The sequence below is a fragment of the Diceros bicornis genome, chromosome 38, assembly GCF_020826845.1.
Source record: "Diceros bicornis minor isolate mBicDic1 chromosome 38, mDicBic1.mat.cur, whole genome shotgun sequence".
Lineage (NCBI taxonomy): Eukaryota > Metazoa > Chordata > Mammalia > Perissodactyla > Rhinocerotidae > Diceros > Diceros bicornis.
Genome location: NC_080777.1, coordinates 28,163,738 through 28,452,095, shown reverse-complemented (window position 1 = coordinate 28,452,095; position 288,358 = coordinate 28,163,738).

Here is a 288,358-nt window from a genome sequence, read left to right as displayed (position 1 = left end):
TGGGAGAGTCCAGCATTTACAAAGAAACTTGGTCACCATCTTCTGTGTCACGAGGTAATTGTGGGTAGTGCACAAGAGTTTAGTCTTACTTGAAAGCTGTAAATCTTATCTTAGTAAATAAAATAAAACTGGCTAATGATCACCGACCATATTTTCTTTTCTTCTAAGGGATGGGCTTGAAAAAGAAAAGCGGGGGCGGGGTGGTTCTTACGACAGCACTAAAGGAGCTTTTAAGCAGAAAATAGCCTTATGTCAACCAAGACAGGCTATCCTCATTACACAAACACACCTTTCTCAGTTCAGCCCTTTTATGTTATAATTGTTTTCACGTCTATAGAACTCTCTGAGAGATTATGCAGAAAATGTTTGTACAAATATATTTTAAAAGTACTTTATTTTCCAGAAGGACTAGGCATGCCAGGGCAGGTTGGTTTCAGAGGAAATATAACGTAGTGCTAATTTGTTCTATACAATTTCAATTATCTGTGGAGAAATATGGTGAACTGACTGGATGTGGAGTTTGGGGAAAGGCTGGCCTGGTTAGCTGTGGGCCATTTAATCATCTAGTGAGGGTAGAATCAGTGTGCTCGGTTCTCAATTGGGAAGCTTTGCTTGGAGATAAATCTGGATTAGCCACAGTGAATCAAACCGATCCAGGTGCATGGTGCCGTTCTAGTTCAATTGAGGCATAAGGAGATGGTCTTTATGGTCTTCTGACTATACCTACTTTTCTTATGGTGGACACACCATGGACTTGGGTTGATGCCATTTAGTCAAAAATGCAAAGAATTTAGTGAGCTGCAGCTCTATGCCTGAAACTATGCTTTCTTTTAAGGAGACAACAGAGCCCTTGTGTTTTAACTGTTTACAATTCACTTGGGGAGACAAGACCTACACATACGAGAATTTAACTAGCAGTAAAAACCCATATATAAATCGAAGCCAAATGACAGAACAGTGACTGAGTGAATTCAGAGGGGGGATATCAATGTTGGGTGGGGGATCAGTAGAAGCTCCCCAGGCGAAGTAGGACACACTGAGTCTTGAAGGACGGATGGGCAATGAGGTGAAGAATGGTGAGCGTTCAGGTGAGGAGAAGCCTAAAGAAGGATAAAGGGTCTTGAAGGAACGAAATGCTAGAGGAACAGTGGTTATACAAGACAGGCTGGTGTGGAGGAGGTTAGAGGGGGGAACTTTGAGTCTGATTATGCAGAGCTTCGAATGCCAGACTTGTTTCCCTAAATAATGAAAGGAAAACTAAGTTTATTCCCTTACTAATCTTATTTAACAGCTCTTTGAATTCAAATCCCAGATACCATTGTAGATACATTTGGAATTTTCCCTTATATTTTTCGCAAGTAGGATAGCAGGGAAGGGTTCACTTGGATTTTTAAGAACACAAGAGAGTTAAAAAAAAGAACACAAGAGAGGCAAAGCACAGAGGATTTTTAGGGCAGTGAAACTACTCTGTATAATACTATCATGGTGGATTCATGTAGATATATATTTGCCTAAACCCATAGAATGTATAACATCACAAGTGAACCCTAATGTAAACTATGGACTCTGGCTGATAATGATGTGTCAGTGTAATTTCATCAATTGTAACAAGTGTACCATCTGGTGGGGGATGTTGATAATGGGGGAGGCTGTGCATGTATGAAGGTAGAGGGTATATGGGAAATCTCTGTTCCTTCTGCTCAATTTTGCTGTGAACCTACAACTGCTCAAAAAAATGAAGTCTATTTAAAAAAAAAAAAGATAAAAAAAAGAACAGAAGTGAGTAGTAGACCTACATAGATTTCTTTCTTTTAAAAACTTAAATTGAGATAATCAAGGTAAAAATTTTAAAATGCATACTTCATAGGGAGAATGATTTGAAGTATTTGATTTTTCATCTGTGATTTAAACTCTCATCTCTGCTTCTTTAAAACCACACTCAGAAATAATTTGACTAGTCCAATCCTAAAAATTATATTTCTATTATTTGTCAACTGGGTTGTCCCCTTTCAAATATGCCTTAAAGTACATCACCTCAGTCATGATGGATCCCCGGTCACCAAGTCCTCTGTCAGCCAGTCAATGTTGGACTCTGCAAAGCAGGTTATGGCTTAGAGTCCCTGCCGTCCGGACAGTGACAGTGCTACCCTTGGCAGGATGATGCAGGAGTCGGTCTGTGGGTACCAACACCTGGATGTGCAGGCCAAAGGAGGGCAGCAGGTTCTCCATCATTCAGGACAAGCTTTTCCTTACTTTTTGTGTATGCTTTTGGTTCATCTCAACTCTCCCCCGACTGAGGAAAGTCAGACACCCAGTTCAGGGAGTTAAGGGATTTGTAATGAGACCTAAGAGGTGGCAAAGGACTAAATTCGTTTATTTTGTCTATCTGTTCTGTATCACAAAATTCTCTCATCTCGTATTTCTTATAAACATTCTGACATTCTGTTGAATTTTCTCAAATTTCTTCCATCTGGAAAAGCAGGGTATTTGTCAGACAACCACAGCCATCTTGTCTACCTTCAAATCCTGACCATTCAACTGCTGGCCATAGAAAAAAGGATAACATCTACTTGCTGAGTTGAGTCATGCACATTTTCCATTTTGAAAGAACGTTAAAAAAAAAAAAAAAAAAAGGAGTGGGAATTGATACTAATGAGATACCAGGAGGAATGATTATTTCTATCATCAGCTGTCAAAATTATTTTTGTTGTTTATAAAGTCTCCGTCCTCCAGAGAGCGTTCTGTAATCACGCGATGTGCTCAAGGGGAAAAGCCGGCAGGGCTCACACGCACGTGGGCCTCAGAGCTGGGAGGGCTGCTGAGGCTCGATTCCATCACCTGTGGCTCCCTCCACTCTCTGCTCCCGCCCGGGCTTCGCACGTTGTTTTCAGAGGGCAGCCCCCAGTCATTTGAACTTGGAGTCTGAAATGCTTTTTGTTTGTTCAGACGCCACTACTTCTAAAATTCTGGGTCTTGATAAAGAGAAGAGTCCTTTCAGGAGCTGTGGGCTATGAGTGGTGGACCTCATGGTGTTCTCAGTTCAGTGTATGCCTCTCTTGAGGATGATTTTAGGGAAACTCAACTCAATGGATTGAGATACGATTAGTAAATTTTTACGATTAGTTAATTTTGTGATTCTCTCTTTCTTGCTCTTTTTTTTCTGTCTTCAATGTTTAGATTACATTTTCCCCTCATTGTACCATTACTACGTGAACATTGTAGAGAAACGTAGAAAATATTTTTAAAAGTGTAAAAAAAATTATAATCTCACTATCAAAGAAAATCTCTGTATAGTTTGAGGATTTTTTTTCTTTCAGCCTTTTTGGGGACATAAATATATTTTTGAAAAACATAAAGTCTTGTAGCTTCCTTTGGTTTCTACTTGATGTCTTACCCGGAATATTTTCTTGTGTTATGGAACATTCTTTTTAAATACGTTTTTTTTTTGATGGTTGCTTAATATTCCATTGTATCAATCTGGCACTATTTTAAAAACAAATTTCTATTGTTAGAAATGTATTTTTGGTGATTTTTCTGGACTCTTACAAATAAGGCTAAGATGAATGGTCTTGTATATAAGTTTTTTGAGCTGTTGCATAAAAAGAATTGAATGTTTTTAAACTAAAAAAATTTTCTTGAAAATATTTTTAATATGAAAAAATTCAAACAAACACAAAAGTCTAATACAATGAACCCCTATACACCTGTCACCCAGTCTCAACAATTATCAAGATTTTCACAATTATCAGTATTTTCCCACATTTATGGATGATTACTTTTACTGTTCCAGGTATTCACTGAAAAAAAAATTCCAAGAAAGATTGTACCAGTTTATTATATTCCCATGAGCTGCTTTAGTAAAATGTTAGTGCCAAAAAACAAGTTTTTATAGGCAAAAAAATTTTGTTCTTTTGATTTACATTTATTTTACAGCCAAAAGTTTGAAGATACTTTCAAATTTTGTTGGCAATTTGTGTTTATTCTTTATTCATTGTACATTCTTATTCTTTGCCCACTTTTCTGGTGTTGATCTTTTCTTATTTAAAGATATCTATATAGAAAGGATATTAGCTTGTCTGTCATGAAAGTTGTAAGTATTTTCCCGATTTTATTTGCCTTTTAAATTATAAGTATGCTGTTTTCTGACAGAGCAGTTTTCATTTCTGAGTAGATGAATCCACACATCAAAACTTTCCTTTTTTTTTTTTGCTAAGGCTTACATCATTTTTCCTCATTCCAGGTTTGGGAAAATCCTGTACTCCCAGGCAATATAACATGGTGATTAGTCATGTGAGCTCTGGAGCCCTGTGCATAGTTCAAGTCTTGGCATTTACAAGCTGTGTGACTTGAAGCAAGATCATTAACCCCTGTGTGCCTCAGTTTCTTCACCTGTAAAACAGAAATGACTATGTTATTACCTACTCCACAGAGTTGATGTGGGGATTAAGCAACAGTATATGCAGGATACTTTAAAGCACATAGGAAGTGCTATGCAAATACGTATTAACTATTGTTATTGTCCATTGAACTCTTTAATCCAGTTGAAGCATTTTGGTGTGTAAATGATGATTATAATATCCTTTCAGAAAAGTCTTTGCTTACAAAAATCTTCAATATTTTGTGATGAACAAAATTCAACAGATGAGGAAACATATTTAAGAAATGGTTAAAAAAAAGAACTACGCTTTCTTCCCTAATGTTAAAATAAAAAGATAGACCCTTGCTCACAAGTCATCCTAGAATTACAGAAAAATGTGTAACTTTTAGAAGTGGAAGAAACTTTACCTATTATTAGCTAAATCTTGGCATTCAAAAAACTGAGGCAGAGAGTGGACAGGTTCCACAGCAGGGACCAGACTCAGGGCTGCTCATTCTCTCTCCAATTCTTTTTAAGTAAAGAATTAAAAAAACCCCAAAATGGTAAGCACACATATCCACACTCCATTAGAGCTTCACTAATTTGAAACTCCCCAGTTGTGGAGGGAGGAGAAAAAGCTATTGCTCACTTGCAGTGAAGAAGTTGCTTATGGCCAGATTTACACACACACAGTCAAGGCGAGAACTGAGGGAACTGGAAAGATTCACTTTCTCTTGAAATGGATATTTGAGGTCAAAGTGGGGTTTTTGCACCTGAATTCTCTGGATAATTGCCGCAAGCCTTGCTTTTGACTTGCTTATGAAGGATTTAACTCATTGAAATGGAGCAATTGAAAAAGCGATCTTGAGACCTCAGGCTCTGCAGACCACCACTCCGTGATTCAGGTCTAGCATTGGCCCACTGGATGCTAAATATCCAATAACGGCCCTGCTGTGGAGAACCAGAAAGACTAGGCACTTGTCCTCATCAGAAAGACTAGGCACTTGTCCTCATCGAGCCTATATTCAAGTGCCATAGAAAAAAATGCACAATCAAGATCATATCAGAGTGACAGTGCAGTTGCATCCGCAGGGCGGTTACATCGCTGTGGAGGGCGGGGAGGCTGGGGGCGGTGGATCCGCGTTACCAGGGTTGTCAGGGAAGGAAGGCCTTTTTGAGGCAAAGTCAGAGCTTCGGAAGCTTCGGTGAGAAGCAGCCAGCTAAGTAAATACCTGGGGGAATGGAGTTTCAGCTGAGGGAACACCAAGTGCCTAGGGCCTGAGATCCGGAAAAGTTGGCTGCGGAATCTACTGGGTTTCCTCTCATTACTCAATCTCCTGTTTGTTAATCGGCAGATATGATATGCAATTATCCGGGGAGGAGATTCTATAGACAATTTTAGCCACAGTCCTTGTAGATAAAAAAAGGCTTTGCCTTCTCTTCCATTACCTGCATGTGCGCCAATCGCATTGAGGAGCTGGTGGGAGGCGGAAAGCTTTTAAGAGGGCCTGGCAGCCTTACACAGCACATTTTGATTTTTCTAATGTTAGCACAAAGACTGGCTGTGCTGCCAGGATATTTCCACACATGTGGCCACAGGGATGATGGGAGCAGTCATTTATTGATTCGAGTAGTTGCAACATTTTTTCCTTTTAACTAGAAAAACTCACGTTCTGGCAATTTCTTCCAGGGAGCTCCCCGGAGAGGGAAGTTTTTTGAGAACCATGTTGCACCTTGATTTCTCATATGTTGATGTCTAGAAAGCAGTCAAATTGACTACCTGGTTCACATTCTCCATGGAATGATTTAAAAAAAGACCTAACAAACAAACACAAAACAAGAAAAGCTTTTTTAACAGCTCGCTTATTTTTAACTCAAGGACTAACCCTTGGGAATGCTCAGATTTTTAGCTCTGCCTTGGGAGGGGTCCTTCTGCAGAATCGTGGGCTTGGAGAATGTTAAACATGTCCCATGAGGGCAGAGGTTTGTTTTGTTTTGTTTTCTTGTCTGCATTTGTATCAGCACTTCCAATAATGCCTAACGCATAAAAGGCCCTCAATAAAATAAATATCGGCTGAATAAATTAAAAGTAGAAGAATCTAAAAGATGTGCTTTTTCCCAATTCCTCCATAGGATTTTCCCCTTCAGACAATCCTGAGTTCTGATGACTCACCTAGTGGAGGGCCCATATGGATCTGCTTCTACTTTTACTATACAAGGACAAATGAGTTGGATGGTAAAGAAGACACTTGTTCTTCATATTCAAACTATGGGTGAAAATTCAGCAGATCAGGAGCAGATAAAGTTTATTTCCCTCTTGTATATTAGATTTCATTAGAAATCTCAGTCTCTGGCTTTATTTTAATCTGTATGTGTCTTTATATTTAAAGCGGGTTTCTTGTAGACAACATACAGTTGGGTCATGTTTTTTGATCCACTCTGACAATCTCTGTCTTTTAATTGGTGCATGTAGACCACTGACATTCACGGTGGTTATGGATAGAGTTGGATATGATTATTTTCTTGAGAGCTTGATCCCTAGTCGGCTCTCAATAAATGGTGATTGAATGAATAACACTCTCTTGATCTGTGAACCACTGCTCTCAGAGGAAGTAACCCATTAAGTGGAGAACTATTTGAAGAGTGTTACTCTGGAGTGGGCGTTTAGGGATCTGAAAGAGGTGATATGACTTCTGAGGCTGTATGACTTCTAAAGGTGTGAACAACCAGGGGAATCGAGCATGATACTCATGGACTGAGAGTAACACAGTGATCATTTCTTGATGATGATGATAATAAGATCTATTTTTCAACCACACCTTCAAAAGGCAGCTGTTTTATATCCTTTGTGCTTTAAGGCCAGTACAACACAGTGCCTACAGATAACAACGCTGGATTGTACACTTAAAAACTTTTTAAGAGGGTAGATCTCATATTAAGTGTTCTTACCACACACACACAAAAGAGACCCATTTTGTTAAAAATCTCTTCTTCTTTCTGATAGGCTCCCGTTCACAGCATATTCATTCTTCACTGTGCTTCTTCATCAGCTGAGTGTCTTTTTCTTCTTCACCGAATTGCAGACACTAAAGATCAGATTCTGGTTTGTGTGTCTGGTATCCTAAACGCCTTGCACAGAGTTCTGTCCACAGTCTTTGTTCAGTCCATGCTGGTGAGATTGAATCAATTTTGCCCGTGCTCCCACCACTCATTTTTGTCCTCCAAGTATTATAGGAGAACCACAGGACCCTTTCCTTGTGAAGGAAGATGTGGACTCTATCCTTTTGGAAGCAAGGTTTGAGTATGTGTACAGGGTATAGACAACCCAAGAATTTAAAATTTCAAAAAATGACTGAACAAATTACAAAGATGATTTAGGAAGGGGAGCACAAAATGTTTAATGATTAGGAAAAAGGTTCTGTGAATGTTTGAACTATTTTGCTCCATATATTATTAAGTCTAGTGAAACTGTATATGTATGGTCACAGTGTTTCTGTACGAGATGTTTAAAATGGAATTTTCTTTGTGTTTTTTTTTTCTGTGAGGAAGATCAACCCTGAGCTAACATCTGCCAATCCTCCTCTTTTTGCTGAGGAAGACTGGCCCTGGGCTAACATCCCTGCCCATCTTCCTCTACTTTATGTGGGATGTCACCATAGCATGGCCTGACAAGTGGTGCGTCGGTGTGTGCCTGGGATCCGAACTGGTGAACCCCGGGCCACTGCAGCAGAGCGCGTGCACTTAACCACTACGTCACAGGGCTGGCCCCTAAAATGGAATTTTCTTTTTTTTTTTTAAATTTTATTTATTTTTTTCCCCCAAAGCCCCAGTAGATAGTTGTATGCCATAGCTGCACATCCTTCTAGTTGCTGTATGTGGGATGTGGCCTCAGCATGGCCAGAGAAGTGGTGTGTCAGTACGCACCTGGGATCCGAACCCAGGCTGCCAGCAGCAGAGCGCACGCACTTAACTGCTAAGCCATGGGGCCGGCCCTAAAATGGAATTTTCTAATCAAGTCCTCATGAAACAACTTGCCTCACACAGAATATTTTCCTGAAATATTTGTGTTTCTTTCTATTACTTATAGTTTCTGAAAATTAAGCAAAACTTGTTTTTAGATTCTGTTAAATCTCATTTTTAAATTTATAGTTAGCAAGCTGAATATACACATGAAAGCAAAAATTCAAGCATTTTCTTCTCATTATATTTAGTGGAATTTGTTCATTCTACTCACTTTATCAAACTACCATCAAATGATCAATATTTTGCAGAGTCTGGGGTGCATGAGTTCAAATTAGATTATATTAGCATATTATGACAATAATTTACCTTTTACTATTCCTGTACAAGTTGTTAAAAAACAAATATTGGGTCAAAAATGGCCCATTCAAGAAATTCTAACAATTTTATGTTAATCAAATGAGAAAAAAACATCAACATCCTTTACATGTGGGAGTAAGGATTCTAAAGTAAGATGACTATGTTTTTGAAAACCCAATATGCCAGAACTGATGTATTCAAATAATGAATACCCTTTCCTCAAAAATAGTTATGTTGGGAGAAATATACTTAATACAATGATGTTATTCATGCTCAAGCTATCTTTAGATCCCACCTTTCAATATTGTTTTCAAAGCCCAAGGCACAACCTTTTGGATACCTTCACTGGCGTTGGAGCCAGGGAGATGTGGTGCTCAGATCTTCTTCAAGAAAGGACTTGTTTGTTACTCAGCTGCCAGGGGTGCGGTTAGCTGACAGCTCCACTTCACTTGTTGGCTTGTTCAGAGTCAGCCTCAGCTTTGAGCTGAGGTCATACTCTTCTTGGAGTGGTCCCCATCAATGACTAAGCCAGGCATACAAAGTCCAGCCATTTTGCCCAACATCAGGTCCCTTAATGGGCACTCTTTGCTCCATAGGCCTTGCTGAGCTGGCAGAGACATTGTCAGGTGTGCATCTCTGCCTGACATCTCCCTCTGCCCATTTGGCTTTTTCCCCTTTTCTTCATAGGTGTTCCTCCCCAGTACATCTCTTGCACTCCAAACCTCTTACTATTTACCTTCTAGAGAAACCAACCTGTGACAATTGGTAACAAATTCATGCATTAACTTTAAAAAAAATGTAGTGCTTTGTATTTGCTAGTCACCTTCTAATTGCTTAAGATACATTAAAGGACTAGAAGACATGGTCCCTACCTTACAAAGCTTATGGTAGTTTGATGGGGGTACAAAGAGACACACCATGATGATGGAACATGGTGAGTAGTGTGGTGAGGTAAGTACAGCATCATGGGAGCACTGAAGGTTTGGGAAGTCAGAGAAGATTGCTTAAAGACGTGATTTCTAAGGTGATGTCTAAGAAAGCTGATGGGGAGGACAGAATATCCTAGGAAAATGAAACTGTGTGTCCAGAAGCTTCGTGGTGGGTGGGAGAGTGTGTGGCCTGTTGGATGAACAAAAGGTATTTCTGAAAGGCTGGAGCAAAAAGACAAGGAGAAAGTTTTTGGATAATTTAGAAGAAGCCCCGAGAGAGATTCTGGATTTTCTTCTACTCTGTGTTGAGGGTGGGGGAGGGGGAGGAGGAGCAAAAGATGAAATCAGAGAGATAAATAGGGCCTAGGCGAGGAATGCTATTTGTAAACTATGTTACGGAATTTGATCTTTATCCTGAGGACAACAGGGAATTAGGAAGGCAATTAAAAAAGAATCAGATCAGATCTATGATCTAGAAAGAACACTCTGGATGCAATGAGGAGAACGGATTGTGGGCAGGTGGGGAGGCAAGGAGGGGAGTTAAGAAGCTGTTGCAAAATACCAGGTGACAGATGATGGCAGCTTGGACTAGAATAGTGGCAGTTGGGATGAGCTAAGTGGATACGCTTGATACACATTGTGGAGACAGAAGTGAACAGACTTGGGCAGTGAGGGAGAGGGAGGAGTTAAGAAAGATGGCCACATTTTTGGCTTGGGCAACTGTGGCTGATTGCCGTCTACCAATCATAGGAACCCCAAGAAGGTTTGATTCTCTCTCGCTGGCTTGAAGACAGAGAGGGCCACATGGTAAGAACATGGGAAGCCTTTAGCTGCTGAGAGTGGCCCCTGGCTGATAGCTAACAAGGAAATGAGGTCCTCAGTCCCAAAACTGCCAGGCCCTGAATTCTGCCAACAAAAAGCGTGAGCCTAGAAGTGGGCGTGGCGTTGGAGGCGGTAAACTGACAACGACACAAGGCAATAAACAGGAAAGTGGAGCCACTTGAGAGCCATCTTAGTGCTATTGCCAAGGAAGCGAGAAGTACGTAGATTTGGTGATATAGAAATAAAGGAGACTTGTTAATGGGCCGGCCCCGTGGCTTAGCGGTTAAGTGCGCGCGCTCCGCTGCTGGCGGCCCGGGTTCGGATCCCGGGCACGCACCGACGCACTGCTTCTCCCGCCACGCTGAGGCCGCGTCCCACATACAGCAACTAGAAGGATGTGCAGCTATGACGTACAACTATCTACTGGGGCTTTGGAGGGAAAAAATAAATAAATAAAATCTTTAAAAAAGAAAAAAAGAGACTTGTTAAGTGAATGAGTGTGTGTTGGGGGGAGGGGGTTGGGGGAGGGGCAGAGGACGTGCGTAGCAGAATAGTAAGTGGTTTCTCTGATTTTCCAGGGCTGAGCTTCTCAGAAGTGATCACCCAGCATTGTTTCAGTCAAGGAAGGAGGGGAAACAAAATGCCTGTGTATCGGTAGTTGCAAAGATAGTTCTGACCTTTGGCAGGAAAAATAGGCCAGTGATTTGATCCAGGAAGGCTGGACTGTAGAACATATCTCACCACCGTGCTCTCGAGCTGGCTGGAGCTTCGCTTGGTGGGCTGAGTGTGAGACACAGGGAACAGAGGCCTGAGAGTGGACAGGTGGACAAGACATCAGGATAGCCCTTCCCACTCTGGGGTGGGCGTCTCCCTGACTGCCCACCCCCCTTCAGATTGCATAAGCTGCTGGAGTTTGGGAATAATTTAGGAGAAGCCCCAAGAGAGAGATGGTGATTTTCTTCTACTCTGGAATGTAAGTTAGAACCAAGTAGTATTTTATTGTGGAGCTATTCATTATACTTTGTGCTTAAAAAGCAAAAACTGTGGCTGCATTCAGACTGACGCTACTCCAGCAAAAAAGCGTTTAAGATACCTTTGCTTGCTCTGTGGGTCACCAAACCCAGACTGAAAACACTCCAGGATAGTGTGTTTATCTGATTCTCTTATCATCTTGAAGCTGTATCCCCTGACTTATGCCAGAGACTTCACACTGTGTCATAATTGCCCCCACATACATAATGCTCATTCATTCAGTTATTTTGGGAAGGGTCTAAGTATGCTTTCTCATAATCTGGAGTTGGAAAACACCCTGAAGGCAGAGGCTGCCTTTATTTTGGGTGTATGCCTAATATATGCTACTCTTTTAAAAATGGCAATTGTTATATCATAATAGTAAGTAATATCATTTATGCATTCCACAAATAAATGCTGAGTGCCTACTATGTGGTAGGTACTGTCCTAGATGCTGCGAATACAGCAGTGAGTAACACAGACAAAACTCTCTGCTTTCATAGAGAGGAGACAGAGAATAAGTTTAATAAATAAAATATATCATATGTTAGATGATGATAAGTGCTAAAGAGAAAAATAAAGCAAGGGTGAGGCTAGGACCTCTGGGGTGGGTGGGTGGGGGGGTAGATAGGGTGGCCACTTGGCAAAGAACGCTGAGAGTAAATAGGAAGGAGAGTCATAGGCGGTAGGCATCTTTATCTGGTACCTTATAAGCACATTTTACTCGGAAGTACTTAAATGATTTAATGATACAGTAACAGGGTTGGCCAAAAAGCTTTTAAATATAACTTTAAACATTTTTATGAGTTTGATTTGAGTTTATCGTGGAGGGAGTCACCTTGTCCCTTCAAATTGAGAGGTGATGCTTGCTTTATCTTGGCTGACGGAGAGAAACTCTGATCTTTAATAAGGGTTTTGACCTGAAATCTGACTTCTGCCACCTGTAAGAATTCCTCCCTCTGTTTGTAGGGAAACCAACCTGATGGGCACTGTAACAGAATGGGCATTTCTAGGATGCAAAGTAATCTACTCGGCAGATGTTAAAACTATGGAGAATGTCAGAGATTATTTAGTTCACTCACTCCCTACTTTTTTACAGCAGAAGAAACCAAAGGATTGACTGCGGTGAGGACTGACGATAATTTAATGGCAGACTAGATCTCAGATCTTCCTGCTCTGAGTTCAGCAGTCTCTCCATTAGATCCCACGGTCTCCCTACGTCGTGATGAGGAAAGAGCCATTTCATTACAGACCCACAGTGCCCACCACGAAGGATGACCCGTGGTTTTATTTCCCTGGGAGTGGATCATGCCCCAAGGAGGAGGAGTTGTAACCAGAGTTGGAAGGAATTAGTCACATAGCTTGTTGAGTCCTGCCCCATCCCCTGAACTTTCTTGCCTGAGGTAGGCTTCTTCAAACAAGCCAAGGAGTAGCAAAGTCCATTCCAATTAGCTCTCTGTGCTTGATATTTTCTGGGTTATCTCGCTGGTAGCTTCTGATGGCCACAAAAAGAAAAAAACACAGTGATTGATGAAGAAAAGGAATTCTGTTATTCAGATTTTGAATGTGCACAGAGTGGTTTGGATGAGACATTGGAAAATTCTGCTGATTCCTGTGGAAGTATTTATTTTTTGATGGCATGTTATTACAGATCATCTACAAAATGTAAATTGAAAAAATACGAGTGGGTTGGAGTCCGGGGTGTCATTATGTGCCCAAGCTGCTTCCCCCAGATGCCTTGTGTGTTCATAACTACTGCCACATACAATCCAATATTTTTTGCTATCTATACTTTTTACTGCTTAGTTCCGGTGATATAATGATATACCTTTAAATCCCCACCTACTTCCTTATATAGGATGATGCTTTGAAGAGCTCCAAGACTGATATGGACACGATCTGTTGGGTCCTCACAGATCTTTCCAGGGGTTGTGGGACAGGCCAAGGTCAGACTGGGCCGTGACCAGCAACCAATTCATGAGCAGGTGACACCAACACCAAGCAGAATTGAAACACAAAATCAGAATCAAAAACTGCATATGGGTGGGCGATGGAGACTAGAAATCCTGTGCCAGGAGTCCGGATGGAGTTGTGTGGGCAGCGATCCGCTGCAGTGGTGACTCTGCTGAAGGGCCACGGCAGAGCCCTGCAGTTTGTGTGGGGAGGGAAGGAAGGGGAGGGGCTTCCTTGGTTTTAAAGCCATAATGTGCTGACATCTCTTCAATGAACACTTTCCGGATTCCTTTAGAGATATGGTCACTCCTGTCTTTGAGCTACCAAAGCAATTGTGTTTCTCCTATGATACTCCATAGCTCTATACTATCTTATAATATCATCACTTGTGTTGCAATCTTATAGCTCCAAAATGCCTAGGACAGTGCTTTGCACATAACAGGTGCGCCAGAAATGTTTATTGACTTGAATAATAAGTCCTAATTCAGATAGACTCTGAAAAATGGGACCACTAATAATACCTACTGTTAAGATAAAATAAAATAATCGACATGAAATGCTTTGCCCAGCGCCTGGCACATAGATACTCATTTAATATTAGCTATTATTATTATTCATACAAACAGTTATTGAATTGAAACAATAAATAAGAATTTAAGTACTTATTCTACCAACTGGTTTTTTGGCTTCTAACTATTATAAGAGCTCTGGAATAAGTTTGTATTATTAAAATATATTATATTTTTAACATCCAGAGAAAACTGTATTTTTAAATATTTCTTGTTCTCTAACTGATATTGAACTAAGGACCAAAGGTGGATTGATTTGAAACAAACACCTTAGACTTTAAATATTTAGAGTCCACAGAGGACGTATTTGGATCACAAAATGATTGAGTAAAAATAATTTTTAAAACCAACTTGCATTTATCACTCAATATCTATATAGAAAGATCTTTGAAAAACTCAAGTAACTCTCATGAAGAAACCGTACTTTTCACAGAAATGAGTAAACGAGATTTTTTAAAGGCTAGAAGTTGCCCAATATACCTGATGTGTTTGAAACCATAACATAAATGGCATATAGGAAAGAAGAGAGAAGAGCAGGGAATTAGCTGCAACCTGACCATCCTCTTGGACACTGAACCCATGACAACTTTCTCATCCATGAACTACTAATTCCAACAACAAAAATCTTTTCTTTTGTGGTTTGGACACTGTTTATAAACTGTGACTTTTCAAGGATCCCCATCAACAGGGCAGGAAGTGAGTTGTCACCATTTTGCTCTTTGTTGGTGTAGCTTCTGAAATGAGCTTCCTGAATATAGGAATGATTTATGATGATATTTGCAGTGGTGTGTCCCACCTGGAAATGATATTACTTTGTAATTTTAAGTATCTTTTAACGTGTCTACTCTTTCATCATAGCTAGATGTGAAGCCTGATGAAGGCAGGAATTGTGCTTTGTTTTTCAGTGTATCCCTGAGTAGGGTATTATCGATGATTATTAATTCTAAATTTACTTTGATTTCAGAATTTGATGTGACATTTAGGCCAGTTTGATTTAGTAAAGGACGAAGGGAAGGATTTGGCAATTGTCTTATGAAGGCTGGCAGTCAGTCTGTTTAGAATAATTCACTCCAATTAGTAGAGCATTGAGTTTCAAGTATTTGGGGGATATTTTTGAAAATTCGTACTTTCCTGGGATTAAAATCTGTACTGTATATATCATAAAGAGAGTGAACAAGCTGGGAAAAGATATTTGCAACACATATAAATGACAAATGATTAGTCCAGTGTATATAGAGAATGTCAATGCATCAATACAAAAATGGCAAAAGATGCGAGTCATCATTTTGGGAAATGCAGATGAAGACCACAAGAAGATACTGCTTCACTCCCACCAGACTAAATGTATAACAGTTATCTAATACTTGTATAGGTAGGCAGTAGCTTATTTAATTCTCTTAACAATCCTATGAGGTATGTTCTATAATTATTTCCATTTAACAGATGAAGAAACTGAGGCAAAGAGTGGTTAAATAACTTTTGCAAGGTCAGGCGGCAGAGAAGTGACAGAGCCAGGAGCCTCTGCTCTACCCAACCCCCCCTACAGTGTGGAGGCTGGGGAAGTGCATCATGCCTACCTGGGTTTGGACGCGGTTTGGTATGACCTAGCGAAATGAAGATGTGTGTACCACATGACCTGGTGATTCCCTATGGGCTTCATCCTAGAGTAACTAATCCTCCACATGTGGACTAAGATTCAAAGTAGCAATGGCCATAAAAGAGGAAAAAAGCCTGGAAATAAGCCAAATGTCCAGTAACAGTAGAAAGGGTGTATAAGTCATAGTATATTCACACTATGGAATACTATACAGCATTTACAAAATGGACTCAGTTACAGCTACCATCTCTCATCGTCGCTTATGAGAAGTGGTATAAGTCCATCATGTTGTGACTCAGCCTTCAGTCTTACTGCTTCCCATGCCCAACACCCACCCCCTGACCGCTGCGCACAAGGGTCTCATGTAGTACCGGTATAGGCTGTAAAACCTACACCTTCAGACTCCTTCTTACAACCACTATGTTGTTCTTCATTGTTGCGAAGGTAGGCAAACTTTTTCTGTAAAGGCTAGATGATAAACATTCGAGGCTTTGTGGACATAGGATCTCGGTTGTAACTACTCAGTTCTGCCATTGTGGTGCAAAAGCAGCCGTAGACAATACCTAAGCAAATGGGCAAGGCTGGGTTCCAATAAAGCTTTATTTATAAAGAGCCTGTAGTTAGCTGACCTGTGGTCTGCAATGTAAAAAGTCATGTCATATAAAACCCTCATCTTCTGATCTCATTCTCCCATATTTTCCTTTCCCAAATGCCCTGTGCTGGTTTTCCTTTCATACTTCTGCACAAGCTCTTCTTCTTCCTAGAAAGTACCCCTTCACTTTTTCCTACAGATGAACTCCTTGTGTCTGCCAAAAAACTAGAAAGAAACCCCAAACAACAAAACAAAACAAATCCTCACCTGTGAAGCCTTCCCAGATCTGCTTCCAGGAAGAACGAGGTGTTGTTTCTTCTTTCCCCTTGGAAACCTTAGACACTCCGATTATAGCACTTTCTACCTGGTCTTGTAATTCTAATATTTGTTGCCCCTTCCTCACCACCCCCGGGAGGCAGTAAATCCCCTGAGAACTGCACATTTTTCTCAGTAGTATTTGTATTATCCGAGCTAGCACCATGCCTGACACACAGTTGGAGTTTAACAAATGCTTAGTAAAATGATGCAGAAAACATGTTTTAGAATAAGGTTGGGAGTGCAAATCATTTGGATTATGTCTATCCATATCATATCATTTCATTTCAAACATAAAGTAATAATTTAAATTTTTGTTGGAGATGTTTCTGGTTTTTATGGGATCAGCATAGATTTTCAGTTCTGCTCATTGAAATTTCCTACTTGTGTAGGTATTGGTGTCAATCATCTAGGTATGTTGTCTTCTTAAGAATCCAGTAATAATGGAGGGAAGAAAAGATATGGATAATGGCCATCTATATTTGGCTTTGTCACACAACCTTCTATAAACACTATTCATGGTAGAGTGAAATATTGATTCAGCTTGCCTGTTTCCACACGATACATAAACAGAATCCTACAATATATATTTATTTGTAACTTTTCCCTTTCAATATTATGTTTTTTTTTGGTGAGGAAGATTAGCCCTGAGCTAACATCCATGCTAATCCTCCTCTTTTTGCTCAGGAAGACCGGCTCTGAGCTAACATCTATTGCCAATCCTCCTCCTTTGTTTTTTTCCCTGGAGCCCCAGTAGATAGTTGTATGTCATAGTTGCACATCCTTCTAGTTGCTGTATGTGGGGTGCAGCCTCAGCATGGTGGGAGAAGCGGTGCATGGGTGCGCGCCCAGGATCCGAACCCGGGCCGCCAGTAGCGGAGCGCGTGCACTTAACTGCTAAGCCACGGGGCCGGCCCTCAATACTATGTTTTTGAAGTTCATGCACAATGAAACATACAGCTATTTTTCACTCATTTATTATTATTAATATGTATATATATTTACCATTGTATAGTTTTCCATTGTACAAAGACATGATACACTTAGGGATCTGAGGCATATACAGGAAATTTGATAACTTTTCAGATGGATGAGTGAAGGAAGAAAGAAGGATCTAGCGGATTTTGCTGGTTGGTTGTGACGCCATTGGCTGAGATCAGGACAGTAGGATAAGGATTAGTTGTCTAGAGGAACAGGACGACCTTCGGTTAGTGAATGGAGCGGTCAGCTGACTAGGGACAGATCAGAGGATGCTGGACTATGTTAAAGATCAGCTGAGGTTAGAGACCCGAGTGTGCGGAGAGCTGAGACTTTCTGCGGAAGAGCGGCATTTAGAAGAGTTCCGTGCGGCAGCTGGGCTGGATGCAGGGCTGGAGACGGCAGCATAGCCCGCTGGCAGGCTGGGGAAGGAAGCGCGGACGCCCGAGTGCCGATTCTTTGTGAACAGGCCTGGAAGTGCTGTTCATCACTTTTGTCCACATTCCACTGTGAGAGCCCTGTGACATGACCTTACCTAACCGTGGAAACGTCGCAGCTTCATGCTCAGGTCTTAGGGACATTTGACGGGGGACTTGGGCTTTTCTGAGGGCTGAGGAAAATGTGCCGCCAGTGGAGGCTTGTTTGGGGTCAGCAGTAGCTCTCTGCTCTGCTTTTTGATCTTCCTCAGAAGGAGAAAAGATCCCCTCACACTGTGCCGACAAGTACTTGCTTACCAGCTGCTTGAGCGGGCAGCTTGGCTTCCACTTGGTTGCCATCCTCCCAGCTCAGATCCAGAGAAATGTGGTGACGCTCTCTCCCTCTCCCAGACTCAAACAGGAGCACAAATGCTGGGTCTCATTCCCATTGCGAAATGTCCAAAGTTGTTCTGACAGGATTGTATTTTGAGTGATGTTGGCTATTTGTTTTTTGGAGCACAAAGCAGGCAATAAATCTGTCACCCTTAAAAGTCAGGTGGTGACCTAGAGGAAGGAGCAAATTGTGACTTTAGGTAAAAAAGAGTGACCTACCAGGGAGGATAATTTATCATGATACAAAATCGCCGGTGCTCTCCTGACCGACCGGGAAGAAGGGCTGCGGTAAGCACATTCAGGAGATGCCAGCATCCCAATATTTTTAACTCATCAATATTTCCAGAGTTCACAAGCAGCCAAAAAACTGTCATCATTCAGAGTAAGTATCTTGCTCACCTGATTTGTAAAAGGAAAAACCGAGAGCTTTAATTATTCTCTTTAAAAAAAGTCACCACTCAACAACAGGCATTCTTTGTAGGATGAAAATAAATATTCTCCTGGGGATATAAACGAGAACTCTTGATTTTTGTGGGAAGCAGGAGATAATGTTACCCGGGAATGCCTAAGGAAACTGACTATTGGGGATTAATGTCCTTCACCCACTCTTAGGTTCCAGCTGGAGAGGAAACCAAGCCAATAATATCATCCAGGGAATTACTGATAAAATAAAGAATTAGGCAAAACTAGAGGTTATTTACAACAATAATCCTGTCTTTCCACTCATGTTGGGTATCTTCCATTTGCCCCTTCAGGCCCACTCTACCTGCGCCTCCGCCCTGCTCCAGGCCCCCCGAGACAGCTGCAGAGGACGCCCGTGCCCCCGGCTGTTGGTTGGGTTCAGTCAATGGGCGGCACCTGCTGGAGAGTAGAGGGAAGAGAGGTTGGGGTATTATTCCTCCATCCCCTCCTTGCAGGGTGGCTTCAGGTGGGCTGTGTCCCTCTTTTGAAGGTCACAGCTGCTGTAGGGTGACCTTTTCTATCTCTAAATTCCAGTAACCCCTCCCTTCCCCTGACACCTCAGTCCCAGGGGTGATAAACGCACACACTACTACCCCAGGGTACTGCACTGTCCTCTGGTTTCCCCCCACACTGCCCACACCTTTGTAAATTAAGCTCTCTTCCACTGGAGAGTGCTGTTTCCTGCTTGGTCCTTGACTGGTGCACCACTCGAGTAGTGCCTTCCCTAGACTGTAACATCGCCACGGCTTGTCAGGGGCTCTGGATAACTAAGGCACTTCCACAGGCCTTCAACAGGGATGGCGAATGATACCAGTCATTGGATGAAGAATGTGAAGTTGACATTATGTGGCTCAATATTGGTAGCACATGATACACCCAAGCTTTTGATATTATAAAACTATGATTTTATCTCTAGATTTTGCTGACAAGTACAAATGTGATACATCCAGCTTGATGAAGTCATCATCACTTCTCAAGTAAGTTGAAGGCTAGATAAAGCGTTCGGTTTCTGAGTGTTAACACCCATTATCTCTCAGCCACCAATGCCACGTGGCACTGCTTATTTTCACGTCACCAGCTTACAAATTCAGCTGTCCTCCCAACAAACTTGGCAGGCTCATCCCATTTCTCAGAAGAGATTTAATAGCACTGAGTTCAGGTTCTACAAAGACTTCATTACTTTTATAAGCTCTCTGTGCTCCCTGCTCACTGTTGCACTGAGAGGTATTGCTGAATAAACTATAGTTGTTGGAAATATAAACGTGCCCTAGTGTAGTCCTGCTTTAATGCTACTTAGTTTCTTATTTAGGACATTTTGGAAGCGATTAGACAGATTTCCTTCTGTAGAGGAACCTGCTGCAGAGTGGTGTTGATTTATGTCCAATAGATGAGTAAAGCAGGAATATCTAATTTTCATGAGCCTACGGCACCTGATGACACACATTCATAATGCCAAGGGCTGATTCCTGCGGCTTTCCAGGCTAAGGCAAATTTTCAGTAAGAAAAGAACTTATTTGCTACTTCTTTTTAGTACCATTTTTTTCTTTTTTGCTGAGGAAGATTCGCTCTGAGCTAACATCCGTGCCAAGTCTCCTCTATTGTTTTGTATGTGGGACACCTCCAAACATGGCTGGTGAGTGGAGTATGTCTGTGCCCTGGATCCGAAACCATGTCTCTGGGCTGCTGAAGCACAGGATGCAGAACTACTCTGCCCTGGGGCTGGGCCCTGCTACTTCTTTTTATTATATTCTTGACCTTAAACAAGTTAAATATGTTTGTGCATAATAAGTATTAGTTAAATATTTCTAATATTTAATAAATATCAGAAATAATATTTAATAATAAATAGTAATAAAAGTTAAAAATTTCCCCACTTATAATATCTCCATATGCATACGTTGTGCCGGGAATGTCTTTTTTAAAAAACACCACGACCAAAACTATTGAACAGTATTCTGTAAAATATTTGGTTGCTTATTCAATCTCTATTAATTTAATTATAATAAATTATAGTAGAAGTGTATAAGTACTAGAGGAATATGAAAGAGGTGAATGAGTATAAGTAGAATCTATCCAGTGAAGATTAATATTGATAAAGCAGAACGCCCAACATCAATTGCACAAAATCTTTCGTTGTCTTAGACTTTAGTATCATCCATATAAAAGGGAAAAGAAAAGAAAATTGAGGGGCCGGCCCCGTGGCTTAGCAGTTAAGTGCTCGCGCTCCGCTACTGGCGGCTCGGTTTCGGAACCCCGGGCGCGCATGGATGCACCCCTTCTCCAGCCATGCTGAGGCCACGTCCCACATACAGCAACTAGAAGGGTGTGCAACTATGACATACGACTATCTGCTGGGGCTTTGGGGAAAAAAAGGAGGAGGACTGGCAAATGATGTTAGCTCAGAGCTGGTCTTCCTCAGCAAAAAGAGGAGGATTGGCATGGATGTTAGCTCAGGGCTGATCTTGCTCACAAAAAAAAAAAAAAAAAAGAAAATGGACATTTTGTCAGACACTGAAGAACTTTATGTACATTAACTCATGTTGATATTTAAATTACACTTACTTTTTATTTTTATTTCTTACAAACTCTAATGTTGAGAACATTACACAAATCTCCCATGTATTTTACATGGGAGTTACACAAATCTCCCATGTATTTTAAAATAATATGTGTTATAGTTATTGACAAAAATTTTGGAGTACTGAATTTGCCAGTATTAATAACCCTTAACTTTTTGTTAATAACAATAAAACATACAGCAAACTCAACAAGGAAGAAAAGTGATGGCAGGCTGGTAGGGAAAGTCATTCACATCTCTTGATAATGTCTCTCCTCTTCACGGCTAAGTTTCTTACAAGAATTGTCTACACCTGCTGTCTTCATTTCCTCCCTCTCAACTCCTTTAGAAGTTCCCGCTCAGAATCCCACCTCGTCAGTAACTCAAGGTCCTCATTTTACTCAACCTCTCCCCAGAACTGGACGCTGTTAACCACTGCTTCCTGAAACTCTCTCCTCTGTTGGCTTCGGCGACTTTCTCCTCCCCTGACCTTTCTGCTTTCACCCCAGCCGCATTCTTTCTCAAACCTTTAGTCTCCTCTCACTGGCCGTCAAATCCTTGGAGTTCCCAAAGGCTCCATCTCAGGGACTTATCTCACTTCTCTGTTCAGAGGGCCCTTCCCACAGCTTCAAGTCCCCGTGTCCATAGCTTCGGCTGTCTGTCGTATGCTGGTGAGACCCAAGTTTATTTCCCAGCTCATATCTCTACTCCATATTGAACTGCTTACTTCACTTCTGCACAGGAATGTTGCAAAGACAATTCAGCCTTTGTGTGTTTAAGCTGAAGCTCATACTCCCTCTCTCCCCGACCTGTTTCTCTCTGCTTTTCCTGTCCCGGTGAATGCCACCACCACGCTCCGGTACCACTGGCGATCATCTTTCCTACACTCCCTTAACTCCACCGATTATCAAGCTCCAGGGTTCTTTGTTTTGTTTTGTTTTTTTAACATTAAAGTATCTTTGAATCCATTCACTTGTCAATATCTTCTTTACCACCATCTAGACCAAATTCCTAGTGCTTCTTTCCTGCGTTAATGTAATAACTCACTAACTTCAAATGCTTGAATCAGTTATCTCGTCTACAGTCAGAAAGTTTTTTTTTGTCCATATTAAGTTTTATTAATCATAGCTTCACCATTTTTTTTTAATTTCTTGTTTATTGCAGTAACATTGGTTTATAACATTGTAAAAATTTCAGGTGTACAGTCAGAAAGTTTTTACGAAACACAAATCTGATCATGTCACCTACCTAATTAAAACTCTTCAAGTGACTGTCTTTATTCTTAGGATAAAGATGAAAGATCTTTCTTGTGGCTTAGAAGGTCTTACAACGTTGGCCCCTGGTTTCCCTTCTGTTCATTTTGAACCAGCCTCTCACTTGTTTTCTCTGCTCTTGCCACTTTGGCCTTATTCCAGGCTCTCAAATATACCAGACTCCCTCCCACCACAGGACCTTTGCATATGTGGTTTCCTCTTACTGGAATGCTCTCCTGTGCTTATTTACCTGCTTACATTCTGGCTCCTTCACTAGACATTATGTACCGTGAGAACAAGCTGTGCCTGTTTCTGCTTTCCATTTTTCTCTTCAGATACACAGTTCTGGCATACAGAAACAGCTCAAAAAATATTTGCTATGAAAACATAGATATAGGTAATACCCATTATCAAATTCCGTTTTTTGTTTGCCTTTTAACTGTGTATCAAAATATAAAAATTTGGTGCCAAAGTTAATATTTTTGCCTTTTGAGCATGTACTGATGTTTAAAAATTTTACATAGGTAGATCTATCAATCATTCTGTTATGGCTTCTTTTATTGTCAATCATGCTTAAAAAGGCCTCTCTCATGAGAAGATGATATAAATTATTATCTATTTTTTATAATATAGCTCTTTCTTTAAAAATATTAAAATTTTAACCATATGGCATGTATTTGAGGGCTCGATGTCAGGTAGTGAAGTTTTTATCCTCCACACAGTAGTCATTTGTCCCCATAGGCTTTATTGAAGGCTGCATCTCTTTCCAAAAGACTTAAAATGCCACTTTTATTTTATACTTATGTATATTTCAGAGTTTTTGGAGATTTAATTTTGGTCCATTAATCTGTCATTTTGGTGACACATTATTTTAATAATGGTGGCTACATAAAGCATTGTAATATGTGATTGCCTCAGCTGTCTATTGCTACAGAGATGCTGTGTAACAATCACTGGAAATGCAATGGCTTGAACCACCCCTTCTGAAGAGGGTTCCAGGAGATGGTTAAGCCTTAATGCCCCAAGGCAGTCATTATATGTAATGAATTAACTATGCACCATTTAGGAGAATTGAGAAAATAGTCACTCAAATATTCTTTCTATAGGGCTTAATTTTCTCATGGAAATCCCATTGAGAAAATAGGGCTTAAAACAACAAACATTTATTTAGCTCCTTGAATCTGCAATCTGTGATTTAAACTGGGCTAAGCTGGGCAGTCTTTCTGGTTTGAGCTGGGCTCGTTCTTAAGTTCGGTGATCTGCTGGCTTGGCTAGGGAGTTGCATGCAGCTGGGCCACACATCTGTTATCCTCCAGCAGGCCAGCCCGGACATGCTCACATGGTGAGGTGCAGAGAGCAGGACAGGAAACAAACACAAAAGCCCTTTTTCAAACCTCTTCCTGTAGCAAGTTCGCTAACATCTCATTGGCTGAAACAAGTCACGTGACTGAACTCAGAACTGAGGTGCAGGGACATATGCTCCACCTTTCTTAGAAGCACTGCCGAGTCACATTGCAAAAAAGGTGGATGCAGGAAGGGATAGAGAAATCATGAGACCGTGAATGTAATTCATGTACCGCCATGATAGGCTTCCATTATGACTCTTCCTTAAAACTTTTTTCTGGCTCTCTCTGCAAACTCGTTATATTTTAGAATCATTTTGTCAAGATAAAAAACACCCATTGGGATTTGCATGGAGAGGAAGGGTAAGTTGGATGCTGAGCTAGATATTTTTCTGTATTCATTTCATTTAATCTTTTCAGCAGATGAAAGTAGCTATCATCACCCACATTGGGCGGGTAATGACACTGAGGTTCAGATAGATTGGATAACTGTTTATCAGACAGCTAGTCATGAGACCCTGGACTCACATTCAAGTTTCCTGCTCGGAGCACCCTCCTCCCGGTGCTCCACGGCTGCTTCCTTTGGTGATTGCTATGAGGATCGAGCATGATAATGTCCACGAACAGGCCTGGAAAACTGTGAGATGAGCCAAAACCCAGTGATTTGAAGTCCCCTAAATATCCCTGTTTCTGTAAATAGAACTCATGATGTTTTTAATTTGTAGAAGAATCTCTTACATGGCCTTCCTGTTTCATCCATTTGTTTCATTCGGTAACATCATTTACATGAGTGACTGAAGGAGATTAAATAATCACAAGAGAAGTAGAGTTGACATTTATTATGGAAGCACTCGCTTTTATAGCTCTATTGTGTTATAATCCATTCAATTTTCTGGCAATTTAGAAGAACAACTATTTATAAGGGGATTAGCTATGTCTTCAGGCTACCAAAACTTTCCCTTGGGAGGCTTTGATTGGGGTTCAGAAATGATGTAAAGGAGCTGAGGCCCAGTGGTATGAATTGGTGACAGTGTTGCCAGGGATATTGTCGGATGCTGTCTTATTTCACTTTTTATCCTTCTGGCAAACTATGCTCTAACAGGTAAATTTTCTGTAGGATGCCAAACAATCATTTGAAAAGTGAAACATTTATGTGTATTTTGATTAAAGTCAAAGTGTTTGTTCCTAGAAATTCTAGAAGAAAGCAGTGGTAAAAATATCAGCAACAAAATTGCCTGAAGTTAAACCTGTTTTGTTGTGGATATTCTTCATAAGAGCCAAACTGTTTCGTGTATGAAAACCTAGTCAGATAGCCAGGTGTCTTAATGCTTTGGGCAGGCCCATCAATCTAACTCATAAGTTGGCTCAACACGGAAATGGTTGGAGGTGGGAAGGGGAGGTTGAAATCCAGGAGCACTGGCCCTGGAACAGCCTGGTGATCAAGCACCATGGGTTTGCATTGGGTAATTTATACCCACTTATGAATCATGGACATATTAATTTCCCAAGAGTTCATTAATCTCCCTGATCATTGTGGGATTTGTCATGCCACGACCCTACAACAGTATAGTGTGTACCTTAAAGGTCCTAGAAAACATCCCTGAGAACATGCTGTTTATGAAAAATACGACTCAATCACTTATCTTCTTTGCTTAGATGGCAAGACTCTCCAAAGCAACACTTGGAAACTTCATAATGTCCATCAAGAGCATATGAAAGGCTAAACTGCATGAGGATAGCGCTGAGCTCCTAGAGAGAGGAGACTGTAAGAAGTTGTCTCCTCATAGCAGGAACTTCAGAATAGTTGTAAGGATTAGAGAGAGTGTCTGTGAAAGTGATCCACAGTAGGCACGTTACACATACTAGCTCTGATTGTGACAACTGAGAAGTCGTCTGCACTTGCATTATTTGAATGAAGGAGGGGGATGGACTTGATCAGTGGTGTCCAAAGCTGCCTGGTCATCAGAATTCCAGGAGGCGCTGCCTAAGATCCTAGATTTTCAGGTTCCAGCCACTGGAAATTCTTATTTAATAGATCTTTTTAATAAAACTCTGTGGCTGATTCTGTTGGCCAGCTAAGCTTAGAAACCAACATATTAGGAGATTTCTAAATTCCTTCCCAGCCGCGCCATCCAGAGTTCAACTGCTCTCTCACAGCCCCTCCAGTGCTTCAGGGAATCCAAGACCCGGGATGCCTGCGGGTGCGCCTCAGTCCTCAGCCCCTTGTCCGGATTCTCATGTCTTCCTTCCCAAGTTTATCCTGTGGTATGAACAGGAATAAGGGAGTGTCAAAATATCTGCTGTCACATACAACAATTTATAGCCACATGTGGGACACATTCCCAAATGTGTACCCCATGCATTTTACTCCTCGACAAGAAAGCCTATCAGAATGCGAGTGACTGAGAATAATCCATTAATGCATACATACATACAATCACTATGTGCATGAATGTGTATGTGTGGGTATCGATATAGCCACTTGAAAAATATTAAACAATTATTTGTAAGTGATTACTTGACACATGTCTCCTAACAAAAGAGAGATGCTTTTTTATCTAGACACCATGGTTGAGAGTTACCAATGTAGAGATTTCTGATGCCCAGGAAAGGTACACATTTTAGTTCAGTTTTCATCCTCTGTTGAAAGCAGAACTATTGGGTCCGCTTTGCTCTCAGACTAGGTATTACCTGCCTTCTGCTTTCCTTTGGGTTGGTATATTGGGCAGCCTCTTGCTAGGACACTTCTCTGTTATCCTACTAGAGTTAGAGAGGTTTGTGGAAGACTTGTGGTTTTTGAGGAAGCTGGGATGGTTAGCACATGGTAATTTAGGACTCTTACATTTTTCTAAGTATACATTTGCCAGGAACTTGAACTGAATTGAACCAGGAACCCAAACCTGGGGCCGGCTAACCGGCTTCAGTTTCTGAAACAATAAATAAATAGATTAACCACAAACCAGTGGAGAAATGTTTCAGTTTTAACCTACTCAACCTATTCAAACCAGACCAGTCGTGAGTATTTTTTCTAAAACCACAGAACCAAAATAGCAAAATGTTTCCAAATCAAACCTAAATTAAATTTGGTTTGAGCTCCTGCCTTCAACTTTTATAGTTGAAATGCTTTTTGTAACACTTTACATGCTTAGTAGTGGTGATAATTTGATATATGCTAGAATCTTGTGTTTGAAGATCATGGAAATGTTGCCAAAGTTTAGCAATATCATTTCAAATATATTATCTTTATAGCATAAATTGGAAAATCCTGCCATAGACTAGGTTCACTGAGGGTTCACTGAAGGTGAAATGATGAGTCAGAGGAAGAGGTGGATAGAGTCTGGGCAACCTCTTTAGATGTATGTTGCATTGGTCATTGAGCCAAGTTGCCAACATTTATATAAAGTTTGTTTCTGTAGTATTCATTAAAGAAGGAAATAATAGATCCATCCTCTCGTTCATATACTACTTGCTACTTTTTACTACTGAGGAGTGAGTGCTAAAATAATTTGTTTATTGAAGACTACGAATCTTTGGAGCTTAGTTAAAAGCGCCATTCTTTTCTTATAGGCAGAGACCTAAGGCTCTGAGAGTGTAAGATCATACAGCTATACACGGAAGAGCTAAGTTTTAAACCAGCTCTGTTTTGATTCATAGTCCAAAGTATTAACTACGACGCTATGTGCCTTCTGTCTGGAGACGTTGTTCTGGTGTTGCCTGTGTATGCCCAGAGTTTCTTCTATTTTGATGACATTAGCTTAAGATCAAGCTGATTCCTTTTATGCTTTGGCAAGACCATACTGAGTTGGGCTTTTTTATTCCATTTTCTCTTCAGAGAGCAAGTGCCATGAGTTTATAACTGAGCGGGAGCGACCAGGCAGTGGCCTGGTCCAGCCCTTCCTTCCAAAGGGATGCTGCAGGCGAAGGGAGCTCGAGCATCACCAGGCTCAGCACAGCTTGCTGCTCTGAGTTCTGTCTCAGGCTGCCTTTCCAAACTGAAGGAAAACTGAGGCAGCTGAAAGCCGACTGGTGAACGGAACCTACAAAACTAACCCAGCTCCGGCTTGACGTCTGCTCTGAAATGAACCTCTTAAATGCCTTCTTCCCATTAGTGAATTGTTTTAAAACATATTCCCAAGGAGGTGAATTTGAGTCTTTATTTCTCCAGGTTTCTTTGGCCTTCTGTTACTTTAACAACAGGCTTCCATTTTCTGAAGTGTGCCTGCGGTGAAGCCAGGCAGAGCGCATTAACAGACCTAGCATGCCACGGCTAAGTAAGCCAGTAAAAGTATTCTTGTTGTGAGCGCACGCATTCGTAGGACCATTTTAGTTATTGCTGTAATTAGTTCTGATTCAAGTGTTCCACAGAGAATGAGGTTTCTAGATGGAAAGTGGTCAGATGCAGGTGAGCAGTGGGGATGTAGGATGCAGATGGCAGACAGAGCCTGAAGGAGAGATGAGAAATGTTTCTATATGCCTCAATGTGTAGCATTTCTGATTTTTATATGGACATTAAACTTGGTCAAGCTGAAGTGCCATTTGCTCTAAGAGAGGATAATGTACACTTATCTCTATGAAGTCTAAAACATAGACTGCAGCTGGAAGTGGCAGCCTATGGGGCAGCTTATAGTGACGTCTACATTACAGAATGCCCATAATATAGGGCTTACAAATAGGAAAGGAATAAGCATATTTTGCCTGGATAGTTCTAGGCAAAATTATTTTGACCCTTTACTGATGTTCAATAAGACTAGAGCTCGTGAGGGAACTAAAGGAGTTGAGACTGAAACAATGAGAAGCAGCTGGGTCATAAAGTCATGTGACACTAAATTAGGGAGTGTGGACCTCCTCATATATGCAGTGGGGGAATTCTGTTGGATTTCAAAGAGAAGAGTGACATCAGGTTTGTCATTTTCTGGTAAAAGTGAGAAAAGTGGATTGTTAATTGCTGAGAATAACATTGGGGAGACTGTGAAGGGAGGTGCAAATTAAGGCAGTGGGAACGGGGAGGAGGGGACTTATTTGGGGGACATTAGTGAATAGAATTGTAGTATTGACAGGGGATAAGGGAGTGGAAAGGTAAAGGAGAGCTGCCAGATGTATGGCGTGGGAGCCTGCTGGGATCTGTGTGCTGTAGGGTGTGGTACGGTCACGAGAGCCCTCCCTTCATGGCGTCCCGACTCCATTTTGATTTAGGTTTCCTGTGTTCGTTTTCACAGCATTAAGGAACTGCTTGAGACGTCATGTGACAGTTATTTTAGTGCCTACCTGTATGCTAGTGACTTTTAAAATCTTACATTTATTGAGATTACTGTTTCAGGAACTGTGCTTGGGGCTAGGCATACAGAAAGGTCTAGAGGCAGAGAGAGGTATACAACTAGATAATGGCATGTGAGGACGAGGGGGGATTAACTTACTAATTGGAGTTAGGGAAGGCTTCCCTGAGGAAGTGCCATTTTAACCCAGGTTCTGACAGGTGATGAAGAGATGTCATCCACAGGAAAAGATACCATGAATGAGAAGATAAAGAATCTATATAAGAGAGAAGAATAAAAGTCAGAACATTTAAAAATAGCAGAAAATTATTGACAGATTTTTGAAAAATAGTGATAAAATGATTGATTTGGTGAAAAATTGATATGCAGCAAGATAAATATGAGGTTGGAACTCTCAATAGATTCCTTTTTTGTCCTTCACTGACTGTCAATTGAACACAGCTGCCTTTAAAAAAGGTACCAGGAACTTCCTTCTCAAGAATCACGCAGACGTCTTGCTCATCTCCCATGTTACTTTGGCTACGATGACACTACTACCAAACAAATACTTTCATTCTGGATCGTGAATATGTTTAAGATGAGTAATTAAAAATTCTAAACCACTAATGCGTTGGCTTTAAAAATTTTTTCCCCTATTTTTAGAACCAAGCCTGCTTTCAGTGTACAGTCTGGATTGGCACTCAGATGAGTGTGGGTAAGCAGACAATCAATCACAGCCAGATAATAGACATCAGTGATATTGCTTTGCAAGGTAGATGCTCTGATTTATGTTAGTGGATTGTTGTTTATGATGCCTTTAAAATATTCGTGATGGAGTAAGGCTTCTATAACCAAACACCAAAGACAAAGCCATTTTATTTATTTATTTATTTATTTAAACAATCCATTTATCCCTATACTGATTAAATTTGAATGTTTGGTGTGGTTGTCAGTATCTGCAGTTTATATAATTTATAAAAATGAATGCTTCTCATGCAATGAGTACATTAACCAGTTGGCAATACAGAATTTAGTTGTTGGTTTCAAAACTCATTTTCAGTTTTGTCATTTAAAACTTGAGCTTACCCAGACCTCTGAACATCTAAAGCTGGAGGGTTAAGAGTTTTATTTTACTTGCAATTTACTTAGCCTATTTTCAAGAGTGAGAGAAACATTTTGAAGTATCTCCAATATGTTTCTTCCATTTAGCTGCTTTGATGGGTATGCCGTGTCAACGTGCAAATAAATACTTATATTTTAAATATAACTTATGGAGGTCCTTGTAGCAGCTTATTCCTCTCCTCCAACTTTATTTCCCCCTTTTACCTCTGGTCCATCTTGGTCCCTGATCCCACATCACTCTTGCATCTCCTACTGTAGAGAACAAATAGAAGCCATTGTCTGAGGATGCCTTCTTCTTCTTGACACCAAACATACTACTCTGTCTTCATCTGCGCTTGTTCATTGTCCCCCTGCTGTTGAAGGACTTGCCAACCTGTCCTCTGGATCATGTCACCTCCCACCTTCCAGGAACCACACAGTGTAGATTATTTCTATTTTCTCAAGCATCTTTACCTTTTCTCTCAATTAGATTCTTCCCATCAATTTTGTGTGTGTGTGTGTATGTGTGTGTGTGTGAGGAAGATTAGCCCTGAGCCAACGTCTGTTGCCAATCCTCCTCTTTTTGCTGAGGAAGATTGGCCCTGGGCTAACATCCGTGCCCATCTTCCTCTACTTTGTATGTGGGACACCTGCCACAGCATGGCTTGATTAGTGGTGCTTAGGTCCAGGCCTGGGATCCTAACCCTCAAAGCCCAGGCTGCCAAAGTGGAGTGTGAGAACTTAACCACTACGCCTCCAAGCCGGCCCCTTTCCCATCAATTTTTAATCATGCTTAAGTACATCCAATTGAAAACAAACAAACCCTCACTTGATCCCTCATATCCCTCTGAGTCCCTGCCATACCAGTCATCTTTCCTTCACAGCTAAGTTACCTCAAAAGGTCAGAAAAAATTGTCTATCCTGGCAGTCTCCATTTCCTCACCTTCTACTTGCCAACCCACTTCAGTCCTGCTCCCAGCCTCAGTGCTTGGTAGAAACACCTCTTTCTCTCTTACATTGTCAAAGACCTTCCTGTCACTAAATCCAGTGACTATTTTTCAGTCACCGTTGCTCTCAGTCTCTCAGCAGCTGTGACACAGTTGACCATGCACTCCTTCTGGAAACATTTCCTAGCTTTGGCCTCCGTGCTACAAACCCTCCTGATCTTGCTCCCACTTCTTTTGCCATCTCTTCTCTGTCTCCTTTGTGGGTTGCCTTCTTCCATGCAGTTACTAAGTGCTGGAGTATTTTGAGGCCCTCTCCTAGGCCTCTCTTCTTCCTCCTGTATGCTCTCTTTAGCCCTACCGTGACTGATTGTTGGGGAGGAGAGGTTTCCTAAAGGAAAAATCAGATGCTGTTGCCAGAATAAAGAAAATGGATCCGGGAAACAGACACTGAGTAAGCAAAAAATAAACAACAAAACAAATCAAAAAGCAAACTAAAATTCCATCATGATGGGCAATCTGTCTATTATTTACAGTCTACCCTCAAACTTATCCTTCCTGTTCTTTCTCAGCCATCCTGCATCCAACTGTTTTGTGACCTCACTCTGCCATTCATTACCTTTATGCTTTTGAACAAACGCACATTTGGCATTTTTGGTTTTCTCTCAAACCTGCCAAATGAAATCCTACCCACTTCCTAAGACTCTGAAGCTATCTCTCTGGAAAATCTAAATTAAACTTCTCCTTCTGTATATTCTCATAACACCTAACTTGTCTCCTCGGGCACTTAACACATTCTAACCTATAGCATAGTTATTTCTCTTCTGTAGTCTATCTCTCTACTAGATGGTAGGCTTAAGCTCACAAGGACAACGACGATACCTGGTTTATCTCTTTATCCCTCATAGGATCTAACAGGTGGCCATGTTCATGGTAAGCGCTGAGTACTTTTTTGTTGGTTTGATATCATTATCTATTCCTAGTGAGTCACAAACAGGCATATTGGAACTTCAAAGAATTAAAAAAAGAGAGACAATTAAAGAAGGAAAAATGAAGTTTTATTTTTCACACTCAGTTATTTAAATAATTAAGTCAATCAGAAGTAGCCGCAGCCTTTAGCTTCCCGAGAGCTCCCGTGGCCCAACAAGAGCCCCTTATGTTTCATATTGTTACATAGAGAAGATAGGCGAATCCTAAATATTGTGAGTTTTTGCCTAGTCTGGTCTTATCCGTAATAAGTGACCTGCCCTTCGGTTGTTTGTGTTGGTCAGACGTGAGCCTCACGTCCTAAACAGATGCAAACAATTATGGAATAACCTCTCTAAACAATCAAGTTCTAGGGAAGTGAAATCGCCACTGTGATAGTTTAAAAAGAGTACTGATGACCTTCAGCTTCCCAACAATACAGTTACAGCCTCTTGCGTGTATTATTTATGAGCACACTCACTCTGTAAGTCACAGGGGGAGGGAATGGCCCATGTTGATACACGAGAGGCAGTTGCAGTTTCCCAAGGATGGGTTGGGAGAACATCATTGCTCATATCTTTTTCTAAACACTGTGCAGGTCTGAGGTGAATGTGACCTCAGTTTTCCCCTCTCCAAGTCACTTCTGCTTATAGGATTCTAGAATAATAATTTCAGCAAAAGTAACTTTTAATCTGAATATAAGACCCTGACGAACACTGGTGTTTTGAATGGGGCTTACTCAGCATTACGTCACACAGAAGGCTGTTTTTCTGACAATAACAATGGGGAGGAATTGGTGGAGACAGATGTCAGGGATACTTGGAAGGGTGGGTAAAATGGCCTCTGTTAGTGGTCCCTCAACTCTTTTGTGTTGAGTATTTCAACCTCCGTGCAGCTCTGGATTTCTTCTTAAGATCTATGCTGTCTAGGTCCTCTGCCCTGAAATACAGCGTTGCAATTTCTGAATCACCGAGCTTCTACGATCTTTAAGCTTATCTCATATAAATATTATACCTTCTGCCAAGAACAGAGTAAGACCTTAATATATCATATTTAAAGAACAGAATACCGTGGAGTCAATCATATTCTGGTTGATTAAAATGATGTCTGGGAAAGGCAGTTTTTCTTCCTCATTTGTTTTAATGTCTTTGTCTTTATGGTGCTGAAGTTCATCACTTGCCTCGCTAAATCTTTTTATGAATGTTTTTGTGTTGTTTGAGTCTGCGATAGACTTAAACAAGAATGATTCTTTCTTCCTATTTTAAAATTATGCTTTTAAATGTGCAGAATACTTTGAGAAATTTATTGCACAAAAATAAAAATGTGCAAAAATGACGCTTTTTTAGGGCACGATTGTTTTACACAGGGAATCTCTGCTGTACTAAATTACTTACCCAGATTTTCTTTAAAAGGAGAGGCCTCCTGGTGTTCTCTACTCAAAAAATTACTTGCTAGAAAGCCTGAGAAGAAGAGAATTTTTAGGTTATACTTTTTACCAATAGGGTTACCAGGTAAAATACAGAATACTTAGTTAAATTTAAATTTCAGATAAACAACAAATAATTTTTTTTAATTTTATTTATTTTCTTCATTCTTTTCCCCCAAAGCCCCAGTAGATAGTTGTATGTCATAGATGCACATCCCTCTAGCCGCTGTACGTGGGACGTGGCCTCAGTATGGCCGGAGAAGCGTTGCGTCTGTGTGCGCCTGGGATCCGAACTCGGGCCGCCAGCATTGGAGCGCGCGCACTTAACCGCTAAGATATGGGGCTGGCCCAACAAATAATTTTTTAGTATAATGTATCTCCAAAATTGCGTGGACATATTTATACTAAACAAAGTATTGATTATTTGTCTGAAATTCACATTTAAGTGGTTGTCTTGTATTTTTATTTGCTAAATCTGGCAACCTTGCCAGGGTGGAAGAAAATCTTGAAGTATTTACTAAACATTTTATTAAAAAATTTCAATTTGTAAACAACTGTTCTTTGAGTAACATTTCTCTTTTTTGCATCAAAGGTGATCTGTGTTAGTTGATATATGAGAAAGTTCTTTGGGAACTGAAAATATGATACAAAAGTTTTGTTTATCCACATTCGGAACCCAGCGTGATTTAAGCATATAACACTCAAGAGTCTAAGAGGGCCTGATGACAAAGGCCGGTGTGGAGGAAGGTGAGTTATTTTTTTCTCTTTTCTTCAGCATTGTTTCGAGTTTCCCAACCTCCAATGACTCTTACGCAAACTCTTTTAGAGGAACATATACATGAAGCGAGTTGTAGTGGATCTGAGCTGAGAGCAATAAAAAGAAGAAGAGGAGAAGCAGAGAGAGAGGGCCCAGGCACTGCAATAAAAGTGACCTGCCTTCAAATCCTACATGTACAGCTTGGAAGCTAGTGGCACTGCTCATGTTACTTCTAGTTGTCATCATTTATGTTAACACTTGAGATAAATGGCTTTCCTGTGTAAAGTGACTGTATCGTAGCAGGCATTCGATCTATGAAAGCTATTATAATTATTAGTAAAGATACAAGAGAGCAGCAAAGATGGGAAAACAAGGAAGGTGAAGGAAAGGAAGCAGAAAAGAGAGAAGAGGATAAAATTTAGGAGTCTTTTGAAAAACCTCTTAAAGATTAAAATGAAAAGCAAACAACCAACCCCACCTCCCAATAAAACAAAAATCCCAGTGGGTTGTTTCACCTTCAAACTCTTCTCCCTAAATTCTGCTGTGACTAATGCAACAAAGTTAGAACTGTTTAGACAGTGATCCCAATTTGCCTAATGAAAGGAAAGAGTCAAGACCACTAAGAGAAGGCTTTCCGACTCCCGCATTTCCAGGTGATAAGTGAACATTAATATTTTGAAAGCTCTAGATGAGTAACATTGCTTTGGCCAATTTTCTAAATGATTGATGGACTTTCTTTCATTTTTTAATTTTGCAGCACAGAGGCAGTCTACTATCTTTCAGACCACTTTGTACAACATACAATTGATATTGAAGATAGCATCAGTACAAAGCAAGCACCATTCCTACAAAATGATTAATAAACACGCAACTTGAGAGCCCAAGATTTGAGAAAATTATAAAAATCCTGCTTAAAGAATATTAAGAATATTGTTGTCTTTGTATAGAGAGCAGAGATGCTTTTGTTCTCACAATAGGAAAAAATAGACTTAAATCAAGGTCCCATAGATGTATATATTATAAATGAGTTGAGATCTTATAAATTCGTTGAGATCCAATCATGATTAAACAGTGTTTCACCCAAATAAATGCTGTGAGTGTTTGGCAACATGTAGATTAACAAACTCTGGCATATCAAAGTTTCTGAGAGTTATGAATATAAGATCCAGCATAGCTTGTCTACGGTTAGGAATTTGCCGTAAATTATGAACAATTCCCCATCTTTTCTAACACACTTTCGGACTTGTGAAATCCCTGTACACAGGTGGAGAGCCTCCTCCCTCAGCCCCTCAGGTCATCAGCTTATAGCCTGAGGCAGAGGTTTCATTACAGCATATTATTATCATAGCTTGCATAGCTATAGATGCAAATGACAGTAATTAATCCGTTCGTATTTTCAAAGAAATGGTTTAGGAAGAGGCTTGAGCCTTTCACTATGGCTCAGGACGGAGTGAAATCATTGCTATTGATTATGACCTCTGACAGACTTGCAACATCCTAGCCCTTGTTCAGATGCATGCTTGGAACAGAGAGATAGATGCAGCACACAGCTAATGAATTTAACAGCCTCATTAGGTAACTCTGCCTACCCTTAACAGCTCACAGAAATGCTCTCGGCATTTTCAAACAGGCATTAATGGAGAGAGCTTGGGGATTTCAGGCGACGGCTGCCACGCATTTTTCTCTCTTTCCCAAATGCCTACCAACAGCCTGCTCCCAGCGCCGTCTCGGAACTGCGCCTTGTCAGGTCCTGTCTGCGTTTTGGGCGTTCCACACGACCGCTGAAGGAGGCACGCATTTTAAATGGCTCCAAACAAAGTCAATTACTGCCTATTCTTTATTTACTTGATCTTGGAGTCACAAAAAATTATATGGGCCAAGATGTGAGGCTTCTCCGTTGCCTCTGGCCTGGGCTCTCGTCCTGTGAGTTCCGTTGGAGATGCTTTGTCGGCCGTGAGCCGCATTTTAGTTGCTCTCCTGCAGCGGGTCGCAGTTTATTTGGGCTTGCACTGCCCTCACCCTCTGTGTAAAGCTGCTTGCAACATGGTCAAACCTCTTTCTGTGGCTCCGTGTCCATTTTGGACCATTTTGAACCCCCTCTGAGACGTCTTAACGCTTGCGCGTGGTTCAATGTGTAAGTGTCTATAGCGTAGTTTCTTCCTCATTATTCCCAGGATACATACTCCAGTACTGGATAAGCAGGTAACACATTAATTTAGTCTGCTGGAAGTACCTAAAAGGCCAAACAGAATTAGATGAGAATGCATTATTTAGGAATTAGGAGGAGGAAGAATTTCAGGATTAGGTAACTCTGAATTCCCAAATCGCTTCCAGAGAAGGATGTGTCTTTCCCTGGAATGCTCTGATGAAGACATCCGTATCCTATCAAATGGTTCTCATTTGTGTATTTTCTGCAAATCATATGTTCAGTTTGTGTCAGTGTGAATCAGTTCCTCCCATTGTCATGGCACACGCAGAAAAATGGTATTTGTATGGCACACGAGAGTGAACTGAAGGGGATTTGAGGGTGTTTATACGAAAGGAGGAAATTCATTATTTTTTGTATTAAGTGATTATGAGAAGGAAAAATGTCACAAAGTATTAGGAAAGATATTAAATATAAAACCAACAAATAAAATGTTTTCAAAATTTTTAATGAGAACCTTAAACTTGACCTTCATGACTGTAAATTTTTATCAGGTGTTATAGTTGAAAAGGCTATGTGTAATTTCTGATTAGATTTTTTAATAATAGTCTCTTCAATATATTTGTGGTCAACTTTGGCAATAGACTCTCTTTCCTCAAATATACGATAAAAACTTTGAACTACTCTTTATAATTATTTTTTTTTAAAGATTTTATTTATTTATTCCCCCCCCTCAAGGCCCCAGTAGATAGTTGTATGTCATAGTTGCACATCCTTCTAGTTGCTGTATGTGGGACACGGCCTCAGCATGGCCGGACAAGCGGTGCGTCGGTGCGCGCCTGGGATCCAAACCCGGGCCGCCAGAAGCGGAGCGCGTGCACTTAACCGCTAAGCCACGGGGCCGGCCCTACTCTTTCTAATTATTAAAAATATTTATAATATTTGAATTATATTGGAAATAATTTTTCCTTATCTTCCACTTATAAATGTAATGTTGAGATTTCTGTAAAACTTTTTCCTATCAGATATTTCAATATAATAATAAAGCTACATTTTGCAGGATGCACACGCATGGGCAGAGCAGTCAGTGCCCAATCGGTAGCAAATGGGCAGATGCATCTGACACATGTGATGACAAAGATTTAAACGGGCGAGCCTAGCGCCTGCCAAGAGTCCCTGTCCAAGCTCCTGAAACAAGGGGCTCGTGTTGCTGCTGGAGGTGTCCTAAGGCGCGCTCCAGCCAGCGGCGTTAGGGAGGAGGATGGCGGGGAGGCAGGTGGGGCTTCCGGCAGGCGCTGGGCAGGCAGCAGCTTGAATTGTCGTCATGTGCATTGGACACATCTGTCCGTTGATATTGATGTGTTCTAAGCGACTGCTCAAAGAAGGCAAGCACATTCTGCAAAGTAGTCTTAGTATTATCTTGAAATAATATAGAGAGCTGGCTCCTAAAGTCAATACCCAGGCAGTGGAACACTTTTTTGGCCATGCTTAGTGAGTGGTGGCACAGCAAGTGCCAAATAGCTGTCATTTTGCTTGTCTCCTGCAGGCACATCTAAGATGTGTCAGATTCTGCTCAGGCTCCTTCAACCCTCTGAGGATCCTCAGAGGAGGCTGCTTGTGGATGGAGGTGACTGGCTTGGGGACCAGCCAGTCTAGCTGCCCTGAGTGCTGAGGAGATCAGTATTGCTCAGCACATCTATCATCCATTTGCTGTACATGAGTATGCTCTGGCACTTTGCTTAGCAAGCTCTAGTGTGAACAATGTTTTAAAAGGAGGTTTCTGTACCCCTTTCCCTATGCCACGTAGATGCCTGACTGGGATGCTCTAAACACTGGTTAAGCCTAACTGTGATCAGGAAAACCTGAAATTCTGTACTACAGGAAAGTTCTGCAAAAGAGATCTTCCCCAGCTACCCTACACAAAGCCATGGGTGGCTGAGGAATGTCCAATATGGCGCCCAACCATGAGCAACTGAGCTGTGGAAGGCTGTAGTTCTCCAGGGTGGAACCCAGGCAAACTTCTTCAGGTGGTATCAGCCAATAGATGCTGCTCCTGCAGGTGGAAGGAGAAGGGAGAGAGTAAAGAATCTGCTCTGAGGACATAGGTCTACACTTCCTGACTCTTGATGCACAAAATCACCTGTAGTAATATTGATCCTCTTTCCTTTCCTCACTCAGTAGTTGAAAGATTTCTTCTCTCACTCAGGGATAAATTTTCCATCCATGCTTTTCATCCTTTTCCTTTTTACTTCTTATAGGACCTCATTTATCTCTTCTCCATCCTGTGTTTTCAGTTGATCCTTCCCTTGTCTATCAGTGTTTCATTTTTCCTTCCTAAAACAATTCTCTCTTCTTCTGGCATCTCCCTCTAGCTGCAGTTCAGTGTTTCCTTTCCCTTCTATTCACATCTCTGAAGAATGATAAACTTCAGTTCACTTCTCAGACACTTGAGTTTGCCTTGTGCCTTAACTGCTGCCCTGAACTGATCTCATCATGGTTTGTGTTGACCTTGATATTGTCAAATCCAACGTCCTTTTCCGAGCTCTTATCTTAGTGATCACTGTGCTACATGTGCCACTGTGAATCATGCCTTCTTTGGGAGATTGAAGAGGCTCAAGAATTCTTTGACACTTCTCCCAGCAAGAGATCAGAGTCTCTCTGGCCCCTCCCTGTGAATCTGGGTGGGCTCTGTGACTGCTTTGACAAACAGAATATGATGGAAGTGATGCTGTGCTAGCCTGTCACTTGGAACACTTAGTCTTGGAGCCTTGAGCCACCACGTGAGAAATGTGTAAAAGCCATATGGAGAAGCCCTGAGAATACATGGAGATGGAGAGGGGCTTAGCTGAGCCCGATCTTCCAGCTGGCCCCACCAGGGCATCAGACACGTGAGTGAAGCTGTCTTGGTCTGTCCAGACCAGTCCAACCACCAGCAGAATGCCATTGAGTGCTTTCGATCAATACTACGTGGGAGAGAAGAATTGCCCAACCAGAACCTGCCTTAGTTCCCACTCCACAAAATCAAGACATGTAATAAAATAGCTATTGTTTTAAGCTACTAAGTGTGTTACATAGCAATAGATAACCAGAAAACCACCTTCCTACTGGAAACTCTCTAATTCATTGACTCCTGCTGTACTCCTGCCTCCTCTCGTATGCTCTGACCACCCCTTCTCCCTCTCCTTTGTGGGCTCTCTCTTCCTAGACTCTCCCCTGAGATGTTGGTGTTCCTTGGTGCTCTGTTCCACCCAAATGTTCTTATTATCCATTTATACATGCCCATTTATGATGCTGTTTTGTTTTAAATTAATAAACTTTATTCTTTAGAGCAGTTTTAGGTTCACAGCAAAATTGAGCGGAAAGTATGGAGAGTTCCCATTGCTATGTTTTCAAGGTCCAGCTCACATACCATTATCTCTGTGATTTCTCCCAGATGAAAAGAAAAGTTTTCTCTTCCAAAATTCCATAGTCTCTTTTCTTTAAATTTTCAACAAGATTTTCATTTTCTCTTCTGTTCTATTTTTCCTGTACGTATCTTCTCTTCTTTGAAAGACTGTAAATTCCTTAAGGGCGGGGGTCCAAATCTGTTCCCCAACTCCCTGCCGTGGCTCACTCATTGTTTTGGCAGATATCGGGTTATGCATGTGTCACATTGTACTGCTTATATGTTTATGGGTCTGCCTTTCTTATTAGACTGAGAGCTCTGAGATTATATATTTTTTGTTTTTGTGTCTCCTAGTGCTTTGCACAAAGTCATATATATAGCAGGTGGTTGATAAATGCCTACTTTTTCAATATGAAAGGAAGATGATTCTTGCATGGTAAAATTTCAATTAAAACACAAATTCTTATTAAGTAGTAATCATAAGCAATTGAAGATCAGGGAAAAGTGTAGAAACATTTGTTTTCAATTGAATATATTTATTGTGTTCTCAAAAGCATATGTTTACATCTTCTGGTGTTTCCTAAAGCTTGGTGACCTCTGTGTAGAGTTAGACACCTCTCATGGATTAAAATAGATTTCTAACTCTCTGGAATTGTAACTTCTTATGACAGTAGAAATATATGAAGGAAAGAAGAGTTTGAGTCAAAATACATCTTTAAAGTTCTCTTTTTCTCAGAATATTTGACATTTAAAACTCATTACCTCTTGCCTCTTCAAGCTTAGTGTTGACCTCAAGGATTTTCCAGACGATACAGGATTTAGAGGGCAAAAAGGAGCACAGGAAGGCGAGGTGATTGAAAAGTAAGAGTGGAGAGGTATGACCTGGACTGATGTTAATTTCAGACGAGGAGCACGAGATGGAGCAAAAGGAAAGGGATGAGCAAGGACGAGAACAGCAATGCAAAGGCAGCAGAGACGACAACGACGGAAGAGGCCAAAGGGCAGGACCCACAGAGGGTGAGAAGGGAAACTTCTAAAATAACAACTGTGATCTTTTAATCACACAAATAACTTCAAAATATCATTAATGAAAAATAAAAAAGTTCCCCTCCAACATCATCTTCCCAGCGTATCAGATTTTTTTTTGCCTTTGTTATCTTTTTCAGGAGAATGGGAAACGTTTAGAGAGACACAAACCCATCAAGCTTCTCTCTAAATAACTATGAAGTTTCTACTCACTCTCATGTATAATTCCTGAAGCACAACCACAAATCCTCTTCCTCTTGGGAGAGAAAGGGAACGTTTTAGAGTTCTTATCTTCACCTTAACAGAGTTTAGCCTCCCTCCCTCAAGATGATTCTCCTTCCAATCCTAAAACATTAGAAACCTGGACTCAGGTGAAAACCACTGGCCAAAGGAGGTGTAGACTTTAGTTCTTCATGCCATTATTTTCATTAATTTGGTAGGCTTTCTAGAACTGAGAAGTACTTGTTTTTTTCCATCTTAACACATGTTAATTAGCATTCTTAGATGTACCATACTCTCATGAGCATACTTACATCTTGAAAAATCTCCTCCTTACCCCCAATTTGTGGAGAAATGAAGCCTTGAAGTAATTCATAATTCCCAGTAAAGCCAGTGGTACTTATTCACTATGGACCACAATACAGACAAGGCAGACGGCAGTTTACAGTTATTTCCTGCAGAATTATCTGTACCTATGACGTTTCATCTCTAACTCAGAAAAAAACAACAGATGCCAGGAAATAGTAATGATGTACTGATAGGGAATATCTTGAATCTACAGTGATTTTATAAATAAACTATCATTCACAAATGTTCATACTCTATTATTTGCAATAAGTTATTTGCATCCACCTGTCGATTGTTTCCAGTGCAGTCCATCACGACACCGTGGTTGAGAATAGCTGCTCTGACATAACACTGTAATGAGCTATAACCTGTAGAGGCGCTGTAAAGACGTTTTAGCCCTCTGACAGTGAAGTCAATGATTATGGACCTTGAAACAGTTCTTGAATGTCCAATACATTTTCCTACCTAGTTTTCAATATAAACCACTTTTATTTCTCTTGGGAATCCTCTGGCTGAAATTCAAGGCCTTTTTCCAATGCCAAAATCTAAAATCTCCATTTCATCAGCTTTGAGTACATTAAAAAAATGTCAGAATGCATTATGACAACTTTACTATCAGATAAGTCCAGAAACATCCTTCTATTGTCTTCAAATACTCAGACGATTTAACATGTGAAAGAATATCAGAGATGCTTCTCTGGAAACTTAGGGTCGAGCTTGGACCTGCCAAATATTTGCATTGCAGTCTTTATAGCATAGTATCTAATATTTTCTCCTGTTAAAAGGGGAGGTTCCAGCCAGTGAGTTGTATAGCTCATGCCTAGGTTCGTTCTTTCTTTCTCGTGTGAGTTTATTCCCAAGCATCAGACTACAGCCCAGGTGCAAAGGATCAGAGGTGTAAATAAAACTATTGAGTGTCTTCTGTGAACAATGTGTATTCATTTTTTATACTCGGGTTCTGGCTTTAAAAAAATGAATGACATGGTCCCAGCCTTGAAGTGTTCAAAGTCCAGATGGGGGAAAATATGAATAGGTGATAATGTAATGTAAGAAATCCTAGAATTGAAGCACTGTGTCACAGACCCCCAACTCTGCCTGAGGAAGCCTTCCCAGAAGGGAGGAACTTTGAGCTGGGCCTTGAAGAATGAATTGGAGTTTGCCAGAGCAAGAAGAAACCTGAGGGTCTATTTTTTTGTGTGTGTTTGAGGAAGATTAGCCCTGAGGTAACATCCATGCCCATCTTCCTCTACTTTATATGGGATGCTGCCACAGCCTGGCTTGACAAGCGGTGCGTTGGTGCACGCCTGGGATCTGAACCTGCGAATCCCGGGCTGCCCAAGCAGAGTGCACGCACTTAGCCACTACGCCACTGGGCCGGCCCCCTGAAGGTCTTTTAGCCAGAGGGAACAGCATGTGCAAAGGCTTTTGGGAGTAAGAGGTTTGGGAGAAATGCAAATTGTTCTGTATAACATAATTAAAAGGAGTGTAGGACTGTTTTGGCTTGAGTCCCATTTATGTTTTATTTCTGAAGATACACTGTGGTATCTCCTTGCTTCTAACGCTTTCTGAAGAGTTAAACAAACAGTGATCCAAGACAGACTCTGCACCTACTAGCCTTCCCTACTATCATGGAGTGGGTTAAGATGAATCTCTAGGATATTTACAGATGATACCTTTAAAGCATTCGCAGCATATTGACTAAGACAAACCAGAAGCATTCTGCTTCTCTTTATGTGTAGTGGGAGTGGGGAGGGAACTGAAACATAACTGAATGCTATGTTTGACTGAATGACTCATTCAGGAGGGGGTTAGAATATAACTCAGGACCCCTGACTTTTGGGGAAGACCTCGGTTCACGCCTGCATACCACCTGAGATCTCCAGATGTGGTTTTCCACGGTAGCCAGGTTCCTGCCCCTCATAAGGGAAGGCACATAAAGAGCAACTGTCTCTGTCAAACTGAGATCCTCTTTACTCTGAAAAGAGTGACCACTTGTACTCATTGTTTATCACCCACCAAGAAAGGAAGTACTTAATAGTTCTGTCTTGGGTATCCACTAAGCTTTATCCGGTAGTCAGCAAAGTCTAAGGGGAATTAGAGATTAAGGGTTGTGCACTCAATTCCAATGTGTGGGTTTTTTCCCTCCACCATGCAATTCTCTGATACCAGCTGGGTGTCCTACAATTCAACTCAATTCTGACACTATCTACCTGGAGGTAGCGTCAGATTCTGCAGGTTAAGACTTGAGTCCTATAAGACTGTCCCCCACCACTTCAGATGCCAAATGTTAAGTCCAGATTGTCAACTGGGCTTCTGACTGACCAGCTCTAGATCAGAGGTTCCAACGACCCCCTCCTTGGGTTTCATTAATTTATTAGAACAGCTCATAGAACTCAGAGAAACATTTTACATACTAGATTACTGGTTTATTATAAAGGGCTGTAACTCAGGGACATTCAGACGGAAGAGATGCACAGGACAAGGTATGGGGAAAGGGTGCAGAGCTTCAGTGGCCTCTCCCAGCCCCTCCACATGTTCACCAACCCGGAAGCTCTCTGAACCCAGACTTTTCTGGTTTTTATGGAGGCTTCATTAGGTAGACATGATTGATTAAATCATTGGCCACTGGTGATGGAACTCAATCTTCAGCTCCTCTCCCCTCCCTGGAGGTTGGGGGGTGGGACTGAATTCCAACCCTCTCATCACAAGGATAGCTCCACTGGTGACCAGCCCCCATCCTTAGGCTACCTAGGGGCTTTCCAAAAGTCACCTCATTAACGTAACAAAAGACACCTTTGCTGCTTTCATCACTTAGGAAATTCCAAGGGTTTTAGAAGCTCTGTGCCAGAAACCAGGACGCAGACCAAATATATATTTCTTACTATATATATAAATAATCACAATATCACAGAGATCTTTAAGACAAGTTCTTTACCCTCTTGGAGCTCACGATCAAGGTGAAGATATAGCCCAATTGGAGCTTCATTACGTAGAGTTGGCTGTACGAGCACCGGAATTCTACCTTGTTTTCCTGAATGATCTCATCCAGTCTCCTTAACATCAAATTTGCTGTCCACCTTGAAGACTTCCAAAGCATTTTTCTGAATCAGAATTTCCAACTGCCTCCTGGGCATCTTTTCTAGGATGTCCTAGAGGCCCTTCAGATTCAACAGATTCAAAATCAGATTCATTCTTTTTTCCTATAAGTCCATCCCAGGCGTTCTCCCCCTTGCATTTAGATCTTAGCTAATGGTATTACCTCCCAGCCAGCAAGCAAGGGAGGTGTCTGGGGGTCGTATTTGACTCTCCCTTTTCCTCACATCTTAATATCCAGCCTGTCGTTAAGTCATGCTCATTTAATCTTCAAAATAGTTTTCAAATTTCTTTTGTAGTATGGTGAAAATGTAGCATTCTACAATTCACACTGTGCTAAAAATGTATAGCTTCTATACTTGGGTAACAATTGGTGGTGGCGTTGGATCATCTATTTGACAATACACTTTGGCTCGGTTTCTTCCAGTTAAGCCTGTTTCAGGTTAACTCAGGCTTTCAAGATATCTCCTCTCCTGACTTCCCCTCAATACGGCATCGGGGTGGAGGAAAGCGACTCATCTCACGCAATGGGAGAAGTGTGTGTGTGTCAGGGTGGTGTAGGGGCCAGGATGGGGAGTAAGGGAGGCGAGATCCACATGCTATCATCTCATTTCTTGCTGGTCTCCAGCCGAGAGGTCCTTCTGCTTCTCCCTGGGCATTAGCCTCTGTCTTCACTAAGCTGTCAGTGACGGAACCAGTCTCCCCTGGTCTTTGGTAGTGCCAGCCTCCACCATTACTGCCCTTGGACCCCACTATGACCCCTGGCCCTGAGGTACCTGCTCTTTGCGGCTTCTGCATTCTGAACCCAGGTCCCTGCCATTTCACAGGTCTTCTTGGCATGCCCTTGCCTCCCTGGCAGGCTGGAACTTCTGGATCTTCTGCACACTATGCCAAGTGTTGACTAAGTCTGTCTTTCTGAACACCTCTCCCTGCCAATGTCATTTCTAAATCTACCATTAGCCCTAGTGTTCTCAGAGCCAGTCATATTTATCCGGATTTTCTATGCATCCCTTTGAGTTCTGACCTCTTTGCTCCACCTCTGGAAGTTGAAGAGCTTTCTCTTTTTTCCTCTTTCTGTATGACCAGGTTATATCTTCCTCCATATAGAGGGAGAATTTGACCTCCTCCCCAGGGACCATAGGATGATAGGACTATAAGGGAATATGACTTATAGAGGAAATAAAGACCTATATTTACTATTTGCAAAATAGTATTCTTATTACACATAACTCATTCATACATGCATACCTCCATACATTTTTATTAAAACAAAATTGTACTATACGTATTTTTCTGAAACTTTTTTAACCTAATAATATATTTTGCAGCATTTTCCATATTAGGGTATTCAGATATACCTCATTCTTTTTAACGGATGCGTAGTATTCCATTCTATGGCTATCATAATTTGTTTATTGATGGACAGTTTGTATCCTACTTTTCTACTATTATGAATGTTTCTGCAATAGATATCCTTATACATTGTGCAACAAAAATTTTACAGTTTCTATATTTTCTTCATAAGTTTGGTGTTTTCTGCCCTGCTTAAAACAATATTTTCTACTCCAAGACTAAAAATGTATTCTTTCTCTATTTTCTTTTATACCTTTAAATGTTTAATTCATTTGGATTTTATTTTTTACATATTCCGTGATATAGGTAGCATTGCTATTTTCTGTATATCTTAGAATTGTGTATTTTTAACAGTAACAATTTTTTTTTCACAAAAAAATTTTTTGGTTGGAATTGGTTACATGGGAAAAATTTAGGTTGAGGGATGTTCTAATTGACCTCAATTTCACACTCAGCATTTCAGTTTTGATTCTTTTGTCTCAGGCTATAATTGCCAAATGTCCTAAGACTATTTTTGGAATAAGATATAAATTTCCAGCTCCCCTGTTTATGGTTGTTAGATTGTTAATTATCCGAATACTTGATCTCAGCTCACAGATCCCCACTGCAAACATAGTGATGTACAAGCCAAGTTAGGCCTATTTAAAATCCTTATAGAATGCCAAAGTGAACTCCGAGTTAGAATTTCTGCAGCTCTATCATAATGTCAGAAATATTTCAACCAATACTTTTGTAATAAAATGTAAAAGCAGAACTGTCAAAGTCTGCATTTTAGTGATATTTGTGCATTCAGGCAAAATTTGTCCTTAAATCTTGGATCTAGAAATGTGGCAGTGGAGCCACGTAATTGGCTTTCAGTTTGGCCGAATCTTCTTTGAATTTCCACCTGAGTCTCAGCTTTCACTGCGTCCTTGGTGGAGCAGCTGGTATCATCCTCTCGTGGCAGGCTCCGGCGTACTCACCACTTTCTCTGCAAGGAGCCACTGGTTGTTAGTGAATTCTGTGCTGTACATATTCATCTCCACAAAGTACAATGTTAAGACTTTCTTTTGGAAAGCAGTTTAAAATTTTGTTTTTGAAGACTTTCAGCAGCTACTGTTCCTTTTTGTCTGACCATCTTATATGAGTACATGATCAGGCAGTTCCAAAGTCTCTTACACACGATGTTGTTGTCTATGGCTGCAGAAGAATTATGAATGTGGCCACAATCTGGCTGCCCACACCTGGAGTTTCTGTTACTTTACACTCTGCTGTAATTACTTCCTGAGCACACACAACTGAAGGATGTGAACAGAACATATGGCTGTGGTGCCCAAACCATTCAGAGCCTTGTTTGTTCCATTGTCAATGACAACATCGTGATTTCCCATCCTATAAAGATCCTTTTAATTACGTTGATGTGTAAGATTGGTGTTCAAGATAGAGAAATTTCTTGACATGAAAGTAAAATCAAACACAGTTGAATTTATCATTAATACATGGTGCAGACAGGTAGACAAAAGACTTCTGGCTGTTTCTAAAAGTTCATATGTCTAATATATAAAATATTGAATATATTTAATAATATTATTAACCATTTTGTACAAAGTAGAATAAAATTCAGGAGAATATTTTTCAGTAACATGAGTTTTAGAATTCATACCCTGGGCAAATCTCAAAAATATTTGGCAAACATTTCAACAAGCTTTTTGTTTAAAACTGTAGCTTCCATAGATTCTAAACTATAAGGAGTTATTTGTCAAGTCTGTTGTATAAAAATTTACTCATAAAATATGTTTGGGATCCTCACTTTTTTTCTCTAGCTCTTCTTCTCTTTCTTATTTTTTTCACACTAATCATCTAGCATGCTTAAGCACTTAAAAATAAATATTCTGATATTAACCCATAGCTCTGCTGGCTGGCTTCACTTTAAATTGGCAACTAGGAACAGTGAATTGGACCTTGATGGTACCTGGAAGTCAGACTCCACTTTCCTGCTCTATTTAATCTCTTGGTTTCTTATAAGACTCTTTACACCTTCAGCATTCTTCCCACATTTCCAATATCTTCTCACCTTCACTCTTTGCTGATGCTTCTCCTGTTTCACTGAAAAAACTCAGTCAGAAGTAAACTTCCAGGGGCCAGCCTGGTGGCGTAGCTGTTAAGTTGCGTGTTTGGCTTTGGCAGCCCAGGGTTTGCCGGTCAGATCCTGGGGGCGGACATACTCACCACCCGCCGAACCATGCTGTGGCGGCGTCCCACATAGAAGAGCTACGACACTACAACTATGGTATGCAACTATGTACAGGGGCTTTGGGGAGAAAAACAAAACAGAAAGAGAGGAAGATAGGCAACAGATATTAGCACAGGGCCAATCTTCCTCACAAAAAAAAAAAAAGAGAGAAGAAGAAAACTTCCCTAGACAGCCATGCTTACAGCTACCTACCCACTAGCATCTGCTCCACTTACTCCACCTCCCTGCTGCCCCGCAGTGGGTGAACTCTCCATGTGTAGCTAAGCCTGTCTGTCTATATGGTCCTAGAAGCTTGTCCCTCTTGTGTATGAAGGAAACTGCCTTTCAGCAATTCTTCCATATTTTATAGAATCGTTTTCCCACTCTCTTCTGGATCATTTCATCAGCAGACGAACACTCTGTTCCTATCCCATCTTAAAAAAGTGCTTCCCAACACTGCTTTGTCACACCCCCATACCTTTGGTCTCCTTTGCAGTAAAATTTCTTAAAAAGAGTTCTCTATATTCACTGTTTCCAATTCTTTTACTCTTAAAATATCTGTAACTTTTGTTTAAAAATTAATATACTCATGAGAGCTAAAACAATACAGAAAGTGAAAATCCATATCTATTCTTTTACTTTCCAATTCTTTGGTTGATAATTAATTGCTTTTGGTACACTTGTTGGTGGCACTGCACACTTCTGGTGTGTCGTGTTGGATTCTCTTGGCTTCACCTGTCTTTGGGGCCCTTGGCCACCTACAGCAGACTCAGCGTGGGCTGCGTGCTCTGGTTCTGCAGCCTGAGGATCTCCGGGATGTCTGCTTCCTCCCAGCTGAAGCACAGCAGAGCTTGAGATGGGGCTCACTCGGAGGCTGCTGGAAGGGTGAAGTGAATGAACCCAGGTGGAGCAATTAAATTCACTCTCTCTTCCTGTCCCACCCCCTGGGCCAATCTAACGCTCTGCGCTCTGTGTAATCTGACCCATTGGCCCTGCACTGGGCTGCCATTTTTTCCCCCCAATTATGTTATTAAGGTCATAGTTGTTTATAACATCGTATAACTTCAGATGTACATTATTATTTATCAGTTTCTGTATAGATTGCTTTGTGCTCACCACTAGTAGTCTAATTTTTATCCGTCACCATACATATATGTGTCCCTTTACCCCTTTCACCCACCCCTCCACCTTCTTCCCCTCTGGTACCCACTAATCTGTTCTTTTTATCCATGTGTTTGTTTATCTTCCACATATGAGTGAAATCATGTGTTATTTGTCTTTCTCTCTCTGGTTTATTCTGCTTAATATCATACCCTCAAGGTCCATCCATGTTGCAAATGGGGCAATTTTGTCTTTTTTATGGATGAGTAGTATTCCATTGTATACATATACCACATCTTTTTATCCATTCATCTGTTCATGGGTACTTGGGTTGCTTCCATGTCTTGGCTATTGTGAATAATGCTGCAATGAACATAGGGGTGCCTAAATCTCTTTGAATTGCTGATTTCAAGTTCTTTGGATAAATACCCAGTAGTGGAATAGCTGGATCATATGGTATTACTATTTTTAATTTTTTGAGGAATCTCCATGCTGTTTTCTATAGTGGGTGCACCAGTTTGCATTCCCACCTGCTATAATTAACAAGAGAAAAAATAGCAAATGTTGGCGGGGATGTGGAGAAATGGGCTGCCATTTTTAGTGAATCAGGGCCAGCTGGATATACTTCTGATCCTTCACTCCTCCCTTTCCTTTTCCCTCACTTTCCCTGCCCTGGGATTGTATCTCCCCATAAAGCCTTCATGCCTAAGTCTTGCTTCAAGCTCTGTTTTCTCGAGAACATTGGTTAAGACATTGGCTGTTTACTTTTTTCCCCTCTATTTTGAGACTTGCCTGCGCATAGCCTTTGTCCCTTTTCCTTTGGGATATTTATATTTTGTTTAATGATTTGTGAAAGCTCTTTGTTGGGTGGAGAGCTAATATTTTTTTGTCACTTATTTTAAATTTTGTTTTATTATATTTTAAAATTAGAAAGTACTTGTAATTTTTATTTTTCTGCATTTTGGGATACTTTTTTGTTTTTATTATTTATTTATGTTTTAATTGTGAACTCTATCACATATGTAGAAGAGTATCTAAAACATGTATCTTTTAGATAATATAATAAATAATATAATAATAATAATATAATAAAATGGACAACTGTACAGTTATTTCTGTTCAGAAATAGACCATTGCCAGTACCATAGAAGCCTCACTGTGACCCTCTCTGATCGCATACTTTCTCTTCTCCATTCTGTAACCATTCCTGTGATTCCTGTTTTTTGTACTGTGTGTGTGTGCATGTGTGTGTATGTGTGTATATATGCATATGTGTATGTGTATATATGTGCATGTGCACGTGTATATATGTAAATATGTATATGTGTGTATGTATAGTGTGTATGTATATGTGTATTTATGTATATGTGTGTATGTGTATATATGTATAGTCTGTATTTGTAAACATGTATATGTGCGTATATATGTATATGTGTGTATATGTACAGTACGTATGTGTATGTGTAAATATGTATATGTGTGTGTATATATGTATGTGTGTGTGTATATATCACTATTTTCAACTGCTTACCCTCCATCTTTTCAGTTGTTGCTCCCACTCCTTTCTCATCCACAAGAGAACGCCATCCAATGTAAAATGTGGAAACATAAGGCAAATACATGGAGGCTAGATGATAGATGATTAGTCAGTTAACCCAGAATTTGAGCCAAAAGGTACAAGGAGCAAGACTCTGACCGAAGTCATAGGGTTTAAGGCAACAACCATTGGTACTCCTAGAGTCCTATAAGATCACTTGTAGCCATGGATACTGATTTAAGTAGGAAAAGAAAAATTGATTACATCTTCTAAGTACAACATAGTATTTATGGACTGAGAAATACAAAGGTAAAATAATGAAAAAGATGATCCAAAGACATCCAAATATACATCATAAATTTATATAATATCTGTAGATGTATAATCCTCTGTTGCATACCATCTTTTAGTAGGGTCTAACCCCTTCCCCAGGAGAGCTGAACACAGATGTGTAAGAACAGAAGTTAAACATGGGGTCATAAAACCAGTCTTACAAGTTTGGAAGTGACTTTATCCCACTCACACCTTAAAAAGTTTGGGGCAAGATCATTTCTATTGTCAAGGGCCATCATTAACCTTGAACTTCAGGGTATCTTTTTCGGTCTCTTCAACATCCTTATAAGTGATTTTATTGTCACTTAGAATATAAAACTCTCAGAGACAGAGTGTATGTCTGTTTTACACAGTTATATACCAGTGGAGGAATTTTTTTTTTTTTTTAATAATTTTATTTATTTATTTATTTATTTTTCTGAGGAAGACTGGCCCTCAGCTAACATCTGTGCCCATCTTCCTCTACTTTATATGGGACACATAGCATGGCTCGACACATGCCACAGCATGGCTCGACAAGCAGTGTGTCAGTGCACACCTGGGATCCCAACCAGCGAACCCTGGGCCGCCGCAGTAGAACACGTGCACTTAACTGCTTGCGCCACCGGGCCGGCCCGCAGTGGAGGAACTTAAGTGAGTTTTGGTTAGTCTAGCTGATGGTTTGTCAATTTTATTGATCAAAGAATCAAGTTTTGTTTTCTTTGACTTTTCTCTATTGTTTTTCTGTTTTCTATTTCATTCACTTCTATTCTAATCTCTGTTATTTCCTTCCTTCTACTTGCTTTGAGTTTAGTTTGCTCTTCTGTTTCTAGTTTCTTAAGGTGCAAGCTTAGATTATTGAGATATTTCTATTCTAATTTAGGTTTTGCAGCTAAAAATTTCCCTCTAAGCACTGCTTTACCTCCATCCAATAAATTTTGATGTGTTTAAAATGGCACTTGATTGAACATCTGTGTATGAAGGCCATTGCCATCTAGCTTCTAGTAGTGTTGAGAAGTTCAAAATCCGTCATGTGGATCTCCCTTCTCCCCTCTTTCTCTTGTAGATCTTTTAATTGTCCCCAGTGTTTTGAAGTTGCCCCATTGTGTGCCATAACACAGTCTATTTTCATCCATTGTCCTGGGTAGTTGATGGCTCCTTTCAATCTAGGTACCCAAATCCTTCAATTCTGAAGAATTTTCTTGTACGTTATCCATGATGAATTCTTTATTCCATTTTCTTTTTCTCCATTTCTACGACTTCCATTATTCATATGGCTAATATTTTGGATCTCAGCTCTTCTTTATGTTTTCCACTTTTTTCCCTCCTCTACCTACAGGAATATTTCTTTTTTTTTTTGTGAGGAAGATCAACCTTGAGCTAACATCCATGCCAATCCTCTTCTTTTTGCTGAGGAAGACCAGCCCTGAGCTAATATCTATTGCCAATCCCCCTCCTTTTTTTCCCTTTTTCTCCCCAAAGCCCCAGTAGATAGTTGTATGTCATAGTTGCACATCCTTCTAGTTGCTGTATGTGAGACGCCCCCTCAGCATGGCCGGACAAACGGTGCGTCAGTGAGTGCCCGGGATCCGAAACTGGGCTGCCAGTAGCGGAGCTTGCGCACTTAACCGCTAAGCCATGGTGCCGGCCCCAGGAATATTTCTTTAATTATCTTTCCAACTCTTCTATTGAGTTGTTTATTTTTGTCCTTTTTAAAATTATTAGGATATCTTTTTCTCTGACCATTGCCTTTTGATAGCATCCTTTCTTATTTCTCGTAGCAGTATACTCTCTCATGTCTCTGAGGAAATTAATGATAGTTTCTTTGACATTTTTATCTTGGCATGATCTGTTCTCTTCAAGTTGCTTTTATTTTTTTCTTTTCCATTTATTTATTCTGCTCTCTCTTCTCATGTTGGACATTTTTTGTCCAGTGATTTTTGGCTACTGTTCACGTTAAGAATGGGGCACAACAACACTGATTGGAAGCTCTGTGTCCACTGGTGGCTCTTGCTGCCTGTGCACTTTCTTCTAGGCTGGGCTGTTTAATTGGTTCCTTGGTTGCCATTGTTTTGGAAGCCAAGTGGAAAGTGGTGGTTGCAATCTTCATTTTATAGTATTTTACTTGTATTTCTTGTCAGTGAGCAATCATTCCTCAACTGTGCTGGGTGTCACCAGCTCAGAGACCAGAGTAAACCTGCACCTTCTGCTTGAGTAAGTGGTGGCGATCACCTGACTGTGCCAAGTGGGGAAGGGGGCATGGGGTCTAATTGCTTCTAAAACAAACTTTCAAGACATTCTTCTGTTTTTGCTTCATTTTCACCCCCATTTACTGAGGTAACAGTTGCTACCAAATCCTGGCACTTTTGGTTCACATTGGGCTGCTTTTTAGGTTTTCCTACTGCCAGTGTGGGGGTTCTGCTGCCAATTGTCACTCAACCTCCTGATTTTTAGGTTCCAATATTGTAGAGCTATTCTTTCCTGTCCTATCTGTTTGCTAATGTGGGCTATGACTTTTATAAAAGTTGTGCCTTTTGAAACTATAGTTTTAGTATGAAATGAATAAATCCATCATCTGCTTCTGGAAGTCCTCCACTTGCCTACTGATGCCTAAAATTCCTTTAAAGTGCCTGGAGGGCTTAAAAAGTACATACCACATTGGTGTCTTGAGATGATGTCACATCCTTTTGAGAGCAGGAGTTGACAGGAAGAGGGTGCATTGCGGAAAGAGGAACCACACAAAGCAGAAGACCCAAGTTTCCCAGGAACCGTTTCTAGTTTGAGGGAAAATGTCAATCAGCTCAGTTCACTGTGAGCTTCTGAACCAGACACTCTCGGGAAAGTGTATTTAGGACTCCTTTTGCTCACTTCACTTTGGGTAAGTTTGTGCTCACTTCCTGCCTTTCCTAACTCTCATGGCAGTAATAATAGTAATAATAACACCATCCTCCATGTTTGTAACTTCTAATAAATGTCAAGCACTGCACATGTTTGATCTCCAGCCCTCTCACAATGCAAGGTAAGTGTAATTACCTTCCCCGTTTTCCTGATGAGAATACTGAGTCTTAGTGGGACTAAGTAGCTGTCCAAAGCCACGTAGGAAATAAGGACTGGATCTGGAGACTGGGCCCAGGATGTTCTGGCTCCAATACCGCATGCTTTTTCATCACACCACGCTGCCCCTGCCCTATGTGTTAGGAACAATGCTTCCTCAGGTCGAGAGTGCTGACAATCATTACATTAAATGTGCCATTTAGCTTGGCTCTGATGTCCTAATTTTAATGCTCATGGCTCTCAGAGTGTAGTTGAGGGGCACAAATAAATCCTCCTTGTCATGAAAGAGCTATCTTTAATCAGTTAATGAAATAGAAAGCAAACTGCATCCAAGGGAGGCTTAGAAATATATTGTGCAGATCAAATAAGGTATTATCAGTGTAAATAGAATACACTGATATTCCACAGGAAGTGGGCTCTATTTGCACTGCAGAAATTTCATCCTTCTGACTAAAGCTTCAACATGTTACCGTGCTGGGTGTGTTGCTATATATTTGACATCAGAACAAGGATTTACCCTCATACAACAGAGAAATTCTAAGAGGCCCATAACTCATATAACACTACTTTTGGGGTAAAGAGTATTGAGTGTATCTTTAGGAAATCAAGTTCTACCAGTGCTCAGTGGGGAGAGCCCGCAGCAGGAAAGAAAGAGAGGACCAATGGTTGAGGAGTTGGGCATCACCTTAGAAGTCTCTAACTCTGATGTCTCAGGAAAAAGGAAAGAATAATTTGGAAAAGTCCTTGAGAAATCAAGTAATTCATGCTCTGGACATTTGAAAGAATTAGTTCTATGTTCGTATTTTTGGAGACTTCCATACCAAATGGTTCTATAACTTTTCTCAGAAGCACACTGTTGGGTAAGGGAGGTCTTCTTATACTTCCTTATATTTCACTTCAGTCTCTCTCCTTTTCTTCTGTCCTTGGTTGAGTAAGAATTACAAGAATTTTGTGGCAGACAGTTATTGTTCCCCAGCTTTCCTTTTCTTCTTCTATCTACATTCTGACAACAAATCTGAGTTGGGTTAATTAACCCATTGCCTAGCACATTTTAATGTTATTAAAAATGTATAACTGTGGCTAAATACTATTTCAGGCTGGATTTTTTTTTTAGAACTTTTCCATTAGTGAGGTATGCTAATAGCATATCAAAAAATACACTTATGTCTACTGTAAAATTAATTATAAGTTAGTGTATACACTGAACTGCTATGTTTATTTGTGACATTTTACTTTCTGATATGCATTTTATCTTTTCAATGAGCACTAATCCCTATGTTTCCAATTCCTGTAACTTCCAAACAACATTAGCTGAGTTAATAGTCATGTACGGATGTCCTAGTACTCATTCATTTGATCATTTGTTAAGCACTTTCTTTGGAAAAGGCATAGGTAGAGGGTATAAAGAAATGTTAAGATTAAGATCCTTGGTTCGTGGAGTTCACAGCTAAGGTTTAGACACTGGTAAATTAAATAGCAATATAACGCAGCCTGTAATTATGTTTCAGGTTAATGGTACAGATAGTAAGGTCTGAGATTTCAGAGAAGAGGGCCATGAGGGTGGGCTTCTGCTGGTTGAGAGAGTTTTTGGGGAGGAAGTGTGACTTACACTGGGTCTTGAGGCACAGGTAAGACTTGAATCGTTGGAGAGGAGGAGGCCATGTTGGGTTTGGGGCAGGGAATGGATTAAAATGAGCTGGTGTGTGTGGGAGTGATGTGGAGTTCATCCTGCAGAGAAGGGAGTTTGCCTTGGGGAATAGTAAAGAGAGTCAAGAAGATTGTGGTTAAACTGAGAGGGCCTTGAAGATTCCTAAGAATCTGATCCTGTGGGAAATGGGTTTTGGAAAAGAGACAGGCAGAGCATTTTAAGAAAATGAATCTGGTGACAATGTACAGTGTAGCACAGTGGTAAAGAGCATGAGTACAGAATCAGAACCACAGCCCTAGCTATTCATTTGCTGTGTAAACTTTGGCAAGTAGTTTATCCATTCTGGACCTTAGTTCCCTCATTAAAATTTTTTAAATTTTATTTGCAGTAAAAAACACTGTACCCTGGGGCCAGCCCTGTGTTGTAGTGGTTAGCCCAGTGCATTTCACTTTGACAGCCCGGGTTCGCAGGTTAAGACCCTGGATGCAGATCTACACCACTCATCCACAGCCATGATGTGGCAGCGACCCACATACAAAATAGAGGAGGATTGGCACAGATGTTAGCTCAGGGCCAATCTTCCTCACCAAAACAAAACAAAACAAAACAAAACAAAACACACTGTATCCTCATTTTTAAAATGGAAGTATTAAATAATAGCACCACCTACCTGTAGGGTTATGTGAAGAGTAAAAGAGGAAATATGTAAAACACTTGGTACTCCCATAAACGCCTGGTGTATGATAATCCTTCAGGAGAGGTTAGCTAAAAATATTATCTAAAAGTGAAGAGGCTAGAGAATGAGGCAGAGGGGACTGTTAGAATAATCCAGTTGTGAGTCAGTCAGGCAATTTTCTTTGTAAATAGCTCATGGTTATTTTTGTCACATTGTATTATTTGTTTACGTGTCTGATTTGAGTGCACGTAAAGCAAGAACCGTCTTCAGTTACAAGCCTGGATTAGATATGTATCTACTAGCCTGGTGTAGGTTCTGTCCTGTGTATGCACTAACTACCTGTTGAACCCGTAATTGAGATATAGATGAGATGATCAGAGTGTACAGAAAAGGATGGATATGAGATACCTGATGAGGAAAGAATGAATTATACTTGAATGGCTGAAGCTGCCATGGGAGAGGCAAAGTGAATAGTCAAGATTAGGGTTTTGAGCCTGGGCAACTGAGAAAACAATTATGTTATTAACAGAAGAAAGGTAGTCAGCAAAGAATGAGTTTTGGAGAGAAAATGGCAAGTTTGGTCTTATTTCAGTTACTTCAAAGTTAGTCTCTTATTTATTTGTTCAACAAATACTATTGAGTTTTTACCATGTGAAATCAGGTACTAGGCTCGAATTTTCTTTATAATGTAAAATATTATATGTCTTTCTTGTTATGCACTTTTCAGTTTCTGCCCCCATTTTTCTTTCTTTTAGCTACCTTTTGTTTTGCTTGACTTTTGGAGGAACAGGATTTTCTTAAGATTTTTTTCTTGGGTTCCTTCTCTCTTTTTGGTTTTAACCTGCTCTCTATTAGTCCAAGAGTTCACTGCTCTCTCTTTCCTTCCCTGGTTTCTCTGTCTTGTCTTCAGGGCTCTTTTCTCCCTCTCTCTCTCTCCTTCTTCCCAGGTAACCCCCGAAACCTAGTTTCTCTAGCCTGAGGTGCATCCCTTCTGAAGGGCTGAGTCTTAAGCAGTAAATGTGAAGGGAGTTGCTGCAATTTAGCAGGGCTGCGAGTATGGGGTGGTTGTACTCAGATTCTCTTGGATCTTGAAACAAAGAATGATTTTTCTGGGACGTGGTGATGGTTGGCACATTTGCTTCTGGTTACCTACGATGTTTTGGTTATGGCCAGATGAGAGAGTTACAGATCAGACCAGTTTTAGAGAAAGCCAAGAGGATTTGATGAGTTGTACATCACGGAGGAATTTCTGTGTAGGAGGGCCTTGGTTTTCAGGTGTGCATTAACCTGGGTCAGCTTAAGTTGGTGCATAGAGAAGAGCACCAGCCAGACAGACAGAATCAGAATGTTCAGGCACCCTAATTCTGAGACCTGAATTTAGAATCCCTTTTTCCTCCCATTCACTGCTGTACCATCACCTCGTCTGACAGAAACCAAATGGAGTTGGAACTTGAGTGATTTCCAACTGGTGATGGTAGAGTCAGGAGCAGAACTGAGGTTTATTTTGCTCAGCGCACGCTTAATTTATGGAGAACACACATTAAGTACGTAAACAAGACCTGAGGGTGGGAGGAGATTTTTAAGTTATTCAATAGAATAAATGTTTGAGGCACTTAAAAAACTCCACTTAGCATGTCAGAAACACAGTTCATATGTGGATAATTGATGTGCTAATTACAACTTGAAATCTTCTCACTAAACTGATTTTCTAAAGATCTCTACCAGCTGATTTTTTCTCTGGTTTAGTTTATGTTGTGTGTACTTGAAAGGAATGAAACTCTATTTCAAGAAGGTTTATAATCCAGGTACTTCACCAAGTCCAATTGTTCCTCATCCCTAATTACTGATGTTTTATGGTTCGTTTGCACCTTGTTTCCAGAAGCTCCTAAAAGAAGGATTTCTACAGGAGGCATATATATATACAATTTGTTTTCAGGTGTGAAAAAAATATACATATACATATATATAATATGTGTGTGTGTGTGTGTGTGTGTGTATTTAATTAAGTTTGAGCATTTCGAAGTTTCTCTCTGCTAAGAATCCTTCTCTGCTTCTTTTTTTTTTTTGTGAGGGAGATCAGCCCTGAGCTAACATCCATGCTAATCCTCCTCTTTTTGCTGAGGAAGACCGGCTCTGAGCTAACATCTATTGCCAATCCTCCTCCTTCCCCCCCCCCCCAAAGCCCCAGTAGATAGTTGTATGTCATAGTTGCACATCCTTCTAGTTGCTGTATGTGGGACGCGGCCTCAGCATGGCCGGACAAGCGGTGCATCAGTGCGCGCCCGGGATCCGAACCCGGGCCGCCAGTAGCGGAGCGCATGCACTTAACAGCTAAGCTACTGGCCCGGCCCCTCCCTCCCTGCTTTTTAAGCTTTGAAAACATGTTTAGAATGTACAAAAATTATTTTTAGTAGGGTGGATTATTTTTTCCACTTCTTTACTCCCTCCAGTTATGGATTATACCTCCAAGCCTTTGCTGTGTGCCTTTGCAGGCCCTCCTTCTAGAATAGGCAGAACACACATATTTTCTTATTTCATTGATGTACTTTGGCAAATGGAATCTTATTTTTATTGAGACATAATTCACACGCCATAAATTTCGCCATTTGAGAGTGTATAGTCCAGTGGGTTTTAGCATATTCACAAAGTTGTGCAACCATTACCATTATCTAATTCCAGAACATTTTCATCACCCCAAAAAGGAACCACATACCCATTAGCAGTCACTCCCTATCCACCCTCCCTGTACTCCAAGCAACCACTAATCTACTTTCTGTGTTTATGGATTTGCTTATTCTGGACATGTCCTATAAATGGAATCATACATTATGTAGTCTTTTGTGTCTGGCTTCTTTCACTCAGTACAATGTGTTCAAGGCTTGTCTAGGTTGTAGCACATACCAGTATTTTATTTCTTTTTATGGACAAATAATATTCCATTATATAGATATACCACATTTTGTTTATCCATTTATTAGTTAATGAACACTTGGGTTGTTTCCACTATCTGGTTATTGTAAATAATGCTGTTGGGAACGTTCATGTACAAGTTTTTATATGAACATATGTTTTCAATTCTCTTGAGTATATACGTAGGAATAGAATTGAGTCGTAAGGCACCTCTGTGTTTGACATTTTGAAGAACTGCCAACCTGTTTTCCACAGTAGATGCGCCATTTTACGTTCCCATCGGCGATGTAGGAGGCTCCAATTCCTCCACCTCCTCGCCAACATTGTTATTGTCTGTCATTTTGATCATAGCCGTCCTCGTGGGTGTGAATTGTATCTTACTGCGGTTTTGATTTTTGTTTCCTTAATGGCTAATGGTGTTGAACATCTTCTCGTGTGCTGGTCAGTGGGATCTTAATGGCTGTAATGTGAGCAGAAGTTTTAAATCTTCCTGTGTGATTTGACTCGGCTTCTTGTGCTTCTGCCAACTACCACAAGAGCACGCCCCAGAGAGCTGCTGATCCGGAGAGAACGGAGAGACACGTGAAGCAGACCTGAACCCAGTCCTCAATCTGCAGCCAGGAGCAGCTAACCCCTACACCCTCAAGTGAGAAAAACAAATGTTTGTTCTTATATGCCCCTGAGATTTGGGAGTTGTAACAGAGCATTAGAGCAGCGATAGCTGATGAAAACGTGTGTAAAACATATGCACAGTTAAAAAAATTAAGGAACACCTCTGTAATCTCTACCCAGAAGAAGAGAAAGCACAATGGCAATATCTTAGAAGTTTCCTGCATGACCCTCTCCCGTCACATCCTCGTTTAGTGACCCCTAAACAATCACTAAATATCCCTAAAGAGTATCTAGTAGTTTCATTTTGTCTTTATGTAAGGTGAATCTTACTGTACGTATTCTTTCTAGCTTATACCTTTAACACGTTTCTGAGATTGGTCTGTACTGATGTGTGCAGCTGTAGTTAATTTATTTTTATTGTATTGCACTGTATAAAGAAACTACATTTATTTAGTCTATAGTTTATGAACATTTGGATTTTTCACTTTTGGGCTGTTACTGACAATGCTCCTATGAACATTCTTGCACATACGGTATGGATCATAGTGTAAGAGTTTCTCTAGGGTATATACCTACTACTGAAACTGCAACGTCAAGGGGCACGCACATTTTCAACTTGGCCAGGCAATGCCAAATGTTTTCCAAAGTGGTTACACTAAATTGCACTTCCACCAGCTGCGTATGGGAGTTCCTATTGCCTCCCATGCTGGCCGACACTTGATATTGTTAGGAATTTAGGTGTATGCCACTCTGGTGGGTGCGTTATGGAATCTCATTGTGGTTTATTTTGCATTTCTCTTACTACTAATGAGTGTAGCACGTAATGAAATGAATATGTTTGCATTGTCTCTTTTGTCGAGTGTCCATTCAAGCATTTTTGATCCATTTTCTATTGTCTTTGTCTCATTAATTTGCAGGAATTTTTCGTGTCTTGTCTGCTAATCCTTTACTATATGTGTTACAAATATATTTTCTCATTTGTGGCTTTTGTTTTTAACTTTCTTCAAGGCATCTTATTGATGAACAGAACTTTTTTTTATTTCAATAAATATTAATGAGCACTTAATATGGAATATGAACTCTTCTGGCACCAGGGATAAATTAGTGAAGGGAACAGACCCGTTCCTGCCCTCAGGGAGTCTATATTCTAGTAGTGTAAGACAGGTAATAAAAAACTTGATAAGTAAATGATGCAGCATGTCAGCAACTTGTTATATGTTGAATCTATTGTAAAAAGGAAACATCCTGAACTTGGGCGAAATGTTGATATTCCCCTCTCCTCAGGTTGGGTGAATTTCAGGCTCGCCACGTGCAGTGCGAAGGGGGGTTTTCTCAGCTTCTTCTCTCTTCCCATCAGTCCCTCACCCCCCAACTTGCTTGGCCGCCTGTGTCTCCACTAGAGTCGGACAGAACAAAAGAGAGGTGAGGGGCAGAGCAGAGACTCCTGGACTGTCGTGGGCTGATACAGATAAGTCTGACAAGAGTTGGGGGATGATTCTTCCCTCATGGTGGTGACTTCCCGATGTTTTCAAAGACCCTCAGTGCAGATCCATCCATCTGTCCACTCGTCCATCCATCCATCCGTCAATGCCTTCAATAACTGCATATTGCATAGGAATATGTGCTGCTTGCCATTTTTCTCCATAGCACTTATCCGAAGTTATTTATTTGTTTACTATATTTTAAGCTTATGATCTACATCCCTCACTAGAATGTAAGCTTTTTGATGGCAAGAAATTTATGTTTATTTACCACTGTGTCCACAGTGTCTGATGCATAACAAATGCTCTGTAATTATCTAATGAATGAATAGAATTGAGATTTTAAATCTAGGGAGTTGGAACAACGGTGGTAACTTGAAACACAGCCTTGAAGATTATTAATAAAATAGAGTTTGTCTTCATCTTTTCTTAGTGTAAATAATTTCCAGGTTTCTAATCTATCTTTATGGACTGTTTTGTATAATTTAGCTAAATTGCTTCGGTTCCTCTTGTTTAAACCCTTTAACAATTTTTTTTTCTAAATTATATATGAAAAGTTGTATATTCATTCATTCACTTAACAGGTATTTATTGAGTACCTTCTTTGTGCCAGATACTGTTCTGGGTGCTGTGGATACAGAGATGAACATATACCCTCATATTAAAGAAGCTACACTGGGATTTGAGAGATGGATAATTGGAAAAAGCTAAAAATAAATAAATACTATAATTTCAGATAAGTGTTAGGAAGAAAAATCAGGGAAAGGGTATAGAGAGGACAGGGCATAGGCAGGCACAATTGAATAGAGGCAACGTTTGAATGGAGACCTGAATGATGTGAAGGAGTGAGCCATGCCAAGCATTGGGGAAAAGGAAGAGCCTGTGCAAATGCCCTGGGGTGGGAGCAAGCTTGGTGTCTCTGAGGAATAACAGAAGGTCAGTGTGTCTAGAATAGAGTGTGTGAGGGAACTGGGTAGGAGATCAGGCTAGACAAGTAGGAGAGCTGAACTGTAGGAGTTTGGTAGACCATATTAAGGAGCTTTGATTGTATGATAGGCGGTCCTGACCTGATTTAAAATCTGCAATCAAAACCAAGTAATGTTAATTCTTATCTTTGATGTCTGTTTTCCCTTTGCCTGGATTCCTTGCATCTTTACTTGGATTAGGTGTATCAGGCCAGTTTCTCGTTTTAGAAGAGTTAGAATGCATAAATATTTGATAGCAGCTAGAAAGAATAGGTGTTTTCAGCTTTGCTTATATGTATCAAGATGCTCAACATTAAAAAAACCTTCATTGAAGGTTTTCTGAACTGAATATAACACTGGCAGTGTAGTTTATAATAGTCACCCTTATTTATGCACTATAATGAAAAATCAGGAGATTTTGGTCTGTCTTCATAGAGCCAGAAGGATATTTTGAGACTGTTTAATCCAACTTTTATCCTTTGGCAGATGAGGGAATTGGGACACCCAGGGCTCACGTTACCTGCTCAGGTAACTTAGTTGACTACTGGCTGAGCCGGGTGATGGATCCAGTTGTCTGACTCCCAGGACATCATGCACGAGTTTCAATTGAACCCACTTCCTTCTCTTTGTTCTCCTTGTGCAATTACTTGTCATTCTCAGTCCTAATGTTTTTCATGATGATATTTAATAAGCAGGTGATCGAGATGAGTAAGCTAATTTATAAATTAGCTGGAAAGCATGAGAAGGGGAATAGACCATGCCTTCATTTATTTAACACCTATTTATTGAGTGTCCACCATGTTGCCACGTATTGTGCTAGACACTGAGACACGGCAGAGGATGACACAGACATGAGTCTTGCCAGTGACTGTGGGGACTTCAAGTAATTGAATCGGGGGGGTACTTGGAAGGTAATTTCTGTTCCATAAAGAAAACATAGATTATTGGATTCTGAACACATGTTTTACCCATAAGATTTCATGTATTACAGATGGTTAGCCATTTGATATGGGATTTCCTGTGCAGCACAGTTTTGTCTCATTTCATCACCTAGAATATAATTTTGTCAACTAAAATTATAGGAAGGTGTTTGTCCACTAGTCCCTAAGATCTAGAGACAGAGCATACTTCAGGTCTCTTGTCAAGGTGCAGGCAGTTGTCTCAGCTGACTGTAAGCTCAGGAGGATCACACTCAGGGCGCAGGCAGAAGCCCGAGCGGGCTGGGAGCAGTGGCCAGTGTCGGCAGGTGGAAGGCATACCAGGTGATGCAACACTCATCCCACAGATTTCATGGCAGGCAGGAGGCAAGGGTCCTGCAGCAAGGGTGAGTGAGACAAAAGTTTGGCAGCCAGGTGTGGAATTGTAGACCCTGGGCCCGGTTTTCAGGGCCAGGAGACCAGTCACATAGAGTATTTAGAAAATGAAGATGGTAAGGTATTGAGGTGGGGCCGATGGCAGAGGCTCCACAAAAGGTAACATGGCAGGGTTAGGAAACTGAGGAACAGGGCAGGGCTTGGTCACAAGAACACAAAAAGAAGCAGGTTGCTCAAAGCAAAAATCAAAGCTGAGAGGACAATCCCGGTAAAGCTCGTTTTATGCTGAGCTATCATACTTTTGTCCCCATATTTTTCTTGTCTAAGGATGGTGGTGAAATCGGCCTATAAATGATGTTTAAGTGGCTCCCGGTGTGGGGAATAGGGAATAGGGACTCTGTTGAGGCAGAGAGCCTTGACATGGGGGTGGCTTTGATTGACATTATTTTATAGGGGTGGCGTTCACACTTTAGTATGCATCAGAATCACCCCGAAGGATTATTAAAACAGATTTCTGGGCTTCTGCTTCTGCTATGGTAGGTCTAGGCTGGGGCCGAATAGCACGCCCCAACGAGTACCCAAGTCATGCCGATGGTGCAGGTCTGGGGACCACACTTTGAATACCCCTGTCTTGTCGGACCAAAGGTGCTCAAGGTAAGATAATGGAGGTTGTCAGGGCCTTATAATGATACCTTATAATGGTGGTGGATTTCTTCCAGGAGGAAGCAGGAACCTCAGGGAACCTGATTCCTTGAGTACATAGTAGAAATGTACACTCTTTTGTCAATAACTTTCAAACACTACATTTTTCCTGCTAGTATATGTAAGATATGTATCAATTTGCTTTAAGAAAAGGATATTCCTTAAAAATCAAAAGAAGGTGGCATGGTGGTTAAGTTCAGCACGCTCTGCTTTGGTGGCCTGGGTTCACCATTTTGGATTCCAGGTGTGGACCTACACCACTCATCAAGCCATGCTGTGGCAGTGACCCACATACGAAAAAAAAAAAATAGAGGAATGGGCATAGATGTTAGCTCAGGGCCAATCTTCCTCACCAAAAAAGAAAAAAAAAAGAAAAAAAAATTAAAGCAAGGTGAAGTATTTGCAGCCTATTACCTTCCTAGCACAAACATCGCTCCTCCATGAAAGCAGGACGGCCTTTGCTCTCTCGTTGCTGTACCGTGGCACACATTGCTGGTATGTAAGAAGGGCTCAGGGAGTATTTCTTAAGTGAGCAAATAAATGAATTTAATTTGCAAATAATTTCAATTTATACTTTATTAACTTTTCTTCTACAGCAGCATTAAAAATGAGTGCAAAATAATTGACATGAAAGGAAAAAGATGGAGAACAACAGGAAGGTATCATGAGGGAGTGGACGCATCAGGAGGTGGATGCAGAGATGGGTGTCTGGATGGGTAGGAATCAGCTGTCCCTTCACTCTGCTCTCCATCTCATTAGGAGAAGGCACACAGTGAGTGGTGGGTCTGTTTATCCAGCTTCCTACTGCACTCACTTGTCAAACCTCTGTCTAGGACTCCATCCCGAATGAGTCATGGGAGCTCACCTCCTGCCTGCTCCAGGCCACCCTGGCACTCACTAGCCGTCTCTGGGCTTTTCCTCTCTGCTTCCTTAGAGCACTCACCTGTGGGGCCGGAATCAGGCACCTGCTCCATAACACTCCTGCAGCTTGATTGCACTTCACTGGCCTCAGTTTCTACAGCTCCAATATAGGAATAAAACTTCTGTGCTATCTAAAAGAAGCTTAAGAACCAAACTAATATCTGCAAGGTTTAATGAGCTACTCTAGAAAGTAAATAACTTAGATACGCAAAATTTTATTCTTGGTGTTAGCCAGTGGTCTTTTCTCTTCCCCCTCCTTCAAGTTTCTCTTTTAGTCAAACTTCTAATCATCTAGAACAATAGTTTTCACTCCTAGGGCCGGCCCCGTGGCTTAGCAGTTAAGTGCGTGCGCTCCGCTACTGGCGGCCCGGGTTCGGATCCTGGGCGCCCACCGACGCACCGCTTCTCCGGCCATGTTGAGGCCGCGTCCCACATACAGCCACTAGAAGGATGTGCAACTACGGCATACAACTACCTACTGGGGCTTTGGGGGAAAAAAAAAGGAGGAGGAGTGGCAATAGATGTTAGCTCAGAGCGGGTCTTCCTCAGCAAAAAGAGGAGGATTAGCATGGATGTTAGCTCAGGGCTGATCTTCCTCAAAAAAAAAAAATAGTTTTCCCTCCTTCCATCTTTTTTAAAACTACAAAATCTTTGATTCAAACAAACCTCCTGTAGCAACTCAGTCTATGTATGCCAGAAGTAGGGGTGCCCTGTGCTCTCCACGGACCCAGCAATGTCACTATTTGTAGCCATTCTGCCCAGCACAGTACACAACAATAAATTAGCTAAGACAGACTCAATACAGTTATTTCCTCAACAATTACATACTGGGGGCCTCAGAAAATGACTGCTTAGCTGTATACTCATTTCAGACAGTATTAGGGAAAGAAAATAAAATGGAATCAAATGTGGAGAACGAGGGAAGCTATTTGTGCTTCATCTTCCGAAATACTCTATTTTTTCCTGGGGATTTTAATCTGACCACAGGCAGAAAGGTGCTCGTTAGAGGAAGATGCTATCTTCTTTTTTAAATGCTCCATTACACTGTACATGGTAATAATTGGTACTCGCATGCTCACTATCCACGGAAATAAAGGAGATTGAATTGGGTCCCAGGCAGCATCTGCCTCTGTAGAACTCAGCCTCCAAGATGAGCCCAGGCTGAGCCAGGAGGAGCAAGAACTCAAGGGCAGAAGGCCAGACAACTTGCTGGCTGCACCAGCTAAGGCGAATCTCGGGCCTTTGGGGCCCTCAGTTTTCTAGCCATAAAACGCGGATAGTGATCCTTGTTCTACTGCCTTCACAGGTGGGGTCGGGCCTCAGTGCCTAGGGTAGGGGCTCACATCACATAGCATACAGGAAAGTGTTTTATAAAGTTCAAAACAAACATGAGCTTTTATTATGTAAGATTTGAAAAATATTTGTGAGTGAGGCACAAAATCATACTGTGAAGGTGCACTGTGCCTAGAAGACTATCTTGGGCTTTTTGGGGAAGAAGAATGGGACCAGTGGATCGTGCAAGAAGATGTAAATGATCAAATGAGCGTGTGAATATAGAAGGACGTTGGCAGCTGTCAGCTGTTTGTTAAGCATCTTCTCTGAGCCAGGCACTCAGACGAGGGATCCCCACGACAGCCCTACTGAGTAGAAACAACTGTTCTCATGACAAAGGGGGAATTTCAGATGGAGTTTACAGTAACTCGCACCAGGTCATGCAGCTTGTCAAGGTCAGAGCCAGGATTCAAACCCATGACCGTCTGGCTGGCTCTTGAAGCCAAAGCTCTGAGCTACGCCCATGGTATCCATTCCCTCTGTCTCCTTTTTCTCTCCACCCTCTTCTCTGCAGCTTCCCTTCCCTTCTCCATCCCCTTCCATTCCTCCTTCCTCTATGTGTGTGCGCAGACGTGCACAGACACACAGATGTGCCTATCCCATGTTTAAAATGAAGCATGGAGTTTATCATTATTAGCCAGGCGGGATTAACATTCCTGTTTATTTATAGGAATCAAATTTTACTGCTTTCATGTTTTAATTTTAACGTTTTCATGTTTTCAATTTTCATGTTTTAGTATTTTAAAACAGATAGGGTGCTATAGATGATCAACTTTTCAAATAAAATCTCTTAGAGCACAGGTTGTTGGATCTGACATCAAATCTACACTTTAAAAAGATGACTGGCCGAGCAGATTAAGCCTATTTCTTTCAATGCTATATTAAATCTCTGAAATATTGGGTTATTCATGCAGTCAAAGTCCTGTCATAGAAAAAAACCGTTCAGTTGTAACTAAAACGTCTTCTTGGACACAAGTTACGTTTGATACTCTTCTTACTGAGAGTGTTACTAAGAGCAGTAGGGTATAGCTCTCTTTTGACCAGCATGATGACTGTGTTTTAACACAGATATTCTCTGTTAGCTGGTAAATTCAATCGCAGCTTTATACTTATCCAATATGGTGTAACAGCTTCAGCTTTCCTAGATTATTTTATAACTTGGCGTGGGGAATAAGGCACATGGTAAAGGTGAGAATTTTTAGCAAATGCCAAATATGAATCTTCTAGATTTCCCTATGAGGAACTCGTTTATGTTGACATAAATTGGGCTGCAAATTATGTACCTAGAACTATCACATATGTAGTGGACAGCTTGTCATGAACAAGTTTCAAATACGCATAAAAAAGAAATCTTTTCAAATCATTCTTTGGACTTTCTCATGAATAAAAATATATATGGCCGCGATTTGCTGAGTGACTGGGATACGTTCTGAGAAATGCATCGTTAGGAGATTTTGTCCTTGTGTGAACATTGTAGAGTGTACTTACACAAACCTAGATGGTATAACCTAGGCTCTATGGTACCAATTTTATGGGACTGCCATCTGCGGTCCATCACTGACTGAAACATCATTATGTGGGGCATGACTGTAGTTTGAAATCAAGAGGTGGGGCCGGCCTCGTGGCTTAGCGGTTAAGCGCGCACCCTCCGCAGCCAGCGACCCGGGTTCGGATCCCGGGCACACACCGACACACTGCTTCTCCGGCCATGCTGAGGCCACGTCCCACATACAGCAACTAGAAGTATGTGCAACTATGACATACAACTATCTACTGGGGCTTTGGGGGAAAAAAGGAGGAGGATTGGCAATAGATGTTAGCTCAGAGCCAGTCTTCCTCAGAGAAAAAAAAAAAAGAAATCAAGGGGTGTGGTGCTTCCTCTTTCTCAAGATTGTTTTGGCTATTTGGGGTCTTTTGTGGTTCCATCCAAATTTTAGGATTGTTTGTTCTATTTCTGTGAAAAATACCATTGGAATTTTGGCAAGGATTGCATTGAATCTGTAGATTGCTTTGGGTAGTATAGCTATTTTAACAATATTAATTCTTCCAACATCAAATATAAATCCAACATAAAATATCTTTACATTTATTTGTGTCTTTTTCAATTTCTGTCATCAATGTCTTATAGTTTTCAGTGTACAGGTCTTTCACTTCCTTGGTTAAATTTGTTTCTAGGTATTTTATTCTTCTTGATGCACTTGTAAATGGGATTGTTTTCTTCATTTTTCTTTCTAAAAATTCATTATTAGTATATAGAAATGCAACAGATTTTTGTATATTGATTTTTGTATCCTGCAACTTTACTGAATTTGTTTACTAGTTCTAACAGCTTTTTGGTGAAATCTTTAAGAAGAGTTTTCTATGTATAATATCATATCATCTCCAAGTAGAGACAGTTTTACATCTTCCTTTCTGATTTGGATGCCTTTTATTTCTTTTTCCTGCCTAATTGCTCTGGCTAGGACTTTTAGTACTACTTGGAATAAAACTGGCAAGAGTGAGCATTCTTGTCTTGTTCCTGATCTTAGAGGAATAGCTTTCAGCTTTTCACTGTTGAGCATGATGTTAGCTGTGGCCTTGTCATATGTGGCTTTTATTATATTGAGGTACAGTCCCTCGACATCCAGTTTGTTGAGAGTTTTTATCATGTAACGATGTTGAATTTTATCAAATGCTTTTCTGCATTTATTGAGATGGTCATGTGATTTTTTCCTTCATTTTGTTAATGTGATGTATCACATTGGTTGATTTGTGGATGTTTTACCATCCTTAAATCTCTGGAATAAATCCCACTTGATCATGGTGTATGATCATTTTAATGTAATGTTGAATTTGGTTTGCTAATATTTTGTTGAGGATTTTTGCATCTATGTTCATCAGGGATATTGGCCTGTAATTTTCTTCTCTTGTAATGTACTTGTCTGGTTTTGGTATCAGGGTAATGCAGGCCTTGTAAAATGAGTTTGGAAATGTTACCTTCTCTTCTATTTTTTGGATGAGTTTGGGAAGGACAGGTATTAATTCTTCCTTAAATGTTTGGCAGAGTTCACCAGTGAAACCTTCTGATCCTGGACTTTTCTTTGTTGGGAGGTTTTAGATTACTGACTCAATCTCCTAATAGTGATTGGTCTGTTCAGATTTTCTCTTTCTCATGATTGAGTCTTGGTAGGTTGTATGTTTGTAGGAATTTATTCATGTCTTCTAGGTTGTCCAATTTATTGGCATCCAATTGTTCATATTAGTCTCTTATGATAATTTGTATTTGTATGGTATCAGTTGTAATGTCTCCTCTTTTCATTTATAATTTTATTTCTTTGAGTGATTTTTTTTTTTCTGGATTTCTCTAGCTAAAGACTTGTGTATTTTTTTAATCTATTCAAAAAACCAGCTCTTAATTTTATTGATTTTTTTCTATTGTCTTTTTAATCTCTATTTCATTTATTTTCATTCTTATCTTTATTATTTCCTTCCTTCTACAAACTTTGGGCTTAGTTTGTTCTTCTTTTACTAGTTTCTTGAGATGTAAAGTTAGGATGTTTATTTGAGATCTTTCTTTTTTTCTTAATGTAGGCATTTATTGTTGTAAACTTCCCTCTTAGAACTGCTTTTGCTATATCCCATAAGTTTTGGTATGTTGTGCTTCTATTTTCATTTAAAGATAATTTTTTATTTCTCTTTTGATTTCTCTTTTGATCTATTGGTTGTTCAGGAGTCTGTTCTTTAATCTTTACATATTTGTAAACTTTCCAGTTTTAAAAAAAATTAATTTCTAGTTTCATACTATTGTGATTGGAAAAGATGCTTGATATGATCAAAAATGATATTCCATGCAAATGGAAACTAAAAGAAAGCAGGAATAGCTATACTTATATCAGACAAAATAGACTTTAAGCCAAAGATTGTAACAAGAGACAAAAAAGGTCATTATATAATGATACGAAAGGAGGTTTAACATTTGTAAATATTTATGCACCCAACATAGAAGTACCTAAATAAATAAAGCAAATATTAACAGATATGAAGGGAGAAATAGACAACAATACAATAATACTAGGGGACTTCAATACCCTACTTTCAACAATGGATAGATCACCCAGACAGAAAATCAGTAAGAAAACATTGGACTTAATAGACTTTTACAGAACATTCCATCCAATAGTAGCAGAATACATTCTTTTCAAGCACACATGGAATGTTCTCCAGGATAGATCATATGTTAGGACACAAAACAAGTCTTAATAAGTTTATGAACTTGTATTCTTTTTTTTTAATTGCGATAACATTGGTTTATAGCGTTATATAAATTTCAGGTGTACATCATTATATTTCAATTTCTGTGTAGATTACATCATGTTCACCACCCAAAGACTAATTACAATCCATCACCACACACATGCCTAATCATCCCTTTCACACTCCCTCCTCCCCGTCTGGTAACCACCAATCCAATCTCTGTCTCTATGTGATTGTTTGTTGTTTTTATCTTCTACTTATGAGGGAGATCATACAGTATTTGACTTTCTCCCTCTGACTTATTTTGCTTAGCATAATACCCTCAAGGTCCATCCATGTTGTCAGTAATGGCTGGATTTCATTGTTTTTTATGGCTGAGTAGTATTTCATTGTATATATACAACACATTGAAGTTGTATTCTTACACCATTTTAAAAATTGGGAAACAGGGCTTTGAGAGGTTGAGCAGAGGGTGCAGTGTTTCTCAGCCACAGTTGGTCAAGCTGGTATTCAAACTTGATCTTTGCACCTCCAGTACCAGGCTCTTTATAGCATCACTTTTGGAGGAGACAGAAGTGCTTGTGCTGATGAACCACACCATGGCCTGTTTCACAGCAAGTCTAGGTGCTGGGGCCTGGACACACTTTCGTGATTACCCCTGAAGTAATTGTATCTCGGTTGCCTTTCCTGTTTCATGAGAGTTTTATAATATATAAATGTGAATAATATAGGGCAAAAATAAGAGGCTATACACAGGAGTTTAAGAAATTGATGATATACTTAAATTAGGAAATATATGACTAAAACTTTAAAATTATTCCATTGCTTAAAAATTTAATACAATATAAGAAATCTTGATCCAAGTTCTTCTGGGTAAGCATCCACATCAAGAGAAATGCTTGCATTATAATAAATCAACTTTTGATTAAGAATAAATATTGCAAAAATTGATGCTCAGTTTTCAAGATGTATACCCAGTTACTAATCAATATAAATATATATACACTTAAAAAAATTCACAAGTCATGTAGTCTTGATTTCCTGATATTTCAATTAGGAAAATTATTTTCCACTTTTTTTTTCCCCCAGAGGTCTACATATATTATGCACTACCTTAGATTCAGTTATATGGACTAAAATTTTTTTTTTTTTTTGGAGAGGAAGATTGGCCCTGAGCTAACATCTGTTGCCAATCCTGCTCCTTTTTTGCTTGAGGAAGAGTGGCCCTGAGCTAACATTTGTGCCAACCTTCCTCTACTTTATACACAGGATGCCACCACAGCATGGCTTGATGAGTGGTGTGCAGGTCCACGTCTGGGATTTGAACCCACGAACCCTGGGGACTGAAGCAGAGCAGCGAACTTAACCACTACCCCACTGGGTCAGCCCCTCATCTTTTAAGGTTCTTAACTTTATCTGCCAATATTGGTTTGCCAAAATGCTCATCGCTAATATTTAATGAGTGCTTACTATGTATGTATATGATTACCATGTGCATGTTTCATGTGAATTGTCTTTCTGAATCCTCACCACCCCATGAGGTACTTGGTGTAATTACTCCCATTTTACAGATAAGAAAACCAGAGGCCATCAGCCTGGTAGAGAGGGGATCTGGAATTGAACCCAGAATTCTCACTCCAGGGACCATGCTCTTAACCACACTGTTTATCTATAATGTCATTGAGAAAAAAGTTAGTACTCAAAAAATATTACACAACAAAAACATTACCCAAGTAAAGATAAAAATGGGAAACAGACGAACATTTACTCCTGCTTCTCATCCTTGTTTAGGTCAGTGCTGGCTTGGCTCTTCCTCTTTTTAATTCTTTGGTATTTTCCCTGAGGTTTTCTTCCCCACTGGATATCACAGAAAAACCTCCTCCAAAGTAGAATATTGCTGGAGATGAGGTTCTGCTTTGGGTACCACCAAAGTCAAGTTTCCTATGAAGTAGCTACTCTCTTTTTTGGAAGGGATCATGATTTCTCCTTAAATAATGCCTGTGGCGCTGCTGGCAGGCGAACATGGATCTTTTGTTCCTTCAGCTGTGCCCCTCTGCGGGAGAGCAGCAAGGAGGAGGCTGCCAACCAGTGTAAGAGGGGGGCAACAGAGGCCCAGTCTCTGGACAAGTGGTGTGCGAGTTCTGTGGGATGGAGAAAGGGATGAGTTTGGGGCAGATCAGGGGTAGAGGGAAGGAAGCAGGCTATTATATTTCTATAGAAGCAGAATCAGCCGAGGGCTGATAGTCTTTGGCAGCAGGAAATTGGACATTATTTCTGGACAGCACTTCCTCTCCCAAAAGGAAGAACTTGTCCACTTTGCACATTTCCCTACTTGCACTAGGGGCTTCCTAAGAAAGATATACTGGCGCGTGTGGCTCCACATCTCTCTGCTCAGCCAGGGGTCTGCGATGATAGAGGCTACTGCCCAGGAAGTTCTCTGGGGGAGCTCACAGGACAGGAGAGAGGGGTTTACCTTCGATGGTACTGAACATACTCACTCCCCTCCTCATTTCTCACCCCCACCCCACTGATTTGTCTAATTGACCACTAATTTTTTTGTTTTTAAACTGTGATTTACTGAAATTCCCTAAGTTTTAGCCACATGGAATTCAGAAGGTCCCTATGTGGCCTGGGGTGCTATAACAGAAAGCTCTGGCCAGTCCTAGCCAGTCCACTCAGCCTCAGCTTATCCCTCCTGGCCGAGGGACCCTTGAGGGACATTGTAAAGGGATTACCAGTGACTGGGACCCCAGCATGGTTAAGGCTGGGTGAACTCGCAGGCAGATACTACGAGTGCCTGTTCCTCAGGAACCAGATCTTACATTTTCTGCCTCCTTGACTCTGTGCTCTGGTCCCTTCTGCTCAGACCCCCTTTCCCCATCTGAAATGCAGCAAAGCCCCCGTCTTAAGTATGGTCTTGCTCCATTAGGGTATAACTCACTGGGAGATTCCACTGACCACTAATATTTATTGGACACTGACTTTTAGGGCTGAATTGCTCTCCCAAAGTTCATAAACCCTACCCACTGCACCAACCCAACCCCCTCCAAGCCCTTCTGGAAAGTTTTGAAGCAAGTGCTTGATCCAAAATAAAGAGTGTAGCACAAAGTCGGGGAGTAGTTCAAGGCATCACATTTCATGTATTGAAATCAACTCTTCTAAATAACATTCAAATAATCATAGAAATATTTTTATATTAACACAAGATATGCTTTTCCAAAGAAAGGTGGAACCTCATATATTCTTTGTTAACTTATTTTTTCACCTTGTTCTTTTACTTTGTTTTCAACTACGGTTTCTCCTCTGTCTTTCATACAGACAGATGGTCTCCGTTGTGTACAGTGGCTTCTACCCTCTGTGTTGCTATGCAACAGAATGCATCCTATCTGCCTTCTCTCTCTGTTGTATCCCGTTTCCGATCAACAACTCAAAATAACTAGCCGAGTGCTTCAACATGCTACTTCCTCCTTTCGACAGAGTTGAATATCTATCAAGTATCTTCCTGGGCTTCCTATCTCTTCCTGTTACAGCCTTGAAAAAATGTGTTTGCCCCAAATTGATTTTCCTCATCACTTCCTATTTACATCAGCCCATTCAGTGCGAAGGCAGGCAAAACATACAGCAGTGAGTCATGCAGCTGTTGGCCCCTGGGGGAAAAAATGGGTCAGCCAATTGTGTGATGTTGGAAACCAAGATTTTTGTATTGTGGGCAGGTGTGGGGTTCCTGTTTGTCCTTTTTATCATGGTGCTGTTTCCCAACAGACACTAGAATGTAAAAAAATAAAAATTAAAACCAACCAACCAAAAAACCTCAAAGCAACTCTTTTCTCATTTCTGGGCTTAAGAAAGAGGATAATAAATTTGACATTCTTACAAAATAAGAGGCAAGCAGAGGACATGAAAATTGCATTTGGAAAAGAGGAAGTTCAGAATTTAAAGAGAAAAAACTCTCAAAAAACAGAAACAAAAGAACATCTTTTTAAAGACCGTGCGTCATGTTCGGGTTCTCTCTCTTTTGTTTAAGCACTAGGAAATTAGACTCACTTATGGATTCTTTCAAAACTCATTTCATGCCTCCTTAATTTATGCCATTTTTCTTATTCCTAGCAGTCGCGAATCTCAAATAATTAGACTAAAGTTGACACAACTAAGAAAGCAGTGGAAGTGGAATGAGGGAGGTGGTAACATCGAGCTTGGAAGGGTTGGGAAAACATATTCATCACTCCTTGCTCTTTACTGATTTCAAATTCCAATTTCTAAAGGAAAATCTGATGTCAAGTGGAAAAGCATGCATGTATTTGAAAATTCAGGGAACACATGTGATTCACATTAGTGTTATTTTTCTTAATTTAAAAAATGAAAGTGCTGCAGCATTGCACGATTTGAAACAAAATCTAAAATACACAGAATTATGATGCTCTACGGTTACAGTAAATTCAACAAAAAGTTTCAGATACCTTAAATTTTTTTGAAATTCTGCGAAATGTTCTCTTTAAAGGTGGGTAGGTTGGTCTTATTTTCTGGGACACTGGTTTCTCAGTCAAATATTCTCTGTGGAGCCGTTGTAAGTTTCCCTCTGCACTGGCTGGGGGGATGCACTTTACTCCCATTGTCATTGTTTCCCATGCCTGACTTTGCTGCATTTGTGTTGGCCTCTTGCCTGAGGGAGGTCCTAACAGCATACCCTGATGGTTATCAGGACAGATGATAATTGTGGCCAGGTCCCCTACCACACTCTCTATCTAGATACTCAGAACACTGGGAATTATCATTTGGATCTTGACCACAAGGGAAGCTAAGTAATCCCGTGGATGGACTGGAGGTTCATCGCACTACTCATTTGAGGTTACTGTGGTCTCTTGTTACTCGCAGAACCCTGTTGGTATTGCTACAACACCATACATCCCCGTTGAATGCTCTGGCTGTGTTATATGTGTGAGCCAGAACCAAGTGAATCACCTACTTAGGCAGCGGTGATGTCAGGTTGAGCCAGTGGAGAGCAATGAGACAAGGCCGTGTTTGTGACTTCAGTGTGGATTGTTCGTGACTATCTGTGTTCCTAGGAGGATTCTGAAATTATTTGCTAGACAAGTGCTGATGTTCTTTGGTCATATAGAAAAGAAGAGTATATGAAAGGTTGGTAATGTGGATATGTTAAGTTCATATATACGCATATATGCATATATGTGTATATGCGTGTGTATATATATGTGTGTGCATATATGCATATATGTATGTGTATATGTGTATGTATATACACATGCATATATGTATGTGTATATGTGTATGTATATACACATGCATATATGTATGTGTATATGTGTATGTATATACACATGCATATATGTGGGAGGAAGTAGATATTAAAGGTTATAAAACCACTTAAAACAATTTTAGCTCACTCCTTCAACATGTGCATCAAATACTACCTTACAGTTCATCTTTATTCTACCTGTGGTTTTAAAAAAAAACTAGATAAAACAACTCTTTTCAACTAGATATTGAAAATATTTAAAAATGTGTTTAAAGAGTTATAATACTATAAATTTCATCAGCTCCCCAGATCTTCTTTTTCAATCTTGTGCTTGAAAGAGTCTTTGTCCTCTGAGTCATATCATACTCAGGAAAAATAAGTAATAGTTTCAAGTAAAAAGGAACTTATTTTTTGAACTACATTTTGTTTTGAGGGATCAGGAACATTCAGTTCATCTTTCCTCATTCCTCTTAGAATATTTCATCACATCATTTTAAACCACGAGTCTTAAAAGTCCCTTTCCGTCTTGACCATGGTGCGCATTCCAGGCAAGATAGTGAGGCCGCAGAGCGCAAGCCCCCATTTCCCGCGGCCAGAGTGGCACCAGCACGTGAGGGGAGCAGCCAGGAGCAGTAACTCATTGACTTGGGTAAACCAGCCTAAACCACGCTGGCCGTTCAGCACAGCAGTGGTCACTGGGGGTGATGTCTTATCTCTAAAATCCATGGGAGCTGGCACAAGAATTAATATTAGAGAGAATCTTTGTTCCCCATTTAAACAATAAATTTTGTTATTTCTCTTAATACTGAAGCATGATCATTGTAGAAATTTTTAAAAAGCAAGAGGGGAGAAACACACCCTGTAGATCACCAGCAGTAATGTTGTGGGGTATTTCCTTTTCCCTCTCGTTTTCCTTCCTTTAGATTATGATTGTTCTGTACATGGTTTTCTAGCTGTTTTTTCCCTACTTATGAATGGTTTTCCATGTTATTAAATATTTTAAATTCTGATTGATAATAGCTGCATATATATTCCATGTACAAATAACTTTGGTTATTTGTGCAAAGGGTAAATTCATTCTACTTTTAAAAACAGCTACAAACTTTATTATGGAATAATGCAAAATTGTGAGAAGGGCACACTTTGTGTCTGGTATTTACACCCCCCCTTCATTCTGATGCCTCATCTTGTCCTGGCATACAGCACATCCATTACCCTCCTGGTGGTGGTCTGTTCAGACTCACCTGTAACAGAACAATCTGACACTTGAAAATCAAGCCTTTCTCTTGAACTCACTGAGGCTTTTATTTTACGGCTATCCTCAGAAACTCAACTCTTTCCTAGACATTTGCATTTCAAAGAGGATACTGAAAATTTAGAGAAGCAGATTTCTCACAGATTTTTATTTAGTGCATCCTCAGCATGTGTGGCATCCTCTGCAGTAGATTCACTACTCTGTCAACATACACAACTCTGTGGCCAGTTCTGCTGAGGATTGTAATTGCTTCCCAATTATTTCATAATTTTGGTACGTGTCTCCCCAGTGATCTTGTCAGTACCTTTCATCGAGTTTCAGGGAGGAAAACTTCGCTTGTTCCTGCTCAAAGCTTAGTGCAATTCTTGGCATGTTGCAAGCAAATAATAATAATAGTAATAATTTAAAAAGCAGTTTACTTAATTGAAGTGATCAGATAGGACACTAAACATGAGATCATGGAATGGCGTCAGTCTCAGCAATGAAGAGATGTTTCTCATACTACTACTCGCAGCGTAGAAGTCACACAGAGGGTTGGCTAGAGGAGAAACATCAAGCAAATTTGCCTGATGAAAGAGAGTTTGGGTGATGTGCAGCAAAGAGTTAGGCTTATGTCTGGCGTTAGAACATTTTGAGTACATTTAGTAAATTTTGAGATAATGTACCTCAGAGTCATAATGTTGTCAGTATTTTTAATTAGCATGGAATTCTTTTCTCTTGAACCATATCCAGCCAAACAGATAATCCTGGTCATCAGAGGCACTTCCATGAGTGGAAGATGAATAATACTCTTTTTTAAGTGGTGGAGGCAGGAACAAGCCCTGAGATCACATGCTTTTGCCATTACTGTTCCTCTCTCTAAAGCATTCTTTGTCTCCTTCTCCTAACAAACTCTTACTCATCCTTCAAGATTCAATTCAAATATTCTTTAAAACACTTACTGACCCTCCTAGCCTAACTCTGCACACCCTAAGATTTTCTCTTCAGTGCTTTCACAGCGTGCTTATTTTATGTTCACAAATGTTTAATTATTGCGTACAGGCTTTATATTGTCATTGAATGTCCCCCACCCCCACTATCCCGGGAACTCCTCAAGTATAGGGACCATATTCCATTTTGCTTTGCATTCCAGGGACTTATCACAATCCATTGCTCATAATAGATACACAACAAATTTTATCAAGTGAATGAATGATGTTCCAAAATTATGTTGCAAGTCATTGACAAAGCCAATAAAACCAATTACAATGATGAGTTTTATTATGCTGTCTTTCTTTGGCTATCTTGATCAAAATGCACAAACAAAATGAAATTTACAAGGCCCTGTTTTTCTTGTTGTCCATTTTTGCGTTAGTTCACCCCCCTCAAACCATAAGGGCCAGTATCCTATTCCTATCAATGTCAATATCCTGGTTGGATATTGTACTAGAGTTGTGCAAGGTGCTGTAATTTATGGAAACTGAGTAAAGGGTACATGGGCTCTATCTGTATTATCTTTTACAATCGCATGTGAATCTCCAATTATCTCAAAATAGAAATAAAAAGTTTAATTAAAAAAAAATCCATATTAGATACATATGAAAAGTCCATGCCTGGATCATACTAATTGCACTGTAGTTTTTAAACAGAACTGGACAATAATTCGATATGAAACAGTATTTTATTTGTAGAATGTTACCAAATTTCTAGAACGTTAACCTATTGGAGCACATTCCTATCACAAGAGCCCTTTTCTCTTTGTTTTCCTCTGTCTGGAATAATTTTCCTCTAGCTATTTGCGTAGCTCAATCCAACACTTCGTTATGTCTTACATCCTCAAAGACCACCCTATTTAAAACAGCAAACTTTTCAACTCCATCACTCTATCCTGATTTATATTTGTTCAGAACACGTAACACTATTTGACATCATAATACGAGTTTCTTTACTTATGTATTTCTTGTTGGTATCCTCTCCCAGACTATCAACTCCTCAAGGACATGGACTTTGTTTTATTCATTGCCCTATCACCAGCACCCAGCACGTGTGTGGTTTAGGGTAGCTTGTAAATAAATATTTGTTGAATGTTTGGTGAACTTGTTTGCACTATCGAGGTCTGAGAAGTGGGAGGATAGCTTAGATGTGCTGAGAGTTTACATTGGTGTACAAAAGAAACAATTTTCTTTTAGAAGAAAAATGAAGATTATGGGATAACAATTGCAGCCTGATTTGATATATGTGAACCCACCAACATACTAAGCTGCCTGATGTTAACAATTTGCTTTGTAGCTGAGTCATCTATTTTTGGCTTAACTTTCTTTTTGTAGCTGTAACTATTATTCTGAACTTATGAATGTATTATAGGATCTGATAGCACTCTCAAGGATGGAAAAGCTCTAGGTCACTAGAATTAAAGTGAAGGAATTTTTTATTGTAGAATAAAAATCATAGAAATAGAAACTTCAGTATTTCTCATTAAAAATCCCATTAAAGAACTCTTATCCCACAAATATATCCAATGATTTTTGATAGAAGTGTAAAAACAATTCAGTGGAAGAAGACTAGAGTTTTCAACAAATGGCGTTGGAGTAAATGAACATCCGTAGGCAAAGAAAGGAACCTCAAACTAAGGCCCCAAATTAACTCAAAATGTATCAAGCAAAATAGAAAATGCAAATCTATTAAACTTTCAGAAAAAACATAGGAGAAAATCTTTGGAATCCAAGGCTAGGCAAAGAGTTTATAGACTTGACACGAAAAGAATGATCAATAAAAGGAAAAATGGAGAAATTGGACATCATCAAAATGAAAAACTTTTGCTCTGTAAAAGACCTCATAAAGAGGATGAAAAGATAAGCTACAGGTTGGGAGAAAATATTTGCAAATCACATATCTGACAAGGTCTTTTATCTAGATATGTAAAGAACTCTCAAAACTCAACAGTAAAAAACTCAAACAATCCAATTAGAAAATTGACAAAAGATGAGAACAGACACTTCACTGATGAATATGTACAGATGGCATATAAGCACATAAAAAGGTGTTTAACATCATTAGTCATTAGGGAAATACAAATTAAAATCACAATGAAACACCATTACCTAACTATCAAAATAGCTAAAATAAAATATAATGACTACACCAAATGCTGACGAGGATGAGGAGCAGCTGGATCACTCATCCATTGCTGGTTGGAATGTCAAATGGTACTTCCACTCTGGAAAATAGCTTGGCAGTTTTTAAAAAAACTAAATGTGCACCTATCATACAACCCAACGATTTCACTCTTGGGCTTTATCCCAGAAAAAATTATGTTTAAGCAAAATCTGCATGTGTATATTCATAGCAGCCTTTACTTATAATAGCCCCAAACTGAAACTAACCAAAATGTCCTTTAATGGATGAGTGGTTAAACCAACTATGGTACATCCATACCATGGAATACTACTCAGTGATGAAAAGGAATAAACTGCTGATCCATGCAATAACTTGAAGGATCTCAAGGGAATTTTCCTGAATAAAAACAGATTACATACTGTATGATTCTGTTTTATTCAACAGTATCGAAACAACAAAATCGTAGAGATGGAGAACAGATTAGTGGTTGCCAGCAGTTAGGGATGGGGAGGGAGGTGAGGGATTGCTGCGGTTATAAAGAGGTAGGATCAGGAAACTTGTGCTGGTGGAAGTTCTGCATCTTGATTCTGGTAGTGATTACATGAGTTTATACATGTCATAAAATTGCATGTAACTACACACACATGTACACACCTAAATGAGTGCATATAAAACTGGTGAAATCAGAATAAACTGGTGCAATCAGAGGAACATGAGAATGTCAAAGAGCATTGTTTCTAATTTAGAGATGATGGACTGAAGACAGAGGAATGAGCTTATTAATTAGCTTAGGAAGGCATTATGGAGACCCAGAAGGATATGCACATCTTGCAAAATGGCACCTGTCTATTTACAAAAATTTCCTAATAGCTTGTATTCGTTTCCTAGGACTGCTGCAACAAGAGACCACAAACTGGTGGCTTAAAACAACAAAAATTTATTCTCTCACAGTTCTCAAGGCTAGAAGTTTAAATTCAACGTGATGGCAGGGCCGTGCTCCCTCTGAAGGCTCTGCGGGAGAAACTGTCCCATGTGTCTATTCTAGCTTCTGGCTTCTTGCTGGCAATCTTCGGCATCCCTCTCTCTGTGTCTTTTCTCTTATAAAGACACCAGTCATTGGATTAGGGCCCATCCTAATCTAATATGACCTCTTCTTGACTCAATTACGTCTGCAAAGACCCCGTTTCTAAGTAAGGTCACATTCAGAGGTACTGGGGTTTAGGACTTGAATATATCTTTTTGAGGGACACAATTCAACTCACAGTGGCTGTCACTGTTTTCTTTAGGAAAATAGTAAAAAAAAAAACTCTTGTGCCAACCTTGAGGCAATAAGGATCTATTGGCTGTGGCCTTATCTTAGAAAATATGTCTGTCTGTCTGTCCACATGGAAAGTATTGGTGGCCACTTGCTGGTTTGGGGGAGTAGTAAGAGAAACAATAGTCAACATCCCATCTCTGGAAAGGAAGGAAACCATCTATATTGTTAGGATTCTCCCCAGTTATCTCCCCTACAATACCTTTGACCCACTTCACACAGCCTGTGAAAAACAACGTCAAAAGACACAGCATTTCTGTGATTCAAATTCAGCAACTTGGTTTGCACCACAGGAGAATTTCTTTCTGTGTGGACATGTGTATGGACGTGACAATAGCTGATATCTGGCTAATACCACTGGTTATTTTGCTTTTGAGCCAATACAGGCATTTATTTTAGGTAAACATCATTTATAAGGAGAAAAATGGGGATACGACCTGTCTTGCATCACTGTGCTTTTAACTGGGGCAGGAAATCAAATCAAGAGCCCGCAGCACATTCCTTCTGGAAAATCTGTTAAAGGAAGGAAATTCCCTGAGGGATTTTTAATCGTCCTGCACAGAACTTTGATTTTTTGAGGGTCATTAAAAAAAAATCTGTACAAAATGCCCTATAGGGCACTCATGACACACTTGGGGAAAATTTATAATGCTGCAACATTTTGATGCAAAATGCCTTGTCAGGCTGAAAGATATAGGATCCACAGTCCCAGCTGAGGAAGAAGAGTCGCATTAAGAAATAGCAGGTGTGCTGTTTCCAGCTTCTTAGAAAGAGTTCGCAGTGGCAGGGAACAACTTAATTCAAAAGTTCTGCAAACAGGAACAACCCATATAAAACAAATTGGGTTGGAGCAAGGCAATAGGATTTTTCTTTCTGTAAGGAAATTTTCTTTCTTGTTATATTTCAGGAACCTAGGAACCCAAGAGGTTGGGTCTCTGATGGCTTCCCTATTGATACTTAGTGGCCTGTGCAGTGAATGCATCACTCATGTCAAAGGAGAGAAAATGGAGCTGCAATGGAAACATCAGTAGAACTAACAGTTTTGTGAGGTTATGAGAGAGGAAAATTTGAGATGCCACTAATGCTGACATTCTTAACCCAAAGAAATAGGTTCTAGTAGTTGGCTCAGGTGGTTAATACATGGTGCTAATGAGGTGAAAGCCTTGGGTTTATTCCCACCAAGGGTTTCCCCCTCCCTCTGGGGCTTGGCCATTGGCTTCTCTCCACATTCTGTCCAATGAATCTGCAAAAGTTTTCAAATGCTCACAGGAAGTTCCTTTCAGAGCATAGCTAGATGGTGCAGCTGCATGACGGAACTGGAGAGGAGTCTGTTTGTTCTACATACTAATCGGCTGTGTGCATAACTGCTAAAGGAAACACAAATAGTGCCTAACAATTTCCAATATTAAAAGTCTGTCCAAGAAGTATGGAGTATTTTCTGTATGGGATCTGTTTATAACTAACAAAAGCTTTCTGCTATTTCTTCTTGGCTAAAGATTTAAGCATCTCATTTTTTAAAATCATCATTCAGTGAGTGCCAGGAATAGGTCTATTGTTCTGTAAGTAGGAAAATGAAAAAATATGAATAAATACACTTGCTCTTGCCTATAAGAAGTGCTTCTCTCTTAGGCTGGAGAGAGGAGAAGAAGGTGGAGAAGGGGAGTCCTTATAAAGAGCGTAGCAGGCCGGGGATGCCCTGCTCACCAAGGAGATTCATGCCTAGCTCCTCCTCCTCCTAGGTGGTTACCCTGAGAATCATATGTTGTCATATGGAGCCACCATTAGTCACAGAAATCTGATAAACCCTTTTACTGTGTTGGGAAGGAAAAAAGGTTGAGGTCATATAGCCATTTTAACCCACAATCCTTCTAAGACAACAGAATCTTGACATTTTCCCCACCTGGAATTGGCTTCACATCCTAATAGGGCAAACCATTCCATAACTTAATAAGAATATATTTTCATTACAATTACATAACAACAATACTAATTAATTAACATGAACAAAACACTTTCTCAAACCAAGGTTATTCTAAACAGAGTCTCCTTTCTGTGTAGTGAACATTCGTTTCCCCAATGATTGGTCAAAGTTGTCTTTAGGCAGAATTGCAGATGGAGGAGCCATAGACTCCTGCCTGCTCCCTCTCCTTCCGGTTGTACTCTGGAAAGTGGTTCTTTTTTCGATCTCCTCTCTGCCAAGGATTTATGATAGCTTATTTACAGCTTAAAGTCAACAGTTCAATCTGTGACCTCTTTCATTCTATCTTTTCTTTTATTCAAGTTGTAAAATGCACATACATAAATGAAATTGTTGCGTAGAGGTTTTTTTTAAGGCAGAGTGCCTTCTTGAGTCAATATCCTCCCTGACAGCAGCAGCATCTGACTCTTCCTAGGTCTCCCAGGCCCCAGTACAATACCCTCAAGTAATTGGCATTCATGGGCTTGTGTTGAATGAACCTGAGAGGCTGATAGACTGGAAGATGAGGGCTCCCCAAACTTATGAGGAATTTCAAATGAATGAACTCTAATGTTAGTTATTTGCATTCATTTCTTCTTCCATTCACTCAAAATTATTTATAGAGCATGTGCCAGGCATTTTGCTGGGAAACCACGGTCACATATTCATATATGCCACCTAAGTTGCTAGGGACCCCATAACACTCCTAAGGCAAGGGGAAAGAGAAGGGCAGGGCAAAGAAAGCCCCAAAGAAAGCTTCAACATGGAAAGTGATGGAGATAATGATACTTGGATTTGACTGAAAAGTCACTTCATCATTCTTAATGTCAGGGGGAGATGCAGCAAGTTGTCTGCTCTATAGGCAGATTGGGGCTTGAGAGCTGAGCTGAGTTCAGTTATTGAAGATGAAGAAAGTTCCCCTTCCTCACACCTAAGTTATAGTGAGCATACACTGGCCCCTTCACTATAGACATAATACTTTCAAAAGTTAACTTGACTGCTTAGATAGAGTTGGGCAGCAGGAGGGAAAACAGGAAGACAATTAGGAGGATCCACGATGGCGGTTTGAACCAAAAAGAGTGATAGTACAGAGAGAGGAGAGTGAATGGATTCAGGATCTATTTTGGAGCTGGAGCTGGCAGGATTCACTGTTGGGTTGAGTGGATGTAGGGAGCAAGAGAAGGAGTAGACTTAAAGAGGCCTCCTGGGTCTTTGGCTTGACAACTAGGAGGTGATATTGCCCTTTATGGAGAATAGAAGACTGGGGCAGGGTCAAGTCATGATGAGAAGGGGCATAGCATCTTTGAGGAAGTACTGGAAGAAGTATGAGTGGAGGATGGAAATGAGGGGGAGAGGTGGTTCAAAAGGGTGGGGTTACGGTTGGACCACCAGGGCCTGTCTTTACTCCCATGGGAAATAAAATCTCTCTCCCTCTCTCTTTGTCTCCTCCTCTCTCTCTCTCCCTCTCTTTCCCATTCTCCCTCTCTCTCTCCTCTGATGATTAGGTGTAGTTAAGGTCTTGCTTCTGTGGGGTTTCTCCTGAAGGTAAATGGGGAAGGGCAGTCAGAAATGAAAAGAGGCACAGAGAGAGGAAACATTGCAGAGGCGGAGTTTAGAGGGCTTTGTATGTGTGTGACTGTGAGGTGGGGACAATGTGAGTTTCTAGCTTGGTTCACTGGATAAAGGTTGATGGCATTCATCAATGTAAGACGTGTACCAAATATACGCTCATCTCACCCCAATTGTATAAATGAGTATATGGTTCCACAATAGCCATTTTCTCTGGATTTGTATACTTAAAAATCTCATTCTCATTAAATTTACTTATTTTTAAAGACAAGATTCAGAAATGATGATGTGTCTCATGGAAACAAAGATTTTTTTTTATCCCCTGAGATACTAGGGTGATAGCAAACATATTTTTTTAAATTCTCTTTCCCTTGACCATCCAACCTAGCTCTCTACCCCTTTTGAGTGATAGCTTTCTTAATTCATTACCAGGATTGTTATGATGATAGTTCACATTTAATTTTTTATAGCACATGGCACTTTGAACAGGTACAGATTAGTACTGATGTTATGTGCTGTATGAATGGAAAGTTCTCTTCATTTGACTGCAAATCTACATACCACTAAGATCAATCACTAATTACAGTAGTTGGCTGTCTCCATTACAATGTCAATAACAAAGTTAGTGCCCCTTATGGAACACTTCAACATAATTGACATCTGTTTTAAAATCTGGTAGAATAAACTTCCCTTACTTTCTCATTTATGTTTGTGTTGAAAACAATCAGGGAGATACTGAAAACAAGCCATATGTTCAGTGACAATAAATGCTTCCAATAGTCTCTTTGGACACACACTTCATTTGGAGTAGAACAAATGATTAATGCAGATTATTTTACAATTTCCGTGTGGATAAAAGGATTTGAGACGCACTGTCTCCACACCTCAAGTGCGTTGTTGACTGACGTGCACTTCTGGTGTTTATTACTACATAAAATAGAAGAGCAGAACATATGTTGCTGAGATAGCATTCACGAAGGGGCAAGGCAGCGGGTCAAGAGCTGATTCAGATTTATTTCCTCTGTACACTTGCTGCGCGATTATTCTTGTACTTATTTGGCTGTTTAGAAGGAAGAGAACAGAAGACTTTTCCTGGAATGTCCTCTTTGCCCCAAATATTCAGAGTTCAAGAAAATATGAAGTCACAAATGTCTGAGATAGGAAGAATGTTTAAAAACAAAAGTTGTCCTCAGTAAATGCTTGCTACTAGTAATGATGCTACTAATGCCAAGAATTTTAAGACAGAAGATTGACAGAGCCAGTTACATATGCCATGTCCGCTTCTTTGGTCATTCACTCCCTGTTTACATGGAAAGATCTCAAGTAATAACATATTTTCTGACATCTTTTCATGTCTTTTGGGTTTGTTAAAATAGTTGCCTTTTAATATTTAATTTAAAAATGTTTTTTTATAATATTCTGAAATACCAATACAGTGGAATTTTTCTGCACCTTATTTTTATTTCATATTTGCTATCTTGAATTTCTTCTTGGAGGGAGTTGACTCATTCTCTGTGGGCATCAGTTTGCTCATCTGTATGACAGATAGCCCAGTATCTCCCTCCAGGGACATTGTGAGCACAGAATGAGATAACTTGTGGCACTGCTCGGAATAGAGCAGTTTCCAAGTCAAAGTTTTTTCCTCCTTCCTTCCTCTCTTGTTTCTTTGCTTATTTTTTTTATTTCCTTTTTTCATTCTTCCCTACTTCTAAGTCTTAAATCCATTATTCTTGAATGATATTCTTTTTCTCAATTTAAATTTGTGACCATGGGTTTGTCTTGGTCAAAATGAAGAGTAGTGACTCGTTTTGTGGAATGATTGGTGGAAGGGAGGCACAGAGGGAGGAAAAGAGAGAGAGAAGAAGAATTAAAAGGGGAAAGCTTTTCATTATTAACACGCTTGGTATTTCAATCTTTGTTTTGTTTCATGTTTTTGTATTAGTAATAAAAATTAGGCTTGGTAATATATGGTTAACATTCTAGAAATTTGGTAACATTCTACAAATAAAATACTGTTTCATATCGAATTATTGTCCAGTTCTGTTTAAAAACTACGCAATTAGTATGACCCAGGCATGGACTTATACGATGTATCTAAAATGGATTTTTTAAAAATAAAACTTTTTATTTCTATTTTGAGATAATTGGAGATTCACATGGGATTGTAAGAGATAATACAGATAGAGCCCATGTACCCTTTACTCAGTTTCCATAAATTACAGCATCTTGCACAACTCTAGTACAATATCCAACCAGGATATTGACATTGATAGAGTCAAGATGTACAACATTTTCATCACCACAAGAGTCTCTCATGTTGTCCTTTTATAGCCACTCATTTCCCTTCCATTCCCACTCCTGCTTAACCCCTGGCAACCACTGATCTCTTTTCCATTTCTACAATTTTGTAATTCCAAGAATATTATATAAATGGAATCATACAGTATGTAACCTTTTGGGATTAGCTTTTTTCACCCACCATAATTCTCTGCAGATTCATCCAGGTTATTGAGTGTGTCAACAGTTCATTCCCTTTGATTGCTAAGTAGTGTTCTGATGACTGTACCACAGTTGTTAAACCATTCATCCGTTGTAGGACATCTGGATTTTTTTCCCCTACTTTTTTGGTATCATGCATAAAATTGCTATAAACGGTAGTGTTTTTGTGTGAACATAAATTTTCATTTCTATGTGATAAATGACCAAGAGTGTAATTCCTAGGTCATATTGTAGTTTCATGTTTAGTTTTTTTTTTGAGGAGATCAGCCCTGTGCTAACATCCATCAATCCTCCTCTCTTTTTGCTGAGGAAGACTGGCCCTGGGCTAACATCTGTGCCCATCTTCCTCCACTTTATATGGGACGCTGCCACAGCACGGCTTGACAAGCAGTGCGTCGGTGCGCACCCGGGATCCGAACCAGCGAACCCCAGGCCACCACAGTGGAGCACGTGCACTTAACCACTTGCGCCACCGGGCCGGCTCACTCATGTTTAGTTTTTTAAGAAACTGCCAAACTGTTTTCTAGAGTGGCTACATCTAGCATTTGGTGATGTCACTATTTTTTTCTTTTAGCCATTCTGGTAGAAGTGTAGTGATATCTCCTGTGGCTTTAATTTGCATTTCCCCTAAGCACGTGATGTAGCTATATTATCACTGTAGCTATACAATAAGTCTTGAAATCAGGTAGACTGATTCTTCCCACTTTATTCTTCTTTTTCAAAATTGCTTTGGCTATTCTAGTTCCTTTGCTTTTCCATATAAATTTTAGAATAAATTATCTATATCAATAAAATTTTTCAAGGATTTTGATGGAGATTGCATTAAACCTGTAAATCAATTTTGAGAGAATTGACATCTTTACTACATTTAGTCTTCCAATCAGTTAACACGGTGTGTCTCTCCATTTATTTAGGTCTTTTTAAATTTCTTTCATTAGTGTTTTGTAGTTTTCAAAATACATCATTCAGAATGATCTTGGTAATCATTCTACAATATATATGTAAGTCAAATCATTACACTGTATACTTAAATATATATGATTATATTTGTCAATTATTCTTCAATAAAGTTAAAAAAAAGAATATAAGTCCTGTATGTATTTTGTCAGGTTTACATACAAGTATTTTTTTTTTTGAGTGATGGAAATGGTATTGAATTTTTAATGTTGATGCCCATGTGTTCATTGCCAGTATACAGAAACACCTTTGATTTTGTATGTTTATCTTGTATTCTGAAACTTTGTCAAACTCACTGATTAGTTCTAGGAGTTTTATTGTAGAATCCTTGAGATTTTCTACATAAACAATCATTTTCTTCCAATACAGATGGTTCCATTTCTTCCTTTCTGATCTGTTTGCCTTTTATTTCCCTTTCTTGTCATATTGCAGTGGCCAGAACTCCCAGCGCTATGTTGAATAAGAGTAGTGAGGGTGTACATTCTTGTCTGGTTCCCAATCTTAGGGGGAAAGCATTTAATCTTTACCATTAAGTATAACACTGACTGTAGGTTTTTTTTTGTTTACAGATATTCTTTATTAAGTTGAGTAAGTTTCACTGTCTTGTTTTTCTGAGAATTTTTATCATGAGTAAATATGGAATTGTGTCAGATGCTTTTTCATCATCAATTGATATGACCATGTGATTTTTCTTATTTAGCCAGTTAATATGGTGGATCATATTAATTGATTTTTGGATATCGAACCAGCCCTGCATCCCTGGGATAAATCCCACTTGGTCATAATATGTAATTCTTTTTGTATATTGCTGAATTCTGTTTGTTAATATTTTCTTAAGGAATTTTACATCTATATTGTACTCTCTTTGTCTAGTTTCAGTATCAGGGTAATACCAGCTTTATAAAATGATTTGAGACATGTTCTCTCCTCTTCTATTTTCTGAAAAGATTGTGTAAGATTGGTGTTAATCCTTCTTTAAATGTTTGGTAGAATTCTCCAGTGAAACCCTCTGGGCCTACAGATTTCTTTTTGGGGAGTTTTTAAGTTACAAATTCAATTTCCCTAATAGTTGTAGAACTATTCAAATGATTTACTTCATATTGGATGAGTTGTCATAGTTTGTGTTTTTTGAAGAATAAGTCTATTTCATCTGAGTTGTTAAATTAATGTGTGTAACATTGCTCATAGTATTCACTTATTGTTTGGATGTCTACAGGGTCTACAGTGATATCCCCTCTCCTGTTTCATTCCTAGTATCGTTGTCTCTTTTGTTTTTCCAGTTTTGCTAGAGGTTTGTCAATTTTATTGATCTTTTCAAAGAACCAGCTCTTTGTTCCATTGATTTTCTCCATTGCTTTTCTGTTTTCCATTTCATTGATTTCTGCTCTTACCTTTATTATTTTCTTCCATCTGTTTGCTTTGGGCTTATTTTGCTCTTCTTTTTCTAGGTTCTTGAGATGGAAGCTTAGAGGATTGATTTGAGACTTTTTCTCTTTTCTAATGTATGTTTGTCCTTTGTTTCATTCAGTTTTAGGCTTCTTCATTCTTGGTTCTTTTTTATTAACACCTAGACATTTTGGATTTTAAGTCCTGGGATTCTGGATCTTATTTAAACTTTCTCTTTTGATTGGCTTTCTCTGATAACACTCAGGCCTGGGAAAGGGGGCACTGCCTCATTGCTGCTAGGATAAAGTGGAAGTCCAGCTTCCCCACTTGGCCTCATTATTGCTGATTGGGGTGGAAATTCTGGCTCCCCACTAGACCTTCACTGATACATCCCTGGCTGAGAGGAGTAGGAGGCCTCATTACTGCTCCATTCCACACTCTGCCTCCATTGACAGCATGGGAGAGAGTTGACCTCCTTACCTCTGGGTGATGATAGAAGTTCTGACTCTCACTAGATCTCCTCTAGCACCACCCCAGTGGAAAGGAGGAGGATGCTTCATTACGGCCAGGTAGGGTGGAAGTCTAGGCTCCTATGTTGTCTCCACTGATGCAGTGGGAGGGGGCTCTTTTTTGACAGGTGAGGCTGAATGTCTCAGCTCCCTACTTGGTCTTCTCTGATACCATTCTTGAGGGCATGTTGAGGCACCACAGTACAGTCTTGTGAGGGTGGGCTCTGGGCTCCTTACTTGGCCTTTGCTGGTGTGGCTAGGGTCAGGACCACAGTTTTTTTGGTGGTTGACCGGAGTAGAGTGGTTATTGTCTAAAAATTTTTCGTCTTGCTAGACTGACCCTCTCTTGGTCCTTTGGCTAGAGGGAGCAGGATTGTCTTTCTTTTAGGGGATGAGGAGGTCTGCATTGGCATTTCCTGGTTGCTGGCCTCTTCGGCAAGTCTGGGATATTTGAGGCAAAAAGACAATCCAGGAAACTCACCACCGTGTTGTTCCCTGGGTCCTAAGACCCCTCGCTGGTTTGCCTGACTCTGCTCTCCATTTTTCAGTCTTATGTTTGTTTTGTATATAATGTCCAGGACTTGTAGTTGAATTGAGGAGGAGGAATAGGGAAAAATAGGTCTAGTCTATCTTCCTAGAAGTGGAAGTCTCCTGAAATAGAAATTTTAGTACAAATATTCACTTAACTTTGTTTAGAGCTTCCTCTAGATGTCTAGGCAATAGTTTCAAAAACTGCAACTCATCTTTTGACACCCCACCTTTTTTTAAGAAGAAGTACATCTGAGGTTAACTAAAGGCAAAGGTTGCAGTGCAGCTTATGGTATTTTTATTGTAGTATTTTAGATTGGTTCTGAATTCTTCAATATAATACTTATTAATTATTAGTTAATTCTGTCAAGGAGGATGGCATTATAAGTAACAACATGGATTTTTGCCTGCTAGGTAATGTTTAAGACTATTTTGCATCTAAACATTATTGAAGTTGCTCACAAGGGACAGATAACTTAATATTGACACAACCTTAAATAAATTGAAAAGGCATAAATTGGAGTAATGAGATTCATAAAGCTGTTAATATTAATGAGGAAACCTTTGGGGAAGTATGGTATAAAATCAAAGGAACTAGGAATCCTAGATGTAAATGATGAAACTACTTAATGATTAAAAAATTGGTTATTTTTGTTTCAATCTCTTTTCAAGTGAGACTATTCTGTGTCCTTAGAAAAAGCGCAAGTCTTTACAACTGTAACCAGAAAATGGAATGTAGAATTCTCAGAAATAAAAGAAGAGCTGAAATCTGTAGAGAACATGAGTATACTTCTCTTGGTTTTGCATATAAAGAATCAAGACGGCACTAAAGTTTATTTCTGAAATAAATGTGGAGCTCTTCCCCAAATAACAAGGTCATGAATATTTATTAATAAGAAATGTATCTATGTTACACACACACACATATGTATATGTGTAGATGTGTATGGAAACACACACATATGCACATATATACTGCTATAATTAAATATTTTTAGCAATTTATTTATTAACCCCCAATTTTAAGTACAGATTGAAAGGGCACAAGTTGAATATGTTAGGTTTTGGGTCTTGAATGTTCCAAGAAGTAAATATGAAAGCTGGAAAAACATAAACTAGGCCAAGGAAAAAATGATTTAACAATAAGCATGGACAAAATGAACTGAGGCCGTTTGTAGAGTATCTTTCCTCGGAGACCTGAAGCTACATTGGGATGAATTGGATGTAGAACTGGGCTGTGTGAGAATGGAATGGAAACCCAGTCATCATTTTTATTAAGTTCTTATTCTCTAGGATGTTTGTGAAAAGATATTTAATTCAGTAAAACCATTGGCTATTTTGAAAAGTAACTGTTTCCAAGAAAAGAGTTAAATTTAGGCCAGGCAAATTATATATATATAATACAGCCTGTGGACTATTCATCTAAATCTAATTTTCTACATTGCTTTTAGAGATTTTTCTTACTCTATATGTACAAACAGAAACAAAAACAAAAACCGATGAATGAAGCTGAATGGTTCTAGTTAATTTTTGTCCACATGATCTTCTGTAGGCCCGGCCATGTTGAGGTTGCCTACTTTGGAAAAGTTCTGTGGAATGAGAGAGGCCAAGCAAGCAGAAATCTGGGGTCTTGTCTCCAGTACCGAATTGGGGAATGATGTGTACAAATTGCTCAATTGATCAGCTTCCTTTCCCTCATAGAACATGGAGGGGTGGATAGATTCTCTTAATAGCTTTTAGCTTAGGTTTTGTTTTGTCTTGTTTTGGTGGAAGAACTGGTCTTCTGTGATAGCTTTCTTCTAAATGCCATTGCTTATGACATATTCAAATCTGATTCAAGCATTGATTCCGGAATACGTTAGATTTTGTATGTGTTGCATTGGTCAGCTCTGATGGAGGTTTTAGGCATGATGTGGGAAAAGTGGGCCTCAATCAGTTCATGAAAACTAAAGGACACAGGCTATCTAAAACAAATGTAAACTTCCTAAGTCTCCTGAAAACTTTTGCATCTATTATTTTTAGCTGTTGAAGACCAAATATTGACTGTAGACATTTGGGCTTCACTTGAGGGAAATATTGCTCTCTCTCTTTTTCTTGTGTATTTGTGTGAGATGTGGTTATGTAGGCATTCTAACAAGAAGACTGGGAACACGAGAAGTGGGTCAGACTCGAGTAATTTAAGCAATATTTAACTCTCAAACCCATTATTTTAATATCATATCTGAGTTCTGTCTACTCACCTCCCTGTCTTCTATCAAGAACGTGTCTTCCACCAGTCAGCAAAACTCATAGTCAGATTGGGGGGAATCAGTGTAGGTGAACCAAGGACACACATTCCTGATTTAGTGGAGAGAAAAGGTTAAGTATAGGTGAACCAAGGACACATATTCCTGATTTAGTGGGGAGAAAAGGTTAAGACTCTTCTCATCAGCAAAGAAACCAAGGTAAGTCTACTATGGTATTGCTAAACAGCTAGAAAAATATCTCTGCAGTAGTGGCAGAGGATCAAGAACCGAGGACTCAGTTTCAGAATGTACCTTTGGAATCAGACAACACATCTATATCTTCGTTTCCATTATTCATTTCTCCTGGCACCCCTTTTGCTACTTAACCCGCCCTGCATTCAGTCAACGGCACTCGGGACCTCAGTGGAGAGAGGCTCCGGTAGAACACAAGAGTCTAGTTCTTCACATTTGAGATTCCAAATCTAAAGTATATCAGGAAAAAGAAAATTTGGAAGGATAAGATAATTCAGAGCCAATTTTTCTCCTCCCTCAATACCAGATAAAGTTTCCCTGGATTTTAGGAGAAGGATAGCCATAGAGGAAATCGACACCAGAATGAAGCTCTAAGAAAAGCCCTTACTCCCTGTCTTCACCTGAAACGGAACTAGGCATGAAAGGGTGATGTGCAAGACAGGTTTGGGATTCAAAAGGAGAAGGATCACATTTACTTGGATTAGAAGCAAAAATCTAAGCTATACAGGAAGTGAAGTAGATATTATTATTATCATCTCCATTTTACAGATGAGGAAGCAGGCTCAAAGAGTTAAGCTGCTTGCCTAAGGTAACCAAAGTTTTGTGTCAGACCTGCAACTGTTCTCAGCCTTCCATTTCAAAATTAAAGATTATGTCAGAGAAGTGCTGTGGAATTTGATAAAGAGAGGATTAAAAAGAAAAATTTCTATTGAAGTTCTATCACTATTAAGGTGATATTTTATAGCCATTGGATTGGACAAGTGCAAACCAAGAGAGCGCAAGTAGATGCAAAGAGAAGAGGACCAGTTAACAACAAGGCTGTCGTTTGCTAGATGTAGAGAATGTTGATGCCTCAACAGAGAAAGAGAACCCAGGAAGGAGGGTGGTGAGTTTGGTTTGGGATGTTTATAAGTTGGACTTATAGTTGGAGACATCTATACACAACAGTGAGCATATAGGCCCGGAACTGGAGAGAGAAGGAAGATGAGAGGTGAGGTGAAGGCATGCCAGTGATAAACTTATCAAGGGAAGGAACAGAGGAGGGGGCCAAGGGTGCGAGTGAAGGTCCCATTGAACTAGCTGAATGCGTCCAGGCTGGATTGGCCATCAAACCAAGGAAAAGAGAGGCCATCAAGGAGCTGATGTAGTATGTAAATAGTTAGGAAGCTGGAAACATTTTACGGATGAGGAGCATAAGTCCCATCAGCAGGTAAATTGCTCAAGGTTTCACCGTAGGTAATGGTGTCAGAATTCAAACCCAGTTTTATTTGCTTCAAAATCTGTTCTCTTTCCACTACAGCATGAAGCTTTTACTACTCCATTCCCCTTATTTTATAGAGGGGTTAACTAACCAGGACATATGGCTAGTTAGCACTTGGGCAGTTCTAGAACCAGGTTATCTGATTCTCTTTTGTTCTCTTCACCATAACAGAATTTTAATCAAATCTCAGCTGAAGTATGATCAAATCATACGAGTACTTCCATAGTCCCTCAAATATCAGTTTTATAATACAAAGTAAGCAAGATTTTTCAAATTTTACTAAATTCAGCTTTAGCTCTTGGAATTCTAGATTAAGGCCAAATATTCTGCAGCTGCTTAGAATTCCCTAAGAAGACAGTCCACTTGGAACTGGACATGTCAGTAAATTTATGAAAATTACCGAGTCATTTTTCTGGTCTAAGAATGTTGGCAAATTTATTTATGATTGAATTATTAGTGGCCATGAGTGTGTTGAACACTGAAGGTAGACTTTCGCAGTACCACTATTTTCAGCAATGAAGTTGGTGTTGTTGTTGAGGTATAGGTTCATCTATCCTGGCTTTACAAGGTATATCCTCGAAAGCCACGTGCATCAACTTTACCACTGGCTGTGCTAACACCAGAGGAACAGAAATCTGTTGCTTCTCTATACACCCACAAAAAAGCTGCTGTCACAGATTCGCAATGGATCACTTAGGTCTCCAGCCAGTGAATTAGGAAGTGGGACGCTTATTGTTAACAATCTCACAGAGCACTCAAAAGCCAGCAAGGAGGGTTGAAATAACATCTATATAATTCAGGAGAAACATACTTTGTCCTGAAATACTCAGTTGGGAGTTTTCCTTTAAAACTCGCTAAAGGGGCAGGCCCCATGGCTTAGCAGTTAAGTGCGCGTGCTTCGCTGCTGGCGGCCTGGGTTTGGATCCCGGGCGCGCACCGACGCACCGCTTCTCCGGCCATGCTGAGGCCACGTCCCACATACACCAACTAGAAGGATGTGCAACTATGACATACAACTGTCTACTGGGGCTTTAGGGAGAAAAAAGGAGGAGGATTGGCAATAGATGTTAGCTCAGAGCCGGTCTTCCCCAGCAAAAAGAGGAGGATTAGCATGGATGTTAGCTCAGGGCTGATCTCCCTCACATACACAAAAAAAGATGGTCTCGCTAAAGGTGGTCTCAATTTTGCTTGACTAACATAATCAATTCTATGACAATATATTTACATATCTTTTTTTTCAGGAGCTTAAAATACATCCCACATTCTATTTTTCTAATCTCCACTACATCGTTTGGAGCCCAGGGGTCATGCAGTGTTACCTGGTGCATGGATTTCTTCATGAGAAGAACTCGGAGGAGTCCTACCTCAACTCGGACGGAAACCATGTCCTTTGCTGCTTGCTTTTTGGTTATATAAACATATTTGCTACCTGGCTTTGTGGAGTTAGCCATATCCTAGAAAATACTTGGTTTTCTAGATGTCTTCATATCTGTAAACAATAGGCGTGTGGAGGTATAACATATATTTAATTACTCTGAACCTCTATAACTTATGCACAAATCCCCCCACTGCCACCCTTCCGTGGTTACTATATTGACAATTGTATGCCTCTCGACACACTTTCCCCGCCTCCACACACACTTAAAGCGCCTCAGCGAAGAGGGGCATCGAATACTCGGTAGAGAAAAATCAACACTTGCTTGAGTCTGAGCATCAAAGTCACGAGAGTTTCTCCCTCTTGGTTTTCATTCACAGATCTTACAGGAAGGGAGAGCCTAAAGTGATGAAAACGGTGATTTTCCTTAGATAGTATGTTTCACTTCCAAAAATTAGGACAACAGGGAACTGTTTTTGGTGATGAGAAGGAAGAAAGAACATTATTTCTATCTTATTTTATAATGATCAGTTTTAAAATTTGAACCATAACTGAATCTACTTTATTTTGCAAAATTTATTTTTCAATTTTAAAAAATAAACCAGAATAGCCAGTTATAAATTTATCACATGCAATACAATTTACTTGAAAAACCATGTTACAAAGAAAACACACTTTTTTTTTTTGCTAAAGTATACTTCATTGATGAGTCCACTGTTGTCTCACATCAGGCATTAAACTAATAAGGTTACTTCTTTCTCACCAGCAAATATCTCACTAATAGCAAGAGTAACAATTACTAAGTGCTACTTGGTATAAACAGGAACTTACCTACGCAATAATTGAGCTAAACAAAATTATTCTTGTGGATTGATTGGTTTGGAGTTAAACATTGCTACTTATTTATTTATTTATTTTTTTGGGCGAGGAAGATTGGCCCTGAACTAACATCTGTGCCCATCTTCCTCTATTTTGTACGTGGGATACTGCCACAGCATGGTTTGATGAGCAGTGTGTAGGTCCGTGTCTGGGATCTGAACCCATGAACTCTGGGCTGCTGAAGTGGAGGGTGAAAGTTTAACCACTACACCACTGGGCCAGCCCCTGAATGTTGCTACTTTTAAGACAGGGTAACTCATGTATAAACATGTTAACTCAAAGAAATCGTTTCTAATAACAGCCAATTATATCAGTCAAACTCTTTACGTAGGGATGAGGGATACAGTGTTGTGGTCTTCAGCGGCAGCCAACAGACCTGCTTCATTCTATTTTCTGCTGTTCTTGTACATATAAGACAATATGTATTGTCTTATTCTGCTCACCTTCTCCCGAAATGCCACTGTTATAGTCCTATCCCATCCATCATTCAAATCTCCTTCATGAGGTTTTCTTGGACCTCTCAACTGGTGGCAATGTGTACTATGTCTCTTTTCAGTCCTTAAAATATTTCTCTTACAATCCCGAATAGAAGAAGATAGGGAAAAAATTAGAAACTATTGTCACATTTCAGCAAAAAAGACGGTGGTTTGGATTAGGGAGTTGGTAGAGGAGGTAGAAAGAACGGATAGATTTGCAATGCGTTTTTGAGATAGAATTTACATGGTTTGCTGATAGATTGCATGTGAAGAACGAAGAAAAAGAAGGAATCAAGAATAACTCCCAGATTTCTGATCTTCGAGACAGAACGGAAGGCAGTTTCATTTTCTAAATTAAGGAAAGTTCAGGAGGACAGGTTTGGATGGAAATCATGTTAAGCTTGAGATGCCTCTGAGAAAACTATGCTAGTTTGGAAGGATAACTGCCTTTCTAACTAGCAAATAGATCAAAAAATGTATGTTAGCTTAAAGACTAATTTTTTACTTCTGTAACATAAAGGTAACTAGATTAGCAAGGCAACTCTGTTCTATGCAGTTGTTCAGAGACGCGGCTAACAGAAACTCTGCCACTTTCTACATGTGGCTTTAACTGTCACCTTGGGATCCTCTCCATTCCACCAGGAGGGAGAGAAAATAAAGCATGAAGCAGTGGGCACGGGAGGTTTTTATGGGCCAGGACTAGAAATTATACCCACATCGCTTCTGCCTGCATTCCATTCAATACAACACAGCCGTATGGCCACACCTTCCCAGGAAATGTGGTCTAGTTTTATGCCCACATACGAAAAGGCCAATATAGATTTGACGAGCACTAAAAGTCATCACATCCAATTGGAGACTTGAAGTAGGCAGTTGGAGTATGAGTCTAGAGCTTGGGGAGGTCTGCACTGGAGATCTAAATTTTAGAAACATAGCATAGATAATATTTAAAAGTATTAGACAGGGCGAAACTCTTAGATAGACAACGTCTAGGATCAAGTGATGACCGACATTTATGGCCAAGTGCTGTAAAAGAGTAAATCCATAAGAGACAGAAGTAGGATTGGATGTGGACTAACACCCACCATCATGTCAGGGAGAATATTAGCTGCCTCCACTGAACCCTGACAACCCTCCGGGGCAGTCAGTACCTTCAGGAGGAAGAATGAAGGCTGAGAATTTGGAGGAACTTAGGATGTGGGTTTAGCTCTGGGGACCAGAGAGAGTGGTTTGGGGTTGTGGAAGCAAAAAGGAAATGGGCTGAAGTGTTGAATGGGTATCTCTACTTTTTAGGATCTAGAAGGAGAGGGAAAGGGGATGGGTAGGCCTATTTCTAAGTCTTCCATTTTAGCTGTGGGTTCTTGGGCAAGTTACTTAAATTCCCTAGTTGCTTTTTTGTAAAATGGAGATAATTATAATAACTTTGACCTAGGATTGTGGGAATTAAATGAGATAAGGCAGTAAAACATAAGCGCTGTGACGGTCACATGGGCAGGGCTCATCTGTTCTTAGTTCTTTTCATTTCCACATCTTTGACAAGCATCTATGTACTTGCAAATGGCCTTGTGCATCATTGGTAGTTAGTAAATGTTTGTCAAATGAGTAAGTATATACGTAGTAAAGGCAGAGCAAATCTCAATGCCATTAGGAGATTATAATGATAAGCCTTCTCATAAACAAATGTTATGGGAAGAATATTGTAGTCTCAGGGACAAATAGAAAAGATTTCAGGATAACAAGACACTCAAGTTACATTTTAAGGCATTTGGCAAAATTATTATGTGATTTCTTTGACTTAGGAAGCCAGATTTTGTAAGAGGATTTACAACAAATAATTTTTTTAAATTGAAATATTAGAGCAGTAAAAATTGTGGACATTTCATATCTTTTTTAGTTTAAAAAATTCTGTAGTTAATTCTTACTCAAGTCTAACAAGAATAATATTTTCATTTCTCAAATCAATAGCCTGGATGCTTTTGGGAAAAAATTCTAATGAGCCTCACTGAGGAGTCACCTTGCAGCACAGGGGAAAAGCCCCACTGCTCCTGAGGTATTGACTGGGATGGAGCCCTTTCTAACGGCCCCCATGAGGTCAGTTCGAGTGCTCTGGGCAATACAGGGGACCTGAAGTGGCTATAAGGACAACCAGCACAGTTAGTACCATGTTGTTTAATTTTGGTAAACTCTGCGTTTCACTTTGGGTGCTGGTTTTCCATAAGTGGGATGTTGTTGCCCAAAAAGACGGGAATCATCAATGAGCAAAACAAACAATGTCTCAACGTAGATCCTGGGCCATTATGAGTGCTTTGGAGACTATGTCAACATCCTCCTGAATGGAACAGGGAAGCGATGTCAATTTTCAAGTGTTGTAAATGGAGCTGTGTTGTAGCTCTTGTTTTTTTCTCCTAAACCTGCTATTCTCTTTGCATCTATTCCTCTTAGGATGCCTTCCCCCTCATTTTCCCTTACTGACTTCATCCTTATCTTTCAAGATCCAGCTCAAACGTCACTTTCTCTGTGGCTCTTGTCTCTCCTCTCAGAATAGCTTTCTCATTTTCCTACCAGAGGATTTTGTGCTTGCTAAGACTGTGGCACTTTGCACAATACATTGCAACTCGTTCTCTCTGGGTCTCCATCCCTCACTGGATTATGAACTCCTTGAGGAGTGCAAATCATGTTTACCTTTGTATCTCCAGAACTTAGCACAGTACCTGGCACATATTTATGCAATAAAAACCTTTGTCTGAAGACATCTTTATCTGAATTTGTAGATTTCTGTTGAGTGACATCAGGTCTCATTGCTATACTGCCCTAGAACGATGTGGTTCTCAACTGGAAAGGATTTTGTCCCCCAGGGGATATTTGGCTATGGCTACAGACATTTTCAGTGGTCACGACACGGGGGAGAGGTGGTGCTGTTGGCTTCTAGTGAGTGGAGGCCAGGGATGTTGCTAAACATCCTACAATGTACAGGACAGCTCCCCACAACAAAGAAATATCCTGCCCAAAATATCAATAGTGCCAAGATTGAAAAAACCCTGTTCTAGAAGAAAAGAAGCCTATACAATCATACTTTCCACTGAGACCACATCAATCTCAGAGTGTCAATGACTGTTTACATACTGCTACTGCCAAACCATATCTCCAGCCTAAATCTACGTCCCAAACTCCTGACCTATACCATCTTTCCACTCCCTCTCTCTCTTCCTTCCTCCCTCCCTTCCTTTTTTGTTTCTTTCTCTCTCTTTCCAATCATGTTTACTCAGCATCTCTACCTGCATGACTCAAGACACCTCAAACACATATCGAAAATAAAATTTATCACTTTCCTAGGACATTTCTTCTCAACTACATGTATCTTCTTTTAAAATGCTCTTGCCATCTACCCAGCTGCCCAAGCCAGAAGACTTAAATCCACTTTCTACATGAAATAAGCCCTTTTAGTAACTCCTAAATCCTTCTATTCTGTCTAGGCCCTTATCACACTTGTCTTGACAGCTGCAAGGTCTCCTAATTGGTCTCCTTGACACTCCGAATTCCCCTCTGCATTACTACAAGAACCATTTTTTTAAAGGTGTTACTTTTTCACGATTATCAGATTAATGTGCAATCATTTTAACAATTTGGAAATACCAAAAACAATAAAGAGGAAAATATAATTCATTTGTTATCTTGCTACAACCTAGTACATTTCTTTTCGTTCCTTTTTCTATGCAAATATTCCATATTCTTACACTAAATTGGAAATATGTATGTAATATTATATATAATCTATATTATATATAATATATATAATTCCTTTTTCACTTTTGTCAAAAATTCTCAAAGCATAGATATTACTGAATACATTCAGAGACATCTATGTATTGGAATCTTGTTCTAACTGTGCAGGAAAACACTTGGGTCAGACTCTTCTGGCTGAGAAGGACTGAATGTGATGAATGAGGTTTGTGTCCGTGCCTAGCAGTATTGTAGTATATGTAACACACTAGTGATGGCGTGCATTGAATGACACTGATCAGAGGGCCCTCTGACTCAGGTGTGTGGTCTCTAGCATTCATCCAGATTTGCCCACACGCTGATCTGCTCTTGCCTGATACATTGTTTCATGACAGCGCTAGTAAAACATGGTCAGATGTCAGCAACTCCATACACTGTAACCTCATATGGAAGGCTGAGCTCAGAGGAGGGACAGCCAAGCTTCCAGAATGTCTGATGGGATCCTTTAGATTTATTTGTATCTGTGGTCTTCTGATAAGGTCTCTTTGGAGGACTTAGAAACTTACGCCTCTGTCTAAAATGTTGAGTTCCCACTGCAGCGACTTCCTTCTAAATCTTCCTGATTAGAAAACCTTCTTTAATTTGCCCAAATGGTGTCTGCATCTGGTTTTTCAGTCTGAGATGACTATTGGCATTTGTGATCCTTCATACTTTCCCTCTTTTTGCTCACCTCCATCTGGCAAGGGACGCTGCAGCTGCCTCCACCCACCCCTGCAGGACCAGTGCAAAACCACGTTTTGTTCTGGTAATCGGGAGTCCTGCCCCTGGGAGATCCGGGGCCGATCTGGGTCTACGCACTAAGCCGATTCCTGGTACAAGGCTGCTGTGAGGAGCTCCACCGCAGTCCAGGCTACAAGCACTGGACTTGACTCAGGTCCCCACCTGGCATGGATCCTTTTTGTTCCTTATTTTTTATTAAGCCAAATACAGTTAAGTTTTGTTTTGTTTTTTAACCAGAATCTGAGAATTATACTTTTTTAATGAGAGAATTGTACTTTTGGGGATTACTAATATGTTTAGTCTTTTATCATTTTTTATTATGTGTTTTTAATGGTTTTCCTGTCTTTTACTGGTGGATTTTGTTTTGTTTGTTTGGTTCTCTCACATTCTGAATCTCTTGAGTGTAAGAAACCTTCCAGTCCACCTCAAGCGTTGCTCACCAGAGCTCTTCTCTTCGCCTTCCTGGTGGCATTTATGTTTATGGTCAGTTCACCCCCAAGATCTGACATTGCCACCCCCTCCACCTTGCTCCATGCCCTGTGGTTTTCTAGGAGTTAGAGTTCTAAACAGATATAAAAAGAAAGGTGATAAGGGATGATGCCAGTTTTGGGGTTGGTTCACACTCTGGGTATTTGAGAGGGGGAACAGCACTCAGGAGGGGGATTAAACTCCTCTTTACAACATTTCAAGAGGGTGGGTTTGATTTTACCTTGAAAACCAATGGAACTCTCAGGGGCTTCTGAGCAGAGGGGTGACTTGTCCAAATTGGCACATTAGCTGGGTTCCCTTCCACTCAGATCAGAGCTGGTTGTCTCCACTGTCTGCCTAAGTCACAGACATTCATCATTCTTCTCCAATAGAGAGAACCTCAATAATTGTAAGGATATTTGTGCTTTCAAGACTTGCTCAAGAGCCAGCCCTGATAGCCTAGTGGTTAAAGATTGGCACGTTCACTGCTTCGGCAGCCTGGATTTGGGTCCTGGTCATGGAACCTCACCACCCATCTGTCAGTTGCCATGCTGTGGCGGCAGCTCACATAGAAGCACTAGCAGGACCTACAACTAGGATATACAACAATGCACTGGGGCGTTGGGGAGGGGAAAAAAAAGAAGAAGATTGGCAACAGATGTTAGCTCATGGTGAATCTTTTCCTGCAAAAAAAAAAAAGACTTGATCAATATAGATATCTAATGACAATTGTCTATTTCTCTGAGCTCCCCAAACTTTAAACAATCCTCACTATTTGTATATTTTCCATCTGTTCCAAAGTCAACAATTTCTGAATTTCATGTCAAGTTCCATTCTGTGTATCTGAAGAAGTCATTAAACATATAAAATAATGAGAAAAAGTCAGTTTCCTGCATCCTACAGCTTGGATATGTGTCTCAGAAATAATGGATGAAATGGATAGAAATTTATGAACTAGAATAATCTATTAAACAATACATCTTACATCTATAGTTCAGTGACATTTGATGATTATAAGAAGGGTCCCGCATCTCTATAAAACTCTTAAGTTATTTCTAAATCATCAGAGAAAAAGTGTTATCATTTTCAATTTACATTAGTGTATATTTTATTGTGGTTTAACTTTTTAAATATTTTTGATCTTTGCCTGTACACATAATTCTACATTTAGAAGATTTTTTGATGAATTAGAACATCTCCCATGGGAATTAGTCTCCCTTCCCAAATTGTGTAGTTTTACCCTCATTACAATGCTCTCCACACTTAGCTTTGGATCAGAGCTATCTTAAACATGTGCCTTTTTAACTCGCTAAATAGTTTTTTACTTTATTTACTATTTTCTACTTTATTTATTATTTATTTTACTTTATTAACTATGTCAAGGAAGCTAATCACCCGGTCTAGTATGGAATTCAAAGTCCTCCCTGCCCCACCCCCTCCATCCCCTGTGGTCCTGGTTCTAAGTGTCTGCCTGCATGGAATACTTTCAGAAAAACCGTGGAAAAGTTCTGAAGTTCCATTCACATATTTTCACAACTGCTTGGCTGATTTCTGAAATTCTAACCAGCAGAACTTCATTGCTTTTGCATAGATTCAAGTGCAAATGTATTTGAGAAGGGCTATGCTTTAAGGTACTTTGGGGTCTTTTGCACTCCAGTGTGAATGAAGTATCTAAGCACATATTTTACAACATGGAGGCAAAGGAGCCCAGTTATGGGGCAGTGTATAGGGCAGAGACTTGGAGGCCAGGGGAACCCAGGAAAAGCTGCCCCACCATCGCATTATAGCCCAAGCCTGGGCGTGCTCTGTGGTAGTGAAACATCCCCAGGGAATGAAGAGCCTAGGCAAAGACTCACTGATTCTGCAGTTCGTCTTCCCTCTGGCTGAAATCACGCTAGTTTATAACTTAAATCCATTGTTCTTGTTGGTGGAAGCAGAGGGCAGCTGTATCAGTGTTCAGCGATGTCATGGTTTCACCCTCAACGTCTCTCCTTTAGGGGAATTTAACATCAATTCCTTTAGCCTTTCATTCGCCATCCAGACTTTTGATTATCGCTCTGTTCTCCCCAGGCTCCTGTTGAAGATGTCCACACCGTCCAGGACTCAGAATAGTACGATGCTCTAGTGAATGAGCATCAGGTAAACTCTGCTTTCAGCCGGACGTGATGTCACAATCTTTCTTGGACTCTTGTTTATATAGTTCATATTTTAAGCCTTGTAATCCCTTACGTAATACTATCTTTGTGACTGTACTTTCTCCTAATTTCTTGCCCCAGATACAGAACTGAACCTTGTCCCTTGGCATTTTATACAGCAAACTTCACAGGCCGTCTTTTTGGGGGCCTGCAATGAGAACATTAAGGCCCCCACAGAGGCAGAGGAAGAAAGATAACTATGATTTTCTCTGAGATTCATCAAGGGTCCAGTGCCTGCTGGGTAGTGATGATGAGCCTAGAGCAGCGGAGACTTGCAGTACATTCATACCCTCATATTCATTGTGATCTGGGAAACCATCCGTTTGTAGGTCAACACCCTCCTCTATAAAATTCGGTTCAGACATTTGACTTCACATGGCCTCACATTGGGATTTATGAAAAATAAGGAAAAAGCAAGGAAATATTTTGAGCTGAAAAATACCATCAGTGGTTGTTAATTTATCTAAAGTTAATGTTGGTGTCACTAAACCAAAGTCAAAATAAATTCCGTCGCTAAGATGTATCTGTCTGTTTCCTTTCTTCATCCATGTATTCATTCCTTGTCCCATAAATATGCAGTGAGTACAGCATGTGCCAGGTAACGTTCTCAGTGTTACACTGATCGATATGACAGATGCGATCTCTGCCCTCGTGGAGTTTACATTCTAGTGTGTATGAGGGCATGTATTTGTTGTAGGAGAGACAAAAATTGATAAATAAGTGAAAATACACGCGGGTTACACATTGTGAACGTGACTGAGAAGGAAAGAGAGTGATGTAATAGAGAATAGTCAGGTGTGCTGAGAAGAGGCTAGTGTGGCTGAGGAGTCGTGGGTGAGGTGGTGTGTGGAAGAAGAGGGAGAGGCTGTGTCCTATAGAGGAGGGAGTTTGGTTTCATTTTAAGAGCAAGGGGAAGCCACTCAAGGGTGAATAGCACCATGAGCTGATTTAAATTTTAAAAAATCACTATAGTTGTTCTTTGGAGAATCCACATGGGGAGGTGGAAGTGGAGGCAGGGAGACCTAGAAGCCTAGAAGGCTATTGTGAGTGTTCAGATGAGAGACAATGATGGTGTGAACTGGGGTGATGGCCACTGGTCTAGAGAGGAGTAGACAGATTCCAGATACATAGTGAAAGCAGACTCAACAGATCTTAGGATCAGGCTTGGGGGATGAGGCAAAAGGAGAAATCAGGGATCAAGTCCTATATTTTTGGCTTGAGGATGATGATGTCTCTTATTGAGCTGGGAACATGTTTGAAGTGGAGATCAGCAGTCCTCTTCCAGGTTTTTTATGTTTGAGATGCCCAATAGGTATCCAAGGGGAGAGGGGCAGTAGGCAGTTGTGCTTTTAGGTCTGTTTCACAAGGGAAAGGTCAGCTTTGAGGAGACATCACAAAGGAGGAGACACTGAGGAGACATCCATATACAGGTGTGTTGAAACCATGGGATTAGATAAGATTCTCGAGAGAGAGCACGCAGCACAAATATGGGAGAGGTGAAGGCTGAGCTGGAAAAGGGGCCACTTCTACACTGTCAGTCTGCAAACCACAGCCCGTGGACTAAATCTAGCTGGGGTCTGTTCCTGTATGGCTACCAGCTAAGAAAGGTTTTTACATTTTTAAAGGCTTGTGAGGAAAACAAAGAAGAATATGCAAGATTGCATGTAGCCCGCAAAGTCTAAAATATTTATGACCTAGCCTTTTAAAGAAAGTTTGTAGTAGAGGATATGAAGGCAGCAAAGGAAACTGAGAAGGAATGTGCAGAAATGTAGGGGGAAATCATAGGAGCGTGTTGTCACTGCAGCTGCAAGAAGAAAGTGTTTGAAAACATTCTCCGAGAGGCCACTGAATATCAGAAGTGATCTTATTAGTTAAGGTAAGCAACATCAGCATCTGTAACAAACAACCCCAACATCTCAATGGCTTAACATGAGTTTATTTCTCATTCGTGAAATTTCCAATTGGCCAGAGGTGCAAGGGTGGTGTGTTCTGCTCTGTACATTCATATAGGGACATGAGTCCTTTTATCTTGTGGCTCTGTAATACTTTTGGGCTTTGAAATATGCAGCTAGATTGTCAGCATCAGGTCTGCAGATGAGGGAACAGAGAAAGGATCATGTGTGAGAGCTTTATACTGGACCACATCACTTTCACTGACATCCAATTAGTTAGAGCTTAGTCACATGGTGGTACCCAACAGCAAGGGAGGCTGGGAATTGTAGTCTGAACATGTTCCTAGAAGATAAAGTAGATGGGTTTCGGTGAACACACTGTAGTCTCTGCCACAGAGATCTCTACAGGAACAGTTTCTGCAGTGAGGGATGGAGGAAGCCATAGCTGAGTGGCTGTGGATGTGAGGTGAGGAAATGGAGACAGTGAACATAGACATCTCTTTCAATAAGTGTAACTGTGAAGGGGAACATGAAGTGGGATGGTAGATGGAGAGGAATGTAGGGTCAAGAGAAGTTTCCCAACGAGGAAGCATTATGTGGTAGTAATATTGATAATATGATGATGATAATTGATAATTATCATCATTTGATAGTGATTATCATCAATTGACAATTGAGCAATTGATGATCAATTGATATAATTATCATCAATTGATAATATGATCATAATGATAATGATGATGATGATACTAACAGCCATCAAATTTTTGAGCATTTGTTATGCAGCAGACATGTTTCCAAACCCTTTTCCTGTGTTAACACATTTAATCTCTACAATACTCTTAGTTGGTGGGCGTTCTTGTTATTTCTATTTTAACAGATGATGAAAACTGAAGAACAGAGAGGTTAAGTAGCCAGCCCAATATCACACAGTGTTGGCAGAGCTAGGATTAAAATCCAGCTGAATACGGTTCCTGAGTTCATTCTAGCTTTCATGCTTGGTGGGAAGAGCACAGTTTTGTTTTAGAATCAAACAGACTTGGATTTGAATGCTTGACCTGTTTCTTAATACCTATATGACATTGGGGAAGTTGTAGAACTTCTCAGTTTTCTCCCCTATAGAAAGAAGATAATGCCTAGTATAGAATTATTGTGAGTGTTAAATAATGTAATATACGTGAAGCACTCAGTATCCTGCCCAATACTTAATAGACACATAATAAGTGTGTCTTATACATTTTTCTAATTAAGAAAGTCTAATAGTAAGGTATAAGTCTGAATAGTTTTTTTCATTTTACGTATTTCTTTTTTACTTTTTTTTAACTTGGTAACAGATTTACAAAACTTGCTCCTGCTATATAGTCCAATAGATATGAGTGAAAATATCATTGTGTGAGAGTATTTTAAGAGGTTCAGGCATTGAACATCAAGTTGTGTACGATTTTAGATGTGTATATGATTTTATGGTCTCGTGACCTCATAGGGGAAACTTTCACAAAGCAACCTGCTGTCTGATGGCCAATTGACGCTCTTTGTCTTTACTGTCATTTATCCCCTTATCTTATCCCCTTATCAATGTGCCTTTGTTTAAAAAACCCTAGATGTGGAGGGATAATCTATTAAAAGACTTTACCACCTTTCACATTCAAAAGGTCACTTGCATTTTATAAATACAAGTGAAGGGATATATCATCCAGTCAGGGAGATATTTCACCTGGCACCTCTTTCCGCGGAAACGTGACAATACCTAAATCCTCTGGGCTCTTTATGGCAAGAGAAAGAAAGCAAGAAATGCCCCAACTGGTTGTGAGTACAGTCAGTTATACATGCCAGAGAGCAAACATATCTTCCCCACTTGAAAATTTCTGAAAAAATGTCTATGACATAGAAATTGCTTTAGGTAGTTTTTCATAGGTGGGGTTTGTGTGAAGAGTCTGTCTTAAATCCAAGATAGTTTCATTTCTGGAAGTGAAAGACCTGATTATAAGGCAACTGTAATATATGGACCCCACGGAGAGAGCTCTAGAGAGGGTCCCGGGTACTATAGAAGTTTCCATCAGAGAGTTGAGGCCATTAATGATGTTCATCTGGACAAAGCTGTGTCTTTTGGGTTCTAGCCCCTTTACGAATCAATAAGCCTCAAGAAGGGATACATGGAGACATTCACCAGGCTACGTTCCCCTGCTCCTTCTGGGAATTCCAGACCAACTCCAACTCTTCACAGCTGGACCAGTGGGCTCTCAGGCTGGTGAAGCCTGATGAGAATCCTCAGGGGTACCCAGAGCACATGGCCCCAGAGCACAGGCTTTGCAGCATAGCTTATTGCTAAAGAGCTGTGGATTCAAATCACTTTCTCGTGATCTTGTCTCTTATCAGAGGCAAATTTATTTAATCTCTCTAAGCCTTAAGGTGTCTCCTTTGTAAAATGTGGCTAATGATGCCTCTGACATAGAGTTGCTGTGAGGAGAGAAGAGACAATCAATGTAAAGTGCTTTCCATCATTCCCTGCAACAAAGTCCACCAAAGATGGGAACCATCATTAGTACCCAGGCATTATCAAGCAACTTACCCTAATGGACCTGAGGCTTAGCAAAGCTGAGATGGTTCTCAATCTTAGAGACCAAATGAAAGAAAAGAATAAGACAAAAACTGGCTCCTTCGTGCTCCTGGATCCTTTAGTTGAAGTACAGCCTTGTAGGGGCTTGGGTCTGGGAGGGAAGTCAAGACAGGGAAGCCAGCCTAGGAGATGGAACATGCTCATGGGTAGAAAAAAATGCTCAAAGGTAAAAACTCAGTTCAGACAGATGTGGAGCTGGAGAGAATGAAAGGCCATATCGGGACGCTGGGCTGGGACCGGTGGATAATTTCGGCCTGTGGCCATTTGGGTGGAGACTTTCTCCTTAGGCACATGGAGTGGGGCAGCAATGACAGGTGGGAGGCAGAGTCAGGGAGGCAGGAGTTATGAGCTCAGACCAGCAGAAAAGGTCTGAAAGGGAGGGAGACTTGGGACCTGGGGAGAATCAGACCAAGCGGATCCTGGATTGACACTCTTAAGTTATAGAGATGGGGAACTGTGGGCAACGTCTTGTCCACAGATCTGAGAGGTAGGGTCGCAAAAGCCAAACTTAAGCTAAAGAGGCCAAGCCTTGAAGGCAGAAACGCTGTGGGCTTGGGACCAGGACGGTGTCCCCAGCTAGTGGAGAGGAGGGATTGCGAAGGCAGAAGGGCTGATTACGGAGAATGGAAGCTTGCAAGCGAGAGCAGGCCCAGTAGTGAGCTGGGCTGCATGCTGTTTCCGGGAGGGTGACCTTATGATTGCTCTCGCTCATGGTTAAGATGTGTCCTAGAGAAAGGAGCTGGACTGAGCCAGTGCGTGGGGTGGGAATCAGGTTCATGAGTGGATGTGCACTGATTAGGGCAAGCCCGTCACAACCACTGGGTGTTCTTTCTAAAAATGCAAATCTGATTCTTCCTCTCCCCCACATAAAGCCGTTCAGTGGCTCCCATTGTTTGTGGAATGGAGTCCAAAGTGGTTAGATTGGCATTCAAGGCCTGCCGTGACTTGGCTCCAACCTCCTTCCCAGGTTTGATCTTGCTTTTTCCCTCAGGGACACCCTGCACTCCAGCCACGCAAAGCTACTCGTCCTTTCCCAAAGGGCTCTCCCAGACTCCCCTGCCGTAGGACCTTTTGTTTTCTATCATCCTACTTTTTACTTTACATCCTACTTTATTCCTACAAAGAAGACAAATTATAAGAAAATTAAAGCAGTGGAAATTCAACTAGTGTTTTAAGTGTGTTCCCTTAATATTAAATCTGTAAACGCAAGTACTGAAAATGCATTTGAGTGTCTTGGTAAGGTCTTAATGTATCTCTCCCTGCTTGAGCCAGATACTCTTCTCCGTGTTGCTGCGGCATCTCCTGCACATCTCTGCGATAGCAACGGTCACGTGGTGGTACACTTTGGTTTTCTTCTTCTTCATCTTTGTAATCCTGGTACTAAGCAGAGCATCTGACACCTAGGTACTCATTACACAGATACTGAGTAACGACTGTTAGAGCAGCTGTGGACATCCCTTCCTGCACCCTTCTATTGCACATCGAACGTGCCCACATGATGACCCCTATTTGATAGGCACAGATCATTGGTTTCCGTGTCTGTGGTATCTCTTAACTATAAGCTCAGCGAGGCCGGGGGCTGTAATTTTTCCTTCTGTATATCCTGCAACTGGTACATAGTAGGTGCTAAAAAGTATTTGCTGATCCAACGAATGAATGAGTGATTATGATTGGATCCTATGAATAAAAACTCAAACTTTCAAAAGATAAATGACCTCTGTACAGAACCTGTAAAGATTATGTTTTAAAAACTGTTGCTGTCCATTTAAAGCAAGTAGTCCTAGAAGAGTTTTAGCCGCATGAAAGTTTTCCCATTATTCTTTAATCAGTGTCCAGTAGCTAAAACTCCTGTTGTTTTGTCTGTTTCCCTGTACAATAGATAGGGCTTCTCCTCTGGGTCTCCCTGAAGTGAATAGCAGTGTGTAAGCATCCTACAGCTTCAATATATTGATTGAAAAACTGGGTACTTCATATAACTTTTATCTTTTTACTACTCATATTATCTTAAAGGTTATATTTATAGCCAGGACATATTTGTAAATGTTTTGAATAGTACTGTTCTTGGGTGGGGATGGGAGAGAAATTTCTAAACCCTCCAGGAATTAATTCAAAAGAAACTGCATTCTAGTGCTATAGATAATTGAATAATGATATTTTTGGTCAATATTTTGACTCTGGGAAAAAATCTTTACATTGCAAGTTGAAAATATTCTAAACATGAAAATATTGAGAAAAAAATCTCAAAGGTTCACATTCAGAAAATCTACGTAGAAGATTTTAGTGGCACTTTCTTTTTTCACTAATATATCTAATTTTATAATGAATAAAATCTAGACAATTATTAAACATCCATAGGGAGATTATTTCTCTTAAACTCAAGCAAAACAATCCAGTTTTGAGTTAAAAAGTGTATCTTTATGTTGAAATACTTTTAGTCATTTTTAAAAATGAAATTCCTTGAAATATATTTAAAAGTACATTTTTGCGGAGATAAAACAGTGGAAATTCAATGACAGTTTTAAGTTTGTTCCCCTAATATTAAATCTGAAAATACAAGTATTTTAAACACATTTGAATTTTTATCAGGTTTACCGTAAAACAGAGTGGTTGCCTTCAAGACATTGAAAAAAATTAAAAGATAAACAAATGAAAGTAAATAACTGTTACATCTTGTCTAAAACAAAAAACCTCTCTCTACGGCAGTGTCAAGGTTTTATTAGTATATATTTTTAAAATGTGGATCAAAGGCAGTGAGGTTGTGGAATAGCTCATATGTTTTACGCTCTTCCCGATTTGGCATATCCAGAAGTGTAAGCAAGCCTACGAGAGCGCGGGCGCTGACCGGGGAAGGGTGACTACAGCAGGGTGGAGAACAGATGCAGATGGGGATCAGTGATAGATGAGTCTCACACCACTGCTCCAGAGCCCGGAAACTTCAGGGCGGCCTCTTTGATGGAATCCAAGGGCGGAGGGGGGAGGGTGGGTCCCTCACTCATCCTAGGTGGTGTTGATTGGCCAATAAGGAAACCATGTAATCCAATACATCTTTAAGAAAACCTCCGAGTAACTGGATGTGAATAAAAGAGCGATCTTCATACTAAGGGAGACAAATCGGGGAGAACCCTGTTTACTTGGACAATCACTTTTTATTGCACTTCTATTCAGCTCCTCCACACTTCGCTTTCCAACATCCTTCAACCTTATCCTGGGTGCCTACAGGGAAAAGAGGAGGAGAAATTAAAATGCTTGCTTTGTGCCTAGAAAATGCCAAACAGTTGGTTCAAAAGTGACAAAATCAGCTACTCAACTGATTGTTTTGTCTGTGTCCAAGGACCTCAAAGTGCTGTCTGCCCACAGGTGGTCCACAGGCTGGCGAAGCCCAAGGGAAGAAGTTAGCCTGAAGAATGATGGGGCATCCTAGGGGTTGCAAAGTCCAGGAATGGCTCGTCCAGGAATGGTTCTCGTATCCAGAGTGAATTTCCTGGCAGAGAGGAGAGAATGACAAGTTGTCCATTGTGCACTTACTAGGGTGGGTCTGTGTCTCTTGACTCCTCATTCCCTTCCTTTGTCCCTTTGAAATCCCTCCCACTGACATGTCAAGGTGAAGGGGGAGATTGTAAGAAATTAAGAAGATATCATTTATAGGCTATTTTATTTCGTATTCATAATTTGTAGGCTCAAAAGAGAAATAGAGAAAGGAGAAGGAAAATCATTGGTTTATGTGACTCCAGAAAAGTTATCTAACCGACATTGCCACCATTGTGTCGATTGATAAATTCAGAGTCACATAGAAAAATGGAATCTTCAATCTTCATTTCGGATTTCCGTTATTTTAAAAAATCTTCAACAGTAATTGAAGAGTAACTGAAGTAAGAAGAGCTTCTAATAAGTAACATTTTATGTCTAGAAGAAAACGTACTGTTTGTGGAGGCTGGTATCCAGCATTCTTAATCTGTTTTTATCACTAATGAGATATGTGTTTTTGGAAAGTCTCTTTACTCTGATATTTACTTCCTTCATTTTCAAAACTGGGGGGTGGACTAAATAATTTCTAAGGTCTCTTCAGCCTCTTGAGAGTCTATGGATGTAATAACTTTTGACTAAATTAAATTTTCTTCCTTTTCCCTGTTGATCCCATCCATGTGCAAAGAAATGGATTTTAGTGTCTAGCAGACAGTGAAACAAGACGTTTGAAGACAAAACAACTCTCAGAACTGGAAACTCCTGAATAGCCGAGACTGTGTACACACAAGTGCTTCAATTGTTTTGAAGAACTTGATCTGTCAATGAGTGAGCAGCTTTCCAAGCCATTAGAGAGGAGGAGGTTGGGAAGCCGCTGATAGTGAACTAAGTTGATCAGTTGAGAGGCCCTGTGGAACATGACTTCAATTAATGCCACTTTCTGTTTTTATGTATAAATCTCTGTCTGGAACTGGCTCTCCAGACTGGAAGCTATCAAACACATTCTCTGTTGGGAGCAAGGAGGAGTCCCTGCATCTTCCCTCTTGACGGCACCTCTCTATGGCTTAACCTCAGCCAGTCAGAATACCGATCGATGCCGCCGTGACACATCTTTTTCCTACCGTTATAGCATCTGTAAATCAACCAGCGTCAGGGTATAACAGAAGACCTCAGGACACTACATCATCCTTTGCAATTCCACCAGTGTCAAGGAACAATAAGCATTACTGTAAAGGAAAATATTTTTTGAAAGTAAATTGAGGCAGTATTTCAAAAAGTCGAATTTTGTAGTGCAAAATCTGGTTGGAAATATAGTTCCTGGTTCGTAGCTGGAATGCATGTCCTTTTCTTTTTTTTGGTTGTTTTTGAGCGTGGGAAAGAAGGGATGGTACCTAAGTAACGAAATGAGGGTGCTGTGGGAAAGACGAAGAAGAAAAAGAAGATGTTTCTTCCTTGAGTTACCAACTAGCAGGGGAAGTGAGCTGTGAACCTAAATAATTGTAATACGGGGCAAAAAGTGACGTGATAGGAGCCTCACAAAGCTGGCTGTGCTGGCCTGGAGAAGAGAGAAACGGTGGAAACTGAGACTGGCAGAGAGGAGGAAGCACTGCTTGCCAGGGATGAAGAGGGCACTGCGTGGTCATTGCTGCTTGGAAACAGAGTTTTCCTTTTTTTGTGTGTGAGGAAGAGCAGCCCTGAGCTAACATCTGATGCCAAGCCTCCTCTTTTTTTTTTTTTTTTTTTTTGCTGAGGAAGACTGGCCCTGGGCTAACATCCATGCACATCTATCTCTACTTTATATGGGACGCCGCCACAGCATGGCTTGACAGGCGATGTGCCCGTACCGGCCCAGGATCCCAACCAGCGAACCCAGGGCGCCCCAGCAGAGCGCATGCACTTAACCGCCTGCGCCACCGGCTGGCCCCTGGAAACAGAGTGTTAATATAAAAATAGACTCTTGAAATGAGTGTGAATGACCAGGAAGGTCTGAAGAGGGAAAGAAGAGCGAAATAGAGTCCATCCTTCTGCCCTGCATGGGAACGTGAGCTGAGCTGCGGAGAGTCCACTCCCGGCACGTGTCTGTAGGGCGGAAAGGGCTCTGCGGGCGAGAGGCACAGTCCAGCGGCCAGCGGTGCGCTGTGCTGCTGTTCCAGCTGAAGAGAGGTAAAGGGTTGCCGTAATTTAGGAGGCAGTGGGTTATCCTGAGGTGCTAGGGAGAGGGAGGGCTTCCCTTTTTTCTTGGCTTTTACCTCAGGGCCAGCATGACAGAGCATAGGGCTTGCGAGCTCTGCTTCTGAAGCCTGACTGCCTGGTTTCCAGTCCCAGCTCTGCCCTTTACTAGTGATGTGACCTTTGAGCAAGTTGCTTAATGACTCTGTGCCTCAGTTTCACCATCTCTAAAATGGGCGTAATGATTTGTACCTGCCTCATAAAGTTGTTGTGAGGACTAAGCAAGTTAATGATGGCAAAGCCAGGCATTCAGACGGTGCTCTGCGCAAGGTGAGGTCCTGTCGTGCAGCCTACATTCAGGGGAATTTTGGGTGCCACTCCCCGCCCCCACCTCACTTCAGTTCCCAGCAGCTGAGGAGACGTGCGGATAACAAAACTTGAACTTCACATTCATAAAGTATCTGGATCACTGCTCACAGTACTGTTTACAGAAAAACATTTTGCCTGGAGTCATTACGAACGTTGGGACAATGAAATCTCTAGGGCACAGGCAGGAAAACCCCTTTGGTGGACTACAGAAGGATCTAGGATCATTTAAATATCCCCGATTGTGAAGAAGCACAGAGCCTTATACTAAAGAAGAAGAAGAATCTATTAGAATTTGAGAGAAAGCTGATTACAGATGAATGCAGAGCAGGGAACGGTCAGGAGATGAAGGATGCCCTACCCAAGCTCCCTTTTCCACAGGGATAATTTAATACCAACACCATCCCAATCAGTGGTACCCAAAGGAGATCCTGGCCTTTCTGAGTCTCTCCTGCTAAAGACTGAACTCTGGCTTTGGCCAAAGGTAACAATAAATATTAAAACCTTTATTATCAATGTTTGATAGCAGCATGAAACATTTATATTTATATACTATTTCATTTGCTGGAAAGACGCAGGTGGTTTTAAAGATGCTATTGCTAGGTCGTTTTTAAAAAGAGGATCTAATTATCTTCCTACCAATTTCCTTTTGTTACAGCTGAGCAGGATGCACTAAACAAAGAAAAACCGGGCTGGAAGTAGGGCTGGGAGAATGCTTGCTTACAGCTAAATAATTTGTTCTGAATCAAGGTCGGTGGTATAGAGACTGTTGTGTTTTGCCTCTTTCTTAATTTTCTATTTAACTTTCTTCACAATTTTTCTGTGATTTAGAAACAAATGCATACAGACATTTTGGCAATTACAAAAGCCATTCTCAAATGATAGAAAGCGTTAACACGAGCTAAGACATTAAGATTCCTTGGGCGCGGATGTGGTGAGACCTTGTTCCCTGCGTCGATGTCTTTGTGTAATATAAAAGGGAGAGAAACTGGAGCCACGCTCAACGTTGTCTACGTCGACGCAATTATGACAGTCATTTAACATGTTTTGTTACAATAAATCGTGGATATCCATGAATATTTTTAAAATGTGTACCGCAAGGGGATTAGAAAAAAAAATCCCCATTACGATTTCTAATCCTAAATCCCCAACTGGCCTGGAGAAGCGGTCAGACTTTAGAAAGAATGCTGCTTTGGGAGGCTAGCACACCAGAATTTGAATTCCCACTCTCCCCTCACTACCTGGGTGATCCTAGGCACGGGACTTTCTTTAATTCCCCTGTTCAAAGAGGAGAGATAATGACACTGCCTTCCTTGGCATCTGTGAAGATGACCTGGGGTTACATTTACAGAGGTTCTCAGCAGGATGTTTGGCATAGAACAATCTGCTTGTTAAATGGTAGATGTTTTTCCACTCCCGACAATACTACTTTTGCTTCCTGGTTTTAGAGGTGAAAATAATTAATCACATTCTTTCTGTATATGTAGTTATTCTATCAGTCATTTAAAAGTTGCATTTTGGGGTATATAAAGGTGTCTAACTTCTTGAAAGTGTTCAATTATTTCCAAAAAATGAAGAATTTACTCTAAAATTCCACTCCTCTTGAAGACACAGCCTTGCAAGCTACAAGATCCACTTTCAGAATATACTGTGAATGTGTGTGTGACTTCTAACCAACTCTTCTGTAGATGATTTAGTATTTTTGTTCTTACCTGGCTGTGCTTTAGTTAAAGTGACCATGGAAAAATTTTAGATATTGGTTCTAATCTGCTTAATAATCTCTCTCACTGGGTGTCTGGAGGTCTGACACAATGTAAGCTATACACTTAATAAATACTTAAGTACACGTCTTTAAAGGAGACAAAAATAACACCCCAGATATGACTTCTCAAAGTACAAAGGACCATTCAGCCATCCAGTTGACACACATGTTAATTACAAGATTGAAAGTCATAAGTAATTGAATACTGATTTATAGTTTCTGCCCTGAAGGGCAAGTTGAGGACTCTGGCAAATTCGTATAGGAAGAAACCTTCTGTAGGCATCCAAGGGTAGGAACATGTTTCTAGAAAGCCCTTGTTAAGTTGAGCCCTTGTTGGTTGGTGGTCTATAAGGCTCCAAGGGCTTATCCTGACCAAGGACATTTCTCAGACTTTCCCTCCCCACACAGCCTTGGTCTTGCCATTATACAGAGTGCTCGGTGAGATGGATCCAGTGGTCATCCAAGGATCCCAGATGGTGAGGATGGGATGTTAGCAGAATGAGATGGTGAAAAGCTAGGCTAGCAGTATTTCTATTGCATGGGAAAGTTTCTTATTGTGCTCACTGAGGCAGAAAGAATATAATTTAAACAACTTCTTTTGATTATAAAAGTAAGATGGATTCTAGGTCAAAATGACTCCTTAGGGTATCAATAAGCCCTGCCCCAAGTAGAATTCTGAAGAATTGTCCATAAGTTATCATACATAAAAACTGACAGTTGACAATATAGATTTTATTTTATTTTATTTTTGTAAGGAAGATCAGCCCTGAGCTAACATCCATGCCAATCCTCCTCTTTTTTTGCTGAGGAAGACTGGCCCTGGGCTAACATCCATGCCCATCTTCCTCTACTTTATATGGGATGCTGCCGCAGCATGGCCTGACAAGCGGTGCGTCAGTGCGGGCCCGGAATCTGAACTGGCGAACCCGGGCCACTGCAGCCGAGCGTGCGCACTTAACCGCTTGCGCCACCAGGCCGCCCCAACGATATAGATTTTAGAAGAAAGGAAACAGAGAGGAATTCACAATGTTAGTAGGCATAGGTCATTTAGTGTAAGAGCTAGAACCATGACAGCATTGTATTACAAGAATACGATAATTAAATCTTGACTAAATATGAGGGTAAAAAAAAAAATAAGATGGATTCATTGTATCAAATTTGGAAAAATCAAGAAATGCATAAAAGAAAATTACTCATAACCTTATTATCCGGTAGCAGTGTCTGTTAATGTCTTGGTGAACTTCCTTCTAGTCTTTTTTTTTTCCTTTGCTAATCATTATTTTACATAATTTTTAGAGAATAGAATATGAAAAAGAGAAATGAGAAGAAAATTAATTAATAGAGCCAAATATTGAGTGATTCTTATAGTCAATGAAACAATCCTAAAGATATGGAAATTAGTACACTATTCTCTATTTGTATAATACCTTTTATCTCAAACCAAAAATATATCCGTGAGTTGTTTGTTTGTTTTTTCACAAGTGTGAGCTGAGAGTATGTAAAATTATCTGGTTTTTTTTGCAACCAGTGTTTCAGGAATAGAAACGTCATCCCGTGATTCACACCTCAGAATTCTGTTTTGCTTTCTAAATCTTCTTTTTTTGGAGTGCAGAGAGAGAAATAATACCAGAAAAAGAGTAATTCCAACTTTGAAACAGCTGAACATTAAGGATGAAATATAGAACAAGTGTTATATAGCGTCATGAAAGTTCAACTGCCCTGGATTGGGAAATTGTTTGTCAATAGAATTGTGCATAGTTTAATACTTAGGGAATCTCACATGAATACGATTATTAATCACATACTTGCTTATGAAGCCAGCTCTACAGAAGTGGAAGGGTATAGTGAGATAGTATCATTTTATCTTTTATTTGTTCTGCTAGATTTTGAATTCTGTGATAAAAAAAGGAAAAAAGAAAACGTTTATGCTGATAGATCACATTGCTGAGCCACTGGAGAAAAATCATCTCTTTGAAATAAAACTGTTGTAGATAAAAATTAAAAGTCAGTAAAAGATGGGAAATTGTCTTCTGAGTCTTGAGTGAATTTCTTATTTGTTTCAGCCTAGTGGGGATTTTCTAGTTGCTCATAACCTTACCTATTCAGTTTTTTAACACCCCACGTCAATATATTTTACAGGCTTATGTAGAATTTAGGGCATATGCTCCTGTATCCTCTTTTGAAGGAGATATGCTTTCTCAGCTTAGCGAAACCATGCCTACACTTCTGGTTAAATGAATCTTCAGAACTCATCAGTTTAATCTGAACCACAAAGGAGAGCTCGTCTCAGAACCGGAATTTTTTCCAAACCCTTGACATACTAGGAGCCACATGTGCTGTGATTTTCCCGTAAACAAAATTTCTCACAAATTGAACAAGTTAAATTGTGGAATTCCTAAATGTCCTATAATAAAAACATATAAAAAATGCAAGGGAAAAAGAAAATCCCCTGGGCCCATATTACTTTGATTCTCAACCACTTCAGTGCTACAAGATCATAATGAAATAATTGTTTCTGATTGAACATTTTGATGTGCTGTACTATAAACCATTTGCTGTTTTATAATAAAAATAAAATTCAAAGTGATAAATGGTTTTACTTATAGGATTGTTTAGGCTCTTGTCTAGGTGTGCCTTAAAAAAACAAAATTTCTGAAATTACTTAATTTTTAGGTAACGCAAATAGTTATTTCTGTAGAAGAGTTTTCCTTAATCATGTCTATTTTATTTTAAATTAACAACTAAATAACAAATATTTGTTAAATACTTGCTATGTGCAAGGCCTTGGGGTAAGTTCTACAGAGAGTACAAAATAGATAAAAGTTATCTGTTTGAGGAGCTTAAAGATTTGCCTAGGGGCACGAGACATTTGAGAGGAAACTATAAGAGACAAAGCAGTTTATGGTAAAGATTTATCAAATAAATTTTTGATAAGAACAATAACTGGAAATAGTTAATAAAATATGGAAATTATTCATCTCACTAATAAAGTTTTATTATTTATTAAAAAATAAATAATTAAAACTGGCATAGTTTATACCTGTAGGTAGCAAAAACTCTATATACAGTCATGTATTGCTTAATGATGGGGCTACATTCCAACAAGTGCATCGTTAGGTGATTTTGTTGTTGTGTGAACATCGTAGAGTGTACTTACACAAACCGAGATGGAATAGCCTACTGCACACCTAGGCTATATGGTACTAATCTCATGGGACCACCGTCGTATATGTGGTCCGTCATTGACCTAAACGTCATTTTGTGATGCATGACTGTATATATGTGTGTGTTTTCATATATATTTACCTAGTATTGGGATATGTAAATATATACATAGGTATGTGAGTATCTATATCTATAGCTAAAATATCATAACTAAAAGGAAGAGTGAATCAGAAGAAAAAATTTTTATATACTTTGACATCTTCACTAAAATTCAGTTAGATGTGGACTCTGTGAAACTATAGCAGAAAGCTTAAGGAAAGAAGCTGAAATGAAAGACCAGTTGCATAAAGTGTAAAGAAGCTAGGTAAGAAAAACAAGGTTTGCATGAATCTAAAATCTCAATAGCAAGACTAATATTCAATATTAATATTAATATCTTAATCTGTTTGGGCTGCTGTAAGAGAACACTATAGATTGGGTGGCTTATAAACAACAGAAGTTTATTTCTCACAGTTCTGGATCCTGGGAAGTTCAAGATCAAGTCACCAACAGATTTGGTGTCTGGTGAGGGCCACTTCCTGGTTCACAGATAGCACCTTCTCGCAGTGTCCTTACACGGTGGACTGGGGAGGGAGCTTCCTCAGGCCTCTTTTATAAGGACAGCGATGTCATGCATGAGCGCTCCATCCTCAAGACCTAATCACTTCTCAAACACCCTACCTCAAACCATCACATGGGTTATGTTTCAGTCTGTGACTTTGAGGGAGACACACACATTCAGACCACAGCAGTGCATGCGATAGAAATGAAAAGTGTGTTCTTGAAAACTGCATCGCCAGTATGGAGAACAAGAGCCCACAATACAGAGGGAGGGGCAAAGAGTCGAAAGTGATGAGAGAGAAAGCAAATGTGAAGGACAAAGTCTAGAGATTAATGTCAAGAAGCATTTCTCAAGAAAATAGTGGAAAATGACTAAATATATCTGACACTCACTAAGAAAGACCTGTATGTGAACATATTTTGGCAAATAACTTATTCTTTAATTAAAAAGTTAAATAAAAAAGTACCTTATATGCATGCAAAGAGAAAAAGAGGCAAGCTGTAAAAAAATCAAGTGCTCTCAGTTTTATCATCTATAATGTCAAAGATCAGAAGACAATGTAATAGCATCCACAGTTTTCAGAGAAAAAGACTTTGACTCCCAAATTTTATGCCTAGACACATAATTCATGTTCAAGTGCTCCAAATTATACAACTCTTTTTCCTATCTTGAAAAAAAATTGCTTACATCCGTCACCAGGTAGATGAAGTGAAATTGAGTTGGAGACTTTGTGCTATAAAAGAAATGACAGTGAATATTAAAAACATTGAGATAAAGAATTTAGGATAAATACTTTTAAAGTTTTGGGGAAAAGTTCCATGCCAGTACAAATACAACTTTAAAAAGAAAAGATACAAAATCTAACAATTATTTTACGGCAATCATCCGGCACCTGGAGGAGGTGGGGTGAGTGGGAGGAAATGAGTCTGGCGGTGAGAAGAGAGCACATCAAAGCCTTGTGCGAGGGATTCGCAGCAGATAGGAGCCCACAAAGCACAACTCGTGGAGCAGAAGGTGGGAGCAGAGTTGGGGGGAGAAATACAGAAGCCAAAGCTAACGTTTAGTAATCAAAAATAGATGAGTAAAATTTCATGTTAGAAGACAAAATTTCACAGAGAAATTTAAATAACAAAATCCAAGAATATATTATTTATAATCCCTTTAAAATGTTTCAATTAAATGATAAAAAAAGTATTACAAAAAGGAAGAGATGGCAACGATAACTTTGGGTTATTAAAATACTAGACAGATAGAATGGAATGGGACAAAAAATTAGCATTTGTTGGTAAAATATAAAAATCACAAGCATGATAAATTTTTAGGTTGAAAATATAAGAAAAATTACATACAAAAAACAAATTATTGTTGGAGATGTGACTTTTCTTAGCTGTGGATAAGTCAAGTAGACAAAACATAAATTGGAATAAAGAAAATTTGAAAAATATAATCACTACAATTGAATATCCCATGGGATATTTTACATATGTTTTCCTAAATGCTTATTTAACAAAAGAAGAAGTCAAAACCTCGATGACCATCTAGAAAAGATAAAACATAGGAACACTTGTCATCACTGATGGGTTTTGGCTGCAAAGTGGTACTCAGAGGAAAATTGACAGATTAAATGATTTAAAAATAAAAGTAAAGAATGAAGATACATAGACTACATATTCTACACAATATATTAGAACACGAAAAACAAAGCAAACCTTAGGAAAATAGCAGAAAGCCATAACGGAAGCAAAGGTGGAATAATGAATCAGAAACAGAAAAGAACAGGCTTGATAAATTAGTCTAAAAATTGGTTCTTTGCAAATATTGAGAAAATCCTGACTTCTGCTTAACAAAAAGGGAATACAATATTAAATGAAAGTATAAATGAGAGAAAGTATTTATTCAATACTTATCTCCCTTATTCAGAGAGATAAAGGTAAAAGAATATTTATAATTGCATACTCTAGAGAACTTTATAGCAATCTATTTGAAAAAAATTCTCATGTTATGAAAATGTAATCAAGAAGTAAAAGGCTCAAATAGACTAATAACATGGGATAAAATTAAAATAGCAATATTTTGAATAAAAAATGCAGGGCTGTTGTTTTTTCTAGTGACTTGTTCATTTTTTCAAATAACTCTGCATAAAAAAATTATGGAAAGCTTACATTTTAAAATATAACCCTGTTATAAAACTTTTCAGGGGACACAAAAAAAGAATATGGCAACTTATTTTGGGAATTTTATTTTATTTATTTATTTTTTTTTGAGGAAGATTGACCCTGAACTAACATCTGTTGCCAATCTTCCTCTTTTTCTTTTTTCTCCCCAAAGCCCCAGTACATAGTTGCATATCCTAGTTGTAGGTCCTTTTCGTTCTTCTATGTGAGACGCTGCCTCAGCTTGGCTTGATGAGTGCTGAGTAGGTCCACGCCCAGGATCTGAACCAGAGAACCATCGGTCGCTGAAGTGAAACTCAAAAGCTTAACCGCTATGCCACCGGGACAGCCCTGAGAATTTTATTTTTCAATATAGATAAGAGCAAAACTCCAAAGTCACCCTAGCAAACAACAACTGATCTACACAAGTCAAGGAGAATTTATTTTATTTTATTTATTTTTAAAAAATTTTTTGTTTATTGCAGTAACATTGTATAAATTTGAGGTGTACATCATTATACTTCTATTTCTGCATGGATTATATCGTGTTCTCATGTTCACCACCCAAATACTAATTACAATCCATCACCACACACATGTGCCTAATTATCCCGTTCGCCCTCCTCCCTCCCCCCTTCCCCTCTGGTAACCACCAATCCAATCTCTGTCTCTAGGTGTTTGTTTGTTGTTGTTATTATCTACTACTTAATGAGTGAGATCATATGATATTTGACCTTCTCCCTCTGACTTATTTCACTTTGCATAATACCCTCAGTATCCATCCATGTTGTTGCAAATGGCTGGATTTCATTGTTTCTTATGGCTGAGTGGTATTCTATCGTGTATATATACCACATCTTCTTTATCCATTCGTCCCTTGATGGGCACTTAGGTTGCTTCCAAGTCTTGGCTATTGTGAATAACGCTGCAATGAACACAGGGGTGCGTGTATCTTTACGCCTTGGTGTTTTGAAGTTCTTTGGATAGATACCCAGCAGTGGAATAGCTGGATCATATGGTAGTTCTATCCTTGATTTTTTGAGGAATGTCCATACTGTTTTCCACAGTGGCTGCACCAGTTTGCACTCCCATCAGCAGTGTGTGAGAGTTCCCTTTTCTCCACATCCTCTCCAACACTTGTTGTTTCCCGTCTTGTTAATTATAGCCATTCTGATGGGCGTGAGGTGATATCTCATTGTAGTTTTGATTTACATTTCCCTGATAGTTAATGATGTTTAACATCTTTTCATGTGTCTGTTGGCCATCTGTATATCTTCTTTGGAGAAATGTCAGTTCATGTTTTTTGCCCATTTTTTAATTGGGTTGTTAGGTTTTTTGGTTGAAATGCATGAGTTCTTTATATATTTTGGAAATTAAGCCCTTATCAGATGTATGGCTTGCAAATATCTTCTTCCAATTGTTAGGTTGTCTTTTCGTTTTGTTGATGGTTTCCTTTGCTGTGCAGAAGCTTTTTAGTTTGATGTAGTCCCATTTGTTTATTTTTTCTATTGTTTCTCTTGCCTGGTCAGACATGGTCCTTGAAAATATGTTGCTAAGACCGATGCCGAAGAGCGTACTGCCTATGTTTTCTTCTAGAAGTTTCATAGATTCAGGTCTTACATTCAAGTCTTTAATTCATTTTGAGTGAATTTTTGTGTATGGTGTTAGGTAATAGTCTACTTTCATTTTTTTGCATGCGGCTGTCCAGTTTTCCCAACATCATTTGTTGAAGAGACTTTCCTTTCTCCATTGTATGTTCTTGGCTCCTTTGTCGAAGATTGGCTGTCATAGATGTGTGGGTTTATTTCTGGGCTTTTGATTCCATTCCATTGATCTGTGTGTCTGTTTTAGTGCCAGTACCATGCTGTTTTGGTTACTATAGCTTTGTAGTATATTTTGAAATCAGGGAGTCTAATACCTCCAGCTTTGTTGTTTTTTCTCAGGGTTCCTTTAGCTATTTGGGGTCTTTTGTTGTTCCATATAAATTTTAGGATTCTCTGTTCTATTTCTATGAAAAATGTTATTGGAACTTTGATAGGGATTGCATTGAATCTATAGATTGCTTTAGGAAGTATGGACATCTTAACTATGTTAATTCTTCCAATCCAAGAGCATGGAATATCTTTTCATTTCTTTGTGTCTTCTTCAACTTCTTTCAGCAACGTTTTATAGTTTTTGGTGTACAGATATTTCACCTCTTTGGTTAAGTTTATTCCTAGATATTTTATTCTTTTTGTTGCAATTGTAAATGGGATTGTATTCTTAATTTCTCTCTCTGCTACTTCATTCTTAGTGTATAGAAATGCCACTGATTTTTGTATGTTGATTTTGTATCCTGCGACTTTACCATATTCGTTTATTACTTTTAAAAGTTTTCTGGTGGATTCTTTAGGGTTTTCTATATATAAAATCATGTCACCTGCAAATAGTGACAGCTTCACTTCTTCCTTTCCAATTTGGATCCCTTTTATTTCTTTTTCTTGCCTGATTGCTCTGGCTAGGACTTCCAGTACTATGTTAAATAGGAGTGGTGAGAGTGGGCATCCTTGTCTGGTTCCTGTTCTTAAAGGGATAGCTTTCAGTTTTTCACCATTGAGGATGATGTTAGCTGTGGGTTTCTCATATATGGCCTTTATTATGTTGAGGTACTCTCCTTCTATACCCATTTTTTTCAGAGTTTTTATCATAAATGGATGCTGTATCTTGTCAAATGATTTCTCTGCATCTATTGAGATGATCATGTGATTTTTATTCTTCATTTTATTAATGTGGTGTATCACGTTGATTGATTTGCGAATGTTGAACCATCCCTGCATCCCTGGAATAATCCCACCTGATCATGGAGTATAATCTTTTTAATGTATTGTTGTATGCGATTTGCTAGTATTTTGTTGAGGATTTTTGCATCGATGTTCATCAGTGATATTGGCCTGTAATTTTCTTTTTTTGTGTTGTCCTTGTCTGGTTTTGGTATCAGGGTAATGTCATCTTTGTAGAATGAGTTAGGGAGCTTCCCCCTCCTCAATTTTTTGGAAGAGTTTGAGAAGGATAGGTATTAAGTCTTCTTTGAATGTTTGGTAGAACTCACCAGGATAGCCGTTTGGTCCTGGACTTTTATTTTTGGGAACGTTTTTGATGACTGTTTCAATCTCCTTACTGGTGATTGGTCTATTCAAATTCTCTATTTCTACTTGATCCAGTTTTGGAAGGTTGTATGATTTGAAGAATTTATCCATTTCTTCCAGATTGTCCAGTTTGTTAGCATATAGCTTTTCATAGTATTCTCTTATAATCGTTTGTATTTCTGAGGTGTCCATTGTAATTTCTCCTCTTTCATTTCTGATTTTACTTATTCAAGCCTTCTCTCTTTTTTTTTCTTGGTGAGTCTAGCTAAAGGTTTGTCAATTTTGTTTATCTTTTCAAAGAACCAAATCTTGGTTTTATTAATTTTTTCTATTGTTTTTTTAGTCTCTATTTCATTTATTTCTGCTCTGATTTTTATTATTTCCCTCCTTCTACTGATTTGGGACTTTGTTTGTTCTTCTTTTTCCAGTTCCTTTAGGTGCACTGTTAGATTGTCTGAGATTTTTCTTGTTTGCTGAGGTAGGCCTGTATTGCTATAAACTTCCCTCTTAGAACCACTTTTGCTATATCCCATAAATTCTGGCATGTCATATTTTCATTTTCATTTGTCTCCAGGTGTTTTTTGATTTCTCTTTTGATTTCCTTATTGACCCAATAATGTGCAGTAGCATTTTGTTTAATCTCCATATATTTCTGGCTTTTCTGATTTTCTTCCTATAGTTGATTTCTAGTTTCATACCATTGTGGTCAGAAAAGAGGCTTGGTATTATTTCAATCTTCTTAAATTTATGTAGACTTGTTTTGTGGCCTAATACGTGATCAATCCTGGAGAATGTTCCATGTGCATTTGAAAAGAATGTGTATTCTTTGGTTTTTGGATGGAATGTTCTGTATATATCTACTAGGTCCATCTGTTCTAGTGTTTCATTTAAGGCCAATGCTTCCTTATTGATCTTCTGTTTGGATGATCTATCTGTTAGTGTAAGTGGAGTGTTCAAGTCCCCTACTATTATTGTATTACTGTCTATTTCTCTTTTTGTGTCTGTTAATAATTGCTTTATATATTTAGGTGCTGCTACATTGGGTGCATAGATATTTACAAGTGTTATAACCTCTTCTTGGATTGTTTCCTTGATCATTATGTAATGTCCTTCTTTGTCTCTTTTTACAGTTTTTGCTTTAAAGTCTATTTTGTCTGATATGTGTATTGCTACCCCACCTTTCTTTTCATTTCCATTTGTGTGGAGTATCTTTTAAGGAGAATTTATATTTATTTCTAGTCTACAACATGTGTCACCAATATGTGAAAAAAATCATCACAGAACATGCCACAAACAGTATCAATGACATTCTGTATTGATTCTTTATAACAATTGATGATAAACTATTACCAGAAGTATTCTTCCTTGGCCTGCTCAAAATAAAATATGTGGAACCAACTGTCAATATAGTACCTAACAGAAATATTAGAACTATTTCTACTAAAATTAGAACAAAGATGATGGCTATTACTACTGTTATTTAACAGTATCCTAAAAATTTTAGCAATTTCAATAAGCATGAAGCAAGAAAGTGTGATAAGCTATTAAATAAGAAGAAAAAATATACTTAATTTCACATTATTTTTATGATCCCTCTACAAATATCTAAGAAAAGCAGCTGAAAAAGCCATTAGGAAAAACCATTGAGTAATTTGGCTAATTCATTAATATTATAAAAATCAATAACTTTCCTAGAAACTTGTATAACCAGCTAGAAATATGATGAATAAAATATCTTCCCTACAGACACAGCAATTAAAATACCTAAGAATAATTTTAACAGGAAATGTTGAATGTATGTGAAGGATACAACTTTCCAGAGGAATATAAAGGAAAACAAACAAATGGGAATACGATCATTTTGTTGCATAGGAAGACAATATTACAAAGATGTCTATTTTTAAATTAATTTTAGATTTCCTTCAACGACAATTCAAATTCCAATTTTTCTAATTTAGCTAAATGAGTCCAGATTTCAACCGAAAAATAAACAAGTGAGGAGATTCATGGAAATTTGAAAAAGAAGATTATGAGGAAGAACATTTCCTCTCAGAGAACCAAAATAATATGGTTCTAGTACAAGAATCAGTAGACTGATCAATAGGTCCAAATAGCTCAGAAGCAGATTCGAGTAGCACAAGAATTTTGCATTTAACGCAAGAGGCATTACAAGTTGGTGGAGAAAGGCAAAATTCATAAACCATGCTGAGAGAATTGGTTAAATGTTTGGCATACATAAAGTTACACACCACTTCTTACCTGTCTCCAAAATAAGTCCCCTGTATTCTACAGATTCCTAATTTTTTATTTATCTTTTAAATTTATGTTTCCAAGCATGTGCTTTTATTTTTAAATAAGATATAGCCATTTTTACTCAGTATTTATACTTATGTTTTAATTTTTTAAACTATCTCCCCATTCTAAGAATCTGTAGAGGTCAATGCTATTTTCATAATGAGAATAAGTAGTTGTTTGCCCTTTTCAATGGGTTGACGTTTACACTGAGGATGCAAAAGCAATGGTGGACAAAACTGCTGTCCCTTTCGCATGAATCCAGACGGTGGTCCTCAACCGTACTAGTTATTAGCCTGTGTATACTTCCCTGCCACACAGTTGTGGTAAGAAAGAAAAAAAATGCCAATTGCACTTAAGAATGTCCTTTATTTTATTAAATCTTGACACTTGAGTATACATATTTTTGATATTCTGTGTGACAACATGGGACTACAGACAGTTATTTCAAGGAAAAGCATTTTGTGCAAGTGTTTCAGTTGATGGCTGAACTAGCTACTTTTTTCCATGAAACCCCATTTTTACCTGAAAGAACTATGGACAGACAAACTATGGTTTTTCAGATTTGGATGTTTGTTAAATATTTTTTCAAAAATGAACGAAGTGAATCTTTCATGTCAGGAAAAACAACTGACAATATTTATTGTCAGCAATACAATTCAGGCTTTCAAGCAAAACTAAATTTTGGAAAATTTTTATTTGCCACTGGGAACATGGCAGCTTCCCAACACTTCAAGACTTTTCTGATGCGATTAATGATGATAACTAATGTGAATTTTTGATATTACATAATGAAATGTGTCAACACTTGGAAGATCTGCTTACTCAGTGAATGCTTATTTCCTGGGTGACTAATGCATAATGTTACAAAATCATGCGTAGGCAAAACATCCATTCAAAGCGCAAGGTAGATCAATGGATTTTAATGTAACAAAGTATGAGAACTTCATTGATAAGCTTTCATATTCCACACTGCAACTAACCTTTAAGAAACTACCACTTGTTGAGTTTGGGTGTCGCGTCAAAGAATATTTACAATGATATGAAAGGTTATTAAAATACTCCTCTCTTTTCCAGCTACATATCTTCGAGACACTGGATTTTCTTCATGTGTATCAATCTAGTGGATTATCATAACAGGCTAAATGGTGAAACAGATATGAGAATACAGGTGTTTTCTAAGCCAGATGTTAAAGATATCTGCAAAAATGTAAAATAGTGTCACACTTCTTACTAACTTGTTTTAGTTTTGGAAAATGTAGTTATTTTCATAAGTTATGAAATTTATGTTAACATGAATGGGTTTATTATTATTTTTAAATGAATTAATAATTATTTAAAAACTTATTTTGCTTGAATTTTGAAAACGGTAGGGATTTTAAAAGGCTGGTGTTAAAAACATTTTTTGGATTGAATCATTACATCGTTATTAGTGCATAATTGATCAAAACAGTAACATAAATACATCTCACATTTTGATAAATACTAAACATCAAAAGTAAAATGTTATTGAAATTGTATCTCTTCAGATGATGGATGTGGCTGTTTTTCTCCTTCAATTAGTTCATGTATCTATGGATAAATATCACATTTGCCAGTTGAGACAAGATTCAAGAAAAATAAACATCAAAGGAAGAGAAGTTATTGGGCTTCTAGTAAGTGCAGTGCTTACAAGAGTTGCGTTAATGATTATTTTTTAAGAGCAATTTAACATTTGGATCCACAACATCTTCCTGTTGAGTTAATTTAAATTAATTAAGTATGTTGGAAGAATAAATATATGATCAGAGAAATGGTTGAGGGCAAGCTGGGGACATGACCAAGGGGAAAAAATGCGTATAGCTCAATGCTACCCAATGTTCTTTTGGAAAAGTGATGAAAATGTTTCTTTTATGAGTCTGAACATAAGGCCAAGGAAATAAACCACCAGCTACCTTGTAACTATGTTTCTTCTACCCAAGATGTAACGCTGAGCTGTCGAGATCAACATGAAACTTTTTACCACCTTGAAAACATGCAAAATATGCAACTGAGAAGCAGACCCGTGTCTTAATGAACAGAGAATTAGTAGACATACGTATTTCCTGTTGTCCTTTTGCCACTTCAAAGAATTCATATCTTGGAGACCACGCACCATAATAAGATTCGGAAAGAGCAAGAAGTATGCCTTTCCTTTGTAAAGAGGGCAGAGGGCAGTTGTGCAAGGAAGGTGGGAAAGGAGAGTAGGTATGATGCCCTGACCATGACTTGCTCTTAAACAGATCAGTTTAGGAGAGTATATATGGAATATGTGGGTCTGGAGATTGATTACCTTAAAACTAAAATAAATTGCTGCATCATTCTTTTAAATGTGTCCTATGGAATCTAAATATCTGAGCAATTTGTTACTCATTGTCATGCATTTAAAGAAACAGATGGAAAAGCTCTTCTTTTACAGTTGAAATTTATCATTTCTTGTCCCACTTAAATTCATATTTTATCCTTCACGCTTGAAAGCTTTTTACTAATCACTCTGGAATGAGAGTGCCTTCCACGAGGAGTACGTGGACTCCCATTTGAAGATCTCTGAGAAGTTCACTGTAGGATGTGAGCTACACCTAGTGAGACAGCTGGGTCTCTTGATGCCTTCCTTAAGGCTGCCAAACACTGCAGAGGGATTCGTTAATTTTGCTTTTAGTTTTGGTGGGTTTCTTACCTTAGAATGTAGGCTGACTAAGAACTTCTTATACTTTCTGCAAATTCCCTTGACTTTGATTTCTGTTTGAAATACTGAAGGCAAAGCTTTTTCCTCTTCCACAACTTTAAGGGAGGGAGGTAGATACTAAATGAAGTTACTTATCAGTAGACTGATCCCAGCAGGAATAATATAAGAGGTTTGCAGAGAGCATTTTGATCTGAGACTCTCTTAATCCCAAATGACTCCCTATTCAGAGCCTTAATGCCTAAAATTCTCCCCAAAAGGATGCATTGCCTTAGACTGGTAGTTCTGTTTTTTCCTCCACCAATAAAGTGATAGGTGTAAAAGAAGCCTGGACAGATGGTTGTGAAAGAAGGGCTGAAGGAAGACAGAAATTAGAGAAGAGGTAGCTACAGTTCTGAAGAGGGGAGGGGAAGCTCTTTTCCTGTTCTGATGCCAATTCCAACGTGTATGTAGGCGGGAGGCTTCCCACACAACACCAAGCAATTCTCGGACACCAGCAAGATGTCTGAGAAATTCAACTCAATTCTGACATTATCTACTTGGAGATAGCATCAGATTCCACAGGTTAAAGTTCAGTCCTACAAGACTGCCCCCCACCCCTCAGTTGCCAGTTGCAAGCCCAGGTGGTTACCTGTACTGTACTTCTGACCTATAAATCAGAGGTTCCCATGACCCCCTCCTTAGGTTCAATTAATTTGCCAGAGCAGCTCACAGAACTCAGAGAAACATGTTAATTACTAGATTACTAGTTTATTGTAAAGAGATATAATTGAGGAACAGCCAGTTGGAAGAGATGCATAGGGCAAGGTATGGGGAAAGGGCGTGCCACTCTGTCCATATCTCCACGTGTTCACCAACCCAGAAGCTCTGCAAACCCCAGCCCTGGATTTTTATGGAGGCTTCATTACATAGGTATGATTGATTAAATCATTGGCCATTGGTGATGGATTCAACCGCCAGCCCCCCATGCCTCCCTGGAGGTGGAGAGGTGGGACTGAAATTTCCAATCCTCTAATCACATGGTTGGTTCCCCTGGCAACCAGCCCCCATCCCTAGGTGGGGTCCAAAAGTACATCATTAACATAAAAAAAGACACTTTTATGGTTTTCCTCACTTAGGAAATTCCAAAGGTTTTAGGAGCTGTGAGCCAGGAACCGTGGGCGAAGACAAAATATATACGAAAAATATATTTTGGTCATTTGAATGACAAAATATATATTTCTTATAAATCACAGTATCACAGAGGCCAAACAAAAAGCAATCTGACTTCATGATTTTGCCTCAGACTAACTGTGAAACTATTTATTATAAATTAGAAAGCCTAGTATTAGAGTCAAATTTCCATCAGGGAGGGTAACGCAGACAGGGAATTTGGGAAGTCACTCCAAATATCTGAAAACTGCTTTCAGTTAAGCTCTTATGTCAACACGTTTGAACAGTTTTATATTTTTATATATTAAGGAAGTCTTATAATGACACGTTTGAAAGGGGACTGTGTAGATTGTGTTTGAGACAAACCCAATTTGACCATTTTAACTTAATTGAAGAGTTTCCCATCTCAATTGAGTTGCCACCTGTTAAAAGGTAGAAATGTCAATGCAGGATGACAATGTTTAATAATGATTTTCCTCTGAGGGGCACATCTTCGTGTGTCCCAATCATTCTTATTGCTCATATGAAAAAGCTGCGCCACATAGCATATGCCTACACAGGTGCTGCTTTGAAGGCAAGCACAGGGCCTCAACTGCTCAGCCCCTGTTGGCATTTATCTTAATTCATCGTACAGTCAGCGGTGACTAGAAAAGACTACCAGATGCACACATCTATAGAGATTCTTTTAACTGGGTCATACATAAATGAATTTTTAGCTAGCATATTAAACTCATAGGATATTAGAGCTGTAAGGAAATTTAGATACCTTTTAGTATTATCAATATTTCATTATATAAAATAGAAATGAATATGCAGTTGTAAAATTACATCCTATATTAGCCAAACTAAAAATTGAATATATTATAATTAATGTAATTGAATATATATATATAATTGAATATGTGCATAATTAAAAAATAGTCAAGCACATAGTGGGTTCTGGAGTCCTCGGCTTGAATCCTGATGATGCTTCTTGCTTTGGACTTTGGACAAGTTACATAACTTCCTTATGACTCGGTTTCCTTATCTGCAGAGTGGGGATGCTAGAAATACCTTGTAGAGATGCTGTAAAGGTTAAATGACAATGCAAATGAAACACTTCGCACAGTGGCTGACATACTAAGTGGTTCAACACATCAGCTATTTTTATTTATATAATAAGAATTTGAAAGAAACTGCTTATTTTTTGCAGTAATGAGGCCTGTATACTCAAGTAATGTGGAGATAGATATACTCAAACATCTTATCTTTTCAGTTGATGCCAAGGGTAAAGAAATACATATATATTGTGTCTAAATAAATGGGTCAGCATAAACTCGAGGCCTGGTTAAGCTCAATGGACTGATATGCAGTAACCTGATTATGATGATGACGATGCAGTTGCTGTGCGGGGTCAAGGCCAGGACTCACTTGAGACAAAATGAAGTTTTAAGGTACCAGACTTTCAACTCATCTTATATACAGTGATAAAACCTCCCTGTTACATTAATGCTTAAATTTTTTTTAATTTAATACAAATCTGTCTCCTTCTTTCATTTTTTTTATATGAGCAGGGGAGAATATTATAATCGTTCTTCACAGAACGCTACATTGTAAAGACTCTTTGTAGATGTCCACAGGCGTCCTTAGATGAGAATGAGTCTATTTGAATAAAACCAGCAATCTGAAGGTAATTAAAGTAGTTTTGTAAGGTGCAATAAACATCCATTGTTGGGTCTACAGAGCGTTAGTTTATGCTATTGTGAAAAAGATGTCTTTTCAGGCCCTGAGCTGTTTTGAAAAATTTCAGAGGCCACAAGACTGAAAACAACAAGGACGAGATAATGACTGGAGACACAATTAATCCTGGTGCCTCGGCATAGTACAGACTGTTACGACAAGCGGAGGAGAAGCTGTGCAGGGGTTGCAGAGGGAGAGGTCAATGCACAGTCTGTAAAAAAATAAAAAGCTTAAATGTAGGGCACTAACTGGGTGGAATGAACAATGGCTGAGAAGTTGAAATAGAATAAGACAAGACAGTGTATTATAAAGAGAGGGAAAATGAATTTAATATGTTTGTAGAAAACGTGAAATAAAATTTGTGCCGATGTGTATGTGAAGACAAGATTGCATTTTAGGTAAACGCTTTTGTTTCTTTAGGTGTGACCTCAGTTGGTGTGTAGGGGAGATTTCAAAAGCCCCGTGCAATACATCACACATTCCTGACTCCAAATTCTCGCCCACCGTGTTAAAGGGGGCCTGGCATTACAAGTAGCCTGGAAGGAACCGCTGGTGTGTGTGCTGAAGGTTAGCTTGTATCCGGCAGCAACTTCTTATTACTTTCAACTCTTTTCAAACTGCCTTCGCAGTGATCTATGTTTATGAAGATAAACAAGAATAAACAAGACACTTCTGCGTCTGATTCCCACCCTAGAGGCCTCTAAATTCGGTACCTGATTTTGGAAATGGAATCTCAGCTTCTAAATATGAAATAGTTAATGTCCCTGCTCTGCAGCTGAACGCTCAAGCAGAGAGATTTCAGCTGTCTCTGCTCCCCACCCCATTCCCCACAAAACAGCTTCAGTCAGCGCTTTAGGAAAACTTCATTCATTTTTTATCTGTGACCATTTCACATAGAATTTTAAAATAAAACAAGGGAGTATTCAGTTATCTCCAGTGACCTCTTCCAGATTCCAGGGTAAGTATTAATGTCTGTCGTTTGAACTCCCTGTAACTTCAGGCAAGTAAGACCCGTCTGCTTGCTCCTGCGTTAAGTTGCGGCGGAGGCACTAGGTTGGAGCCGGGCGTGGTTAATCCTTCCCCAAGTTGTATGACGTAGATGTACTGATCCAAGTCAAGGATTTCCCCCGAATCCTCACCAATCATGTGCCAAGTTTTACACATGGAGACAATGGCACTGATTCCTGTATCTCGGGCACATCTGTATAGAGATGGTAGAAGCAGCCGCCACTGGCCCACAGTACCGCCTCTGAGAATCAAGCACGGGTCTTCAGGAAGGCCAGGATGCCTCATCTGAACGACCTGTGGCTTCAAAATTCCATTGGTATCTTACACTGAAATACTTTGCACACATAACAGTTACACTTTTCAATAGTTACACTTTCCTCTGGTTTCTCGGTCATAAGGCATTTTTCATCAAAATACCAATGAATTTGGGCTAAAGCGCTTTTGCATATGCCTTTAGTGGGGTTGCCACATTTAGCAGAAGACAGACAAACAGCAAACAAAACAGGATGCCCAGTTAAATTTGAATGTCAGGTAAATCCTGATTTCTTTTTTCTTTTTAGTGTAAGTATGCACCATTCAATAACAGGGGCATACTTATACTAAAAAATATTCACTGTTGATCTGAAATTTAAATTTAACCAAGAATCCTGTATTTTATCTGGCAAGCTTATCTTGGAACCATGATGGATCACAGTTAGGAAAGACTGTCTCTGTCACAGCTGAAGTAATTGAGGCCCAGAGGGGTAAAATAGCTTTTCCTCAAGATCCCAGTGAGTTGCTGTGTTTGGTTATTTTGCTGTATGGCACCTTTCAGGCACAGCTGAGAGGAGGCAAGATTGTCATGGACATTTTCATATGCTCCTATTCTCTTTGATTTTCTGTTTTTGGTCTTCCATACCTGCCACGAAAATACGTGTTCAGATAACTGCCAGTTGAAGAGGCTCTATTATATTATTTTGCCGTTGTGGGTAAATTACTGATTTACTGGCTTATTCACCTTTCCCTCACAGAGTGAATCTATACTGCTGGAATTTCTGGCATCAATTTACGATAGATGGAAGAAAAAAATTTGAAGTTAAGGTGTGGGTTCTCAAAATATTATTAGATCAGGCCAAATTTCAGTAGATCCTAAATATTAATCCTGTAAGCCTGTAGCTGATGGCTGTATAAACAAACACTTGGCAAGCTTAACAAAATGTAGATAAATGGCAGGTTTGCACCTGAGTCCCCTACCTCTGCTCTGGTAACTCTGGGATGGGGCACCCAGAATGTATACTTTACCCCCAATGCTATGTTATACAAATTTTTGAATACAGCAAAGTTGAAAGCATTATACAATGAATACGCATATACTCTATCACCTAGAATCTACAATGAACATTTTGCTCTATCTACTTTATCACATATCTATCCATCTTTCCATCCCTTTATCCATCCTTTGGCCCATGTTATCTTTGATGCATTTCAAAGTAAGTTAACATTAGTACATTCACTCCTAAACATTTCAGCAGGTATATCATGAACTAGAACTCACTTATCAATGATTTTTAAGGTAAAAATTACATAAAATGAAACACATGAATCTTAAGTGTACCATTTGGTACATATTGACAAATACATACATCTGTTTAACCTACAAGTATAGATATAGATGTAGAATGCTATCACTACTCTAGAAAGTCTCCTCGTGACCCAGTCCAGAATAGACAACTACTGTTCTGATTTTCTTTTGCACCATAGATCAGTTTTGCCTGTTCTAGAACTTCATAGAAACAGAAGCACACAGAAAGTACTCTTTTGTGTCAGGCTTCTTTCACTCAGCACATTTTTGAGATTTATCTATGTTATTGGGTGTATCTGTAGTTTGTTCCTTTTTATTGCTAAGTAGTATTCCATTCTATGAATATACCACAGAATGTTTAGCCTTTCTCCTGTTGAAGAACACATGGGATGTTTCCAATTCCTGGCTATTATAAACAAAGCTCCTATAAATATTCTAGTATACATCTTATTGTGGACATGTTTCCTTCCCCTCCCAAGCCCCTCCTCCCATCCCCCAACTCTGGAATAAACACTCAGGAGTGGAATCAACCTGGTTACGGAAGCATTTTACTAGCTTACATTATTTTGGAAAATATTGGTTACCATATTGACCCCCTACCAGCTTTGTTCTAGGGTGCAAATCTAGACTGGTTTTAATTTTCTCTTGGCTCCTTCTCACTTTCCTCTTAGAGCTCACAGGATCTAGATCCTCTCTAAAGGGTTATGACCAGTCTAAGACACTCTGGATCCCTGAAACTTGCTTAGAATAAGTCCTCATTCTCTTCTGGATGTGGGACACCTCTGGTAGGGTCTCGCTTAGAGTTAAATTATATCATGAGGATGAATGTATCATTGACTTATTTCCCCATTCACTGCACATGTACTGAGTAGATGCTGTATGCTGTGCCCTGGGAGTAGAAAGAGGAATAAAGCTTGGCCCCTGCTTCAAAGAGCTCACAGACTTGTGGAGAGAGAGACAAGACAAATGGCCATTTCAATACAATGTGGTAAATATTTTGACAGAGATAAGTACAAAGTGCTGTGGAATACCTTGAAAATGCACTTGATCCGGAGTGGGGGACATCAGAAAAGAGTTTCTAGGGGATATGAAGACTAAGTGATGTTATGACGGACCCAGGAGCAGTTAGCTAGCAGGCGGAGGGAACTGTGTTGCAGGCAGAGGGGCTAATACGAAGTGTTGGGGGCAGGAGAGAGGAGCCTTGAGGAAGCTCAGTGGTGACAGGTGGGGCTAAAGAGGGAGGAGGGAGACCGTAATGGGCTTTTAGATTAAGTTAAGGGTTCCTTTGTGTTCTGTAAAGTTTCTGTGCACCTATATGTGTTCGTGTGATGAGTAGGTCATAGACCACCAGTTATTTCTGTACCCATTTTGATAAACTGGAAACAGCCCAGTTCAGTGCCTCCAGCATGCGCTCACCCTTCACAACAGGGCTCACAAAGAGTGTAAGATGTATAATTGGTGAGGCTGCATCAGATTTTCTTTAAAAAAAAATGACTCAATATCAGGCTGTACTTGAAGGGAAATTTCAGAATCTGCACTAGAACTGGATAACTGCTGACCCCAGCATCCTTAAATTAACCTCTCAGGAAATGCAAGATTTATAAGTTGTGGGCTTTTTTTTTTCTTTTGAAAAAAGGTCTTAATAATTCAAAGAACTTTTTAATGATTTTAAAAGTGCATGTTAAGTACTTGATGGATTGGATCAATTCAGTCTTTGTAGTGCTTCGTGTTGACATCCTCCTCTCTACATATGGAAATTCAGCAGATGTACAGAAATGCTACATGGGACGGGATGTTTCTTTATGACATTTCCTTGTGCATTTCGTTGGAGAAAAGAAATGTGTATATGCTCTTTATAGTTAGTCATTAACCATAAAAACAAGCTTATTCACAAACCTGCTTTGATCTGAATTTCCTGTGATTTATCTTTGGTGTCTTAGCATGCACTGAATTCCTGATTGTTATTAACTCCCCAAATATTTACATCACTCTAGATAATCAATGCTTATCACAGTCAATACAGATGTTACAAGATCCTAGCAGAAGGATGGTGTCAGCATAATAACGTTTTAATTATTATACCATGCGTTTTCAACAGTATATTTTCTTTACTGCATCGGCTAACACAGCTACTGCATATGTCTAATTCGTAGAAAGTATTAAAATGATGGAACATGTGAATTATAGCTTTTCCCAGCAAAGACTTGAAGCAATAGTGTGCAACTGCTTAAGGTAGTAATGCTTGTTTAATTAGTTTCAATCATGCTGCTAACACTGTATCTTCACGTTCTGTTCCCCTGAGCTTTTCCTCTCTGCAGGGTTACTAAACTCTTATGGAAAACAGATTTGTTTGTGGATGTTTTAATGATACAAAATATCTGAGTTGAACTAGTATATCACTTCTGTTAATGAAACCACAAGATGGACTATTGTGAGGAAAAAATAATTCAACTCCATCCGGCCAAATTCTGTTTGATTTGTAAATTTCATTTTTAAGCATCATACTTCGCTTTTGACTGTGCTGGGGTAAATACTTTTGACTTGGGATATATACTTTTCTGACTCCCCCTATGTATTTCACAGCCCTTACTCCCGCAGAGTTGAGAACTGTATTTTGGGGAATTAATGAGCAGAATCAGGTTGCTGGTGCAACATTGTCAAGCTTTTCCACAGTAATACCTCACCACCTCCCTTGTGAGTAGTGCAGTTCTGCCGAGATATGGCCACATTCACTCTTGTTGGAAGAGCTATGGTTTTACGTCAAGGTATTGTGCCCAAGGCAACAGCACGAAGGTTGTGCTGTGTGGAGGGTGCAGTAGAGGGATCAGCCTCGTCCACCTGCATCAGAGCATCTTCACCTGAAAGCCAGCTGCAGCTGGAGAGTGAGGACTTGCTGGTGGTTGCAAGTTGCAGGGCTGGCTTCTTTCACTTGCTTTTCTCCTCTGATATAATAAAATACCCTTGCCCTTTCCCAGCTGTGAGGGTGGGCAAGCTGCAAATTATACCTTCTACAAATGAGAGCTATCAGAGGGCCTCAGTATTTTTTATGAAACACCAGAGGAAATATCTGGTGACATCAAAGCTCTAGATTTAATAGGAGGCCTGTAATGATAGCTAAGAATCTTCTTTTTTTTTTTTTGCATCCACTGAAATAAGTGCTTATGGAAAGAGGTCATGGCTGAGTTGGTAAACCTGGGTTTTGTGCCCAGTACTGCTTCTGCTGAGGCTTCAGGAAAGGGACCATCTCTAGAAAGGAAGGACCTCTGTCTCAGAGAAAGACTCGGAGGCGTTTCTTCTTTCTAGGCCTCCACCCTTCTCAAGGGCCTAACTTGACTATGCTCTCCCAACCAAACAAGTTCATGGATAATTTTCTTTTTTCAGTTCAAGTTACTGAACATGCTGGATCTCCTCACAAGGAGACAAAGAGTGACACTGGGAGTCCTGGGGCTAGTGCAAGAAGACCTGGAGTCAGTACAGATCACCACCTTGGGCCCCAATTCCAAAGACCATGCAGAGAACGTTAATCAGCAGTAGCTTCCTCCTCATGAAAAAGTCACATTGCGGTAGGAAAGGCTGCGAGACTCGGGGAGGCCATGAAGGCAGGCGGCAGCATCTTATACTCTTAAAGGAAGCTTGAGAATTTTATCAAACTCATGTCTTTGACTTAAAGCACAACTAAATAGAAACTATTCTGGAAAAAAATAGATATAGCATTTACTTAATTTAAAATAAAAACAAACAAAGCAAAAACTGTCAGAGAAACAATAACGTTTTCCACAGCCTCTCCATAAAACATTGTCATCACCAGCTTCCTTTGATTATTTCACCAAACCTAGACTATTGCATGTTAACTTCATTTCCAAGAGTTTTGCTATCTGCTCAATCATTCATTAGTCACCATTTTTTGAGCTGTCACAGATGAACAAATGAAGAGATAATTATGACGAAGTGTGGGAGATAAAATAAAAGAGGTATGCACGAGATATTACTGACAATTAGAGACTGGGCTCAGAATCCAGCTGGGAGCAGGAATTGGTCAAAAAGACTTCCTGGAGTTGATTTTGCTGAAGGATAAAGATTAAGGAGGGGCGAGAGATAAGGCTACCTTTGTGGGCAGGGCATCTACAGTGTATGGGCTTTTCCGATGACACCCATTTATGGTAATTTTTCTAGATATAAAACTAAAATGTAAATACATTTTAAACATTATATACATATTAGAATGAAAGGAGAAAGTTACAATTACCTGACAGGATTGAATTTCTAATATGTCAGGTAACTGAAAGATTTCTTTTTTGAAGCAATCTTCATTTTGTAGAACTATATTACTGTATACCATTTAAAGTCTCATTCATTGCCTCTGTTTATATCAGAAATTGGATTTTATGGCATGTGAATTATATCTCAATAAAAATGTTTAAAAACATTAAATAAATAAATAAATAAATAAAGATGTACACTTGAAATGGAAGAATTTTATGGCATGTGAATTATATCTCAATAAAAATGTTTAAAAACATAAAAAAAAATATATCAGAAATTGGTCATTTATTCATCAATGACCAAAGGAATCTACAATGTGTGAATCAATTTTTTAAAAGTGAATCAAGAGCCAGTCCTAATGACCTAGTGGTTAAAGTTTGGCCTTCACCACTTTGGTGGCCCGGGATTCGCCTTCTGGTCACTGAACCACATCCACCCATCTGCCAGTTGCCATGCTGTGGTGGTGGCTCACTTAAAAGAACTAGAACAACTTACAACTAGGATATACAACTATGTACTGGGGCTTTGGGGAGGAAAAAAACAAAGAGAGGAATATTGGCAATAGATGTTAGCGCAGGGCAAATCTTCCCCTGCCAAAAAAAAAAAAAAATGGTGAATCAAGTCATTTACAAACGCTCTGTTTTTTTTTAATATATATTTTGGCCCAAGTTATCAGGATTTACTAAATTTTTATTATATTGGACTATGATAAGTTGGAATTAATACTACATTAGGACTTGGAGTAATTTTTTAAGTGAATAATAGAGTTAATAATAAATTAATTGAAAATAGTTTATGTACTGATTAAAAAAAATTACTATTCCATTTATTAAAGTTAGATTTTCCAGCGCATGGATCCCAAAGATACAAATTGTATTCTTCCAGATAATAAATTTGCATTTCTTTGAAATAATTCATAACAAAATTTTCTGCAAGTCAAATTTACCTTTTAATTTATTAATACTTTTCTCTAGTGAAATATGTAAACTAATTTATTTCTGTATCACATATAGAACAGATATTGTCTATATGCTACACCCCTCAGATTTAGAACAATCGACTGTGGGGTTGGGGCACACAGCCCCTCAGGCCCCATGTGGTGCAACTCCAGGGGGTGCTTTTCCCATAAATGCAATCTGAAAGGTGATCAATCCTTGGGGTTGTGCAAAGTGGCTGCCCTGGGGGGCTGGGATGTGGGGCACGGGGAAAGATGTTTTCTAAAATATAAACACCCTCACTGAATCAATAGGCTGTTTAATTTAATAGTGTAGCTTTCCCAAATTTTTTTTGAAACCCTGGTTCGAAGGGATGTTCAAAGGTGTTTTTGGACCCAAAGTTTCTATAGTCTAATAAGTTTGAGAAGCTCTGGGATAAACAAGTTTTTTCTCCGTAGGATCTCTCATGGTTTTTAAAATGCTGATGTGCACTGTGAATCTGTGAGTAAGGACCATCAGAGGCATTACTTTCTAAGCTTACTCTACCATGGAGATGTTTTTAGACTGACTTCGTTGTACTAACGCTCCAAAGTCTCACTGGTCTAGTTGTTTTGTCATCATGGATGATCAGAATGACAGTCCATTTTCATAGATCTGAAAGAATAGGCAAGGAATATAGAATGGGAGACAATTCTGAGTAAAAAACAAGGGAAAAGTTTTCAAGTTCTCTGAACTATAAATATGAAAATGAGCATTTGACTGTTTTGTTCTGAAATCTTTTAAATCCTACTTTTCTGGGGCTGGCCCGATGGCATGGCAGTTAAGTTTTCACCTTCTGCTTCGGCGGCCGGGGGTTTGCTGGTTTGGATCCTGGGTGTGGACCTACTCATCACTCATCAAGCCATGCAGTGTCCCACATAGAAGACCTAGAAGGACCTACAACTAGGATATACAACTATGTACTGGGGCTTTGGGGAGAAAAAAGAAAAAAAGAGGAAGATTGGCAACAGATGTTAGCTCAGGGACAACCTTCCTCAAAAAAAAAAAAAAAAAAAGAAAGGAGAATAAAAAAAAAATCCTACTTTCCTTAATGATTCTATATGTGCTATAATGATGTACTCACTTATACCTATTTAAAGGATAACAATAAATCTTAATAAATGATAAATCTAGTGTGCTGTTATCCAAAATAGAAGTTTCACATTAAGATATATGTACTTGTATGTACATACAGTGAACTATAAATAATATGGATTGATATAACACTTCTGTTTGTAGTCATCAGATCAAAGACCCTTTTTTTCCCCTCTTCCCCTGCCTGGTGACAGTAGGCATCCTCAGTTGTTTAGAATAGTAAAGGTCTGGAAAATGATTTAGAAAACGTGGGATTTCAGTTCTCAAGGTGAAATGGCAAGCGAGGTCCAAGCCGCCAGTCGTCTTCGTCATGTGCACAAGCCTGAAGCAGAAGGTCGTGGTCACACCTGTTGAGAACAGCCCCAGGCTGCTTGGTTCACCACAGCAGCTTTGACTTAGGACTTTCCGTTTCACCTCAGATCATAACCTCTTTTCCCAGTGGCTTAGACCGAAGCTTTGTTTTGAACAATCAATAGATACTTCAGTTCCCGAACTCCACAATTTGCTTACAAGTGAAAACAAATAATTATTTTATGATTGCATATTTTCATGATTTTTGTTTTCTCCATCTTTATAGTTAATTAAGGATAAAGCCATTTCTTATCACTTAAAATGCCCCACATATTTAACAATTTTCTGAGTTGTTTTCCTTTGACATTGTGAAATGAAACCTACATTTTTTGGAATTACGCACCAAACTATTATAAAAAGGAAGTGTTAGAAATCAATTCAAATGTTAAATACAAAGGACATCCTTGGCTCATTAAGTAAAAATATCTCATTTAATGAGCAGGAACGCACTGGAGCACACTGAACCCTGACACAAAGCAAATTATTTAAGTGATAAATTATATTTTATGGGGAGTGTAAAAGTTAATAATACTCAGGGGCACAGTAATAAATGCAGAGGTGTAACTAACTTCACTGACTGCTTTACTTACAAACATGCCATATGTACATAGTTACTTGAGATGATCATAAAAAGACAGAATAGAACCCCACAAAGATTCATAAAGCAACCTTAGTCTGATTATTTTCAGTGCATCCTTTATATCATATTATTTTAAGAGATTCTCCCCCCCTTTTTTTTTGTCGTTTGCAACATTCTGCTTCATTTTTGTTTTCACTTTTGGTCAAGTATTTGACCTTGTAGCAGTTAAAGCCACAGCCTGCTCCTTATCTCTTGGCAGGCCTCGTAAAATCAGCCATGCATTCATCCTCTCTGGTGGCCCACAAATGACCTCAGACTGCGCTTCAAGAGGACCAACATGTCGCATGAAGAAATGAGTGGGTTGTGTTTTGGGTTGGCACTACCCTGGCTCTTTCCTAAGCAAACATTTCTCAGCAGCGTTGAATAGCTCCCTAAACAAACGTGGTCGATAGCCTCCATCCACGCTTTCCTGAGAATCACAGAGATCTGTTTGCCAAAGCTGTCTTCACCCAACAGGAGAGCAGGGCAGAGCTGCAGCAATTGTCTGGAGAATTAAGGGTACAGATTGAGAGTGAAGTGGAAGGAAAGGAGAGCTGCCTTTTTTTAAAATTTTAAATTTGATACATATGTTTTTTTCTGCTTTGAAATGAAATTTGTTCCTCTTTTTTTCTTGACCCCTGCCTGGTATTGGATTATGAGCAAATTCTAATGCTATGTAATTTTGCTTCTGTAGAGGTAGATTCTAGATGAAAATATAGCTTATTGACGTTACAGGGACGATTTTTGTTTCTTCCTGGAGTTGGAAAATCATATAGTTTTAGAGTCTTTATTCAAAGCTCCCTTTGGTCTGTGGGACCACTTCAAGGCCAGTTGCAGAATGAGAAGTAGAGAATCCGCTTCAGGCCAGAGCAGATGTGACTTAATGATGGTGTTCCCACCTCTGAGCCTTTGCATATTCTAGCTCCTCTGCATGGTTACCTTTCCTTCCTGTCCATTCAGCAAACTCCAATTGACGTTTCAAACCCAGCTCAGACATGGATTTCTCTGGCCACTCTCCTCTCTCTCTTCAGGTTGAGTTAATTATTTTTTCTATGGTACTTCTTCTACGTATTTACATTACTGCATTTTCCCCCTTGTTTTATACTTTATCTGTTCATATTTCCCACCATGTTGTAAGACTCACGGCTACAGAAACCCCGCCTTGGTCACCACTGCATATCTAACACCCAGACAGATAGTGGCCAGTAACGATGGAAGCAAGGATGGAGGAAGGAGGGAAGGAAGGAAGGAAAACCTTTCTTATTCCATACAGCATCCTTATGCAAAGCTATTCCCTTAGAAAAAGACACCCTCCCTCTGGACTGATGGAGCCTTGGGACAGGGTGCAAGCCTGGGCTGGTGGAGAACTGGTTGCATTTCCTCTTGCTCTTTTCCTCTTAAGATTAAGGAAGAAAAGAATAAAGAGGAAGCAAGGGAGAGACAGAGGGGAGAATGAGCGAGGGAGAGATGTCTCTCTTCCCTCTTGAACTATGGACTGCCTAAGGGCAAAGACTGTGCCTCCTCAGGTACCTTGTCTGTGTCTTTCTCTAGAGCCTTGCACATGGTAGCACTGTATACATATTTATTGGATTGAATGGAATTATTGATGTTTGAGATCGTGTCAAGTTGCTTTATATGTAGAAGGGAATGGCAAGGGGAGGGATCACAAAGAAGGAGGATAGTTGAAAAATGGAGAGAGATTAGCATCACAAGCGGAGGAGAGTTTGGGCAGCTTTGATTAGCTGTTGGCCAAGACTGGAAGGCTGACTGAGTGGCCAAACAGCACAGAAACAGATGCCAAGAGTGGGTGCTGCTTTATAGAACAGCACCATTAATTTCTTCAGGTGGCTTTCTAGAGGTAGAAATTATTATTTATATATTTTTTTAATTCAAAGAAGACCATCTATAAACAAGTTAGAGAACGAATTTCTAAAAACACAACTGCATGTGATGAAACATATGTAAGATGTGAACTGGGTATCCTAAGATGATGGCACTCATTGATGACTGGGTTCACCCACAGGTAGTTACTAACTGGAACTGGATTTATTACTTAAACATTTTAAAAGTGTCTTTCTTCAAACGAAGCCAGAATCAAGATGAACAGACAACCAACCAGCTGGGAGAGAATATTTGCAAAACATACATCTGACAAGGGGTTGATCTCCATAATATATAAAGAACTCACACAACTGAACAACAAAAAAACAAACAACCTGATCAAAAAATGGGCAGAGGAAATGAACAGACACTTCTCCAAGGAAGATATACAGATGGCCAATAGGCACATGAAAAGATGTTCAACATCACTAATCATCAGGGAAATGCAAATCAAAACAACACTAAGATACCACCTCACACCCGTTAGAATGGCTATAATCACCAAGACAAAAAACAACAAATGTTGGAGGAGATGTGGAGAAACAGGAACCCTCATACACAGCTGGTGGGAATGCAAACTGGTGCAGCCTCTATGGAAAACGGTATGGAGATTCCTCAAAGAATTAAAAATAGAGATGCCCTATGATCCAGCCATCCCACTACTGGGAATCTATCCAACGAACCTGAAATCAACAATCCAAAGAGGCTTATGCACCCCTATGTTCACTTCAGCATTATTCACTATAGCCAAGAAGTGGAAGCAACCTAAGTGTCCCTCGACTGATGATTGGATCAAGAAAATTTGGTATATATATACAATGGAATACTACTCAGCCATAAAAAAAGACAAAATCATTCCATTTGCAACAACATGGAAGGGCCTGGAGGGTATTATGTTAAGTGAAGTAAGCCAGAAAGAGAAAGACAAACACTGTATAATCTCACTCATATGTGGAATATAAACCAACACATGGACAGAGAAAACTGTATTGTGGTTACCAGGGACAATGCGGGTGGGGGGTGGGCACAAGGGGTGAGGGGAGACATATATGTGGTGATGGACAAACAAAAATGTACAACCCCCAATTTCACAATGTTAAAAAGTATTAAAACATCAATAAAAAAAAGTGTCTTTCTTGGTCTGGATTACAATCATGTTTAAAAGCAAATATACACAGAATTCATTTTAAATAATCTGATCCTTCGAAAGTAATGATTAATCTACCACCTGGGTGCCAATCCCATTTCTACTACTTAATAGGGGTGATTTTGGGCAATTTAACTCCCTCAAGATTTGATTTACTCAGCTCTAAAATGGGTATGAGTATCTACCTCCGAGGCTGTTATGCCGTGTAGTTGAGATGTTTGTCGTACGCTGAGCACAGAGCTTGATAACAGTTAGTATTATTATTAGCACTGCTTAATGACAAAATATTGTGTAAAAAATTTATATATATATGAGAAAAAAATATATATATACTTCTGTTTTTGCCTACATCATTTATTTTCCTTTGGAGAACGACCTCTCTTCCGCTCTCAGTTCGTGGGGTTTCCGTGGAGCAGGTCATTTCCCTTGGCTACCGTGGTGGACGCTTCACAGAGCCGGTCCATTTGGAGCTCACCGCTTTCAGTCTGGGCCTCCCGGATGCACTGTTCTCTTTAGCTGGGTTGCTGCCTGGAGCTGCTGGTGACTGGTCTTTCCCTTCACGTGGGGAACCTGCCTGAGAGATTCGACATTGCAAAGATGGCAGAGCCGAGGGTTTGCAGAGAGAGATTCTAGGGGGTATTGTTGGAGCATCTTGATGCAGTCCTGACTGTAGCCAGAAGCTAGAACTAGCTCTAGACTTTTCAATATGTGAACTTTGATTAAGCCAGTTTAAGTTTTTTTGATTTGTAAATGAAAGAGTCTCGACTAATTGTAATTTGATTATGGTAATTCATAATAGAGTATTAGCCCATCTTTAGCAGGTATCCTCCTTCTAGTTAAGTTAGTGTTAGATTCCTTAATGAAAATGAAATTTAGCTATTATCAGTGATGATTTATCTAGACTAAGGCATTAGCAATTAGAGGTTTGTTTGTTTGTTTTTTTAACTTTTAAAAACATACTCATATGCTTACCAGACTTCTCCAGGGAAGCTTCTCCAGGAAAAGGACTGTGTCTCACTCTTTTTGGTACACCCAGCCCTGGACACAGTGCCTGCCACATTATAGGTGGTTACTGAACATTTGTGGATTTTAGTTCACTCACCTACCATATAGGTGGAAGATGGGCTTCAATCCCCCCCATCTTCCCTCCCTCCCTCCCTTCTCTCCTTCCTACCTTCCCTTTTATGAAAAATTTTAAAGCTACTAAAAAGTACAAAGAATTATATAAGAAGCACCCATGTTTCCACCTCACATGAAAAACAATTAAAATTCTGCCATTTTCTTGGGTCTTTAATCTTCCGCCTTTGACCTCCTCTATCTTCTCCCATCTCCTCTCTGGGCAACCACTATCGTCACTTTCGTGTGTATCTTTGTGTTTATTTTCTATAACTTTACGCACCCGTGTGCCTCCCTTAATGACATGTATCATTGTTTCATGTGTGTTTAATAACTTACATTAATGGCACATTGCTGTACGTATTTTCCAGCATGTCTTTTTCAATTAACATTATGCTTTTGTGATAAGTCCATTTTGATTCTTTTTAACTGCAGTATGCTATTTCATTAAATAAATTTGCTACATTTCACTTATCTTTTGATGGATGCTCAACTCCTTTTTCAGTAAGAGTGTTTTTTTTATTTTATTGAGGTCATATTGGCTTTTCAGCTATACATTGTTACATTTCAGTTTCTGAGCAGATTGCATTGTGTTCACCACCAATAGTCTATTTTTTATCCGTCACCATACACATGTGCCCCTTTACCCCTTTTGCCTTCCCCCCAACCGCCTTTTCCTCTGGTTACCACTAATCTGTTCTGTTTATCTATGTGTTTGTTTGTTTCTCTTCCACATATGAGTGAAATCATACTATATTTGTCTTTCTCTGTCTGACTTATTTTGCTTAGCATAATACCCTCAAGGTCCATCCCTGTTCTTGCCAACGGTATGATTTTGTCTTTTTTTATGGCTGAGTAGTGTTCCCTTGTGTATATATACCACATCTTCTTTATCCATTCATCCTTTGATGGGCACTTGGGTTGCTTTCACATTTTGGCTATTGTGAATAATGCTGCAATGAACATAGGGGTGCATAAATCTTTTTGAATTGTTGATTTCAAAGAGAGTTTTATAAGATTTGCTTTTACAAGAATAGTCTTGTGTTTGAAATTCACAATAATTGCAATTTAAATTTTCAAATTGAGTCACTGGGAAACAACTAGAAAAATTAAAATAAACAGAACTTCTATATGATCGGTTTCACCAGATGCAGATTTTCTTATTCTGCTTCTCATATATTAACTGTCTGTCTGAACTAACACAGATATATCTCTACATTTCCTCCCTTTACAGTGTTTGTCTCTGACCCATTATAAAAGAACCACCTGACCGTTTGTTCTAACCTTGCTGACCCCTTTGTTCTTTGAACACTTGGGCATACTCCCACCCCAGAACCTTGGCACCTGTGGTTCCCTCTGCTGCCAGCACTTCTCCAGGCCTCCACAGGGCTTTGCCCTCATCTCCTTAAGGTCTCTGCTCACACGTCACCACCTCAGTGAGGCCTTCCCTGACTGTCTTATTTAAAATCACACTCCTCGTCCTCTCCTTGGCACCCCCAACCCCTCTTTTTTGCTGACTTTTTTTCTATAATGTTTAATCACTTTCTCCCATACTATACATTCTAATTTTTTATTTTTTTATTGTTTATCTTCTCAAAGAGGCAGAGACTCCATGAAATGAGGGATTTTGTCTGTTTTATTTTTCCCATTGCTGTATCCCCAATGTCTAGAACAATAGATGGTATACAATAATGCTCAATAGTGTGTTGAATGAATAAATGAAAGGTAGAAAGTGTGAAAAATATGGAAAGTGTGGTGTAGAAGAAAGAAAATCACTCAGAAGCCTACCTCTTAGAAGTAACATTTTGTTATATTGACTTTTAGTGTGTTTAGATGTGTATTTTTTACTTAGTTGAGATCTTGTAGCGCATAGGACTTTTGAAAAAACTGTAATGCTATCTTTTTAGCTGAGTATTATAATATAAGGAATTCCCAAGTTATTGAACTTAACCATCATATTCCCTCATAGGGATATACCATATACCACGCTACCAATCCCCTGTTGGTTGGGATTTAGGTCACTTTTAATTTTGTATTTTATAAATGATACTGTGATGAGTATTATTGTGCATAAAGCTTCATCTGTGTTGTGTGGTTTTAAAAATAATATATTCACGGAAGTAGAATTACTGCATTTGAGTGAATGATGCATATTGCCAGGTATTTCCTCCAAAGAGATTGTATCAAATTACCCTTCTATCCATGCTATGTGAAAATGTCCATTTAATCTCATTCTCATCATCACTGAGTATTTTCAAATAAGACTAATTTGCTATTTTGGTAGAGAAAAAAGTAGTTATCTTGTTTTAATTTACATTTCTTTGGCATACAAGAAGAAGAAGGGAGAAACCTATCTGTCCTTGTCCTTTCAAATTATGGGGGGAAGAATGACGATGGAGATCGGAGAGTCTGGGGTTGAGACACGCTGTCGCAGTGTTCCCTCACTTTAAGTCAGGAAAAAGGAGATAGCTTGATAGGGCTAGAGGAACTCTGAGGGAATATTTGCTGAGTGTCAAATCTGGGACTTGAAGAAGATGCTGCTCTGTAGAATGCCTTAGCACCTCCTGGAGGTGACCATCTCAGAGGAAAAGTGGAGACAAAGCAGAGCAAAAGCTGATTGGAATGTAGCCAGATATAATGGCTCTGTAGTTAAGGGATGTGTGGTTGGGACTGAATTAGCGTCATAGTCAGACTTCAGGGCCACTCAGGACCAGCAAGAGTGGAGGTGAGGCCAGCTTGGCAGGGAGAGCAGCCTGTCTTGAGTAGGAGAGTGCAATTTGGGTGTAGAAGTAGATGAATATGAGGAATGCCTAGGGTATAGAAAGAGCAGGATTTGCTGGTGGGGGACTGAGACAGGGAGAAGGGTGGGAAGAGGTCAGTTTCCAGATTGAGTTAGTTAGTTTCCAGAAGATAGTTTCCGGGTTTCTGGCACAAGTAGCTGGGTGAATGGTGATGCCATTTGCTAAAATATAGAATATTAGAAGAAGAAACAAAAACTTTTGGAGGATTGAAATCAGAAATTGACTTGTGAGCATCTCGAGTATGAAGTGCCTATGAACTATCCAAGCAGAGTTGTTGAATAGATGATAGGATACATGAGTCTGGGCCTCAGAAGATAAATCTGGGTTGGAAACATACGTTTAGAAGCTATTGACACATCTGTAGTAAATGAAGGAATGGGGGTAGCTAAGAGGCCTATGAAGATAATGTGGAATGAGAAGAAAAGAGGCCTTGGAACTGAATCAGGAGGAACTCCAACAGTTAGTGGAGGAGGAGAAGACAAAGGAGTGTGGAGAAAATAGGCCAAAGGGTCAGGGGGAAAGCTATGAGGATGTGATGTCAAGAATCCAAAAGAAGTCTGTTCAAAGAAGGGAACAGTCAACTGTCAGCTGCTGCCGAGAAGATGCAGCTTCCTCCATTTGATGGAAAGTGGTTGAAAATCATGACTCCATTGGGTTTAACAACACAGAGGCCAGTAGTCATCTAGAGGATGCTGTCGCGTCCTGCCCAGATGCCTTTTACCAGGTTGTTGCATCTTTGCTCCTGATACTCTGAGTGTTGTTTGCTGAGGGCTCACAATGGTCCCCTTTTCTGAAGAATTGCTCTCATCCAAATGGAGGAAGGACCATTCCCACCCCTACCTCCAGAATGTGCTGGTAAATGTTTAACAACCAGCTTTCTAGAAAAGAAATTTATGCATCTATCTATCTATCTATCTATCTATCTATCTATCTATCTATCTATCTATCTATGTATCTATCTATCTATCTCTCTATCTATCTATCATCTATCTACCTAACACCTATCTACTTTTATTATAAATTTTACTGATACGAAGGCTGTGTAGTATACAATAATAATAAAATATCCAATACTCTTTGTTCTAAATTCTACATAGCCAATTGATTCTCACAGAATAGTTTTCTCTTTTGACCAAACTCTTTGTTTTCATAGCCAACCTATGTATTCAATTGATGAACAAATGTAGTTATGTAAATGCTGTTTGATCTTTCTGTTATGTTAATGAGCAGTATGGAAATGAAACAAGAAGGATTATGTCAGAATTTTACTTATTTGTCAATGGCAAGAGTGACTTCTATGCTGAATCAAATAATAGTTTTCAAATACTGCAAGAGTATTTCCTTAATTTTTTGGTGCTATTCACAATGTAATGACTACTTTATTAACATTTTGTCTGTCACCTTTTTAAGACTACTTGATCAACCAACAATAAATAGCCCCAATTTGTAGTGTTTGTCACTTTCTATGTAAATATTCCCATCATACCTGATTTCAAGCTACCAACGTGATGTCATGAATCCAGCGTTGGAAAGAGATGCTCATTAATACTCCATTATATAGTTTTTCCACCTACAGAATACAATAAATGTAATTAACCTCAAATCATGGGTAAAATATAGCAAAATAATTAGGAAGTGATGCATTTTGAGTATTTGTTACCTTTGTTTTTAATATACTTTAATTGTAAATTTATATAATTTAATTTTTGATAATGGCTCTGTTTAACAACCAGCTTGCAAAGTTTTGAGAAATTTAAAAGTTGTCTCCTGTGAGCACACAAGCCAGCTGCAGGACACCACTCCCCCATTCCACCCTTTTTTAGTCTACAGCCAATGACCCACTGACATGGAGGTAGAGAAGCCATCTGTTTTGCCTCTGTGGGGCAGTTCATAGAACTCCCTGTGGATTTGGCTAAAGCTAGTCTCCAGTTGAGATGGCATTAAGCTTTTCTCACTCCGTTTTCCCGAGAACACCCCATGAACAAGTCATCTGAACAAGAATACCCCTCTTAGGTCTGCTCCTGGGGAATCCACCCCAAGACATCATCTTACTCAGAATGCTTTTGGTAGGACTAAGGCCTAACGGAGAGGGGTAAGGAGTGACTTGTAAAGTGTGGAGATGGAGACAGATGGTGTACACAAATTATTTGAGAAGAGCAATGATGAGTGAGTGAGAAACTGAGCAGGACGTGAGTGAACTATGGAACTGGTTGCTGTCTCTGGCCCATGACGTGAAAACCAGAGGGGCAGGCGATGAGGCATTGCCATCAGTGCTCACACCTTCTTCTTCAGACTTCTTACTCTTTCTCAGCTTCACAACACTTATCTCATTTTTGAATTATATTTTTCGCTTGTGTGTTTGTTAATAATAACTGGCTCTTCCCCAATCGATGGAAAGTTCTGGGGGTATAGGGACCTTGTCTGTTTTATTCTCCACTGAAGAGTCAGTGCCTAATGTAGTGGGTCTCCCAGAACAGTGTTTATTGAATGAATTAATAAATGAATGAAAAGCACATAGATGGGCAGATGGGGTAACACAAGTTTACATATTTTTGGTTTAACATATTCAAAGTGAATTCTTCAATTTAAAGGAAATTAACAATGAGAGGAAAAGTTTCCTATTTCCCCACATATTTACCTTTTCTGGCATTCTTCATTCCTTTGAGTAGATCCGAGTTTCCATCATATGTTGTTTCCTTCTACCTGAAGAGCTTCCTTTAACACTTCTTACAGTGCAGGTGTGCTGATATCAGATTCTCTCAGCTTTTGCTTATCTGAAGACGTCTTTTTTTTAATGGCATGGAAATATTTGTTTATTGTTTAATAAAAAATTCACATGTAGTGTATGTTTCCATTTTTGTTATTAAACATATAAGTGGGCAGAAAAAAGTAAAGATTTTATATCGAAATGTAACTGTAGTTATCTTCAGATGAGTTCAGATAGTCCCCACTATCTAAACTCCAGCCATTGTCATCATCCTCAACGAACACTCTGTACACGTTAAACAATAACTCCCCCTCTCTTCTTCCCCCAGTCCCCAGTAACTTTGATTCGACTTTCTCTCTCCGTGAATTTGCCTATTCTAGTACTTCATAGAAGTGGAATCACACAGTATTTGTCCTGTGTCTGGCTTATTTCACTAAGCATAATGTTCTCAAGGTCCATTCGTGTTATAGCATATATCAAAATTTCATTCCTTTTTATGGCTGAGTAATATTCCATTGTATGTGTATATCACATTTTCTTTCTCCATGTATCTATTGATGGACATTTGGGTTGTTTCTTTTGCCTTTTGTGAATAATGTTGCTATGAACATTGGTGTACCAATATCTGTGTCTCTGCTTTCAATTCTTTTGGATATATACCTAGGAGTGGAAATGCTGGGTCATATGTAATTCCATGTTAGCCCTTTGAGAAATTGCCAAACTGTTGTCCATAGCAGCTGTACCATTTTGTATTCCCACCAGCATGCACAGGATTCCAATTTCCCCACATCCTTGCCTACACTTGTTATTTTCTAATTAAAAAAAATTATAGCCATCCTAGTAGGTGTGAAGTGGTATCTCATTGTGGTTTTGATTTGCATTCTCCTAATGATTAATGATGTTGAGTATCTTTTAATGTACTTATTGGCCATTTGTATATATTCTTTGAGAAGTTTTTATTCAAGTCCTTTGCCTATTTTTGAGTTGGGTTGTTTGTATTTCATTGTTGTGTTTTAGGATTTCTTCATATATTAATATTAGTCTTTTATCAGATATATGATTTGCAAGTATTTTCTCCCATTCAGTAGGTTATTTTTCACTTTCATAATGCTTTTAATTTTAATGAGGTCCAATTTATCTGTTTTGTCTTTTGTTGCCTGTGCTTTTGGTGTCATATTCATGAAAACATTGCCAAATCCAATGCTATGAAAATTTTCTCATACTCTTCATTTTTGAAGGGTATTTTTTCCTGGATATAGAATAGGTTGACTTTTTTTGTAAATTCAGTACTTTAAATATATTCTCTCATTGTCCTCTGGCTTGCATTATTTCTGGTGAGAAATGTGAGATTATCATTACCTCTGTTCTCCTGTATGTAATATGTCATTTTTTTTTCTGTCTTGGTTTTTAAGATATTTTCTTATCATTGTTTTTCAGCAATTTGATTATGGCGTGCCTTGGTGTATTTTTCTTTTTGTTTATCCTGCTTGGGTTTCATTGAGATTATTGGATCTGTGGATTTATAGTGTTCATCAAATTTGGAAAAAATTCTGCCACTATTTCATTGAATATTTTTTCTGTACCACCTCCTTTCTCTGGAATCCCAATTATATATTTGTTAGATCACTTAATATTATTCCACAGGTTATTAAGTCTTTGTTAAGTTTTTTTTTCTTTCTATGCCCCAGTTTGGATAGAATTTACTGCTATGTCTTCAAATTCTCTACTCTTTTCTTCTACAATGTCTAATTTTCTGTGTAGTTTATCTAATGAATCTTTCAATTCAGATATTGTAGTTTTCAGCCCTTTAAGGTCCATTTGGTTCTCTCTTATACCTTACATTTCTCTCCTAACTGTGTTCATGTTTTCTTTTAATTCCTTGAGCATATTTATAATAGTTCTTTTAATGTCCTTATCTGCTGACTCCATCATCTCTGTCATTTGTAGATCTGTTTTAATTGATTGACTTTTCTCCTGGTTGTGGATTCCATTTTCCTGCATCGTCTGTATAATAATTTTTCATATGGTGCAGGGTATTGTAAATGTTAGCTTATTGAGTACTTAATTTTGTGTCTTCCTTTAAAAAAAAGTTGAATTTTGTTCTGGTAGATTGTTGCAGTTTAGTTTGATCCTTTTGCTCTCTGGTTCTGTGCCCCTCAAACTCCAGCCACCTCACCCTCCCTGAACTCCTTTTCCTATCTCTTCAATTCAGCAACCACTATGATCTGCCTGGGTTCCCCCTCTTTGTACTACAATCTAAAAAGAACCTCTAGCTAGAAAGCTGGGACAATTATAGTGCTTACCTTGTCTGTTTCCCCTTTCTCAGGGACACAGTCCTGTGCTTTCCGTTGTCCAGTGCCTGAAAGCAGTTGTTGCATTTATTTTGTCCAGTTTTATAGTTGTTTACAGAGGGAGGGCGAGCCTTGTTCCAATTACTCCATCATGACTTGAAGCAGAGATGAGATATTCAATTTACAAAATATCAATTCCTTGAGAAGATCCTCAAACTGCTGTAGTTAATCTGCTTATTTAAGAGACATTTTAGGTTTATAAATTATTGTTTCCATCTTATCAATTTCTATCTCCACTTACTAGAGACTACATTGTCTTTCTATAGACATCTGGAATCAGGTGCTTATTCCAGATCCTTATCTTCTACCTTTCTTCCTTATTAGATTTTCTTGAGCTCTGTGTTGATCTTCATTTTTAGCTTCAATAAATGATCCCTTCTGCATTTGATCAGTGTCTGAGTATTATTCTATAAACCTCGCAACCTTTATTATGAAAACGTCTTTGTTACTGAAGTACCCTGCTATTTAGTACTCTGCATGTTCGTAAACTGTTTCTGCATACTGGGTTTAATTCTCCTTAAATTTTTGCCTTGTGCTATATTTGGTTCTTGGCCAATTGTCCTCTGAGGAAAGTCCTAAGTCTTGCTTCTCTCTATGATTAGAAGGCAGGAGTCTCAGACTTTACTAACAATATTATTCTCTTTGAAGGTCTTTGAAATATTATGGAAGAAAGTAAGATTTCTGAAACGGGATATATGTAGATTTAAATGATATATACATCACTTAATAGCTGTGTGACTTGGGGAAAATTATACTCTAAACATCAGTTTTCTATTCTGTTAAATGGGACTTATTCTAGCTACTTCATAGGGTTACTGTGAATACATACCCCGTGTTTAGTAACTGCTAGTTCTCTTCTGCTCCTCCCAAATTGTTTACTCTGGTTATGCCAACAGCCATGCTTTCACTGGTTTTAGGGACTAATAGGTACTTTAACGAGCCTGTCCTCTCAGCTACTTTGATAATATACTGACTTATCTTTCTGCAAGTTTTACACTTTCTCTCTAATTCCACTGAGTCTGTTAGAAAAGTAGACACGACGATTTACTCACTAAGTGAAGTTTATTTAGTTTCCAAAAAAGGAGAAATCACCTAAGTTTTAGGATCCCATTTAGAAGGTGAACCCAAGAAAACCTAGGAAGACCCTTTATTTACTCAATTTTCCTCTTTTTATTTCTGAATTTTTCTCATTGCATAAACACTATTATCCTAATAACGGTGGTTCTCCCACCAGGTGCTGAGGTTGGTGGCAAAAACAAAACAAACCAAAGCAATTGAATGATTTCATGCCCTGTGGAAAACTCGGGCTGTGAGGAATTGGAAGAGCAGGGCCTCGCAGTGTTTCTCAGCCGAGAGAGAGGACTGCTCACTGCCGTGGACGTGGACGAGGCTGAAGACCCGGAGAAGCTGCGCTGGGGCCGTGCCCCAAGACCCTCTATAACGGCGCTGTCCGCTACAACTTTCTGTGAGGGTGGCCATGTTCTATATCTGCACTGTTCAATACAGCGGCCACCAGCCAGCCATATGTGGCCATTGAATACTTGAAATATGGCCAGGGAGACTGAGGAAATGAATTTTAATTTTATAATTTTAATTAATTTAAATTTACGTATCCACATGTGGTTAGTAGCTGCCATGTTGGACAGTGCAATTCTGTAGCAATCCTATTTTTATTCTAGGAAGGACTTGTAAGGAATCAAATAATGACTTACTGATGGTCCTATCGACTTTCTATTGTAGATTTGAAAATGCTACATGTGGAGAAGGTATTTGGGTAGGCAATGTATAAAACAAGAAAAAACACGTTGGACAGTGTATGAGATGGAGCCCTTAAACACCCATGGAGGCCCTTGAATTAGGGAAAGGACTCGGTCATGTTGATTTGACCCATGGAGTAATGGGCATCCTCATTTTTAAGCAGTATGTTTTAGAATTTTATTTTTTACTCTGCCACTGATATGAGCAACACCATCCTGTCCTACTTTTTTATACCTAAAATAAGTCTTTTCAGGCTAAATTAAGGTATTGTAAACCACTTAGGAAAAATGGAGAGAACTTGTGATATATTAGAAAGCCATGTTTAGAATGTATCACCTTTAAAAAAGTCCTTGTCATTGCATTCTTTTTAAGAATAAATTATCAAGTAAAATAATTTCAATAACATTTAAATAGGATTGAATAATATTTTCAACCACATTCACATGTGTTATCTCATTTATTCCTGTCGTTAGCCCTATGAGTCAAGTAGAGTGGACATTATTATTTCTGCTTTATAGATGCGACTATTGTGGCTTCAGAGAAGTTCAGCAACTTGCTCTTGGTCACTGAGGAGTTGAACCCAAACAATTTTACTCATTGTCTATTCTTTTTCCCAATATGCTAGCTACACTAGTTAACAAAGTCACTTGATTTTTAAAATTGATAACTGGCTCTTTCACTAATTTCAAAATATCATGACTTTGAGCTTATGGGCCTCACCTTTATAATTTCTACGCTTCAAAAGGATGAAAGCTTCGATTCATGTCAGTTGTTTAAAATTAATGGTATACTCATATTTTATTTAATAAATATTAATGGTTGGATTTGGCAGAGGGCGGGGGCTATTTTAGACCTTTACTGTAAAGAGGATCATTATCACATCCCCAAATTTGATTTCTAGAGTGCTTATTTATCAATATTTATTAGACACTTGAGTTGGTTCTAATTATGCTTCCTAATTCACCCTGCAGAACACCTTCCAGGCAGTGACGCTTCAGCTAAGTGTATCCCAGAGTGCATTCATTTAGCAGTGTTGTCCTTCAGCAAATGTGGGTTCCATGGTGAGATATAACTCGGTTGTTGTTGGTGTTTCTGTCAGCACGTGACACAATAGAAATCCTAAATCAATAACACTTTTTATTCCTACACGATTGATGCATAACAGCCTTCTTTACATCGAGGTTTAATGTGTCGTAAATTAATTATCTGGAATGAACACAGGGTCAATGGACCTTGGTATGACCAGGATGTAATGTTAGAGTGTTCCATTTCCTTCTCTGCTTCTCAGCATTCTTCCTCTGTCTTCTGTGCATGTCAGTTACGCCATCTTCTGCAATAAGCTCCCTTAAGAGTAGTTAATGCCCCTCCAGGGATTGATCAATGGAAAAAAATTTGCTTTACCATAAATTTGCTAAACTATTTTCTGCCTTCCAGGTCAAAAAAAAAAGGTATTTTTATTTGTAATACATAGAGTGGCAATTTTTTAAAAAGAAGATTTAATTGGAATTTGAAATTGCCAAAGTGAATGTAACATATTTTCTCTTAATTCAGACTGCTATCTAAAAGATTTGTGCCAATATATGTGGGTTTTATTATATATCACTCCTCATTGAAAATGAGGATAATTGTTTATTTTCCAGAATACAGTTCAAGAAAAGATAACTTTATCTGTCCCATAATCTAAATGTGAATATGATGACAACCCTGTTTCAAATGATATAAAATCAGGTACGGCAAAGTAGATTTTCCATCAGAAGCAGAGCGATTAAAAAGCAGGAATTCACTAAGTTTTAAAGTACTCAATTTTCTCTTTTCTTTAAAATAAGAATGAGAGAGGCAAACTCCATTATAGTTTTGAGGGTAGCTCTGCTATTAGTAGCTATAGAAACAAGGTAACCAGGTAGTGAACGAGAGAGAGAGAGGCAGAGAGAAACTGAATATGAACAGGGGAAGAGAGCCACAAACCTCACTGTAACACTTACATACTAATATTGTGATTTAGGAACTGGTGATTGGGAAGTCGGTTGGCCAACATCTTTGCTAGTTTGTCAGTATGAACACTTCATCATTAATGCCTGGTTTCTCTGGGACTCAGGCATGTAACACAACACCCAAACAAAATGAGTACTGCCATCTTCAAAAAAGAGGTCGTGAAGAATGGAGATATAAATACACAGCCCCAGATTGCAGGAAGCAGATTGGGGTCAGCTTCAGGATTCTTTGCAGAAACCCTTTCCCTTCTGTCAGGTTAAGGGATGGCGAGTGGTACCAAATCTACTTTACTTCCCTTGAGAACAAGGTCAACACCGCTTGTAAATCTGACCTCCTGCCATTGCAACTGTAAGTGTCAAAGTGGGGAGCTCAGAGGGACACTCAAATCATACAAGACAGAGCACATTCTCCCAAAGCCAACTTGCCACGTGCCTGGTGGAAATGCCTCTGATCTTAATATAAGTTCCCCAGGAATAGTTTCAGCTTCGACTTTATCCCCACATCTGTCCTGGATCATCAGACTGTATTACATTGTTGCTTGATCTTTAGAAACAAACACCCTAACAACCAGGCTGGGTGCTCTACGTGCGGCAGCCTTTCCAGTCAAGAGTGCGTTTTCAGGCAAATCAAGAATCTTGGAGCACTGCACAGGTATAAAAGACAGCCTCTGTGCTTCTATTTCATGGAGATAAATGAGAGGATGTCCCCACAGACACTTCAAATGGCAGTACTGCTAAAACCTACACTTCTATAAAAGGGAGCCGCGCATTTGCAGTGTATCATCATCTTGGGCTATTTAACAGAATAACAAGGAGGTCATTGTGGGCCAAATAGCAACCAAGCTACAGAAGCAACCAAAGAATTTCAGTTTTCCAGAATGAAATTATATATTGTAAGAGGCAATATCATATAATGATGGTTTAGAGCAAGAGTTGGCACACTAGAACCACAGGCCAAATCTAGACATCTGCCTACATTACCTGCCTACATTAAGACTCTCTTTGGCATAGAACTAGGTATACATTTCTTGGGCAATAAGGTGCTACACATTTGATTTCTTAAACTGGAATAAAAAGTCAGTTTCTTTGAAGATGGAACCAATGCCTGGGAAGCAGCCACAGCAGGAATGGTGGGAAGATGACATTCTGAGATGGCGGGGCTCGTCTCTGCCCGCTACCTACAACATTTGCAAAGAACTTTCCTTTCAAAGGGATTTGTTTTACCTCTGGATGAAGATCATAGTCCCTTTAACACATGCTCTAGATCTTATACCCCACTGGGCACCATCTTGAAGTGATGCTGGGAAAAAAGGTCATTTCTTGAGTCTGGTCTCAGTGTAGTTGCTTGTGGCCTTGTGTGGATCTGGCTTCTCCACCTGGAGTGAGAGCAGAGCTTAGCAGCTTCAAGGATATTCTCCAGTTCTGACCAGTGGAGACCAGAGCTCCTCTTGGGTGCAGTGGGTGTAAGTTGTTAACCATGTAATACAAAGTGAAAATAAAAATACGTTCAAGTGGCCCAGAGAGAAAAGAAGAGCTTTTATGGATGGCTCCAAATCAGTTCTTCCCGAATTTTTACTTTTTCATTATGTGTTAATGTCATTCTTACATTTGAGATGCTTCCTTGGTGATGAAATTTTTATTATAACATATTTCATCACAAACAATATGTTTCAAATAAACAAGAGATATAATAAAAGAGGAATTCACTTTGAGACAGGAGCCAATGGGTAGACTTTTGTACAGCGTGGTTATCAGGGGTGATATAAGAGAAGATGGGTTCTGAGATGAGCTTAAGGAAGAAGAAGAATGGTGAAGTTTCGTGAAGAATAGCAATGGGTGCTAGGGAGGATGTGTCTGTGAAACACAGGGCATTTTGGCTCCTGTGCCCATGATCTCCCTACCTTGAATGGACTTGGTTAATTTTCCTCACTTTGACTCTGCACACAACAGCGACTCAGGCCATTAGGTCAGCAGCAAGCAAAGCGGGTGGAAGAGGGTACAAATCTAAAACAATCCGTGAATGGGATGGTCAATGTCCGAATAATTGAAAGATGATGTATTGGACAAAACCCTTGGTGGCTTTGGAAAGGTGCATTTAAAGTAAAATTTTTAAAGGAGAGAAAGAGAAGGACTCTATAACTTTTGAGAAATGTTTTATTATTCCTATTTTGCAGATAAGGAAACTGAAATTTTGAGGGGCAAAGCAGCTTAACTCAAGTCACAGAGCTACCGAGTGGTGGAGCTGGGATTCAGGAAGGAATCTGCTTGGCTCCTAAACATCTCGGTTTTTCTATGGCACCTTCAGGAAGGGTGGGGGACAGAGGGGCACCTAACACAGAACGGGATACATGATGGGGTGAGATGGAGGGGAATTAGCCCATTCAAGAGACCATGGGGAGATGGGCTCCCCGAGGGTGGAGGATTGAAGCCTCTTGGAACTTTTGCAACTCTCCCCTCCATCCTCCCCCACAAATAAAATTGCCAGTTTTTTACAAATGCAGTAGAAATATCTGCTATTTAAGGAGAAAACTAATTTTAAGAATGTCTATTACAGTAACAAAATTAATAGCACTTATTTTTCTCTTTTGCATGATTACTCAAATGGAACTAAGACATTATGTGGATATTTCCCACCCCCTTTCTCTCTCTCTTCCCTCCTCTAACTACTTAGTGTCCCAAGATGCAGTATTAAATACATCAGTGTACTTCCTTTAGGCACTTCACATAATTAATTTACATCATAGAAAATATGTATAGTGTAGTATACACACCTTTTCAAATAACTGGTCTATATTTTATGTTATGTGGAGAGAAAAAAATCAATAACTTCCTTTGTTTATCTATGCCTTCCCAGATGAAGGCAGGCTAGTAAAAATACACATGTGAACAGGTAAATTCGTTAATGTTGTCACAAGTCTGCATTAAATGACACATGTAACTACAAACTGTTCTCTAAAAAAGAATTTGCTTTTCTAAATTCGAATCCAATACTAACAGCAAATGATATAATCTCTGTAGCTGAGTCTATGTATCTTCCATTTCATGAAATGCCTCAATGAGTTGGTTTAATTGTTAATAAATCTAAATCTAAACTATCTTATCAGAATACTTACTAATCCTTACTAATTGAGACAGAAAGTCCACGTTACAATATTTCTTACACTGTGTCTGATGAACCAGTCAACATCTGGATTGCATTAGAAGGGAGCCATAAACAAAATAGTCAGTGACCAGGGTTTATATCTGCTTGTATCTCAGGATGACTGAAAAACTTGTGACATGTGCAGGTGATGGGGGCTGTTTGCATATATTGTGGTCAGTACGAAAGAGACCACCTGCCCGTGCTGGATCTGGAGGGGAAGTTTTTACAGGAGTAAAGTTCTAGGGAAGAATCGAGGTCTATGTATTATAACTCAAAGGAGGGAAAATAGAAAATAGTCAAAATGGTAAATTCACCTACATCTAGCTATTAAATTATTTTTTTATTTAATTAAATTAATTAATTTTTTTCTTTTCTTTACTTTTCTTTGGCTTACAGAATAATCCAGAAGAAGGAAAAAAAATCATCTGCAGTGGATTTACAGGAAGGTCTGAGAGATGCCACAGGCCCGCCCATAGCCCAGCCCTGGGGCTGCTCGGGAACACTGACGGGGTGTGTTGTGAGCTAAATTGTGTCCCCCCAAATTCATATGTTGAAGTCCTAACCCCCAGTGTTTCAGAATATGACTATAATTGATGGTAGGGCATTAAAGACGTGATTAAGGAGAAATGAGGTCCAATTTCTTACATGAATTTTTGGTACAGATGATCAAATATAATCATCAGAATATAGATTTTAGGAATAATACAAAAACAGTCTAATATAAAATTGATTAAAATGTACAGAAGCCTGCAGATATAGTCCTATTGCTGACTGTTGATTAGTTTCAAGTGAGTCAATAAGAATACTTCATTCTTTTCCATTCATTTAACAAGCATTTTTTTGTGTGTATGTGTGAGGAAGATCAGCCCTGAGCTAACATCCATGCTAATCCTCCTCTTTTTGCTGAAGAAGACGGGCTCTGAGCTAACATCTATTGCCAATCCTCCTCCTTTTTCTCCCCAAAGCCCCAGCAGATAGTTGTATGTCATAGTTGCACATCCTTGTAGTTGCTGTATGTGGGACTCAGCCTCAGCATGGCCGGAGAAGCGGTGCGTCGGTGCGCGCCCAGGATCCGAACCCGGGCCGCCAGCAGCAGAGCGCGTGCACTTAACTGCTCAGCCACGGGGCCAGCCCCTAACAAGCGTTTATTGAGTGCCCACTGTGAACAGGCAGTGTTTTGGATACCGCTGACACGGCAGTGAACAAGATGGCCAAGGACTCAGTTTTCACTGAGCTTCCATCTCCAGGGTGTGTGGTGAGGAGAAGGTTGTCAAGAGCTGGGAAGGGTCTGCGATGTTACCCCGCTTGCGAGCGAACAGGTTAGCCTGCCGCAATTTCGTGACTCCTGGGTTGGGGGCAAAGGTCCGTGCACTATTCACAGCAATAGCGGTAGACAAATAGCCGTGTTTTCCTCGTGCTGCTTCCCTGAGCCCCAGTTCCCACAGGGTGACGTGAGGAGGGCCAGAAACACCTGCACACGCAGTGAGTGTGTTACAGGAGAGGGACCGAAGCTTGGGGAAGCCAAACCTTTTCTCGTAGGCAGGAAGCAGGCCTGTCCTTGTCTGTTAAGGAGACACTGATTGTCTCTTCCTGCCCGTAAGCAAGCCTGCCCTTTGCCTGGAAGGGAGGTATCATCTCTAATTTCAAAAACTGTTTGCCATGCAAGTGTTCTTGAGGAGATCATGCAGAACAAAGGCAGTAATGCTTCTATTTGCGAGATGTGCAGAACCGTAAGAGAACTAAGAATTGTCTCCAACAGTGGGGAGGAGGAGATATTTCTATTTACACTGAAATATTTATGTGAATGTGAGGGCTCAGCTCAGGCGAATCGCAGTTCTGACTGTGATTTTCATCAGCAGTGGTGTTCTCAGCATTGGTGTCAGCAGTCTAGTGAAAGAGCATGGACTTCATAGTACCCGGTGGGCTGATCGGTGCCATGTAATCACTGTGGGGCAGGATTCCCATTTCCACTGCCCCTCACTGCTGTGTCGCTTGGGCTGATTGCATAAACGAACTTCCAATAAAATAGAAATAATAAAACCTACCTGATGGAGTTATTGAAAGATTAAATGACTAATGTTTGTAAAGTACTTAGCATAAAGTGTGGATACAACATGGATTCAATAAATGGTAGATATTTTTATTTACTGAGTGCATCCTCCGTGTCATAGACTTAACTTACACGATTTAATTTAACCCTCATAACAACACTGAGATGTAGGTATTACTATCTCCATTTTATAGATTAGGTAGTGGAGACTCAGAGATTTATTTGAGGTTACCAGCTAACAAGTGGTAGAGCCAAATTCCAACCCAGGTCAACCAGTGTCAACGCCCACACCACCTACTAACCAATAGAGGTTAGTGCTTAAGTGTTTGACTCCCCAGGCACATTTACAAGTACAAAACCCACCTGTGCCATTTATTATCTGTGATTTTGAACAAAATCCTTCACCTGAGAAATGGGAATCATAATAGTACCTGCCAGGTAAGGCGGTTATGAGGATTAAATGAAATAATACCTGCACAATGCTTGGCAGATAGTAATAAAGACACACATTTGTTGATGTTATTAATATTAGTTTTTATTGCTATTACGTGACAACATGGAGGCAACATTACTTATTCCAGATGACGATTCACCCTTATGAAACCTGGACCTCAATGTTCAACGTCTGTGCTATAAATTTCTTGTATGATGTACATTAGAATGGTTTTGAGGAACAATAAATATACTGACCATAAAGTGTGGTGAATGCTGGATACATAATCTCAGATTTAAAGAGGAAAACATAATGTTTTATCAGTATAAAGGTGAATTTGCTTTTCTATTCTATTTTCCATTTCTCCTATAATTTATCAAAATTGTACAGAAGAGTATATTGATCCAAACAAATGGATAAAATGTCACTTAATTTACTTTAGCTCATTTATACACATTTGCTGTATGGATAACTCATCTTATATACATTTCATTTGGTATTTAACATTTATTTTAGAGAAAAAATGTTAGTAATATGACTTCTCATTAATGCGTACTAGTGAATGTTTGTTAATGAAGTAAACCATTTAATTATTAATTTCAATAAAAAATAGCATTGGGGACAAATCAACAGGACTAAGAAAAATTATCTTTGTTATTCTTTAGCTTCCAGAAATACATTGCTGCATAGAAAAGTTGTGACAAATTGCAAAAGCAACATAGTCTAGAGGGAAAGACCACAGACTCTGGAGACAGCATGCCTGGGTTGGAATCCCAGCTCTGGTACTTACTGGTTGTATGAATATGGGCAAGCCACCTAAGCTATTGGAGGTTCTCTCCTTATCAGGAAACTGAGGATGATAAAGAGCCGTACCTCGTGGAGTTGTTGGGAGGGTGGAATGAGCTAATATATATGAAATGCTTTAAAAAGCTCCTGGTACACAGTGGCACTATGCAAGAGTGAGTTCTTGTTATTACTGTCCTCTTAGCCACGCTGGCATGTCATTCGTCTTCTACACCATGGTCCTCAACCCCTCACGTGTACGGGAGTTGGGGCTAGTGCTTCTAAGGCATGGCTGCAGGAGACCCTAGAACATTGTCTTCAGTAGCATGACTCAAAAGAAATCATTACTCAGACTGAATCGTTCTGATGGGGTGTGTGAGAGATCTGGTATTGCTGAATGCTTTGTGCAAATATGCTAAAGAAATATCTTCTAATTATATTTTCCTTTCCAAATATTCCTTGTCAATATACGTGAGTATTTCTGGCTTTTGCAGCATTTATCAATTTACCCATTAAACTGTTCATGTTTACCAGCTAGACTTACTATTTCAGCTGAAATAAGAATTCATTTTTAAAACAATTTGCAGTATTGTACCCAATAATAAAAGGTCGTTTGCCTTTTTTTTTTTTAGCTTTTTGAGTCTTAAAGCATATATATTAAATTCCAGCACCACAGAAATTTGAGGCTGAATGCTCTTTATCCGCTATTCTGTTTTGTCAGTCTTGCATATTTATTTAATAAAAATGCTGGCCTCCTGATTCTAGAACCTGTCCCTGTCTCTCTAACACGCGGCCCCCTCAGCCCATCCCTGGTGGCCCTGCTCTTGGTACCTTCCTCCTCCCACACTGTTTTCCATTCTTTAAATCTTTTCTTAAGACTCCCTTAAATTGGGCTAGATTTACTCTCAATGCCCCTCACCTATTTCTGATTTTCTGTGTAGAGTGCCTGGGAAATTTCTCACTATCTTTTTCTCTAAGTTAACAAGGGGAAAACATAACCCCATTAATTTTTTTTAAAAAGTCATTTTTCTTAGAAGGGAAATACATGACTGCACGTCAATAACAATAAAAGGACTTTGTAAGGGAAAAGAATGGAAAAGGCTGAAAACGTTGAAAACCACATTCTTCAAGAAATAGTGGTAATAGTGGAACATTATGAGAACACAGATGAAGAAAAAAATTAAGGCAAAAGGATACTTTCTCCTTTTTTCAACCATTTTAATGATGAACCTTTAAGATAAGCTAATGCATCCCTAAGCACTCACTCCCTCCCCAAAAGACATTGATCCAGCCTCCAGGGCACGTACGCTAAATGGAAATGGCGTGGATGTTCTCTTTACTGTCACCCTCCTGGGAAAGGCTGGTGGTAACACATGAAGAAAGACGACTTGACCATTTATAGAAAGCCCAGAAATGAAACGGAGTTTAACATTGTATTCATAAAACAGAGAACGAATTCTCCCAGTTCTTCCCCCCCAGACAGTGACAGTTATTTAAATAATAATTTACATATTTCCTAGAATTCCCATAGAGATGCACAGGCTGTTTTGATGCTTTCTTTTTAATTTTTTTTTTTTTTGTGAGGAAGATCAGCCCTGAGCTAACATCCGTGCTAATCCTCCTCTTTTTCTGAGGGAGACCGGCTCTGAGCTAACATCTATTGCCAATCCTCCTCCTTTTATCCCCCAAAGCCCCAGTAGATAGTTGTATGTCATAGTTGCACGATGCTTTCTTTTTAATAGCAATAAACTTGTGATGGATTGAAGTCCTTTGCAGAGTTTCAGGCTGTGCCAAAAATCGTAATCATGCATTGGCCGACCAGATACATTTGTAGAACTTGTGGTCCAAATTAGCATGAAATAGTACACAAAGGCCGTGTCATTATGCTGAGTCTCACCTGGATCCACCAGTTCCTTGGGACAGTTAGAACAATCATTAAAACATCCAACGGTCAGACAAATAACTTTCTACTAGCAGTTGTTTTAAAAGAAGGTTGGAGAATCAGTTTGGAAGACCTTCAGCAGCTGGCCCCCAGATGATAGATAACACAGGACAGAGGGAAGGAACAGCATTGCTTTCAGCTGCTTTTAGCCACAGCCACGAGAAAGGTTAGTTGTGTTAGCAACCAAAGAGAGATGCTGGAAGCCTCAGGAATATGATGGAAAAAGGCCTGAGAAAGCCTGTGTCCTGGAGGCCAGAGGGAGCACTGAGCGTCTGCACGCAGGGGCCAGTCTCCTGGCCAGCCTTCCAGGGGCTCAGTGCAGGGCGGAAATGTGATATCTTAACAAGCCCAACACTACAAACGCAGCGCATTTTAAAGCCAGGCTCATGGGAAGGAAACACGTCAGAGCAGAGTGCTGTTATTTTTAATGGAACATGTGCTTGTCTTGTAAGTGTGTCAGAGGAGGCGAGCAGGTGTCCGGTTCCCGGCTGCCGCTTCTGATGCGCGACGGGAGGTGGCCACGGGATCTCCCACGGCCACGTGTGATCTTTGGTATTGTAAACGAAATAATGAAATTATAACCCTCTAAATTATGTGTACAATGCCCCACTTCTCAATATTTGTGTACAGTTCTTTTCAAAGTAAACTGCTGTAGGGTGCGGATTTTGTGAGCAATCTTCGAGATTGAGCCAGGTCCAGTTAGGCAAAGATTAACAGCCCCATAAATAGAACTTGTACACCATCATAAGGTTAGCACAAGGAAACGGCAAAGTTGATCCAAGGTCTGCTCTAAAGGAGAAAATATGCCGTCCCTTTTCTGCAGAGTAAGAACATGGATTTGTCAATAATAAATTAATAACCCTCATGTTAGAGAGTTGTCAATATGAGATACTCTGTTTCTCATGTTCAGTAATAAAGCTACCTATTATTTTGGTAAGAAATACCGAAATTGAAATTCCGAAGGGCATTATGAACTTGAATTAAAAAGGTAATGGATTTTTTAATAAGTTCTGGGTCAAGATGTATTATCAAACTATTTTCCATAGGGCATAGAATATACCATCTATCCTTTTAATAATACCAGATCTAGTCTTACTTCCAGCAGCCAGCTGAGGCTGCTTGTCTATTATAGTCTCTCCCACCATCCCTGACAATGAGCAAATAACTCGACGGCCTAGGAAGCATTTTAAATAGAACCGTCTCCTAGAGAAACTGTTACCGGCAGAGACAGGTTCAATCCAGACCTGGATACCCTGCTTGTGGAAAGAGCCGATCAACATTGTTTGGGAGTAAGTAGTGGAGGGAAATATTAGGATAAATCAAGTAAATCATAAAACGAATGATCTATGCACTGACATGCAGTCTTAGTCTACCTGCTTGCTCTGATTCAGGACTATGCAAAGGATAATTCCACATGCATTGAAATTCAAAGGGCTTTCAAAAAAAACAATTTTAATTATACAAACTATTTATTAGTAATGGAAGTACTATGCCTGCAAATTCTTAAAGGTTGCAAAGAACTTAACGAAGTATTTGAAGAGTGGTCTGCATATTCTAAGCTGTAGATGAGTTTTCTTCTTTTCCAGTTTCTGGTTTGGGTCCAAAGCCGAAGTTGTGTCTTCAAGCCATTCTTTCTGTCACTCCTGTCTGCCTCTGTAAACCTGCCTCTTCTCTGCGTGCTCTGTTACAGAGCTGCCTTGTACACACCCCGGATCCTTTCTTACACCAGGGACAAGGACACTTCTACAAGTAGCAATGGAGAAAAAGAAGTGCGGTAAACCTGTTGATTACGTGGTAGCTAAACTTGTCAGAATTAAATGTTCTTATACTCTCAGTGAAAAAGTATATTATTAGGAGCTAATAAATGGACAGAAAAAACTGCTTCCTTACATTTTAGATACCCTGTGGTCAGGGATGAATTAGTATACGACAATGTCCTAGCTATCTTCACGGCTGCATTCATTTTAGATGGTTTCAGATTAGTGCAGGAATTTACTCTATAATGTAATTTAATATTGAGAGCATTCAATTAATTGTTACAAATCGTCTTCTGTTTTCTATATCTTCTATAAAACAAAGCTCTCGGTAAGATAAAAGAACGCCTGCCCCTTTCATCTTGGACACATGTCGAGAGAGAGTGGATCTGGAAAACAAATTTATACTTTTTCTGGAAATGAGAACCACTCATAAAACACTTAATGAGTTCAAGGTCCCTTGCTGTCATTCTGCCTCCTATTCGTATGGACTGTTGGCAACCCAGAGGTAGTTGGGATAGGGGCATCTTATTGGATGAATCTGCTTCAAATTTGAAGAATTTATGAAAACTCTAAATGACAGACAAAAATATACATTTTGTTTTTAAAAAAGAGCAGGATTAATATTCAGCAGTCACAATACAGAATGAAAGACAAAAATGAAATGAACTGTTTATGCAGGCACAGAGAGTTGGTTTAATATCACAACAGACCTGAAAGTCTTTGGCAAAGTTTTAAAATCTTGCTCGGGAGTGTAAAGCCCCTCAGAGGTGCTCTCACATGTATAACCTCGTTGCCATTTTTATGCGTGTTGTGAACTTGTTTACCAGCTGCATTTATGTATGATGTTCACACGTCTCCTGGTGCTGCTCGTCCCCCTCTGTGCATCTTTATGTACTATATGCCCTCATTAATTTCAGAAAGAATGTTAAAGAGTGCTCAAATAACACTTCCAATTAGTAACCAATATTTTTTTTTTTAGGTGTTGGAGTGCAAAGCTCATTGAAACAACCCCCAGATGGTTGGATTTTATTCTAAAAACAGTCCCAGAGAAGAAGACGACTAACTGATGCCTAGAGGTCTCAGTGAACTTTCCAACTCAGTTAAAATTCTGTTCTTGCTGCCTTCCCCTTGGCTCCAGGTCCCAGTTTCTAAGTTCTGTTCTTCATCTTCAAACCTTAGACCTTGGGCAAACCCACTGGCTTCACTTTCTCTAAGAGATCAGCAGTTTGTTTTATTGTCATAGTAGTAGCCTGGCTAAATTTGTATCAACATTTTTCCCCCCAAATGAAGTCCATGGCAATTTTGCAGGGTGGGGGTGGTGGGCTCTGCGTAGGACGCTGCTGAGAAAGGAGGATGAAAGAGCATATATATAACAAAGGAGCAGTTTAGATACCAATCATTTTTATATTTCTGGAAGGCTTCCTGGAATCTAGTAGGGAAGTGTAAGAACTGGGGTCTCCTGGTCCACGTAGGCAGTGAAGGCTGGCAGACAGGGAGTTATTTAGTCTAGGGGGTGCAAAGATGACTGAGTGTTAAGAGCTGAATAGTTGAGAGTAGAGAGTGAAACAGAAGCTATCATCATGCTGCGTTTCTTCCCTCTCCACCATGAAGATGGGCATCTTTTTATTTTCAAGGGCACACTGACCTCTAGGTGTCAACCTTGGGGTCTATTCTTAATAGCTCACCGTCCCTCCAGTCCTAGGTGGCTCAGCACCAGATCCTACAGAGCAAGAGGCAAGATTCTTCTTCCCCTCTGGGCCCTTCCATAGCCACAGCTTCCTAGAACAGTGGCTACCCACTGTCTGCCTCCTCATCAACCACAACCAAGCATCTTTCCTTCCGTAGCTATGTGGGCAACATGCTTGCCTTCAAAAAAGACCAGTCATCAAAGTGAAAATGTAATCCAAGTTATCAGGAAAATTTGGGGAGCCATTCCAGGTAAAGAATATTTTAATGAAGACTTCTGTAAAATGATGTCATTTAATCATCCTTCTGTTTCCTAAATTTAGTCATTCCCCTGCAATCTTCAGGATTTTTGCCATGTCTATTTATCACCTATTTCTTATTTAATACTATTTTAAATTAACTTTTTAAGTTTGCTTCGTTTTTTTTTTTTAATTTTATTTATTTATTTTTTCCCCCAAAGCCTCAGTAGATAGTTGTATGTCATAGCTGCACATCCTTCTAGTTGCTGTATGTGGGACGTGGCCTCAGCATGGCTGGAGAGGCAGTGTGTTGGTGCACGCCCAGGATGCGAACCCGGGTTGCCAGCAGCGGAGCTCGTGCACTTAACCGCTAAGCCACGGGGCCGGCCCTTGCACAGGTTTTAATTAAAAGGAAACTTTGAATCACTCCCGTAAATTGGAAACCAATATTGTTTTCCTTCAATAGAAGATATTACCAGTTGATAGAGTGACCCATGTCATTGAATTCTAACTAGTTACCTGTGATGTGCTGAGGGCTTTGAGCCTGAGGTTTACTCTTTTTATGACAAAGGGGGATTAGTAAGAGTTAGAGAGGACTTCAAGTCGTATTAGCACCAAACTGAGAATTTCTCCTTGATTTACCCATCAGGAGTAGAAAAGACTTAAAAGGGGAATACCCCTCTTAGTACGATTTCTATGTTGTTTAACGTTGTGTCCATATATAGTTCGTGGCACCTGCCCTGCACTGATCCAGCCCCCAAACAAGACTCTAAATGATCTGAATTTCAAGTTAGAAATGAAAGGAGAAAAAAACCTACAGCATCCTGGCCAGGAAGGACCTCACCCCCTTCACATTAGTGCCAGTCCCAGCTGGAGAGAAGATTCAGAGAGAGGTGACTCTCATTGTTTTGTGGCTATTATTTCAGCTGTTCCTGAGCAAATTGGAGGCTCCGTGGAGAAGAACTGGCAAGAAAATAGGGAACATAGTGAATGCAGCATCCTACTTAACACAAGGAAATGTATTATTCACATGTTAAACATGAGTTCTTCCAAAGGAAAGTAGGATGTTAGTTCTATGTAAAGTTCTTTGTGTTGATTTGTAAGTTGTTAAGGTAAAATCGTTTTTCTCTCCTGAAATCCCACAAAAATCGGTTGGTTAAAATACAGATCATGTTCTAGAAGGAAGTTTATAGGGATGTAAAATGCTGGGACAACCAGAAATCTCACATTTTAGGTGTCAGGGCATTTGATCCATTCCTGTTAAGCCTGTGGCATCAATAAATAAAATCCTGGCTGATTGAATGTGTAACCTTGTAAATGTAAGTGCCCTTTACCCTGAAGATCTGCAGTTCTTTTTAAAAATCTTTTTAAGAGATTAAGAATTCCCTGAGTTTCTTGACCCTAGATGAAGTCCATGAGGCAATCCAGGTTCTAGCCTTCACTCTATAAATGTTAAATTTATACCAACTTTATGTCATTAGTGAGTCTATGAATAATATAATTTGGGGATTCAGAATTTATGAATGGACAGGTAGCTTTGAACTCCTTATGGGAACAGGCACCATATGCCATTCAAAGGTAATTTCCCTTAGATTTACATTTCATTTATTCATCTTGTGCCTCTAATGCCAAATGCTGTGTCAGGCCTTGAAAGGAAAGATAACAGTTCAGAGCAAGAATGATAAGGCTGACAGACGGTAGTCTCCTCAGTAAATCAGAGTCCACGGAGAGAAGGTGACTGCCAAGCCTACACATTAGAAAAAGAAATGTAAGAGGAGAAAAAGAAAACAGTAGTAAGAAACTTGCCGTGACTCAACAAAAGAGAAAAACGAATCCCAAGGAAGCCTGAAATAGAATAAAAATTATTTACTTATGTGAAGCAAAATATTGAAGAAATAAGTTTGCTAAACAGTTTTGAAAAAAACTGAGAATGAAAATTGTGTATAATGATAAGAAAAGAGACAGAACCAGCCTAGGTTTAAAAAAAAGTCAAGCCAGCCCTAGTGGCTTAGTGGTTCAAGTTTGGTGCGCTCCCCTTTGGTGGCCTGGGTTTGGTTCCCGGGCATGGAACCACACCACTCGTTTGTCAGTAGCCATGCTGTGGTGGCGGCTCACACAGAAGAACCAGAAGGACTTACAACTAGAATATACAACTATGTACTGGGGCTTTGGGGAGTTAAAAAAAAAAAGAGGAAGATCGGCAACAGATGTTAACTCAGGGTGAATCTTTCCCAGCAAAAAACAAAACAACAAAACTAAAAATCTTAAAAAAATATATAAAAAATAAAAAGAAAGTCAAAGTCAGGCATTTTCAAACATGGTGGAATTGAAGTGGAAAGATGAATACATGCGTGGCTGAAGAGGTGAGAGGCAAGGTGACAGGTGTGTGCACATTCAAAGCATGATGGGCACATTTTCTTCTTTCCTTTTGCCTACCTCATCCAGGTTTTGTGGGATTTGAAGTTTAAAAGGTTTAGTACAGCTTTCTTTAAGAGAAAAAATACCAAATTATGAATAGACAATTAGGCATGGGGCCTTAGATGGTGTCTGTGAAATTGAGGAGCCCTGTCATGTCAGCTTCATTAGCCTCACAGTAAATCCACCTCTGGTCCTCTCTGGGGACTCGTACCCCACGTGATTGGGAGATGGGTGGGCTTTGGGCTGCTGCATGGAGCAGGTGGCATATGATTCACCTCCTTGCATGGAGTGACTTGGGTGGGTCTATCCCATCATCAGAATAGTAGGCTAGAGAGAGAGTTGTGGTTGTGGACTGGGCTTAGGAGATGAAGGAGTCATTTCCGGCTGAAATCATGATTATTGTATTATCATTGCATTTCAGAAGTGTGACGGGACCAGTGAAACCACTCCTTTCTCTCCTTTTGAGTGCCCACCCAGATATCCCAGAGACTGTGCCGGGCACTTGGGGTACAAGGATGGAGAATGAATGCTGACAGACTTGGTCACTGCTCTCAGAAAGTTCATGACTTGGGGACCAGAGGGGCAGGAGGTTGGGAGGAGAGAGGAAGAAAGAACCTAGAGTATCTTACCAGGGATATTGCCTTTGGGATGGAGCCTTAAATTCATTCATTTAACAAAAATTCATTGAGCATTACATTGTTATAGGAGTTGGGATTCAACAACAAACAAACCAGCTCCAAATCCCGGTTCACATGGGCTTTTATTCTAGTGGAGAGAAACGGACAGTGGACAAGGGGACCATAGATCTAGATCTAGAGCTATACACACACGGACAAATGATGGTAACTTCTATGGAGTAAAATAACATAGGTTACGAGAGAATAGTCAGTTCTCTCTCTCTCCCTGTGTGTGTGTGTGTGTGTGTGTGTGTGTGTGTGTCTGTGTAGGGAGCTGTTGCTACTTTATGTTGAGCGTTCAAGAAAGACCTCCATGATAAGATGACATTTCAAAAGAAGCCTGAAAGAAGCAAGGAAGAGACACTTTGGGAGGAGCATTCCAGGTAGAGAGAGCAGCAAGTGTGCATGTCCTGAGGCAGGAGTGTGCTTAGTGTGTCTGAGGAACAACAACGAGGCCACTGGGGCTGGAGTGGAGCGAGCAGTGGGGAGACGGGGGAGATAAGGCCAGAGAGGCAGCAGGAGTCAACCCAAGAACACCTGTGGGTCCTGGTAACTTATTCTAAGTGAGTCAGGGTCTTACAGCAAGGTCATAAGTGAGGTGAGGAGCCATTGGAAGGAGCCATGTGATCTGACTTCTGTTTTTTGTTTTTGCATGAGGAAGACTGGCCCTGAGCTAACATCTGTGCCAATCTTCCTCTATTTTGTATGTGGGACGCCGCCACAGCATGGCTTAACAAACAGTGTGTAGGTCTGCGCCTGGGATCTGAACCCACACACCTTGGGCCCCCAAAACAGAGTGTGTGAACTTAACCACTGGGCCATGGGGCTGGTGCCTGACTTCTGTTTTTAAAACCTCACTCTGCTGTGTGGAGAATCGACTTTAGAAGGGCAAGCGTGGAATCAAGGAGCTCGGTTGGGAGACAACTGCAATAATCTGGGTGAGAGATGACAGTTGCTTAGACGAGGTAGGTAGCAGTGGAGGTGGGAAGCAGTTGGTTTCTGGTTATACATTCAAGAAGGAGCCAGCAGGATGTCCTTGCAGATCAGATAAAGCGATGAGAGGCAAATGTTTCATCTGGAGCAACTAGAAGATCGAGTTTTCCTTTAATGAGATAAGGAGAACTGTGGGGGGAGCAGCTTGGGAGGGGCAGTGGGATTCTGCATTGAGCTCTAGCAGGAGGTCTCCATTAGACATCCGATTGGGAGTGTCAAGTAGGCTAGGGGATGTGAGTTTGGAGTTTAGGGGAGAGGTTAAGGCTGGAGATAAATATTTGGGAGTGAAGAGCATGCAGATGGTATTTATAGCCATGAGATTAGATGAGATTGCTTAGGGAATAAATACAACTGGAGACAAAATAAGTATGGTTGGTTTCTTTTTCTGAACTTTGGGTATAATTGTCATTGAACCAGTAGAGGTAGAGTTGGGCATTTATGAGCCTAGATTCCTGCTATTTTTCTCTCTCGGTATATAACTATCCCTAACTTATAACTTATACACCTCAACATTTCCTACAAGGCTTTCCAGAATCTGGCTTGTAGCCACTCACTTCGCCAGTTTCAGTTACACCAAGCAGCAAAAGCACCACGCTGTTTCATGCCATTGTGTGTGTTCTTGCTCATGCATTTCTTTGTGGAATGTCCACTCTGCTCCCAATCCCAGCTCCACACACACATGCACACACACACACACACACACTCTCTCTCACACACACTTCTGGGTAATCACACACACTCTCTCTCACACACACTTCTGGGTAATTACTACTCATTTGTAAGACTCTAAGTATCATGTCCTCCAAAAAGTTTTCCCCTCAGCCTGTCCGCAGGTGGATTCAGCCTATCTTCCTCACCCCATCATTCTGTGCTTGAGAATAATTCCCTTATGCCATTGCATTAAAACTATTGTTTCTTACTATTTGCCCAATTTTTCTACAGAGAATACTCAAAGTATTTGTGAAAGTGAACCAAAATACTAACAGAAAAGGTAAGGGAAAAGTGTCGAGTGAGGTTAAGTCCCTCGATCCCACTGCAGCAGAACAAAAGCAACGCAAACCCCAGTTCAACCAGAAACTCCTCAGCTGAGCCCTTCAACGTCCTCCACACCCAGCCTGGTCTTAATGAATGTGAAAGAACAGGCCCTAAATGATCAATCATGGGAAAAGAGGAAACCGATTAGAAAATAAATCTTGGCAGGAAGGAGGAGGAAAAGTGAAAAAAGGGAGAGAGAGTTCCATTTGAGGACAAACTAGAATGTTCTTAACTGCAATCTATCTCTCATTTGACTAATGAGAGTGAGTCTGACTAATGAGAGGGACAGTCTGAACCGGGGGCTGAAAAAGAACTTACAAATATTCAACTCCTTGAGTCAAAGAGATAATTAATTGTTTTTAAACAAATATGGGGAGTTCTTTGAAATTCACTATTTAATCCAATCAAATAATTAATTTCATAATTTTGAAATCATTTAAAAGAGTTGCTCTTTAAAAAGAAATTTAAAAAAATGTAGATTCTGTTAATATTTTCCCTATGTTACAAAAGCCATCATCTGTAAACTGCTGCTAGACCAGATTTCGGGTTGGACAATATCGTGTACACTAGGTGCGTTCCTAGTGCAAATAGGCTCTGACATCTTTTATTTATGGCATCACTCAATTGTAAGTTCCTTAAGAGCAGAGACTACAGGATGTAGGTCCTCATCTCATGCATGTTACATTTAACTTTGAGGATCTAATTGCGTGATTTCTGCACCTTCTTGGCTTGTCGTGTGGAACATATACACCATTCCATAATAATATGCTCCAATAATAGTGCACTCATGATTTGTTCGCATATTCATGCTGCCCGTGCTTTATCTCATTTTATCCTCCCTACATCCTATTTCTTCAGTTGAGAAGAAGAAGGCATTATGGAACTTGAAGCAATTTGTCCAGGCATACGAACCAATTTTGTCTAATAAAAAAGCCTACGCTTTTTTTTTAAACTATGCCTTGACACATGTAAGAAAACCTTACAAATTTGTGTATCTGTCCTACGTATATGCAAGAACTTCATTAATTAGGAAACCCTAAGTATACACGTAGATTTAAAAATCTTTATTAGAATATCCTTCAACGTTTTTCGTTATCGAATGGAAGTGACACGCTGGAGCTATTACCTCAAATATGGATAAATTTACAAGGATCACAAAGAAGCAGTTAAGTAAAGAGAAATATTTACTTCAGAGAGTTTATGAGCAATAGGATTTCAGACCTATTTAAGTTAACAACTAGGAAGGCTAAAATACGTAAATAGATGATATAAATATGGGAATATGTAGATTTGGTGACAAATTTCATCTCTGAGAAATACAAATGAATGAAGAATAAAATCCTAATTTAATGTTTTCTTTAAGCCAATCAGGTTTCTAACGTTTTGCCATTTGCCTCTCACAACCCAGGAAATACACCTAAGGCTTCCATTGGGATGAACTATAAAATAAGTCCAGAAGGATGTTCTTTTGCTCAAGTGAATGTCTTTTCCTGGGATGTCTCTCCAGCCTGGTCCACCTAGAAAACATTTCCACATCTTTCCAGAATCAGCTGGTGACTCATGAATCTATAGCTCAGGTTCAGACCTCTGTCCTCAGCTCCTTTTATAGGTATTACATTGCTCATGGCATCTCTACTTGAATTCTTCTGGGGCACCTCAACTCACCATGAGATGCTTTTTCTACGACCCTATAAGGAGAGTGGATTATTCTCTTTTTGGTACCTCCACTGCATTTAGTACAAGCTTCTGGAATACTGTCTGTAATACTTTATTCAAGGTCTGCAAACACTTGGCACACAGTTCACCACACCCTTCTTCATTTATGGGATCTTATTATTCTAATAATAATAGCTATTGTTATTATTAATATTTGCTGATCTCGTATGAGTATGGCAGGCAGCTAATGCCAATAGAGTGGAAATGATTGGCCAGATAAAAACTATTCTCCATTCCTGTGAATAGGAATGTTTATATCCGTTTTATATACATGTTAATTTCTGATGGCACTTTTAGATAAATTAATGAATCAATGAGTGAATGCATTTATGAATGTTATATGCATCAATAAACAAGTCACACCATTTTCTTAGATAGGGTTTTTGGTGGCAAAACAGAGTCACTTTAGGGAACTCAAAATCTGTCTCTTCAGCTTCTACGTGGACAAGTTCATGTTTGATGACACCCAGTCTAACCATCCAGCCTGTTTCTTAAGCAGTGAATCAAATTAACCCACCAAAGATTGATGCCAAAAAGTTTCTCTCCAGTGAGTCAAGAGAAAAGATACACAATAACTACCTATGACAAGTATGCAATGTTAATTGTGTAGCTAATTAATTTTTAATATCATGCCTGTTCAATGAGTAACCACAGAGTGGAGGCCGCCACATGCACCTACAGCTTGTACGTTACGTAGGTGTGAAAGCTCAGACTGCAGGAGGGGCTATACCTTCACATACAGTTCAAGATTTATGAACCCTCCATGCTACTTAAAAAGTCCTCTCAAGCCAAATTATAATTAATAAGTAGTTAGAATTTTAATTACATGATATATTTCCTCTTTATAAAGCGAGATGTTATCTAAGAGAATTTTGACTGCTGGAGGCTAACAGGATCAGGGCCTTTATGGAATTTTGTTTTTCCATGAACTACAACATATAAAAAAATGATGTCTCTAAAAGAGAAAAAATAATTAATCACTCATCAGTGAATGGCTTTGGTCTCCATATCCAGAGAACAATCTCGCTTCTGTCCTGGAAAGTCCTGAGTTCATTTTATTTATTTGTCTCAATGTTTTGAGATGATAGAGTTGGTAACTGCTCTGTCTCTATTATTTCCTGTTTCCTATGTTCTGGAGCCTCTATATCATTCTGTAGAGTCAGGTGGAAGGGAAAAAGGAAGCATTGTTAAACTGATTTTTAAAAAGCAGGAGAAAAATAACTCTTCCACTTTACAGGTTTGAAAAAGAAATCGCTGATAGACTTCAAACTGATAACTTTTTTGCAGCATCTTTGTAATTATGCTCTTAGAATATATGATGTGTTTTTATTTTCATAATTAACAGGAAATACATGTTATACATTAAATGTGACACAAGAGAGATGAATTATGCAGTCGACTCGGTATGTGCTGAGGAGCACAAAGCCCAAGGCACGTTCAGCCGGTTTTCTATGAAGATCTATAATGAGTTTCAAGTACATCATTTCCTGATGGAGGATAAGAAAACATCCATCAATGCAAATTTTTGCACATTTTTTCAGCTTTTATGAATACTTTACAACTTCCAAAAAGAACGAATTTCCAAAGTGCAACTTGAGCAAAGTCTATTAGTAATTCTATATGAGATGGTTTAGGCTCACTGGAATCCTCAAAGATATGTCCATATTTACACACACGTATATTTAAATTTATTATAGAATGCTATAAATGAAGGCGCCTAGTGCTGCATAGTTTGATGCCGTACAATTTAATATCTAGTTAATATCTAAACCTATGATGTTAGTTTATGTGGGAAAATAAACAGATTGTACCATGGTACATGAAGCAAACACTTTATCTGCAAATGAAATAGACTTTTAAAATCAAGACTAAGACTTTGGGGGCCCGCCCCACGGCGTAGCGGTTAAGTGCGCGGTCTGCTGCTGGCGGCCTGGGTTTGGATCCCGGGCGCGCACCGACGCACCCCTTGTCAGGCCATGCTGTGGCAGCGTCCCATATAAAGTGGAGGAAGATGGGCACAGATGTTAGCCCAGGGCCAGTCTTCCTCAGCAAAAGGAGGAGGATTGGCATGGATGTTAGCTCAGGGCTGATCTTCCTCACCAAAAAGAAAATAAACAAAAACACTAAGACTTTCGTATACATATGCAGAGTGAACATGCATAGTCTATTCATTTAATTCTTTTGAAAAAGTTGAGATTACCATGAATGTCTTAAAGTTTACGTTGGATTGAATTTTTGTTTTCTATTAGGATAGTTTTGAAATGTATACTAATGAGGATTGAAGGAAAATGCTTAGGGAGTAAAACTATGTTGGATATTACATAAACATTAAAAATCACAGCACTTTGAGGTCCTAAAATACACTGAGGAATAACATACAGTTATTGTATAGGAAAGTCCAGTGAGGCAACAGCCTCCTAACTGGTTCCCTTAGCACGTCTCTCCCCCACAGTCCATTTTCCACAGTGAGAGCTGTCATCCTGAAAAGCTAATCTGATCACATGGCTTCACTGTATAAAGACCTCTGTTGGCTCCCTGGTGCCTAGAGGATGAAGGCTAATCTCCCCAGCCTGGCCCCAGCCTGCTCATCCAGCCTCATTTCCTGACACACTCCCCCACACACTTTAACCTCTGGTCCCTGAACTGCAGAAGCAGGGCACGGGGGGTCTGGGCAGGGGCAGGGAAGAAGCTTCCTTGAGGTGACTTGCCACCTCTTTTATACCCAAGATGATAGGCAGTTTTATTTCCACTGTTTTTACATTTACTTTTTCAGTTTGCTCAGTCTCTGTTCTCTAACAGAGATGTTACAAAGCCACCAGCAGTCGAAATTTCTCGTAACGTAGTGTAAAATGTAAAGAGAAAATATACTTTCGCTCCCTTACCTTGCTACAAATTATCTCATGGATGTGGAAAGTGACAGTTACCAATTCCATATGCTCACAGAGAGAGGACACATTGCCACAAGGAACATGGCTAGCAAGCCCCCTTGATCTGCTGAGTCAGGATTGTCCAAGGGTCCCCAAGACACAATCCTAGCTCCTCACACTGAGCTGGGCATGTGAGTGCTCAATTGATGTTTGTTAACAACATGAATTTAATTAACTGATACATTACAATCATTAGTAGATTGAAAGAAGTGGAATCATTTTAATGACACTATATATAAATTTATTTTGAATACTGTACAATGTTTCTTTTTCTACCAATATGTCAATACCTTCCATGATAAGGAATTTTTTTCCTGGTTTAAGTGAAAAAAGAATGCAGATTGAGTGTGTGTTATTAGTAAGAGTTATAAATTATTGAAGGCCCAAGTGTATGAGCTGGTTTGTTGACATTTTCTTCTTCATACCTCCACACAACTCTAAAAGTTGGTATTCTGCCCTATATTTGTACACACTGAAGGATGAAGTGACACCCCTCAAAGCTCTCAGAAATAAGTGGTGGGGTGGGGAGTGAGCCCAGCTTTATCTGATCCAAAGGAAATGATCTTCCCATTATGCCACACAGACTATTTACATAGACCAGAGGTTTCAACAAAATTCCTCTCAAGCTCAGGAAGTCATTGATCTGAGACCCTTTACCAAGAGTGCATTTTCCCCAATTCCCTGAAGTTTAACATTAAGGACCAGTATCTCAGTTGTGAAGTAGGCAAGGGGGAAATCAATGATCTGTGTAATCTGAGCCTGTCCCTTTTAGATCTTTATGGATTCGGTTGCAGATTCGAAAATAAAAATAACATTCTTAATATCTTAACGTATTTTATAATTCTTGTAGTAAGAAGAATTATTACAAAAATTCATTCCATGTTAAATGATATATGGAGAAGAACTAGCACAAATCAAATTCCCGTTTAACTTTCACTGTTTATGTAAGGAATATCACTTCAAAAACTATTAAACCCAAACTATGGCAGAGCATAAAAGAGCTTATACATCAAGCACTTAGTCGAAAGTTATATTATGCTAACAAGCCTAAGAGCTTGTCAACATCTCCTGGGTTAAGTATGCCTCCTCTTTGATCATCCAAAAAGGTTTCCAACACTGTAGGTGGTCCTAATTAACAGGCAACTGTGACCTTTTACTACTAGATTTCACAAGTCAGGCAATAGACCACATCTACTAATGCTTACTAATATCGTCCTAGTCAAATTCCAATATGTCCCCAGATACACAACTGATTATGAATGTATGTCCTGTTTTAATAGTGTCTTTCAAGAGAAAGTTTGCTTCTTGTCTAAATGTCCTCAGGGTTCTTGTAGTCAATTATGTTTTCTCATCGTGGACTAGGAATGCCCCCCTCTCGGAATAAGCTCCATATCTGGAATAATCCACATCTGAATTCTACCCTGGATTGAATTTACATGATCTTCCTGGGGAGGGAGGAAGGGGAGGTGAGGATGTGTGTGTGTGTGGATGGTGTGGTTTCACCTGCATTTAAGTCCTGCTATTTTAATAGCCACAAGGAAAGATGCTGTTTGCTTTAAAAATGTAAATTTCCTTTAATAGTCAAGCCAACCCCATGAGATAGTTATTTGGATGTTTGCCTTAGAGATTAAAAGGCCAAAACTCCTTCTGTGGAAAGTTGGCAGATTGAATATAGTCTGCATCTAATTTTACATCTTTTGAAACCTCTGTGAAAATACAGAAAAGATTTTTTAAAAATATAACCACCAGGGCGGAGAAAATGGGAGAAGATAGAACATGTGAATGTTGGACAGCAGATGGGAGAGGGACAACTGACTTGACAGACCCAAGAATGCCAAAACATGGAAAGCCCAATGCCAGTGACATGTAGACTCCTCGGAAGGCTCAGAGCTGTCCAGTACCAGGTGTGTCCGGAAGCGGGAGGAAAAGGGCGTACAGAGCTCAAGCGAGAAAAGTTTATCGAAATCTGTTTAAGAAGCAGTGAGATCCTCAGATACCTTTTTCCACTCTTTGCTGCTGGGTGACCATCCATTTTCAACGCCCACAGTGCTTTGAGAGGAGGAAACCTCTGGAGAGGAGGAAACCAAGCCATGCACTGGGGGACCCCGGGAGCAGCTGAGGGAGCAGACACTCCACCATCCCAGGGGATCCAGGAAACGTGTGGTCTGAATGCTGACCCCCTTCAGCCCTCCCTAGCTCGCTTTGGATTCCAGAACTGGGGCAGCCCAGATGTTCCCCTCCAGGTAGGAGATTGGAGGGGCCTTCTCTGGGGAACCAGAGCAGCCCAAGAGGGGAGGAAAGACCTAAAGAGCCACATCAGAGGTGCCCCCTGACTGGGCCAGGCAATCACCCTAGAGTGACGCTTGGAGATGATGTGTGGCACCCACTGTACAGGCTTTGCTAGTCCTCCACCCTTTTTTAAACCTTATTTTACTGAGAAAATTAACACATAAACAGTAGAGTACATAAGACATACAGACAGCTGAAATAACTGCTATAAAACAAACATCCCCCAAAACATTGCCAGCACCCTGAACTCCCTGCTCGTTCCCCCTGAAGCGCAATCCATCCTCTCCTCTAGAGATAACCACTCCTCTGCCTTTTATGGTAATTGCTTATTTGATTTTTTTCTTTTACCAACTTAATGTGGGTCTTTAAACCCTATAATTTTGTGTTACCTGTTTTTGAGCTTCATATAATGGGAATTATAGAGTATACATCACTTTGTGTTTGGCTTTAGTTGTGAGATTCATTCAGGTTTTGGTAATAACCAAGGTTTGTTCATTATTACTGCTGTATAGTATTCCAGTGTATATCATCTACTATAATTTATTTATTCATTATACTGTTGACGGTACTAGGGTGGTTTCTAGTTTGGGACTATTATGAATAATGTTGCTAGGACATCCCTAACCACTCTTCTGCTGCATATGCATGTGCATTTCTTTGGGGCAGGGATTGGCAAGCTTTTTCTGTAAAGGGCCAGATAGTAAATATTTTAGGTTTCTCAGGTCATGTTACAACTACTCAAATCAATGAGAAAGCACCCATGGATGTAATACGTAATACATAAGTGAATGGGGATGGCAGTGTTCCAATAAAACCTTATTTTTATGGAGCCTTAGTTTGCTGATCCTTATTTTAGGGTATTTACTAGGAATAGAATTGCTGGTTATGAGGCAAGCATATCTTTAACTTAAATAACATCAAACTGGTTTTCAAAGTAGTTGCATCAATTTATACTCCCACCAGCAAAGTATGAAAGTAATCATTGCTCAACATCCTCTATGTCAACTCTTGGTTTTGTCAGACTGGCAGACTTGTAGTGGTATCTAATTGTGACTTTAAGTCTCAATTCTCTAATCAGTTTTTAAGTTTTTGTCTCAATTGAATGGTTGGATATTTTTTTCCGTTAAGAAGTGCCTGACCAGATGCTACGGTCTGAATGTTTGTGTCCTCCACAAATTCATATGTTGAAATCCCAACCTCCAAAGGTGATGGTATGAGTAGGTGGGGCCTTCGGGAGGTGCTTAGGTCAGGAGGGTGGAGCCCTCATGAATGGGATTAGTGCTCTTGTCAGAGACCCCACAGGGCTCCTTAGCTCTGGAGACAGAGGACACAGCAAGAAGGTGCAAGGCTATGGACCAGGAAGCCAGCTTCCACCAGGATGATACCACGCTGGCATCTTGATCTTGAACTTCTGCCTCCAGAACTGTGACCAATAAATTCCTGTTGTTTGTAAGCCAGCCAGTCTCTGGTATTTTGTTATAACGGCCCGAACGGACTAAGTAAAACACCAGGGATTTTCCCCCCATTTTTCTATTAGGTTTTCTATTTTCTCATTGAATTGTAAAATTTATTTAAATATTCTAGTTATGAGCCTTTTTTTTGAGTTGTTTGTGTTATACTTTCCCCAACTTCATAGTGTGTTTTTACACTCTTTCACTAGAGTTTTTTTTTTAATGAATATATATTCTTTATTTAAATGATGTCATTTTTCAAATTTTCTTTAACACTGGTGCTTTTGTGTTCTATTTTAAAAAATACTCCCTACCCAAAAACCTTGAAAATATTCTACATTTCATTTTAAAACTTGTTTTGCCATTGAAATGTATATCTACAATCCATTTGAAATTGTGTTTTAAAAAATATGTGCTTAGCTTTTAAGTTAGCTGTCAAGTTTTAGTTGTTTTCCAGATGAATATCTAATTGACCCAGCACCATTTGTTGAAGACACCACTCTTTCCACATGGCTCTGCATTGCTAATTTATAATAAGTCAAGTATTCACCTCTATATGTGTGTGTGGGGTCTGTGCCTGATTTCTCTGGTCTGTTCCATTGGTCTTTTTGTCTCTCCTTGTCCCAAAGCCACACCGCCTTCATTCCACTACTTTGTTAAGTCTTGACATCTGGTAGAACGTGTCATCTCCCCTTGTGTTTCATTCCTGCAACCTGGACAAACTGAGGCACCCATTTCATGGCCCGTCCTGTCATGATCTGCCCTTCCGAGAACTGAAGATTGGCCACAGTAAACTGCGATGGGGAAATATCTGTCCCCCATCCATATTCTTGCTGGATGTCCAGTACTTGGCCACACTGCATCCTTGATGAAGACTCTGATTGTGATGAGTCTTTTATTCCCCAGGACTTAGCACAGCCTTGCCCACAGATTTTCCCAGGAAGGTTGGTATAAACTCTCAGAGGAACTAACAATAGTCCATGACCTAGAGCCTTTTTCTTGTCTTCTCCTGGGAACCTGGAATAGTGTCGATAGAGTAGCCAGGTGTAGCTAGGCTTGAGCTTGCTACTCAATTTTTATAATCATCACCTTTCACTTTAATTAAGATATAAATATTAATCAGTGTAATAACAAAAAAGTTGTTAGTAATTAATGTTAGTCCTCTGGTCCTCTTGGCCCGTTTTGCACATAGGCAGAGAAGCCTTCCACAGTTGGGGGGCCCCTGCAGGCATGGAGATGTTATCAGTACTAGAGATCAGTGAGGGCTCAGTGTAAGGCCCAAGGAAGGGCGGAGGGGCTACTTGGGCATGCATTAAGAGTCACCAATACCCTTCTTTTTGCTAATAAAATCATGCTGTTTCTCCAATTATTTTTCTTAAGTATAGGAATGTTTCCTTGAATTATGTATTGTTTGGGTCTATTTGCCTTATTCTTTATTGGCAGTACCAATTCTGTGTAATTTATTTCTTTGATCTGCCTTTCGTATCTACTGTTTTTTCCTCCATTCCTTAAAACTATTCGTTCATTTCTATTTTGTTTTGGTCACTTTTAAAGAAATTTCTGAGCTTCTTGTCCCTGCCATGTTCCGTGCAGTTGCATATTCCTTTGTGTTTTGTTTCCATCATGGCTTTCGTTTGCCTGCTGGGTTTTTTTCCTGAACTCGTACTGCTCATCTTTTATTTTCTTGCTGTGTCTTCTCTGAACCGTACTGTAGCTCATGTTTTAAAGAATTATTATTTAGTTTACAGAAATACATTGGGTTCCAATTTTCATCTGTGACATGGCAACATTTTTCTGGTGGATTTTCTTGTTTGTTTTTCCTGCTCCTTTTCTTCTCCTTTGTATTTTATGTTTTGTACTATCTGTGTATAGATCCCTTGCATGTTCCATTAGGATGATGATGATGATGATGATTAATCTTTAAATGAGATGAGTTCTTTCTGGACCAGCTCTTTGCAGGTTTGCAGGGAAGAGTCTGGGGCAGTTTCCTAGATTTGCACTACTCTCCCTGGTTCTTATTCCTTACAGCACAAGTTGATGCAGTTGAGTGAGATCTTTCAGCCTTCTTTCTCCCCCACTGAAGGAGATCTGCGTTGCATGGGTGCTGTCTGTCCAGAGCCCCTCCTCATACCCTGCTCACTGGCACATGGCCTTCAGCAACAACCAGGTATCTGTGTCTTCCTTGTTGAGCCTCACACTTTCTGTTTCTCCTTGCTGCCAACTGTGATCCTAGGAAGTTCTCCCCCACTGCTCCCCAAATTCTCATCTGAGGAAAGGGCTTGTTGGATTCACTCCTCAGCTTTGATCACCTACTTTGAGAACTGTGCTCTGCAGGCTTTCTCTGACATCTGCAGCCACAGCTCTCTTTTCTTCGTATCCTCCCACATTCCTGCTAGATCCTTGCTGATATATTGTGGTTTGGGGTTACAACATCTCATAGTGTCATCCATGATGGCATTGACATCTCACTTTCTCATTTTGTGTTGTTGCTTTAGGGTGATTACTGAGGGAAGGAGTGAGCACAAATGTCTTTTCCTGCTATCTTAAGACAGAAGTTGATGGCTTGTTGGAGGATAAACTCTGCTTACCTCGCCCCTCTGCTTCTCACACGTATTTTGTCTCTGCTCTAGCCCGGCACCACCCAACACAGCTTGTGTGATGATGGCAATGTTCTATATATGTGCTGTCCAGTGTGGATAGCCAACAGCCGCATGTGGCTACTAAACCCTGAAATGTGGTTAGTGTGGCTTAGGAACAGAATTTTTTATTTTATTTAAGTTAATTTATTTCAAATTAAATTTACACAATGAAACTCTAGGTCTTTAGGTTTCCCGAAAGGTGTATGCTTTTAGAAGGTATGTATCTTCACAGGTTTTATTTTTGTCTGCTGCCAGTGACATCCCTTTCCTATGGCAAAGAACACAGAGTCCCCGTGTGCTTGGAGGTAAAAGAGAAAATTCTGGGAAAAAAAGAACATGGGCTAATATCTCAGAAATCTTGTCCCCCATTAGCTAGTGTCCAACTTCCCTCCTTAGATGGATCCAGAGGCCAAGGATGAGTTGGAGGCATCCAGCAGCTTATCTGAAGACAGATGTCCAGTACCTTTTGGCCTCAGCTGTCACCTTTGGTACTGAAGACAAATACTAATGCAGCATTCTTTGGAATTTCCAGTCAGCTATGAAGAAAAAAGTTCATGGCCGGGTTACTAGGTCTAAAGGGGCACAACAACAAGGGGAGGCAAGATATGCAATCAAGCGTGTTCTTACTCCCAGGGAGTGTCTGGCCCACCAAGCCTCATGGATTGGCCACTGCTTACATCTCCAGTGTCTGCAACTGTCCCTTTTATTCTTTGTGATCTGGCCTCGTCTCAGACTCCAAGAACGTGCCATGCCCTGCTCACTACATGACCTTGCACATCTTGTTCCCCGTGTCTAGAATCACCACCACCCCTTTGCCATCTTTTGCTTTTAACTTCTACTCATTCTTCAGATGGTGAATGCTACTTCCTTGGTAAAGCCTTCTTTGACTCAATAGTCTAGGTCAGTTGCACCTTGATGAGTAAAATGGTTTAGATATCTGCTCCAGGAAGGTCACAATGTTTTAGAATTGGAGCCACAGCTGGGAACATATGTGGATCTCCTCCAGGAACTCATGATACTCCTGGGATATGGGTCTCCCACTCATCTCTAAGATGCATGAATGTATAGCGTTTAGCATTTTATGGTGCTTGAATGAATGGATTCTGGTTTCAGTGTGGTCATCCAGAAGCACCGAAGGAAATTTCTTCTTTGTATCCTATGCTGTAAACTATTACCTTGCTGTAAACAGATACAAATTGTCCTCTCATGCATCAGTAAAACATCCAGTATTCTAGGTGATTTGCAACTAGACTCATAGACTTTTGAGTTACAATTAAAAAAATGAATAACTGTTTTCATTTATAGAACCCACAGGGCTGGGACACTTTTTTAGACTTAGGTATTTTCCAGAAATGCAGGGTGGAATAATAAAGATTCATGAAACAATGTTATCAAAGGAGGAAAAGTAGTGCTTTCACCTGATGAATAAAGTTACTTCCCCGTTTGCAGGCCTGTGAAGTATGTTCTTTGTTCTCTACCAATTTAGTGCTTTGCTATTCATGGAGATAGGGCTGGATACGGGTGAACAGAAAGGAGGGCAGTGAAGAAAAGGGAGAATAAGCGAGTCAGATTGGCTTAGGATGGAGCGAATGAAGTCCCTAAGACTAATTTTCTGAATGCAAGAGAGCTTATAAAAGCAATTTCTCCCTTTCAAAAACTGCACTGATTCTGCTGAGTTAGGCAAATGCTAGGTTAATATCTAAGCCATTTTGTTCTGTTGTCAGGGAGGCTCACAGAATTACTCATTGACAAAGGTGACTTACTGACCAAATAACATGACTTCTTTGAGTTTCCCAATATATCTGGAGTGAGTTGTTCATTAGCAATTACTAGTGTGAAAGGCCCCTAAATGTTACTAATCAGAGTTAACTCAGGCTACATCCGGGAAAGAAGGATAGTCAGAAGCAGGTGGCTGGGATATTAGGCTACTTCCAAATGATGTGAGTCAAAGTAAGCTTTATTTCTCTTTATAGACTCAATTTAATTTTAAATTTATAAATGCACTAAAATTTCTTAGACTTTGGTTGTGCAGTAATTTATATTAACTTACCAGCAACAGATCCATAAAAAGATCACAAAGGTCAATAATGTCAACCCAAAATGGTGGAATTCTCACCTCTTTCATATGGGTGGTGACTCAGAGGAAAGCAGGACTAGCAGGGGATACCTATTAGAGGTGGAACTCGGTCTGAGATTTCTCAGAGATGACTAACAGAAATTGGTCATGTGATTGTTCCAAAATAGCCTGAAAGAAAATGAAATTCAGATAAAGTCATTATGCAGGTTGAACAGCCTTCTGAGAGTCTAGGCCTGAGGCTAAGAAAATAAAAGAGGATCTTATTTGTATTTAACCAACAAATGAATTAATTAGCACCTTAAAAAGGTTTAAAATTGTCACACTTAAGTAGCCTTGCCCAGTTAGAATTGGAGAGGCCATTTTGTGAGTCAGTAACCATCAGCGTCCAGGGAAAGTGGACGTCCGGTATCACATATGCGGCATTTCCTTATCTCTTTCTCTTCACCTGCCTGAGCACTTGCTGCCCCACCTTCTTCAGTAAAGGACACATATTCCCATAGCTAAGTGTGGCTTTTTTTTTTTGGCTGATCAGTGACCCCTCCTTACTTGATGGCTTTGGCAGAGGAGAGACTGAAGAAGGGAGACTTGACATTGATCTCAAAATGCTGGATGGAAACCCGCAAACTCACAGGCAGGTCTCCAAGAGCTTCTTGGTCTCACCCAGAAATATGAACTTAGTCATGTATTGTCACAGACACAATGCCATTAACGTGTGCCAATGAGACAGCATTGCCCACGATATAGGATTCCTTTTGTTTTGATTGTGAATTTTGCTACAAGAGCAGTTAATGATACTCAAAGTAATGAACCTTAAACTATGAAGATTGTGTTCTTATTTCGAACTAAAATTTACATGAAGTCTAACACATTTAATGAAATTTATAAACACCATTGTAACACCTTATAAATAAGCATAGATTGAAAGCTGTGTGCATCCCACCATAGAATCTGAGAGGCTGGCTGGGTTCAGGTAACCCTAGCCTTCTCTCAGACCCAAAGAAGACAAATTTTTGCCTGAGAACACACAGCTAGTAAAGATTCATACCTCTTCTTCTCCTGATTTTGGAAATAGATGTTTTTAATTAGAATAGAAAATTTTTCCCCCTGTGGATGGGAAATTGAAAGAGATGATTTCTATAATTCTTTCAAAATATAATAATAAAATTATGAAAATTTGACTGTGTAAAGAAGATTCCTCTTGATTCTTTATTTTTCTGATGGCCATTAACCAGCCCACTCTGTCATAGGATAGAAATTTGCAGCATTGGTTGGGTTAAAATAGCACATATACAGTGGAATACTACTCAGCCACAAAAAAAGACAAACTCGCCCCATTTGCAACAACATGGATGGACTTTGAGGGTATGATGTTAAGCAAAATAAACCAGACAGAGAAAAACAAACACTGTATGATTTTATTCATATGTGGAAGACAAACAAACACATGGATAAAGAGAACAGACTGGTGGTTACCAGAGGGGATGGAGGTGGGGGAAGGGTGAAAGGGATAAAGGGCACATGTGTATGGTGACGGATAAAGACTAGACTACTGGTGGTGAACACAATGCACTCTATACGGAAACTGATATATAATAATGTACTTCTGAAATTATACAATGTTATAGGCCAATATGACCTCAATAAAATAATAATAAAAAAAGCACAATTACAGATTCACAGTTTAGGAGACTGTAGTTATTTATCTAGTTAACAAAAACCTCTTCTTTTTCTTTATAAGATGTAACATTATCCAAGGATTTCCGGCCAATGTTAGGATCAGATAGTGGGTTGTAACATTTAGACCTGGTGAGCTGTAATGTCAATGGTGCAGGAGCAGTAAAACAACACCCACTGCCTTCTAAACAGAGTTGTGGGCGAGGAAGAGAGGCTCAGGTATTTCTCTCAGACCACCACTGATTTATTTCCACCTAGAAACACGCAAAACAACATGTGAAAACTTTTTACGCTGCAAATGAAGTACAAACATTTCTAGCTATGTATTTGAGTGTTGGTTTACAGAATATGATTGACAGAGTGGCAGGAGACTTAAAGAGTCTAACTGTGTTACCTGAAACCAAGAGGGGATGAACATCCTGATTTTTAGTGTGAATTTTCTGGCCAGAAATGGCGGGGTTAAATAGCACTGTTACCTAAGGAGGGCAATAGACAAAGAAACTTCTTACATGCTTCTCTTGTGACTCTCATTCTTTGGTTCCTATCAAGGCTGACATTGAGGGCCCCTCTGTCTCCCGAATGTGGCACATCCCTGCAGCCAGTCAGAGCGCCGTGACTACTGTGTATCATGATCACGTCCCACTTTCAACAGCTTCCTCTTCCCTTCTACGGGATTGGAAGTGAACTCAACTTGAATACTTCAGCAGGTGGGAAGTGGTAAATTAAGAAAAAAATTAATAATGAGTTTATTCAGCTGTGGTTAGCCTAGCTGAGGTGAACAGCTGGAGAGAGTTGTCTAAGTTACGGAGTGCCTAGTGCCATCACCTAAATACCTGTGACTGTGATTTAATTAAAAAATGTTCAACTTTTCCTTTTGAAATAATTTTAGACTTACAAGAATGTCGCAAAAATGGTATAAAGAATTCCTGTGTACTCTTCACCCAGCTTCTCCAAATGTTAACGTCTTACCTAAGCCTAATACAATTATCAAAATTAGGAAATTCACGTTAATTTAATTCTATTGAGTCATCTTCAGCTCTTGTTTCAATTTGCTGACTGTCTCACTAGTGTCCTTTTTCAGGTCTAGGATCCAGCCCAGGATTACACCTTACATTTCCTTGTTGGAGAATGACTTTTAAAGATGTACCACCTACTTTTTTTTTTTTTTTTTTAGCAATTAGGAACCTTGAGAATAATGATGTCATAATTACAAGACTGGCTCAGTAAACATCTCCAAGCCTGTCGATTGTGAAATAATTGCTCTGATGTACTTATTCCACGTACAATGGAAAGTAAGTAGGCCAGGATTCTCCCAGGCACACGTACTTGTCACCCAGTTTCAACGGGAAGTGTTATTATAACCTTAGAAGCTTTCGCCAGGCTAGCACGTCAGCCTGGGTCAGAAGCCAGGTCAACTGGGTCAGAAGCCACATTAGAATTGCCTCCTATTGTTGAACTATTTTGATGTAAGTTCCAATATCTGACTCCTATCTTTATCCAAAAGTAGCCTTTGGTTAATTTCTTCAAAAAGCTTGTTAATCCCTTTTGCTTTGACATGTCAACTGTTGAAATTCTCACCCTAAATCAATGTAGTTGGAATTTTTTGGTGCCAATTGTGTAACGCTGGGCTAATTAATATCTAAGAAGTACAAGGATGACTGTGGAGACTGTGAAGTCCTGAGGTGTACCGCCAGCAAGCTGGAGACCCAGGAGAGCTGACGTGCAGTTCCAGTCCGCGTCTGAAGCCCGGATAACCAGGAGAGCTGATGCTTAGCCCGCTCTCTCCTAGTTGTTTTTTCCAGTGTCTAGAAATCATCTTTGTTTTCGCTATCATTCTTGTCTGGTTAGCACCATTACAAACGCTGTCTGGAACAACTGTGTTACCGAAAAAAGAGCTGCCACATTGCCACTTCATTGTCAACTTGGACACATTCTTCTGTCCTGCTTCCACCTCTTGGTGGGTGTTGAGAATGAGAATTTATTGCCATTTTAAGACCTTTTGCTAGCGAACAGCTTATTTTAAAACCTCTAAATTATTCACTATCAGGAAATCGTAATTTTGCAATCATGACGTCAGAACCAATTTTCTCCATCCTTTACCTAACAACAGTTGTCATTTATGGAACTCCTACTGTAGGCCAGGTGATTTCATTTTCACAAATATTTATCGAGCTCATACTTTATGCTAAATACTGTTTTAAGTGCTACAGTTTTTAAGTGCAGTGAAAAAAAATGGCCAAAAATGTACACGTCACATATTTTGTAATGTTAGTTGCTTGGAGTCATATATAATTAGAGTCATGTAATCTTTACAACAGCTCTATAAGACAGGTTTTATAAAGAGCACACAGAAGCATAGAGAGCTTAAGTTGCTCACTCATGGTCTCGTGGTTAGTGAGTTTCAAGCCAAGATTTGGATCCTAGACTATCTTCCTCCATAGCTAATACACTCTTGTCTGTTCTCCGTGCCTCCTTAGTGTGACATTGGAGAAGCTCCAGATCATGGTCAGAAGACCTGGGAGAAAAAATCCCAGCTCAGTAACTCAGCTCCGTATGACTTCCGATGTATTACTGGGCTTCTCTGGACCTTGGTTCCCCAGCTAGGTAGTAAGAAGACTCCAACTTGCAGTGAAGAGGAAATAAAATGTTCTAAATGAAAACCCTTAGCACAATTCCTGGCACAAAGTTGACATCCATCTGAATTAGTTTTATCTGAATTACAAGTCAAAAGAGTATTGGAATCTTTTTACTCCATGTTTAAAATTCCTTTTTAAGGGTATGATACAGCTAATCATTTCCAGTGTCTGTGCAATGAATCCAATTTCTCAGGTAATCTCTCCTCACAATTTATTTTCTGAATAACACCTGGGTTCACAGGTGGGAGGGCAGAAGAATGGCAAAAATGTTAGCAGAGACTAATTCAGCTTCCTAGGCAATGGAGCAGCTGTCTTCTGAGTGATAAGTGTCCTTAAAGCGGCTCCTGGCTGGCCCAGAGGTGCTGGGAGCTAAGTGGCCCTCCTTCCTGCTTTCCCACCAGGGAGGAGCCTCCTCTGCAGAGCTGTTGCATGTTCTGGCACTCTGTTGCTGGTTGTCTTCTCTGCCACAGTGTCTGCGGCTGGGAACATCCACTACTGGTATCCATACAGTGCCTTTTCTGCCACTACTGCTGTGGCCTCTGTTACTGCCAATCCCAGAAGCATTGCTGAAAAATGAAGAAACATTGTTCTGGGGGTCAGAGTAATGATGTGACTATGGGAAAGTCACAGCAGCTCTAGGTTCCTATTTTCTGAAAAATGAGGATATTAGAGGAGATGATTCCTCAGATTTCTCCCAGCTCTCTAATTCTCTGATTCTTCATCTCTCATATCTTCTTCTTGTCTCTTCTGCATTTTGTCCATTCTCCTACCTGCTTTGGCTTCCACTGAAAAAGTGTCTTCGTAAGAATAGATACTGGCTGTGGGTGATGGCTCATCCTTCTTCCACCAGAGCAAGCTGGCCACTGAGTCCGGTCCTCCCTGCTCACACCAGCTTTATGTTTTTAATGTCCATCTATTGCTAGATGTGTAGGGTTTGATTAGCCACAAAAGAGGATCTTTTCTGGGTGGGTGGGGGGAATTTTTCTGAAGTTTTTTTGGAGCTTAGGGGTTCTATAAGATTAATTTCTAGAAAGATATGGCTTTCCTGTAATGATAGTAAACAAAATACTTTCCAAAGCATTTTTCAAGTATTTCATTCCACTTTACAAAATGAAAAGTTATTTGCAGGAAAAAGAAAGGGTGAACATGGTAAATTCTGTATAGAATTACAAGGTAGCATTTTTCTCAAGCTTCCCTTGAGAAAATTCCCAGGAGGAATTTTAAAGCTGTTTGCGAGATTCTCTTACTCCTTGAAGTGGTTCACTTGGCCCCAAAACTGGACTCAATGGAATTTTTAAAATGCCTATAAAAATTTAAAAAACTTGACCATATATAACATTTGTGTGTCTTATTTATGGTGTGATCTTATTTATGATGTATTATCTACTTTTTATCACATATTAGCACAATTTTAATTTTTGTTTAAGACGTGCTTGTTAAATGCATACAAAGAGAAACAGCCTTGACAAATAAAAGCAGAGTGTCTGTCTTCTACAGTAAGCACGTAGGAGTTGACAAAAGGATCTCCACTGTCAAGGATCATTTAAAACCAATGAATTAAAAATCAGGAGGTCAGGGAGAGCCGTACGGAGATGAGAAGGCTCTCTGTATTTGTCTTAAAGGAAGTGTTAAACCAGAGTAATTTTCTCCTTCGTTGTTTTTCCCTCACCAGGGAGAAATGTGAAAGTCAATTTTACCCTTGGTTGAGAAGGGGCTAATTTGTCTGACAAGTTGTTGTATCTGAGGATGCTCAAGGTATCCTTGATGTCTCAAACCTTCATGCTGAGTGAAGCATGCCACTAATGGGACACTGTTTAGGAGGTTTTCTATATCTCATTTGGTAAGAACAATACAAACCACACAAATGCAAATGGGCAGGCGCCTGTCCACTGCCAAAGGGAAAAGCTTCAACTTGTTATAACCAAGGCAATTTTGAATCACCCTCATTCAACTCAATATTTAATCAGAAATTAACATTATTCTTTTATATCCTAGAGGACTTGAATGAACTTTCCCTCCATTCGCTGTCTATTTCTTGGGTGGTGTGATCTTCAAATCTTTCCCTTTATTGATTGCAGTACCAGTGAGTATTTATGAAGTGTCCTAAGAGAGTTGGCAATGTAAATAGGAAAATGTTAATTCCTTTTCTTTTTAATTGTGTATTTATTGATTTTTTTCCTATGCTTTCTAAAGCCAAGAATTAGCTATATGAATGACCTTTGAATGTGAACTAAATCCTCATTGGTAAACTGATGCATTATTAAGAGAAAAGTCCTGCTGGAGATTGAGACTTTTCCTAGCACACAATTCCTGCCATGTTCCACGGTTGATAATAATAGCTAACACTTACGTAACTCTTACCATGGGCTAGGCACTTGGCTAAGAGCTTTTACTCATATTAACTCAGGTAATCCTCAGAATAACTCTGTGAGATGGGTATTATTGTTTCAGCTTTACCGAAGCAGAGAATTGATGCCAAAAATTGCACAGCAATAAAGTAATGGAGTCAAATTCAAACTCAGACTGGCTGGCTTCAGCATCCAGCTCCTGACTCCTATGCTGCTTTTTCTCACCTATAGAACCTGATCTAGGAGTGATAAAGGATGCTGGCTGGCATTGCCATTGTACAGAGAAGGGAAAGTGACACTGCAGTCAGCAAAACCTTCCATGGGATCTGCTTGTGGCTGACTTTTCTAAAAGACAAAATTATGAAATAAATTATAATATTTGCAATAACATTTAACATTTACTTGTTACTTTTTTGACAAGCATTATATATTATATAAAGACAGCTCTTGAAGCATTCCTTCTAAGATGACGAGAGCTATAAGAGCTATTACTTATTGAGTTCCTAAGATGTGTGAGACATTTTACATTCATCTCATCTTTATAATAACTTATGCGAGTATTGTTATGCACATTTTGCATAGAGGAATATGAAACTCAGGAAGGTTAAGCAATATGGTCAAGGCCCCATGTTTCAGAAAATGCTGGTTGTTTCTCAATATTTGTTCTTTTCTACATCATCAGGAATAAACCCTCCTATTAGCTGGTTATAAGAATATCTGAAATGAAGATTACTCTTAAGCATTTCTTGCAGCTAGGTGTTACCATGTGATTAAGTTCTGCCCAATGAGATGTAAGCAAATATGTGTGACTTCCGAAAAGTGTCCTTAAAAGTGAAAGTGTATCTTTACCACTCCCTGCCCCCGTCCCCTACTTCTTTCTGCTGTCAGAAACATAGATATGATGGCTGGTGCCCCAACAGCCTTCTTAGATTGTGAGCAGAAAATCATTGCTAAGAATTGAAAAGTCCTGACAGTGTAGATTCTATGGTATAGAACCCTGGACCATCTACCTCTGGAATTCTTTTGAATGAAAGAGAAATATAAACTTTTAAAATGTTTAAGCAACTATTCTTTGGCATATTTCCACACACAGTTGAACCTAATCATAATTTATATATTCCATATCCAGTACATGAGTGCTTCTCAAAATGTTATGTGTGTCCAGATCACCTAGAGGTCTTATTAAAATGTAGATTCTGATTCAATAGGTCTGGGGAGGGGGTTTGATAATTTGCATTGCTAATAAGCTCCCAGGTGATGCTACTGATGCTTCCTGGTCCATGGCCACACTTTGAATAGCAAGGCAGTAAGAGATAGTATCAGAATTAGCACCCAGGGTTTTCATATCCCAGAGCCCACGCCCTCTTCTTTAGGTCTGGCAGTCTCCCTTAGCATTTCCAGTTTTGTAACTCCTCCTTATACCCAAACTATTATGATAGTAGTATAAATACGTTAATGCCTGAACAACTTGTTTCCTTAGCAACTTTAGGATAAAGTGCAGGTTCTTCAAGTAAAATATGATTGTTTGATTCAGGTGAGGCTGATATGGAGTGAAACTAAAGGGGAGGTGGCAGGTTCATGTACTATTTTTAGTTTATTCAGTGATTCATTTGAGTATGAAGTTAATAGTCTTATGATTGATTTTGAAGAGGACTAACTGTCATACTGAGTTAACGTGGACAGTAAGATCATATTATGAAAAGAAGACCACTTGCAAGTCATCACTATAGACTAAATCAGCGCGTCTCAGCCTTGACTGCAAATTAGACTCCGCTGGGGAATATCTACAACTTCTGTTGACCAGGCTGGAATCTCTGGAGGTGGGTCCTAGGCATCAGTACATTTCAAAGCTCCCCAGGTGATTTCAGTGTTAACCAAGTTTACCAACCACTGACCAAGTGGAAGTTTTCATGCAAAACTCTATACTTATCTTAAAAACCCTTCAACCCTTAAAATAAACAGCAAATGATATTTCTTGGAGTTTCTTTTGCCTGAATCAAGAGTTACAACATAATTACTTGAATATCCTAGTGCCTGGAGTGTATATTACTTTGAAAATACAAGAAGTCGTTTGTTAAAGTATTCACTAAGTTCAAGTGAGCCTATATAATAATCTACAAGAGTTAATATAATCATGGGCGTCTCCTCATATTTTAATGATTCTTCAAACCATATACTCCTGAGAAATTGACAGCCACTATATATGTGCAGCGCACATTTTTATGTACGTGTACTAGGTATCTTCCTTTTGTCTCTCCAGGTGCCCTGTCACCCCCACCACCCTGCTGACTTAAAGGACAACAACCATGGTGCCCACGACCCCAGCTTCCGGTTGGCTCAGGCCAGTGGGAAGTCCCATCCAGCCACCCCCAGATCCAAAGTGTGGGAGGAAATTAAGGCATTTATTTCCTTGGCTCCTTTCAAGGTTTCCTCAAACTGGCTGTTTCCTCTACTGAAGGTCACTGCTGCCTTCAAGGTCACCTTCTCTACTGGCTCTCTCACATTTCAGGTCTTTACCGTTTCCTCTGCTCATGCCTTTGAGCTGAGGGGAGGGAAGACCCCATTACTCTGAGTCCCAGCTTCCTGCACTATTTCCGGTGCTTACTCTACACTCTACCCGCAACTTTGTAACAGTCTCTATGAAAACAAACCCTCCTCAAATCCTCCTGTTTTGACTGTGCTGTTTGTTGCCCGTTGGGATCCTGACTGATACAGGGCATGATAAAAACTGGGGTAAGAAAGTCTGTCCCGAGATCACAGCAGCGACAGAGACAACTGGAAGGCACTGGGCTGCCATGTCACTGTACTATATACTAGAATCCAGGTCTAATGCGGAAAACGTGTTAAAAGCATGTTCACCTCTGTTTTTACGGGTGAATTACAAGCTAAATTCTGTAGTCTGTTTACCATTATGTTATTTAATGGCACCAATTCAAGGATACCGTGAGGATCGAAATCTACTCGGTATGGCCTTTGTTTATGACTGCCCTCAGTTATGGTTCCCTCTGGAGTGTTTACTGTTCTCAGTATTTGCCGTACATTTTCCTGCATCTCTGTCTTAGCTCATCCTCTACTTCCTCGTAGAATTCAAGGTCTAGATCAAATGCCATCTCTGCCATGAAGTTTTCCCTGGTTCTTCTCATCTGAAGAGAAACACTTTCTTCTATGAACTCTGGCCTGTTGTCTGCACATCTTGTGGCACATTCCACTTTACTCTCTATCTCACATCCTTCCTAGTTGGCTGTCCTGGACCAAACAACTATATTTTGTCTTTCTTATCTATACACGGGGGTGACAACCTTGGTGAGTGGTGAGGTCGGCATTAAAGAAGGTGTATGGCATTTCAATCTGTGCCTGGCACAAAAGGAGCAATAAATGTCAGCCACTTTATTGTAATTGTAATGAAACTCTTTAGGCACATGCTATCATTCTGTGATAAACTTAAGGGACAGTGAGAGCACCAAGCAAAGAGGCAGGCACAGAGTTGGTGGGTGGGTAGTTGGTTAGTTCATTCATTTGTTCATTTAATGAAAAGGAGGCAATATGGTGCAGTGATTAAACTCAGGCTTAGAGACCTATTTCCTGGGTTAAAAGTCTGGTTTCTAATGTTTGTGTGATTGTGAGCAATGCACTCAATCTCCCTTGGCTTCAGCCTTCTCGTCTGTGAAATGGAGACAATAATATAACTCTATCTCAAAGGATTGTTGAGGTTTACGTGGGATAATTATGAAAATCACTTAGCACCGTGCCTAGAATATTGTAAGCTTTCAATAAATGATAGTGTTATTGAAAGAATCACAAGATTAGAAAGAAAGCAGTCCAGGGAGAAAATCCCATATGAAGCAAAAGTGCTGTGGTTTAATGATTATTGTATTAAAGGTCTAATACAGTGAAAAAGTATATTCTTGATAGATAAGGAAGCATTCCGAGGTTGAGAGTTATGTCAGGACAGGGTATCCTTGTATAAAACTGCTCTAGTGATGTGAAAAAGATTCATATAGTCTATCTCTTGCCAAAGGGTATGTCAGATATGAGATTTACACTTCCTAAGTGTTGTGGATTGTGATACATGCCATTTGTTTGCGTGTCAGTAACTCTATAATCATTCCTATGGAGAACCCATTCACTTCCCGCTGACCTCCCCTTTCCACTCTGTACATTCCTCATTACATCCCAGATGTGTGCTCTGATGTATGGCCAAAAATCTAGGTGAATCAAGAGTGGGGCATAGAATGGACAGGAGCCGCATCTTGCAGTGATTCATTCTAATTACACCCAAATCTAACTAATGGAGAAGTCAGCGCAGTCGGAAGAGAGAGAAGAATGTGCCTTCTCTTTCTGCCTTTTCTCTTTGCAGAGACTGACCCTGCTGAACTGTTGGAACTTGATAGCCATAATCAATAGCTTGTAAAACAATAAGGTCAGCGTTGTAAAGATTCAGATTTTCTGCCTCCAAATGGAAGAGAAACAAGACTGGTGTGCTGAGCCATTGAGGCGAGTCTGACTTTAGCTGACTGACTGATAAAGACCCAGAGCAGAAGAGGAAGAGATAAAAGGGTGACACCGGGAAGATGTGGCTGTAAATATATATCAGCACAATCCCTGCCTTCACTCTGGGAACATGCTGAATTGTTATTTTGGTATTATAGTAAAAGCAGAAAACCCCAGCTCTGGTAAAACAGTAGATTACTAACGCAGGCTCAGAAATGGAATGCTTATGGGTGACGCCTAATTAAGGTGTCCCGGTCAGTGTGCCTCAACTGTCTTTATACATTTGAGTTAATTGCATTAATTCACTCACATTTCCCAAATGCTAAGTTCACTTCACCTAAAATTGTTTTTTAAAGATCAGGGATTGATATTGTGTATCTCAAAGTTCTAACTGGAACTGGTAGCTCTTATGATCTTAATTTCCACATTTAAAATGTATACTGAAGGGGCACTGTAGCTCTGCAGATTTCTGTATTGGGCTGCTTTTGAAATAGGACATATTTCCACTATATCTCTGCAAAGCATTTTAGAATTTGATTAGAAAATTTGGAGGGAAGAAATTGCCTTGTGGGTTAAATAAATGTCTCCCTGTTTAGAGGTTGTTTCCATCACTGGATAGGTGCATATGAGCTGAGTTTTAAAGTTCCACATTAGCTACAGTCAGAAAAAAACAATTTCCTGTATTGAAAATGTCTTAAAAAGTTTTCTGAAAATGTATCAATGGCTTAAAAGGCTTTCCTGATGATCAAACAATCTCCACCAATTTTTCTTTTGGTGATTCAAGGGTAAACAGGCACATATAGAGAGTAAATTTCTCCTTCAAATAAATGCAGATTTAAAAATGAGAAGGAAAGGTCTTCTTAGCATGCTTTATGCATTTGTTGAAGACCCATCATTCGAGAAAGAGTTCAAGATGCTCACTGAAGCTAAGATGGTCCGAGGCTGCCATTTTGAAATCAAAGACCACCGAAGAGTAACACCCCAGGGAAGAGAGGCTCTCACTTCGGTGAAAAACATGTGGAAAATGAAACAAAATGGACAATTGCATTGAATATAATTAGAGCTGAATTTGTAGTCAAGTCTTGCTCAGTATTCCATGATTGGAGTTAATTTTCTCAACATAAGTAAATGCCAGTTCTAATCGACCTCTAGAAAGCCAAACGTATTCTCCCTTTTGCTGGGCAACTTCTGGGTTTGGATTTAAGTAACTATTCGAGGAGACCTGACAGCTTGGGATACAATCTTTCATGACAAACGGTTGACAAATATTGCTTTCTCTAACACTCTTATTGTCCCTAGAATTATTGTTATATGAGCTGGAAACAGTGATGCTGTTAGTGTGTTGTTCCTCTGAGTTACTGTAGTTGTAGACTTGACTTTTTTTAGGTGTGATTAGCCTTGATGTGTTTTTCATCTAAAAAAGTAGGGTTATTTAATGTTTGCTCTTTCAAATCGACCTTTTTCTATCCTAGTAGGTAGTGTGGCATTAAGGATGGGATACTGATCAAAAGAAAGCTCAAGAAAATAGAAAGTACAAATTCTTTATTTGTTTTTTAACCAACAATTGAATAAAATCTCCACTCTGAAGCTTTTGAGACTTTATGCTTAAAATATTTGGTTTGTGTGAGCTGATGTGATTCAAATCTATCTTCCTTTCTAGATTTGTATATAGATGTCCTTTTTTTCTGAAGGAGATAAAATAGAAGTCACTGAAAAGAAGTATGTTGTGATGCTCACTGATGTGGAACCCTTAAGGCATTAAACCATTTGTGATATAATTGAAACGATAAATACTACCAGCATCACCTCTCACTGCACATATCTCATAATCACTATTAAGAACATTATGAGAAATGCTGCTACTTATAAGAGATAGGCATTTCTAATTTTGGAGATTTAAAAAAATGCTACTTTGCCCAACCATTATAATGTGAAAGTGAAACTGGTATTTTTCAACAATCTTTCTTCACTGAACCAAATATAACATTTCGAAGCACAGGAGAAATGTTTGGTTAGTGACCCTCATCAATACTTGGGAGAGTAATTAAAGGAGTAACTTATTAGAAACATTGGTCATTTCATATGTTACATAACATGATGTAACAGGGACAGCCCAATACCAGAAAAGCATGCTCCAGAGTATCTGCAGATCAGCTCAGAGATGCCAGTTCCTGAGCAGGTTTTGTAGAATTACAACAGTGACCGATATAAATGTTTAAGAAAGTGAGCTAAAGATGCTACAAGAATAAAGATCACACAGAAAGATTGTGTACTACAAAGTCATGAACATAATTTTTGTCAACTCTCTGTCATAGCAGTTTACATCATTGCTGTTAAGTGATCTTAAACATTCACAGGAAGTTGAAACCTGGGAATTATATAATATTCTGAGGATTTAACTAAAGATGCCCAGGATACCAAAATATATGCAATAGTACTCATAATATCAATAAGCACAAGATAGACTCTGATTGTAATATGGTAATAATTCCTTTATATTGTCTCATAAGGACCTCTATCAAACATATTGAGACTTCCATGCACTTCTCAAGATTATAAAATCCCACCAATGGTGTTGTTGAAAGCTGTATTGTAAATGTACAGTGTGACTTCTCCAAAGGAAGCTTGCCCTCAATTCCCTAATTGTAATTAGCAAAAAGCCCTTTGAGAATAAACACGAAGAATCCATATCCAAAGCTTATGCCATTAGAAAAGTCTGACGTTAGGAAATTCTTGAAAGATTTCTTGAAGTTTTATCCATTCTCTGAGGTGCTAGGGGTTTCTGGGAAAGACTCTGTATCATTCTCTTTAAATTTGCCATTGTATCAATTTACTTGAAATGGCAATATTTCCCTTATGTGTCAGGAAAAAATATAGAAAAACTTGATTACCAATTCAAACAAGCTTTCCTTAGAACAACGGTATGTATCACTACACCAATTGTGCAGGTACTTAAACCTAGTGAATATAAAGGTAAAACTAAGAGCAGATTCTAAATGTAATTTTTTAACTGTTTATTTCAAAATAATCCTAGTCTTACAGAAAGGTTTCAAAAATAGTAGAGTTCCCGTATACCTCTCATCCAGATTCCTCTAATATTAACATCTTATGGGAGCTTAGTAAAATTATTAAAACAAAGAAATTGTTACAAGTACAATACTATTAACTAAACTGTAGACTTTATTTGGATTTCACCAGTTTTTCCACTATTGTCCTTTTTCTGTTCTAGAATCCAATTCAGGATCTCACAGTGCATTTAGCTCTTGGGCTCCTTATCTCTTACAATCTATAACATTTTCTCAATCCTTTTTGTATTTCACGACCTTGACGTTTGTGAAAAGTACTGGTCCGTTAATTTGGCGTTGCTGTTAAGAGAATGGATGAAGATGAGTGAATTTTGATGCATGGAGACAAATGCAGTAATTCTGGCTTCAGGATTTGAGGACCAACACCAAGGTAGTTGGATAGCAGTAGGAGTGTAAAGAAGAGATCACTAGTTCTAAGAAAATGAAATAGGCCTTATTAGTGCTTGGATGCAAGCCCTGAATTTGGAATCAGAGGACCAGGATTTGAGTCTCGAATATGCCATTGTTACTAACTTAATGACCTTGGCCAATTTTTCTGATTTTTATTTTCCTTCTCTGTAACAGGTTTACTATAAGGATTAAATGAGGCAATTTATATGACAGTGTTTTTTAAACTCTAATGCCTGATGCAAATGAAAGATAAACATAATAGTGTGTGAAATGTGAAGAAAGGAGAGAACTAGGCAGTCCAAGAAGTGAGGCAGTCCAAGAAGTGAGGGGTTGTTGGTAGAAGGAGATGATTAAATTAGACAGTGATGGGATCCAATTTGGAACTGTTGTGTTTGAAGTAACTACAGAGCTTCCACATTGAAATACCCTATAGTTAGTGGATACAACTGTATTAGAATTAAGGAGATAAAATTTAAAATGAATTTCCTCTGAGAAGAACTAGAGGTTGGTTCTCTGACCACACACAGTCCTTCCTCCAACCTTTTGAGTGTAAATAACTGACAGGTTGAACATTCTTCACTTTACTCTCATTCTTCCAGAAAGGGCTGAAGTGGCCCTTTGACCTCGTGTTAGCTGGAATCTGGCCTGTTAGCACATCTTTCCTAATATTTTGTGCTTGGGATCATTTTTGGAGGTTACAGCACAGTTTGTAGGTTTGGAAAGAAGACATCATCTGTTTTAGTTTGAATTGCCAATTGATCAGAGAATTATCTAAAAGATACTAGTTGATGTCATGAGAATTTAAACGGAATATAATCTGGGGCCAGCCCCGTGGCGCAAGTGGTTAAGTTCACATGCTCCGCTGCTGGGCCCTTGGGATCCTGGGCACGCACCGACACACCGCTTGTTAAGCCATGCTGTGGCAGCGTCCCATATAAAGTAGAGGAAGATGGGCATGGATGTTAGCCCAGGGCCAGTCTTCCTCAGCAAAAAAGAGGAGGATTGGGATTGGATATTAGCTCAGGGCTGGTCTTCCTCACAAAAAAACAAAAAAAACCAAAAAAAACTGAATATAACTGAATCGCTTGCCTTTTAGTTGATAGACGTTGGTAAGTAATAATGAAAATGGTGCTATTCCTCCCCTGAAGGAACTTTGAATCCGGGAGGAAGAACTGATGTTTAAGTTTAATGAACTATACCTGGTGTTTTGTGAGGACTGTGTAATTGGCACAGTGGAGAAAGAAGAGACAGAGGAAGGTGGTCAAGTCTACATTTTGGGTGAAGGAGGCAAATGTTTCAGAAAATCCTAGAGGGGTGTGATGAGCAGCATCCTGAAAGATAGTGTTTGTGGGTGCCCGACAGGGCGGGACATTTAAGGAAGAAAGAACAGGAAGCCCGGCTACGTGCATGTGGGAAACATTTGGAATCCCCAGGTGTGATGGCACTGCAGGTGCAGCACTCTGGCTGGAGCTCGGGGAGAGGTGAGGTGGGGCGGGCTGCAGAGGCAGGGCCGGCACGGAGCCATGTCCTTGCTGTGATGGTGGTCTCTACTTCCGCCTCCCCTCAAATTCTGCCATCTCCAGTCTTGGTTTTATCTTCATTTGAATATTGTCGTCTCCTTTCCTTCTGCTGCAACCCTTCCCCATCCCCCACTCAATCCTAAACCCGAGATGATTTGAAGCCAAACCATGACTTGAGGGATTATATCATTGGTTCATATTGACCTGGCTGTGATGCAATGATAGTTACGCCCAAGGTTTATTTTGATACATTGGACAATGCGAAGTCTTCTGAGCTTTGGGATTTACAGATTTAAAAGAAGTAGAAAAAATAAAACGTATTTTAGCTCCTAGAAAAGGAATAAAGATGTGCCACTTTTCCCAAGCACAGTGTAATATGACTTATGTGATACTGTAAACTAATGAAGCCTGAAGTGATTCGAAACCCTGCATGCTGCATAATCATTCAGAGGGACCACTTGTTTGCATGGGTGCCTGGAAACTGGCGGGCTCCCAGAGAACAGCTCCAGTCCCCGGCATTCCTAGTCGGGACCCGGCTGTTGGGTTGCCTGCAGCTGCTCTAGTGCCTCGATTTCATCCCCATCAAAATGATTCACTCTTTCTCATTCTTTTCTTTTCTTTAGTGTATTTATCCCTCCCTTTTCTTTAGTCTCAGTTATCTTAAGTCATTTGTTTACTAAGTTGTGAAGATTCAAGTTTGTCATGCCTTATTCTTCCATCCAAAGTAAGTGTCACTTATTGCTTTTATTTTGACTTCATGGCAGCATAAAAAACATATATTTTAAGTTGGAATACGGTCTGATGGCCCATAAATATAGACAAAATTTTTCTTCTTTTAATACATTGTATTTAAATAAAGCAAGAGCACAAAATATTCCATCTTTGGACCAACAGTAAGCATGAAGCATTCTCAGCTACCTAATCACACAACAAGGTCTTTACATAGGGCAGCTTTTCCTGAGTTGGGTTCTAGTCCGCTGCTTCCGTGTTTTAACTGAAGGTTGACATTTCCCCAGGATCTCTCTTTCCCGATGGGCGGGCTTGAGTGGCAGCCGCTCCTTTTCTCATTCCTGCATAGTTCTGCACTGGGGCGTGGAGGTGGCCGTGAGCATGCTGCGTGGTCCATGACCCAGCCCACAATACTGTATATCCGGGAGCCCTCCCTCCTATCGTCTCACGGCCTGCCCTCTGCCTCTCGTCCTCCATGTCAGCACCTCCAGCTCACTGCTCTATGTCCACTCCATCCAGCTGTCCGTCCTGACGTCCACAGCGGACATGCAATGGGTGTTCGCTGAATACTTACCAAAGGCAAAGGAGAAGGCTGCTTTATTAGAGGGTGTGTGCAAACGTTCTTTAGATTTTAGGCTGTGAAGTTAGCCATCTTAGTTGTTTGAGGTCAGAGTACGTCCACAGTGCCAAAATATCTTCCCTTAAGATGTTCACTGTTCTCAGGTCTTTCTGAAACATCTGATTCTCAGTGAGGTCCTCCTGACCACTCTGTTTGAAATTGCCCTACACCTTTCTAGACCCTCTTATTTCTGTTCCATTTTTCTTTTTTTTTTTTTTAGCACTTATCTGACATACCATATACTTTACTTATTTATTCATGTATTTATCAAACTTATTTTTTCTTGCTCGCCTTTGGCAGGGGCTCTTGTTTCTTCGCCCCTCTGTTCCTAGAGTCTAGAACTGTGTTTGACACACGGCAGGCACTTAACAGATATATCTAGAATGAATAGATGAGTAAAAAAGGCCACTCCCTCTTCATTCTGTCTGTCTGCTTTTTTTTCCTCCTTAAACTGGCTTTTCCAAGTTTCTGATCCACATGCAGCACCAATCCTTCCACAGCACTCCAGCTTCCCCCTCACAGCTCTACCCACAGTCAGGGGCTGAGTTGCCGTGTCTCAGTTTCAATCCCAAATGCCCAGGTGAGAAGATAGAATGGACGCTGCTTCCATCAGGGGTGTGCCCTCATCCAATTTGTCATGGCCAAGCAGTTAAGACACAAAGAAGCCACTAAGATTGTTCCCAGGATCCATTTTTCTGGGAGGGGGAGTAAATTCTAAGAAAAGGATAGTTGTGCATTGAATTGGCACCAGGTATCTACAGTAGTTCAAGAGTAGCGATGAATACTTTCCAAATCATTTTAAATTTCCTAAATATTTTAAAAGGATTCACAAAAGTGTGTTGTATTATTAGCTCAGGTTACCATAACAAAATACCATAGACTAAGTGGCTTAAACAACAGAAATGTATTTTCTCCCAGTTCTGGAGGCTAGAAGTTCAAGTTCAGGGTGCCAGCCTGGTGAGGTTCTGGTAAGAGCACTCCTCCTGGCTTGAGATGGCCACCTTCTTGCTCTCTCACATGGCAGAGGGAGATGGAGAGTCAGACAAGCTCTCTGGTGTCTCTTCATATAAGGGCACTAATCCCATCATGAGGGCCCCACTCTCATGACCTTGCCTAGACCTAATTGCCTCCCAAAGGCCAAATACTATCACCCTGGGGGTTAGGCCTCCAACATATGAATATGGAGGGCAGGGGGCACCATTCAGTCTACAGCAGGTGTTTCATTTGTCTTTGTATCCTCATCCCCCAGCAAAGTTCCCAGGAGAGACCTCCTGGTTTGAGTTGACTTTATGCATTATCTAATGGTTTAGGTGTTTAATAATGCCTTTGTTCTATTGATGATGATGGGATAAAATGGTAAGCATTGGAAACTTTGGTTATTTGCTAATGATGTAGTGAAGGAGAAAACATTTATGGGTAAATAATTTTAAATAGGTGGTACCCGTGTGGGGGGATTTAGGAGTTGACTTAGGAAAGAGTAATCCTACATGACAATGTACGAATATGCCTGGCGAGCTAATGTTCCTGATGCACCTCTAAGCAAGGGCTTGACTTTGGGATAATAGCTTACAAGCTGTCCCTCGCCATTTGACAATGTTAATGGGCAGGAAGCGAGTAATGATTTATAAAGGGATGTCGGCGCTGTAGTTAACACGTCTCCCTGACCACAGCCAACGTGCAGGAGGCAGCAGGGGCAGCTCACCGAGGAGGGAAGGGGCTTTCCTTCGTTATCTGTTCTTATCTCACGCATTGTTCATTTTCTAAGCTCCCCCCAGCTCTTTTTTTTCTGACAATACATAGCCTAGGATGACCTCCGAGGAGGAAGCCTTTATGGCAGGTTGCAGATAAATACAGGATGCTCAGCTACATTTGAATTTCAGATAGATAAAGAATAATTTTCTAGAATGAGTATGTTCCACATGTTGCATGGGATAAATGCATACTAAGAAATTATTTGTTATTCATCTGAAATGCAAATTTAACTGGGTGTCTTGTATTTTTATTTGCTAAATCTGGCAACTCCACTCACAGCCCACATTGTTTCATAAGAGGTTATCCACTAACCTAGATGCAAAAAGTTCCTTTAGTTCATTTTAGCAACCTGAGGGGAAGTGACAGAGCTGCCAAAGAATACAGGCTTAAAAGCAAGTGCAGGTAGAAAGAATTCTGTTGTTATTAAATGTTCTGAGTTGATGTTTGGTAGTTTAAAAGAGTGACACTGTTTATGTGGCTGTGTTGGGAATGCGTGAACTCTTTTTCTGATTTCGCTGTACATTTAGCAGAGGAAACCTGGTAAATCACAGAATGAACCAGCCAGAAGGAACTAGATGCAGAGTTCAATCCTCCTCATTTTACAGAAAAGGAACTGAAATGACAGAGTGGAAAGAAAGTCTTGGAGTCAGACCTGAACATTCCAGGTTACGTCCCTCAGTAACTGGGGGACAGGGGCAGGTGACTTACGCTATCTGAGCTTTTGTCTCCTCCTTCCAGGAGAGTGGAAATGGTAATATTGGCCTTCCAGAATTCTTGTGAGGATTTAATGAGTCCTTATAACGCCACAGAACTGCTTTCCAAGGTGTCAGTGCACCTTGCCGCCCTGATCTCTTGGGACAGCTGGTCAGTGGCGTGGCCCGCCTGGTCCTCCCACACTGCCGGTCAGTGCCACACGGATTGTTTCGAGATGCAAGTCGTGGGCCTCTGAGTATCATCAAAGTGGGCACAGAGCAACTCACCTCTGCAGGATAAATTGTAGCTTTAACATTGGCCTTATTCACCAAAAAATTGGGGGAAGAGGAAATGAACAATGCTCACCTAAGAAAACAACAAACAACCCCTGCCCCTCAAAAAAAAAAAACAAACTCTGGAGGTGGAGATGGGTAATCTGTTTTCACAAGTGTCCTGGTGGTGCCGACGCTGACCCCCACAAGCACGCAGGTCTGTCTGCACCTTGGTTTGACAGCAAGGCAGTTAGATCTGTCTGCATCTCTGCCGGCTGTATCCAACTATGATTTGAGGACGTGCAGTAACTGTTCAGTAACAATATGGGAAGGAGGGATATTTACATTTGTTAAGCGCATGAGATGGGCCAGGTGGTATGCTAGACAGTTTATATACATTACCCCATTAAATGCTCACAGCAACCCTATGCAGTTGGTATTATCCCACCACTTCGTAAATAATAAAACGGAAGTTCAGAGAGGTCAAGTAATTTGTCTAAGTTCACACAGCTCTCAAGTGGTAGAGCAGAGATTTAAGCCCAGTTTGACTTTCAACCTTATAAAGATATGTAACCGAGTCTAGCTTTTCTACTAGCAACTACGTGAAACTGGGAGGACCCAGGACGTGCAGTGACTGGGGGAGAACTGAGCTCAGTTTCTCCAGCTTGTTAGCGCCGGGGGAACTACAGGTTGGGAGGGGCAGCGGTCAACGGAGCCTCAGCTGCCGGTGATTCTGCATTCGCGCTCCAGGTTGGCGAGGACATAGGATGTCCACAGGCATGTCTCACAGCCAAGTTTAAAACAATTTAAACGAAGCAAAGTATTCAATTAGAGATACCCGGGGAAACCAGGCACGTATCCTCCCTGTCAGCAGCGAAGGAGAAGAAAATAGTTGGCCTTTGCAAGCTGTGACCACTTCAGCGCGGGATGACGATGTTGCCCCGCGCAACATCCAATACCTTAGAGAGATTAATTTCCCCAGGAAAAAAAATAAAACAAAGGAAGATCCTCTGATTACATTGAAATATTTCCTTGCCAAGGCTTGGGGAATTCTGGCATTCCTCGCTCGCAGAGGAAAGCTTTTGTGCCTGGGAACAAGGTGGTTAGGGCTCCGTGCCTGGGAGGTTAGGACGAGAGAGGGGGTGGGAGGGAGGAAGGGGTGTTTCAATGGCAGCACAGGTGCAGCCGTTTGGGGTGAGTGATGGCCTTACAAATGACCCTGGCACAGAGCAGAGGAAACCCCAGGAGAAGATTAATTGAATTACAGCTACAGTATGTGTGCATTTTGTTTCTGCTGTGGAGTCTAAATGGATTGTGGGGTTGGCTCACCAGCTGGGGTAAGGTCAGAATATTGAGGAAATGGGGTGGGTGGTGGACATAGATGAACAGGTTTCCGGATGAGGAACAATCTTTAGGTTGTTTCCTCTTGGGTGGAGCATTTTTTGGGATCTGAATGGGCTCAGTTTATAATCTCCTTTTTCTAAGAGCAATCTAATTATTTTTCATGCCAGGCTATGACTGGTATCTGAAGAGTTCACTTTAAGACATTGGAGGTGTATTGGGATAGGGAGTAGAATATTTGCTTTATAATACAATTTCTCACTTTTTAAGATAATTGACAATAGGATTTTTTTTTCTTTAGGGCACTGAAAATCTAATTTAAGTTTTAAGAAAAATGAATATTCAGACACCTTTCTACAGCAATATGTATTGCTAAAAATATTTTCTTTGTAAATAGATTTTATGATACATGCAAATTTTTCTAATATTATCAATAAGATTTCGTATTTCCTTAGAATGTTAATCAAATCAGTTAAGCTATGTGAACAAGTTGATATCCAAATATTTGCCTAATCTCTGAAAAGCATTAGTTTATAGGTCATTGAAAGGTTAGATTATCCAGTTGCTCAATCTTCCATTTAGGTATTTATTCAATTATCTATTTAATTCTATTCATGGAATATCTTGTGTCCACATGTCCTCTTGCTTTTTGAATTAAGTATTTTAATGTTTTCTTCAATGTCTCTTTGAATAACTTGGCAGGAAACAACCTTGTGTATCTCAAGGTCCAGCAAACATGGTTCTAATTCCGAAAATGTATATTAACTTTCCTAAAAAATAGTAGAGAAAGGTGCTATGGAATAAGCACAAAAAATAAACATAGTAGGATGGATAACAACATAAATAGTAAAAAAAAATCATGGATTATTGAAAAGACAGACCTGAGTTCAAAGCTAGGCTTCATATCTTCCTGCAGCCAGGTGACCCTGGGTAAGTCACTTACATTCTGAGACTCAGTTTCTTCATCTGTAGAATTGAGGCCAAAAAAATATCTTCCAGGGTTATCGTGAGCATTAAACAGGGTCTCGCATGCACAGCACCTAGAATTCTTCTTGCTCATAGGAGACCTTCAAGAAAGGCTGACCTCCCACACCTTCTGCTTCAACAACTGTTTAAGAGAAAATATGACGTATTGGAAAGACTACTGGACTGGGCGTCTAATGGCGGGGGCTAGTCTAGCTATGTCATCTTAAACAAGTCGTTTTAAGTTCTCGGAGATGTGGCTCATATGTGTCTAATTATCCTCAATCTGCCTTCCCAGAGTCACACTCGCCCACAAGTTCTCCTTCCTATTCTTCCTGACCTCACTCATGGTCATCAGTGCTGTGGTCTGGTGTGGTCTTCTTGGCTGCTCCAGCAGTATCCCGCTCCTAGTCACTCTGTGTTTTCCTAAATTCGGGGAGCATGGGTTTCATTGTGCTTTGATGACCCACATACAAGGATCACAGGAAGACGTGTATGTGCCCTGCCCACTAAACAGGGTTCCTGTGAGGAGCTGCTAATATAAGTGAGAGCCACTTACAAAGTTGGAAAGTGCTGGACAAATGTTCATTAATACCTTTGTTCCTATTGCCCTGAATACTTGGTCCTCTCTTTCAAAAAGCTTAAATTACCTTGTGTGTTTGACTTCATTTAGTCTCACCACATCCCTTTAAAGCAAGGGGCTAGTTGCTTCGTTTAATAAACTTCTCCTTTCTGACAGTCTATCAGCTATTTTCTCCTCTGTAAGTTGTGCAAAGTGACAGCAGGATTGGCTTTGAGGTCTTCCAGGGTTTTCTCCTTAAAGTCTGGGGAGTTTAACATCGAAAGCATGAAGGGAGGAGGGGATGGCTCTCCATATCAGTTCTCTCTCTGCTTTTTTGCAGTTGGCAACACACTTTGATACGATTTTCGAGGAAATAAAAATAAAATTAATAATGAAAACAGTGGGCTGAAATCTGTTCCCTGAGCAACATATTCCTTCGGTTCATCCGGGTGCCCAGAATTCTAAGGTCGTAATGAGCAGAGGGATGCTCTGGTGACGTCCCAGTCTGGGCACCCAAGACTCCCGAACTACAGCTCTGGAGTTTACCTGACAATCATCCTGCAATTTAGGGCATATTGCCTGGGAGGATCCACATTCCTGCTCTGCACAACATTATGTTTTATTTATACTGGTAACCATATTATTTGCAGTCTTCTAACTATAACTCTTCATGATTTTTTCCCATTAGAACTTTGTGTGATTTAATTCATCAATATCCTCTACTAGCCTTAAATTCTTAGAGAACAGACTTCATCTGCCTGTTTCACGGCTTCATCTCTAACGATCAGCACAGTGCTTGGCAGAGAGTGGGCAGACAAATATTTGTTGAACAACCGAATGAATATATGATTTTGTTAACAAGCAGTATGCCTAGAAACGGGTTGACACCCAGATGGAGGGTGTGTGTTGGATCGACACATCTTAGAATTCCAAGTTCCATTTCCTGATCCTCTCAGCATGTGTAATATTTGGATTGTGTGCTTATGTAGTGCTCAATTATGAAATCAGGTGTTGGAGATTTCATCATCATAGCAGTGCTAACAGCACCGAAGGCATCGTATGCTGCTCCTAACACATTGGAAACATACTATAAGATGGGGCTTCTCCTAACAGTGAATTTATCTGCGGCAGAATTTAGACAGGGTAGGATCTCAGTAAATCTCCAAACTAATATTTCTTCCTAGAGGATCTTGTGTGGTGTGGGAGTGCAGGAATGGGGGGTTGATGAGTTGGGGTTGGGGCATGAGAGATGGGCATAGAGGCAACATAAAGAGAACTCTGGAAAAGAAATCCTTGACTTGCATTGGATGTGAGAGGGAGAAAAATTGTAAACTTGTAGACCACAAAAGCCAGGGATCAGGGTTATTGGTGAGTAATGTAATTGATAACATATATTTACATTTTTAATCTTCAAGAACAACTAATGTGTTACAGCTAGTCATCAGAATTTCCATTATTTGGAGGAAAAGAACACATTTACATCATAGAACCACAAAATGATAGAGCTGGAAGGAAAATTTGAGACTGCCTAATTCTGTCTCAAATTTACTGTTGATAAAATCAAGACTTTCTCAAAGATCTTTATGGGCCTTATTTTTGTTTTGCCTCCCACATTTATTTAGGAATTGCATGGAATGTTTGGTATTATGGTGAGTTTGTTCATATAGCAAAAAGTTCAAGCATAGTCCAGACAATTAACACATTGAACTGGACTGAGACAATTTGATACCTGGGTAAGCGGTCACTTTACATCCTTCCCAGAAACAGTAAGCCCCTTATACGGTACTTTTCCGTGAGAATCCTTAAGAACCCTTCTTACAAACCTCACTCACACTATTTTACTGAGAAGAGGACATCAGGTGTCTGAAAGAACAGAACTGATTTGGATTTTGGTGGCAACAACCAAGATGTTTTGTCTTCATAAGTCAATTTCCCCAAGAATGTTTTATTTTCAATATAATCAGCATGGGGGGGAGTGTGTTCTTTGAAACATTCTAAATGTTACATATATAAGAAATATTCTGCCTCTGGCTTCCCTGTTTCCACAAGCTAAGTCTTTCAAAATATCGCTCTCTGAAACAATTAGCATATCACTCTTTCTTGCAAACTGACTAGAGTCACCACAAGTGTCCCCAACACAATCGTCCTCAACTAACAGTGGCACTTGGAAAAAGCTTGCATTTCATTGATGCCCGGAGTCCTCACTAGAGCAAAACAGTAGTTCTTCTGACACAAGCCTTTAGTCCACACGGTGTAACACTCTCAGTGCCTTTGTGGTATACTCATACTGAATCCCGCCTGGGTGGATTTCACAGAATTTCTGTTGTGTCCAGCAGGATTAAGGATGTAAATTGATGCTAACTGCATGACTGACATCTAGTGGATACAGGCCAGTGGTGCTGTTTACAGCCAGGCTTCCTTTTACCCCCTTCAGACTATTCTTTATAAGGGGAAAAAAAAATCACATTGAAGAAATCGTTGTCTTAATTACAATATTTTATCACTAGATATTAGTAAAATGATAAAACAGGAATGATAGAGAATATTCACTTTATAGAGTTTTCAAAGAAAGTACAGTAGCTTAGAGTGAAAAAAAGACCATATATCAAAATTTAGGTTTATTTAGTTTTTTAGAAAGGATAAAAATACATTGACATAATAATAAAAGCTTGTGAAATATATAAATATCCACACTGAATTGGAGTGCTGATTACTATTTTTTTACCTGTGATTTGTTTTTTGATATTCACTTACCTGCTTGAGAGAGACACTGAAAAGATCTGATCTATCTATTCTGGTATGAAATATCACTTGTGATTGTATAAAATCATTGAAATTGTGCTGCGGTTTTAAGGCTCAAATATTGGTCACTGACAAGTGGAATGAATTTTAAATTGTTTTTTTTGCCTACCAGAAAATTTTTGTTTATTACTATTAAAAATACACAGGAGAGTTGACCATGCCAATAGGAAATTTTAAGCACAATATGTTTTTGAATGAAAGGGCCCATTTTGTTATAATTAATTAAGATATTGGAATCCAGATGATTATGGAAATATAATGTAGATTATAAAGTTAAAATCTGATCTTTAGGAAAAAGTTCTGGACATTTTTATTCAAGGAGTTACTGGACATAGAGAAACAACAGACCGGGCTGTGTGATGACACAGGAGTTTGTTTGCAGGAGGCCATTCTTGGCGAAAGTAGTTTTTTTTTTTTCAATTATTTTATTGAGGTCATAACGGTTTTTAACTTTGTGTAATTTCAGGTGCACATTACTACATATCGGTTTCTGTATAGACTGCATCATGCTCACCACCGATAGCCTAGTTTTAATCTGTCACCATATATATGTGCCCCTTTACCCCTTTCGCCCACCTCCCACCCCCTTCCCCTCTGGTAACCACTAATCTGTTCTCTTTATCGACGTGTTTGTTTATCTTCCACATATGAGTGAAATCATGCAATGTTTGTCTTTCTCTGTCTGGCTTATTTCACTTAACATCATACTCTCAAAGTAGTTTTTAATTGCCGGTAATAAAAGATATTTTGCATGCACTCTTGTAGATTTTTAAATCTTTTTTTTTTTTTCCCTTTTTCTCCCCAAAGCCCCAGTAGATAGTTGTATGTCATAGTTGCACATCCTTCTTAGTTGCTGTATGTGGGACACCACCTCAGCATGGCCGGACAAGCGGTATGTCGGTGCGTGCCCCGGATCCGAACCTGGGCCACCAGTAGCAGAGCGTGAGCACTTAACTGCTAAGCCGTGGAGCCGGCCCCTCTTGTAGATTTTTAAATGCAGATTTCTTTGCAGAAGTTTTCTTCAGAGGAAATTACTTTCCTCCTCCTTCCGCTCCCTCTCTTAAAGTTTGTGAAATTGCAAGATAAGATAGAGCATTGTTTTTAAGGGCATTTTGTCAGTGCGAGCAGCCCCACTGTGTAAACTGCTTTGTGTGGGACACTTGGATATTATTTCATAATAGGAGAAAGTCATGCTGCTCATGATTCAGGGCCGAGGGCTCGTGTTTCTCTTTGTAACTATCAGCAGATCAGAGAGACCTTATTCCTGATCCTTTAGATCATTGTTTACTCCAGGAATGGTGAGAGTGGAGCTGGCCATTGTGGAAATTCTGCCAGCAGGTGTAAAGAAATGGCGAAAGTCAAGAGAATTTTTACAAGCAGTTTCACACTGACTGTGAAGGAAAAGACTGCAGGTTTGCAATGTCTTTTATAAAAAGTACATTCATGCATTGAAACTGAGGAAAGCTTCCTTGGTGATGATGTGACAAAGCTGTTTATAATTATACTGAAATTAGAAAGCCAAACCATTATTTTTCCTCTCGTTTTTTTAAAATTGAGGTATAATTTACACACGGTTGATATGCAGTGTTACAGTTAAATGAGTTTTAACAAAGATATATGCCTGTGTAATCCATGTCCCATATCAAGATTCGAAATATTGTCATCTCCCCAGAAAGTTTCCTTGAACCTCTTTTCAGGCAAACTCTGCATCCCCCACTGACCCTCCCACCCCGCCCCCCAGGCAACCAGTGTTCTGACTTCTTTCATCGGGTATTCCTTCTTTATGAGAACTTAATATGAGTGGAATCATAGGAATTAGTTTTTTTCTTAGGGGTGATTATGTTATTCAATTGAAATACAGTTTGGTTGAATTTAATTGTTTCTGTTTGAAATTCTGTTTCTGTTAGTTTTGTTCTTTTTTTCTTCCAGTACTTGATTCAAATATGTGGAACCTTAATCAGCTTCCAGGTATATTTGGAAGCCTCATTCCCTCTCCTATTCTTCCAGCTCTTCCCAACACCCACCACCTCTTGTCAGTAACAACTTCATTGTTTTCTGGTTTATCCTTCCTGTGTTTCTGTTTTGCCATTTTTCCTCTTAGTTTTTTCAGATGTAGAATTTTGATTTGTATCTTTAAAAAATAATTTCCATCTCTCTACTAAGAAATCACTTGACTTCACTCAATGTGTCTGTATTTTCCTTTAAGTCCTTAAACATATTCATAATAGCTCTTTTAAATTTATCTGCCAATTTCACAGCTCTGTCATCTGTGAGTCTGTTTCTATCGAGTGTTTTTTCTCTTTCCTGGTATGGGTTATCTTTTTCTGCTTCTTTCCACATCCAGTCATTTCTTAGTGGTGCTGGAAAGTGTGGCTACCACATAGTGGAGACTCTGAGTCTTATAGCATACGCTTAAACACTGTTGAGTTCTGCTCTGGCAAGTAGTTAATTTACTGGTAGATCAGCGTGATCTTTTTGAGACTTGTTTTTAGACTTTCTTAGGGTGAGTCCAGACTAGTTTTTACTCCATGGCTAGACTAGCCCTGCACTTAATGTCTGGGATTTGTGGAGTTTCATTTGAATACCTGGAGTATTCAGTAAGATCTCGCCAGTCTGGCTGGTCAGAAATCCTATGTCTCCCAATACTGTTAGACCTTCAGAAATGCCATTCAGGTCTCAACTCCCATAGGTTTTTTTTCCTCCCTGACCTTGCAGATTCTGGAATTCTTTCTTTGTGCAGATCCTTCCTCTCTGATATTGTGCTCTGCAGATGCCAACTGCTTCATCAGCCCTTGCTCTGGATTCTGCCTCCTCAGTTTGGCAAGACCACCATGTTCTGGTTGGTCTCCACCTCTCCATGCTGCAGCCTGGAAGGTTTCTTTGGGCAGAAAGCAGATGTGGGCTTCACCATGTGTGTTTCCTTCTTTCAGGGATCTCAGTCCTGTGCTGCTGGTTGTCCAGCATCCATGAACCGTGAGAAGTATGTGTCATAGATTTTGTCCCGTTTCATGGTTGTTTATGGCAGGAAGGCTAGTCTGTTTCTAGTTACTCCATCAGGGCTAGAAGTAGAAATTCCCAGCCACCACTTTTAATTAAGAAATTTCTATGTCATTAGAAATTTTAGTAACAATATACCTCCATTTGGATATTGCCTACTGCATAGCCTTTGTATGACTAGTTTATTGATAGCAGCAGTAAGTCAACACTAAGTTTACAAAAGTTTTCAAATTTCCAATAACAGATTCTAAACACTTGGTATTTATATGTATGGCCCCAGGAAGTGACAAAATGGAACTTAAAATTCTTATTAAAGAAAATGATACCAAGATACTGCATGATGAAGTATTGTTAACTTAGGACTTCCTTTTCACATACCTCTTGGCATTTTATAATTGTAAGATTCTTAGATTTAGTATATTAGAAAATCTTTAAAATATCCACATTTTAAAGATGAGAAAATAAAGGTAGGATGGTTTAATATGATGTAAACATTGTAAATAGAATTATAATTTGATGTTTCCTAATCATGGGCTTGTTTCAGTAGGACTACAGTATCATGAATGCCTTCTCTTCTTGAAAACACGTGGCTAACTAATAGTATCTCTTCATATTTTCTTTTGTAAAAGCAAACAAGAGTGTTTTGCTGGAAATAAAATTTAAACAATCAAGAAATATTTTTCTTCTGTCACTTATGTCATGAGTATTAACTCACACACACACATATATATAGGGATTTTTTTTTTTTTTTGCTTTGGTTGGTTATATGACTATACGGTGTATTGAGTTTAGACTGGAGGATGGAATGTAGGTGGACGTGAAGTTGAGAGGGGGAGTGACTAGGAATGACAGTCCAGGTGGACATACTAGCATGAGCAGAAAGACTGATAAGACCCTAGAACGTGTAAGTTTCAGTAAGGAACCAGTGTGACAAAGAATGGAGCCTGAGCGTACTAAGGCTTGGACCAAGGAACAGACCTTTCATGAATGTTGACTGAGTTTCAGTCGTACCATGGGATGTCTAGGTTTCTGGTTTCAGTTCTGATCTCCAAGGAGCTTACAGTCTGTTATATAATAAATCTTTATAATATAATTATCAAAATAAGGTTTATTATGTCAGAGGTTAGCTTTTGTGTGCAAAGAGAACTACTTACAGTTATTTAAATTAATCTAAATTTATGTTAAAATTAAAAGGGTTTTCCTTGAAATTTTATGTTTAACTTACAAAGCTTACTCATCTATTTTCATTTTCCTTTACTTTTTCTTTGTGTCTATGTGATTATCTTGGTTAAACAGATTAAATCCCCTTAAAAATTGATCTCTTTTAGGAATTTGGTTAATAAAATTCTCTTAAATATTTAAAAATAATTTATATAGTTAATATATTGTATTTTATTTTTAAACATTTCTAATATATAATTGGGAAACTATATAATCCTAATACTAAAAACCTTTTGAAATACTTCAAACAACTCTTGAAAATCTAATCAATTAAATTTGGAAAAAAAATCAAGTTTAAAAAAAATGGTTTGACACTATTAGCAAACTTAACCAAGTTCCTGCACACCTTTTAGCTTAAAAATCATTACTTAAAACCCAATCATATATTTAAATTAAAATCACAAGATCAATCTGTCAGATTCTGTAATAGATCTATCTTTTAAATATTACGAACACTTAAACACGTACAGATTATTTTCAATTTAAAACAAACGAATTAGTAATATGAGACTCCTTTATGTCATAGTTGTTGTATTTATTTACACATCCTTCAAGATACTTACCTACTAAGAGAAACAGGTTTATTGTCATAGGGAGCTAGGGTTGCTCAGTCAACATTTCACAACTATAACACGGTTATCACCTTGGGTGGGTTGAATATTTCTGGATCTGGGATTTGAGTTTGAGAAGGAAGACCTGGCGACTGATTTATCCTGAGTGCCAATGACATAAGGAACAATTTTTAGCCACTATGATCAAAGGAAACTCCAAGTCTATAGCCTTCAGGATGAGATTCCTTTTGCAACCTATATGCCTGGGGTTTTATCCTCTTACTTAACATTTCCTAACCTACTATAGCTTGAATCACTTGCATGGACAAGACTCTGCTGCCCATACTCAGTTTCTATCACCACTTGATTGGGTTCTCCTGGTCTATTGTCTGATTCTATTGACTTCTGATTATTAGCTGCAGCTCTAAGCTCTTCTAACAATGACCTTGTTGAAAGAACCAAAATAGAGATATGTGCAGAGTGTTGGGAACATAAGAAAGAAAGTTTACTTCCTGTCTAGGTCAAATGCCTTGTCTGTCTGATCCTCTTGAAACCTGTACTTAATTCTATTTTAATATTTCTTAAAAGATCTTCTCTTATTTTGTTATTTTTTCCAGTAGAGGCTATGAGCTTTCTGAGAGATGGGGTTGTGCCTTCTTTTATGTTATATCCTTAGGACCCAGCAGACTGATGGCACACAATAGGTGCTTAACAAATATTGGTTGAATGAGATCTTTAATATTTTAATAAATATAATAACATTGAAGAAGCTTGATTGGAATGAAGAGAGATTGGAAGCAGGATTTAAGCACCACTTAAAAGAAGATTTAAATAATCTCAATGATAGATGATGTAGTCAATGGGAATAAACAGAAGACAATACATTCAGATGATATTTATTTGGGAAGTAGGACTCATAGGACTTGATGACTGAATGATGGGGGACTGTGAAGTCTACAACAAATTAGAATAGTTTCTTAGAAGACGGGATAGATGATCATAATGTCATTAAATTAAATTGAGACTCAAGAAGCACAGGTGTATTTAGTGGAAGATGATAAGTTAAATCTCGAATATGTTGAATTTGAGGTGATTATGGGTTATCCAGGTGGAAAATTCCAGTAGGTTGTCAGAAAGAAAGTCCTAGAATTCATAAATTAGGCTAGAGATAAGATTTGTAATAATCAGCCCATGGATGATAATTGAAATGGGGCAGTGATTGAGATTCTCAAGGGGGAGTGTGTTGAGTGAGAAGAGAAGAATGTGGTTAATTTAATCTTAGGGAAAATCAAAAGTTATCAGCTTCTGGCCTGACAGAAATAGAGAAGTCAGGGAGGTCAACAGATTAAGGAGAAAGATGGGGAAATTGGAAGGAAAACACTCAGTCTGATTTTTATAGCAGCCAAGAGGGGGGGAATTAGTAAACAATATCAAATGTCTCAGATATAGACAAAAAGAGGCCTTTTTGCAGTTGGGAAGTCTAGAGACCGGGTGAGGAAGACCATTATCCACACATTAGTGTACAGAAGTCCTGCTTGGTTCCTGTGATTTGGTTGTGAGACAGACTAATGTGGATTCGAATTCCTACTGCTCCAGTTCTGACGGCTTTATCTTAGGCAAGCTTCTCAGGCTTTCTGATCCGTAGTTTACTTGAGTGTAAAACGGGAATAAATCCTCTAGATAAAGTGAATTACACGGAAAAGATGTGCATTTTGACCGAGAGAGAGGATCAGTGGGTGATTCTGGGACTTGGAAAGGAGGAAGCAAATCTGTCCTTCCTTTTTCTCGTGTAGCCTGGCTCTTCGCACCACTGTGTACCAACCCAGTCCACACCAGTATGCTCAGGCATAACAAATAAAGCACAGGTCTCAATCACGTTTTTTGTTGACAAGCCTCAAATTATAGCCACTATTTGCAAGTTATTTCTTATATTTTTCAAGTTATAACCACATGTCATATGGACCTTGAAGCAAAACTAGTTGGTAAGCTGAAGATTGCCTGCATTGGCTTGTCAAGTTGCAATCATATTTCCACCTCAGATGTGGAAGTAATTCCCATTTTATTTCACCTTTAGTGCGTGTGTGTGTGTGTAGAAATACGGAAGTAAAAGGGACAGAGGATGAAAATTCCCAGTGAAGAAGACGGTGTTTGGGAACCACAATTCATATGCAACATAGGGAAGAAGCATATGGAATTCGGGAGTCAGGAATACTTCCCTCAGTTTTTCTGAAGGTAAAAAATGAATTACAAGCAGATGAAACATTATGTTGAAGCCTTTGTAATTATTATACTGATAAAGTTTGAAGCTCTTTTAAAAAAACTGTTTAAAAATATACTTTTCAAAACTTTCAAACATCTGTGTATTTATGGAGGGCCATTTCATTGACCCTAAGTTTAAGTCAGAGAAAATTTCTTTTCTATGCCTTCCCCCTCCATGTCTTGAATCTCTGTTTCAACTCCCACTTATCTGGGAAATGAATGGAGAGATCTAAGCCAACTGCAACTATTTCAAAGTCAGATATTCTAGAAGCCAGGAAATTTAGTTTTTGAAGACATTAGCAATTTTATGAATTTGAAATGTTCATCTGTAAATTATGTATTTTCTTTTTCTTAACTCAAATGTGGCATCAGGGCCACGACTCACAGGATCTGCTGATGTTTTAGGAGAAACTAGCCATATTTAAGTACCAGCTAAACTGAGAGTACAGTGAGGACTCAAGGTAAACAAATCAGTTAAAAACCTAGTTTTTTATAAATTGCATCAGAGTTTCAACAATTCTTTATTAAATTGACTTTATAGCATCTATTAAAAATGGCACTAGCAGGAATGGGTAAATGGAAGAAAAAAGAACTCACACAAAACATTTTATTTTGGGTTTGGCATTCGTATTTCCCTAAAGTAATGGGGACCATAACAATGGGTTTACCGTCTCCCCTCCCCTCACCCCACTCCAACTTCGGGTTCTTCAAGGCAAAACAGACTCCTTGAGTGTTGGCTGCAGCAGTGTTCCTCACTGGCAGTTTTCTTACTGACTAACTTACTACTAGTGACCCATCAAGTCAGCCTTGGTTGTGGGAAACCTCTGTAGATGCTAATAAGGTCAGTTAGGCCCCTGATTCCCCTGAAGGGGGTCAGATAATAAAAGCTTTTTTCAATGGCTCTCTCCTCATCTGAACGCACAGTGTCCCTTTGTTTATATCTGAAATCTCCACCCTCTCAATTAGAATATTCTTTCCTCGGGTTCTCATCCCGGCTACCTATTTTAATCCCTTGGGGGAGATTTTTAATGCCCTCCATGCCCAGGCTGCAACCCAAACCAGTTAAATCAGATCTCTGGGTATGAGACCAGTACCAGTATTGTTTTGTTTTTAAGAACTTCCTAGGTCTCCAAAGTGCAGCCATTTTAGAGAACCCATCATTCTAGCCTCTACTTTATGGAGCTGGGATTGTGGATTCATGCCCCATCAGAGGTCGGAGTGGCACTGTGGCTGCAGCCTTTTAAGTCAGTCGATGCTAGAAGGATATGGGACATGGAGTGTTATGGGCTGAACTGTGTCCCCACAAAATCCACGTGTTGAAGCCCTAGCACCCAGCACCTCAACATGTGACTGTATTTGGAGATTGATCTTTAAAGAGGTGATTAAGTTAAAATGAGGCCATTAGGTAGGTCCCAATCTAATATGACTGGTGTCCTTATAAGAAGAGGAAATCACGACACAGACATTCACACAAAAGGAAGACCATGTGAAGACACAGAAAAGACAACCATCTACAAGCCAAGGAGAGAGGCCTCAGAAGAAGTCAACTCTGCTGACACTTTGATCTCAGACTTTCAGCCTCCAGAACCTTGAGAAAATAAATACTGAATCTGTGATACTTTGTTATGGCAACACTAGCAAATGAATATAGGGATCAAAATGATTGTAGTGATTGGGGCTGGCCCTGTGATGTAGTGGTTAAGTTTGCATGCTCTGCTTAGGTGGCCAGTGTTCGTGGGTTTGGATCCCAGGCGCAGACCTATATCACTCGTCAGCCATGCCGTGGCAGCAACCCATATACAAAATAGAGGAAGATTGGCACAGATGTTAGCCCAGGGCAACTCTTCTTCAAGCAGAAAAAGGGGAAGATTGGCAACAGATGTTAGCTCAGGGCGAGTCTTACTCAGCAAAAAAAAAAAAAAAAAGAGATTATAGAGATTAAAAAGAGAAAGGGAGAAGAAAAGAAAGAAAAGAAAAGAAAAAGCTTTGTGAAGCGCCCTACGAAAATGAAATTCTGTGCATGGAATTTGTTGATGCCAGAGCTGCCTTGCTGTGCGGACCGGTCTCCTGGGAATTTCCTGTGTGCTGAGACAGTTTAACTGAGAGCAGATAGCTAGGGGCTTAGACCTGGCCTGATGACTGTTGTGGAGATGGAGGAAGAGTGAATGTGCTCTACTCACTTGCTTGGCTGCGGACTCTCCAGATACACACCTAACCCAGTGGTTCATCAACATTTAGCCACCAGACCACGCCTCCAGTTTTGTGCTATCATGTTTTCCACAAATGCTGGATACGAAATTACGGTATAATAAATTCTTCAAGGAAGGAAACGACATCCTAGCCATTGTTATGACTTACTAAATGGCACACAGCAGGCACTCAAAAGTGATTGTTGAATGAATGAATACATGGATTAGCAAGTGAATAACCTACTATACTAAGTCTAAATTATTTTAATTGGTTTTCAAAAGACTCTATTATCTATCCTCTTCAAAATACATCTTTTCTCCCAGTGAGCCTGCTGATACTGAACAGTTTCCTACAAATTAATTGCCTATTGTTCATATTAAGTATCGGTTCGATGTATTGACCCACCTGAGTTGCCTTTCATTTACAGAATTCCTTTGTTTTGCATCAAAAAAAATTCTTTTATTTTTTCAGTTCATTTCTCGCATCTGCTTGGCTATAAACCATGGATGCCAGTCTGCACTCAGCAGCATTTATTGAGCCTCTACTCTATACCAGATACTGTGTTAGGTACTAGAGATACACAGATAAATTCAAGAAGGTTCTCTGTTTCCCAGGGTCTTACACTTAGGTGGAGGGAGAGAGAGACAGGTGGATAGTTAAGATATAATGTGCTGAGTCAATAGTAGAAGCAGAAAAGAGATGCCATTGGATAATAGGGGAATGGAATTCAGATCTATGTGCAGGCTCAGAGAAGACTTAATAGAGAAAGTGAATTAAATTGACTCTAGATGGTTATGTGGGAATTACCCAGGTGAGGCAAGTGTGTAACGATGAACCAAGAAAACCGAATAGCATAGATTGAACTGGAGACTTGAGACTTTGGAAGCTCTTTAGCACATGTACGTTTTTATTTTGTTTCTGAGTCAGCTTCTGCAGTCTTGAAACCTTCAGGAATGGGCACCATTAGCTCTCACCCAGATCACCCAAGAAAAGAGGAGAGTATTAATTGTATAAAACACCCTCAATACGAAAGAAAAGAAGTGGCAAGAAATTGGTCTGGGGTCGTGCCATTTCTTGATCTGGTCTCTGGGTGACATCACTAGCTCAAGCAAATCATTTATTTGGGGTTGCTTCTTGTATTTTCCTATTTACAAAACACTTTTACACACATTTTCTCCTCTGAGTTTCAAAATAACCCTCTGAGAAAACAATAGCAAGTAATATTCTTCCCATCAAGAGAATGAAGAAACTAAGGTTCAGTAAGTTTGAGTCATTTGAGGAAATTCGCCCAGATAGTAAGTTGCAGGTCTGGGATTCCTAGCCGGGTTCTCCGACTCTATAATCTCAGCTCTTTTCTTTACACCATGTTTTCTTCTATCAGCATATGAACAGCTTTGGAAGACGAGTGAATATGAGACTGACCACTTGAACATGTAGGAGTCCACATGCCTAAAAGTTAGGGAGTGATGTCACCCGAGAGGGCTCTTAAGAAGACTGAGCTCTAAGGAGGGACAGTAAGAGCACCACCAATAAGAAATACAGAATAGTCAATCTGTCTCACATGTCCTGTAACATATTTTAGTATGGACCACGTATTCATGTTCTTAAGCATCACAGAAGCAGTGAGGTGACAAGCTACATGTCCCGGGGGTGATACAAAGTAGTTAAGACTCAGGGTTGATTCAGACTTGGGCTCACACCCTGCATCCAGTCGTGGCGGTTTGGTAAGTTACTTAAACTTGCTGTGTCTCCATTTCCTTCATAACAAACAGACCTTTCTCACAGGGTAGTTGTGAAGATACAATGAGTCAATACGTGTAAAGCGCTTAGAACGGTTCCCAGCAAATAATTACTAAAAATACTAGCAATTATTATTATTATTTCTGTTACCCTAAAGCTGTGGAAGAAAAGTGACAAATCTCATGTGCCCCAACAATCTTGTTCCAATATCAATTGATATTGCTCGATGCCAAATGCCACATCAGCCTCTAAACCTCTAAGAACATTCCACCCTGGAGAGCTTCGGGATACTTTCTTGGTTTGGTAGACACTATTATAATCTCATAGAACGTTTCAATTTCACCTTTATAGGCAAGGCCCAGGTTAGAATAATTTTCTACCAAAGGTAAAGTTTGAAATTGTTGTCTTAGGTACATTTATTGAATAACAATGCTTCTAATATTTAGAGTTAATTTTTGCTAAATGAAATCCTAAAGGACTGAATAGAAAAGATTTTAAGCAGGAAACATTTTGTAAAGGTGTACATTAGGGCGTAATTTTGGAGATGAATATTATATGATGGTAGTAATGAGTTTAATTTACTTTATCTGCTTAGACTATGCGATAAGTTAAATTTGTCTTAAAACAGTAACTGTCTTTTTAAAAATGTTATGTTTTTATAAATTGATGCCAAAAAAATCTTTCATTAAGAGCACAATCAATACTTTTTTTTGCTATGCCAATCTTGTCATCTGGAAAACATGTGATGTTTATACATTTTCCAAGATCCATTTGATTGAGTTAGGTGCCCAGAGACCTGCACGTGAATAGTTAATTTCGTATTGCCCACCACAGCCATCCTGTGAATGTTTGCAGAGTTTATAGGAGATCAGTTACAAATGTGATTACACCGGCCATTCCTCAGACCTGACACCAGTTTCAAATTAAAAACTGACAGCCCTCACCTGCTCCTGGGTTCACCCACAGGTCACCTTCTTGTCACTTCAGCTCTCCCCCCATTAAAGTGACATCTGTGTTCATAAAGGGACTGAGAGGGGCTGTGAGTTGTTAGGATTGTTGAGGAGTAGGAATAAGGTGTCGTCCGCCCAGATAATCGAGTGTTCAACTTTAGCCTCTGAGGGGACAGGAGGCTGGCGACACCTGACTCTGTCCCCAAATATAAGATCAGAGCCCAGAAAGGTCCCCCATTGCTCCTCGAGCAACCCCGGAATAGAACAAATGTGCCGTTAGAAAGAGTATGTGTTCACGTCAATAAGAGGAAAGAGGCAAATAGAAATAGCAATTCTAAAAATATTCTTCCCAGATATCTAAAATATTTTCCAGGTGTTTTATTAATTTTACCTAGGGGAAAAAAAATGAGAGGTTTACTTCTTCTCTTAAGAAGTGCAAGAAATACAGTTAGAACAATACAAATTTAAACTAAGTGAAAAAATGTTTGCGTGATCTACACACAGCATTTGCCAAGAATAACTTGCTGTATGTTAACTGTAATGCTTGCGTAAAACATTATAATGTATCACCTCCTTTTCAAGAAATATAAAATGCTTAGTAGATCTTATTTCAATTAAGACCACCAGTTAAAGAATTGAGGAAAAAAGATGATTTTTAAAAGAGAAAACTAGACGATAAACCATTTGAAGTAATGTCTTATTTCCGTCTCTCTGGTACTTGGGCAGTGCAGTGCATAGAGTAGGCATTTAATAAACATGTGTTGGTGATAATAGTAAGAAGAGCTAATGTACAGAGGAGACACCTGGTAACTAAAAAAGTCACAGATCTGAAAAATTATTGTCCTTAAATGCTGATTGTGAAAGCAGATTATTCTTACTGTAATTTGTGTCTTAGATTTTTGACAACGAAGAATTATTTGTTAAAGTCTTTTTTAAAAAAAACCATAACCATATTAATGTTCTTTAGCTACATCTGCTTCCAGGGCATGAGGGACCCAAGGTGGTTTCCCCGTGTGCCTGCCAGCAGCCCTGGGAATGAGGCAAGCTCGCTAGTACACCATGACCACCTAGGGAGGAGACAGGGATGAGGAGGCGAAGGCAGAAGAGGAAGATCACTTCCCTCAACACAAATATTTAAAATGTCTCTTTACGCATAGAATTATACAACCAATACAAATTACACAACTTTGTTTATCTTCAGTCAATTTCTCACCTCTTTATTGGCCCCGTACCACACGTGGTCACACGACAGCACTGTGGTTAGGTGTCCTGCCACTGAGCTGGCCTGCCTGGGGGTGAACCCCAGTTATGTGATTTACTCCTGGGTGTTTTAGTTCATTTGGGTTGTTATAACAAAAATATCATAGACTGCGTGGTTTAAACAACAAATTTCTCACAGTTCTGGAGGCTGGGAAGTCCAAGATCCAGGTGTGGAAGATTCACTGTCTGGTGGGGACCTACTTCCTGTCTCATAGACCACCGTCTCTGAAGGGCCTGGTTCATAGACGGCTCTCTGGGTCCTCACAGGGTGAAAGGATGAGAGAGCTCTGTGGGGCCTTTTTTATAAGGGCACTAATCCCATTCATGAGGGTTCTACCTAATACCATCACATTGGGGGTTAGGATTTCAGCATATGAATTTGGGGGGGACACAAGCATTCAATCCATAACACTGGGTGACTGGACCACTTACTCAACCACTTTGTGTCTTAGTCTCCTCATCTGTAAAATGGGACAATAATAATACCTACCTCATCCAGTAGGATTAAATGAATTGATGCTATGTAAAGCACTTAGAACACTGCCTGTGCATAGTTAAGTGCTATATAAGTGTTTGTCAAAGCAAATAATTGTAAATTGAGAATAATTATAATACTTAACTGGCATATTTTGCAGGGTTGCTATAAGAATTAAATAAAAAAGTAAAATGTAAGCTCATATATACTTATTTGATAATATGATTATTATTATATTATTGTTATAATGTGTCAAATATGCTGGGCTGGCTGCAAGGGATATGGGAACAGTTTCTGTGCTCAAGGAGACTCTCCTCCAGTGGGTGCAATGTGGTCATTCATATATTTCTCTTGTCCAAGAAAGACAGTGGAAGTACTGGGCTTTAGGAAGGCTTAGAACAGAGAGGTTACCTGGAATCAGAGGATTAAGAGAAGAGTTACTGTGGGATGTGGTATTTGAGATGAGTCTTTAAATAACTTTAGATTTTGGGAGGAAACCAGGTAGACAATATTTCATTTTAGGAGAGCTACATGCACAAATACACATGTATTGGGAACTGGCATTTGGAAATAATGAAGAGTTACTGATATTTGTTTAAGATTAAGGATTGTTTTAATTATGTTTAAAACTGGGGAGATAGGTTGTGTACACATGGATCCTCATATAGTTTATACAGCCGAGTGATACAGAGCCCGGGATAGGGACTCCAGTATTTATTGGCTGCCTATAATTGTGCTCGACTAGGAAAAACTGAAATAGTAATGAAAGTCACTATTTATGATTTTCTTACTGTATAACAGGTAGAGTGTTAACAACTTTATGTGCATTCTTTCATTTAATCCCTGTAATAATCCCACAAAGGTAGATACAATGATTGTCTACATTTTATGGGTGAGTTGACCATTGGGGCTTAGAGAGGATAAGTGACTTGTCCACAGTCACAAAACTTGCCAGTGATGGAGCCACATCTTTCTAACTGGAGGCCAAGCTTAATAGTTCAATATACTGTGTCACAAAATGTGTAAAGCTCTAAGAACATTTTAGCAGAGATGATGCTGCTATGCAGAAACACATGGTGTTGGTGAATAGATTTAAGTAATATCAGAAGGGAACAGAAATTGATATAAACAGATACTTGTTTGGTGGAGCGGAGGGATGAGGTAGTGATTGGGAGGGACCAGAAGGCTGCCTTCTAGGATGCTGGTGCTGCGATATTTCTTGATCAGAGGATGTTACATGGGTGTGTTCACTGTTTGTTATTCATTAAGATGTACACCTAGGATTAATACTTTTTCTGGATGGAGGTTATACTTCAATTAAAAAGTTTATAAAATTTTTATGTTTGACATCCAGGTTTGTTAATGAGGTTCACTAAAATGAGTTAAGGAGCAGAATAAATTAAAAAAAACACCTACTCAAGTATACATACACAATTTCTGGCCACCAAGAGTGCCACCCCCATCTCCACCTCTCCTCCCCATCCCTGCCCCATCCTGCTGGAAAAGGCTTCTAGAGACTCCACCATGGGGTCCTGGGATAAAAATGTAGCATTGAGAGATAATATAAAAAGGCACATGGAGTGCAGGGAAAGAAGTTGAATCAGAAATGGAAAATAGCCATATCAATATTATGTTAAATATCTAGGTAAATGGTCTAGAATTCTACCAAACATACAGCTAATTAGGTTATTTGAAGGTTAATAGGTTGCTATTACGTTATTTGAAGATCTCTAATTTTTAGGCAGATGTATGGTAAATTATATAAGGCTGTTGGTTCACAGAAGTCCAGGTTTATGGAATAAAAGGACTCCTTTTGTGAATTACATCACTCGAGAGTAAAATACCGTCATGGAACATTGTGTTCAGGTATCACTGGGCTTCCTAGCGGTAGTGAAGAAAAGATAGCACAATACCACCCTACATTTAGTAGAATTAAATCAAATTAAATAATTTTATCTAATTAGTATGACGTTAAATATCCATGTTCCTCTTACTATAACATTTCTGGAGAAATTCAATGAGACTGATTAGAAGAACAATGAAATATCTGGAAACTCCTTTATTCCTGAGCTAAAATTTCCTCATCATTTTGACTTTTGACGTCATCATATATCATAAGGTTATTAATCACTTAGACATTTGAAGAAAATCTGTTTTTTCCCTTCAAACTGTTTATTTTTTTTTGAAATATGCTGAAAATCAAAAGGAACAAAACACTTGAGATCCTATAATCTCAAGAAATGGCTCCTGATGGCTTTGTGGATTGGCTGTGGGATAAATTCTGCATCTCAATATCCCTTTCACAGGGATCGCAAGTGGAGATGATGCTTTTTTATTAACATTTACAATATAATTATTTAATTTTTAATAATTCTGGATTCTCTGATTCAAGCTTTTAGATTCTCTGCAAAGAATGACCGAACTGGAAACCCCTTTAAGCTATTCCACCTCTGGGACTCTGGGATTGTGTGTGATTTCTGGCATTGTACTAGAAGGAGGGGCAGTTCCTCATCATATTTCTGTGCTTCATATCTCTGTAATATTTCTAATGTTCTCTTGAAGTATTACTTGAATATCTTATTTTTTTAACTAGTTTTCCTTACAGGCAAAACTGATGTTATATAGGTATTTTTTGGATCATTGTGCAGCTAGAAGGTGATTTATTTAGTAAGAAAGTGTGAGAACCATCAACTCTTTTCTCTCTTTAGTCAGGGTTACTTTGTAAAGGAAATTAGAATTGATGTAGAGAGATATTCCTCTTTTCTGGAGGGCAGGAGATGACATTGTTGCCTATCTATCTGCCATATAATATGATATATTTATTAAGCACTAAATATTTGCTCAATAGTGATTGGCCTGCTCACTATAATAAATATGGATTTGCTTTTATGTGAGCATTCCATCTGCTTGGGTAGTTTCTTAATATTTGGTTATATAAAAAATACAGGCTAAGACAACCCTGACTTCAGATCAGAAGGAGGGCAACAGCCAATGAAATGGTTTTAGAATTTGGAGGCAGGAGGTCTAGGTTCACATTTTCTTTATACCATTTACTATTTTAACTTAGTGAGTCACTGACTCTCTTCAAACTCTTAACAATGGAAATGATGTGACGTGTCCCTCACATGGTTAAGTGAGGCTCGAAGGAGATCAAATGAGAGAACATAGAGCTAGGATTCAGAGCATGTACCCCATAAAGGTTCTTTCATGAAGATCCCCAGAGTGGGTCCTCCTGTACCTGCAGCATTAATGTTAGAAAGTTCTTTCAATGCTGTTTTAGGTCAATATATCCTTTGTGCCTCATCTCTTTCTGTACTTCTAATGAACTCTTCAACATGCAGTATTCAACAGGAATCATCTTTGACCCACATGTTGTTATTGCTAAAAGAATTCAATAGAATACTGGTTATCATCTGGAAGGGCATTGGAGTGTAAAACCCAAGCAAAAATTGTAGCCCTGCCCTTTAAGAAAAATATACAATACAATATACCACGTACATGCTGGTTGATTCATTTTAAGAAAATCAGAAAAGAGCTGAAACGTTTCAAAGAAGTGTAACTAAAAACATGTAGAGGAAATGAAGTGGTTTTACTTTTTTTATGGATGTACTACAAAGATTATTTGGTAAGATAAAGTTTAAAGGAAGATATGATAAGTAGAAAATTACAAAGAAATGTATGTCTAGATTAAAACTCTAAAGCATAAGAGAGGTTGGCAACCTACAGCCTGTTGGTTAAATCCAGCCCACCATCTGTTTTTTGCAATCTGTGAGCTAAGAATAGTTATTATATTTTTAAATACTTGAAAAAACTTAAAAAGCATAGTATTTTGTTTCATGTGAAAATTATATGAAACTCAGCTTTCATTGTCCATAAATAAAGTTTTATTGGAACAGAGCCATGCTCATTCATTTGCGTATTATCTATGGTGGGTTGGAGTAATTACAACAGAGAACATATAGCTCACAAAGCCTAAGATATTTACTCTCTGGCTTTTTATAGAAAAAATTTGCTGGCCCCTAATTTAAAACTCAATGTTTAGGTCATACAAAGGCAGTATAATTATACACGATGTAGCACACTTATGGAAATCATTTTCCTTCGTATTCCTAGTTTCCGAAAATCTTTGGAGCTTTAAAATTACTTTAGCTGCACGTTACATTCCGACTCAGCTTAAATGCAACCAACTCCATGCAGCTTTCTTTGCTGTCACAAGGGAATAACACTTCTCCCTATTCTAAAACCCAGAGCACTTTGTGACTCTTATGGTACTCAACAGTACTCGCTTTGGACTAATTTATCACGAGTGCTTATCTAATTTCTCAGCTAGATTATAATCTCCCTGAGGAACAAGAATAGGTGTCTTCCATCTCACTTTCTGCCATATATATATATATATATATATATATATATATAGTCTAACATAGCATTTTGCCCAAAGTATTGCTCAATATTTGTTGAATGAGTATCAGTGACCTGATTAACTTAAGAGGTTGCTTTTTGAGATGTGCCTTCGAGATGACACAAAAGCTATCTTGTACATTGTTGTTTCCCACAATACAGAGATGGATACTATCCTTTCAGATGAAGCTCTGAATATAGTGAGATCTAGATTCAGATATTGTTATTCAGATCCCAGCTTTCCTCTTGATCCAAGGACAACTCATCAAAAGAGCCTTTCCTTGGTTTACTGAATGTTTTCGTTTTTAGTTCTTCCCTTTCTCTCTGCATGAATCTCCTCTTGGAGGACATGCTGCTTCTTCTAATGGCCATCTGAGAGACAAGTGTAGGATTTCGTTTTTGTTCTCATTGAAAACAATGAAAAATTTGTTTTCATTTTTGATGTTCACTACTTATACTATTAATTAATTTAGCATTTTTTATACCCTGGCCATGACTCTTTTTTCTTCTTATGTATCCTGTGAATTAGGGGAAAAAAAAAAAACAATTTCAACCTGAAAAACAAAAATTTTTTCAATCTAATCTTTTATCTATTTTTGTACTTTGACCATCTTCTTTTTTATTACTTTCTCGTTTGCCTGAAGTATTTCCTACCATAATTCCTTGCTCTTTGATAACCTTCCTCCTCACTACAAATAGAAACTTCAGTGTAAGCTCAAAGAATGAGAAATTCGCTATATAAATCCAAAGAAATTTTGTGCAGCCTGAGTGATCAATATACTGAATAGATGAGGATAAATTAAATCAAAATAAACTGAAGAGAGAGCTGTGTATGCAATTCTGTGTTGGAGGAAGAGGACCTTTTCAAGGTTTGTAAAACCATGCTTGGCAGGGGGGAAAAATAACAAAAATAGATTTACTGAGGGCAACACTTTAAAAAAATGATTTGGGTATTGATCATTTTTAATCTTTTGCCCTGAACAACTGGGAGATGTATGAGAGCTAGACCCTGCAATGAAAAGCAGGTCTGTTCTTTAACCTGCCCCACTTCGCTTCGACATATTTTATATCTCGGGGGATTCGGCCACAAAGTCCATTAGAGCTTTGGAGGCAGTCAGGTCAAATCAATTGTCCACATTGCAGACAGGGTACCCATCATTTACAGTAATTCACCCCCGTCATGGTGGAGGAGAGGAAAGGTTAAAAGCTGTATTGCCATGAGCACATCTCATCTATCTTTCAGTGTATTGGTAATACCCAAACATTGCTTAAGGAACAGGATGTACAACTTTAAATTAAGTTGGATTTAGGGGCCCTATGGGGAGTTCACAAAATCCTGTTAATGATGTTTTAGAGGGTACAAAAAACTGCTTGTAAGTGGAAATGAGAACATATCATGTTCCTGCACAAACCTGAGTAATTTTTCATGCTTGATAAGATGTATGCAAGGTATACGGAGTGCTTAATAATGAAGTCTTGAGAGACTTGGAATGAGTGACTGATTTCCCTGCCCATCCCCCTCTCCCCACCCCAGATTCCACTTCATGTTTAGTTATGTGGGTAGAGGAAGAAATTTTATACACATCAGCTACATTTGAGGCATAAAGGTAGGTCCTAAATAAGAGAGAGAGATTGAATAAAAGGGTCATTTAAAAAAATTTTGGTGATTTCTATATTTCCAGGAAAACAAAAACTCTTATTTTGAGAATGACATGCTTAAAATGTGTCAAATAATACTTTATGGTGGCATCAACATGGTACAAATGGATTCCTGATGCTTCGTTAATAAGGAGAATTGACATCAATTCACACACCCAGCCCTGCTTTCCTGTGACATCGGTTGCTTCTTAGTCTGTGGCTGGGGACAGATACACTCAGGTGCACCAGTCCTGAAATTATAAGTGAGGTGCAAAGCTATTTGCTGCTTTGTGGAATGGGGGTGAATTAAAATGTTTGTGAAAAAAATTAGCCTTTATTGTTCGTTTTTACCTTAAGGTTTTCTTTGCTTAGTTTCTCTCTTGCGTTATATTTTCCACCAGAGACTTCCTCATGGAAAGCGAATAATTTTAGAGGGGATCATGTCTTTGGTGGAGAAAGGAATAGGATGTGAGTGAGATTTACTTTTGTTTGGGAGCCCATATTTGAGTAACCAAGAAAATGTTGAAACCAGTACCATCTATTCAGCAAATCTTTCTCAACCCTTTCCATGGGCCTGAGGTTTCTGTTTAAAGACAGATGCAAAGAAACTGCATTTATAAAAAAGACTGAGAGGTAATTTTCCTGGAGCAGAATTGCTTTGGTGATAGTTTAGATAAAAAATGGTCCCATCGTACTGTAAATAATAAGAAAGCAAAACCCACTTGTAACTATTTGTGTAATGCCTTTCAACAACACTTGTCTATGATGTTGCTGGAAATGGCGACTTGCTAGACTTTGAACAAAGCGAACTTTTCTCAAATAATTCATTGTTTGAGGAATATATCTAAAATGTATATCTTACACAACCCAAAATAATGGTTTCAGTTGGCCAAAGTGCCTATTACTAGTGATGTCCTAACTTAGGGCGAAGCCAAAGGATACAAAGGAGAGTGGAGTCTCTTCTGGGGAATTTGAACAAATGATTAGACAGATGTCTTTTTCAGGTGGGTTGAGAAGAGCGAGAAAATGAAATAGATGCTTTTAAAAAGTTCTAGTAAGCTCTGTATTTTCATTTTTGGGAAATTTCTGTCATAACACTTTTAGCAAATGACAACTAGGAAGGCAGAAGGCTAACAATAATAATTCGGATCCTACTTGTGATTATCTACTCTCTGTACTTGATGACACACAACACTCCCAGGTTGTTGCTGCTGGGCGAGGTGGTGGAAGTGTCTGAAGATCAGTTCGGTGTCCTGGGTGAACGTAGAGATACTTCTAAGGCATCATGGCTAGTTATGAAGACAGGGATGCTAAAGCAATGCATTCCAAGAGTGACGTTGGTATTTATAGAATCGAGAAATGCAGCCAGTATATTGAATGGATGGAACCTGTTAATGTGTGAGCAGAAAACACTATTATTCTTTCTTTCACTGTCTCCTCAGATGTCACCTCCTCAGAGAAGGCTTCTTTGACCACCCACCTTACTCAAAAGAGCCTCTTCACCTTCCACTTTCTATCCTCTCATCCTGCTTCATTTTTCCTCCCTGAACTCACCAACGTCTGATATTTTATTGTCGGCTTCCCCATTTTGAGTTTCAGCTATGGAAGGACAGGGTCTTCGCTAGGCTGTGTCCCATCACCTAGGACAGGGCACAGACATACCAGGCCCTTGAGAAATATTTGTTAAATAAGGAATGGATCAATATGTGAATAAATTTATTTTTTTATTTTTTATCAAAACAACATTGTGCAGCTTGATTGCCTACTTTATTAAGTACATTTGGCCCAAATGTATCAAACCTGCTGTTAAAGAAGACTTGATATTAATAACTACTTTAAACAACATGCCGTGCGTTCTAAGTGTAATTGTGTGGAAGTTCAATTTATTATAATTATGTCCTGGAAATGGAGGAACTGTAGAAAGATAGTGCATGAATGAGAATAAGTTGAAAATTCAAAATAGTTCCTTTGAAGTTTTAATTATAAAATTGACCATTGTATCTTCGATGTTTTGAGCCAGCTCTGATGGCCTAGTGGTTAAAGTTTGTTATGCTCTGCTTCGGCGGCCTGGGTTCGGTTCCAGGGCTCGGAACCACAGCACCTCTCTGTCAGTTGCCATGCTGTGGCGGCGGCTCACATAGAAGAACCGGAAGGACTTACAACTAGAATATACAACTACATACTGGGGCTTTGGGGAGGAAGAAAAAAAGGAGGAAGATTGGGAACAGATGTTAGCTCAGGGTGAATCTTTCCCAGCAAAAAAAAAAAAAAAATTGACCATTGTATCTTGAAAATTTGACAAGACATTTCATGTGTAATTTAGAGAAGGATTCTTTCCTTTCTAACTAAACACCTCTTTCTACACAATCTCTTTCCACTACCCCCCAAATAAATTCTACCCAACAAGGTTAGGAGGATGATGGTGAGAGAACCCATAAGAGAGAGGACAGAGTGCTCACTCCTAATTTCTAGTCAAAGGACAGGTCAGAGGAGGTCGACATGTCACTCTTCTCCTGCGTTAGTCTCCACCTTGATCCTCCTCCCTCTGCTTTCTCTAACTGGACTCACAGAAACAACTCCACCCCCACCCACCTGCTCATCCTGTGTCCCTCCACCCCCACCCACTGTGGCCCATCCTGTGTCCCTCAACCCCCACCCACCATGGCCCATCCTGTGTCCCTCCTACCCTCACCCAATATGGCTCATACAGTGCCTCTCCTACCCTCACCCACCATGGCCTATCCAGTGTCCCTTCTACCCCCACCCACTGTGGCCCATCCTGTGTCTCTCCTACCCTCACACACCATGGCCTATCCTGTGTCCCTCCTACACCCACTCACTGGCCCATCCTGTATCCCTCCTACCCTCACCCACTGTGGCCCATCCTGTGTCCCTCCTACCACCACCCACCATGGCCCATCCTGTGTCTGTCCTACCCTCACCCACCGTGGCCCATCCTGTGTCCCCCCTACGCCCACCCACCGTGGCCCATCCTGTGTCCCTCCTACCCCCACACACCGTGGTGCATCCTGTGTCCCTCCTACCGTCACCCACCGTGGCCCGTCCTGTGTCCCTCCTATCCTCATCCAATATGGCTCATACAGTGTCTCTCTTACCCTCATCCACCGTGGCCCATCCTGTGTCCCTCCTACCCTTACCCACCGGCCCATCCTGTGTCCCTCCTACTGCCACTCACTGTGGCCCATCCTGTGTCCCTCTTACCCTCACCCACCGTGGCCCATCCTGTGTCCCTCCTACTGCCACTCACTGTGGCCCATCCTGTGTCCCTCCTACACTCACCCACTGTGGCCCATCCTGTTTCCTCCTACCTTCACCCACCATGGCCCATCCTGTGTCCCTCCTACCCTCACCCCATATGGCTCCTCCTGTGTCCCTCCTACCTTCACCCATTATGGCTCATATTGTGTCCCCATACCCCAATACACCATGGCTCATTGTGTGTCCCATTGTGAACCAAAATAAACTAACACAAGGAGTCTTCCAACGGTCTTCGCCCTCAATATCCAGCAATGTTCACACACCTCTATTTCTCAAATCAGCTAAAAGAATAGAGTTTGTGAGCATCCAGGCTTTGCATTCTGTTATCCTTTGTATCAGATTTGGGTTCTTGTTAAAATATTTAATGAATTGATTGATTTAGTGAATTGAGTTTATTAATTAAAAATTATTAATATAATTTTGCCTTTTAGAAAGCATCCTTCTGCCTAGGGACAGATTAAAATTTGTTACAGAAAGATTGTCAAGAAAAACAATTAGGTAAGAATTAGTTGCTACTCTTAAAGAAAATATAACTGTGCGTCAGAACGGGGGCATTGCAGGCTACAACAGCTTGACAAAGGGCATCTGAATTTCTCTAAGTCCTCTTTTAGCATACTGTTTGTGAGATCACAACATTTTATAGTAAAAAAAGGTACCATGAAAAGGAAAAGAAAAGAAAGGGAAACTACTTTTGTCTGCAGACGAAAGAGCTGGGTAGGAAAACCAGAGGAGCAGACATGCACCCAGATTTCTAAACTCAGAAGTGGGAGATAAGTAAATGAGGGCAACTCAAAGAGTGCGTGCTTTTGCCTCTGCTTTCCATTTGGGGGTGTGGGAGAAGGTTGTCTTGACTGGCACTTCATAACAACAAGGGACAGTCACGTCAAACAGACTTGCTGGCAGAGTCTGTTCAGGCAGGGGGACACACTGGGGCTTTATCTTCCCTACACCACTCTTGAATTCTATGTGTGGAATGGACCGGTGTTTCCAGATGGGGAGCTTGACAGAGGCCTTGGTAGCCATGGTGGGACAAGGTGATTTTGTAATGAGGGCTGTGGAACAGACAGCCTAGGATGTGACAAGGAGCAAATGGAAGTTAAAGCTAGACCTCACTGGGGTCCATGGAAGTAGCCAAGGTACAGCCAAGTCAGCCAGGGCACGCCGCTGGAATTTGTGCAAGCCTGGAGAGAACAGAACGCCAGTGCAGACTTGATAGGACGTCAGCAGGATGTCCAGTAGCCAGAAGAGACTGAAGAAGGTAGGGGCACTGCACGAATAAGAGGACTGTGCTCCATACTCAATGCCAAATATCCTATACACCTTTCCTCCCATAAATCCAGACATGATAGAAGAAAATTAGGGGGTGACATGAGAGAAGAAAGGCTATCTGACTCATTTTTATCCAAGAGAGGTAGAGCAGTACTTAAGGACTATTTAAATCATTGGATTGGACTAAGCTTCAAACTGGATTGGACTTCTGGTTAACGTTTCTCACCTAAACAGAGGTTAGTTGTGGTGATGTGGGTGGATCTTATGTGGAAGATCAGATCTGACAAAATGAGTGAATTAGTCTTTTCTAAGAACATAGGCATTGCAGTGTGAGTTAAATGTGTGGCCATGACAGAATTTCTAAAAGCAAAGACATTTGCAACAGACCTGGATTCAAATTTAAGCTTTGGCACTTAGTGGTCATGTGTCTGTCACCATGTTACCCATCCGTTCTAAGCCTGACTGCCCTCATCTATAGAATGAATTGTCCTGAAAATTACATGAGAACATGTTTAGAAAGTGTGAAAAGCTTGTCATCATGTCTGGCACATAGTATGCATTCGATAGTCAATAGTAATAGATCTAGATGTCTGCCTACAAATTGAACACTTGATTTGGAGTTCAGAAGCCCAGATTCCATTTTTGACTTCTCTAGCCTACAACAGTTTCCTTTGATTAGCTTATACAACCTTTCTGCTGCCTAACAGATATTTGACCTCGAACAAGATGCTTAAGCTTTTTTTGTGGCCCAGTTTTCTCCTCTATAAATATGAGCCAACATTTTCTTTACTATATATTCCTTAGTTTTGCTATGAGAATTAACCGAGTCAATAGATTTAACACGCTTAGAAAGTGCCAACCAAATGTTCAGAAACTGTTGGCTAACATCATCATCATCATTTGAATTTCCATCTTTTTCCATTGCCTCCACGTGCAGTATCACTTGTTCCCCTGTCCATGTGCAGAGTGAGCTGATTTTAGTGAGCAGAGTAAAGGATTTTAGAAATAGAAACATTTGATAATTTCCCTATAAACTGTACAATTTTATCTATTTTGAAAACCTATTATGCAGACAACTAGAAAATATCAGAACTGTGGGTTTCTGCTAATCCCTTTTTTAACAGCTTTATTGAAGTATAATTAACATAAACTGCACATATTGAAAGTATACAATTGATAAGTTTTGACATATGTATACACTTGTGAAATCATCACCACCACTAAGATAATGAGCATATTCATCACCCCTGGAAGTTTCTCTGTGCTCCTTTGTAATCCTTACATCCCTCTACATTGCCCTCCTTCCCAGGCAACCTCTGATGTGCATTCTCTCACTATAGATTTCTTTACATTTGCTAGAATTTTATATAAAAGAGTATGAGCTGTTTTATGTCTGTCTCCTTTCACCTCGTATAATTGTTTTGAGATTCGCTCATGCTGTAGTATGGATCACAGGGTACATGCGTGATTAACTTTAAGAAACTGCCTGTTTTCCAAAGTCGTTCCACCATTTTACATTCCTGCCAGCAGTGTGTGAGAGTTCCAGGTCCTCCAAGTTCTTGCCAATACGTGGTATGGTCAGTCTTTTTAATTTTAGCCATTTAAATTGTATTTATGTTTATATTTATTGATATTTATAACTAAACCAACTTCCAAAATTATCGTGTAGTTGCAACTCATTGTGGTTTTAATTTGCATTTCCTTAATGACTAACGACGTTAAACATCTTTTCATGGTTTATTTGTCAACCATGTATCGTTTTTGGTGAAGTGTCTGTTAAAAATTTATTCCCATTTTAAAAATTGGCCTCTTTGTTCTGTTATTATTATTGTTATTGACTTTTGAGAATTCTTTTATACATTTTGAATCCAAATTCTTTGTCTGATCTATAACTTGCAAATATTTTATCCCCATATGATTAGAGCCTTATCAATTTTATTCATTTTTCTCAAAGAATAACTTTTGGTTTTTAACCTTTTCAAAATTTAATTTTAATTAATTGATTTTTTCTTTTGTGTTTCCATGTTCTATTTTACTGATTTCTACTCTGATATGTATTATTTCTGTTTATTGGAATCTACTTAAACATTACATTTTTATAACCTAAGTTTGAATTAAAAAAAACAAATCCAATGACCTGCGGAACACCCAGAGTGTTCTTTTCAGCCCTGTACAATGGCAGTCACTCAAAATGTTCGTATTACTTTTTAAAAAATAATGTGGGCTGCTGTAATAGTGGCACAATAGATGTTACTCTTACTCACGCAAAGTTCTTTTGGCACCAGGGATGGGAGCGAAGTTGGGTGAGCTCTGCTCCATGTAGTCAGTTGGGGTCCCAGGCTCTTGCCGTCTGTGTCTTCCTCCTCCTCTGGGGCTCTAGGTCCTCTCCATTCAGCCAGCAGCAGAGAAGAGAGAGCCCGCGGGGTAACGCAGAGGACGTTCTGGGCCTGGACTAACAGGCAGGACACAGCACCTGCACTCACAGCCCACTTCACTGACCGCAGCTCAGTCATGCAGCCTCGTCTGACTGTAGGGATCTGTAGCACATGTGGTCGAGCTGTGTGCTCAAGAAGAAAGGAAGGTAGTTTACTGGACAATTGTCCCGTCCCTGACCTGCTGTCCACTCGGAGCCTAAGATAACGCTCCCTAAACCAGGTTTTATAATCCATGTTAAGAGTCCTAGCTATTCCAGTAACTGGTTTCTAGAACAGTCTCATTTCTGGTTTGAACTTGTACATTCACCAAACTACGTTACTTTTTTTTTTTTTTTTACCAGTAACCCTACCAAGTGGATTTATTCTATGAGTCTGGATCTCTGCCTCAATTTCCTGATTGTTCTCGGTGGTCCTGTAAGCAATCTTTTTCTTGAACTTTAGGCAATTTGGCTGAGTCTTTTACAACCTGGTGATCTTTGTCAAGCTCCAGAGCTCCCAGATGTTGCCTGTTTAAACCAGGTGGACCCTGCCCTCATCCAGAACCACAAGAGCACCTTCCAGGGGTCCAGACATGTGATCGTGGACACTGTGATCTGAACCTCAGGCCCCCAGCAATAGGAACCCCACAGATGATCAGTCCTCTTTCCTGACTCTCCCCTTCCCTGGTCTCCTGGACATGGAGATTTGACCAGACCAAAAGTCCTTTGGATCCTCTGTTAAGTGGTCTGATCATTGCCATGTCCTTCCAGAAAAAAGTCCCTTGTCCTGCTAGAGGGCACGCAAGGATGCTTCTTCTCTTCCCTCTGATCCACAGAGGATTATTATTATTAATCAATAATTATCAATAATTTTGTCTTATGCTTTGAAATACTTTACAGATTATCTTATCAAAATATCCTAAAATATCAATTTCATTCAAAATGTGATGTTATTATGAGTACTTTAAAACTTTGTGATTTAGGGCCTGGCCGCATGGCTTAGCGGTTAAGTGCGCACACTCCGCTGCTGGCGGCCCGGGTTCAGATCCCGGGCGCGCACCGACGCACCGCTTCTCCGGCCATGCTGAGGCCGCGTCCCACATACAGCAACTAGAAGGATGTGCAGCTATGACATAACAACTATCTACTGGGGCTTTGGGGAAAAAAAAAGGAGGAGGATTGGCAATAGATGTTAGCTCAGATCCGGTCTTCCTCAGCAAAAAGAGGAGGATTAGCATGGATGTTAGCTCAGGGCTGATCTTCCTCAGCCCTGGGACAAAAAAACAAAACAAAACAAAACAAAAAAACCTTTGTGATTTAAAATTTCTTACCACATATTTCTTCTAACTGAGTTTTTTTTTTAAAAATAATGATATATAATTTGTATTATTTCTGTTAGAGTGCTAGAAATAAACTAGGTGCACACTAGACACATGCATGTCTTCCTTAGAGACCTGGGAGTTGTTAACTAACTTTCTTTGTTTTCTTTTTTTTAAAGAAATTTTTTTTTTTGTACTGGAAGATTTGCCCTAAGCTAACATCTGTTGCCAATCTTCCTCCTTTTTCTTCCTTCCCACGCCCAAAGCCCTGGTACATAGTTGCATATAGCTGTAAATTCTTCTAGTTCTTCCATGTTAGCCGCTGTCACAGCATGGCTACTGACAAACGAGTGGTGTGGTTCTGCACCTGGGAACTAAACCTGGGCTGAGGAAGTAGAGTGTGCAGACCTTTAACTGCCAGGCCATCAGGGCTGGCTCTCCTTTTTTTTTTTGTTTGCTATCAGTGAAACGGAAGTTTGAGTTCAGCTTTGCCTCACTCTGATAATCAGCTCATATATAAATGACACACGTCATTTATCTTTTTGCTAAAACACAGTTGGCTCTGTTTTGAGCAACTTTTTGTCACGTTGTCTAATCATGCTTATTGGTCTATAGGCACTTGAACTGAATTCAGTTTACTCATATTAAATGAGTGTTCCTCTTTCATGTACAGTTAATTAACCTCTAGGTTATTGCCAGCCTCATAATATGATATTTGGGCTGCCATTTTTAAATGTATAGATCAGCAACTTTGCTGATCTGTTATATATCCAGGAGACCATCTGTGTTTACTTGCTAACCTCTGGCTTCTCCATGCAAATTCTAACTCAAATTGAATCTGTTAATGTGACAAAGGGAAAGCAAGTATTGCTCTGACACGTGTTGCCTACTGAAGAAGGCAGGTCCAGGCATTTGGAAAGAAGTTGCAAGATCCATCCATGTTCTGAAGCATGGAAATGATCTGTTAGTGGTGCGGCTTCATCAAGTACGTACTCGGGGTTAACTCGTCTGACTTTCACACTGTATCGATCCTTTCTCTCCTAGGAAGAGCTGTGTGGATTTTTAGTGGCTGTTATTCTTGGGGCAGGGAGCCTGTGGAGGGAAGGAGACGGTGAGTGGAAATGAGACCGTAAAGATTTGATAACTAATTACTGCATACATGGGACTGACAGGCTGTATGATACACAGATCTTTGATCTCAACCCAAGTGCTTCATTTATAATGGAGATTACAGTAAGGACAAAATGAAGTTGTCTGAAGGAGAATGAGGTCTCAGGAGTCCTTAAACTGGTTTGGCCACAAGTTAATATTGTGGCCAGCACTTAATAGTGCACTGCAGAACTACATTATCTTTTAACAGATGCCACTTATGTGCAATCCAAACAGGTCAACTACTAGCAAATCTCTGATGATCTCAGTACACCAAGAAAGAGCCAAGGAGAATGCCCAGATGTGCAGGCACGTAAGCACTGACACAGGGGACAAACCAATTTACAGAAATGGAGCTTAACCCTTAGAGGAATGAAACCAGCCTACTTCACATTTATTTCTATCTTATTAATTATTTACGCAGGGTCCTAGCTTGTCACTTGAAGCAAATTTTACAAACCAATGAGCGCACATATTTTAAAATCCCTTTTCCTACAGGAAATGGTATATCCTTGAGAGACAGGGAGGAAAAAAAAGGTGTAAATATTAAAGAAGATTTCCTTCTCTCTTGATATTCATTGTTGTTGGCAGGTCTGGTTAAGTTCAACACTACAGGTTTCTGGACAAACTTGACAATCCTGTAGTAAACACAATAAGAGTCTATTCATCTCTCATAAATGCATGTGTCTAACTCTCATTAATATTAATGCAGTTGCATACAAGCATTGAGGTGATAATAGACCCCCATTAAAATCCATTTGTATTCATGAGGGTTTTTTTAAAGGTTACTCTTCAATCATTTCTTCTAAAAATGTGAGTCAATGATCTTCTTCACTTCAAAGATATTTCAAATGTAGCTAAATACAATAAGAACCCAATTAAAGTTTATGTGCAACAAATTTCTGTGAAAAACTTGACAGTAAATTGACGCATTTTTCCCCCTAAAATCACCTTCATTTGTTCTATTAATTTGTATACAGTACATTAACCAGAAAGTGTAAGATGATTCTTGTTTTCTGCTTCTGTTATTCTTCGTAATCTGGACTTGATAGATAGACAGCTGGCAATCTGTCCATAACTAAGTCCATAAACTGAGCTTCTCACACTGATAAAGGCAACTTAAACCAGATACTCAATGTTTTCAATTGTAGAATACATCTCGGTGTTATTAAAATCATAAAGGAGCTGTAGGATATCCAAGGCTAGGAACCTTTGATAAATCTCATGTTCAAAAAATAAACATTCTATTTGTTAAAGAATTTCTCTTTGCACTATTCACTACTGATTCCATAGAAACACTGGTAATGAAGGAGAGGGTTATAGGAAGGAGAGTCATTGGAGAAGACAGTTTGTATTTTCACGCAACTATTGCACTTTAAAGGAGGGGCGAGGCCATGGGATGCAGGGAGGCGGGGGATGATGGCTAAACTCACTTTTGTAGTCCCAGTGATAAATCTCTTCTGGATTTTCTTATTAAAGTAATACTTTGTGCTTTTACAGAAAAGCCTACCATACTTTCAGAACCAAAATTAAAAGGCAATTCAAACATTCCTGAGAGCAAAACACGGAAAATAAAAGAGGCAGCCCATTCTTCAGTAACTCCTCCTCATCAAAAGGACTGAGCTGAACCATTCAACTCACGAAAACATGCATGTGTGTTTTCCCGGGGCAGCACCTGGCTGCGCCTTGATGAGGGAAACAAGTCTGAGTGCAATAGTCTGAGGTCCCCAGAGATTTGTAATTTACCCAGGAGAGAAAATATGCACCCAAACTGCAAGGTACCTTCCCTCAACTACGGTTCACAGCTTAAGATAGGTGGCTTCCATAAGGCTAACCCCAGCTGGGGGACTACACAGCAGAATGAAATATACAACATACATAAAGGATCTACATTCATTTCCAGAGCAGAAAGCAAGGATACAGTGAACATAGTTCTAGGAAATAGATACATGTTGTATATTAATGCAAATGATTGTACATTACCAATTATAATTATTATATATTACCAAAATATATTTAGTGACAAATATTTTTGAATCAGTAGGCAATATACGTACTAAATATGCATTCTGTCTCCTCCAGCAAGGGTGACAAAGGCAAAAATAAACAAATGAGACTACATCAAACTGAAAAGCTTCTGCACAGAGAAGGAAATCATCATCAAAACGAAAAAGCAACCTACTGAATGGGAGAAGATATTTGCAAATGAGATATATCCAAAATATATAAAGAACTCATATAACTCAACAACAAAAAAATGAACAACTGGATCAAAAAATGGGCAGAGGATCTGAACAGATATTTTTGAAGAGAAGACATACAGATGGCCAACAGAAGCGTGGAAAGATGCTTAGCATCACTAATTATCAGGAAAATGCAAACCAAAATCACAGTGAGATATCACCTCACACCTATTAGAATGGCTGTTACCAAAAAGACAAGAGATAATAAGTATTGGTGAGGATGTGGAGAAAGGAACCCTTGTGCACTGTTGTGGGAATGTGAATTGGTGCAGCCACTATGGAAAACAGTATGGAGTTTTCTCAAAAAATGTAAAATAGAACTACCATATGCTAGTGTGTGGACTCAGGAATGGCAGCGATGAGTGATGGGGAATGCACGTGGTCAGCCTTGCCAGGTAAGGCAGGATTGGTTTCCAGGGTGGTTGTACCACTTTGCAGTCAAAGATTTTTCACATTTAAAAATATGATAAGTGTGAAATGTATGTGAATTTAATTAGCATTTACTCTACTGTTAAAGAAGTTGAACATTTCCCATTCTGTAAAATATCTATTTATGTTCAATATATGCCTTTGTTTTTATTCTCCTTACAGTATTTTTTGTTTGTTGGTTATTTTTAATGAACAGTAGCTCTTAATTTTAATATAGTTGAATATATTTATCAATTTTTGTTTTTTTATTTTCTGCATATCAATTAAGAAACTCTTCCTTACTCTTTCATTCTAAAGATATTTTGCAATATCATTTTTAATGTCATAATTTTGCTTTACCCATTTAGGCTTTATTCATCTAGAACAGATTTTCTGTGCGCTATGTGAAATAGAGATACAATTTCATTTGTTGGGCATGGATAACCAATTGTCATAGCCCCACTTACTGAATAGTCTATATTTCTCCCCACCAATCTGTATTACTTGCTGGGTCATAAATCAAGTTTTCATGTGTGTACCTGCTCCCTGGCTCTCCATTCTGTCCTATTGGTTAAATCATACTTTCTTAATTATTTTAGCTTTATAATAACTCTTGACACGTGATTCAAAAAAATTTACATCTTCACAATTTTGAATATTCCCGTTATAAACATGGTATATATTTCAATTTATTTAGCTCTTTTAAAAGTATTGTTCACTTAATAATTTTCTTTTAAAGAGCTCATACATGTTTTGTTAGATTTATTTTTTTGTAATTTAAAATTTTTAAACATTATCTTTTTAAATGTACATTTTAAACTGATTTTTGGTGATGTCTATAAATTAAATAGACTCTTGTTTATTGATTGTTTGACCAGAAACTTTGCTAAATTCTTGTTAATTTTAATTGGTAGATTATTTAGGTTTTCTATGTAGAAATCATATTCTCTACAAATGTCTTTTATGCTTTTCCAGTCATTGAATATCATGTTTATCATATATGGGTTTTTTTTTTGGGTGGGGGAGGTATATGCCCTTTACTAATTTAAGGATTTACCGTCAATTTTTAGTTTTCTATGAGATTTCCACTTTTTGCTTTTTGAAAAACTGCAATTGAATACTGAATTTTATAAAATACTCTTTATATTCTTATTTAGACAATCATAAGATTTTTTTCATATATTTTGTTAATATAGTGAACTGCCTCAATCAATTTTCTAGTTTTTATCTTATTTAGTCTTTACACTGTCCAAAACATAGAGGATTTTAGATTTTCTGTGTCTTCTTGAGTCGATTTTAGATTTTTTTTTCTTTTCTTTTGGTGAGGAAGATTGGCCCTGAGCTAACATCTATCGCCAATCTTCCTCTTTTTACTTGAGGAAGATTGTCACTGAGCTAACATTTGTGCCAATCTTCCTCTATACTTCCTCAAGCATGGCTTGATGAGTGGTGTGTAGGTCTGCGCCCGGGATCTGAACCCACAAACCCTGGGCTGCCGAAGTGGAGTATGAAAACCCAACCACCTTGCCACTGGGCTGGCCCTGGTTTTTCTTTTTTTTTAACTATGAGGTATACAAAGGAAATCTCATGAAGAAAATAGACAAGACATTTTAAAGCTTTGATTTGGTGACAAGGATATGATTAAAAGAATTAATGAGGTTTACATAGTGAGAATTAGAAGTGGTCAACAGTCAAGCATCTAATTTGGAAAAAAACGAGGGTAGTGTAGATATTGTAAGCTGAGCTGGGTTATAGCAGGAGGGACACTTGAAAATTAGAAAGATACAAAACAAAAAAAACAAAAGCAAAATTTTGATCAGAGGATGTTTGAGTAATCTTTCAATAGTTAACATGGCTAAAATACCAAATCATTGTTTTGTCTGCTTTATACTTAAGGACTAAGAAACTGTGACCAAGGGGACTGTCATATGATTCTTAGATTGGGTACAAGTCCCCTGAAGTTAGCTTCTTATTGGATTGACTCAGCTACTCAGCCATTTTGTCTCAAAAATTTGTTCTTTTCAATCAAAGATTTCTGAATTGATCTCACATGAGTTGTATGAGAGCACTGCTGCCACCAATAATAATGTAGCTAACATTTATTAAGAACACTCGTGCTTGGCTCTGGGCTGTGCAGTTTCTACTGACAATTGTCTATATTTACTTATGAGAGTAAGTGTTGTATACAACTCTTTTGAAAATTGTAATTACTTTTATCTTAGCTACAGGATACCAATACAGTAAAAAGAAACACAAACTATTCTAAAATTTTACCTTTTATCATATTTTTTGACCTCACCTGCTTTTTCCTCATTAAAATCACTCCCAATGAACTGGGGGTAAATAATGCATTGGTTTGACAGCACAGAAGACACGTCCATGTGTCATGGCAGGTCCCCTTCTGCCTCGTTATTCTCTTTTTCAAGCTTTTCATTGCTTGAAGTACACTTGTGACTGCTGTAGGTAGTAAAACTTAATATGTCATTTCTATGCTAATATTTTTTTCTTTAAAATATTATCATCCAAAAGATTAATTGGAAATTTTAATATGGGTAGCCCAAATCAAGAAGGAGCCTCAAGTCCAAGTTTTCAAACTATTACATAGTTATTTATCAACCGGTTGTGTTACCGGTGCATTGGGTTCTTGTGGCCCAGGATGGAAATCAAGAGAGACAACAACTGGGAGCAGGAAAGTAAAAGTTGATTAGCTTCTGCAGGAGAGAGGCACAAGGGAGCCAGTGCGGAAAGGAAAGGGGCAGGTGAGTGGCTAATTAGGGAGCGGGATTGTGGGACTTTTATTAGGCAAAGGCTGGGGAGGAGCCTTGTCATGGCATATAGAGGCGGGGTTTTTCTTGCCCTCGCACTGTTGTTTGATGTCCCACCACGTGCATTGCATGTATCATTAGCACGCTGGCTCTCCACCTCTGGGTGGGATTTTTACTATGGTAATGGGGCAAAGGTCACCTTCAGTCAACTCCTGGGTGCTAGGGCGCATGTGTAAGCCTGGGAAAATCCCGAGGCTGCAGAAAGTGGATCTTGGTGGTCGCTATCTGATTCTCCTAGCTTGTCAAATGGTTAGGGGCCTCATCTAGTTAGGCCAGGGGCCTTGTGGACGACCCTATCTCATTAGGCTGGGTCCTGTCTTATTTTAATCCTCAAAATATCTGCCTTAGTAAGTATTATTACTATTAACCCAGTTTATAGATGGTAAAATTGAGGAATAAAGAATTCGAATAATTTGCCCAAGGATGCAGAGCTCATCGGTAGTGCCAGAATTCAAACTCGAGCCATTTGGTTCTGGAGATGCGCTCTCGATGTCATGACCACATCTTCCCATCCTAGCAGAGCCAGAGATAATTCCCCAAACAACGGTTTAGCACCTTTGAAATCCTCCCCAAACACACCTATTCCAAAAACAAATAAAAAATACAAATTAATGTCTAAAGAACAACAAATCGATTGACAGGAACGTGCCATGCCCTAAATTCTGTTCAACATTTTAAGCAGCAATGGATTAACCAAGAGGGAATTCAAAAGGGGTAAGAGGAGCAGAGGTAGTTGTGGACAATTCACGTGCTAAAATATCGGTAACTGGCCATTTAAATGTGTTTAAGATGCTAGTTATAGTACTGCTAAAAGGCAACTATGATTAATGTTTCCAAAAAGAAAAAAAAACAACTAAAATCAATAACTTTTCCTTCTATTTAGCCTTTGATTATAGAGCTAATTATGTTTTTACATAAAAAGAAGTTTTGCCTTGATTATATCCCATGATTGCTTGAGGTGTGCATCATTTTAAATCACATCAGTCTAAAAATCAGATCTTAACCTGATGGCTGCTCTAATTAAGGTGATGCCTGCACTTAAACATTTGAATGTGTATAGCTTAAAAATCCCCACAATTTATTATTTTTTAAATTTTTCTTTCCTCATTACAGACATCAGCTGATATTTGCATTTGTGACATGAACAATTTTAGAAAAAAATTACTCCTGGGTACCAAAAACATATGAAACTATTATGCTCTAATATACAACATGTGTGAAAACTGGGAAACAATTATATTTACATATTTCTTTCTTTATATATATATTTATATATTTGTATTGGTTTACCACATTTTTTAACATTGCCTACCCTGTGAATTGAGACAGGAAATTATTTTTTTTAAAGTGTATCAAGTTTCATTGTTGAGGGACAGATTTAGACCATCGTAAAAACCACTAGCAAATGAGTGTCTTAAGTAAAAACAACACAAATTCAAGCATTTTCATAAAATAAGTGTAATTTGTTTGCAAGCACTGTAGTAAATTATATGTTTAACAGCAATTTTAGTTTGCATATTCTATACACAATAAACACATTCTCCAGAAGATGTGTATCCGTTGTTTTTATTACACTTCACATTTTTTATTCTTTCTGAGAAATGTGAGGCAGGAAGGTTTGTCATTAATACATTTTTTTCTAGTTTTTCAATTCATTACCAAATGTGAAAACAGATCAAATGAATGCATTTGCTGTTGTGTTTTGTAATCTTAAGTAATAATTTATGTGACATAGAGAGCTTAGTATGGTAAAAGGAACACCTGACTCTGGGGTCTCGTTTGGCTCTGCTGCTAATACCTGTGCTTTCGAGGAGTCTCTTCATCCTCTATGAGCCTTGGTTTGTCATCTGTAAGATCCCGGGGAGGAGATGAAGGTGTTGCTACTCAGTGTGTTCCATGGACCAGCAGTATCTGCATCACTGGGGAGCTTGTAGGAAATGCAGGCTATTTGCTTCCATCCTGGGCCCATTGAGTCAGAACCCGCATATTAATCAAACCTCCAGGTAGCTCGTATGCTCCTTATAGCATGAGAGACACTGAGCTGAAGGAGCTTGGATGTTGTTACAGTGGTGACATGTGAGAATGGATCAGGAGGACATTTTACATAAAAATATCCACATTTTTTAAAGTGATGGAAAGTGTCCTGAAAGATACAAAGTAAATTTGGCACCACAGAGATTTAGGTTAATCCCAGGATGAACGGTTACTCCCTGTGTGATCTTGGGTAACCTAATTTTTATGTTTTCTTGTACGAAATGGGGTCAGTGATATCTATCTCATTGGGATGATGTATTAAAGGAAATAAAGGGGCCGGCCCGGTGGCGCAGTGGTCAGGTGCACGTGCTCCGCTTCGGTGTCCCAGGGTTTGCAGGTTCGGATCCCTGGCGCGCACCGACGCACCGCTTGTCAGGCCATGCTGTGGCGGTGTCCCATATAAAGTGGAGGAAGACGGGCACAAATGTTAGCCCAGGGCCAGTCTTCCTCAGCAAAAAAAGAGGAGCATTGGCAGATGTTAGCTCAGGGCTGATCTTTCTCACAAAAAAAAAAAAAATGGAAATAAAGACTGTGATATAACTGGAGTTCAATAAATGTTAGTTCTTCATCCATTTTTCTCCCTGCCACCCCTCCCCATACCCATCCCCAACTTAGGCTAAGCCACAAAGAGATCAAGATGAATAAACTAAACTCTATAGAAAAGCACCTCAATAACGTGTTCATATTTCCAACCTCAGCTGAGCTACCTGTCCCAGGTAATCTCCTTCTCCGTTCTATCAAGTTACTCTTCCAAACCTTTCTCACTCTCCTCAAATACAGAATATCACCTCTTCCTGTCTTCCTTCCAGGCTTCTGCTAAGCCAAGTCAGTGATCTACAGAGGAATGGAGAGGCAGAGAGATGTAGGACTTGAAACTATAACTATCTCCGTGGACAGGAAAACATGGAATATCAGCACCAACGCATGTGGACGCCATCCCCTCGAGTTCTGGCACATAACCAGGGGATGTCTCAGGATGGGAGCCAGGTCAGAGCCAGGGGAAGATTACATCATGGAGCTCAAAGTTGGGAATCCCTGACCTTACCACAGAGCAGGGACCAAGCCTCTTTGTTTCTTGATAGATACCCAATGCCTGACACAATGCCTGGGACTTAATATATGCCCAGTAATATCTCTAGATGAGTGAATCAAGATGAGGCTGTACAGCAGACTAGCTAAGAGGAACAGCTGGAAGTGGGGAGGTTTGTTCTTGGGTAATGAGACCGTGGAATGTGGAGGACAGTGCCTAGAGCTGGTAAAGGTGCAAGGTCCTAGCAAGATACCCAAAACCAAAGATGAAGGCAGAAAAATGTGGAAACGAGATCACTGGGTTCAGGCTCAGGAATGATTAAGAAGCCAGTTATCAAAATCCAGGGGCCAGCCCGGTGGGGTAGGGCTTAAGTTTATCCACTCCGCTTCAGCGGCCTGGGGTTTCCGGGTTTGGATCCTGGGCGTGGACTTAGGCACTGCTTATCAAGCCATGTTGTGGCAGACGTCCCACATATAAAGTGAAAGAAGATGGGCATGGATGTTAGCCGAGGGCCAGTCTTTCTCAGCAAAAAGAGGAGGATTGGCAACAGATGTTAGCTCATGGCCTATCTTCCTCATCAAAAAAAAAAAAAAAAGAAAGAAATCCAGCTTTGCATCCAGGACAAGGGCAGTGGCAAGAAGCATTTGGATGCTTCCAAGGGGACCATGAAGAGAGAGGAAGGACTTCTAACTAAACGGAAATTCCCTGGTGTCTTCGATGGTATTCAGATTTGTTTTATTTGGGTATGGGAAGACACGCAGACACGGAAGTGATTGTCACGAAGGAAGAAGTTTATTATACTTACAGTTCCCTAGGGGCGAGAGGCATGGCATGCCACACAGGACCACATGGGGAAGCACACTGAGGCGAGGTGGATGGGCAGGAGAAGAAATAGAACTGACTCCTGAGTTCATTTACTGCGAGAAGTGGGGAAAGGGACGGCCCTTCCTGTTGTATACATGAGACCCAGATATGTTTAAATGCACTTGGTGATTGTACCATATGAACTGCAGGCGCCCATAAAAGAGGGAATGACACAGCTGGGCCCAAGGTGGTAATCAAGGGCAGCAGTTAGAGCGTGGCCTATAAAAGGATGCCCAGGTGTTAAATACAGAAAATAAAAGGATGGTTATTCCACCTGGGAGGGCTCATGGTGGGTCTCACAGACATGCGGGTCCTGGTGAGCTGCACTGGCCGCGTCCTGGAAGGTAGCCAGACATCAGAGAGGAATGGTCAGGGGTTTCCAGCCTCATGGTGTGATCTAAAGGTGCTGACCCTGAAGGGACCTTGTGGACTGAGATCGTGGTGGTCTCCCTGGTACCCAGTGTGAAAGGATGATACTTTGGCACAGAGTAACACTGCAGGATATTGTCACAACCCTGGGGGAAGTGGGAGAGCCCCAACTATGACTTGAGGTCAAATTTCTCATCAGCCCATTGGGGTGGAAACTCAGAATTGGAAATTAAGAAAATTTTGAAAACACCAAATTTTGTGGGCTACAATGGTATCTGTTATCACCGGACAGTCATTTAAACTATAGATGGGAATTGGACCCATTTATGGAAACTGAGATGTTTAATGGGGACATGTGTTGGAATATTAACTATCCAACTTCCACCAGCCAGGAGTTGAGAGAGCATCTCAAACTGAGAAGGAGATTCCTTTTAGAAAGTTGTTTTGGCTCTACTTAGACACAGAGACACATTTCCCCCAAATAACTGGCTTCTTGTTCTGACAATATGAAATAATTTATCCTTTTCCCACTAGTTTGAAATGTTGCCTTTGTTGTATATTAAACCTCGATATATTATTTAGGCCAGTAGTTCTCAGAGTTTTTGGCTGCAGATGTTCTCAACATTTTTTGAGAATCTCAAAGAGCTTTTGCTCATGTGGATTCTATCAATTTATATGTATTATATTAGGAATTAAAACTAAAAAATATTTTTTAATTCATTAAAAAATAATAAGACTATGATAAATTAACATAAATAACGTATTTTTATGAAAAATAACTATTTTCCTACAACGAAAAAAAACTAGTGAGAAAAGCAGCATTGCTTTGCTGGTTTTTGCAAATCTCTTAATGTCTGGCCTTATAGAAGAAGCTGGGGTCTTATACCTGCTTTTTAAGTCATCTGTTGTGGTATCTTGTTTTCCTTGAAGAATATGAAGAAAGTCTGGTCTCACGTAGACATGTAGTTGGGACAGGGAGGGACTTGTACATGTCTGTGAGGGTCTTAGGAACCCCCAGGGGCCCTTGGACCACATTTTAAGAACTGCTGCTTTAGTCTATTTATAGAATTTTCCATTCTCTTCTATTCGTATATCTTTCTCCTGAACTAGTATTTCACTGGCTTACTTTAGTGCTCATTTACAATATGTTTAACACTCTGTACTAAAATTTTCTTATTCTGTTCTTTTTTTTTCAAAGTTTTGTAGCTATTTTCACACATTATTTTTTCAGTTAAAATTTAAAATAATTTTATTATTTAGAAGACATCCTGGGGGCCAGCCCTACGGCATCGTGGTTAAGTTTGCACATTCTGCTTTGGCGGCCCAGGTTTGTGGGTTCAGATCCCAGGTGTGGACCTACACCACTCCTCAGCAGTGCTGTGGCGGTGCCCCAGACACAAAATAAAGGATGACTGGCATGGATGTCAGCTCAGGGCTAATCCTCCTCAAGCAAAAAAAAAAAAAAAAAAGGAAGACATCCTGTTAGAATTTTAATTGGAACATATTGTTGGTAAAGAAATTTGGAGAGAATCGACATCTTTACAATACAGATTTTTCTCCTTGATTACCCCAATATCTGAGAAAGTGGGATGAGAATTTTGGCCCATTGGACTCCTTAATGGAGTAGGGTTAATACAGTGTTATATATCTTCAATGTAAGGCAGCTGAAGCCCAAATCTCTGGATTAAAACCTGTGAGGATAATGAGAGTCATTAATCCTAGCAACGGGTTTTCAGTGAAACACTGAATGGTAAAGAGTTCTGTCGGCCTATTGAATTTGGTAACTTGTTTGTTATTTCTTCCCAAGCCTCTGTAAAGTTTTGTCTTCATTCTTACAGTCAAAATTTGAGGAGCTTATTTGAACCTTGCAAAAATATAAAGTGCTAAAACCTATAACAGTGTGCTACATCGAAAAGGATCTCAAGTGGGAAACAGCGCCGAGAGATTCTGGCTTCTCATCTTGGTTGTCGCCCTTATGCACTATGGATTTAGAGATCACCTTCATCTCTCTGAGGTTCAACTTTCTCATCTCTAAAGTAGGAATAATGATACTCAACAGCCTTATTTCAGAGGATTGAGAGGAACGTAAAGTGTAGTGATACACTTTGTAAAGTGCTTTATAAAATGCATGACGTTATGTAATGTTAGATAATGGAGCTGCAGAGCTGGGCCAGGACCTCAGAGATTAGTGAGTCCATGAGTCCTGGGAGCCTGCATATTCCCTATGTCCCAGAGCCAGGGCTGGACTGGGGGCCTGAGCAGGAGAAGTGGAAGTCCAGGGGGCACTGCCCACTGTGCTGCATGGATGAGGGTTATGCCTTACGCTCTTTTCTTGCTTGAAGAAGGAGAAATACTGCTTTCAAACATGTGGAAACCTCCATTTCTAGTCCAGACCCTCATTTTTACAGATGAATAAACTCATAAACAGAGAAGTTATTTTCTTACTTGCCCAGCTTGATAGTAGTGGTGTTAGACCAGAAGCATGATCTCACGTTTAATGTGTGATAAGCATTCGGTTTGCTTAACCTTTAATTTAAATCTATATGAAATTTAATTATCTTTAGCTTTTAGTCTGGAAACCTGATTTTCTGTTGAGCTGTAGCCGGATATAGACATATTCTATAAATAAAGCTAAATACAAACACATAATATTGATGCTGTTAGTCTGTCAAAACTATTATTTTCATCTCAGAACTAAAGAATATTTATGCACAATAATTCATGAGTGTTAGTTACATGAAGACATTAGGAAGCTTATTAACTTAGAGAAAATCAAAATGTATTTCAGTGAGATATCTCTCTTTTTTTTTTGTGAGGAAGACCAGCCCTGAGCTAACGTCCAATGCCAATCCTCCTCTTTTTTGCTGAGGAATACTGGCCCTGGGCTAACATCCGTGCCCATCTTCCTCTACTTTATATGGAATGCTGCCACAGCATGGCTTGCCAAGCGGTGCGTCAGTGCATGCCCGGGTTCCGAACCGGCAAACCCCAGGCCGCCGCAGTGGAGCGTGTGCACTTAACCTCTTGCGCCACCAGGCTGGCCCCAAGATATCTCTTACTCTAGGGCTTAAAGGAAAATTCAATTGAAAGGAGAAAAATCAGATGTTCCTTATTGAAGTCTAACCCAGCTCTTGGAGAAGTTCCTTTCAGCCTTCTGTGTGTCCTGTCTATATGATGCCAAATACCCAGGTGTCCCCAAGTATCAATATATTTGCACAGAGATAAGAATTTAGAGGAATATATTTGGTTTGCTTTGATTTTTCTTCAGATAATCTGTTATACGGTTGCAGGCAAATGAATTACTATCATTGGATCAAGTTTTATTGAAATAAAAGAACTACACAATAGGTTCCTTTTCTAATATGTCTTGATTTTAGTACAATGAAACTTGAGCCAGAATATTAAATACACTCTGGTCTGCAGGGAGACGATAGTGACCTCTTCTCGGTAACACATGTGGCATGTGGCCACTGTGTGGTTTGTTCCTTCTGGAATAGTGTTGAGCAGACAGAGCAACTTGAGGAGCAGCACATACGCCCGTCCTGCAGAAGCAGCTGTCATCAGGAGAACTCTGGAGACATGGTCAGGTGTCCGAGTTCCTCATCGTCTCACTACACTATGGGACAGTGCCCAGCTCTCCAGCAGGGCTGGATGTTAGACTACAGGAGAGGAACCCTGACTGTTGGGCTAAGGGTCTTTCCAGTTTCTTGATAATGGAAGCACTGGCCTTTCCTCTGCTATAATCAGGGGCTAGAATACCATAGCATACAAAAAAATTTTTTTAAGGAGATGATTTAAATAAAATATTCAGAGAGCTTCTTTATATTCTATAAGGTAGTGGATAACGATGTTTAAATTTCCTGTTATATTTTTGGCATGGCCTTAAATTCATACTCCTGAATGACAGAAGGGTGGAAAAGTCGCAACCTCATGTCACAATGCTTATGTTTCGAGTTTATAGTCAACTTTACAGATAGCAAGGAATCTGCTGTGGGGAAGGTGTGGCATGTGTGCGCAGACAATATGCTTCCTTACTAATGGGTCTTTGTTACAGAAAATAATTTGTTCTGGATGTTGAGCCCTTTTTAAAACAGGAAAATGTAAGTCTCATTTTACATAGACTCTGTTTTTAATTATAATTTGACAAATGAAATAACCACATTACCTGTTTGATTTGCCAGAACCTTATCTAGCACCACCTGTTGAGCCCTAGGCACTCAAAAGCTGACAGATTGCAGAGAACAAAATTATGTAGCTGGCATACCAGCTAGCCTTGATGCCAACAAAAGCATAGTATAGCCTTTGTACTCGAAATAAAACAAAAATACATTAAGCTACCAACTGTAAAGGTTTAAGAAAGCCACATTTAATTATATACAAGCAGATCCTTCTAACAAAGAAATATAATGAAAAATCGTCTTGGAGTTAAAAGGCCAAAGTTTGCATGGTCCACAGTGGTGACTCTCATGAGCTTAAACAAAACAGAATTTCATGGTACTGTTTATTTATATTAAACATGACAAGGGGATGCCGAACTTGTTTCCGTGGACTGATGGGTTCAATGTTTTCAGCGTGAGGAAATAGCACAATGCACTGCCATAACTGGCAAAACAAAGAGCTAGAATTAGTTATTAGCTTGTGAATGTACAGTTCATTGCAAATGAGTTTATGAAGAATATACTGTTTCTGAAAGCTCACCTGCATTTGACTTTGTACATATGTCGACTTACACAAAGTTAATGCTGAAATGTGCAGTCAAGACGTAAAAGGTTGTGTAGGTGCCGTCCCTATTTTGAGACAAAGGAATATAAAGGCCAGCTTGGAAGACTGACATTAGTAGAAATACGATGTAAAATGTTTGAAAGTATTGATGATTAAATCTGTTCATTGTTGAGCTCTCACTTTGGGCTAAACCTTGCACTTCATATACATTATTTTATCTTTTAGACAAACCCCCAAAATAGGTATTATTATTCCTGTTTTACAGATGAAGATTTGGAGGCTTAGGGAAGTTAATTAACTTGTCTAAATTTACTTATAAATTAACACAAGTCTGTCTGATCCCAAAGCAAGTGTTGTGAATCTCCATATAATAGATATCTATGAAGGTTCTCTTTCCTTAAAAGATGATTGTGAATTTGTGGATTCGGAAGCCCAGGTCAACCAGTGTGACTGGAGTATAGTTCCATGACTGAGATGTCACTACAGAGGCAACTCAATCAATTATATCAAAATGTAACTATCTCATGAAAGGATGTGTTAATACGAGGGCGACACTCTATGCAGAGGTTAAAGAACAAGGAGGGATGTACAGGGTAGTGAATAGTGTTCAGGTTAGTACAGCAGAGATGCCCTTCCAGATCCAAAAGACTGTGGCAAAAATATCTCCAGTGTGAAGAGAGCAATCCAATTCACATAGCTCTCCTTCACTGATGGCAATTTGACTCCTATATTCTGAGTCTGGGCTCTTCAAGCAGTCTTCTGACCTTTAATTTAGTCTCAGAAGTGGACCAATTGGTCCACCAAGAAGGAACACCCTGAGCGAATGACCAAAGGCTGTGAATCTGGCATTATTTCTTCTATTGTGATTTAATAATTGGCAGTTATGGTTTATAAAACAGACTCCTGCAATTTTGATTTGCTTGAATACGTCTCTTTGAGGTTAACTGATTGGATGCACTAATGAGAGAATCTGAGTCTGAAACGCTGGGGACCAGGACTTGGACCCAGCACCTCCACAGAGGACGTGCCTACCTGGGACATCCAGAGTCCTCTCCCTCTTTGATATGGCTCCTTAAATGGAAGCAAAGGCTTTAAGCTTTTCAGTTCAATCCTCTCACTTTCATAGATGAAGGACATAAGGCAGAAAGGTGCAAACATTTGTCTAACTAGATAAATGATGTGGAGCTCTGGTTGTGCTTCTCCCTTTACATCCTTACTAACTTTTAGTTACCTTGGTTGCAAAAATTTGGTACATATGATTCAATTGTCTTTCACTCTCTAATCGACAGCAAGAGTTTCACAGACAAATGTGTTTGAGCCTTTCCAAATCTGCTAAAGATGTCAAAGTGTCATTTATTGTTTTATTATTATTGTTAGTCAATGGGACCCTAAACTAGAACCCTGGAAATTGTATTAAGTTGTAACAATATGATTGTCTACCTATTGTGATAAGTGATGTTGGAAAATACGTGTCAGGCACTTTTTAAAACTTTATGTCCTAAACTTTCACAACTTTTATAAATGACAAAACTGATCGTCAAATAGTTTATATAATTTTTCTGTGTTCTAATGGACCCAATTCTTGGTTTAATGCTCTGCTCTCACTGTCTTGAAATTCTTAATAATTTTTGAACAAATTATATATAATTTAAATATAATTTATAATTATTACCACTGGCTGATAATTGGAAAAGCTTCAGTTTGTCTATTTTCAAAAGCTTATATTTTTCCTGAAGTAATGCTGCTTTTGAGTTGAAAACACAATTTTTTGTAAGGATCAGTTTTAAAACTGATAGGATGCTATTTTGAATAGCATTCAAAAACCATATATAATCTAGGTCAAATGTTTTCAAAATAATAACCCACATACGTCAAAATGTTGTTAACTGAATGGGAAGAACTTCTAGGACTGGATGGCTGTTTGTAAGTGAACACAAGAAAAGACAACACGGGAGGAGAGATCACAAACCAGAAACAAATGTGTTTTGTTCCCCAGCATTGACATCCATAGCAAGCTATCTGTGCTGCTAAAAGCTGGCAAAAACTTTACCAGACATCAGAAAAAAAAAACGAGAGAGTATGAGTGTATGTGTGTGTGGAGAGTGATGGAAAGGTGAGAGGGCAATGAAGGAAGGATCCAGAAAAAGTAACCAGGGCCGGCTTCATGAACGTGTGACCCACATAACCTCTGAAGGGCCCCGTGCTTGCTTTCATGATGCACTGTCATTGTCTTGAAATTATTAATAACTTCTGAACAAATTAGCCCTGTGTTTTCATTTTGCACTGGGCTCTGCAAATTACATAGCCAGCTCTGGAGGTAGCATTTGTTGTTCAGATAAATCACTTGAACCTTGCTGTGAATAATTGGTTCACTAATACTCCAAAAATTTTTCCCAAATTATATTTAATTATATTTTTATCAATTAATTAAGACTATATAGTAATTAATTTCAACAATTTATTTCTCCTTAGGTCTCCCACATCTTTTCCAATGTATTGATTTAGAGAAAGTCAGAGGAGGAAATGAATGACATTGGCCGTTGGCACGTCTCGGACCCCAGCAATACTTCCCATCTTTGGATAAGCACATAAGAAAAGGGCTTAGGTATTTAGTTGAACATCTATTTGTTGCTTGTCAGCCTCTGAACTTAGAACTTTCTGTAGGTTTTTCATTTGATGTTCACAAGCAATTCTCTGCTGGGTGTACTAATATCTACATCTTACAAATGAGGAGAATAGGTCTAAGAGAAAGTAAATAATTTACCCAAGGCTGGTATTCAAATCCTGGCCTATGTAACTTTAAAATCCAAGCTGGCTTCCTCAAGTAGGAATCCCCCTGCTTGCAATGGCGACCCTCAGAACTAAAGAGAATTCTTTTGCAAATTATATTTGGGGAATCAAAGCTTTAACAGGCCTAGTGGTACTATATTAGCTGTAATTAGTGGTATGCTGTTAAATGTTTAACAATCAGCAATCTGGGGGAATCCCCCATTTGTTGACATTGCCAATTTCCATGGTATAAATACTCCGGCAATGGCTGATTTCAAGCTACCACGAAGTTGTGTGTGCAGTTGGCTCTTACTAGCTGTATGAGCCAGCTCCAATATATCACAGCTTACAATCCAGCAATACATTAGGTTGACACTTTCATTGTAAATTTTGAGTATTCTTTCCCCGTATATAGACAATTAGTAGGTTAGATATAAATGTCTTCTTCTTAGTGAGAAAAAGGGGAAGTGGTGGGTGGTAGAGACAAAGAAGCAACTGCTCCTTTGGCAACTGCTTTATTGCTAGTTTTCTTTGCTCATTGTTGTATGAGATTGAGGCCATGTCTGTTTTTTTCAGTTCTTTTAAAATCACCAGAAGGCATGTTGAAAAAGTTTTATGGTCTAGTATCATTTTGTGGAAAAGAAGTTATTAAAAAACATCCCCTTACACAAAGCATACTAGCTCTAGGGCATCTTATTCATTAGTGTTCTTTTCTTGTATTTATTTGTTTTTAGATCTTTAAAATTTTTTTAAACTTATTTTTTGTTTTTGGATTTAAAACCATTATCATGGTTCTTCTGTTAACTAGCTATGTGAACATTGAAGCATTGTTAAATTTCTTTGAGAACTCAGTTTACCCTATCAATAGCAGGATCGAATTGCCTGTGATTCTACTGTATGCTTAGAATATAAGGAAGGATCCACTGAAATAAAACTTTGGGCACAGTAAAATATCTAAGCATGATAGTTCTACAGTATTTAGTTCCTGAATATCCCGTTGCATCTTTCTGGATCTTTCAAAATCCCATTGGAAACCAGGGTTTCTCAACCTCAGTACTGTTGACATTTTGGGCCAGCTGACCCTTTGTTATGGGGGGCTGTCCCGCATGTTGCAGGATGGGTAACAGTAGCTCCGACCTTTATTCACTAGACATCAGTAGCAGCCTCGAAGTTGTGACAACCAAAAATGTCTCAGACATTTTCAAATCTTCCCTGCGTGGCGGTAGGGAGCGGGGAAGAAATCACTCTGGGCTGAAAACTGCTGATTTAAACTATGTGGATATAATGGGTTGCTTATTGAGATTTATGATCATTTCCATTGTTCTTTCAATTCAGCAACAATCATGTGGTTGAGTGCTTGCCATCATTACTAATCAACCCAGATGAACATCCTGCGTTCATGGAGCCTACATTCTAGAGAGGGGATAGAGACAATACGTAATAAACACAGTAACTAAGTCTCCACATTTATAGTGTATTTTAGAAGACAGTAAGTACTAGGGAAGAGAAGGGAAATTAGTGTTAAGTAAAGTAGATAAGGAGGATGGCAGGGAGGGGCTGAGGGTTGCAAGTTTCAATAGAGTAGTTAAAGGAACACCTCAGTGAGGTGACATTGGGGCAAAGACTTGAAGGTAGTGATATCTGAGGAAGAGCATGTCAGGTAGAGGGGACAGCCAGTTCAAAGGCTCCAAGGCAGGAGCATGCCTGGCTGTGAGAGGAACAGCAAGGAGGCCAGCGTGGCTGAAGCAGAGTGAATGATGGAAGATAGCAGGGGAGGTCAAGGGGTCAAGGGGCCAGAACACAAAGACGCAGTAGCACAGGAGTGACATGATCTGGCCTACCTTTTAATGCAGTCATCCTGGCTCTTCTCCTGATTAGTCTGTCGGGGGTGGGAGTAGCGTGGGGCAGAGGCAGGGAGACCTGTCAGGAGTCTGTTGCAGTAATTTAGGAGACAGATGATGGCAATTTGGGTCACGGAGATAGTACCAGAAGAAGTGACAATTTTGCATACATTTTGGATTTTGGATATATTTTGAAGGTAAAGAAAACAGAATTTCCTGAGTATTGGATGTAGAATATAAGAGAAATAGAGGAGTCAAGGATGACTCTGGCTGGCCCTGTGGCTTAGCGGTTAAGTGCGTGCGCTCCGATGCAGGCGGCCCGGGTTCGGATCCCGGGCGCGCACAGAGGCACTGCTTCTCCGGCCATGCTGAGGCCGTGTCCCACATACAGCAACTAGAAGAATGCAGCTATGACATACAACTATCTCCTGGGGCTTTGGGGGAAAAATAAATAAATAAAATTAAAAAAAAAAAAAAAAAAGGATGACTCTAAGATTTTTAGCACTAGCAACTGAGAAAGATGGACTTGCCATCAATACAAATGGGGAAAATTGTAGGTGGAGCAGGTCTAGTGATTGGTGACTTGATATGTTTATTGAACAAACAAAGAGAGATCTCAGGTAGGCAGTTCAACAGCTAAGTCTGGTGTTTGGGAGAAGGTCAGTGCCGGAGATGTGAATTTGGGAGTTACTGGCACATAGATGGCTGAATGGGATCTCCAAGGGAGTTGTTATTGAGAAGAAAAGGCAAAGTGGAAATCTCTGTGGCTCCCTAAGATTATATGGCAAGGGAGGAGCGGAAGGAAGAGCCAGCAAAGGAAATTCAGAAGACAAGCGTTGAGATAGGAGAAATCCAGGGAGCTGTGATGTCCTGGAAACCAAGGGGAGAATGAAGGGATGACCAGCTGTATCAAATGTCACTGCTAAGTCCAATACATGAGGACAGAGAGTTGACCATTGGATACTGAAATGTGGAGGTGATTGGTGACTTTGATAAGAGTGATTGGAGTGATAGCAACACAAGGCTGAGTGGAGTGCATGTAAGAGGAAAAGGAGGAGAGAGACTGGAGATAGCACATACAGACCACCCTTTCAAGAGGTTTTACATGAAGTAGAGAAAAAATGCAAGATGGCAGCTAGTGGGAGAAGTGGAAATTAGAGAAGGTTTTTAAAAAAATATGGGACAATAAAAAAGAATGTTTTTATCCTGATGAGAAAGATCAATAGAGAGCCAGAATTGATGGCATAGAGTAGAGGATGGAGAGTTGTTTCAGAGATGTCCCTAAGTGGGTGAGAGGGATGAGATTTGGGTACAAGTGGGGAGATTGGTTCTAGGGGAACTCTCCTGTATATTTGACAGATGAAGAACCTGAGACAGTGTGGAGCAATTGAGCTTTGAGAAAGAAGAGTAGATTTTGTGTTATTCTTTAAATAGAAAATACAATATACCATGGTATTTTCTTATGGAAAGAAGATATTTCTAAGTAATAGTCTAGACATTAGTGGTATTAACTGCTTTGTTCTTGAATGCATCAGTATAAGCAATTATAGAAGCTTCCTTATATCTTACTATAAATAGTATAAGTGGACAATGAAATATGCAATGCTATATTGGCTAAAGTGATCCAATTTTGTAAATTCATCCTTGTTTCAATTAAATTCTTTCTTCTTTCTCTTAGGGATGCTGTAGGTGAAATGTCCTTTGAGAATATAATACTATTTCAGTTAAGACTTTTCTTTGGAGAATAATGGAACATAGTAAAATGTGTTTTTACCTCAGTTCGTTACAATGGAAAATTACACGGTAGTTTGTTTATTGAATACATTTTCATTTTTCTCTCATTGCAGGGTACTATTTTATTTGCCAAATGGCAGCTTGGTGTGGTAGACTAATCTTTACATTTTCAAAGTGGCAGGGTACTTTTTTCAAGGAAAACTCTAACCGAAACCCCACTATATAGGACAGATAACAATGCTGTTTCTTTTGGATAAATGTCTTCTTTGAAGTTGAAACTGATAATATTTATTTAATAAAAATCAAATAATGATTTTTTCGTGAGGTCACAAATTGAATTCAGGAGCTAAGAATGGCCGCTGCAGCCTAACATCAGTGCTACCCACCTATCGGTTTCTCTGTTTTGGTAAAACTGCATCAAGAAAATCATGAATCATACAGAGAAGTAGTTGCAAAGGGTAACAAGTATTTTTTTTAATTTTGTGAGGACGATCAGCCCTGTGTTAACATCTGCCAATCCTCCTCTTTTTTTGCTGAGGAAGACTGGCCCTGGGCTAACATCCATGGCCATCTTCCTCCCCTTTATATGGGACGCCGCCACAGCATGGCTCGCCAAGCGGTGCGTAGGTACACGCCTGGGATCCGAACCGGTGAACCCCTGGCCACCACAGCTGAGCGTGTGCACTTAACCGTTTGCGCCACTGGGCCGGCCCCAAAGGGTAACAAGTATTTAAACAGCTCACTTTATAATATTAGGATGGTTGAAAAGAATATAGAACACTTTTAGTATTAAAGATGAATCAAACTTGTCAAAAAGAACCACTAATAGTATCTAACTGAATGAATTCCTTTTTATAAAACAGACCTTCAGAATACAAAACCTCTAAGGAGCACCTCTATTAATTGTAATATTGTGTAGTTACTGCCAGACTTGCCCTATGACCACTTCCCATTTCACAATCGGCAATGTATCCCGACAGGCTGATGCATCCTGCAGATGCTCCAGAGCTTTGCTTGGGTTTAGTTGAGTACAGCACGCATCCTATTCGTGGGACTGATGAAAGCACGAGCACGGCCAAATTCAACAAAAGATCAGTACGGAGAAAACATCTTCCTAATCAGCAGCACATTTATAAACAGTTTCAATGTATGTGTAGAGACGATAGGAGAAAATTTATTTTGAGGAGAGCACAAAAATGAATGGATCTAACTATACAGTCAACAGAGGGTTGCCTTCAGCATGTTAAAGGTTGATTTATAACATTTAAAAATGAAATTTGTACCTAACATTTGCAAAACCCCTGAAATCCAAACCCCCATGTCTTTGGAATGTTAAGGGTCTGGAGAACACAGTTTGAAAACCAGTCATGTTGTGGAAAGAGCAAGAGATATAACATCCTAATGCCTCCCCAGGAAGCCTGACTTTTCACACACTATCTGTATGAATTTGGTCAGGTGATGTAAGCTTCTGAGCCTTAGTTTTCTCATCCGTAAAATAGGGAGTAGGACATTTACCACACTTAGTTTTTTGCTAAGACCAAGCCCTTTAGGATACGTCAAAGTATTAAGTATCTAAAACAATATCCGGCATAGAGAAGGCAAGCAGCAAATGCTATTTACATCTAAACCTGACGTCCTGAAAAATAAAGAGTAATTTCTAAATCCTTAGAAAAATAGAAGGAAAAGAGAAAAATTGTAGTTTGAGAGAGGGAAGAAGATTATGGTTTGATTTAAGAAAACAAAAATGATTTCATCACAAAGAGAGTGATTTCCTAACAAAGAGAATGATGGATGCATGGAATAAAATGCTTACTTTTGGAAGCAAATGGAAATGTTTTACAATACTAGACTGAACACTCTGAAACATTAAGTAATGTGTATCTAATTTTATAAATCAGCCATTCCACTTTCAGAGTTAGAAATTTTTTAATTCAATGTTCTCTTCAGCTTTCCAGGAAGTACTGTGCTCCGTAAAGTGGTCCTCCAACAGAGGATAAAACCGCAGAAAAGGTGCAGCCCCATAACGTACTTTTCCTGATGAACAGCTCAGCCCTGTGATCTGCAGAGGTTGAAGGGTCTTAGAAGAGCTGTCTTCCGGGGTTGGGCCCACCTGGGTCAGTTCATTGTTCTCGGGCTGGGGCTGAATCCCCAGAACTGTCTCACTGTGATGAGGTGAAATCAACTCTTGTCGCAGGGTCCAATGAATCCATATGCCCTGAATGAAGTTTCCTTCAAATGGAAGAAAGAGCCAGAAATATACATGGTTTAGTGACTTTCAATTATTTCAACTCATGAGCCAACTCAGCGATACAGAAGATTACATATTAGTGTTTCCAAACTTTGGCTGCAGCCAGCATCACCGAGGGAGCTTGTTTGTCAAACAAATTCCCAGTTCACCCCCAGAAATGCTGACTCAGGTACAACCAGTTGACACTGCTCTGAGCAGAGTGGGGAGTCCATTGTAAACAAGCTTACTGTAAGCGAGGCTAACACACAAATAGTGCTTTACTTCAGCTGCGGGGCAAATGCACTCCTTCACGGGTCCACAGGAGCACGTGGGTTTGGAATGCAGTTTAATTTATTCAACTCCTCACCATACTTCCTCTTTGCCTCAGCTCCTTGGGCGCCCATTGAATGGGTAAAAAACATCCTCTTTTTTGGACTCTTTTCATCTTATTTTCCTGCAAAAGCTCTTAACCCCTTGTTTCATCAATGCTTCTAGAAACCCTTAGATTTTTCTTCTAGGTCTCCTGCAAGAGCTTCTGGGCTTTGGAGTAAAGATGGGATATTCAAGCATGGGCTCCAGATCCTGCTGACAAAGTACCTACAAGAGAATTTGACCTTATCCTTCTGTCAAAATTGAGCCTGCTCGGTGGCGGAAGCGGTTAAGTGCGCGTGCTCCGCTGCAACGGCCCGGGGTTCGCCGGTTCAGATCCCAGGCGCGCACACACGCACAGCTTGGCAAGCCATGCTGTGGTGGCGTCCCATATAAAGTGGAGGAGGATGGGCGTGGATGTTATCCCAGGGCCAGTCTTCCTCAGAAAAAAAGAAAGGGAGGATTGGTATCAGATCTTAGCTCAGGGCTGATCTTCCTCACAAAAACAAAAAAACAAACAAACAAAAAAATTGAGCTCTTTTCACATATGCCATGAATCTTATTATGTTAAGAATCCCAAGTCCCATTAGTCAATATCTCTTTCTGTTCCCCTAACATTATATATCTACTGCCCCATTTTGTTGGGCCAAAGACTGACCTTCCTGAAATTGCTTTTAATTTTCATATTTTTAAAATTGTTAAGTCTTTCAAACATAAGAAAAGTAATGGACAATAATTTTATAAATATCTATGTATCCACCATGCAGAATTAATAGACATCAACATTTTGCTATACAGTAGTCCCCCCTTATCTGCTATTTCACATTCTGTGGTTTCAGTTACCTGCGCTCAACTACTGTCTGAAAATATTAAATGGAAAATTCCAGAAATAAACAATCCATAAGTTTTATTTTTTTTGTGAGGAAGATCAGCCCTGAGCTAACATTCACGCCAATCCTCCTCCTTTTTTTCCCCAAAGCCCCAGTAGATAGTTGCATGCCATAGTTGCACATCCTTCTAGTTGCTGTATGTGGGACGCTGCCTCAGCATGGCTGGACAAGTGGTGCGTCGGGCACGCCTGGGATCTGACCCCGGGCCGCCAACAGCAGAGCGAGCGCACTTAACCGCTAAGCCTCTGGGTGGGCCCCTCCATAAGTTTTAAATTGCACACAGAAGTGTTAAATTGCGTGATGAAATCTCGAGCTGTCCCATTCCATCCCACCTGGGATGTGACTCATCCCTTTGTCCAGCGGATCCACTCTGTATATCCTACCTGCCTGTTAGTCGCTTAGTAGCCATCTCGGTTATCAGACTGGTGGGAATCACAGTGCCTGTGCTCAAGTAACCCTTATTTTACTGAACAGTGGCCCCAAAGCGCAAGAGTAGTGATGCTGGCAATTCGGATGTGCCAAAGCCATAATGCGCTTATTTTAAGTGAAAAAGGGGAAGTTCTCGACTTAATAAGAAAAGAAAAAAAATCATATGTTGAGGTTGCTAAGATCTATGGTAAGTTTTATCACAGTATATTGTTATAATATTATTATTTATCTATTATATTTCATTATTAGTTATTGTTGTTAATCTCTCACTGAGCCTAATGTATAAATTATACTCTATCATAGTTTAATGTTAAACTTTAACATATACATAGGGATATATGTACAGGAAAAAATACAGTGTATACAGGGTTCGGTACCGTCTGTGGTTTCAGACATCCACTGGGGGTCTTGGAATGTATCCCCTGCGAATAAGGGGGGACGACAGTATTTGGAGATAGGGCCTTGATGGATGAAATTAAGGTTGAATGAGGTCGTAAGGATGGGGCCCTAATCCAACAAGGCTGGTGTCTTTATAAGAAGAGGAAGGGACATCAGAGATCTCGCTCTCTCCGTGCACGCACAGAGAAGAGACCATGTGAGGATACAGCTTGAAGGCGGCCATCTACAAGCCAGGAACAGAGGTCTCACCAGAAACCGAATCTGCCAGCACTTCTATCTGGGACTTCTAGCCTCCAGAATTGTGAGAAAATACATTTCTGTTGGTAAAGCTACCCAGTCTATAGTAGTTCGTTATGGCAGCCTTAGCAGACTAACATATTCTTATGCTACCCAGTTCTCACCTGCACTCTGGTGCTCCATAGTTAAGGTTTTTCACGTTGGCTATGAATTCCTATTCATTTATTTTTTTATTCAACAATTTATTTAACAAATATGTACTCATATCAGCTACCAGCCAAGTGTTGTGTTACAAATTGGGGAGAGAGACGATAAGAGGAGGGGCAGGCCCTGGTCCTCATGGACCTTACAGTCTGGGGGAGGAGAGGGTAATATAAGAAGCAGACAAACGGATCTTGATTCAAGTTATACTCCATGATTTGAAGGAACTGTAAGGTTGAAATGACAGAGAATAAGTAGGAGGGGATAAGAGTTTGGGGAAGGTGATCTCCTGACAAGGTGGTGAGGGAAGAACTCTTGAAAATGAGATGGAACCTGTCCACAGAGAGCTGTGGAGGTAAGGTCTGGCAAGGAAACACTTTTCAGGCATGTTTGCAAAACGAGAAAGGAGGCCTGAGTGAGGGAGGATCAGAGAGACGAGAAGAGACTGGGTCTTACGGAATGGGCTAAAAAAGGAGATTCAATTTTATTCTCCATGTATTGGGGAGCCATTCCAGAGTTTTAAGGAAGAGAGAAATAATATTATTGATGGGTTCAAAATATGACTCTGGCTGCTGTCAGGAGAATAGTTTTGAAGAGGAGCAAAGTGATGGCAGGGAGACCTTGGGTTACTACTACAGATTTCCCGGAAGGAGGAGACTGCGACTTGCTCTAGGACGGCTGCAGGGAAGATGGGGAAATCGAGTAGCCCCAGCAGTCTTTGAGCAGCAGACATTTTGCACTACGATGTTGTAGGGTTGCTGGCTTGCACACCATCCTGTGAGCAGAGTAGAAGTCAAGATGGGATTGCAGGACAGACCTCAAGTCACAGGTGAAGGGAGAGAACACAGCTTGGATCCCTGGCTCATGTGGTTATTCTCTCCTCCCACAAATATTAACTGAATGCTTATTTATAAACGGTGAACACTAGTGCAGGTGCTGGGCTGTAACTGTATAAGGGCTAAATCTGATCACTGCTTCTTGAAGTTTGTAGTGTAGTGGAGAACAGGCAGATAAAGGAGGAATTATAACATAGTGTGCTGCTGGCAAAAGAACTCTAGGTGTCGCTAAGGCAACAAATAGACGCAGGGGCAAGACCAGGTGGTTAGGAGTAAACTTGAAATTGATGAATCAAGGATGATTAGAAGAAAAGAGATTTTAGTAAAAGGAGGAGAGAATGACATGTAACTGATGGGAAGGGCTTCAGCATAAAGGCAGACAGAGAGACAAGAGGGCTAGGGATCTTCTCAGGCTTCCTGTAGCGCACGACTGCGTGGCAGCTGCTGTTCCCACCCCCGGAGAAGCCCGCGACGGCAAAACCAGGCAAATCTCAGGAAGAGCTCAGGCTTCCCGACTCAGAAAACTGACCTACTCATTGGTGAACTGCCCACTAACAGTGATCAAAGCCTTCCCTTCCGTAACCAGAAACGAAAAAGTGTCACTGGAAGATACCTGAGAGATTTACACAGAGAGTTAAAGAATGAATATGAAAAATACCAGAGTTGTTCCTATTTTGACAAGGAATCCGAGGTAGGGGAAGTGGATGACATTAAAAAGACAAAAGAGGCATAAAGGAGAAGCTACAGACCCTTTACTGGGCCAGTAATTCTTTCAGTTCGACTTTAATTGGGGCTGCTCCCCTCGCTCTGAATGTATATCTTGGTTCTGGGGCGGGACCTTGCCTTGTACCCTGGGTCTAGGGAGTGAGGCTGTTTGTTTTTTCTCTTTATTGTGGAAAGACCATTTAGCATGAGATCTATCCTCTTAAGGAACATTTAAGTACAATACAGTATTGTCAATTATAGGCACGGTATTGTACAGCAGATCTCTAGAACTTCTTTATCTTGTGTAAGTGAAACTTTATACCCATTGAGTAGAAACTTAGGGAGTGGGTTCTTTTGCCCCAATCTCCCATGGTTCCCCACTTTAATAACCTGCCCAGGACCCCAGGACCTCCCAGACTCGGGCCCTCTGTTCTTGAAGATCCTCTGAGAGGCTGTCGTCCCCCTCTGAAATCCAAGGCCAACATCATGTTTGTCTTATTATCAACACTTTACCTGGACATTCTTTGTTTTACCTTCTTTTCAGAAAACCTGACTGTCCCCCTGCTAGTCTTCCCTAAAGCTGACCAACTACTTTCTTGCCTGCCTGGGTCACCCCCAGTTTCCTGGCACTGGACACCGTCCCCACAGTCGTGTTAGCTGCATTTCCTCTGCTATTTGCCTCTGAGCACAGCCAGGCTCCTGCTCCCATCGGTGGGTGTGTCCAGTCTCTGGGGCCTGGCCCGGTTCAGTCTGGTCCACCCTGCTACACACCCAGGAGAACAACAAATTTGATACTTGATTTTAGGAAAACTTCTGACATGTCCCCACAGGTAGAACTAAAACTGGAGAGTGAGAGAGAAACTGTTAGCTTCTAAAAATAGACATCGAACAAAAATACCAACGGAGTCAAGAATTCCCAAAATATTCTCTCTCACTACACTATTATTACAATTTTTATTGTTGTTCTTCCAATCATCACTCTATTAGATCTTAATACATTTTTTTTCCTTCCATTAGATAGAAAAGGAATTCATCTGGGTAAAGATTTAAAAGGTGAATTCATAAAATAAAATCTTACTCTTCTCTCTGTATTAATTTTTTATACAGTTGTTTATTTTTACTTATCAAGTTTGTTCTTTCAGTGGCTCAAGTCATAGATGGCTCCAACCATCTAGAAGTTTCATTATTGAGACTTTATGAAAAACATTTAGCAAAAAATTTACATTATTCTTATGAAAAAGGTCTCATGGGCATAACACTAAGCTAGAATTCAAAGTACAAGATCACTTTTCTATTCTGCTTTTTGTTGACTCTGCACTTTACAACATATCTTAACCTCACTTTTCCACAGATAAAGTGGAGAAAATACTAACTTGGAGGCTATAAGGATAATTTGTTAATATCTAAAAAAATTATATAGTTTGACCCATATAATTAATATTAACATTTAAAACATTTTTTAATAAAAAGAAATGGGGATTTTTGAACAAGTCTGTATTTCACTTGGTCTGTCAAGAATTGTCACGTCGTACCCACAAATAACCTTATTTAAAAAAAAAATACCATTGGAATTGCTGCGAGTTCACTGAGGACTGGTTGTGTAACAAAGTGTGTAAAGTATGAACATGTTTTCAATTTGAAACTGGCCTGGAAAATGACATTAGTGACACTTCCAGTGGCCTAAAATATTTTGTCAACTTTAGATAGAGCTAAATTTTACAGTCTTCTGAGTCTGCCAAGAAATACAAGGGAAGAACAATTAATAGAATTGCAAATCCAAGGTAATTTGCTAATTTTAGTGTCTAAGTAAATTTTTCAACTTCCTTAATATGAAAAAAATATTTTAAAGCAACTGAAATAAGCTCACATGAAGATTATAAAGTATATGGAAAAGTAGTTTATGGGACAATATTTGCCTAGGAAGCTACCTTTTTTGGGGTATTACCGTGGAATTTTATTAATGTAAAGCTTATGCCAAATTAGCTATCACAGAGAGATCTTATTGTCTTAACATACTGCTATTCTATTCAGATCTCAATAAAGGCAGCTATATTTAACTCTATTGTAAGTGTTTTCTGTGTCTTTTAATAATATGTACATTGGGTGAGAGAGCACTGTGATGGTAAGAGAAGTGAACTGGCTGTCTCAGGAAAGCCTTCCTAGGGCTGCCGGTACATTTTGCAATGTGCCGGGATGAGTCAAAATTGGGGTCATGTGGAGAAGTTTGTCACCATTCAGGGGCAAAGTCTCAGAAACTCTATTTTATTTATTCATCTAGAGAGCATCAGTCTCTGAGGATTGAATCTTCTGTACCAACAGAGAAGATTACTAGACATGCTAATACACCAATGTCCTCTCTGTTTATCTTACGTGGAATTACATAGTAATTTGGAGACTAAAGTAAGGAAAAAATTCTTCAGCAATGAGATTTGCTAAATGTTGGAATGTACAAGTGAGGAAGGCCAGCTGGGTGTCCTTCCTGGATATCTTTTAAAAATAGGAGCAAGAGTAATTATCTAGTGTGACTGTGGATCAGCCCATTGCCAACAGGAGGATGGACCGTAATGGGCTTCCGTGGGGAATTGCTGTGAGGACATTACTGTGGATGGCATCTATCAATGCCTATCGCTGTTTTTATTGTTGCTCCTCCAATCATGGTTCTATTAGATCTTAATATGTTTTTTTCTTGCCTTTGGACAGAATAGGAATTCATTTGGGTGAATATTTAAAAGGAAAGTTCAGGGGCCAGCCTGGTGGTGTAGAGGTTGAGTTTGCACGCTCCACTTCAGCAGCCTGGGGTTCACAGGCCCAGATCCTGGGCATAGACTTATACATCGCTCATCAAGCCAAAACAAAGGATATACAAAACATAGGAAGATGGGCAAGGTTGTGAGCTCAGGGCTAATCTTCCTCAGCAAAAAGAGGAGGATTGGCAACAGATGTTAGCTCAGGGCTGATCTTCCTCACCAAAAAAAAAAAAAAAAAAGACAAGTTCATAATATAAGATCTGACATTTCTGTATACATTTTTTATATAGTTATTTATCTTTACTTACCAAGCATGTTTTTTAGTGGCTCAAGCCATAGACATATCCTGGGAAAAACCCTTGTAGATTTTGTGAGTCAGTGATGGTTCAGTATTATGTTTTCATGTTTATTCAGTATCCCCATCACAAATCAGAGCAGTGAGTCACCCACGGTTAATAAAATTTGATTAAGTTAAAATAAATTAATAATTTGCTGTTTAGCATGTCATAGTGAAAAGGCATTTCAATTGCTTTTTTAAAAGTTACTTTCTTATAGAAATGTGAAATTCACAATCCCCTTTAATTGAATTTGTTATCCTTTCAAGAACTATATGAATATCTTAGCATTTTTATCCTCTGTTTTATGAATCCTCTTTCATTTATGACTTGATTTATAATGAGATTACAGAAGCTCCAGATGCCTTTATAAATATCTTTTCTTCCAACACAAGTTAGAGTTATTAGTTTAGCTACTAGGAGATTTAATATATTTTATGTGCATTTCAAAGGCAGCATGAGTGAAATAAGTTTTGCGTTGAATGGTAAACACTATACTTATTAACGAGAATATCATAGGGTTTTTTTTTAAAAGTAAACGTTTGATTTTTGAATAATTTTAGATTTACAAAAAAGTTGCAGAGAAAGTACGGAGAGTTCCCATATACTCTTCATTCAGTTTTTTTGTTTTTTTTTTTGAGGAAGATTAGCCCTGAGCTAACATCCATTGCCAATCCTCCTCTTCTTTGCTGAGGAAGACTGGCCCTGGGCTAACATCCGTGCCCATCTTCCTCTACTTTATATGGGACGCCACCTCAACATGGCTTGATGAGCAGTGCGCAGATCCATGCCCAGGATCAGAACCTGTGATCCCCAGGCCGCAGAAGTGGAGTGCGCGAACTTAACCACTACGCCACCCAGCCAGCCCCCCTTCACCCAGTTTTAACACCTTATGTTACTCTGGTGCATTTGGAAAAATTAAGAAACCAGCATTTGTACATTATTACTAACTAAACTCCAGACTATTCAAATTTCTCCAGCTTTTTCATTAATATAATTTTTCTATTTCATGATTTGATCTAGGATACCACATTTCATTTAGACAAAGTTTTTATTGAAACAAAATTTTAGAATTAGGAACAAATGTCTACCTTCCATGAAGAATACACGGTGTGTATGTAATTCCCAATCCAGGTCAAAGTGGAGAAGGGATGCTTGCTCCCGAGAGAGGGTGCCTTGGAAAAAACAACTTCTACTGTTTGTGAGATAATCTTAAACCCTTTCTCTGGCTTTGCTCATTTCATTCCGGTAAGTGAGAGTCAAGAAGAAACTGCACACATGACTGCCTCTCTGTCCTGAACTCTAGCCCACTTCTTCCATCTCTAATAACCCAGTAAATGTTCTAACATTTTAAATTCTTTTTTCAATCACTTATCCTCTGTAACCTATAGTCTTCAAGAAGAGTCTTGCTGGAGTATTGGTGGACTGCTCTAAAAGGGCATTAAACCAGTCCCTTATGAAACACACTGCAAGATATGCATACCAGTTCTTTTATATTGGATTACTTTTATTGGGGAATGGATTTTCGTAATGGCTTCCTGAAACTTCTTTTAAAAAATCCATTCTGGAAAATTTCTAAATCGTTTGCTTTAGTTGCTACCACATTATACACTGATATAGAGGTTATTTTCTTCTCCTAAAATATTTTCTGGAAAGAATATAACTTTCTGGCATTCTGGAAAAGTGTCAAGGTCATCTGACAGTTGTGTGAGAAACTTCCTTGTCCTGGGTGTTGGAGAAAGGACTGGTCCACCAGCAAAGCTTTAAACTGTGGTGACAGTGGAAGAAGCCAACTTTGCACAAAGAATTGCTTTGCAAGCTATTAGAGAACATCCTTAGACGCTGTTTTTCAGTTTTGAGTTTGATTTTCTGATAAATGAACCTGCAGATTTAAATTAAAAGATTTAAAGTCATATCATTTTAACACATAAAAAAAGATACAATTTAAAAGCTTAAATTAATATTATTTGATTTGAATAAGCAGTTTTATCATGAGAATTAAAATTATATGTACTAGGATTATATCGGAAAGCTAATATACAGTATATACTACTTCTGTATGATTTAACAACGTTCCTCTGCAGATCTTAAATATAGATATTTTGGAATGATATAATTATTTTCATATGTTAGAATATGCAGTGAAATAAAACTGAGAGATTTTATAAGAATATAGTCTGCTTATGTTGTATTTCTATAAGAGCTTCAGTCTTACCCGTTTTCGATAGAGCTATTAGGATGTTGCCTGGTCTTACTGAATTCATGTTGAGCTACGTGTTATTTCAAAACCAGTTTGTTCTTGGTTTATTTGGTGTCCACACTGGAAACTTATTTTGACTTGCTGCCAGCTTGGACTTTGGGTCGCCCCGGAGTCTGAGACCAGCCCCTGTGCTTGACCTAAGGCTTATAGAGAGCCCTGGCGCAGAGTCTTTGGCCTTATATCCAGCTCCGATTTCCTGCTCTTCTGACCTTTTGTTGCACAGAGTCCTGCCTAAGTCTTTGACATTTTGTTGCAGAGGCCGCTTATCTGAGTAACTGCTCCCTCTTGCTTAAAACCTCCATTCGTCTACCATTGCCAGGTTCTGACAGGAGAGACCAGCTTACCCTTCACCCCTACACTGACCTAACTGAGCTACCCTTTGCCTGCCTGAACCTATGGTACTATCCTGTCCTCTGGACTGTGATCTCTTGATTAACATATCTGAAAAAGCTAATTAGGCCCCTGATCTTGCCTCTCTTAGCTCTTTTATATCTGTTTTGTTCATTTATTGAGCCCTTACTGTGACTCAGGAATTGGGTAGATGCTGTGAAGAATAAAGAAAAAGACTCAGTTCCTGCATTCTTGTAGCTCTGACTGGTGGAAAAAAATGACACACAAAGAGAATATTTCTTGATTGTGCAGCGAGGGCTCAGGGAGTTTTTCTGGACTCAACATGAGTTGAGTCTTGAAGGATGAGTAACCAGGCTTTGGGATCCTCCTGGCTGCTGGGAGACGTGACAAAAGCACCGAGTGTGAACCAATATGGCGTGCATGAGAATGAAAAATGTTGTTATTACTGGAGTGTATTTAAAAGCTTTGTTTGCTACCTCCATGTCATGGTGTGACACAGTAGTTGCAGAGAAATCAATATGGCAGGGATCTCGTGAGGTTAATTCCATACTAGATCAAGGGATTTAACAAATAGAAAGTACTGAAGGCTATCCTGAGTCATGGCTTAATTAATTTGCTGTGTTCCAGGAGAGAACTGTGGTGAAACAAGGATCACCCTAGAGAGACAATTTTGTTCCTCATTATGGTACCAACGTGCTGATTTAATCAAGATTCAACTAATATTCACAAGGGTCTGCTATGACCCCAGATCTCATCATGACCAGCAGAATGCACTTGCCGAGTGGAAGTCACTGGTTGTTCTAGTTATTGAACCTACAACCTTGCCCATAGCAGGGTAGGCTAATCAACATTTTGGAATGAATTAGCTTCTATTCATTGATATAAATTTTTCTTGAGTTGGATACCATGAGGGAGGTAAATAAGTCATTGCCACGACCCTCAAAAATATTGATGAAATAACAGCACATTATACAAAGATAACGTCATTCAGTACTAAATTGTGTAGTTCAAGTACGTAGTGGAAAATCTCCTAGCTGGAGTTAAGAGACATGCATTCTCTCTGGGTTACTTGTTGTCTTGAGGAGTTCCAGCCCTCTTATCTGTAAAATGTGAAGTCTGATTGATATTTAAGGTCTTTTCCAGTTTTAAAATGCAATGATTTTTAGAAAGTCTGTGCAAGAATTCTGGGCTTGGGTCTGTATATCCCAGTGTGTGAAGGGAGCCTCTGCCTTCTAATGTCTGCAATAAGCATGTGGTTTTATATCATATAAGACTGTTGATATGGAGGAGGAGACAAGAAAGGAGAAATACTATATGTGAGTCAAACTGTACAGATGAGATGTTGTGTGGACTCAGATACAGATGATTGCGTTCAACATGTTTCCCAATTATGGTAAATTATCATGATTCTACACAAGGATCCTCCCTCTCTTATTTTCTTTCCTCCTTCTTCTCTTGTATACCCATTTCCTATTTTTAGTCTCCTCCTCTCCTCCATAGACAACCTTCTAGAGTGCTTAATGTGGATGTTTTTGTTTGAAATCATCATTCCCAAATGTATATTGTGGTCTAGTGTGCCTGTATTTTTAAGTTATGCAAATAGTATTGCATTATTTATTTCATTCTGTTTCTTATTTCCCGCCAACATCTATGTATAAGATTCTTTCATGTTACTACATGTGCTTCTAATCTGTTGCTCAAATCAATGTGTTCATCCACCATATTTTGCCTATTCACTTTCCCAGTGATAGATACTCACATTGTCATCAATTTCCTGCCTCCCAATTTCCATGAAGATAACTATCTTCACACAGCTTCTTTTAGGGACCTGTGTGGGAGTTCCTTTGGGATATATATCTATTTTTGTGTGTGTGTGTGTGTGTGTGTGTGTGTGTGTGTGTGGCAGGCATATACCTGAATCAGATGGGTTGTGAAGAATGTGTCTGTGGAATTTGATTAAGTGTTCCCAGATTGTTCTCTGGAAAAGTCCAGTAGCATTCTGCACTTTCCCCATCAGTGCATGAGGATCTCCATATCTCCATGTCCCTCTCTTCCTTAGCATTATCAGCTCTCTGCTTTTTGTCATTCTAATAGGTATAAAGTAGTTTTTCATTGTTTTTATTGGCCTAGTCAGCAAAGACTCTGACAGACAAGTGACAATAGATAACCTAGCTGCCTCTGGTTCTCAATCTTTTGTCGCCATTAGAGAGGGATATGGTCGGGGGAGGATTTTCCTTCTCTGGTCTCTATCCTTTCACAGCCTACTTCATATTATTATGGTTTGCAGGGCATGGCTAGAAATTGCCTAGATTCTATGTGGTTGAGCTATCAGAGACCACTCTTTGGCAGGCTTGTGTCACTTCAGTAACACAACTTCCATAAAACCTTGATGGCTGGCCAACTCTCTTCTGGGGATTTAGGCTAGTATCAGAGCTAGAAATTTTGAGGAAGCCTGGTCCCTGAGCTTGGACTTCTCTTCAATAGGCCTCAGTGTTCTGTATTTCTCTGGCCACAGCTTAATTGCTTCCACTGGTGCCTCTGCCTCCAAGGTGTTTTCTGTGCTAAAGACATCCTCAGGTGGAGAGTGTTGACTGTAGGGGATTCACGAGGGGAACATTCTGGTTATTTTCTCTCTGAAATCAGGGCTAACACCTCATTTCCTTCTACTTCATAGTGGGAAAAAAATAAAAAAGAAGGAGCAAATAGAATTGAGGTTGGAGCAGTGGTTTAGGAAACAGAAACTGAATCTGGAATAATAGGATTTGATGCTTGGAACTATGTTGGGGAATCAGTTTCATGAGCATAAATTTAGATAATCATACAACTGTCGAAGTAAACTATTGAGATTTCCATATAAAGATTAGAATTTGTCTCTTCTCTATTTGAGGTTGGAGCTACTTTCTGTTTATTTTGCTGTTGTCATCCAAAGAGGGTTTCAAAAGACTTTATGTGACCATGGCACGTATTTGAGAGTGGAGAATTGATCCTTAACTACTGCCAAAATCAACCCTGTGGTCAACTTTCAGAAATTATAAAGCTTTGTAATCACTGCCTAATTATTGCAGGTACCATGGCCGGATGAGCAGGATACAGCTTCTCATCCATAAATGGGAGCTCTAAGGTGAGTCACAATGACTGTCCTTCACAGATCTTTGCGTGAATGGACTCTAATTTGATTAATTCTAGCTGATATTTGGCACTTACTCTGTATCACTTTTTTCTACCCGATATAGAATGGGGTTTCTCCCAAGTCTTCTTAGGAGTAGACATCTCCTAATGTCTTCCGGGCACGCGGGGGTACCTGCTTCTGTAACCTCCTCTTGTCCTGAGGAGAGCCCATTCTGCTGTGTTACCACCCTGCTCTGCTCAGGCAAGGAAGGGTTTTCTTACAAGACTCACCTATGTTTCTGTTCACAAGTGAGGGATTGACTTTATGATTAAGAGAAGGCTACACTGCTTTTTGGGCTAAATTAGCCGATGCTGCCAGATCTAATTGTACGTATTTACATAGCTACTTCCCTTACTCTTTATCCTCTAAAGCCCCTTGCCCTTGCTTTCTCTGTCAAATAAAAACAATAACATCTGTTTCATACTTTAGGGTTGATACAAATCATTTCATGTGCAATATCTCATTTAATGTCACCCGCTCTTGACATGTCCATGAGCATACCTAAACAATTAAAATGTTTCAGGATTAAAGATAAAGACTTCCATCACCCCAAATTTTGCTGACTAGATGACAAACATCTGGCACGACAGGTTTGTCTTCTGCACTCTCCCACCTTGCTCAGCGACTCTTCCTGACACAGCCAAATCTCCCTCCTGGCACATGAATATGAAGTGCTTTCATTCGGCCTCTGATTCCTCAGGATTCTCTCTGGGCAGAGCCTCTCCAAGGGAACCTGCTTCCCGTTTAGCTTCTTTCCCTCCCAGTCGTCAAAATGTACATGCCTTATGTTTTTTCTCCTTAATCTCTTCCTGGCTTATGGCTTATTGCAGTGAACTCGCCGAGGGGTGTTTGCATCTTCGATGAGAAATCCCAGAGATAATGTCTTAACCCAAAGAAATAAATCAGAAATGGAAGAATATCAGATATAGTGACAGACAAAATTTAGAAATAGAGAGTCCTCAGCTCACAGCAAGTAATGACTGTCAAAGCCACCCAATATGACCAGGCTGTTTCTGGAAGGCACAGTATTGATCAAATACCTGAATAGTCAATTGCACCTTTTACTTTTCACATACATCTTTCAATATAATATAGACTGATATTATTTTTATCTGTTATTTATCATTTTTACCTTTAAGAATAAACTCCCAAGATATGGTCTGTCCACCATGTAGCTCACTGCCACTGCAAACAAGTGTTTAAAAGGTGCTTGGAGGATGATAATGATGCATATGGGATACGAAATATTTCCATTAAGGAAAGTTAAAGTTGGTGACCTTAGAGGTAGCAATGTATTTACATTTGTAATCCCTTCTCAGAAGGAAATAGAAAATCAAGTTTCACACTGCGTAAATTAACTGAAGAGAACGTACAGCTCACTTGGTCCAAATGCTCTCACGGTACAGATGAGGGGACTGAGACACAGACTGGCTCAGCTACTTGCACATTAGCACAGGCACTGGGACCAGAACCCGAGTTTCCTTAGTCCACCTTTAAGCCTTTTCCACAATGCCCATCATCAACCGCAGTAGTAGCTTGGGATGAAAAGTGGCCTACATCCCACAGGCCTGCTCACCTCCACTCTGGCTCTGGACTGTCTACACTGGATTTAGTCTTCCGTCGTACCGCCCCCATTCTCTCTTCCTGAACCGCTACGATCTGATTCCCTTCCTCATGCCCTTAGTGTGTATGATTTGAAGTAGGCACTGTGTGTACCTCCCCTTCTCATTCTATGGATAAAACAGAGCACTTTGCACATAGAAGGAACTTAACATACACTTTTTACATGACTGTTTAAATAATAAAATTTAGATATCCCTAGGTCAGTTAGCTTCATAAAGGCTGAGACCATATTTTATGCTAATATGCTCATGACTTTATCCTTAGGTATTAGTGTTCAATAGCTATTTGTGGAATGAATGAATAAGTCAGTAGATGAATAGAGCCAGGTATTTAAACTATCACTGTTTTCCTAATAAATTTGGAACCCCTCCAATGTGACATTTAAAAAATATTGTTCATCATTCATCTGGTGGTGTTTGGTAGAAACTAATTTTCTATTGATTAAAATTACATAATTATACATTGAAAACAAGGATTTTGTTACATGTACTGAAGGTCATGTCACAGTTTATTTCAAATTGTCTTTCGTATCTGTTTTTTCTGTTCTTATAATTGGAGGGCAGAAGTCACTCCTATGCACTAAAGACAGATGTGATTGGCTTGGATAGAATTGGAAGTTATTTTTCAAAACTAGACTTCAATGCTCTTCTTTCTGGCTTTCATGTCAACACAACATTTCACCCTTTTCTCTTGTTATTATTCTTTCTCTAGTTTTTGTTCAGACCCAGGCAACTTCTTGGGAGGCATGTTAACGGGTTTAAAAGAGAGATGACAGTATAAATCACTCATTTTCCATGGAAAGCACTATTCTATCATGCTTTATTTTGTTCGGGACTCAGCTGATGCTGCTGCCGAGTTTAGGAGCCTGTCAGCGGGCTGATTGCTGGATGAGTTAGAATTTTAGTTCTGTCAGTAGGTGCCGGGCAGGGGAGCTGCCTCTTGCCATCAAGAGTCTTTGGACAAGAGTCTTCACCTCTATCAGCCTTTGTTTATTTCACCTGCAAAGTTGGGAGAATAACACCAGTCCCGTAGTGTTGCTACGAGGAAGAGGCGAAGTGCATTCAATGCCCACTCAGTGCTTCCATCAGTAGGCGCTCCCTGGGTGCTCAGTGTCTAGTCATCCTCATCATCACTGCTGTAACTAAAGAAAGAAAGGGTCACGATGCATTTAAGAGTAATTTCTTGAATCTGATGAAGTGGTTTGTTTTCCTAACTCAGCCTGCCACTGTGGCATGTGCATTAGTTGAGTGGCCAGTCTCGAGGACAATTTCTTGTGGCAGCATTTCATTTTTACAGTGTTTACAGGAGAGCAGCTAGCCAGGAAGCCAGATCAGGGCAGATTCCAGGCATAGGCAATATAAGAAACATGCATAAAATTACTACCACAAACTGCCTTCAAAGAATTGTTCTGATTGTCTAAAAATATACAAATAGAACTTACTGTAATGATTTCATTCTTTTGAGGATTTCCTCCCTATTTCTGTCAGTGTTTAAAAAACCACCGACAGTGAAGTGAAAGCTGTTGCCAAAACTCCTTATAAAATATGTATTTAGCTGGTCAAGTGTGGTGGAAAATTACATCTAGGATTTTGAGAATCAGCCCATCAATTTCATGTACAATGTTAGCATGGCCACAGTTTACATATAATAAAATCCATTGCTTTTTCCATCTTTGATCAACATACACAGATTTTAAAATATAGCAGACTATATAAATATTCTGGAAAATAAGAATGTGTCCTTTTTAGCTTTAGGCTCACATGAAAGCTCGTTTTCAATCCCAGGCACTAGAAACTGGTACTCAAGTGATTTCTGTTCTGCTTTTCTTGGATGCTATTACTTTGGAGTTACTTATTACCTGCAAGATCAATTGTTTCTCACATGCTATTGAAATAGATCATCTCATGATAGAGGCAGAGCTGACACAATGTTACACTGGCGGTATTTGGTCTAGTGGCACATATCCTGTGACTTGTCCTCTCAAACTACCAACTTCGTTAAATATCTTCGTGGTAGATAGTTCAGTGAAATCAATAGGGTATTCAACTGGACTTCTTACTGAGTGGGAGAGAGAAATTATGCGCAATGTTGAGGTTCTGTACTGAGTCGAATCCTTTTCCTCTCACCCAAAAGAGTTTTATGGGGACAGTAGATGAAACAAGTCGCCTCAAGATCCTTTCTTAAAACTCATCTCACCACTTTTTTTAAAAAAGTGCTTTCAGAAACATTCACAAATTGCTCCTTCACACAACTTCTGCTTTACAGAACGTAACTAATAGAGTAAAGTAGATGGAGGAGGATTTCTAAGCTTCTTGTCACGTTGAATGTTGCCTAAAGTTCGAAAATCAGGTAAAGAGGGATTAAAAAAAAAAAGTAATGTAGCGCCTTGAAAATGGAAATCTGGAGAATAAGCTGAGATTTTCTAGCCTCATCTGCAAGTTTAAAGCAGCAAAGAGCTTTATTATTTTTTTCTAGTCCATTTGCAGAAGTCTTATCCATCTTGTGAGGCATAGTGAAAAGAAGCAATCTCTTGGAAACAGGAGACTAGAATATAAACTTAACTGCTAGTATGACCTTAAGCAAGTCACTGTTGTTTTTTGAATATCAACTTCCTTTATGAAACTTATATGACACGTATATTATCTTTAGGAAACATATTTTAGGAAAAGTAATCAACTTTGGCTTAAGAACACAGGCTGACATGATTGGCAGGCTTAAAAGCACAGGATTATTACACAGTAAACTACTTTATTTTGTTTAGGCTGGCTTTCCTATTTGGGACATAGTTTAGAATTTCAATTAAACGCAAAAGGATTTTTAATACCATTTTACTCTTACCACTACCGTTGGAAACAGGTAAAGAAGAACAGTCATTTTACTACCATCATATTTTTGGAATTTGCAGTAGTGAATCTGATGCCTTCTGGATTTGTAAGATATTTTAACTTTGAGATCCTAAAATGAAAATATAAATTGGACAGTACAGGAAATGTAGGTGATTCTAAATATGCTGTCTGCATAAGATAGCCTTCAGCTTAGTGTTTCAAAGATAATTTGGAATGAAATGATTTGGTTCATTTACTAAATTTGGATTGGCTTCATCTATCAATTAGTTATATAATTTTCTAATTTATTGAATAAATATTAGTTGGGAACTTACTGTTTAATGGTATTTTAAGGATCTTCTATTCTATATTTATTTCCATATAAAAAATATGATCTCCTGATAACTTCCATGTATATGTTTGATCATTTGTTATCTATAAAAACAGCAATTTCATATTGTTCAAAAATATATATATGTATATACATTCACAGCTGTTATAAAATGGATGTACGGAAAGAACAAACAGATGAAAAGGGGACCGTTGAAGGATTTTCTTTCTCAAACATGATCCATCCTTGGCTATGATCAAGAGCTTAAAAATGACCACTTGAGTTAACATAAATTTAAATGTTGAGTATATCTGAAGTGACGGAAGACATATTGAATCTACCTAAATCCCTCCATCTTATTTTCTCCAAAAGGTACAATCTTCCATCAAGTAGCAAAATAGCATACCTTGCCCCTACTTCTTTTTAGGGTAACATCTCCTGACATATCAAAACAGCAAGGGGAGAGGAAAAGGAGAAAGACGCCAAGAATCAACCACCATCTGAAACTTAGCCTGGAAACGGTTCAGAACAGACACAGCAGTTTCTCTTCTGAAAGGGACATATATTCCCATTTATCTTTCCGTACGATTCTTCATAATTGCAAAGTACCCTAGGAATAGCTTAGACTGTTTATTTCTTTTCAATGTGGAAAGCAATGCTATTAAGTAAATCCATGAAGTCCTGTATCTAACTTGTTGCCTTAATGAAGGGCTACATGCTTTCCACGTACACTGCTAGTCACAAAAATCGCTTAATTTCCCCTTTATTTCATTAACAGCATGTAGAATTAAATATTGAGCTCTTTGGCTTTTAACAATATGCTTAACAAAAAAATTACCCTTTAAGTGGAGAAGAGAGGTTATTTCAAGAGTTCTGAAAGGCTTCTGCTACTTAGGATTGAAAGCCTACCCATTAAAATAGCACCTGGGTAGTAAATGATTTAACACACTTTGATTTATTCTTTTCTGATATATGTGCAAAATACAAGCTAACTTGGGTTGACATTATAGCCTATAGTAAGCAGTAACATTCAGAAAAAACGGCATGGGGGGAACTTTAATTTTCTTTAATTAGGAAAACAGATTTGGAGATCTGATTTCTTGACGGAACCACGCAAATATGCAGAACACACTCCTGAATTCTTCACAACATAAATTTCTACTCCTCTGTAGAAGAGCCCTCTGTGTACGTTGATGGTAGACTTTGGGTGAATACTATACAGTCTATACAGAAGTCAAAATATAATGATGTACACCTGAAATTTATATAATATTATAAACCAATGTGACCTCATTAAAAAATTAAAATAATAACAAAAAAAGAAAAGCCATTTACTTCTATTCACAGGAGTTGGCCTCCCCCTGGAATCTGTTTTGTCCTACATCAAGCAAGCTGTAGACACAGTGAGCCCCTGCAGTATAGTTCTTAGAGTCTGAGTTTAAGCAGATTAGAGTAATGCCATTGGATGAGTGGTGTCTCTTTTGTTCATTGTACCTCCAGGGCCTGGAACGGTGCCCAGCACATGGAGTTGCTGAGTGAATGAATAATTCGTGGAAGGGAAGGCATTATAGCAGAATAGTCCAGGTGGACTTTGGTATTTTTTTGCCTAGTCTCCATCTAGATCTTTAATGGAGTGAGATAAAGATGTGCCTACTCATTTTTTCAATGATTGTGCATACACACACAAACCCCAAAGACAAAATACAATCCTCAAAGCAAGACTATAGTATAAAGTCTAAAATCCGGGACAATGCTGAGATAGCTTCCCAATGTTTACAGACTTGGGAAGTATGTGCATCTTTCTTGTATATCTACTTGGAACCACAAGAGTGTTGATTTTATAGGTTAACTTTATTTGCTCCATTTCGAAGTTCATAAGGGGTACCTCAGTCTTGATTTTACAATAGGAAGGAAGCCCTAGCTGGAGCAGACATACTATGTATTTTCAAAGTTCTGTTTTAATTTATTCTTATTAGATACATGGGAAAACTGTATTTCCCAGTGCCCTCTTCGGTTGGGTTTGAGATACATAATGTACTCTGGCCAATGGGCTAGACGTGTCATTTTAGGATGAAAGCATGGTACTAGGTGTGCTTAGTCTACTCCTCCCGTCCCTATGGCAGCTGAGAAGGTTGGCTCTCCCACGTGGAGCAGGTGAGTCCCTGAGCACACTGATTCTTACTTGGACATGTAGTATGGGCGAAAGGTAAACATTTCTTGTCAAGTCACTGGAATTTTAGGGCTGTTTGTTACTTCAACACAATCTAGCCTATTCTAGACTAGGCTAATGCATTTTACAGTCTATCAATATTTTTTCTTAGCTGTTTGACCCAACATTTCTAAGCACACTTCTAGGCACATTTCTAAGCAAAAGAATCATATTATTGCTACCTTTTTTTTTTTTACTTACCCACTAGGTAATTATTTTTCTCACCTACTTCTTTCTCACAGATTTTTTTCTAAAATTCCATGTAAAAGATGCTGAATAAAAACATTTGAAGTCTTCATATGTCTGCCTTTCCTAATTTTTGGTGACACAGAGTTTCAGAGCCAAAGAAAAATATTGTAAAGATTCTATCTTCTCCCCATCCCACAGTTCCTTTCTTAAAATAGTTTTAAGGTCTTATAAAGGAGGAGAACAAAATGCTTTTTAGAATATTTTTAAAACTCTTTATTATGAAATATTCAAGCCCGT